Source organism: Podarcis melisellensis (genome assembly GCF_964234715.1).
Source record: "Podarcis melisellensis genome assembly, chromosome: 13".
Taxonomy (NCBI): domain Eukaryota; kingdom Metazoa; phylum Chordata; class Lepidosauria; order Squamata; family Lacertidae; genus Podarcis; species Podarcis melisellensis.
This window is the reverse complement of record NC_138545.1, coordinates 18090032-18369500: the sequence shown is the minus strand read 5'-3', so window position 1 is coordinate 18369500 and position 279469 is coordinate 18090032. Positions and strand designations below refer to the sequence as shown.

Sequence of the window (279469 nt, the reverse complement as noted above, 5' to 3'; positions counted from 1 at the left end):
AGTCTGTTCTAAACACAACCAATACTTTAGACTAAGGTAACCATTATATTGTATTTGAAATCAGGGAAGTAAAGAGCATTGAAATGAGAGCAACAATAATCTCCAATTATTAAAAGACCGGACAAATTCAAGAAGCATATACGGCTATCAATGTCTACAAGCCACAGTGGCAATGCTCTGCCTCCATGCTCAGAGGCAGAAAAGCATTACTTCTGAAGCTTCTGAATATCAGTTGCTGGAAACTACAGGAGAGGAGAGGGCTCTTGTGATTGCATCCTGCGGCAACCAGCTGCTGGACTGGATTGGCCCTTGGCCTGATCCGTGCGTGATGATGACTACAGGTGACATTAACAGATAAGGCATTATGGGTATGCATACCACCATAAGCTTTTGTTGTTGTTGTTGTTGTTTAGTCGTTTAGTCGTGTCCGACTCTTCGTGACCCCATGGATCAGAGAACGCCAGGCACCTCTGTCCTCTACTGCCTCCCGCAGTTTGGTCAAACTCATGCTGGTAGCCTCGAAAACACTATCCAACCATCTCGTCCTCTGTCGCCCCCTTCTCCTTGTGCCCTCCATCTTTCCCAACATCAGGGTCTTCTCCAGGGAGTCTTCTCTTCTCATGAGGTGGCCAAAGTACTGGAGCCTCAGCTTCACAATCTGTCCTTCCAGTGAGCACTCAGGGTTGATTTCCTTCAGTATGGAGAGGTTTGATCTTCTTGCAGTCCATGGGACTCTCAAGAGTCTCCTCCAGCACCATAATTCAAAAGCATCAATTCTTCGGCGATCAGCCTTCTTTATGGTCCAGCTCTCACTTCCATACATCACTACTGGGAAAACCATAGCTTTAACTATACGAACCTTTGTTGGCAAGGTGATGTCTCTACTTCTCAAGATGCTGTCTAGGCCTGTCATTGCCCTTCTCCCAAGAAGCAGGCGTCTTTTAATTTCGTGGCTGCTGTCACCATCTGCAGTGATCATTGAACCCAAGAAAGTAAAATCTCTCACTACCTCCATTTCTTCCCCTTCTATTTGCCAGGAGGTGATGGGACCAGTGGCCATGATCTTCGTTTTTTTGATGTTGAGCTTCAGACCATATTTTGCGCTCTCCTCTTTCACCCTCATTAAAAGGTTCTTTAATTCCTCCTCACTTTCTGCCATCAAGGTTGTGTCATCTGCATATCTGAGGTTGTTGATATTTCTTCCGGCAATCTTAATTCCGGCTAGGGATTCATCCAGCCCAGCCTTTCGCATGATGAATTCTGCATATAAGTTAAATAAGCAGGGAGACAAAATACAGCCTTGTCGTACTCCTTTCCCAATTTTGAACCAATCAGTTGTTCCATATCCAGTTCTAACTGTAGCTTCTTGTCCCACATAGAGATTTCTCAGGAGACAGATGAGGTGATCTGGCACTCCCATTTCTTTAAGAACTTGCCATAGTTTGCCGTGGTCGACACAGTCAAAGGCTTTTGCATAGTCAATGAAGCAGAAGTAGATGTCTTTCTGGAACTCTCTAGCTTTCTCCATAATCCAGCGCATGTTTGCAATTTGGTCTCTGGTTCCTCTGCCTCTTCTAAATCCAGCTTGCACTTCTGGGAGTTCTCGGTCCACATACTGCTTGAGCCTTCCTTGTAGAATTTTAAGCATAACCTTGCTAGCGTGTGAAATGAGTGCAATTGTGCGGTAGTTGGAGCATTCTTTGGCACTGCCCTTCTTTGGGATTGGGATGTAGACTGATCTTCTCCAATCTTCTGGCCACTGCTGAGTTTTCCAAACTTGCTGGCATATTGAGTGTAGCACCTTAACAGCATCATCTTTTAAAATTTTAAATAGTTCAGCTGGAATACCGTCACTTCCGCTGGCCTTGTTATTTGCAGTGCTTTCTAAGGCCCATTTGACTTCACTCTCCAGGATGTCTGGCTCAAGGTCAGCAACCACACTACCTGGGGTATACGGGACATCCATTTCTTTCTGGTATAATTCCTCTGTGTATTCTTGCCACCTCTTCTTGATGTCTTCTGCTTCTGTTAGGTCCTTTCCACTTTTGTCCTTTATTATGGAAATCTTTGTACGAAATGTTCCTTTCATATCTCCAATTTTCTTGAACAGATCTCTGGTTCTTCCCATTCTATTGCTTTCCTCTATTTCTTTGCATTGCTCGTTTAAGAAGGTCTTCTTGTCTCTCCTTGCTATTCTTTGGAAATCTGCATTCAATTTCCTGTATCTTTCACCATCTCCCTCGCATTTTGCTTGCCTTCTCTCCCCCGCTATTTGTAAGGCCTCATTGGACAGCCACTTTGCTTTCTTGCATTTCCTTTTCATTGGGATGGTTTTCGTTGCTGCCTCCTGTATAATGTTACGAGCCTCCATCCATAGTTCTTCAGGCACTCTGTCCACCAAATCTAAATCCTTAAACCTGTTCCTCACTTCCACTGTGTATTCATAAGGGATTTGACTTAGATTGTATCTTACCGGCCCAGTGGTTTTTCCTACTTTCTTCAGTTTAAGCTTGAATTTTGCTATAAGAAGCTGATGATCTGAGCCACAGTCAGCTCCAGGTCTTGTTTTTGCTGACTGTATAGAGCTTCTCCATCTTTGGCTGCAGAGAATATAATCAATCTGATTTCGATGCTGCCCATCTGGTGATGTCCATGTGTAGAGTCGTCTCTTGTGTTGTTGGAAAAGCGTGTTTGTGATGACCAGCTTGTTCTCTTGACAGAACTCTATTAGCCTTTGCCCTGCTTCGTTTTGATCTCCAAGGCCAAACTTGCCAGTTGTTCCTTTTATCTCTTGACTCCCTACTTTAGCATTCCAATCCCCTATGATGAGAAGAACATCCTTCTTTGGTGTCACTTCTATAAGGTGTTGTAAGTCTTCATAGAATTGGTCAATTTCAGTTTCTTCAGCACCAGTAGTTGGTGCATAAACTTGGATTACTGTGATGTTAAAAGGTCTGCCTTGGATTCGTATCGAGATCATTCTATCATTTTTGAGATTGCATCCCAGTACAGCCTTCGCCACTCTTTTGTTGACTATGAGGGCCACTCCATTTCTTTTACGGGTTTCTTGCCCACAGTAGTAGATATGATGGTCATCCGAACTGAATTCACCCATTCCCGTCCATTTTAGTTCACTGATGCCCAGGATGTCAATATTTATTCTTGCCATCTCATTTTTGACCACCTCCAACTTACCCAGGTTCATGGTTCTTACATTCCAGGTTCCTATGCAATATTTTTCTTTACAGCATTGGACTTTCCTTTCGCTTCCAGGCATATCCGCAACTGAGCGTCCTTTCGGCTTTGGCCCAGCCGCTTCATCAGCTCTGGATCTACTTGTACTTGCCCTCCGCTCTTCCCCAGTAGCATGTTGGACGCCTTCCGACCTGAGGGGCTCATCTTCCAGCGTCATAACTTTTATATGCCTGTTGTCTTTGTCCATGGAGTTTTCTTGGCAGGGATACTGGAGTGGCTTGCCGGTTCCTCCTCCAGGTGGATCACGTTTGGTCAAAACTCTCCACTATGACCTGTTCATCTTGGGTGCCCTGCTCGGCATAGTTCATAGCTTCTCTGAGTTCTTCAAGCCCCTTCGCCACGGCAAGGCAGTGATCCATGAAGGGGACCATAAGCTTTGGGTCACCCCAAATGATACACCAGCAGCTCCAGGAGACTTTTCTTTTATTAAAAAGGCATTGAGTGGTGTTTTAAACTCTCATGGAAATAAGGAGCTGGGAACATGTAGCCGGCTTCAACATTACCCATTTCTGCCATCTGGTTAACATCTGAGAGCCAGTGTGGTGTAGTGGTTAAGAGTGGTAGACTCGTAATCTGGTGAACCGGGTTCGCGTCCCCGCTCCTCCACATGCAGCTGCTGGGTGACCTTGGGCTAGTCACATTTCTCTGAAATCTCTCAGCCCCACTCAGCTCACACAGTTTTTGTTGTGGGGGAGGAAGGGAAAGGAGAATGTTAGCCGCTTTGAGACTCCTTCGGGTAGTGATAAAGCGGGATATCAAATCCAAACTCTTCTTCTTCTTCTAACACGAGAGATCTCAGACTGATCTCAGGTGGTGCAATGGGTCAGTGTGCAGAAGGTTGATGGTTTGAACCCACCCAGGGATGGAGGTAGACAGGAATCCTGCATCGCAGGGAGTTGGACTAGATGACCCTCGGGGTCCCTCTCAACTCTACAGTTTTATTCTTCCCTGAGATAAAGGCCATTGTGCCAGAAGCTACACAGAGCCCCTTAAATGCTTTCCGTACGTTGCCTCTAAATGGTGGCCACATACAGCCTCTGACCATGTGGTGAAACCCCGGTTTGCCGCCTCTCTGCAGCTTCTTGGGAATTCAAGGAAGTGGAACTATGTGTTTGGCTATGCTACAAAAGCTTGGTTCGTGTTTCCTGTTTAGCAGGACAGTTGCTTCCTGGTGGGAGGATCAAACACACTTTGTTTGAAGAGCAGAATCATGCGAGACCAACAGGTCACATGCAAAGTGCTGGCCTGGCACGGGAATTCTTCACATGATCTTCCTGTCTCATGGGATTCTTTCATTTATTCCTGCATCACCAGAGCTGCATGGGGAAAGCAACCTCGATACCATGCTGTGGTGACATGTGAATCATATCTCTGGCACATCGGATAAGACAGCTAAGGACCCTGTGGCTATCTCCAAATGGCCAAGACCCTCCCCCCCCCTTTCCATGGAACATAATAAATTTGCACTGTTCCAAGATACTGCACTGTCATTTCTGAACATGCTTTGATCTTTGGAACTGTTTGATGTAGGAAAAGCTTCATGGCAAGGCCTGCCCCCCAGGCAATAAAATGATTTGCATTTTTAACAAGCTTTGTTCTCCACTCCACTTCTCCCTCTGGCTGGAATTAGCTGTTTTTCCATTCTGCCTGATTAAAGTATCTGTGTAACTCAAAAGCTTGCAAGCTTCTCTCCTAGGCAAACCTTAAAACAATCAAAAACCTAGTTCTTTTTTGTGGGGGGGAGTGTATTGGAGTGTCACTTGGGTGGTGGGATTCAAGCCCCGCCTCAGCCAGAGACACACCAGGAGGTGGTGTTGGCCTCAGTATCCCTATCTTTAAAATGGGGATGTTATCACCAGGTGGTTTATGAGAGCACTATTTATCCCGAGCAAGTAGGAACAACAACAAAATGTTACAGTGTATTTTTACCTTCTACCAGGAGTGCTCCTGTTCAGGGTTCTAGCAAGCTGGCCACATCCTCTTCCAGAATACAGTACTGTTATCTAAAACATTTCCTCTTGCTGAAACTCCATTTTCATTTTTCTTTTTCAAGTGACAATCAACATTCCATGGCTACCGACCTAATAAGTACCCTCATTGGGCTGTCCTTTTGGGGGCAGTATTTTCTCTAATTCATATATATATATATATATATATGCAGGTTTTGGTGTCCTCGGGTGTCTTCCCGTGTAAAAGTTGGGGTGTCTAGGCGACGTTTCGACGAGGTCTCACTCGTCATCTTCAGGCTGGTGCTTTCGGCTTCTTGTTACTGGAACAGAGCAGGATCTCAGTGTTTGAGTTCCTATAAATACTGTTGAGGGGGTGTGGTGTATAGCCTCCAATGTTCTGGGCAGAGAGGAAGTTCCCAGGCTAGTGTGCCTTTTCTTCTTTTGTTCCTTGATTACTTGAGGGATATCTTGAGTGATTTCTTGAGTGATATCCTGAGTACCACTTAGGTGGGTCATTAGGTGTGGATTAGTTGCTAAAGTCTTTGTGTCTTGACCTCTTGAACTTTGTGAAGAGTTTTTCTGAGAAGATGGCTGTACTGCACTTAGTTGTGCTCTGGCTTGGCTTCGTGTATAGGGGCGAGCTGTGGTTTTGTGGCCTGTGTCAGCCAGATCTGTGTAGGGATTGCAGGGGGGTGCAGCATCCGGAGGTGCCACCATGGTTTGGCTACTGGATGGTGTCTGTAATTTATCTGTGGAGAGGGTCTGGGTTTGGGTCTGGTGTGGTTGATTGGTGATGGCGTTCTGTGTGCCTCTGGATCTGGTGTCAGTTTTTGTGGGGAGGGCTAATTTCCAGATGTCTGGCAAGCGGGATGTGTCGTCACGCTTGTTCATGTTGTGAGGGTGTTTCTCCGTCAAAAAAGAAGAAAAAACTTCCTCTCTTTTCCAACACATGAAAGAAACAGGACACGAAATTAATTTTGCAGATTCCAAATTGCTCTTTAACATGGAACATCACCACAAGAGAATAATCATGGAAGCCATCGAGATAGAGAAACACCCTCACAACATGAACAAGCGTGACGACACATCCCGCTTGCCAGACATCTGGAAATTAGCCCTCCCCACAAAAACTGACACCAGATCCAGAGGCACACAGAACGCCATCACCAATCAACCACACCAGACCCAAACCCAGACCCTCTCCACAGATAAATTACAGACACCATCCAGTAGCCAAACCATGGTGGCACCTCCGGATGCTGCACCCCCCTGCAATCCCTACACAGATCTGGCTGACACAGGCCACAAAACCACAGCTCGCCCCTATACACGAAGCCAAGCCAGAGCACAACTAAGTGCAGTACAGCCATCTTCTCAGAAAAACTCTTCACAAAGTTCAAGAGGTCAAGACACAAAGACTTTAGCAACTAATCCACACCTAATGACCCACCTAAGTGGTACTCAGGATATCACTCAAGAAATCACTCAAGATATCCCTCAAGTAATCAAGGAACAAAAGAAGAAAAGGCACACTAGCCTGGGAACTTCCTCTCTGCCCAGAACATTGGAGGCTATACACCACACCCCCTCAACAGTATTTATAGGAACTCAAACACTGAGATCCTGCTCTGTTCCAGTAACAAGAAGCCGAAAGCACCAGCCTGAAGATGACGAGTGAGACCTCGTCGAAACGTCGCCTAGACACCCCAACTTTTACACGGGAAGACACCCGAGGACACCAAAACCTGCATTCCTGTACCCGTGAAAATCTACGAAAGCATATATATATATATATATATATATATATATATTCTTTTTGTACATCTGCAAAACTTGGGGTTTTCCCAACCATGCTAATACCACCCCTCTTGTTTCTCAGTGACTCTGCTTTTACTGCAAGCCTGCATGAGCTTCCCACCTACATAAGTATTTAGTGAGAATGATTTATAGCCCAGTTTTCCTTTGCAACGAAGCCCAAGGCCGCTCTCCCCACAGCATTCATAAAAATAAGAACATCACAATCACTTAGCAAAACGAGACACAACCCAGGCAATATTATTCAGCTAACTGCCTGAGCCTGTGCACATTTATTCAATTAGGTCCCAGTGGCCTAGATTGCATGCAGAGCACTGTAAACTGTCGTTAATGGTTTACTTTGAAGGTCCAGGTGGCTCCTTATATTACTGCACTCCTGGTGTGAGCAGAAACAACAAATCATAATTTCTATGGTTACATTTGAACCAGGGATTTTGGTTTGTTTCAGTCAAACAAGCCAAGGCTGGGAGTAACATTGTATTCACATTATGGTTTTGTTTGGAATGAAGCAAACCAGTGTCCCTGGTTTGGACGCAACACTAAACTAGGGATTATAGTTTGTGGCTCCTGTGTGTGCTGTGGGAGGGACAAAGTTAGAGCCACCTGCATATTCATGGCAAACTATTAACAATAGTTTTCCATGGTATGCAAACAGTGGCAGTTATCAACACCCGGGGCAAGGAAAGTAATTTGCGCCCCCTAACCCATGGATTTGCGCCCCCTAACCCGTGGATTTCCCTAACCCCCAGATGTTGCGCCCGGTGCGGCCGGCCCCCCCTGCACCCCCCACGCTACGCCACTGTATGCAAACATAGCTAATGAGTTTAATGGAGTTTATATCCAAGTAAGCGTGTAGAGGAATGCAGATTAAGAAGGCAATCCCCAGTGAAAAATGTGGGAATCAGTAAAAGTCTATGGTCAATAATTCATAAACGCTGGCTTTGGAGTATGTCCTGTACAACTCAGTGTGACACTCCAGAGAAGACAGAGGGCCGAGCTGGAAGACCCCCTTTCAGAATAATTTTCATGACAAATGTCCCTTGTATTGGTCCCATTATACAGATCTGAAGGGGTAAATGGGAGATAGAAAGATAGTGTGGGAGGAGGGAGAGAAAATAATGAGTTAAATTTTCCCAGTAAAAATGTTTTTTAAAAAACCCTCTTACAAACCATTTTTCTTTTAGAATAATGTAAAAAATAATAATGCAGGGTTGCAAAGTACTGTGTTAGCTGCATTTCTCTCTCAAAATAGTTTCTAATTGTACAAGACAAGCAGCAGTAAAAGATACAGTAGGGACATGGGATACAGTAATTATAATAATTGTTGTCTATTGTATGCATCAAACCTTCCTCTTTAAAAAAAAAAGTGAACAGAGAACGAGTGTACTGTGCTGAATTGCTTGTTTTGCTCCTCTTCATTAAGCAGGGAGGAACAAACCACAGGCCTTAGCTTAGTGTTAACATGCAAACCAGCATTTATGGTTTGTTTCTCCCAAACAAACCATGACCAGCAAGACAAGGGCAAACCTTGGCTTATCATTGTGAGGGTTTGGGGAGAAGCATACCATGAGTGCTGGTGTACCTTATGCTAAGCGCCAAAGGGATGTGGGTGGTGCTGTGGTCCAAACCAGTGAGCCTCTTGGGCTTGCTGATTGGAAGGTCGGCGGTTTGAATCCGTGCAACGGGGTGAGCTCCCATTGCTCTGTCCCACCTTTTGCTAACCTAGCAGTTTGAAAGCACGCCAGCGCAAGTAGATAAATAGGTACCACTGTGGCGGGAAGGTAAACGGTGTTTCTGTGCGCTCTGGCTTCCGTCACAGTGTCTTGTTGCACCAGAAGCAGTTTAGTCATGCTGGCCACATGACCTGGAAAGCTGTCTGTGGATAAACGCCGGTTCCCTCAGCCTGAAAGCGAGATGAGCGCCGCAACCCCACAGTCGCCTTTGACTGGACTTAACCGTCCAGGGGTCCTTTACCTTTTTACCTTTATGCTAAGCCAAGGCTTATGGTCACTAGCTCCCTGCTTGACAAAAGGGAGGAGTGCAGCAGGAGCAATTCAGCAGCATGCACTACCATCCCTAATCTATACATTACGGCTTAACCTGAGACACACGAAGCCAGTGTGTAGTGTCATCATGAATTCACAGGAAGGGGTTAAGTTTTCTTCCCACATTTTCTGATAATGCTAACTGTGGAGACTGTTGTAAATGAGAAAGTAAGGACCCAGAGCAGTTCTTGTATTCCTTTTCAAGAGCCATCCTCTAAGCTCAAATAATAAGAACACCCTCTTGTTTATTACAATGCTGATTGAGTCTGTTTTAAACTATCTTTCTTTCCCCTTTCCCCCCAACTGGCAAAAACCGAGGTGTGTTTGGTACATTAGCGATGGAGCCGCAAGGTGCTGCATCTGTCCCAAATTTGAAATGTTCGGTTGAATTAAGGCACTTACATTTTTAAACAGAGCTGAACAGTTCAATTTGATGTGCTAAGTTAGAGAATGCATAGGTTTAGAACCGACAATAAAAATAATGACTACACATATTTCTGTTTCCTAAAAAGTTCAATTTGAAGGGTGTGGTTTTTTTGGGGGGGGGTTTCACATATTGTGTCAGAATTTCCAAAAACATGTGCAACTCTAGTCCCGTTCTAGAAGGAGAGAGAGAGAGAAACAAGTGCACTGCCAAGCAGAGGCAATTGAGCTGTGCTGTACAGTACTTTCACAGTTAAGTCATTAGTAATATTAGCTCAGTGGCAGAGGACATGATTTGCCTACAGACGAGTCCCAGCATCAATCCTTGGCATCTACAGTTGTTGTTTTTTTAAGGGCTGGGAAAAACCTTTAAAGAACAGCTGCCTGTTTGATTACCAGCCAGTAGCTTAGTTACTTCCAATTCATTATTTATATCCCGCTTTTCTGTGAAAGCACAAAATGTACAAACATGGATTTACACAAAAAAATAATAATAATTAAATTTTATTAATCTAGATTTTCAAGACAGCCTTCAAGAGAGAACCATGAAACAAGTATAAATCAGATCAAAAAAAGCATAAGAAAAAAGCAATTATCATAGCAACATTAAAAGTACAAAGAGCAGTAGATATAAAATCCGTTAAAATCCCAATAAAAATACAGTATAAATAATACAAGATAAAAAGCAAAATTAAAATGATTATTATTGGTTTATTAATTTTTTTTGCAAAAACACAGAAACAATGAGTAAAAAAAAGCTGAAAATATTTAAAACATTCAAAAATAATTAAAATCAACAATAAGCTAAAAACCAGACTAAAACATATGTTTACATACATTCTGTATTGCTGGATAGGCTTACCTAAACAAAATGTTTTCAGCAGGTGCTGAAATGAGTAACATGAATAATTATATTAGCACTTTAAAAACATCAAAGACAAGAGTTCTAAAACACCCAGCAACGAACAGCATATGCAGTGGGTAAAGCTGTAACCCTGGGAGAAACCCCTTTGGACCCCAGCACCTCCACAAAGGCGGCCCTGACTCTTGTATCTGCCCACCAGATGTTACACACAGATAGGACAGAGAGCAGCCCATTTTTAAGCTCAGGCAGGTTCATATAGGAGCAGGACAGGAACAGCCAGAATATTCATTTAGCCCAGCATTCTGCTTTCCATAAAGGCAAACCAGGTATCTCTGTGAAACCAAGTTCCAAAGGTCTGAGTCAGTACCAGAAAGATAAATCTGTTGATACACAAACAAAACCACTTCCTTTCAGGAAACAACACAGCAACAAGTACATTAAAAACTGTCTTCAGGCAGGCTGGTACAGTGGACGGGGTGAAGTGTGTGTGGGGGGACACACCCTCCAGAGGCAGGGGTTCCAACTTGAATAAAGTATTGGGGAGGCCCAGCTAAGCCCCCTCACTAACTGATCACATGATACAGTGCACACACATCATTTGAAAAGGTTGTTTTCTGCTGCTCCAGAGAAGCGGACATGGAGTAATGGATCCAAACTACAAGAAAGAAGATTCCACCTAAACATTAGGAAGAACTTCCTGACAGTAAGAGCTGTTCGACAGTGGAATTTGCTGCCAAGGAGTGTGGTGGAGTCTCCTTCTTTGGAGGTCTTTAAGCAGAGGCTTGACAACCATATGTCAGGATGGTGTTTCGATGGCCCTTGTGGTCTCTTCCAACTCTTTGATTCTGTGAATGCCAACTTTGCGGGGGGGGGGAGCAGCCCCTCACAATATTTTATGGGGGGAGGCGAAGATCCCCCGGCCCCTAGGAGTTGGCTCCTATGGCAGGAGGGTGAAACCTTTCAAGGTAGGGTTGATTAGGCATTTTGGCCCCCGAGGCAAACCACAAAACGGCACCCCCCCTCCCCGCCAGGGAAGAGGGGATGAGAAGATCTGCAACAAGAACAAGGGGGGAAATAAAAGATCTACACCAGGATCTTGTGGATCCTGCCATCCTTGGGGTTGATCTGCTGCTTCAGCAACAAGTGACTCTGAAGGGAAGCTGAACTGAAATCTGATCAAATAATCCAAAGTGCGGAGAGAAAGTCCATCAACCTCAACCTCAGACGCGAAACGTGCATCTATCTAGCTAGAGGCAGGAACGCCCAACCAGCTTTAACATGTCATATGACCCGGTGTCACGTGAGTGCAGAAAGTTAATACTTCTTCTCCCTCGGCTGCTGTTGCTTCTTCATTGCCCCCCCTCGCGTCTCCTGCCGGCCCTTTTGCAGGAAGACTCCCACCCCCCACGCGCCATTGGCCAGCGGAGCCTGTCTCGTCGCGCTATTGGCCGCCCGCGGGGCTTCCCTCACGAAAGCCTCGTTCCCATTGGTCGCCTTACGGGCTTCTGGCTCCGCCTCTCTTCCCTCTTGGAAAGTGACATGAAGTTAGGATCGCAGCTGTCGACGGCGCCGGGCGGAGGATTCGAGGTTCCCTGTGCGCGGGGTGGGGAGGCGTAAGGAAGGGGAGCCCAAAACTCGAGGCAGGAATCGAGAGATCCGCCCGCGATCCCAGGGTACGGGGGGGTGGGTGGGAGGGAGAAGCAGGACTCCTGGGTTTCTAGGCAGTGTGGATCCTAGTGGTTAGAGCACAGAGCCTGGAAGTCAAAGTCCTGGCAGAGGGAAATGGGCATATTGAGACAGGGTGTAAGGGGAGTGCTGCCTAGTGCCTATAGCAAAGGGGTTGTATATGCATGCATGTGCCTGGCGCTGGAAGGGACAGGGAAGGGAGTTAGGGTGTAACTGGGAGGATAGATTGGGGGGGGGGTAGATAATCCTGTGTACTCTAGAGAAAATTCAGGGACAGGAAGAATCGGGTCCTGGTTGCTCAGAGAGAGCGCTGAGTAGTACCAGTAGTAGCTTAGAACAGTGGCTGGACTCCTGGGTTCTGGGATCAGGGAGCCGAAGTGGGGCAAGAGATTTTGTGCTTAATAAGGTGGGATCTGGTGGGTTAGAGGAGGAGGAGGATCAAGAAGCCAGGAAACCCCTGGGGTGTCTGGAGGCTGGAGAGGGCAGTGGTTAGAGCAGGTTACGATGGATGACCCCGAGGAGATATTTGGAGGAGATGGAGACCCCAACCCTGCTCCTTATGAGGAGCTGGTGTCTGCGATGGCCGGCGGATTGTATGGGGAACTGGAGCGGCTTGTAGGGGCCCATGGGCCTGGTGCGGTTTCAGGACTCCTGCCGCAACTGGTTTCTGTCCTGGAGTCGCTGCAAGGGGCTTGTGGGCAAGTGCGAGAGCGGGACCAGGCGCTGGAACGCTTGCGGGATGACCGGCTGCGGCTGCTGGAGCAGTATGAGCGGGAGCGATCTGGGCGCAAGCGGGCAGAGGAGGTTGGTATCGCTTTCTTTCTACTTATTTTGCTACGACTACTATTTTTAAATGTTTGTTTAGGCTGTGTACACCCTATACAGTGGTACCTCAGGTTAAGTACTTAATTCGTACCAGAGGTCCATACTTAACCTGAAACTGTTCTTAACCTGAAGCACCACTTTAGCTAATGGGGCCTCCTGCTGCCGCCGCGTCGCCGGAGCACGATTTCTGTTCTCATCCTGAAGCAAAGTTCTTAAACTGAAGCACTATTTCTGGGTTAGCGGAGTCTGTAACCTGAAGCGTATGTAACCCGAGGTACCACTGTACATTTAATGTGCATTCCAGCCCCCCCCCAAACACTGGGAACTGTAGTTTGTTAAGAATACTGGGAACTGTAGCTCTGTGGTGGGTAAACTACAGTTCCCAGGAATCTTTGTGGGGGAGAGGGAGATGCTTTAAATATATGGTGTGTATGCAGTCTCGGCTGTGTGTTGCGCAGGTCAGAGGTGGGTGACAGTCTCGGGCCAAAGGTTTTACAACACTGGTTGGCAACTACCAGATTTGGCTGGCACACCAATCTGAGCCAAAACACGGTGAGTGAAGGCGGGGGTCATATTCCCTCCCTTCTCACGCTTGGCAAATCTGGTATTAGTTTCTCCAATATCGTACTTGACCAGGCTGGTGCTTTTTTAGCAGACAGCACTTTTGCTACAGAACTAGCAGCAACGGAGAGGGATTTTCTCTCTGTATGGTGCCACTCTTGTGAATGTACTTTTCTCTAGCGGTCTTGGTGTTATATGGAACCAAGAAACATCCAGTTAACAGAAATAGAAAGTAATAATGTAGGCTCAAGTTACAAGCAGGGGAGGATGGCAGTTTCTGTCCCCGGTTGCTAATCCCCGGCATCCGCTAACGGAAGGGCAATTGTATTATGAAACTGAAAGTGGTGTTCTGTGTATCACAGGCAGTAGGTACCAATGGGCCCCATCCTATATATTTTTTTACCATTGTTTATGTGAGCTGCCATTGCAGTATCTTGTGGCAAGGCATTCCATGGTCTGGTTATAGTTGCTATCAGGAAGTACTTATTTTGCTTCTTCTTAAGCCTGTGGCCTGTCAGTTTCAAGGGATGCCCCTGAGCTTTCATGCTCTAATAGAGAAGGAACCGGAGGAAATTATTCATCCTTTGTGCATCAGTTAAGATTGTACATTACCACCACCTTTCCATTTAGCCTCTGCAAAGTGTCAAAGTATTACCAGTTTGCAAGCTTTCTTGATAAGGAAAATGATCCTTGTGCCTTCCGTCTATTTCATTCTGAGTGTAAGGAATGGGTGCATTGCAGGGGTCTGATGATTCTTAGGGTCCCTCCCCACGCTACAATTCTACGACTCTATGAGCTCAACTGCCCATTTTAGCATGTTGAGACTTGGAGTGGATAGCACAGGGCTGATGAAGCTGCCGATGAAAGAGACCTAAGGCTGCATATACACACACCACACATTCAAAGCAACCCCCCCCCCCCAATAAAGAATAATGGAAACTGCTTTCTTAAGGGTGCTGGGAATTCTGGGACGCGGGTGGCGCTGTGGGTCAAACCACAGAGCTTAGGACTTGCCAATCAGAAGGTCAGCGGTTCGAATCCCCACGACGGGGTGAGCCCCTGTTGCTCGGTCCCTGCTCCTGCCAACCTAGCAGTTCAAAAGAACGTCAAAGTGCAAGTAGATAAATAGGTACCGCTCTGACGGGAAGGCAAACGGCGTTTCTGTGCGCTGCTCTGGTTCGCCAGAAGTGGCTTAGTCATGCTGGCCACATGACCCGGAAGCTGTACACATGACTCCCTCGGCCAATAAAGTGAGATGAGCGCCACAACCCCAGGGTCCCTTTACCTTTAAGGGGTAAACTACAATTCCTGGGATTCTTTTACACAGCCCTCCATGGGTTTGGGAGAAAGTGCTGGGACTGGGGGTGGGTGGGAGAGAATGTTGGGATCTCCTGGACTCTCGGGGTTCTCTTCCTGCAGAGGTTTATGGAGCTGGAGGACGCGATGGAGCAGGAGCGCAAGGCGCATGCAGCAGCTGTGAGCCGGCTGGAGGGCCAGAGCCGTGCCCTGGAAGGGAAAGCACGCAGCTACGCAGACCAGGGTGAGACTGGCGGGTTCCTTCGCATCCTATGCCTCTAAAATCAGAAGTGCTGAATCTTCTCCCCTGCAGATTGTTTGAAGAACCTGTGTTTGATACGGACACTCTAAGAAATTATCTCTTTGCCTGGGAGGAAGCCAGTTTGCCAGGCCAGACAAAGTGTGTCCTTGGATGAATTCTGTTTTCCCTCTTCCTGCAGACGCAGATGGGTTGGCTTCCCCGCCCACCCTTGCCCCTCCCACAGACAGACATGCCCTATCCTGCACCCTCCCACCTTTTCCCACTCTCCTTTTTGGAAGTTCTGGCTAGGCTGGTCTATCGAGTTTTCCAAGATTGGGGTGTAAGGCAGCGGGGAGCAGAACAACCTCATTGTATATCTTTTGGGCTCTTTGCAAAATGGGGCAACTGTTGGTCACAATTGCGATTATTTCCAGTATATGTTTGTGTGTGCGCACACACATATATGTCTGGCTCTCTTTAGTTTCAGGTTGGGGGGGGGGGAATACAATGTGGGACATGATGGAGGATTATAAAATTATGCAAGAAGCAGAGAAAAGAGAGGGAGGTGTTATATTTTTTCCACTCCCATAACATTAGGATTGGCAATGTTCCACATAAACTGCTGGGCAGCAGATGTAGGGTAGACAGAAGGAAATACTATTTCACACAATGCATAATTAGATTATGGAACTCCCTGCCGCCAAATGAGGCTGTAGCCACCGGCCTAGGTGGGGTTTTTTTTGTTCTTTGTTTAAGGAATTAGACAAATTCAAAGGTAGGAATAGTACCTGTCAATATCTGAGTGTCTTAGGCTGCAGTCCTGCACACAGTTACTTGGGAATAAATCCCATTGAGCTCAGTGGGGCTTGATTCCAAGTAAACACATACGGGATCAGGGCTTGTAGGTGCTTCAGCAAAAGCTGAGACAAAACTATATGTGACTTTAGGTGCATCTTTGACTCTAATGTGCAGGTTTTATAAACTGGCAAATTATGTCAGTTTCAATAATCTCATAATTTATGGAGTCTGACAAGATTTGGAGAGCGAATGTAACCCTTTCTTTAGAACCACTGAAAGGAAGGGAATTTCCTGTTCTGAAGCTGATATTTGCTGGTGGTGGGAGGCAGGGGAATTTCTCATTGACACGAACAGAGGACTTCCTCCCCTTGCAAATACCAGCTTCAAAAGAGAGATTTTTCTCAGCACTGCAGCAGGCGAGGAAAAGGTTAAATTCCTTCTCCACATCTTCTCTACTCAGCATCACAGGGCATATTGCCATGCTAACACCCATAAGGTTACACTGTTCTATTTCTTTCAAAGGGTCTTAGTTATAATTACCTCATGTTGGATTTTGCCCTCCAACCAGCAGCTCTCAGTTGCTTTGCAGAGTCCGCAACCTAATTCTGTGACCTGCTATTATCTAGACTGGGTTATATTTAATGATGCTCTCAGACCCTGACCACATACCACCCAGGGCTGACTGTTACCACTAGCTCTGAAGAGCTAATTTTATATTCCTTGCCAGTGATCCATTCCACAACCACCAGCATCACCTTTATCAGGGCTGCTTCTCTTTTAGCTTAATTATGCCCAACTATTCACAAGTCGTCATAAAAAAGTTATGCTCAGTGCTGTTAAAAAGGTCCCAGCCCAATACACACAATGACATTTTTTGCAACCAGACAGGATTATTCCCCCCTCATCCTTTCAAAAAAGAAAAAAAGGATTGTATACACCATCAAAGTGTATCTCTAACAAAATTCTCCATACCCTCACAAAATGAAAATGTGGGTAACATTGCATTTATTGGGACTTATTTTCTGGTAAGTATCAGATTGCAGCTTCAGTGTTCTTTGTGTGAATCTAAGACATTAGGATATTCTTACCCATGAGGCTTGAATCTTTTCTTCTTATTATTCATTTGGCCTATTTTGCCACTGCAAAGCTTGTATTGAGTATAATCTGCTCAATGCAAATTTGTCTTTATTTAAAGATGGATTTTTCTGGCCCTTTCATTAGGCAGAGTGAAGAAACTGCCTTGGGCTATAGATGCTCAGGAGCAGCCTGCGGTTATTCCTCTTGAGCCTCCAGCCATTCCCTTCTGTTGCCACATGGGGTTTCCTGGGCCCCCTAGTCTATTATTGATTCTACTGCCAGTCCAGTTGGCTGCAGTACATGGATCGGGGAGGGGGACGCCATCTTGTCCTTCGCCTCAGGCAGCAAAATGTCTTGAGCCGGCCCTGCTTTCGCTGTACACAACACAAATAGCGCACAAGATGCATTTTTAGCACCATTTTGAAAATGCCCTTAAGACTAATGTAAAGCTGGTTTAGGTTTCTTGTATGTACATTAAAATCACACCACCATGCCCCCCTGCCCCCCCCCCACTCTCTCTTCACAGTGGCGGGTCTGGAAGAACAAAAATCTTCACTCCTAAAGGAGCTTTCAACTCTCAGCCAGAGCCACACAAAGGTACCGTCAGCCTGCAGCTGCCTTCCTTCGTTTGCTCTTTTCTTTTCTCCACTCTTAAGCCAAGCTGGGCCACAATCTCATTTTGTCTTCTGCCTTTTACAGATTGTGCAAAACTACAAGGAATTGAAATCGCAAAGGGTGGCGTTGGCTGCTACAAGTCAAGCTGGATCTCTGACTACAGAAATGAAAAGGTTTGGAAGAGGAAGCCGGCCTGAGGGGTGGCTGTGGGGTTTGTGTGTGTCAGGGGTTCACTTAGGGGCACAGTGCCACCAATAACAATATTTTTGCCCAAGCTGCTGAGGTTGCGGAGTGTGCTCTATGGCCAGTTGCTGTGCTCTCCAGCTTCTTCTGTTCCTCACCACAGCAGCTGTCAAACCACAAACTGTTTTCACTCATTTCATGGGGAAAGGTAGAAGTCATTTTTGGTTACCTAGCAACAGCCGAGCCTACTGCAAGTACCACATCTGGATTAAGGCAGGAATGGATGGGACTCCGGCCGGCAATCCACCAAGGGCTGCGTGTGACAGAATAGTTAGTTGGGGTGGAGTTGGGTTCAAATCTAATCTCCCCCTGCCCCAAGGCGAAGAAAGGTTGACAAGGACAAGCTGCTCCAAGGCAAAACTGGTGGAAATGGGGTGGAGTGTGGGGCCACGGGCGAGGAAACATGAAACCTTTCTCCAATTGTCTTCAGGGTTTCTTGGAAGAAGAGGACCTTTTTAGTGGTGGTGCCCCCATTAAGAATTCCATCACTCCTCAGAAATGCCTGGCTCAAATATAGTACCACATGATACTTTTTGAATGTTGGCCATAGGCCTTGGTGAAATGCACGTTTTTGATTCAGGACGTACTGGGTTCAGTTCCCGGCATTTTTAGGTATGCCAGGGAAGAAGAGTCCTGCCTGAGAGCTGCTGCCAGTCAGTGCAGGCACTTCTGAGAAAGGACCAATGGACTGCTCTGGCTCTGCAAGGCAGCTTCTGAGATTGTCACGTTTCAAGCTTTTGACAACAATGGAACTCTACTGGTTATCTTCTGACATTTTTTGTAGTGATTTCTTTTTAATTTCTGTGTAATGTTGGTGATTGGCTTTGGCAGTTGAGGGCTTTATTGCGTGTTGAGGCAGGGAAGAAAGGTGAGTAAGAATCCTTTTGAGAGAAGGAGACGTTGAAGGGGTCGAAGGCAAGATGCAGGAGGTTACAGGCATGCCTTTTCCAGGGCAGCCGATCAGCCAGCCATGTACAGTAACAAGGAACTAAAAATAGATATTTTTCTCTCCCTCCTCCCCCTGCTCAGGTTGAAGCCCCCACCAATCCAGGCACCCCCAAAGTTCCTCCCAAGCACCTCGGACCCTGGGTCTCCTGAATTGCCTCATTCCCCTGAGGTAAGTGGCTTGGTGTTGTGGGGCTCAAGCCCCTGAACTGTTCTTTGGCTCTTGGCAAACAGCAGCAGCGGTGGACAGGGAGGCTGGAGGGGGAAGCAGAGGCATTAAGAGGAGCCAGGAATGAATGGCCTTTTATGTTCTCCCCACCACCGCCCGTCTCTTCAGAAGCCTGCAGAGTTTCGAGAGCTTCCCAGCACAGAGAAGTCTCCGCAGAGAGACACAGAAAGAAACAATTTCCCCTTGGCACAAGAAATGGTGCAGCCGGAACAGGATGGTATGAATGGGGAGACTCTGTTTCGTCTTGGTGTGGCTAAGCCAGAGAAAATAACTTGAGGAGGGTATGGGCGGGGGGGGGGAGTGAGGGGGTGTGGCTAGTGGTGTGGGTGTGACCAAGAAAGCCGAAGAGGACCAGTGGGCCATATTTGGTCTCTGGGCCTCAGGTTCTCTGCTGCAGCCTAATGAGTTAGTAGCGTGCCGGTTCTTGAGTTGTGCTATATATTTTACATTTTTACTGGGCTTTTGTTCCTTGTAAGCTGGGCCTCTTCCACACCCCTGCCAGAGTCGTTTCCACCACTGCCAGCATTTAGATTTTACGCTCTTGTGGGGCAGGGACCTGCCTGACCCTCTTTATTCTTATAACAACAGGAATTTTCTCTGCATGCAGGCAACAAAATGCCAGATAGGCCCTTGCCCAAAGGAGCAATGCTTTTCTTGTTTTTCTAGATTATTTTCAGTAGGGAAAGGACTGTGTAGAGGTTAACAAACAAGGGATAATAATATAGAAAAATTAATGTGCTTTGCGTTTGCGCCCCCAAAACCTTCTCTTGTCAGCCTCTCCCACTCTGCAGCGGCGCTTGGACTTGGACGATCTCCTGAGCTCCACTCCAGAACTGGGACTGGAGCAAAAGCAGCCAAGCAGGTAAGAGGGATGTGTCTACTTATTAAGCCTCTGAGCAGAAAGCGCAGGTGGGCAGAGCCTGAGTGGTCTGCGCTTGAACATGGATGCTCCTTCACTGGAGTGAAGAAACAGCTAGGCTCCTCCTTCCTGTGTCCTCCGACCACAGCATGCCCACACTGTCCTCTAATCCTCCATTGTCCCATCTATTCCCTCCCCACTTCCCCACAGGTGTTTTAATTTCGGGAGAGTTAGCTCTTCTGGTTATCCTGCTCACTGCTTTGAAGGGCCACACATCCCTGAGTTTGGCAAACGAGGCTGAGGAGGACTTCTCTGTGTTCATTGTCTCCTTAGAAAAAAAAAAGCCCCACCCCTGGTTTCTGTCTACTGTGACGTCAGATGTGGGTGTGTGTTGTTGCCAGGTTAGGAGCGGGTGGGCACTCCTGTCTGTCTATTTGTCTGTCTGTCTGTCTCTCAGCCCCCGGAGTAACACCCTTGAGCGCAACACGGTGTCCCTTTTCGCCGAGGTCTCGGGCCTCAGTCCTGAACTCCTCAGCGATATGGACGGCGGTGCCGATTTGCAGGGTAGGTGAAACTCCCACCTCCCCCCCACCCCTCTCTACCTCCTTGTCCTGCCTGGGACCTTGTTCCTTTCCTAGAGAACCCAGGAGTCCTAGCTCCCCCCACACCCCAATTTTAATTCAGAAAACCTGCCTCCCATAGTTCCCCAGCCTGTGGGGAGTTAAGGTTTCTACCTGTGTCCTAGTAGCTCAGCAGTGTCCATGCTTGACCATCTTTTCAGGGGATGCCTTGGAAACCCTAGTGGCAGAAAACACTCAGCTACAGGAGGCACGGTAAGAGCGACCAGCCTAAAGCGATAACGTTTGTTTGTTTGTTTTGATTTATGAATCTCCTTTTACGTGTGTGCCAAGGCGCCTTACAAACCATCTGAAAATAATTATAAAAACAGTACAAAAATGCCCCCAACAACTCAAGGTAGGTGTTCATTTTGTATTGTTTCTGAAACCTAAGGCAGAGACTTTTTGCATCCAGCTGGAAAAGCTTGCCAAAAGAAAATGAAAAAACGCATTCATTTGGTTCCAGAAAGTACAGATAGAAGCAGCTTCTGATCTCTTTGGAAGTTGAGGGAGAAACTCTCCTACAGAATGCAGTGACCCTGCTAAGGGATAAAGCCACCTCTCAATTTCCCTGGTCCTGAACTGTCTATGGGTCTTTATATATCTTGATGGGAGCTGGAGCTTCTTAGAAAGGAAGGTCCTTGTCAAGGGTGCTTGGCAGGCAGAGAAATGGGCCAAGGCCTGGCCTGCTTCTCTCCCCTGGCCCGCCTGCTTTCCCTCTTGGATCAGGCCCTCCACCTCTTCCTGGGCCATTGTAGCCAGTCCCAGGCTGAAGTCTTGCTGTTCCTCATGGTCCCACCTCCAGGACTGCTCTGGATACAGCCCGTCGCCATCTTATCGCCCGCGTAGAGGAGCTCACCGAAGAGCGCGAGTCGTTACGGGCGGAGCGTGAAGGAACCCTGGGGGCCCTGAGCCGCTGCCAAGCCCAGCTGAAGGAGGCTGAGCTGGAACTGATCAGGTAAGGCCTTGTAAACTGCCCTCCCTGGCGTTTGGCAGCCATCTTGATTCCACCACCTGCTGTCTGCGCTGGCAAAAAAAGGAGAGGGGCACCTCAAAATTAGTAGTACACAGGAACAACTCCTCCCCGGCAAAGTTAGCAATGCAGACAAATCCCAATGTGTTTTGAGTTAGCCATTCTTTCAGAGGTCACATTCCTGTCCCCCCCCCCCCTTATCCTCACAACAACCTTGTGTGGTAGGTTAGACCGTGTGTGTGTGTGTGTGTGTGTGTGTGAGAGAGAGAGAGAGAGAGAGAGAGAGAGAGAGAGAGAGAGAATTTATGGTCCAATTTCAACCAGTAAGCTTTGTGGCTGAGTGGGGATTTGATCCTGATCCTACCCAGCACTCTGGACATTGCCGCTCACTCGTGGTCTCTAACAAAAAGCATCATTTATGAAATCATTATATGCTGCCTTATGAGAGCCAAATCCTAAGAGTTGTAAATGCTCTAACCCAATACACATCTAATGTAGGAAAATACAGTCCAGTTTTCTTCATGCAGGTTGTGTTATATGCTTTAACAGCCTGTGTTGTTTGTATTCTTAGGATTATATTGTAGTGTCTTTATCCTGATGCTGTGAAGCAGTGTGTTCCCAAACTTGGGTCTTCAGCTCTTGTTGGACTACAACTCCCATCATCTCTAGCTAGCAGGGCCAGGGATGATGGGAATTGTAGTTCAAAAACAGCTGAAGAAACACTGCTGTTAAGTAGTTACAGTAAGCTACAATAATAAGAGTATCTGACAGCAACAATAACTATAGCAATACTGCCAATAATGATTAATAATAATATAATTAAGGTAGTCTATGTATTTGTGTGTTTCTCCCTAAGCACTTGAGACAAACCCGAATCTTTCTACACTAGCCTATTCCTCTGAACAAGTGCAGCTGAGCTCAAGAAGTGCTAGGGCTTTATTGGAATTACTTAACAAATCATTGTGTACCTATCAGGCGTTGGTTACTGCAGCCTAACCATTGTTTGGCATGCATTAAAAGAAGTGTGTGTGTGTGTGTGTGTGTGTGTGTGTGTGTGTTCTGCTGTGCATGTATTGAGCTGGTCAGAAGATAAGGCTATCAACAATCCCTAGCCACAATGGCTATGCTCTGCCTCTACTTCTGAATGCCAGTTTCTGGAAACTGCCAGGTGTGTGTGTGTGGAGATTGCTGTTGTGCTCAGCTTCCCACCCAGTTGGCCACTGCGAGAACAGGATATGGGACCATATGGGCCATTAGCCTGAACTGGCAGGCTTTTCCTATGTTCTTATGTGTGACCAACAACGTGAGCATTTATTAGAAGGGAAGATGGAATCCCCTCTCCCTGAGACACTGGCCTACAATTAATTATTTTAAAAAATAAACGAGTGAGCCCAAATTTCAGTCGTCCGTCTTTCTCTTTCCAGGATACGGCAGGAGTTTCAGGAATCGAGACGTTCTAGTGAGGACGGGGAGGTAACCAGAGCACCTTCTGCAAGGATGTTGTGACAGGCCGGAGGGGGGCAGCTTTCGCTTGAAGGCTGAGGGATGGGGGTGCAGAAAGGGTCTTCTACAGGGCTGTAACTAGACAGGGGAGGGGTGGGGGTCAGATTTATGGGAGTGGCATTTGTGTGCCTTTGAGGCAGGATCTGCCCTCTTCCTCAGCAGGCTGAAGGAGGCCTGTCCCGGCCTCAGCGGTTCACCCGGGCTGAGATGGCTCGTGTGGTGATGGAGCGCAACCTCTATAAGGAGAGGCTGATGGAGCTGCAGGAAGCTGTTCGGCGCACGGAGCTGCTAAGGTCAGTGGCGCCGAGGTTTACGGCTTGGGGCTGGGGGGGGGAGGCAGATGGGTCTGTGACCCCATAACCTAACTTAAGACTCTGTGTGGCAGGCCACCCTCTCCCTCAGTTTGATTTGCCCTGCTGAGCCATTTTCTTTTTGAATTGTCTGAAAACAGCTCAGTGACTGTGAGCCTTGTTGGAGCTTGCCATGTGGCATGGTGGGAAGTCGAAATCCCTCCCCTAACCCTCCTTGCTTCGCTCTAGCAGCAGAGCAGCAAGAGGCTTCTCTTCCTTTCTGGTCATCCTTCCCAAACAGCACCCCAAGTGCCAGGGAGTTAGGACTGGAGAAGAAGGGAGAGGACTCTCTTCCTGCTGCCAGTGCAGCAGTAAGGAAGGGAATTAGTACTTCTGAGGGGTCTTAATGCCCACCCCTTAATGTTGGAGGTGAGCAGTGGCTATTTTTCTAGACTCACCATGAACGCCTGCCTTGTTCTCTTAGAATGGCAATGGCACCCACCTGAGAGGTGCCGGAACTCAGTTCCTGCGAGTTCCAGCTTTAAAAAAAAGCCCTGGAGGTAAGAAGGACGAGTCACGGAGGCTTCTGTTGTGAGGCAGGGAATTAGGAGACTCAGCAGCATCACGAATGACACCATATTATCCATTAAGTCCCACCCCACTACTGCTAGCAGAGTCTTTTCCCTCTTGGGAGAAACCAGCAACTGCAGGCAACCTGCTCATTCCATTCTCTTGGAACCAGAAATGGGGAATCTGTGTCCCTCCATATGTTGTTGAACTCCAGCTCCCATCAGCCCCAAGCTCAGAGATTATGGGAGTTGTGATCCATTGGTGTTCAGAGGGCCAGAGATTCCATATCCCAATCCTTGAAGCTGCTCAGGGTAATCAGTCACTCTGTGGCTGCCCAGCCAATAATTATTTTCCCATAGTACAAACTGGGCGGGAGGGAAGCAGGTCAGAATGGAAGCCAGGAGAAAATTGGCTTATAGAAATACACTCTGGAGAGGTGAGATTTAAACGGAGGATTATAGACTCAAAACACAAGTTTGTCACTCAGACACGAGGAGGCAAATGGCTCTTAGGTGCCCTGAGTATTAACAGAGGATCAGGGAGCCAGTCGTGCAAATGGTTTGGGTTGCCTGTTTCCCCTTTTTCCAGCCTTGAACTAATGGCTAATGGAGGGAGTCACTGCATGGTGGCAGCCTTAAAGCAATTGTTTCTCTCTTCTCAGGGCTTCGCGGGAGGAACAAGCTGTTCAGATGAAAAAATCCTCTTTCTGGAAAATGTAGGTGCCGTCTAAGATCTGCCCCTGAAGCTGCAGCTGTGCATACTCTGCCTTGACATACTCTGCTTTGACATTTGATATTGGGCATACAACTTAGCATCCTGAGAAATTTCTTTCTCCCTTAGCAAGACGTTATGGCTGCATGGATTAGTTTGAAAGTGTGCAAGGGAGCAATGCCTAGTGAAGGCTACTAGTTTGCAGATGCTGGGCATAATGGCTGTGTTCTGTCTCCATTGTCAGAGGCAGTTGCTGTGTATCACTAGTGGGGAGAGTGGAAGTTGCACTTAACTCCTGCTTGCAGGCTTCCCATAGACACCCAATTGGCCATTGTGAGAATAGGATGCTGAACTACATGCGCCACTGACCTGATCCATCAGAGTTCTCCTTATGTCCTTGTGAGAGAACCTTCCTTGCCATTCATAACAATGGCCCTGCCTTGGACCAAAGTCAAACAGAACTCTGCAGGCAAACAATCTGTGGGCTCCTTTTAGTCTGGTTCCGACAGATCACAGTTCCATCATTCTTGGTGCAAAAACCCCTTTTCTTTCTGTTGAATTTTGATTTACTTTTCAAAACCGAGTACTGACAGTGCCCCCTGCCATTCCCTCCTCATTTCCCCTGAACGCATTGTATTTTCCTCCTGCAGTTTCGATCGCTTATTTAGCCCCTCGGACTCCCCAGAGAGGGCTCCTGCGTCCCCGCTGCCACCCGGGAGGGCCCGGTCCAGCCCCAGCGGCCGCAATGAATTGGGAAGGAATGGAGGGCAGCTGTCTCCAGCCTTGAGATACATCCCACGAGCTACCTCGCCAAACGAGTAAGTTGTGTGGCAGTTGCCTTGCAGGGGGAGAGGTAGGAGCCAGAGAGTGCATAAGCTGATTTTGCAATCCCATCATCTCTTGGGAACCTGTTGCTCCCTTTATATGGAGTTGGGCTGCTAGTGGATCCATCTAGTCCAGCACAGGCTGACATCAGCTCCCTGATGCCAGGTTAGACCATTGGTTTGTCCAGCTCAGTATTGTCTCCTCCAGGCATGGTAAAATATACTTGGAGTCCAGTAGTGATTTCATGCTCTTTATTGCAGCTTGTAAAACAGTGATTGAATTGCCCCCCCCCCACCTCAGGCTTTTATATACATTATTTACACAATGAGTCCCGTCTGATTGCCTGATTCTGCTTCCCTCCTGGAGCCTGATTGGTCTTTTCCTGCAGGCCAATCAGTTGTTGCATTCTAGGATCCTACCAGCCTAACAGGCTTATTAACTTCCTCCTGGAGCCTGATTGGTCTTTTCCTGCAAGCCAATCAGTTGTTGCATTCTAGGATCCTACTTGCCTATTGCTCTAGGATCCAAGCTTAGTACATAACACATGGGGAACCCTTTGGCCCTCCAGATGTTGCCAAACTACAGCAATCATCACCCCTGGCCATTGGCCATACATACAGGGCCTGATGTGAGTTGTAGTTCAGCAGCATCTGGAGGGCCAATGGGTTCCCATGCCTGGTCTACTCTGACTGGCAACAACCCTCCAGTGTCTTGGGCAGAGATGTTGCCCGACCCCAAGACCTTAGATCCCTTTTATTAACTGGAGACGCCCTGGCTTGAACCCTGGAGCCTTCTGCTTTCAGAGTGTGCCTTGTGGGCTCACTCTACATAAAATGAAGAGGCTTTATACGGAGTCTGCTAATTGGATCTATCTAGCCCAGCAGAGGCCAACAGCAGCTCTTCAGGGTCTCTGGAAAAAGTCCGCTTTGGGCAACAATTGCATGCAGGCCCATCTGGGTAAATCCATCTGAAACCTGAGCATTTCCCCTGGTTGCAACTGGACGCAGGGTTGTCACTGGAAGCGCTCTGCTGCCCCCTACTATATCTGGCTTTTATATCCGCAGAGCCGACACCTCCCCTCAGCAGAAGCGGAGAGAGCTGTACCGTGAGATCCGCTCCCACATCTGGCAGGAGCATGGTCGGGCGCAGATCCATGGGTGGAGCCAGCCGCCTGCGTTCCAGGTGAGCATTCTAGCAGGGGCAGCAAGGTATCTGACCCTATGGAAATCCCATGCCAAAGGCTAGGTCCTCAAGTACTGTCTTTTCAAACCAGGTCAGGAAAAAGGTAAATGCAGCAGTGTGTGTGTGTGTGTGTGTGTGTGTGTGTGTGTGTGTGTGTATTTTATCATACCAGACAGTGTGCAACAATTTCCCCGCATTTGACAATGGAGTGATGGTCTAAAATTAATAAATAACAATCACCATCAGCATTGGCATCCTGCCGGCTCCTGAAGACACACCGGTTTGGGCAAGCATTTCCCAGAACTGAACTCCTGATGTTATTGCTTGAACTGTTTTTTCATTGTTAGACTTTCAATTGTTCATTTGTTTTTATTGTATATTTTTTATTAAGGATGTTTTACTGCCCCCAATGGATCTGTTGTTGGGTATTTCGATTCACACACTGATTTTCATAGTTGTGAACTGCTTAGAAACCATTTTTGGCATATAGCAAATAAACAAATTCCATCTAGGAAATGGGGTCCACTGAATTCGGCCCTATTGTACAGTGTGGTGCTTTAGACTATACATTTGCCTTGTTCCATCCCAGTCATGGGATCAGACCTTAGTTTTGAACTGGCCACTCTTGCAGCGAGTCTCCACACATTAAAATCCAGCCACATTTTCTCTGCAGGGCTCTGACCCCCTTTCAGGGGCCGCCGACGTACCTGTGCTCGCACAATTACGGATGCTAGACCAGAAGGACCCCAATACAAAGGTAACAAAGCAGTGCGTTTCCAAATGCTGAATAGCTTGGGATGTTTCCCCCCCTCCCCCTGAGTTATTATTATTACTATTATTGCATTTGTATCCCACCTTTCTTCCAGTAAGCTCAAGATGACATACATGCTTCTCCACCTGCCCTTATTTTATCCTTACAACAACCCTGTGAGGTAGTTTATGGCTGAGGGACAGTGACTGGCCCAAGGTCATCCAGTGGATTTCATGTGGTTGAGTGGAGATTTGAACCCTGGTCTCCCAATGGCACTCTAACCACTGCACCACTGAATTGAAATCTGAGGCCACTCTAGGAAAATGGTGTGGTTTTCCTGCTGTAAAGTGCCAAAAAGGGGTTACCATACTTTTTTGTCTTTAAGACGCCCCCATGTATAAGATGCCCCCTATTTTGAGGGGTTCAAATTTAAGAAAATGGGGGGAGATGCCACAGAGTTGTTTGTTGAGCTTTTTTTGCAGAGGATTTCCCACAGTTGTTGAGCTAAATCTGCCTCCCATCTGTCCCATCGCCAACAGAAGCTGCTAGTCGGCCACCCAACTGCCGGAGCGTCAGCCAATCAGCACCACCCACTGATGCAGCAACCAATAACTCGCACAATAGCCGCTGACAGCATTGGCAGCAACCAATCAAACGTCCACCCATGTATAAGATGACCCCCACTTTTTAGAATGATTTTTAAAGAAAAAAACATAGTCTTATACACGGAAAAGTACGGTAGTTTGAGTAGGCGTAGGAGGAAGAGTGGCTGAGTTCAGAGCAGGGATTCGTCCAGAGAGGTAGCGGGCAGCCTCCTCTGAGGACAGGCTACCCAGCTGCATGTCTGCTTTGGGAGTGATTCACGTGATCCAGTGGCGTTGGCATCAGCTGAGTTATCAGCCCCTCTGAAGGGTGAGTGGAAGGAGACCAAACCCTGCAGAGACTCTGGGCAGTTCCTGTGTGGGCAAGTACGCTGGCAGGCCCAGAAAAAGCTTAAGGCTTATTAAAGTGGCATATTTGTAGTTCCTGTGGCAAAGGTTTCTGGCTGCAATTGGGAAGGGTGAGGTGTCATTCTTGTATGGAAAGCGACTCCTTTTACCAGGGGGCCAGCAGATCTCAATGTCATGCCTGCCTCTCTCTCATTGTAGCTCTGGTGTGCTGCAGCATCAGTTGGTGCTGAGACTCAAGAAGAAGCAGAAACCGTAAGTATCATCATCATCATCATCTCCATCATCATTATTGGTTTTACTCTTGCTTAAGAATTCTCACTTAAGCTTCCCTTTTCAGGGTTGGGTGTTTTTTTTTTTTTTGGTGTGTTGTTTTGGTGTGTGTGAAGTGAAAACTGCTCATTTAGGCTGACCTTCAGTTCAGAGAGCAGGACACGGGTGGCACTGTGGTCTAAACCACTGAGCCTCTTGGGCTTGCCCATCAGAAGGTCGGCAGTTTGAATCCCTGTGACAGAGTGAGCTCCCGTTGCTCAGTCCCATCTCGTGCCAATCTAGCAGTTCGAAAGCATACCATTGCAAGTAGATAAATAGTTACCGCTCCGGCAGGAAGTTAAATGGCGTTTTCATGCACTGCTCTGGTTTTGGTGCTCCGTTGCACCAGAAGTGGCTTAGTTATGCTGGCCACATGACCCGGAAAAACTGTCTGCGGACAGACGCCGGCTCCCTCGGCCTGTAAAGTGAGATGAGCGCCGCAACCCCAGAGTCGTCTGCAACTGGACTTAACTGTTGGAGGTCCTTTACCTTTTTACCTTTTTTCAGTTCAGAGAGATGTTTGTCTCCTGCAGCAAGAGTCTTTTAGCACTTTAAAGACTAACAAATTTATTATGACATGAGCTTTTGTGGACTCGAGGCCACTTCATCAGATGTGTTAAGTGGCAAGTATATAGATTGCCATTCAAGAATTACAGTTGGTGATCATTGGAGCCAAAATATATACTAAATAGGCACATTTTTATAGCAGCAAGTTGATGAGAATGGGCTGGGATTATTGCATTAATGCATTTAGAGGGGCAGGGAACCATTAGCAAGAAAGAAGTAGTGACTAGAACAGATATCCAGCACTGGTAACACATGAGAAATGATGTGTATCCCCTTCAGTAAGTTAGTGGTTTTTCCTCTGACTTTTCTCAGTATTGTGTTTTTGTTCTGATGCTGCTTTCCATTTATTTCATGTTTTCATTGTTATAATCATGCACACATAAAATTGTAAGACACTTCAGTGGCTTGTTTTGTTCTGTTTTTGTAATTTATATACAGTGGTACCTCAGGTTAAGTACTTAATTCGTTCCAGAGGTCTGTACTTAACCTGAAACTGTTCTTAACCTGAAGCACCACTTTAGCTAATGGGGCCTCCTGCTGCTGCAGTGCCGCCGGAGCACGATTTCTGTTCTCATCCTGAAGCAAAGTTCTTAACCTGAAGCACTATTTCTGGGTTAGCGGAGTCTGTAACCTGAAGCATATGTAACCCGAAGCGTATATAACCTGAGGTACCACTGTATTGGCAAACAAGACATGGTTGCAGTTTGGAGTTCTTAACTCAGCCGTTCTATGATGCCCCTTCAGATTTAAGTCCAGAAACATTCGTTGCCCACCCACATGCTGAACCTGCTGCTGTGCATGGAGAACTTGAACACAGGATGGGAGGGGAGTGGGGAGGAAGGAGACACACTTCCCCAGGTTGTGTAAATGTCCTTGCCTGGCTGGCTGGCTAGCCTAGGCATATGTGCGTGTTTGTCAGCTGAAGTGACAAAACGGGTACAAAGGCTGAAGTTTAGGGATTGTCAAGGGCATGTTTGTGTGTGTGTGCGTGTGTATATGCACGGCAGCATAAAAGGGAGGGAGGCTGGTCGAGGCCCACAATGTCTTGCTGATCCCTCTGCTTCTTTCTCTTCCAGGGCGCCTCTCATCACAGCTCTCGGCTGTGGGTGGCCTCAGGGACCCACTCTGCAAGCGAAGTGACTCTATTTGATGCCCAGAACCCAAACCAGCTCCTGGAACATTTCGTGCTGCCTGGAGTCCACGTCCTCTCCATCGCATGCGTGCCTGGTCAGTGCAAGGAAGGAAAAGCTATCATTTAATACTGTCTCTTAATACACACACATGCACACTTAGGCTCTTAGGCCGATTGGCTTGTTCTTTAGTCCTGTGCTTTGGTTCTGCCTTTTGGTCCTCATTGCTGTCTTGTTTCATGGCACCTGATACCCTCACAACCCAGCCCTGGCAATGACTCTTGTCTCTCCTGCTGCTCCTACATGTGGAGCTCCCTCCTTGAGATTTGCACCTGGTGCCACCTCTCTTTCTTCCTTCTATCGCATCTCAAAACACACCTTTTCCACTTGGCCCTTGACTTCATCCTATTAATCCTTATTCCTAGCTGTAGCCGAGCTTCAAGAACACAAAACTTTCCCAACTATACATATTTTAGACTGCAAGCACCATAGATTTTGGACTGAAGTTGTGTGTCCATTGAGATTTTATAGCATGGGTGGGAAAACTTTGGCCTGGTGGAGGGGATTTGGCTCATGGTGCCATTTTTCCAAAACCACATCCATCTCTCAATCAGCTGATATCACTATGATGGGTGGGCGACATCAGCTGACAGGTGTGGGCAGGGCTCAATCCTGTATTGTCTTCACCCACCAGTTCCTCAAAGGGACCAGGGATACTAGGGATTAAGCAACCTCTCACTCAACAGCTGATGAGTGGAGACTTCAATCATGCTTGGTGCAGCTTTATTGGTTAGTATCTCCCCGCAATCCTACAGGCCAAATTTGAAAGCTGGGCAGGACTCCTCATTATCACTCCAGATGATTGGCAGGTTGATAGGCCTATGTGCAGTTAGATAAAGATTTCACCTGCTGTGCCGAAAAGGTTCTCCTTGGCCCTGCCTTGTAGGATTCCTAAGCTGTTTCTGTGCTCCCTGAGGAAGGCTGCTTTGCCTTCTCCGTTCTTCCTCCATAGGCCTCGCTGTGCCTGGTGGTGAGAGTCCTGAGCGAGAGCCAGAGATCCTCGAAGACCCCCTGGCGCCCGGATCCGACAGCGAGGATGAAGTGCTGGAGATGGAGGCGGTTGGCACAGAACCCACTGTGTGGTTTGGCACCCAGGAGGGCTGGTAATTGACACCCAGCAGGGTTGAAGGGGGAAGAAATGGGAGGTGGGGGTAAACCCCCGTTCCTGAATGGATTGCCATCAGATTTGTTGAGCTTCTCTGGCCAACCTCTGCCTCTTCCTGCTCCCACCAACTCCAACCACCAGGAACAGCTTCCTGCCCTTCTTCTGCTGCTGCTGCTGCTGCTGCTGCCACCGCCACCACCACCATCGTTTCGGCTGCCATATTTGACAATCCCCTGGGTTTCCGCCAGGTTTATTTACACTGAGCGTGCCCAGCATCCTCAGGAGATGCAACAGTCGGAACCGAAATGCTGGTGGCTGATGAGAGCAGTTAATAACAACAACAACAACAACAACAACAGTAATAGTAATAATTGTACCCTGCCCATCTGCCCATCTGGGTTTCCCCAGCCAATCTGGGCAGCTTCCAACAAAGATTAAAAATACATCAAAATGTCACACATTAAAAACTTCCCTGAACAGGGCTGCCTTCAGATGTTTTCTAAATGTCAGGTAGCTGTTTATCTCTTTGACATCTGAGGGGAGGGCGTTCCACAGGGCAGGCGCCACTACTGAGAAGGCCCTCTGCCTGGTTCCCTGTAGCTTTGCTTCTCGCAGTGAGGGGACCGTGAGGCACTGGACCTCAGCGTCCGGTCAGAACGATGGGGGTGGAGACGCTCCTTCAGGTATACTGGGCCGAGGCCGTTTAGGGCTTTAAAGGTCAACACCAACACTTTGAATTGTGCTCGGAAACGTACTGGGAGCCACTGTAGGTCTTTTCAGGGAGGGATGGGGGAGCAGGCCTGGAGCTGTGCTGGGGGTTGGGCTGGTCATCAGGAGGGCTCAGGTGGTGTTACCTTCGGAGGCTGACTGCATCTCCCCCCCCCCCCCGCAGCATCTATATTCACTCCGCCAAGACTGACTGGCGCCGCTGCCAGGGCAAAGTGCAGCTGAAGGATGCCGTCCACTGTATTGTGTGAGTATGCAGACTTCCATCACTCTCTCTGAATGCTGTGGAGCCCCACTGCCTACCCCTCGTGGATGTCGCCTGCCTTCCCATGCTGGTGCTGTTGCGACTTTCCTTAGTTTTAGGCCCCCATCTACGCTAAAGCAATGTCACATCGTTGTAAGCAGCCATAGTTTCCCCCCTAAGGTTAAGGGTGCTGAGAGGAAGCTAAAGTTCCCAGAGTTCCCTGGGAAGAGGGACTGACAGTTCAACCACTCTGGGAACTGTGAAGGATCTGTGAGGGGAATAGGCCGTCTCCTAACAACTCTCAGCATCCTCAATAAGCTACACTTCCCAAGATTCTCTGGGGGAAGCCATGGCTGTTTAAAGTGGTATGACAGAGTGCAGTGCAGATGAGACCTTACTCTGCTGTTTTTGTCTCAGCCACACCCAGGGCCGTGTAGCAGCTGCTCTAGGGGACGGATCTCTGGCCATTTTCCACCGAGACACAGGTACGTCCTGCTCCTTTCATTCCTCCCTGCCCTGCCCTGCCTTCCCCACAGCTCAGGTCCTGGGTTTCACCTAATCCCTGTCTTCCTCAGTCCGGAACTGGGACCTGCGCTCCCCACGCCTGCTTGACTTGGGGCGGCCACGGCGCTCCATTCGTTGTGCCATCCCTGTGTTTGACCGGCTCTGGTGTGGATATGGGAACAGAGTCTATGTGCTGGATCCTCGCACTGCTCGCATCCAGGTGAGTGTGCCCCTCAGGCAGCTTGAGGCGGTGGCTGAAACCCACAGAGACTTGCATGGCTGGTTTTATGGTGTAAAAATGGTAGTTTGAAATGGCCAGGATCATTCTGTGTATCGGTGTTAGAACAGTATCACTACAAGAACTAGCCGGTGAATTCATTTTGGCTGTTCTCTCTTTTTTTTTAATTAATGTTTTTATTGGGTTTTAGGACAAATGCAAGAAGCAAAAGCATATAAACTCTACAGAGTGGGAAAAAAGAAACTGAACAAAGAATTGAAACATAAGACAGATAAAACTGTGAAATTAATTGGAACAAGCCTGTCAGGCAAAAGTACTAATGCATTACAAAAGTCTGGAATTTTGGCCATTCCTATTGAAATGGGCGCGGGTGGCGCTGTGGATTAAACCTCTGTGCCTAGGACTTGCCGATCGTATGGTTGGCGGTTCGCATTCCCACGGCGGGGTGAGCTCCCGTCTTTCGGTCCCAGCAGTGGCGTAGCGTGGGGGGTGCAAGGGGTGCCGGCCGCACCGGGCGCAACATCTGGGGGGGCGCACTCGCCACCTCCAGAGTCGCCGAAGAGCCTCGGGGCTCAGCTCCTTTGGGAGGAGGGGTCGGGCTGGGTGACCAGGGGGAGTAGCAGGCGCTAGCAAGGAGGTCCGGAGCCGGAGCCTGGCCAGGATCGGGCGCGGGATGGGGCGCAAGAGGGAGGGGAGAGTCGAGCCTGTCCGCCCCGCGAGGACTGCTGCGATGAGGCGGGAGGGAGAGGAGGCCCCTTGGGAGGAGCGGGCAGGTGCTGGGGCGGCAGTGCCGGGCGGGGGCCGAGGGGTGGGCGCCCCCCTGCGCGGGCATCGCCTCACCGCCGCCGCGGGCTTGGCTGGGCGACCGGCCGAGGGGAAGCGCCAAACAAGGCCAGGATCCAGGCCCCCGCTCTCCTTATTTGGCGCCCATTTCCGGCTCCCGGGTGGCCTCCTCCCACCCGCTCTCGCTACCAGTGGAAAGAGAGACGGAGGTGCAGCGGAACCCGCAGCCTTTGCAGGCGCTGCCGGCCGGGAGAGGGGAGCGCGGAGGAGCCCCGCGGGGCCTGGGCCCGGCCAGCCGAGGGATCTTGTGGCGAGGAAGGAGCCCAGTCTGCGCCCTCCTTCCCCACAGAGCTGCAGAGGGAAATCAAGGTTCTCCTGCTAGTTTCTCTTCTTCTCTCCCCCCCCCACTGCGTTACAACCGTGCCCCCCCTCTCGGTGCACATAGCACGATTGCAATCTCTCTCTCACCCCCCCCCCAAGTTAAACTAATGGAGCAAGCCAGCGCCAAAGATTTGTAGAACTGTGAATACCTGGCCCAGGCAGCAGCAAGAAGCTGGCAGCGGCGGCAGGTTAGGGGTTAGGGGCGCAAATTGCTTGCCTTGCCCCGGGTTATGGGGCGCAAATTACTTGCCTTGCCCCGGGTGCTGACAACCCACGCTACGCCGCTGGGTCCCAGCTCCTGCCCACCTAGCAGTTCGAAAGCACCCCTAAGTGCAAGTAGATAAATAGGGACCGCTTTATAGCGGGAAGGTAAACGGGCGTGTCCATGTGCTGCGCTGGTGCTGGCTCGCCAGAGCAGCTTCGTCACGCTGGCCACGTGACCCGGAAGTGTCTGTGGACAGCGCTGGCTCCCGGCCTCTTAAGGGAGATGAGTGCGCAACCCTAGAGTCAGACATGACTGGCCTGCACGGGCAGGGGTACCTTTACCTTCACCTTTATTGAAATGGGTAGATCCCGAGGAACAACTGCTAGCTGGCACAACTTGGAGAAGTGTTGAGATGCAAAATCTAGATGTAAATGTTGTGGGTGTGGGTCGGGGTCTTGAATCCAGGCTGCCTGTTGCAACCCACTTTCTCTTCCTCCCCCCAGAGGTACTTTGAGGTGACTTCACACCCTGAAAGCCAGGTGCGGCACATGGCAGCCGCCGGCAACGGCATCTGGGTCTCGGTTCGCCTGGAGTCCACCCTGCGCCTCCTCCATGCCGAGACTGGCCAGCCGCTGCAGGAAGTGGAGCTGGGGCCCTACGTCAGCCGCATGCTTGGTGAGTGTCAATGGCCACCATGACTTGGGGGCTTTGGGTGGGACTCTGAGCAGAATGCAGGGACACTGTAGCATCCGGGAAGGAGTTGGCAAGGCAAAGCTGTTGGATTAGCCACAAACAAGCCTTGGCAGAGGAGAGCAAAGAAGCAGACTGCAGGGAGAACGTCCAGGACAGGAGGGTTTTCTGAGGGCAGGAAGCTTTTAATAGAAGGCTCTCAGGCCTGAGAGGGGCATCCTGCTGCTTCCTCCTGTGCATCAGTATCTGGGCTGGGTCATGGGCAATAGTCCGAGGTGAGTCAGGAGCTGGGAACCAGCCATTAGTCCCAAGGGGGACCAAAGAGGAAGGCTGTGTCTATTTTATGATTTACTCCGGTTCCAGTGCACTCCCACCACAGTAGTCGTGTGCAAGTGACAAAAGCAAGCCAGAAATCAGCGCCAAAGAATAACCAAGGATACAGGAACAGGCCAGAGAGCAGGCAGACCTTGGAACAGGAAGGCCTCACATGCTTCTTCCTGCCTGGGAGGAGCCAATGGCCAGCCCTGGGCTTTGGGGGTGCCTCACTGTGAAGCTGCCACTTGCAGTTCAATGGCTCACCAAATGGGGCAGCTGGGCTCTCCTTCATGGGAGATCAGATGGCCATCTGCTTTAGTTGAGATGCCTCCATTGCAGAGGGTTGGACTAGATGACTAGGATCCAGGTACCCTAGTTTTGGAATCTCCTGCCTGTTTAATGGAAAATTCCTTCTTTTTTTCCTCCTCACTCTCCAGGGCCGAACAGTCTTAGTTTAGCCATGAACATCTCAGCACTTGGCGCTTTTGGGAAACGGCTGTGGGTTGGCACCTCTGGCGGCACCATCATTTCCCTGCCCTTCATCTCAGGTGAGCACCTGTGTGTGTGAGTGAGAGAGAGAGAGAGAGGGAGAGGGAGAGGGAGAGCGAGTGCAGCTGCAAGTGTATACATAGCAGAGTTTCCTGGTGGCTATTTCTGTGAATTTTCTCTCTTGGTTTCTCATAGAATTTGCTGGGAGCTCGGAAACGTCTTCTCCCACTGGCATCCCTTACTGTGCTCTGGAGCAAGCCCAGATCAGCTACCACGCACACCGCGATGCTGTTCGCTTCTTTGTCTCAGTCCCAGGTAACCAGCATGGAGGAATCGATGCCCATTCCTTGGTTCTTTGGGGGAAATAGAATTCAGTGGCTTAAAAGAACTTAAGAGCATGGAATCCAAAGCTGCTGCTGCTGCTACCATTCTTTAGATAATGCCAAAGATGTGCAGTTAATAGAGTACTAGAGGACAGGTCCTCGCCCCGAGGAACTTACAGTAGTCCAAATGGGATGTTACTGGAGCAAGGATCACTGTAGCCAGACTATCGCTGTCCACAAGAGGAGAATGGTGGATATATAAATGCAAACTTCAGCTCTGTCTGTTCTTTGCTTACTTTAGGGTGTATGAACCCATCCTCTTCTGAGAGCACCAAGGAATCGCACGGCCAAGAGGCACCAAGCAAACCTTGCAGCTTGGTGCTAAGTGGAGGGGAGGGGTATATCAACTTCCGGATAGGTAAGCATCTTACTTTACAGGTGTGACGTGGGTACGGGATATAGGCATCCAGCCCCATTATCCCAGCACCAGGTACAATGTCTTCTTGACTCCTTTCGGCCCTCTGTTTTTTTCCTCCTTACCCAGGCGATGACACTGACGACCGCTACGGCGACCTGCTCCTCCCGAACCCACGCTTACGCCGAGCCGAGCGAAGCCACCTCATTGTCTGGCAGGTGCAGGCCTGAGGCTCTGGTGATGGGCACAGTCACTACTTCAGGGTGGTGTGGCACAGCTCCAGCCTAGGAGGGATTTGCACTGTGGACAGATAAGACGCTGGTGGTTGTGGGCTTCCCATCTCACTCTCCTGCCCTCTTTCCCCATGGGTTTAACCCTCTGGTGTCTGAGGGTTGGGGCAATGACTTTTTGCAATGTTCTCAGGCCGAGGATTGTAGCAGAAGCCGTCTGGATGCCAGGATCTGTTTTTTGTGAATCTGCACGGTGAGGGGATCTGCAACGGGTGGTTCCTTACCCGCAACCCCTTTCTAAATAAGCACTTCCACTGCTAAGGAACTGGAGCACTGTGCTGCTTTGCAGTAAGTCAACCTGCTCTGATACGGACTGCACCCCTGTCGAACCCTGCTATGTTCATGCCTCCCTGGGTTATACAGCACCAGCAACTTCCCTCTTAGTGGCCAGATGGTTGGGAGCCAGAATGCAGCTGCCTGGGTCATGTAGAAGGGAAGAGGCCTCTGTTCCAGTTGGGAATGAAGGAAGCAGACCTGGTGAGTTAGAGCACACAAGGCCAAGAACCAGGACTCCTAGGTTTATCTGGAAAAGGAGCAGCATCCAAGCGCATTGGAGCTACAACCACCACCACCATCCCGTCCTCCTTTCACGTGTGATTCTTTGATGCACTTTTGATTCTACGGGTTGAGACATAAGGAGAAGACATGGGAAATCTTGAACTACAGGCATGGATTTGTTGAAGGCTGTGAGGCAGCACTACTCAGAGAGGCCTGAAGGGGGAGCTCTCTCCCTGCTGTGCTGCCTTTGATCTGGAAGCGGAATATTGATTGAATTGGTTCCCGGTGCTATTGAGCTGACCAGATCATGGCTGCAGTTTTGGAGTGATGCTAGGGCCGGCCGGGACATACAGCTCACTGTTAAGTTTCTCAGGGTTGCTGTTCCTTGTTTGTCTGTCTCGCCCAAGGGTGAGGGTCTCCAGCGGCCTCTCAGGGTCTATTTCTGTGGGTTGGTTTCTAATAAAGCTTTAATTATTATTATTACTACTATCATCATCATCATCATCATTGTCATCAGGTTATCCTCTTGTTTGCACACGAACTGGATTTATTGTTGGCTTCTCCCACCACAAGTTCCCCATTTGTTGTAAAAGGTGTCCTACCCTCACACACACCTTTTTGTGTGTGTATCTGCTCCTTTCTCAATAGATGTTCAGACATTACAGTACTAAAATGAGGGCTTTCCTTCCTACGGGATGACCAGAAACACAACTCACATAGTAGAACCAGCAAAGGGCATGGACATCAACACTGATAAAACCAGCACGCCTTTTAGCAGGCGAGTCCTACAGAGAAACAGGAGCGTTGCGATAATCGCAGCTACCGCCATTAAGCACCGAGAAGGCTTCAAAGTGCACCACCGACTGGAGGAGTTTTCAAGAACTGGATGTGCTCAATGCAGGGGCTATCCTCACTGCTGCTCTTTCCCACTGGGGAAAACCACTCTTTCACGCTTAGTCGGAGCAAATGGGTTTTCAGCTACTATTCCCAAGATTCTTTGGGGGAGACGTTGTGGGCTTTAAATGTGCACTGGGTGTGCTTTAAATGTGTGATGTGGATCTCATACTAGAGAGGGAGTGGAACTTTTCCCTGTCCACTTTCTGCATCTGCCCCCCTAAATTAAGTAAATAAATAAAAAAACTAACTGACCAACCAACCAACCAACCATGTTGCAATAAGCTCGCTTCTGTCCCCCCCCATAATTCCTGCCCTCCATCATAAAGCCTGGCTATGTCCATGTTTGACCCTGTCCCCTTTTACTATTCATTCAGCTGCCTGACAACAATGAAGCAGCCTGGCCCCTGTTGGACAGCTGATGTCACAATGTGGAGGCTTGCAAGCCAACATTATATTACATTGGGAGAGGGGTGCATATCAGTTTCTGGTGAACCAGTTGTGGAGACGAGGTGTTTGTGAACACTGACCCTTTAAGTCACAAAAGACAGCATTTTGTGATCCTAGGAACTCGGCTATGAACAAACACCCTCAAGGTAGGAGGAGCTAAGATGCTGAGTTGTTGAGCTGGGTGGGGTGTGTCAACCTACAGACTCCATTTTTGATTTTCACATATAGTTAACAGGTTCTATAGCATTCTAAAGAAAAATTCCCAGTTTTCCAAAAAGGCGTTTTGTACACATGCAAAACAACCAGAATCGTGGCATGCAAGGCGACTCAGAATTTCTCTAATTTTGCTCAGAAGTTCATTTCATGACCCTATTGATAATTTTGCTTGCTTTCTTGGTGAACTGACAAGAAATGTTACGTTAGGAATGAAATCTGATGAGCTTAGAACAATGAAACTTATGTATGTTGACTGAGTTTGCTACATTGGTCACACACAAAAACATACTCCCCCCCCCCCGCTCCCCAAAAATAACAGAAAGCTCTATATGTTTTAACTTTATTCTTTTCTTTGAGCTAGGAAGCATTAAGAAAATGTGATATTAACTGAAAAGTGTTTTACATGCAGCTCTTCTTGTGACCAAAGTCACGCCACAATGGTGCAACTTAAATAGCATACAAGTGTTGTCATGTGTGTCATTTAAACCTCTCTTGAGGACTTTCAGATTTCCCCCCTGATAATTTAATAATTATTAGGGGAACAATCCTATGTACAGTACAAAAACTGGTGTAAAGAAAGCTAATGTGTCTTAACCTGGAGTAAAAGTACCAGCTCCATTCAGCAACAGAGCGGGCAGAGGGAAAACAAGCCTTTAAAAACTGTTGTAATGAACATTACCATCATTTTGACGCCCATGAAATGTTTGCTCTTTACATATATTGCCACAGATGGTTTTTCCCCACCCCCAAATTCTTACTTTTAGAGAGAACATCATGGTTCCAGATGAATTATCAAGGTTGCAGAACTGTTACACCGGCCACATCTTTTAAATCGCAATAAGAATTAAGCATTCGAACTTCCTGAGGCATACTTCTTGATTATTTTTGTAGGGAAGATCCAGCCAGTTAACAAACAATTGGAGTTCAAATAATGTTACCTAAAACACAAAAGATGATGTCACCACAGAATTACCCCCACAGTTAAAGCAACACACCCTCCTGAAAAATCCTGGAAGCTGTATTTACAGAGCTATACAGTGGTACCTCGGGTTAAGTACTTAATTTGTTCTGGAGGTCTGTTCTTAACCTGAAACTGTTCTTAACCTGAGGTACCACTCTAGCTAATGGGGCCTCCTGCTGCTGCTGTGCCGCCGGAGCATGATTTCTGTTCTCGTCCTGAAGCAAAATTCTTAACCTGAAGCACTATTTCTGGGTTAGCGGAGTCTGTGACCTGAAGTGTATGTAACCTAAAGCGTATGTAACCCGAGGTACCACTGTAGTTTCCAGCCCCTTAACAAACTGCAGTACCCGGGATTCTTTGGAGGAATTCAATCTGAACATACGGTGTGTGCATGCAGTCTGTGATTTTAAGGAAGAGGCCTCTAGTCTGGGGGAGGGGTTAGGGTGGGATTTAATTTTTAATTTTTGTTTGTTTTTATTTCCCAATCTGTCTCCTAGAACGTCAGTGGAGGAGGGCTCCACGTAAAACCCGCAGAGGCAGACGGGTTGCGCAGCGCCGGTCCTCAGCAACAGGGAGACTCAAGCAGCTGCTGCGGAGGCCGGAGTATTCTCCATTAGGAGAAGGGGAGATCTTTGAGGGGACCTTTCTACAGGTGATGGACCGTTGGTCATGGCCGGGCAGTGGGGTTTTTTTCATACAGAAGGGAGAGATTTCTCTTGCATGGCTCCCTGTCGGAGGAGGGGTGCCAACTCCTAAGGTGACTTCAGCCCCCCCCCCCCCGCAAATGCAGTTGGTGGGGCTGAGCCCACCCAAGGAATGTCACAACTACGATTTAGAAATGGAGTATGAGAGGTGGGGTGCACCAAATTTTGGGCACCGCTGAAGTGTGAGACCCCAAGATCTGCAACTGCTGGTGCCCATTGGAACTGATAGGGCAGAGAGTCAGGGAGCCCAAACAGGAGGAGGAGCCAGAGGCAATGACCATTTTCTGCCTCCTTCCACCCGGTTTTGATAGCGAGTTGAAGAGACTCCAGGCCTGCAGAAGGCCATCCTTTGAGGAACAGCTGGGGAAATGTCCTGTTAGTTACTCCCTGCAGTTCCAGGTGCTCTAGCTTGTTTGAGGTGCCCAACACCCGTGCATTTGTTCCGTTCTTAGAAGACTCCTTACCCTCCTCTCTCCATGCAGTTAACCAAGACGGGTGAATATGCCGTGATCCACAACCAACCCAATTTAGTTATGGTTGGCGTTTTGTCCAGCAGTCCAGGTTTGCTACTTCCAGACATGATGGTCATTGCCCGGGTGAGAAAAGGCATCAGAGATATAGAGGCAAAGGCTAAAGACCTGGAAGTCACTAGGTGAGACTAGCACAGCCACCCAGCTCCTGCTCTCCATCGCCCCAAAACCTTCCCAGAGAAACCACCACCACCACCTCAGAAGTTCCTAGGCTGAGTCTTTCCTCTGCCCGCAGGTTGATCTCTTTAAACCTGGTGGCGTTTCAAGTACATAGCATGAATGAGCGGCAGCTGAGAGTGAAGATGGCAAATGGCCGGAAATATTATCTGCAACTCTGTGCCCCTGCAGGGCAAGAGGACATCATCTTTCAGCGCTGGCTGCGTCTCATTTACGTCTTGAATGTGGCCAGTGGCAGGATCAGTGATCCAATCAGCTTCACGTCAAAGCAATCTGGGCTCCACACGATATGGAAGAGCGCTAGCTTTCGTGCTACGCCCGAGAAGGTCAGTCTCATGAAACACAGCCCTCTCAAAGTCTACCACCTTTGCCCGTCACATTGGCCAACCCATCGGTCTCTCTGTTTTGGATGCGTACATGCACCATACATTTAAAACCTGCCTTTCCCTCAAAGAATCCTGGGAAGTGTAGTTTGTTATGGGTGTCTAACCCTCCCCCAGGGGCGCCGACTTATAAAAAATATTGGGGGGGCCCATACCGACTTATAAAAAATATTGGGGGGGCCCAAGACCTCCAAACCGCTGCTGCTGGGGGAACGAAAGGGGCGAGCCCCGGGCTGCCCCGACCTTAAGTGAACCTGTGAGGGCCCGCCCTTTGCGGCAGCCGATTGGCTGCCGCCGTGGGCGGTGAATATTAATGATGTATCATTTTTGTGCTTCATGCTGTGGCCACAGACATGTGATCTGATGGTGAATTTGGGGTGACCCAATGCAAAAATCCTGAGAATCCCTGTGGATCCATGTTTTGTAACCACGTTTTTGCACCATTGCAGCCCCAGGCAACAGTGGGTGTGTGATTTTGGGGGGGCAGGCTGTAGCCATGGACATGCTATGTGATCTGATGGTGAATTTGGGGTGACCCAATGCAAAGATCCTGAGGATCCCTGTGGATCCATGTTTTGTAACCACGTTTTTGCACCATTGCAGCCCCAGGCAACAGTGGGCGTGTGATTTTGGGGGGGCAGGCTGTAGCCATGGACATGCTATGTGATCTGATGGTGAATTTGGGGTGACCCAATGCAAAGATCCTGAGGATCCCTGTGGATCCATGTTTTGTAACCACGTTTTTGCACCATTGCAGCCCCAGGCAACAGTGGGTGTGTGATTTTTGGGGGGCAGGCTGTAGCCATGGACATGCTATGTGATCTGTTGGTGAATTTGGGGTGACCCAATGCAAAGATCCTGAGGATCCATGCTTTTAAACCACATTTTAAGTGGGGAGGGAAGGAAAAATACAGAACGGACAAGGAGCACGAGAGGGGTGTGCAGAGAAGCAGCTGGCTAAGAATGCAGGGGAGGGGTATAACGGCAGGGAGGAAAGGAAGGCAAAAGTTTTCCCTCACCTACCCACCCAAGCCAGCCAGCGCTCTCTCTCTCTCTCTCTCTCTCTCTCTCTCTCCTGCCTGCTTGCCTGGAGGGGAGGGGCTTTCCCTGCTCTTTGTTCCGTTTGAGCAAACACAGCAAGGAAACAGAGGGGGGGGCAGTAAGACCCTGAGGCAGAATGCAGGAAAGCAGCCGCTTCCTCTTTTTGAGGGAAAAATACGGTAATAATTTTTTCAAATTATTGGGGGGGCAGAGCCCCCCCAAACGAATTTTTGAGGGGGCTCAGGCCCCCTCAGGCCCCATGGAGTCGGTGCCTATGCCCTCCCCCCACATCCCTGTCCCTGGCTGCCATCCTTGTTGTTGTTGTTTAGTCGTTTAGTCGTGTCCGAATCTTCGTGACCCCATGGACCAGAGCACGCCAGGCACTCCTGTCTTCCACTGCCTCCCGCAGTTTGGTCAAACTCATGCTGGTAGCTTCGAGAACACTGTCCCACCATCTCATCCTCTGTCGTCCCCTTCTCCTTGTGCCCTCCATCTTTCCCAACATCAGGGTTTTTTCCAGGGAGTCTTCTCTTCTCACGAGGTGGCCAAAGTATTGGAGCCTCAGCTTCAGGATCTGTCCTTCCAGTGAGCACTCAGGGCTGATTTCCTTAAGGATGGAGAGGTTTGATCTTCTTGCAGTCCATGGGACTCTCAAGAATCTCCTCCAGCACCATAATTCAAAAGCATCAATTCTTCGGCGGTCAGCCTTCTTTATGATCCAGCCTTACTGTATCCTTATACATGTGTATGACTCGCTGTCTTTCTCCATCAGCATTGGCTTGCAATTGTCATGGCTGAAGAAGACTCCAATGAAATAGTGAAGGAGCAGCTGCGTGAAGCCAACCTGGTCAAGAGCACGTCAAGATCCCTGTATGTGTTTCATCTGTATTGGGATTAACAACCCTTAACATGTTATCATTGCATGCAGTGATAGTCTCCAAGTGGCAAGAGACTCCAGGGTTGCCTGCGCTTACCCAGAGTTCATTGCCTCGAAATGATGGCCAGTGGAGACACTGTTGTCTTTAGGATATACAACCTGAGCATAGGATGGAGGGACTTACATTATTAACATCCTAACAGGTCTTGTTTCCCTACTTGGCTTCCAGGGGAGCCCCAAGTCCAGCATGGAGCAGACATGTTTCTGTGCCTCCGGCTTCCTGCATCCAGCCCAAGTCACAAACACACCTCTTATACACAGAGCCCTCTCCCTCCAGCGAGTGGAAAGCACTGTCACTTACCGCAGCCTAGCTCATTGTCTTTGCGATGCTGATGAGAACATTTAAGCTGGACAGGCCCTGATACGTTAGTCCAGAGCTTTCCAAACTTGTGTGTTGCGACATGTTAGTGTGTTGGCGGCAGTGTGTAGGTGTGTTGTGTGAACCCTCCCCGTGCTCATCCCCGGGCTGGAAAGGGGTTAGTTTAACCTCCAGTTTGCTGGTAAAACTGAGTTACTGTGTCACAAAATGATGCATGTCATGAAATGTTTGGAAAGCTCTGCATCAGTCCACTGAGGCAGTACTTTCCCCCCTTCAGCCTGTGTGCCCAATGCAGCTGCCCTGGAGTGTAGAAGGAGTTGCATTTCATTTATTCATTATGCTTTGCACCATGGTATTGTACCTGGCCAGCTACACTAGCTGTTCACATCAGCCCAGCTTCATTACTATCAGATTAGCTTCTGCTTGTGAACACAGCAGGGGGCACTGATGGGGTGGGGGTGTCTTTACCCTATGCAAAGGTGCTCTTATCTTGGCTAGAAATTAGGAATGGTTTAAGCACTCCAATCAGTGTTAATTTGGCTTGAGAAAAAATTCACCCAACAGTTGTTGTTGTTGTTGTTTAGACGTTTAGTCGTGTCCGACTCTTTGTGACCCCATGGACCAGAGAACGCCAGGCACCTCTGTCCTCCACTGCCTCCCGCAGTTTGGTCAAACACCCAACAGTATTATCTTATAATAAATAAATAAAACCCAGGAGAGACAGGCATTTTGGATAACGTCATGTGAACATGGATTAACGACCGGACTCTGGAAATGCAATGAGTTGACAATCAAGGGGTATTTGGAAGTACATTTTGTAGAGAGAACACATTGTCAGGCACCTGTGTTTTGCTCTTTAACCAAAAGGACAAATACAATTGTTGCTTTTAAGTTGGTGGTCAGGCCACTCCAGTCCTATGGGGTGGGGGGAAGACTGAGTCTTCAGTAATATGCAATGGGGTGGTGAAGGGTAGTAGCAGAAGAGAGGCCTTACAGTACTAGCAAACTTTACAATGACAATACAGGTAGCACAAGTGTGTCCCTGTTCTCATCTCTGTGAAGTGAGTAAATCTGCTTTTCCCCAATGTGCTGCCTTCCAGATGTTTTGGATTACAACTCTCACCATCCCTGACAATTGACCATGCTGGCTAGGGGTGATGGGAGATGAGGCACAGTGGGGATGAGGCACAGTGAAGCAGTTGCCTTAGGTAGCAGATCAGGACCAAGGAGCACACTGCTGCTTGCCACTGCCTCTGTGGCTGCTCTGCCTCATCTGCCACCTCGTCTACAACCATGTCCTTCCCACACCACAGCTGCGTCTGCGTGACAATACTCCACTGCCTCACAGGCAGTGTAGCAGGGAGTCAAGGTGGGATGCCTCAAGTGGCAAGGTGTCCTGGGCCCAGCCCTGGTTAGAGTCCAAAACATCTGGAAGGCACCAAGTTGAGGAAGGCTGGAGTCAATGATTCAGCTTGTGTTAAACTGTGGTAGTTTTGGGGGTTTTTTTGTGCAGTTTTCATTCCAGCCTTTCCATTGCAGGGAAAGTGCCCCTGTTGCAAAACGTAACATCCGAAAATCAGGTAAGGATGGAAGGATTGAAGTCAAGGGTCCCACTCAGGTTAAACGTCAGCTTTTATGCAGCTGAGTGCCTGAAGCAGCTGGGGGAGCAGGGGTGTATTTCCCTAGAACCTGTGCCCCTTCCCGATTTTCTACAGTCCCCTCTTCAACCACAGGTCTCTTTGGAGCCTCCACAGCATTCACTATCTTGCTTCCTGCCTCCTCTCCTTTCCCCCCTCTAAAGGTGTTGCTGGCCACTCTGCTCAAGAAACACGTGGAGTCCCAGCCAGGGAGGTAAGGACACTTAAAAGAGTCTGAACGTTTCCTTCTCCGACTCTGTAGATGCCATTACAGATGACCCACTGGCTGTCAGACTCGGGGTGCTTTATGACAAAAAAATGGCACCAATGTGGGAAGCCAGAGCCTGGGAGGAGAGCAGAGTTTCAGTTCTTCACAAGAAATCAAATGCTGTCCATGTTCTACAATCCAGATTCAGACGATTCCCTTATTGGACCTGCTTGCAGGTTTCCTGTAGGTATCTGGTAGGCAGTTGTGAGAATAGGATGCTGGGCTAGATGGGCCATTGGCCTGATCCAGCAAGCTCTTCTTATGTTCTTTTGACCAACCAAAATATAACAAAATAGTGTGCAAGCTTTTGAGTTCTCCAGAACTCCTCTTCAGGCAAGATGTTTAAAAGCAAAAGATCGGGATGGGGGATGCTCCATGTTTTGTATTGTAGTAGGCAAAATGTTTTTACATGGTCCCCTGCCCATGTAGTCTAGTGGAGTCTCCCGCCCAACAGCTGGAAAGTGCTCAGCTGGCAGTGCTCAGGGGACCACCTTCCTGAATGGATTGAGAAAGCAGGAGCTCTAGCTCATCGAGAAGTGGGTGGGCCAAGCTTTCCTTGGAAGCAAAGGTATGATAATTGCCTTTATCTTTCCCTGCCTTTTGGGGCTCCATTACCCACCTAGGCCAGGAGGATAGCATCTCATTCTTCCTTTCCAGGGGCACAAGTCCAGATCACCACCAGCCACTTCTGCCCCAAGATCTCCCACCTCAGTGGCCTCTGGACCTCGTGGAGGGGGTGCTAAGGCAGCCGCGTCTAACCCATCCAGGCTACTCAGCTGGCATGATCAAATGACTTCTGGGGAACTGGCCACTTTGGCTGCTCCTTCTAAGTCTGGGAGTCGGAATTGGAGCAGCCCCTCACGTTCACAGACAGCAGACGGGAAATCCCCAAAGCCAAGCAGGCCACAGACTCCTTTAAGCCCCTCTCCAGAGCAGAGGCGCCCCCCTTCTAAGAGTTCATCCCCGAAGGGAAAGGAGCCTTCTCTACAACTCCGCACAGACGTGAAATCCCCAACGCCAAGCAGGCCACAGACTCCTTTAAACCCCTATCCAGAGCGGGGGCGCCCCCCTTCTCCGAGTCCATCCCCAAAGGAAAAGGAGCCTTCTCTACAACTCTGCACAGACGTGAAATCCCCAACGCCAAGCAGGCCACAGTCTCCTTTAAGCCCCTCCCCAGAGCAGGAGCACCCCCCTTCTCCAAGTCCATCCCCAAAGGAAAAGGAAAAGGAGCCTTCTCTACAACTCCGTAGGACAAAGGCATCGCTGGCAGTGGGACCTTCTGATCAAGGCTGGGATAATGCGGGTGTGAGGCCCTCCAAAGTGGGTGGCCAAACGTCAAGACCTCAGAGCAAAGCACTGGAAACAGAAAAACAAAGTAAAGATCTAGCTAAACAGATCCAGTCCAGAAGTGCCACAGGGAAACCACCCAGGTAAGCTGGGAGAACCAACTGGCATTGAGAGCCCTTTCTTCCTATGATCAGAAATCTTGCACATACAGGGCTCTCTGGATGTTCCAAGGAATGCACATGGGAGCAGCCTACCACCCTAACATCCCCCATGTTCATTCATTACTATTCTGTATAACACTCAATGGAACACTCCTGGGATTCCAAGCAAGGCTAGTAAATGGTCTCAGGCCATTATAAACCTTAGAATAATAATACTAAGGAATCAATAACTGAATCTTTATGTTTAACTCCTTGTACAAAGTGAACTAATTAAACTTCTTTTTTACTAGGAGCAATAAGTCCATAAACAAATTGGGAAAGGCTCTGAGTTCAGGTAAGACGAAATGCCAATTAAATGATCTACAGCAATGCTTAGCTCCCATATCCCCCACCATCATGCTCCTGCCTGGTGCTAGTATCACTGAGAGCCAGGCACCTACTAACGGCTCCATTTGCTTTGCAGCGAGACAAAGAAGCAGCCCTACTTTCATAACCATCTATAGTGTCTTGTCCTCATCGCTGGAGAGACTGAAAGGCAAGGGTGATTACAAGGTACTGGACTCTAATGTAAGATGCTAAACCTAACCCACACCATACATTTGAAGTACTCTAATGCAACTTTAAAGATTTCGGCTTCCACCAAAGATTCCTGGGAACTGTAGTATGCTTAGGATGTGGAACTCACAGACCTACAATTCCCAGCACTCTGAACAAACTACAGTTGCCAGGGTTATCCATGATTCCATGATATAAGAGCGGTATTAAATGGCTGTACTGGTGAGACAGCAAAATGTGCATTTGAGGTGATGATCTGTGATAGCCCATTTCCATGTGCCACCCTTCACTTGAGGTTGCAGTCATATTTGAACCAGCCCATAGTGTAAAAGTTCTCCCATACTTCTTTCTTCCAGGGGCTTCTTTCTGCATTTCTAAACCACTGAAGCTCCAATGGAAATTTGTCCATAAGTGTTAATTTTACGGCCCCTCCCCAAAACACATTCCATTTTAACAATAAATACAATAATGATTTTAAATATAATCGGGGTCATAAAATGACACAAATCCCAAGGGTTGTGGGAAAGGTGTGCTGCCCCATCCATTGCAGCTACATCATGGCCACCAGGCCATGATGATGATGATGATGATGATGATGATGATGATGAAGAAGAAGAAGAAGACAACCAGTGTGGACAGAACATTAGCCCTGAGCAAAAATGCTGGACTACTGATAGTGTGGAAAGTCAACTGCAGTTCCACTTATAGCTTATAACTGAAGAGCAAAGGCTGTGTTTTCCTAGGAGAACCTGCTTAGGAACAGTCCTGGGTGTAGGGGAAGCAATGACAAAGAGGACAACTGCTCTTTGATACGTATTATGTTTTATATAGTTTGCATTTGTTAGGTAAGCTGCCTTGAGGGCTTTAAAATGCAAACCAGGATAGGACCACCTTAAATAGATGGTGTGTTGTAACACATTGTGCTCCCCTGCTCTTGCTTTCAGAAGTTGTAACTGAACCACTTGGAAAGGATCTTGTCTTGATGGAGTCCACGGCACATTTGGTTCCTGTCACAGCCCGTGTGGAAGTGATGAGTGAACCAGGATACTACTCAATAAAGGTTACTTATATATATATATATAAAGAAATTGGAACAACTTGTTGCTATAGATATGCCAAGTATCAGACTATTTTTTAATAAACATAGAAGAAGGAAGAGGAGGGGGTCTTGTTTTCTTTCCTTTTCTGGTTAGAGCCAAACCCAACCAGATCTCACAGATTGTTGACACGAGGACTTGATGCCTGTGACTGTAAGCCAGATGGTTACCCTCAAGTGCAGGGGTCGGCAAACTTTTTCAGCGGGGGGCCAGTCCACTATCCCTCAGACCTTGTGGGGGGCCGGACTATATTTTGGGGAAAAAATAAGAACGAATTCCCATAAATAACCCAGAGGTGCATTTTAAATAAAAGGACACAGCATTCTATGCAAGAGGACTAGGCAGGCCCCACAAATAACCTAGAGATGCATTTTAAATAAAAGGACACATTCTACTCAGGTAAGCCACCCCCCCCACAACTCTCCCCTCCCTTCTCCACAGCACCGGACAAGCCCCGGTGGCTGCTTACCTGTGTCTTGCGAGCGGCAGGGGCTGGCGGTGGCGAGACGATGTGAAAGGGCTCCGGAGAGGGGCTGGCAGCAACAAAGCCCCAATTGAGCCTGCTCGAGCGCTAACGCTGCTGCTGCTGCTGGCCACCAACAAAACCCAGTCCCCTTCCTCTTGGTTCTAGGCAGGGCAGGGAGAAGCTAAGAGGAGGGAGGGAGGAGGCGCTGCTGAACATGCACACTGGCGCAGCCCAAACAATCAGATCCATGCCGATCCACGCAGCGATTCCCAGACCTTCTGTGGGCCGGATCCAGAAGGCAACTGGGCCGGATCTGGCCCCTGGGCCTTAGTTTGCCTACCCTTGCTCAAGTGTGACCTGCCAAATGAAGAAATGTTATCACTCCACTTGTGGATAATTTGTTGGATAGGTGGGTGGGTGAGGTGGAGGGTTGGAGCACCATTTAAATTTTTTCCCTCAGAGGAAAAAGCTAGCTTGGAAAATCCAAATTGCTGTTTGTTCCAACTTAGTGTTAAGCAGCAAGTTTTTGCAGGGAAAGTGCTGGTGCCAGAAAAAAAGTGCTGAGACACAGTGCTTTAAAGTGCAGACCTGTGCCTAGAAAGCTCGGGGCAAAAGGTAAATGTGGATGAGTTCACAGCTTTTGACAAAGTGTCTCACCCAAAGTAAGCTTTGCAGTCACGGAAGAAGAGGCGAGGTCCTCTTGTAGATCAGGAATTGGTTAAGCTGCAGAAAGCAAGGAGTAGGTATGAATGGCCAGTTCTCTGAATGATGAGATGTAGAAAGTGGAATGCCCTAAGGATCAGTATTGGAACCTGTGCTTTTTAACTTGCTCATTGTTGTTGTTTAGTTGTTTAGTCTTGTCCGACTCCAGGCACTCCTGTCTTCCACTGCCTCCTGCAGTTTGAGTTACAGATAGGTAGCCGTGTTGGTCTGCCATAGTCAAAACAAAAAAAATTCCTTCCAGTAGCACCTTAAAGACCAACTAAGTTAGTTCTTGGTATGACCTTTCGTGTGCATGCACACTTCTTCAGATACACTGAAACAGAAGTCATCAGACCCTTCTATATAGTGAGAAGGTGGGGAGGGGTATTACTCAGAAGGGTGGTGGGAATGGGTGATTGGCAGATAGCTGTGATGAGCCTGTTGACGACTCTTAACGACTGCAATAGGTCTTACAGGAAAAAGCAAGGGGTGAGAAGGTGAAAAATGGCTTTGTCATGTATAATGAGATAAGAATCCAAGGTCTTTGTTCAGACCAGGTCTCTCCATGGTTTTAAGTTTGGTGATAAGTTGCAATTCAGCAGCTTCTCTTTCCAGTCTATTTCTGAAATTCCTTAGTAGTAAAACAGCTACTTTGAGATCTTGTATAGAATGTCCTGGGAGATTGAAGTGTTCTCCTACTGGTTTCTCTGTCTTGTGATTCCTGATGTCCGATTTATGTCCGTTTATTCTTTGGCGTAAGGTCTGGCCTGTTTGTCCAATATAGAGAGCTGAAGGACACTGTTGGCATTTGATGGCATACACAATGTTAGACGATGAGCAATTAAATAGTCCCGAGATGGTATGTGTGATGTTGACTATTTAATTGCTCATCATCTAACAAGGAGATAGTCTCCTCTCTGGAGACCGTAGATGATTTTCTCTTCAGGTTCCAGGGAGGGTCTGCTTGTGAGCCTGAGGCGCAAAGGGGCTTTGCTGAGGCTCTTCAGCCTCCCAGAAAGGCAGGGAGACCCTCATTAAGCTGCTCAGCTGAGGCACAGAAGGCCCCCCTTGTCTCAACTGAGCAACCCCAACAAGCCTCTGGCTTGGAAGGAGAACCCCTTCCAGCCTGAAGAGATCCTCTCTGAGCTCTGGAGTGGGTCTTCTGAGGAAGGTGCATTCCAGAAATAGCCACCAGGGGTGGTGCTATGCATACTCTTGCAGCTGCAGTGACACCCACCCACCCACACACCACACACACCCCTGAGATGAAGGGCAGGGAAATGATGGTGCTGCCAGAGGTGCCAACTCTCAGCTGCTTCCCCAAAGCACCAAGTGCTGAGATGTTCATGGCTAAACTAAGACTATTTGGCCTTGGAGAGTGAGGAGGAAGAACATTATGGAAGAACATCCAAAATCAGGGTATCTGGATCCTAGAATCATATCAAAGAATTGCAGAGTTGGAAGGGACCCCCTGCAATGCAGGCAATCTCAAGTAAAGCAGATGGCCATCCAATCTCTTATTAAAAACCTCCCGTGAAGGTTTTTACCACCTCATGACAAAGCCCACCACCTCCTGACAAAGTCCGTTCCACTGTTATTTAGTTACTCAGGCCCAGGAGAGTCAAGGGCTGGGCTGACTGACCACAGGAGCTGCTGGACCTTTTGGAGTGGAGTGTGCTAAGGCAACAGCACCTAGTTGCTGAACAACTCCAGGCACGCCTGGAAGAAGCGGACCATTTGGATCCCTTCCAGTCGGGATTCAGGCCTCATCATGGGACTGAAACTGCCTTGGTCGCACTGGTTGATGATCTCCGGCGGGCTAGGGACAAAGGTGAGAGCTGTTTCCTAGTTCTGCTGGATCTCTCAGCGGCGTTTGATACCATCGACCATAACATCCTTCTGGACCGTCTTGAGGGGCTGGGAGCTGGGGGCACTGTCCTACAGTGGTTCCGCTCCTTCCTCCTGGGCCGTGTTCAGAAAGTGGTGGTGGGGGATGAGTGTTCAGACCCCTGGGCTCTCACTTGTGGGGTGCCTCAGGGTTCTGTCCTCTCCCCCATGCTTTTCAACATCTACATGCAGCCACTGGGAGAGATCATCAGGAGGTTTGGGCTGGGTGTTCATCAGTATGCAGATGATACCCAGCTCTACCTCTCTTTTAAATCAGAACCAGTGAGAGCAGTGAAGGTCCTGTGTGAGTGTCTGGAGGCGGTTGGAGGATGGATGGCGGCTAACAGATTGAGGTTGAATCCTGACAAGACAGAAGTACTGTTTCTGGGGGACAGGAGGCGGGCAGGTGTGGAGGATTCCCTGGTCCTGAATGGGGTAACTGTGCCCCTGAAGGACCAGGTGTGCAGCCTGGGAGTCATTTTGGACTCACAGCTGTCCATGGGCGCACAGGTCAAATCTGTGTCCAGGGCAGCTGTTTACCAGCTCCATCTGGTACGTAGGCTGAGACCCTATCTGCCTGCGGACTGTCTCGCCAGAGTGGTGCATGCTCTGGTTATCTCCCGCTTGGACTACTGCAATGCACTCTACGTGGGGCTACCTTTGAAGGTGACTCGGAAACTACAACTAATCCAGAATGCGGCAGCTAGACTGGTGACTGGGAGCGGCCGCCGAGACCATATAACACCGGTCTTGAAAGACCTACATTGGCTCCCAGTATGTTTCCGAGCACAATTCAAAGTGTTGGTGCTGACCTTTAAAGCCCTAAACGGCCTCGGTCCAGTATACCTGAAGGAGCGTCTCCACCCCCATCATTCTGCCCGGACGCTGAGGTCCAGCGCCGAGGGCCTTCTGGCGGTTCCCTCATTGCAAAAAGCAAAGCTACAGGGAACCAGGCAGAGGGCCTTCTCGGTAGTGGCGCCCACCCTGTGGAACGCCCTTCCAGCAGATGTCAAAGCAATAAACAACTACCTGACATTCAGAAGACATCTTAAGGCAGCCCTGTTCAGGGAAGTTTTTAACGTGTGATTTTACTGTATTTTTGGTTTTTATGGAAGCCGCCCAGAGTGGCTGGGGAGGCCCAGCCAGATGGGCGGGGTATAAATAATAAATTATTATTATTATTATTATAGTCCATCCAGGCTAGTCAGCCAGCCAGCCAGCTGAAATAACTTATGAGAAACTGGCCACTTTGGCTGCTCCTATGCTAGGGAGTCGGGATCGGAGCAGCCCCTTACACAGACTGCTCTACAACTCCGCAGGACAATGGTGCCATGGTTGGATGGCAGCTAACAGATTGAGGTTGAATCCTGACAAGACAAGACAGAAGTACTGTTTTGGGGGGACGGGGCAGGTGGGTATGAAGGACTCCCTGGTCCTGAATGGGGTAGCTGTGTCCCTGAAGGACCAGGTGCACAGCCTGGGAGTCATTTTGGACTCACAGCTGTCCATGGAGGCGCGGGTCAATTCTGTGTCCAGGGCAGCTGTCTACCAGCTCCATCTGGTACGCTGGCTGAGACCCTACCTGTCTCACCAGAGTGGTGCGTGCTCTGGTTATCTCCTGCTTGGACTGCTGCAATGTACTCTATGTGGGGCTACCTTTGAAGGTGACCCGGAAACTGCAACTAATCCAGAATGCAGTAGCTAGACTGGTGACTGGGAGTGGCCACCGAACTACATTGGCTCCCAGAACGTTTCTGAGCACAATTCATAGGGTTGGTGCTGACCTTTAAAGCCCTAAACAGCCTCAACCCAGTATACCTGAAGGAGACTCTCCACCCCCATTGTTCAGCCCGGACACTGAAGTCCAACTTTGAGGGCCTTCTGGCAGTTCTCTCCCTGTGAGAAGTGAGGTTACCAGGAACCAGGCAGAGGGCCTTCTTGGTAGTGGCGCCTGCCCTGTGGAACTCCCTCCCATCAGATGTCAAGGAAATAAACAACTATCTGACTTTTAGAAGACATCTGAAGGCAGCCCTGTTTAGGAAAGTTTTTAATGAATGATGGTTTATTGTGTTTTTATATTCTATTGGAAGCTGCTCAGAGTGGCTGGGGAAACCCAGCCAGATGGGCGGGGTATAAATAATTGCTGCTGCTGCTGTTGTTGTTGTTGTTGTTGTTGGCGGCGGCAGTGGAGCCTTCTGGCCAAGGCAAAAATGCTGGACTATGGAGTATGCTGGAGTATGGAAAGCCAATTGCAGACAACAGAAGAGCAAAGACTGTAGGAGTGTCTGTTTAGGGAACAGTCCTGGTGGATGCAAATTATCTACCCTGCCCTTCTGGTGTGAGCCGCACGTTAGATCTGTTCAGCTGAACAATAAACATATTTGCTTTGTGCCTAACTCTTGTGTGTGCTTTGCTTTCTTTTGGGGACATTTGCACCCTCCAGGGAAAGGACATGGCATAGATTTATGCAAACACCAAACTCACTACAGTTACACCCCCTCCCCCTTAAAAAAAACCCTCTCCAAATTTGGCAACATCCATCATTGGGAGGGGGCGTGCGGAGGCGGGATGGACAGACTTCTATTCTCTAATTTGAATCAGGAAGATTCCACATCATTTTTTTCCTCAGCTTTCTGTGTGTGTGAAAATACAAGACTCAACAGTGGCCTCTTTTCTCTAGCAGAGGTGGGAACATTTTGCCCTATCTGGCCGCTAAGACACACCACTGTCCATTCTTCCCTTTGCACCCCTTCCAGAAGATTCCGTGGCAGTTATTCCCAACCCACCGTCAGTTGTGCCAGGAGGAGGGTATCTGTCATTTGATTGGCTGAAAGGCTTTCCCTTCAGCGCCTTCTGGAAATTTCTTGGGCTGCTACTCCATGCGGGGGGCTGGGGGAGAGAAAAGTCAGAACGAAACCACTACCTCAGTCCTAGAAAACCTTGCCAGTTTGCAGCTGCCATACAACCCATAATCCCAGGGTTGGTTTTCCTTCAGCACTTTGGTTGGCAGAGAGGCTTTAGGGCCCTGTCCATGCTGTTGGGGGGCAGGATGGCTATGAATACCAGGCTCTAGGAATCACCAGTGAGGATGGAGCAGGATTGTGAGGGATCGTGAATGAAAGAGTACTATTATACTCAGGTCCTGCATGTGGACACATCCAGTTGGCCACTGTGACCGCAGGATGCTGGACTAAAAGGGCCTTTGACCTGATCCCAGAGTGTGTCTTTCACCCCACGCCGGGTGACAGATTCCTGCATTGCAGGGGGATCGACTAGATGAGCCTCGTGGTCCCTCCCAACACTACAAGTCTGTGATTCTGCTCTGGGTGGCGGGGTGAGGTGCACAGGCTACTCTAGGCACCTCGGCAGAGGAGTGCGAGGGTCGGGGGAGGGGGCACCGATACAGCTCCTTGCCAAGGGAGCCTAGGTACACCTCTGGTGGCAACAGCTAGGAGTTAAGAGGCCCATGACGAGTTATTGTAATATGACATCTGTGGAAAGGAAGGACTAAAGCAGAGAAGAGGAGTAGATGATGCAAGGAGGGGAATAAGAGTTTGGAAGGAATATGAGAACCGCTAGGCTAAAGCATGGGCCGGATTGGGTTGAACACTAGGCCAAGAAAAAACCAGAGGTGTATTAATCTTGCAGCGCCTTGGGATTGTTAGATAGGACTGCTATATGTCGGAATTTTCCCAGGCATTACTGGGATTTCAAAGCCGGAATTGATGTCCAGGATCAATCGAAAAACCGCGATTTTGTAAAAAAAAAAAGTATGCTCAAGAACTTTGGGGTGTCCTGGTTTTTACTTTTTGAAATATGGCAACCCTGCTGTTAGAGCAAAGGAACTGGGAATTAAAAGCTATTTCTGACCAGAACTCTTAAGTTCTCTAGGATGTAGCTGAGAGCTGGGGTGGATGTCTGCTCTGACAATGGGCAGTGCTGCAGGTTACTTGAGTCTCTCATCTTCCCCCCTCTCAGAAATGCAGACCTTTTCAGCTGCTGCACCATCAGCAGAAGAGATCAACCGACTGAAGAAAAAACAGGGTGACTATCTCACGGCCCCATTTGACCCACGCTTTCCAAACACCAACCAGACCAAGAACTGCTACCAGAACTACCTGGGTGGGTAAAAGAGAGGGATACGGCTGCACTGGACAAGATTTTTCATGCATGGTATTGAACCACTTTTGAGATATTCGGGAGGGGCAGGCTGATAAGATATATTTTATTTGCCAGGCTTTTCATCGTATATATGTTTAGATGCCCTTCCTAACCTCTACAGCATGGGTAGGCAACCTAAGGCCCAGGGTCCGGATCCGGCCCAATCGCCTTCTTAATCCAACCCGCGGACGGTCCAGGAATCAGCGTGTTTTTACATGAGTAGAATGTGCCCTTTTATTTAAAATGCATCTCTGGGTTATCTGTGGGGCAGAGAAATTCGTTCACCCCCCCCATATAGTCCGATCCCCCCCCAAGGTCTGAGGGACAGTGGACCAGCCCCTTGCTGAAAAGGTTTGCTGACCCCCTGCTCTACAGCTTTATGTATTGTTGTTGTTATTCATATAGTATAGCTTTAGTAGTGTGGTGTACTATACACAGAAGTAATAAAGACTCGTTGCTAAGAAAGTTTTGACTCTCTTGCTCAGATAACAAGGCAGCTGGGGGAAATGCCTGTGAAAATGGCAAAAAAAGAAACTGTCTTGGGTATCAGGAGGATCCTTTTTTTTCAACCTAATGCTGCTTTAAATACGTTCTGATACATAAACCAAAAAGTCAAAATTCTCCCCATCTGGAAGTAACACTCTGACTTTTAAATGAAACTCTATATTCCGCTGTAGCTCACCAGCACCTCCTGGAGAGTTTGGGATTTCACCCTAGTGAAAGGATGGGTGGGTTTGCCAGTAAGCAAAAGCCCCCTCCACTAGATCTTTCACACTCCCATTGAGCTCAATAGGGCTTACTTATTCTGTCTAGACATGCATAGGGTTGTACTGTTAATGTCCCTGGAGCCAAAGCCAAGAGGAGCCATGTGCTCTTCTGCTTCAGTGTGTCCTCTTGGTAGGTTCAGACTGAGATATCTTATTGGCTAGAGGAACTTTTTATCATTACAGAGAGGGTGACTCCTGCTTGCTGGTACAAAGCTACAGATAATATGGAAGTTAAGCAGACATTAAATGTCCACCAGTGCAGAAACAGAAGTAGTGACACTTTAGAAGTTGACATGTTGCTTCTTTTTCCTTCCTTGCAGATTATTACCGCTGTGTGAAGACCGTAAGAGCCAACGGCAAGGACATCAAGGTGTGTGAATGGTACCACAGGGTCTTTAAATCCCTGTGTCCTGTTTCCTGGGTAAGTAAAAAAGCATCAAGTCAGCTGCACTTTTTCTTTTCGACAATGTCAATGAAGCTGTAACCAACATGGAGTTGAAACAACAGATATGGTTTCCTTTTGTTTTTGCTTAAAAATGCTCTTTAACGTTTTGGGAATGAAATGGGACTTATTTTGTACCTTGAACCAAATTTTGGCCTTGGGGAGAGGGATGACAACTCGCCTGATTAAAAATTCCACCCCTTTAAAAAGGGGCAGCTTGATGCAAAAGTAGCAAATGATATTTTTTTTGCCAAGACTGAAGTCATGGCCTGTATTTTGGGCAAATTTTAGTATCTTTATGCAAAATCCTTTATCACAGAGGAGCAAAATCAGATACATAGCAAGATAAACTGGCAGACATATATGTATGTACACTATATTTAAAGTCACTTCAGACTGCTAGTCTGCATTAAAAAAACCAACTTCCACTAAGAAGAAAAATAACACAGCAGATAGCTGATCTGGTAGCTTTTTATATGCCTTCAATGTTTTATTTTATTTTCTTATGAGGACTTTCACACAAGAATGGTATCCCACACCTAGTGTCTGAAGTGTTGTTGTTCTGCCTCAGGATCATTTTGCTATCTTAGTCTGCTGCATAGACCAGGCCCAAGATTCCAGGCCACTTGGCTCTTCAGGACGAGCAAAACCAGAATTTTGAAAAATACAGTATCAAGTGCAGAATAAGCTATACAAAACATTTTTCTAAATTTGCATAATTTATACGGGTCACAAAATCCAGTTTTCTCAGCATAGAATTCGGATTGCTTAGCCACAGATGGGGAACCTGTGGCTCTCCAGCTTTTGCTGGACCACAACTCCTGCTAGCTCCAACATGGCCAATGGTTGGGATGGTATAATGGGAGTTGTCACCCTAACAACACCTGGAGTTTCCAATCCCTGGCCTAATCAGATTATTCTAGAATTAAAACTTTAAAAATACAGCAAAGTATACAGGCTCTTGATCACAATTTTTCTCCCTCAGGTGGGAGATTTTGGAATACTGTTTTCAGTTCTCAAATTGTGAATTACGTAGATGATAACATTAATGATATTATTCATTACTGTGGGAAGATATAACTTGATTTATTTTGCCCTAAGTACCACAATGTCTGGGGCTGTTGACTAAGCTTCTGCAACCTCCTTTCTATTTCCCTCCCTTCAGATACAACGCTGGGATGCTGAGCGTGCACAGGGAACCTTTGCTGGTAGGATATAAACTTCAACCTCCCCTTGCCTTATGGACCCACAGCAGATGTTCTTCCAGACCATCTGAAATAACTTGGTCAATTTGTTAGTTACCTCAGCAGATGTGACACTGAGTTAAGGTTATTTTGGTAGGTTTAAAGAAGGGGAAAACAACATAAAATGTTCATTCAAAACAAGCTGAGGGAATAATCATTCTCAATAAATTTGTTCCTATAAATGACAGTGTTCAGGTCATTTTCTTTCCTTTATTTCACCCCCTCCCTCATTCTTATGCATGAATGTTTGATTTATCTCAATCCAATATTGTTTAGACCTTTTCCATTATCCTGAGGTGGCTTTTGAAACTGTTGAGTGTTTCTGCAATCATCCCCCTCTGTGAACTCTGAACATAAAAGCCACAGAAAATTGGTACATTTAATTTTCATTCAAATCTGTACAGGTAAGTTTTCCCTAACAGGTCAAACAACAGCTTCAGAGAGATGGAGGTGCTTTTAATTTGGTGGGTGGGGAGCAGATCTAGTAAGAAAGTATTAGGATTAATGGTCTGAATTCCACCCACCCACCCCCTGCTGTGTCTTTTCAAGAAGAAGAATATAAGAAAACTGGTCAGTACTTCTTGTCATCTGACCATGTGGGACACAAGAGGCTTGAAGAATCACAATATCATGGAGCTCAGAGTGACTGTAAGATTACCTAGATCAGCAATTTGCCCGAAGCCAAGGTCCTGCGAGCACATACGAAAGGCACACCCAACATACACTGGAAACAAATGAAAGGTGTGAAGTCAGGTCAAAAACACCCACTCCCTTGCCCACACCCAAGCCTACAGGACCAGGGAAAAGGGTGTAGGGGAAATGTAGGCTCATGTACTGTGCAAGCACACACGCCAGGTCCCAGCTGAAAAAAATGATTGGGGTCGGGGGAAAGCTACACACACCCTGTAAAACAGCCGAAGCGGGTGGGCGAAAGTGCATATGAAGGGGAGTGTGGCAAAGGGGAAGCAAATCCCCGCCCAGAATAATGACTAAGGAAACAGGTGTGGGAAATATATTTATGCACGTGCAGCGTCCAGAGGGTTGGCAGCACTCATGCCCTGGCCCCTGCCAAATACTGTGCCAAATTCTCCCACCCATATGCCATATCTGAGCCAAGAATACTGCCCACAACATTCACACGCCTATGATAGCATGCATACAGACTGAGTGCAGACAACACACTGTTTTTCCTTAGCTTGCAATTGCAATTACTTTTGCTTTTCCTGAATGGTGGGGATCTAAGTGGAGCATATGGCTCCTGATTTCTATGACTCCTATAATACCTGTTCTTTGGCCATGTTGGCTGGGCCTGATGGAAATCTGAGTCCAACAACGTATGGAGGGCCTTCCCAACTCCTCCTATACACACTAGCCATCATGGGAGTGGTAGTTCAAAACATCTGGAAGGCAGAAGGTTAGGGAAGGCTTCACTAGGCTGTCCCTAAGACTGTTCCCCAAGGTATCTACCCTATTTTGATCTTTACTATTGCATTTATTGCATTCAGTTTTACAGTTTTTGTAAATCCCTTCAAGAATCTTGCCAATCTGCACATATCTTCATAGCATAGGAACAACTACAGTGGCTGGTTAAAATGTTGGCAACCGTAGCAGCATGCCACAAAGCTGAATCCTGCACATGGTAGTGGAGGAATACAACCAGCTCTGAGGAGCCAAGACTATGCAGGCTTTTCACATAGCTTCCCTCAAGGCCAAATGATTCTGCCTGTAGGCCTAATTGTTTGATGACAGCAAAGCCATCAAATGTCAAAAACCACACACCCCAACTTCTGATTTTCTAAATCTATCCCCTCCCCACCTCTGTTTAACTGCCTGGGGCTTCCTGCTCCTGCTAGTTCAGATGTCCTATTAGCCTGTCTGCCCCACTCCCTGCTCCTGCGCCCTCCCCGGTTCTTGGGAGAGGCCCTGCTTCCCAGTCAGTTTCCTGCCCCCCCACCTCTCTTTCCTGCTCCACCTCCTGTGTGTGAATGACCAGAGGCACGGGAAATCCGTGCGCAGTCATCGCTGGACTTAAGTCACACACAGCACACTCAGGAACGCCAGAGCTGAGAGTGGCCACCATACCCCAGTGGAAGATGCAGCCTGGCCTGCTGGATGCGTGAGAGTGGGTGACAGTGGGAGACTGCAGCACCTGGGGACACCTTGTGGAACAGGTAAACATGCAGCAAAGCTACAGAATTCAAAACTGGGGAGGGACAGTAAACAGGTGGGAAAATGTGTGCTGAACCCATTTCCTCCTCTGCCCACTGAATCTCATGCAAAGAGAACCGAAAGAGATCTGTCTTTGGCCTTCTTATGCCCCAAACTTCCTCTCAGGGAACCCAGGACTCCTGGCTCCTTGCTTCTTGATAGATTCCTTGATAGATTCTATTTCAGATTATAAAGTGTTCAGGCCTTCCTGCCTTCTCTTTCTTTCTGCCTCTAGAAAGCTCCTGATAGTGTGGAGAAAGGACACAGAACTTAAGATGCTTCCCTTCTCTGCGAGATGTGCAAGTTTACAGTCCGCTCCGGCCCTAACGTTAGGCAGGGTGAAGCATTCTGATTGGAGGGGAGATTTAGATGTACCTTTATAAAGCAGCAGATGTTGGATTATTTGTTGGATAGATGGGGTGGGAGTGGAGGAGGAGGAGCACCATTTAGGTTTTCTCCCTCAGGCACCAAAGAAGGGTTTGTGTTGTCCTTGGTTACAGTTAGAGGTGATGAGAGCTAGAACTCACGGGTTTTCTTATAGGAAGATGAAAAGAAGTCAGAATTAATTAGTACTCAGTATTTTGGAGAGGAACCTACTGATTATGATGGAGAAGCAGGAGGTAGGGTGGGAATGGGCTATGGGTTGATGTGTTTATTGCTTTCCTTCATTGTGTCCCATCTCCTAACAACCCAGTAGCTCAGGGGGTACCTTTGTGAGGTGTGGCTTCAAGCTATCCTAACCCCTCAACTCACTTTTTCTGCTTTTCCTGTTGACGTAACTGTTTGATTCAGGGCCTCTGACTCACCCCTCATGGTCAGGGTGGAAGTACAGGCCTGGTGCCTCTGCTGCCACTTTGATCTGGGTTTGAACTCCACCAGGCAGCTCTCCCCATGAAGCAAAGTGAGTAGTGTGTGTTTTCTGGGAAATTAATCTAGATCTCTCTATAGGGTTTAGGCAAGGAGAGTGCCTGGCATGAAAGAGGAGTGCAAGGACAAAAAAAAAAAAAAAATAAAGCCACAGGGAGGGGAAAGGTTTCTCAGGCATCAGGGCTGAGCTGTGTCTGTGCAAATCTACACATACTTATATACAGTATATGGATTTTATTCATTAGTTTGCTTCTTCTGTATGTTATATTAACAGCATCTTATAGTGCATTGAGAAAACAGCCAATCGAAAGCATAACATTAAAAGAAAAGAAAATTATACAGTATGATTGCATCTTAAGTGCATTTAACTTGCATGATTTCAAGCATATACAGTTGAAGGCCACTAGCTGAAATCCCACAAATTAAATGCAAGCAAGGTGGAAATCTTAAAACCTCTTCTTACACTGGGAAAACTCAATGCAAAAATAGCTTTTAAAGCTCTCCGCCTTCCTTGGGAAGCAAGGTCCTCCCCACCTTCTGCCTCAGCTGACATGAACTACAGGGTTGTTAATGTGGCAGTGGCCCCAAGCAGTGGTGGAGCATATGCCTGCGCTGCCCGGGGGGGCGTGGCACGGAGGGTGCCCTCCCAAGCGTGGGATAGCCGCTCGGGTGCCCAGAGCAGTGCATGTGCCTTGCAGCCGGGGGGGGGGGCGGGAGTGAGCCGCCCATGGCAGAAATTCGGTGCGCCGCCTGCCCGCAACTCCCAAGCCACCCTCAAGCTGTCAAAACGAAGGGGGAATTGGGGAATGCCGCTGGCAAAGCGGCACAGCTCCCTCCTTACCCTGATGGCTTGCGGTAGGCTTGGGAACTGTGGGCAGGTGGCGCGCCGAATGTCACCCTCCTCAGTGAGGGCACCAGGGGCACTCCGCCCCCCCTTCCAAACCCCTGGCCCCAAGGTTCCGTTGGCCAGGGGTCAGATTCCACACTTACATAATTTTAGGTTAACCGTGTTTAAATTTTGGCTGCTCTAAAACTATTCCCTGTCCCCTTAGACTCTCTCTCCTCAAAAATAGTTCAGTTGGTAGAGCATGAGATTTTTAATTCCAGGGTTTGGGGTTTGTGCAAGACATTCCTGCAATGCAGGGGGTTGGACTAGATGACCCTTGTGGTCCCTTCCAACTCTACAATTCTAGGATTCTACAATATGGCCTGGCAGGCCTTGATGATATCCAGGGAGCAAGTCAAAACAAGGCTTGGTGTGGCCAGGTAAGAGAAAGGTAGAGAAAGAGGAAGTCTGTGGCACAGGACACCACCAAGCTTGTTGCTCAAACCAAAGAACCAACCTGACTGGAAGCTTTTATAGGTGTTGGACCTTATCACGTGATCTGCTCTGGCCAGTTGAAATTCCATATTGCAGATCTCTGGCTGGCCATGCTGTCATCTTCTCCTTTGGCTCAGTGGTGGTGCATAGAAATTTTGTTTTCCTCTCCCCAGATTCAGGGCACTTGGAAATAAAGCCTAGAAGAAGCATGCTGTTTGGGGTTGTCTGAGTGTGTTTTTTAAGAAAATGCAATCAATTAAAGCTGAAATGTTCAGATGTTTCTTGTAACAAATGTTGTAGATGGACAGGATGCACGGGTCTGCTTATTTTATGCCTTTCTCTCTCTCCCCCCCCCCCCCGCATATTCACCTGTCAAAGGCTCTAGGTCCCTGTGACCATGTTCTCGGATGAGCGGAAAGACGGGAGCCCCCGCTTTGGGAAGCTTCACTTTCCTGTTGGCCTTTGGATCAACTCCCCAAAGAAACATTTTGCCAAGCTGGGACGCAGGTGGCCTAGTGTGGGGTCTGTCAAGTAAGTGACTGCCTTGTGGGGCCCAGCTAGACTGATAACGGACCTTGTTGTTTTGCTCCCCTGTCCCTGTCCCCCTTCCTTTAGGGTTTATTCAATTAAGATTTCTTTGTATTTTTGCAAACCTTAAAGATTCCACAAGCCTGCTGATGCCTCCTCCTCCAACACGGATGGTGCCATTTTGGCTACATATGAATAGGTACTCGGAGAATGAGTTCACTGTTAGTACATAGGCCGTTCTGTTGCTTATCGGTCTGCCTAAAACACCTACTCATTCAGGCAAAAGAGGCACTATGAAATAGTGCAACTGTTAAGAAGATTCACAGCCCTGGGACTGGTCCATCCATGAGAAATCACCTCTCCGGAATAACAGAGAAGGAAATTATAGCAGGGTGGTCTGTGTACGTGGACTTCCGTGCCTTTCTGACATCACACCATTCCGGTCCTCACATCTATTTGCATAATTACAATCCCTAGCAGCAATTGGCAATGAGCAGCTGTGCATTCCATGCTACCACTGGCTCTCACCTCAGACTAAGCTGTGTACATGCACTGTAGCCTTTGCCTGGTTATGCAGCATTCAGGGAAGCATCATGTGCTCTGAACCACCACTATGGGGTGGGGTGCCAGGGCTACGTTACAGGGGGTGGGGAATTAATTCAAAGTTAATCCATCCAGAAATAGTATGGAATATTTTAGTAGGCAAAGCACACAGCAGAACACAAATGTGGTCTGTGCTAATGAAATAGGGACTACAATGAACGAACATTCTCCAGGGCTTGGGATAAAATGAGCAAAACAGACAAAAACTAATTTGCAATCAGAGCTGAACAAGAACTTCTCATAACTTTTTTACTCAGAAGTGAAGAAAAGTATTGCTAGGCTTGCCTTACGTCAGGAAAATTCCTGACATGTCCTGGTTTTCAGGTGTAAAAGTGCTGTCGGGGGAATTTTGCCGAATCGTATGTATGGCAGGAGTGGAAATAGCTCAAAAAGCTTAAAATCAATTTTGGTGGGTTTCAACAAAAGCTCAACAAGTTTACGGGTGTCAGAAATTTAACTTTTTGAAATATGGCAACCCTAAGTATTGCTAAACTGCCCCCCTTCACCTTTGTTTTGGCACCAGTCATTTCCTGATCCTGGCAGCAGCAGTGATCACACTTCCAGGAATTTCAGCTGCTGGTGGGCACCATTTTTCTTTAACCCACCAAACTCTAGAGTGAGGGCAGGAAGAATTGCCCTCACTCTTGATTGGCTTCATGATGACAACCAACACATGATGTCATCATGAAGCTGGTGAATATATGGGGGGGGAGGCATGTACCAGCAACCTGGAGTACTAAGCCTCTAGTAAGTTTGCCCTGTACTTGGCTCCTTTTTGTCAAATTACTGAAATGTTCCCTCCTAGCCTTACAGTGACACAGTTGGGGAGGGCATTTGGGCCCATCACTATTTATGATTCTACTTGAGCAGGTTACATCATAATTTAACTCACCTTATCGCTGTGAAACTTTCCTGCCATCCTCCAAGGCTGCCTGTCCATAAAATTTCTGACTATGTGCCAGAGAGATGGTGACTTGTTTAAGGATAGAGATGGCTTTGCTGGAAACCAAGGGAGTGGAGGGGAGAATGCTCTTGTACTTGGGGCCTGCTTCGGGGTTTCTCATAGGTGTCTGGGTGGCTACTGTGAGAACAGGATGCTGGGCTTTGGCCCATTGGCTTGATCCAGCAGGCTCCTCTTATATTCTTATGACTTGCCCAACAAGCTTTGAGGCAGAGCAAGTTTGTTACGGTAGATCTGAACCAAGCAGCTTGGCCGCTGCATCATCCTGTCATTGTGGTGCCACCCTTGCTGTCTCTTTGAGTCTGTCTATCCTCCTCACAAAGGGATCCGGGTGGCGCTGTGGGTTAAACCACAGAGCCTAGGACTTGCCGATCAGAAGGTCGGCGGTTTGAATCCCTGTGATGGGGTGAGTTCCCGTTGCTCAGTTCCTGCTCCTGCCAACCTAGCAGTTTGAAAGCATGTCAAAGTGCAAGTAGATAAATAGGTACCACTCCGGCGGGAAGGTAAATGGCGTTTCTGTGCGCTGCTCTGGTTCGCCAGAAGTGGCTTAGTCATGCTGGCCTATGATCCGGAAGCTGTACGCCGGCTCCCTCAGCCAATAAATCGAGATGAGTGGCACAACCCTAGAGTTGATCACGACTGGACCTAATGGTCAGGGGTCCCTTTACCTTTACTATCCTCCTCACAGATCGACATCCTCGGATACAGCCAGCCGTGGAAGTGAGCCTGTGGAGATGCGCCCGGCCACCAAGAATAAGGCCAGTCGACACAAGAGGATTTCAGCCCTCTTCCAGCGGGGTGGGACTGGCGTTCCCACCAGCGGAGGAAGAGGTCGCTGGGCCAGTGAGAAGAAACTGGCCGATCTCATTGATCCACTGCCCGAAGATCGAGTTGAGCCCCCCTCGCAGGGAGAAGTGCCAGGGATCCTGAAAATCTACGGAGGCGACATCTCCACAGGTGCCAACTACAAGAGTGTGCTGGCCACAGCGCGCTCCACTGCCCGGCAGCTGGTGCAGGAAGCGCTTGAGCGCTACGGCGTGGCGCAGGCCAATGCCGAAGATGCGTATGTCTTATGTGATGTGGTCGGCAACATTCACAGCACAGATGGCTCCTGGCAGGCCCAGTATCTCCGTGCAGTAGGCGATTCTGAACGCCCGCTCGTGCTGCAGGATGTGTGGAAACCCAAGACCGGCTGCACACGCCGATTTGAGATCCGCCGACGATGTGATGTGGAGAGGATGGCAGAAGGCGAAGATGGCGATGGGTCTGGTATGTGTGGTGTTGTTGGCAGAGGGTGAGGCTTCCAGGGAACTGTCAATAGATGCTCTTCTGGGTCCTAGGTCTCAATTCTGCTCTAGGGTTTCATGCTGTTTTCAAGTCCTTTAGAAGCTTGGCTTTCATTCATTTCATTTACCATCCAGTTAGGTTTCTATAACTTATGATTTGTCAGGAAGAGATCAAAAAGCTTTGCTGCTGCAAAGAGGCTAATCAACTTCATTGTCAAGTGCTTAATTAGCACGTGGAATTTCTTTTGCCACAATATGGTGATGGTCTTTAGTTTAGTTGGCTTCTAAAAAGGCTGAGGCCAATGCATGGAGGACAGATTGATTAATGCCCATTAGTGCTCTTTGAGTACCAGATACTGGGGGCTAAGTAACAGTGCTCTCTCTCGCTCTCTTTAAGTTTTATTTATGATTTTCCAATACACAAACATACATTGCATACATTGGATTCCTAAGTACTCACACATTACCTTTTTTACAAGAACAATTTTCTTTATATTGGAATGTGGGCACACAGGCAGCTGCAAGGGGAAACCGAATTCCAGGGGCAGACTAATGTGGTCCCCTTTCACACATTCCATACATGTAAATGGAGCAAAAGTCCTTAACTAATTGAATGGGAGACAGAATTCCAACCCCTTGTATACAAAGATATCAAAGGGGAAGTGTGACAAAATTATTTCCCCCCCAAACTGCTTGGATATTTCCCAGTACTCCTTCCCTTCCATGGGCCCCCAACTTGGGAGAATTTTCAAAAAATATAGGTTAGGTAAAGGTATTGCTTTTATTTTGCACGACTGTTCACATAGATTAGATTTTTCTGTCTGCCTTCTCTCCCTGCCTCTTGTAGGTATCTCCCAGGCCCGTCGGCAGCAATCTCGCCGCTCTCGGGCCGCCTCAGGAGGCCATGTGGCCCCCAAAGAGAGGGCAGACAACCTTTCCCTCCGTCGCAGCATCAGCGAAATGAATCTCAGCACAAAACGCCGCAGGGACCGCAAAGGAGTGCTGAGCATGGCGGTTGGGGAACCACAGGAAGCGGCTGAGGAGTCACGACTGAAGGCAGCGGAGGGGGCCGAGGGCACATCGGCTCCTCCAGCATCTGAAGCAGAGGCCATGGATGTGGCCAACTTGGAGCAGCTCTCCCAGTGCCTCATACAACCACCAACAGAGCACCCCTATTTCCTACAGTTGTTGGGCTACAATGAAAAGCAGGTAGGTCCACTTTCCTGCTTGGAAGATTGGGGCAGTTCTAGTCTTTTCCAACACTATGGTTTTGATGAAGCTGAGTGACTGTGGGGTTCAGGGTCCTTCAGGTTCCATGTCAACATAGAGTTGGAAAATACTAGAAACTTCTGCTGAAGGAAGGTTGGTTGCCCTCACCCCCACCCCTGTCAGTCACTCTTGCCCTCTCTGTTATCCCATATTGTCAGGAAAAGAGAGAAGAATTAAATAAAGAGGGATTTGCCTAGGGGTAAGGGAGAAATTCAATCCACTTTGGATCTGAATTCAGAATTAACAGATTCACACCACATGTAAACTGAAACACAGCTGTCCTTCAAAATTTGCACTTGTCTGAATTTTGTGATGCAGTTCTTTAGCCAAATAATGTGTCCAAGCATGTGTCTATAAAGGGAAAGTATTTAAAAAGTGTGTACTAGTAAAAAAAATAATGCATTATATTTGGCAAAAATTCTGGTGAAATTGTGTATCTCACGGGAAATTGTGTATGGAAACTGTGCATATAAGGAGAAACGTGCACTCAAATGTTGACGATTTTTGTGAAGGCTTTAAAAAAAACCCATAAACTATTGCAGAAATGTGTAGAGCTGAACTTAAAAATGCAAAAAAGAAAGAAAGAAAAGAAACTGGGATAAATTGAAATTGACAGACGTGTCCACCTGGAGGCTTGTGGAGCAAAAAGGAATGAATGACCCAAGCAGGACACTTCAGTGTCAGGCCACAGGGAAAGGCAAACAGGTGTAACCCAAGCCTGAGTGAAGTTAAGATGATCCACTGAATTTCTTCAAGCTTAGTTCAGGCAACCTCTTAGAAGAAAGGGAGCAAGATTTCCCATACATTTATGTGGGGGGTGGGATGCCTTCTTCTTCCTAGTGATCCACAGTTGAACCACCAGTATAAAAACCTCTGTTGTGGTGACTTAGGGCTCATCCACACTTCCTTTTGTGCTGAGTTTCTAGGCACAGAACTGGGATTTCAAGGTCTGAGTCCAAACATTTCCCCCACTTCTACTGTTTTCCCGGGAGAGACCCCCCCCCCCAATTTACCGCTGAATTGGAGCAAACAGCAAGTGGGTTTTCTGCGGATTCAGTGGCAGGTTTTTCTGGGGAAAGCTGTGGGGCAAAATAAAACCTGCTCAGGCACAGACCTGGAAATCCCAGACCTGTGTTTAAAAGGAAGTGTGAATGAGCCCACAGTGGAACTTTTAATTGTTGCATCAGCCACACTACAGCTGACCTGTGACTATTTGACCACCCAGAGGATCTCTTACCCCTCCAAAGCCTCATCTTTATTTTTTTCTGTTGCATCTGTTGCTCCATCCCTTTTGCCTCTGGCTCCACCTACCACTGGTATGGGCCCACCCCTAAGGAAGTTGCCCATGAAGGGACAGAAAAGGTTTCCCACCCCTGACCTAAAGGGCCAATGCTTCAGCGGAGTGCCCCACTGGCCCAACACATGCGCTCGGGGTAGCTCAGGGCCACTAGCAGGAATGCCAACTGCTGCGGCTGATCTTTTCTTCCTGCTCTATTCCCTTCTCTCTCTTTCACTAACAGGAGTTTGTAATCCACGTGATGACACGCCGCCGACACATTTTTGGCCGCCCTGAGCGCTGCCCGGCTCCGGACCAATCCAACTATGTGGACACGTTCCTGAGCGCCCCAGACATCCTCCCACGCCACTGCTGTGTTGTGTCTTCTGTGCCCCCCGCAGACCCCAGCCAGCCCCGGGGCTCGGCCATGGTGCGGCCCTTCCGGGGAGCGTTGATAACCCACAACGGTGCTCCACTCCATCGCCAGGTGGAGCTGGCTCCCGGAGACTTGCTGGGAATGGGGCAGCACTTCCTCTTCATGTACAAGGACCCGCGAGCTGCAGCTGCGCTGCCGGCCTGGCTGCCCAAGGCCTGGGTGTCCCCAGGGTTGGTGGGGGCCTTGGCATGCCAGGCCTGCGGCCGTTCCCTGCAGGAGCGCCAGGAAGCTTTCCGGGCCTACCTCAAGAGCCGAGAACCTCAGCTGCGCTACCGGCCCCAGGAGCAGGAGGCGCTCTTGGCTGAGATTGTGAGGCTGCAGGAGGCGCCAAACTGCAGGTTGGGCCCTGCCTTCCTCTTTGGGCTCTGCCTGGAACACGCCGCCCGGGAGCTGGAGCCAGGACACCTCCCCAGGTTGATAGCCAGAATCGCTCAGCTGGTCAAGGAGGCTGTTTGGGTAAGTGACATGCAGTTCAGTTCATGACCTTTGCGCCGCTTTGACATCCTTCCCTTGTATTCCCTCCACCTCCATATCTAATTCTGAAGCCCTTTATATAGGTCTGTGTATGTAGCTATTAAGATGTTGATAATCAGGCACGGCATGGAAGGAATCCAGCATTTGGAGCATTTTCGCTTTCACTAAGAAACGGCAGTGGCAGCGAGAAGCTGGTTTTTATGGTTATAGGTAAAAACATGGATCCTTCTAGCCCTTAAGCTCTACCTGAAGGCAACTGAAGCAGTTCTAGCTAAGCAGAATTGGAGCTGGTATGAGAGAACATGTAGGAAACACTGAGTTCCTAAGAGGAAGTTGTAAATGTAATGAAAGGAAATAGATTTCCCCCATCAGTTCCTTCAGTACCTGTTTTCCATGGACTTTTTTCCCTTTGGCTTTCAGGCATGGAAAGGGCTCGAGGCTACTCTGTGTTGGGTTCCAAACCTCCATAATTCATTTTATTTTTTCATACCCTTCTTCCCAGGAGAAGATAAAAGAGATTGGAGATAGACAGCCGGAAAAGTAAGTAAGAGCTAAAGTATGTCTCATATTTGGCTTCCGGAAGGTGCTGTTCCGCATCTCGCAAGATGTTTGGGAGGTGCTATACTTAGAATCTAAGCAGTTTATCTTAGTTTTTGTCAAACTGTTAAATTGTTTCCTAGGATGAATTCTTGAAGTTGCCATGTCTGAATGCAGTCCTCATGGACAGATTCTGGTATTAAATGGGGTTGGGGTTGATGCCAGGGACTTGGGGCTTTCATCATAAAAGTGCAGGGGTAGAGTTATGCCTCTACAGCAAACAGCACAATGGGCATTTTCAAAGTCTGTCCCCGAGGGAGCTACAGACTTCAGACTTTTCTAAGCTTCAGTTTGCTCCGCTTTATTTGATGTAGTGGTCTAGCGAATAAGTTACTTTTGACATAAAGAGACAAATATCAGTTAGGTGACTAGCAACTGAAGAAATATTGTGTGATGCATGACAAATTATCTTGCAGGTGAAGACATCCTTGTATTGTTTAGTTCAGGGATGATGGAACTGAACAATATGCTCCCATTGTCCCTGATGATTGGCCCTGCAAGCTGGGGATTTGGAGTCCAAACAACATCTAGAACAGTGCTGTTCAACCCTGGGTCCCCAGATGTTGTTAGACTCTTATCATCCCTGACAATTGCTTAAGGCTAAGGTGGCAATTGCCGAAACTAAGCTGACAAGATGATTGGAGTTATAGCCTGACAACATCCAGGGATCCAGGTTGAAGGACTCTGATCTAGGAGGCCACAGGCTCCTCCTTCTCTGGTTTAGTTCCTTCCAGCCTTCTGAAGCTTCAACACTTCCCACTCTTGTATAAGTTACTACCTCCCAATATATTTGCATGTGTCGGCTCCTTCCATCCACTTCTATGAAAAGACTTTAATTTTGGCCTTTGTTTGATAGATCTTTCTGCAAATACCATTTCAAAATCAATAGCATGATAACTTGGTGGGGGAGGGAGCATAACTGATACGGGGTGGCGGAAGAGGCAGATTTTCTGAAGGAGAATATCAGTATTATTTTCACCAATAAAACAAACAAATGGCACATGTATGCTCCACTGGAAGAAGCACACAATAATTGGGGACAAACTGCATTTTCTGTGATGCAAAAAATATAGTTCAGTCAAGAGTGCTGTGAAAATGCAACATCTCCATTGCGGTAGTTCAGTTGTGGGAAGGCAATTTGTACTCACTGCTGAAATGATTAACAACTGTAATGCATCCAGAAAGGTCCATAGGTAACAACATATTAGTAAGTCCTCCTTAATAATATAGCCAGCACAATAGCAACATTGCAAATGTGGAAGGCAAATCCACAAGTAATGAAGACCTAAGTCCCTTGGAAGCAAAGTTCACATATGTCAAGAAATCCTGAACTCGGTGTGAACTCTGAAAATTTGTGGAATGGATTGAATTCCAAATAGTCAGCCCAGCTGTTGTTTTAATGCCCCAGCCAAGAGTCAGCTGCCTCTGGGCAGCAGGTGAGAGCACCCTCCTGTCATTCGGCAGTGTGCTAATCCCCCTTGCGCTGTCTGATCCCTGCAGCCAGCAGGACAAAGGAGAATTGGGAAATCTCAGCATCGAGGAAGTGGCTGCCGACTTGCGCCCTCTGATGCTCTGGATGGCCAACGCAATGGAGCTGCTCAGCCTTGTGCAGAAAAGAGTCCTGGACATTGAGAAGGACCTGGACTTGGAGGGTGAGCCAAGAATCCTGAACATTCCCTGGGGTCAGAGGAGAGTGGAAGGGTAGCTGTTGGTTCTCTAAGACACACCGTACATCAGAACAGAGGGCCACGAAGAGACAGATAAAGGAAGACCCTGAGGGTCAGAACTTGATGACTGAGGGCTGTTTGGGTTTTCCAGAAAGGGGAAGGGTTCAAATAGCAAGGGAGCTTATGGTTTCTGTGGGTGCCTCCAGATGGTCAGTATTTTGCAGGAGAGATTCAAGCACATAAGAGAAAATCCAATTCAGATGGACTGAAGCACTTTTGTCGTGCTAGCACAAGGAATGCACATTGAACAAATTTTTCACAGTTATTAAAGTGACAGGGAAATGCATTAAAAAGTATGAGGAGGAACAAATAATCACTGGGAACACGTGGAAACACCCCCCAAACAAATCAGGATGGATGCTCATTGTCACAAAATCTCCCCACAAACCAATCAAAACAAATGCTCAATAAAGACAGGACATAACCCAACCTCTGCATAAGCTTTGTGGTGGAGCCTTATGTGAGGGACATATCACAGAACTCTCAAGACACTCTACACACTGTTACCAGATGAATAAGGCATTATGCCAGTTTACCAAGGCCTCCCCTAGAGAATCCTGGGAATTACAGTTTGAGGAGGATGCTGAGAAAGCTGCAGTAAAGATGCACTACAGCGCTACAGTTCCCATTGGAAAGCAAATGAGTGGGCAACTAGTTTGCTTTCCTGTGATGTAGCTACATGCTGAGACTCGCTCTCTTCCCCCATCTCCGCAGGAGCTTCCCACAATGCTTTGCTCTCCAGTGACCTGGAGACGTGTGATGAGGCAATGGCAGTCTTGGACGAAGTCATCATGTCCACATTTCAGCAGTCTGTATACTACCTCACTAAGGTGGGTGAACAAACTCTTGACGATAAAGCCCCCCCCCTTCTCTTCCCACCCACCCTTTGTAGTAGCCTGTTTTTCTCACCCCTTTCCTCACCCAGCAGACTCTCTACTCGGCTCTTCCTGCCTTGCTAGACAGTAACCCCTTCACGGCCACAGCTGACCTGTCCCACGTGCCGGAGCTCAGCAGCATGCCAGAAGGAATCCAGGGGACCCTTGCCATCTACCAGGCCACGCTGGAGTTGACCCGTGACTGTGACCTGCACCCTGACCTTGTCTCGCAGACCTTTGGATATCTCTTTTTCTTCTCCAATGCCTCGCTCTTTAACACTCTCATGGAGAGAGGTGAGCCTAGAATGAGCTCCTGGCTTCTCAGGGTGGGAACTAGAAGAAAGGCTCAATAGCCCATTTTGTGAATGAGCAGGGCACTAGGGGATGCCCTCCCATCGCTCCCATTTGCACGGGTCCTTCTTGTGGGTTTACTATGGGCATCTGGTTGGCCACTCTGAGAAAAGGTTGCTGGACTAGACGGGTCTGTTGGTCTGATCCAGCAGGCTCATCTTGTGCCTTAATGCCGCCTAGCCTCACAGCTTCCCTGCACATAGATCAGGATGAATGCACTGTGAAACAGGTTGTATGAAAGCGATTCTTGAGTGTGTGGAGGAGCCAAATGGAATAATACTGATAGTGTGAGACAGACTCCTGGGTCTTCTGAGAAGCAAGAACAATCCAGTGAGGCACAAGGGTGTGCGGGGATCAAGGTAGTGAGTTATAATATGTTCTAGAACTGAGAATGTTTTCACAGTGAGGCATAAATCACATGTAAGTTCCATTTTGAGAAAGCAAAAGAAGTAGGAGACAGCTCTTTTCTTTCTTTTTCTTTTTTTGAGGGAGCATTGCAAACAGGAGAGGTTTCACTATTCACATTGCAAAAATGCCCAGGGAGAATGCCTGAAACCTCTCTTCATTGCCCCTGACTAGCGAGAAGAACAAATCCCCTCACAACCCTCCCCCCTCCCTCTCCTGTTTCCTCCTATTTTCTGTCCTGGTCTCTGGTGGAAACAGCCTGTTTCCTGCCTGTCCCAGAGTTCAGGGCTGCCCCCAAGCAGGACAGGAAACAAGCAGGCTGGCTTGGGGCGGTGGCTCCCTCATTCAGAACAGAGGGGGGTGGGCAGGGGGGATCCCAAGACGGTTTGCCGAGGAAGGTGGAAGATCACTCGGGCTCTATGTTCTTAACATGCTTTCCCCCTTTTTCCAGGCAGTTCCCACCAGTCCTTATTCCAGTGGGCCAAGGCGGTGCAGATCCGAACCAACCTGGACCTGGTGCTGGACTGGCTACAAGGGGTGGGCCTGGGGGACATTGCAACTGAATTCTTCCGCAAGCTCAGCACCACGGCCAACTTGCTGTGTGTGCCCAAAACCAGCTTGCTTCAGGTGATTGTTCCCCCTTCTTGGGGCTTGAGGGTTAGGGTGGCAGCGGCTCAACTCTTGGGCATCAGAATCACACACACACATACCACAAATACTAGGTGTCACCGTTTTTATCTGGGAACAGGTGGCTGAAGGCACAGTGGAGGGAAGCTTCATTTCTCCCCCTTTCCTCTTTTATGGCCTGTTTCTTTAAGATAAGAGTGTGCTGGAGAGACTATTAAAAATCAACAACTTTTTGAAGCACCCACCCTCCTTGCTTTGTGTAGGAATAAGGAAGCCTGATTTAATTGACACAGGTGCAGGTTTCTGCAAGTCCACACCAGTGCAGGTTTTCCTATTGGGCTCAGAAAACAGTACCTTGAGGTTCTCAGTTTCCCTTTAAAAATTTTTTCTAGTCCCTATGGAAATAGATGCAGTCATCTCAGAAGCATGACATTTGTACAAATGTGTTGGCTATGTTGCCAGCCCTGCTGCTGATGCCTCCTTATATCTGACAGAGGTCAAAGACTTCATGTAAAAAACCCACCCTTAACAACATGCAAATATACTAATTTGCATAAAATATGCAAGTTGCAGAATCCCGCATATCTTGTTGCAGAATACTATTCATGTTTGTATGAGCCGATCTGGATTCATTGGCTCTGTAAGCGCCTTCCTACCCTGTATCTGCTTGAGTGTCTGGGATTGAGTTGGTTTATCACTGTCACAGGGTAAAAGCTATAGAGTGAATGGTTGTGCCTTATAGCTAGGTATGGTGTCAATGAAGTGGCCTTTCTGTATCTTCCTGCTAACACTTGGAAAGTGTTTTGCCAATAAACTGCTTAGATCAATTTAATTAAAACCTCTTGACTGAGAAAGGGAAGGCTTTTCTCGTTAAGCAGCCAACATCTTAATTTTTCTTTAAAAATGTATGTGCTTGTCAAAACTGCAGGTGGCAGCTACCATCTTAGAAGAGGCATCCTCCTGCCCAGTGCTGTTTTTCTAGGGAAAAAAGGTGCCAGAACTCACCATGAACAACTCCCTCTTTCTCTTAAAATGGCTATGGTGCCCACCTGAGGGGTGCAGAACTGAGTTCTGGGAAGTTTCGGCTGAAAAAAAATCCTGCCCCTTCCCCTCCCACACATAGAAAGGCATGCTTCTCCTAAGATGGCACCTGCTATGCAGCAAGGCTATACAAAGCAAGTTTGTTTCTTCTTTCAGGGCTATTTTTTCATTCATAAGGAAATGTTATTCTTTTAATATGTCAATTATCACATGATTTATCAAGTCTAGTTTCTGCCCCTATTAAGGTAAATGCTGCAGTTGGCATAGAGAAAGAGCTAGCCAGTCATGGCAGCCGCTAAGGAAGAATGGGTGTTTCGTGAGTCTTTTTCTTCCAGGGTTTATTGCTAACCTCTCTTTTCCCTGCTGCACACAGACATCCTGGTCTCGGCTGAGAAATGACTATCCGGCACTGACCCCGGCTCAGCTCCAGCACGTGCTCACAAATTACCAGCTGGGACCTGGGCGAGTGTCTCCCGAATGCTGGAGCCCACCTGAAAAGGAAAGAGACGAGATTGCACACAGTAAGTCAAGGAGATGCTTTGTTTTTGACCCACACAGGGCTCAACTCTCACCACCTCTGGCAGGATTTCTGTGCCCTCATCAGGCAGAAATTCAGCAAGTGAAGCTTTCCCCATCATTGCATTAACTCCACGTTGGGGACCTGCCGCATCCTACACCAAACGCTCATCTCCTGCTATCCCTCTCTCTGCCCTCAAAATGTGGAAATTGGAATGTGAAAGCATTTCACAACTCATATTATTATCAGTTTCTCCTATAGTCTCTTACCAGGAATGTATGAAGGCAGTGCTATTTTTGTTTTGACTGGTATCTGTGACAATCAGCACTGTTTTGTTTTTGCTGCAGTTTGCCTTCTGCCAAAAAGTTATGTTTTTCAGTTCTGTCTGCTATGGCCAAATTTAATGTCCTTAATTTTAATGACATAATTAATATACAATTCCATACCATTTCAGTGCAAAGGAAACACCAGAAACATCATTAATTATGTATCATTTGCGGACTAAAAAGACAAGAACAACAAATGCTTCTCGCATTTGCTTGCCTGATTTCCACACCTGACCACAAACGGTCACACAAACTGCAGCAATTTCTGTCCCTACCTCTTATCCAGAGGGTGTGATCCATGTGTCATTTAGAATAGAGCTACTGATGCAGTTGCCCAGGGAGCAGCTGGGAGCGGGGAGACGAGTGTGAGACAGACAGGGTGGGCCTCACATTTTTAAATCTACGCAGGGCACTGAAATTTCCAGCTAATCCTCTGGTGCAGCAGCCTCGAGAGCAGCTTGAGCACACCTGTTGTTTTAGAAATGCCTTGTCTTCCCACAGGTGACATATTTGAGAGTTTCACAGACCACCCGCCCCTGATCCTTCCATGTGACGGTTTCCGCTTGCGCCTCTCAGAGCCTGTGTCAGACGACACCCTCCATCGCCAACTCACACGCCTGCGATGTTTCCTCTGGGAGCTGGAGCGCGAATCTCTTCCAGCCAACCAAAGGGCAGTGTACGGGCTGGATCCCAGCCAATGAGAAGCAGGACACACACCACCACAATGATCAAATGGCTCCTGAACCCCTGGAAACCCTTGCCAGTGGACAGACGGAAACCCCAAACTGATTTCGGAAGGGTGGAATCATCTGAACCAGTTATTGCTTGTCTGAATACAGGGTTGTCCTGAAGGTCAAAGGTCATTGTGACATCTCAGGCTTTCAGTTGCAGCCTCGTACCCACTGCCAGAACCTGGCGGCAGACACTGATCTCAAGGACCAGAAGCCCGGAAACTTCTCTGAGAGATCAAAGCTTCTCCCTGACCCAAACTTCGCTGTTACTTTTCGGCCCTGTGAAAAGCATATATTGTTTATAGCAAAAGCTATGTAGTGCTTTTTCCTCCAATGCAATAAAATTATTAACTTGTGACAAAAACATTGGACAGATATTTTGATGTGATGGGAAGCTCCCATAAAAAAATCCATCTGTCTCGGGAGACAATGGATGTATGCACAGTCACGTTCCTTGAACACGCATAAATGGGGAGTTGCACAGTGTTGCAGTGTTGCAGGACAGGAGAATATTAGGAGTGCAAGGAGGAGAGTTTCTTGGTTACAGGACTTCTCATAGGCGTATATTTGTCTGGTTTTGATTGTGTTTGTGTGTGTCTGCATGTGAAACACTAGGTTGTAGGGAGTGGGAGAAGAGATGTTCTTCTCCACACAGGCCTCGCTGTCTTTGGGACGTGCCTCTTTCCCATTGTCCCAGGCCACAAGTGCTATCTTTGTCGGTGGCGTCAGGTCCACGGCTGCTCCTGGAATTAATCTCTGAAATCTGAGCCTGGGAAAGACCTATGAGCTCACCCCGTCCACCCAGCCAGCCACCCACACTATATGCAGCTCCCAGCAAAGGAATCGTACCAGGGTCTGGTTTTGGAGTGATCCGAGGATATCACAGCCAAGGTGTAAGAATCCAGAGCCATTCACCTGAGACGCGGCAGTGGCCGGCATGGAGAGAAGGGCAAGGGAAAGAGCAGCCAATTCAGCAGACATACACGGGGTGTTTCAGCTCTGAATCATGAGGCCTCTTTCCCTGTACTGTCCGACTGCCAAATGCAGCAAAATCGGGAGACTGGCGCACACATACAGCCTGGTCCTTAGGGAGGCTGGAGGATATTGCTCAGAATGTGATATGCACAAAATCCTGAAAGGGCTGCATCTTAGAGATCATCCTTGCTTAATGCACAATCCTCTGGGAATGATGTAACCAAGGAAGCCTTCACAGGAACAGCCGCCCAGTCTCTGTTTCAATACCTCAGCTGAAGAAGAGCCCACCACCATCTGAGGCAGCCTGCACCACTGATAAACAGCTCTAATGTCCAGCCAAAATCTGCTTCCTTGCTCTTTCCAACTTGCAGGAGTCATTCATGTGGTGCTACAGACACCAGAAGGGAAAGAATACACCTATGTTGCCCTGAAGGGCACCTAAGGCTGTAAATCACCAGGTTTCTCATTAAAATGCACAGGGAGGAAGAAAGAACTGGGCCAGGGCTTGTGTTAATCCTTAACGAGAAAAGCAGAGTGTGCCCTGCGTTATCTGCATGCCTTTTCACTTGGATATTCGAACGTACGCTCATACAAAATGTTTTCTGAGACATACGGCTATGCCTCCTGTAGAAATCTATTATAGCAAACTCACTTTTTTATTTCTCCCTTTTGCACACAGGTGCATGCATGCCACAATACCCCATTGTCCTCTCTGTCTGCTTCACTCACTTTCCCAGCCCTGTGCTTTTGCATTCCCCATGAGGGTGTCCTTTTCCACATAAAACCAGGAGGGGTCAGTGTTGATCATCCATTCACCCCCCCCCCCATATCCTCATCCCATCATGCACATACCAACCACAGTGAAGTTTGGGCACACATCTGCACATTTTCCCCTTGGTGTGTGTGTGTGCACATGTACACACGCATGACCTTTCGCTCCAACTCCAAAGCTGGTTGGGCTCCAGAGGAAGGTGGGCCCAAGGGTGGTGCCAAGGGGCAGGGCCCAAAGCAGGGGGGCAGGACAGGGAGCATGTCTGACTTTAAATACCCTGGTCAGAACCTGATCCGCCGCGTCAGTGAAATCCAGCGCGGGCCCCTGACGGCTGGCAACAGGTGACACCTGTTGTGTGAAGAAACGCTCTCTGTGGCCCGACAGCAGCCGCAGGGAAAGGGCAAAGGGGAGCCAGCGAGCGCCCACCTCAGTCACTCTGTGTCTTTTGCAGTGCCGGGCTCGATGATGAGAGGACCCCTGTTTTGATCGCTCTGCGCAGCGACACAGAGGCCTGCCCAGTTTTCATTTAGGGCTACCTGGAGGAATTGCACCGGATGGTCATTTCTGTTCCCAGCAAGGAAGCCCCCTGTCCTGTAAACAGAACCAGGGGCTTATTTTCAGAACCATGAGGGCTCAGGTCTGGAACCCTCTGGAGAAACTTTAAAAAGAGAAAAGTGGGACCTCCCACAAAAAAAATTCACTGTATCTGCACATGCACCAAGAGTTTCTGTCCAGCCATGCCTTCCTGCAGAAGCTGCTAGGGTCTCAAGCAAGACAATTCACCCACCTCCCTCCTTGCTTGGTTTTCAGCTTCTCTTTTCCAACTGTCACTCTTATTTCTCTGTGTCCCTGTTTCAGCTCCATTTAACTTTGCCTGGGAACACTGAGTTTGCTGTTGGAGGGAGTGACGGCCTCTGTGCATGTGCAAAGTATACACCCCTCACTGCAGTGCAGATGGCTTATGCAGATGCCTCCAGATGCCTTTCCGGTGTTGAGCACACAACTGCTATAATTAAAAGGTTAGGCCGTACACTGCCAAATTATCTGTCAGCAAAAAAGCCATCCATACATCTAAAGCACATTTAAAGCAAATGGCTCCCCACCCTGAAATAATCCTGGGAACCATACTCTCCCCCCCCCCCCCAGCTACAATTCCCAACACTGTGAACGAACCACAGTGGCCATTATTCTTTGGGGGAAGTCACTGTATGGAAGCCATCCAAACTTCTAACCTTTCAGATTAATCTGATTTCGTATCCCCAGCAAATGTTTTTCTAAAATCCCCATGCTTGTGCTAAGGGATATGTGGAGAAGTCAGAATTCCTGGGTTCCCTAGGAAAATCATGAGCAAGACATCTCATTCCAGGTGGAGCCAAAGACAAAGATGGGATAGAGCAAGCTTTCTACAACAGGGACGGTTCCCCCTTAAAAAGTCAGAGGTTTCTATGCACCCACCCACATAGTGCTCCTTCATCTGGGCAAGCAACATGCAATTATGGCTGTGTACACACTATTACCTTGAAAGCACATTCAACGCACATCCCCTCCCGCAAAGAATTCTGGGCACTGTAGTGTGTTAAGGGTTGCTGGGAATAAACTCTGCAAGGGATAAAACTACAGCGCCCAGCATTATAATTTTTTTTGCGGGGTGAAATGTTCCAGGACACATTGCAGCCAGGCGAAAGCAGCTATGGAGGATGCGTTGGAGGGGCAGTGAGGGGTTGAGACCAAGGGAGTGGGGATGGTCTAGGGAAAGTCCCCTGGACCACACAGGGAGGCCCAGAGAGCTATGCACCCCCACCCAGCGCCTGAGGAGTCCAACCTCAGCAGCAGATGTGTTTCCTGGGAACTCCTGAGTTTCTTGGAAAAGACGTAGTGACTGTGAGATGACACCCAGGGGTGTTGTGTGGAAACAACTCCTGAGTTCCTTGAGAAAGAGAAAAAATGGCGGGCGGGCGATGGTGCTTAGGGAAGAGAGCCAGTGAGGTGTAGTGGTTAAAGTGTCAGACTAGGACCTGGGAGACCAGGGCTCAAATCCCCACTCGGCCATGAAGTTCACCAGGTGGGGTGACCTTGGGCCAGTCACTGCTTCTCAGCCTAAACCTATCTGCAGGGTTGTTTGTGTAGAGATCAAATGAGGGGGGTTGTATTCTACCTTGAGCTCCTTGGAATAAAAGGCGAGATATAAATTGTATGCATTAATTAATTAATAAATAAAAGGGGAGCGTGCGGCGGGACGGGGCGCTAGGACACCTGGGTTCCTTGAAGAAGGGGGGGGGGAGCGTCTACTACCAAGTACCAGCCCTCGGGGCTTGCAAGGGATGCTGCCGGGACTCCTGGATGTCCCTAACTGCAAGATCTGCTGGGCAGCCTGGAGGATCTCCTGGGCAGCATAAGGAGGCGGGACGGTGGCGATCTGTGGGGAGCAGGGGGCGGAGGACGAAGACGGGGAGGATGGCGGAGGGGGGTGGTCCTTGCTGAGCCAGCAGCGCGTTCCCGGTGTCGGGTGTCGCGGCAGGTGGCACCCTCGGGGAGGGGGCGCATGGCAGAGGCACGGGGACATCCCAGCTGCCCGGGGAGGGGGGCGCGGTGGCGTCCGACCCCCAGGCGGGGGGCAGAGCCGTCGGCCCAACCCTCTCCTCCGGAGGTCCGTGCGCCTGGCCGTCCCTCGCCGGTGCCATCCTCACCTAGGCAGCGAGGAAAAGAAGGACGCCACCCCCTCCCCCCCGGAAAGGCCGCCGGCAGACCCTCCCGGAGAAGCCGTCGGGGGCGGACGGTTCCCAGCGCCCCCCGAGCCAAGCAGAAGGAGGAAGAGGAGGAGGAAAAGGGTTGCACCGTCCATTCCGGTGAGTCGGGGCGCCTGGGTCCCCCTGGGCTTTGGGGAAGGGGCTGGCATTGAAAAGGGCTGTAGCGGGGAAGCGGAAGGGCAGCCCGGACTCCTGGGTTCCTTGAGAGAGGCTTTAGGGCGATGGCACAGGCAGGGCACTCTCCTCCTGGGCTTTCTCCCCGAGGAGGGCATGGCGGGTGCAGGCGGACAGCAGGTGATCAAAAAAGCAAACTAAACCATCTCTCTCGCTCTTCTTTCTTTCACACACGCCGCCAGCTGGGCTCCTGTCCCTTTAAACAGGGCAAAAACTCAACAGGTCAAGCCCCGTCTCCAACTGCATCTTTAGCGACGGAACGGCTCCACCTGCTGCTGCGTTTCTGCTAGTTGCCTGCTCCTAAAATTTTGCTATTTTGTTCCACCCGCCCCCCCCCCGCAAGGAACTCAGGAGGACTGGAATGCTCCTCCCTCCATTGCCCCTCCCTCGAAATTTTATTTATTTATTTGTTTAGATTTATATCCCACCTTCCCACTCCCCCACCCCACCCCAAAGGGGCTCAATATATCACACTTATCTCTCCCAACAACCCTGTGAGGTGGGCTAGGATGAGAAACAGTGACTGGGCCAAGGTCACCCAGTGAACCTCGTGGCTGAGCAGACATTTGAACAACCCCGACTTCCCAAATCTTAGTCCAGTAGTCGCTAACAATTACACAGCATTGGCCTTACAACGACAACCCAGTGCAGTAGATTAGTTTATTAAGAGTTGCATTTGTAAGCCTACCTTTTTTTCTGAGGATCTCAGGGTGGCGTCCATGACTCCCCCCCCCCATTTTATCTACAAAACAACCCTGTGAGGTAGGTGACAGGTGAGGCTGAAAGTTACCACCCCAAGGTTACAATGAAAGAGTCATGGCAGTGTTGGGATTTGAACCCAGGTGTCCCTGGTCTCCACTCTTGCTGATATCCAACTCTGCGTCCCTAGGCCCAGGCACTCTGTTGCTGGCTTCTCTAGATCCTAGTTGGAGATTTCTTCATCATTTCCCCTCTTTTCCTGTTTCCCCCTCTTCTGAATATCCATGGGGCCTACCTCAGATTTGGGATTATACCTGCAAGGACTCCAAAGATGACACTCCTGGCTTCTGAACGATCCATGCTGATCCGAAGCAAATTCCGCTCCGGTAAGTAGGACCCGAGTGGGGCTTTAGGCACCTTGGTGCTATTAAGTTTTTAAAATAGACTTTTTGCAGGGTGGTAATTATGGCAGGCTAAGACAGATGTTTCACCTTCCATTAAAAAATAAATAAATCGTTCTCCTCAGAACCCTCCTGAGATATCCTGCTGTGTAAGGGACAGGCTGTGGCTCATGGAGTATATCATCTGCCTTGCATGCAGAAGGCCGCAGGTTCAATTCCCAGCCCCTCCAGGTGCAGCTGTGAGAGAAGACCCTGCCTTGGAACCCTGCAGAGCTCTTGCCAGTCAGAGCTGACAGTGCTGAGCTAGGTGGACCAAAGTTCTGACTAAGCAGAAGGCACCTTCCTGTCCTCTTAAGAGAACAGCCCACGCTGCATTTTGTTGCTTGGAGTTATAAAAAAAATAAATCAAGGCAAGACACATTCTACAAGCAAGGTCATGTCAGTTCCCATGCATGTGTAAATCATAGGTATTCTGTTCTACTGCTGCTTCTACAGTTTCTGCTGCAGTTTTCAAGACAGCTTGAATATCATTTTATGTTTTCCTTATACTGTTTGCCACTTTTGGGGGGGGGGAGAAATCAACATAAGATATATACATAAGAAAATAAATGATGCCGATGGATAGAATTGGTAACAGATTTGCTTATTCTGAATGGTTTTCCCAGCTTCTGCTAGTTGCAGGAAAGGTCAATAAGCTAAGCAAAGTCTCTGATCTGCACAGGAATTGTGGTGAATTGTGGCCCAAGGGACAAATTTGTGTCAGCACCATTTGAATGGCAGTGCCCATCAACTTTGGGGAGGCTCAGCCCCCTCAAATATTTTATGGGGAGGGGGCACACACAAAGGAATCTTGGCCGCTATGAGTTGGCTCCTATGACTGATTGCATTTATATCCTGCCTTTTCTCCTCCTCCTCATTTAATCCCCACAACAACCCTGTGAGGTAGGTTAGGCTGACAGAGAGTGGCCCAAGGTCACCCAGGGAGCTTCGTAGCTGAGTGGGGATATAAATGCTAGTATCTCAGGTCCTAGTCCAACACTTTAACCACTGACCTGGCTCAGTGCACTGCATTGTGTGGAGCCACAACATAGGCCCAGTTCCCCCAAATCTTAACTTGAGCCAGGTTTTCGTGGTCAGGTCTTGCTCTAGGAGCAAGTAAAGAGGAGTTGTGTATAGGCGTGTGCAGAGTGCTTTCCCAATGCCCCTTTGTAACAACAGTTCACCGCTCCACTAGTCAGGGGACTGAATTAAGGGCGCAGGGTGTCACCTCCCTCCGAAATAAGCCCTTCAGGGCCCCATCGGTGGGGATTTCAATGGAACACATCTCAGCCATGTTTCTGCGAGGCTGAAACAAACTCTGAAGTCAATGCTGATGATATTCTCGACCCCAACGTCACCACACAGGTGCACAATGTGGGCCTTATACCAGAAGTTGCCAGCATGCCACCTTCGTATGCCACTGTCTCTCCTGTGGCACCTGCAAAAGGTCCTAGTAAATGTCCCCTCAGAAATTCATAGCCCATGAGAGACTGTTTGCTCTTCCTGTTCAGTTACTGTTTGCACCAGATACTTATTTGTGAATACATCTTCAGGCTTTGAATTTTTCATGTAGATTTGGGCATCGGCTGAGTGAAGGAAGGGAAGGTCTGGCATATTCAATTTTCAAAAACTGCATCTGTTTTGACTGAGTGCCTCTGAACATGCGCAGAGTTTAATTCTGGCAACTCGACATTGCCTATCTATGTAGGTGGAGGTACCTAAGGCAGAACAGAGAGAGGACCAGCCCTGATTCTGAATATTTCTGGATTACCTTCAAATCTAAAGGGTTTTTTTTATTTTTTAAGGAATGCATTTAAGGTTTCCCCCTGCCCAGCCAATAAATGTGTCACTTTACCACTCGCTTGACCAGGTTGGGCAGTGGGAAGCACAGTGCAGCACAGAGCAACCCCTCACAAAGCTACAATTCCCAGTACCCATAACAAACTACATTTCCCAGGATTCTTTGAGGGAAATCATTTGCTTTAAATGTATGGTGTATGACAGCCATATGAGTCAGTTGTAAGGACCAGGGTCATGCTCTTCCTCACGACCACTTGTCACTTTTCCATTCTGTTGGTACCTCACAACCTAATCCTGGCGTCCAGCAGCCATTTTGTTCAGGCCTAGCCAGTCCAAGTAATCAGTCAACCTGCCTGTGGCATCATAGGCATTCCTTGGTGGCAACTATGGTGTTTTTCTGAGCCTTACATGTTTCTTACCTGTGACAAACCACCCTTCGTAATTTCACCACACATATAGCTCCCGCTTGTGCAATACTTATGGACATACGAAAATCAGCATTGCTTTTAACTGGTAGGTTTGCTAAAGCTTTTGCAGGGACCATTTTTAATCAAGGAGGGCCCACTGAGCATTCAGGGACACTTGTTTCCTTGTGTATTAGTGGCTGTGTTGGTTCTGGTGCTAGGGAATATTAACAATAATGAAAAGTATCTTTCCTGCCCCTAAATAATACTACCGGTAATTACTATTACTACTGTTACTACTACTACTATTACTACTAGTGGCCCCTCACCAGCAGGTCCTAGGGTAGGTTGCAACAATTTCAAATTAGAAACAGTTAAAAACAGAGTACAGTCACAGGAATAATGTGTGACAACCTTTTAAAAAATTGTTTTTATCAAAGATTTTCTTGAAGTACAGAAGTACACCCAGTGCCTCAGTTTTCCGTTCATAGAATCTTTTCTGCAGATGAGATATATTTGATCTGAGACACTAATATTATAAACAGGATAAGGTTGGGGAAGAAGAGAAGGAGGGAGAGAGAAGGCTGGGGTAGTAAACTTTCGTTCTTTTACATAGTATATGTGCAGTGGCAGCTTTTGTTTCTTAACTTGTAAATTATCCTGCTTCCTCCAGTTTCTCAAAAAGGCTACTGCAGTGAAGCACTGATGCAAAAATGTGTTTTACATTCAATCAGTGTATTGATTACAGGCAACAACCGTTTTATGTGCGTTCAATATGTGCGTGACTGCGCAAGCAAACATCACACTGAACCCGGAAGTGATTAGAAAAGGGGCAAAACTGGCCCTAAAACAGCCCCCAGATGCTTTAAGTACAGTATGTGGAGTGTAGGCAGGTTCTCATATTGAGGGCATGGAACTGGCTACAGTTCCCCAAAGCGGTGAAACACTCAACGCCCCCATGTCTTGAGTATTTGCATACCCTCCAACATTTATCCAAAGAAAATAGGGACATCCTATTCCATAATATTGATAATAATAACAATACTCTGGGCGGCAACATGTATAAAAACATAATAAAAGTCTATAGGGCTGCCTTCAGATGTCTTCTAAAAATTGTATCATCTCCTTGGCTCTGAGGTCACCTAACTCCATACCCTCCAACATTTCTCTGATGAAAATAGGAACATCCTAAGGAAAAGCGGGACCTGCAATCAAATCAAAAACTGGGACGGCTTCTGTAAATTTGGGGTGTCCCTGGAAAATGGGGACACTTGGAGGGTCTGCAGTTTGGTGGTGGGTTCCCTGCAAGCAGTCCTTGCAGCCAGCCTCTGGCCTGGGAGTTTGGGGCATCTTGTGTTTCCAGCCGTTTAAATAAATAGCGAGTGGCGTCACCCCAGCTGCTGCTGACAACGGGACAAATGCCCAGGCAGGAGAGAAGCGGTCACAGGAATAGAAACGCTTGCAGCAGTCCCACCCTCCAAAGGTATGACGTGCCTGCTGTTTGACGGCAGAGCAAGGGGAGGGCTCACCCGCTCAGCCATATCCCTTTGGTGTTCTTCCTTGGACAAGGTTATCCTTCCCAGCGATCTCCCCAGTGCAGCAGCATTTGAATTTCTGTGGGCTTATAGACATGGTTTTTTTAAAGGGCCCTGAAAACTGCTTCTGTTCCAAGGTTGGGGATGGCAAGACTAATTTAAGTTTCCGGTGCATCTGGACTTACTTTATAGTTGTGCCTCTGTGCTGGTGACCCCGACAATCCCCATACAGAGCTACAATTATCAGAGTGGTTTAACAGTCAATCCCTCTTCACAGGGAGTTTTGGGAACTGTAGATCTGTGAGGGGAATAGGGGCCTCCCAATAACTTATCAGCACCCATAACAAACTACAGCTCCCAGAATTCTTGGGGGGACGACCATGATTGTTTAAGGTGATATGATATGTGCAGTGTGACTGTAGTCCAGGTCTGGCTTACTTGATTCACTTACCATTTCAAATTGCCATGGCTCCCTTTCCAGTGAACAGTGGGAGCTGCAGTTTTCTAAGTGTGCTGAGAGTTCTGTTCCAACTTCCTGGCCTCTTTAGAGAATGAAAATGCTAAGGATTCTGGGTGGAGAAAGGGGCAGAATTATTAGAAGAAGAGTTTGGATTTGATATCCTGCTTTATCACTACCTGAAGGAGTCTCAAAGCGGCTAACATTCTCCTTTCCCTTCCTCCCCCACAACAAGCACTCTGTGAGGTGAGTGGGGCTGAGAGACTTCAGAGAAATGTGACTAGCCCAAGGTCATCCAGGAGCTGCATGTGGAGGAGCAGAGATGCGAACCCGGTTCCCCAGATTACGAGACTACCGCTCTTAACCACTACATCACACTGGCTCCTTATTACCAGTTAAATTAATGCATAGGACATAGTACTAAAGCAGGGGTGGGGAAGCTCGGGTCTAGGGGCCAAATGTGGCCCTCTGGGCCTCTCACCTGGCCCTCAGGGCTGTCTCCAGGCCACACCCCCTTCCCCCAGGCCACACCCCTCACTGCAGTCACTTTGCACCCTTCTCAAATGTTTTCCCCTGGTTGGGATGTGTCCTTGAACAATGCCTCTTCCTTGGCTGTATGGAGAGGGGTGTATGAATGTGTGCTGAAACCAGCCTACTGTACACAGGCAAAATTTGCATTTCTTTCTCCGCCTACTTTTGCCCCCGGTCCTGCCCACCACCTCGCAGGTGGCCCCTGGAAGGTTGCCCAAAAGTAAATGTGACTGTTGGACTGAAGAATATTCCCTGCACTGTGGGAAAAGCCTCCCACACTGCACCTGCTTTAAAGGGTGTCAGGAAGCCTCCCAACTCTACCTGGTTCCCGGTGATGTGGGGACACTTACAGAGAACTCTCAACGTCCTTGCAAAAATTATAATTCCCAGGTTCCCCCTCACACCCTCTGTTTGTGCAGGGTATGTGAGAGAGCATACCAATTAGACCAGTTCGTCGTACAGTTATGCCTTCCATGTCTTCTTGGTGGATGCTTTTTGATTCACTTCTTTGTAATTATTATTACCCTCATCAAACATTTAGATTCCAAGCGATGCCCGGAAAAATATTTTTGCCTATACCTTGTCAAACTGCCATGGTTAAGGATTTGCCCCATCGCTCATTCGATTGCCCTTTGTAAATGGACACTAGATAACAAATGGAGACCTCAAGTACTGGAAAACATTAACTTGGTTATGCTAAGGGGCACATATTCACTGTTGGGAGTAAAAGAGGCAGAGTAAACCAAGGAGGTTGCAGATTGGCTCTTGTCCTTGTTCCAAATCAGAGCCTCCTAAGTTAATTCTCTCTGGCTCTTCCTCGTTCGTTCCTCCTCCATGAATGTACAGAATTGCCTCGCCATTCCGTTCCATCTTGAGCATGTTGTTTCCACTGGGAACCAAACGGGTTCGTCATTGGATCACCTCATCACATTTTATTTCTGCCAAGGGGATGCACTTGATCCCTGGGAATCTATTCTGTACGGTGGGAAAGTCCACCTGTTGTCTTGCTTGGCAGACCAAATAGCTGGCCTTTCTACACTTGATATCATAGATGGCCTCGTATTGCAGCTCTTTTACACCAGTCCCCTGTCATGTCTCTCCCATGGCGTATGGGAACAAAGAAACATTATGTGCATACATCGTTCCACAGCTCTTTATGTATGAGTTAATGTTGTCATGCTACATCAGCTAATGTTGTCAACCAACCATAGATATAACAGACTTCTACACCACACTATATGGCCTAGATCCACAGGAGGTTTCAGTGTCGAGTTGTAAATTTTTCCTTTAGCTTTCATTTTGCCGTTCATTGACAAGTAATTATGAATTTATTCCGTTAAGGCAGACCTTTCTTCTGATGCTTGGATTTGCCTCCAAAAGGGCAGGTTGTTGGTCAAACAAGATGTAATTCCCAGTTTTTCAATTTTGTCATTGTTTGTTTAAATAGAGGCTTCTGTGCAATACTTAATTTGCATCCATTTCATTTTTATATATTCATTTCCAGGCCAGTTTTGTGTGATTCTCTCCCCACCCCCAGATTAATTTCCCCTTCCAATTCCACAGTATAATTACCCAGTATCATATAGCAGTCAGTAAAAGCTTGATGCATTTTGTTCTCAGTTTGTTTTATTGAAAAGCAATTCCAGAACATTGTGTTGCCTTACCTTGCCTCACGCCTTTGCAAACCTGGATACATCCTAGGTTGTTGAATAGGATGATCTCTCCAATCCAGTTTCCCTCGATTTCTTCAAGTCAACAGACATCTTGCCCACTCCATTCCAATCTCATTCAGTGCACTGTGGACAGTCTTGACTTCCCCAGAATCAAATGATGTGCTGCTTCCCTGCCTTCCTTCAGACCCTCAAAATGTATCTGTCCATAGACCTTTAACTTTTCTTCTTAGTCCTAACTGCAGCACCCACATTTTTTCATCCCTGCCCTCATATCTCCCATTGTAAGTTTCTTGGGGCCAGCGATCTGTCTGTTTTTACCTGTGTAACATGTGTACTGTGATGCAGTATACATAAATACTGACTGTGCTAGCACCAGGATTTGGGGGACTTTGGGCATGGCACCCTCACTGGTGGCCCCTAATCTGGAAGAGGCGGGAGATAAGAAAATTCTCTGCCTGCATCTGATCTTATTGGATATTCTCTGGAAATTGTAACAGTGTTAGGCAAGCCTTCTGCTGCTCTTTGGGCCCCAGCAAATGCCCAGCCTTGCCACTCTCTGGAGCAAGCCCTGAGTATGTAACAGTTGTCAAAGATAAAGCAAAGTAGCACCCAATATTTCAGTTGGTTGCTGGACTGAACATTTGACACTCCAGAGCTTCTTGATCCTTGCTGGTTTGCAAGTTTGAAATCAGATTAAGACCACGAAAGATCTTAATTCTATGGTGTAATCTGTTTTAGTTATTTCTGCCTAACATGTATTCATTAGCTTGCTTTTATTTGTCACTTTAAAATCTCAAACCACAGTGAGTGCAAACTATTTTCCCTTCACTTCAGGAGTGAATAATTGCACGCATCCTTTGTGCACACTCAAAAAAACCCCCCACCTTCATTTGTTTCCCAAGGGCTCCCTCCTGCCCTTGTAACGGTTGTGCTGTGCATTTTCACTTTTCTGCACTGCCCCCCTGGGAGCTATAGTTCTCAGCATCAGCTGTGGAGGAGAGCTGCTGGTAATCACAATAAGTAGTTAAGGGTTTAACTGAGAGGAAGTAGGCTGACAGCAAATAAATGTTCTGCATGCGCTTACAAAGCTGCAGGCTTTAGGTGGTGGCAGTGGTGGCAGTAATAGTAGTAGCTATTTACTTTAATTTGTAGGCTGCCCTTCCACACGGGCTTGCCAAAGCAGCTCACAACCAGATGAGAGCAGGGGTTACGTATCAAAGCACAACCACAGTGAACCATTCATTTCTAAAGATAATACAGTGGACGCTCGGGTTGCGAACGTGATCCGTGTGGAAGGCACGTTCGCAACCTGCAGCGTTCACAACCCACAGCGCCGTGTCTGTGCATGCACGGGTTGCGATTCAGAGCTTCTGCACATGCGCAAAGAGCAATTTAGCAGTTCCGCACATGCTTGACTGCCGAAACCCAGAAGTAACCCATTCCAGTGCTTCTGGGTTTCGGAGCATCTGTAACCCAAAAAAACGCAACCTGAAGCACCTGTAACCCAAGGTATGAAACCCCTGAAAAATCTAATTACGCATTCTGAGCCAGAGAAGAACTTTTGGGGAAACAGTGCTAGATTCATAATGCAGCTGAGTAGTAGGAGCTGGGCAAATAGGCCTGTTCACATTTGCACCATACATTTAAAGCACTGTGATCCTACTTTAACAGCCACGGATCCCCCCCCAAAAAAACAAATTCTGAGTGCTGTTGTTGGTTAAGAGTAGTGAGAGTTGTTGGCTCTGGGCAGTGAATCTCCTAACAACTCTCAGCCCAAGTGATTACAAACTTTGCACAACATCAGTAATCTGGAGTTATATATCAATTGTTGGCTTCATTTTAGCTTTGTGGCGGGAGGGTGCGTAGCGCCAAATGATTTAAGAGTTGAATTTTTCACTGCTTTTTTTTATTGCTTGTTGGCCGAGACGAATAAAGTAATTACCGTTATTCATATATTGTCACCTCCCTTACAGTTCTGCAGCTGCGCATGGAACACCGGCGGTCCCAAGAGCAGCTCTCCAAACGCCACTTACTCCCAGGTGAGCCCCTCCCTCGCACCCCTTTGCAAAAAGCGAAGGGAGTCACATTGCAAAGGGGATTTCTGCATGGATGAAGGAGTGGGTGGGTGCTAAGGAAAGAAGAGCTGGTCTTCTAACCTTGAGATAAGGTTGCCACTTTCCTCTTTCTTTATGGACTAGCAACAACAGAGTGGCAGGCCAAAATCAACAGGTAGGGAGGGCAGTTTCTTCTAGAGTTTGCTAACATGCTCCCCTTTATCATCCCTCCAGCACTCAACAAACCCCTTGCAAGTTTCTCGCAGCCCAATGGGACCCAGGGCCAGAACAGGGTGAGTACCAGCTGGGCTCAGGGCTTTGAACAATGTGTGGGAAGCAGCGCTACGAGCGTCTGATGGGACTCTGTGAGGGTCCACTGCTCACGGACTCTATTGAGCACCCGCCTCCCAGCGAGGAGCGACTTCTTTTTGCAGGAAGCAAGAGGCCATTGCTCTGGGTGCACCTGAGTGTGGTGGGCAAGCAGGAACAGGGTCCAGACCAAACTTTCAAATGCAAAAAACAAAACAAACCCCACCATCATTTATTGTAAAATAAAAAAACATGAAAATATATTAATCACAATATGACTAATTTATGCACGGCAGCAGAAGTGTATCTAAAATGGCAGGTGCTTTTTAATTTATTTATTTACTGCATTTATATCCCACTGCTGAAGGAAGAGAGCCACTGTTAGTGGTTCTTTTGTTCAGGCCTGGAGGCAGCCCAGCCCAAAAATAGAGAGGTGTGTGTATGTGAGAGAGAGAGAGAGAGAGAGAGAGAGAGAGAGAGAGAGAGAGCGAGAGAGCAGAAGCAATGGAAGGCAGGCATTTTGGACTCTTATAAAAAAATATGACATTTTGTAGGGTGTGGTGGTGCAGATTTTTGTTATCTTAGTCCCGCAAGCTGCAGCTACCAAAATTCCCTCTTCTATGCATTGGCCATGGGCGTGCATAGCTGAAAAATTAAATGTGGATTCCACGTTGGAGGGTTGCAATTCAAGTAGGAAAAAAGTTGGAAGGCATAACTCTGACTGGTGGTGGTTCTTCAGAGCCTAAGTGAGCAAAATATGCCTCCTAGCTCTTCTACCTGAGCGCCTGGCTAAGAATGCTAAAAATTCCTCTGCTGCTTTCTCCTCAGGCCAATGAGATTGCCAAGCTGAAAGTCTCGCCCCGGCCCCACAAGACCAGCACTGCTAAGGGCCAGCTTTCAGAAGGTAAGGAGCAACTTCTGCCTAGGAAGCATTTGGTTTGGCTTATATTTTAATGTGAGCCTGCCTAATTCACCCAAATGCGGCGATTGTTTGAAATACATACATGCATACATACATACATACACACATCATTTCATTTGTATGCCACCTTCCCACAAATCAAACCATGCTCACAACATGAAAAAAACACATAATTACAACAAAAATAGTCATAAACAATAAGTAAGACATCAAAAAATAGACAAATACACAAAACAATTGCCACATGAATTATAATCAGGTCTAAAATAAAGATACAAAAAATTAGTATCAATAACAGCAAGAACAATCCCTAAGTAATACTGCAGCTCAAGAATCTGTTCTGCAGCCTCAACTTTCGTAGCTGGAGTCTGTCCTGGCCCTGCCCTCCCAGGCCTGGTGGGAAAGGGCAAGGGCAAGAAGCAGGGCAAGAAGCAGGCCTTCCAGGACTCACAGCGCTTCTCTGAATTTTGCGGTGCAGATGGCCAACCAAAAGGAGCAGATAAAATGCACGTCATTAGGAGGAAAGTGTGTACAAAAACACACAAATTAGCAAAATGAATGTGCAGAAATTACATTAGGGGAAATGGTTTGCAGAATATTAGGCAAAGTAGCATTTAAAAATGCACACATTAGGAGAAATATGCATACTGTATTATTTTTCTGCAGACTTCTTTTAAAAATAAATAAATCACAAATTGATGTGGAAATAAGGCAAATGGACCATGGATTTCCGACTGGATTTCCAGGTCACCCCAGGGGATGACTACATCCCTCAAACGTTGTTTGCAGAGTTTGCCCCAGGAATATCTGGCTGGCTCCTGTTGGGAGGTAGGATTCTGGACTGCAGGGTCCTCTTGCCTGATCCCACAAGCCTGCTCTTCTGATAGTTGCTCTTCTCACCGCAGTGTCTCCGGGGGACCCTTCTGAGCTGCAGGACAAGAAGGCTCGCCTGGCCGAAGACCTGAGTGAGAAGATCCTACACCGCCCTGGACCACTTGAGCTGGTGAAGAAAAACATCCTCTCCTTGGATCCAGGTATCAAGGATGCTATGGCGGGTAAGGACTTGACTTGGCATTCTCCTTACTGGGGAATCCTCCTGTCTCATGGAGTGGAAACGGGGAATCCTGCCTGGGAGACGGGAAGGATCCAGTGGCTGTTTATGGAGGGGCAGGTCCTAATGGAAAGCGCTTGGACTCTGGCGCAATCCCAGCAGGAGGGATTGTAACAGGATAGAGCGAATTCCGGTGAGGGCTAGGGAGCTGAATTTGGAAAAGTGGCTTTGAATCCTGCCTCTGTCTCAGGCTTGGCACGCAGCCTTTTGCCTCATTTTAATCTGCAAAATGGGAATATTGACAGCGGGAGGTTGTTATGAGAAGAAACGTGGTGGAAATTGGGGGAGCTTTTTGCAAAAGGTTTGCAAAAGGGTTGCCTAATTGGGACTTCTCGGCTTCTTGGATGGAATGTGTGCAGAGCAGGGTTCCAATTGCTGCTCTGTTAGCACCCATCAAATCACCCTCCTTCCCTCCTCAGGCAATGCATCAGCTAAACATGTGTGGCTGGGGGCGAGGGCCAGGCTGCAAGGATAAGCAAACAAGCTCTACCCAGTCACAGTTCTCAATTGCCTTCCAGCTCGTGAGCTTCCGCACCAAGGAGCCTTTTGTATACACAGGGACTCACCTTCTAGAACTCTTGATTTTCCGGGGTTCTAAAATGTAAGGGGAGACTCTGTTAACAGGCTCCCTGCTGCAGATAGCCACCTTCCACAAGTTTGAAGGTGACAAAGACAATGGTGTGTTTGTGTGTGTTTGCTTGTCCACCTGCCCTGCCCCCGTCCTCCGGGCACATGTTTAGGATTAGGGCCAGAACTATGTATCCTTGCATATATCTACCCTGCTATAATAATGCCTTCCCTCCTATCTCTCACTCAAAACGTCTGCAGATGCAACTCTCGCTGCTCCTGATTCCTTCACCTTTGAGGAAGATCTCAGTAGTTCTTCTTCCTCCTCCTCCTCCTCCTCCCCGTGCTTTGCACTGTCTCCTGGAAGTGCCCATGGGAACCCTTCCACCGCAACGGCGGCCTTTCAGGTAAGCACCTGCGTAGAACTCACCTGTACATGCTGAAGAGACATGAGATGAAGGGGGGGACAGAGGATAAGAACAGGGCGCTTGGTGCATACTCCTGGAAATGTAACATTTTGTAGGTGTCCAGTTTTCCCTCTCAGTATTAAATATCTGATTCTCATGTCTGAGATATAATCTATAATAGCTCTCTTTCCAAGTAAGTAAAATAAATATATAGTAGTACCTCGGTTTAGAAACTTAATCCATTCCAGAAGCCCTTCTTAAACCAAAGTCCGTTCTTAAACCAAAACCGTTCTTAAACCGAGGCGCACTTTCCCTAATGAGGCCTCCCACCGCCGGTGCCCTTCCACCATTCAGATTCCTTTCTTAGACAAAGGTAAAGTTTGCAAAGCAAGACACTATTTCCGGTTTTGCGGAGTTAATAATAATAATTATAATTATTATTATTATTATTCTTTATACTCCACCCATCTGGCTGGGCTTCCCCGGCCACTCTGGGCGGCTTCCCAAAAAATATTAAAATACTGTAATACATCAAACATTAAAAGCTTCCCTAAACAGGGCTGTAAACCAAATCTTGTAAACCAAATCTTTCTTAAATCAGACTGTTCGTAAATGGAGGTACCACTGTATATGATGTGGTTGTGCTGCCCTCTACAGGGCATGATTGAATATTGCAGGACATAAGAATCACAATGATGAGTGAATTGTGAGGGGTTGGCCTCTTTTCCCCTTTTGCAGGACACAATAATATCCTCCCCTCAAAATTATACACAGCAGAATTAATTAGAAGTTAACATAACTAAGCCTGCTGCCAGTCTGCTGCTCTTGTGGTGGTGGGGAGTTTCAGGTTAGAGTTGCCACTTTCAGTACCTCGATTGCCACTCCAACAAACCCTTACATGTGCGACCCACCGAGGCCTAAACTGGCAGGCATGGAAGGACAGAATCCTGCACCCCAAGATTCATTTCTGATTCACTTGGAAGCCAAAAGCTTTGACACCACCATTGGCTTCCCCCAGCTTCACACAGGACACCCACACTCCCAAATTATTCCAGGTTCTAGAGAGGGTTGGGGGCACTGAGGAGGCCAGAAGCCTTTGGAGGCCGAGAGAGAGAGAAAGAGATTGTTCCAGGGCAGCAATTCTGGAAATGATGACACTGACCTTTGGTTGTAATGTGACTGTTACTACTCCCAGTATTAACAAATAATGCTGCCTGTCTTATCTGAAGAGGTTATTCTGAGGTCCTATTTGGACACTCAGTCCCTCCACCCTCCACACTGACCAAATCTTGAAGCCAGCACTGCCTGTGTGCTGTGATCTCCCCGCCTCCACACCGCCCCAAAATTGCATTCAGCACAAGATGAGCTTATTGGGTCAGGCCACAGGCCTATCTAGTCCTACATCCTGTCCTCAACTGCTGTTATATTTCGTACGTCTTTGTGCGCATGCCAAAGAATTCCCATTCTAGGCTTCAGGACAGAATCTAGGGTTTTAAGGCTGGACGTGGTGGGCAGGTACTGTATAGCAAACCAGCCCCTGTCGACTCCCCAGCTCCCTACCACCTCCTTCAAAGCCCTGTCCCACTTTCTTTTTAATCATTTTTTATTGATTTTCCAATAAAAAACATCCAATCAATATTTCCAATCATAATACTCCAATTAAAATAAAAAGCACCAAATTATAGTCCAAATTATAATCATTAATTTTTCAGACCAGCCCACGATCTGGATCTCTGAAGCATATCTCCACATCTCAGTCCTGCCTCTCCTCGTTGTTTCTATATTTTCCACATCTCGATTTTGATGCTTTATAGCCCTGTCCCACTTTCTGCCCAGCGGCATTGCCTCTCGCTGTTCTTCTCCTTCTTAGCTGAAATTATACACAAGAGGGAAAAGTGGGGCATGCCAGCTGATGGGAAAGCTGAAAGCTTAACTCTCAGAAGGGAAGGATGCTTGGCTTTATAGGAAAGGAAAGTTTGGGGGCTGCCAGTTTAGAGGAGGTGAAGGAGTTGGGAGCTAGGAGGGTACTTGGCCTCCATTTTCTCCCTCTTCTCCTTGCAGCTGGACCTCCCTCCGATCCTGGATCAACAGCTGCCTCCTGTGTCCTCATCCACCTCTGAGGCTGAGTTCCCTCCCCAAGGGGGGAGCCCCCTTGCCAAGCCCTCCGTTTCACTCCTCAAGGTAGAGACAATCAAGAGCAGGAACGGGGAGGTTGGGGAGGAAGCAGAAGTCCACTGCTCTGTCTTTTATCAGAGAAAAGTATGAATTGGTGCAGGATGAATTGCAGGCCGAATCCAGATAGCTGCCTATTTTGAACAGAGCTCTGGGGAAACTTTGTCTCCTCACCCTGCCGATTTTCACGTAGTAAAAAGTGAGCAAAGATTTCTGGGGGAGCGCAAGGCAGCGACTATATCCCACAGCTGCCCTCAGGGGGAAACATGTCCGCTGCTGTCCTCATTACTATTCAGGTGCCCAGCTAAATCTGCCTTATTGCTTTTCACTGACTGAAATGGTTTTATTGGCATTTGCGCTGCTGCCATACAAGACCTGTTCTGAGGGTTCTTGAATATTTCTGCCTTTTATACATCCCTACTTTAGTTGGGAGGCTAATAAAGAAGTGAATCTATATAACCCAATGCAAAAAAACAAACAAACAGGTGGCTGGTTTTCACCCCCTACCTTTGCTCCTGCATAAGGACAGAGTCAGATGTTCTTTTGCGGCAGGGAGGACAGTTGGAGGCTGGCCCCTGGTCTCTCCTTCTGCTGCTAACCCATGTTCTGAAGGCCCAAGAATTTAGGAAACGGGGGTGCCCAAGGTAGCAGTATTACCTAGCTCTAGAAAGCCCCCCTGCTTTAACCACTATGCACCACTGTCTTTTGAGAGTCCCGTTCCTGCTCTCTTTCACACACTTTGATGCCTTTCACAGGCCCCATCCAAGGTCCCTGAGGCCAGGAAGCCCCCACGCCCCAAGAAGGCCAAGGAACCGCGCCCCAAAGTGAAGAAGCTCAAGTACCACCAGTACATGCCACCCGACCAGAAGGGGGAGCAGGCGCCGGTGCCCATGGATGCGGCCTACGCCCGCGTCCTCCAGCAGCAGCAGGTCTTCTTGCAGCTCCAGATCATGAGCCAGCAGCAGCCCACGCCGACGTCGCCAGCCACCTTCTGCGTCCGAGCCGTGCACGCTGTCCCAGCCAGGTAAGCCGTTTTGCTTCCGGGAAAGCTGTCCCTAGACAAAAGCACACTAGCGAAGCCGGAGAGAAGATTGGGATGGGGAAACCCAGCGTCAACGCCTCTCTTTTCTCCCTTTGCCCAGCAGTGCTCCAGAGCAGGTCCTGAGCTTCGCTGGCACGCCTGCGCCACCAAGTGGGCCTCACCCGCTCCCTCTCCCCTCTCCAGCCACGCCAACCTCCCCTTCGCCACCCAAACCGGAACTGCTGCCTGCCAACTTGGAGGAGCTAACGGTGAGTTGGGGCAGGAGGACTCCCAGCCATCACACATCGGATTCTGCGTGGGCGGAATTCCGCTCTCGGAGATGGTTTCTGCAAATCAAGTTCAGTTGCAAATAACCGCTTCAGCCGTTCTGTTGCAGTGAGAGCCAGGCTTCCAAAGAACCTGGTTAGATGGGAAGATCTAGAGGGGCGCGTAATCGTCAGCACAAGGGGGCAACTTTCTGAAGGCCACATGGGCAAGGTGGGCGGGGCCAGGGACAAAGGTTGGGTGGGGCCGAGGCAGCAGGCGGGCAGAGCAATGGATGTTGCTCCTTTCTTCAGCAGGCTACACACAAAAGCCAGAGGTCTCTTCACATAATCTCACCCCCGACCCCCCTCCATCCAGGTGAGCAAGAGTGCAAGGACACAGTCCAGCCAGGCAAAAGCTCTTGTTGGGAAGGGGGCAGAGCAGGGCCAAAGGGAGTGGCCTAGAGGGAACTGCCAAAGGCCAGATGGAGAAGACAGGAGGGCTTTATTTGCACCCGCGCCCGAGGCTCTCCACCTAGAAGGAGGATAGGCCTCCTCCTTTCCCATGAACCACCTGCCCATGAGTTAAGATCTGCATCCAAAACTCTCTCTCTGATTGCCCCCTGCCATCCGAGATAACAACAACAACATTGTTATTCATAGCCAGCCTACTCTGGGCGTCTTCCAATACATATAAAGACATAATAAAATGCCAAACATTAAAAAGTTCCCGAAGTGGTGAAAAAGCAAGGGCTTTTTCAGTGCTGGTGCCCCGATTATGGACTGGTCCCTGCACTAGCGATTAGAATTAATCACCAGACTAAGACTTTATTTTTCTTTTTAACCCCAAGCCGCCTTTGATTTTAGAGCTGTAGTTTCAATGGTATTTTCCCACTGCTTACTGCCGATTCTGTTTTATTTGGTGGTGGTTGCTTTATTTATTCATTGTTGGGAAGCCACTTTAGACTTTAAAAAACAAAAGCAAGCAAAAGCCAAGAAATAAAATGGTAGCGGGGGGAAAGATATGAAGAAAGAAAGAAAGATGGACACCTGGAGTTGTGAAACGAAGGGAGGGAACTCTGGGGAAGCTTCCATCCTTGAATTATACCCGTTGGTAATTCCTGATCTTCTCAGATGAGACTGCAGAGTATGTGCAACTTCACCTGCCTTCATAACCACCCCTTGAAGGCTGCTGACCAGCCATTCCTTTCATCTGGCAGATTCTTGGTAAGCGGCCCAGGAACTATCCGAGCTTGGAAGGGGAGACACATTCTCTCCCAACTATTGGCGTCTGGTGCCACAGGCAGAGAAGCCAGGAGCAGGTGGAGCTAGAGCCAAGGACAGGCAGAGATAACTAAGTCCCCCCCCCCCCATCTTCCTGCTCCTCTTTGCTGAGTTTTGCAGGCTAAGGTCAGTGGGGCAGTGCCCCGTTTTCCCCAAAGGGCTGGACTTTCCTGCTTCCAAACAAAAGGAAGACAGAATGGGGCAGAAAGAGAGAAGAGAGATCTAAGTTAACTGAGGGTTCAAAGCCTCTCTAGGTATTTCTTTGGGTGCTTTTCTCCGGGGATCTAATGTGGTGGGACTTGTAGATCTGCCACCTGGCAAAAGTGTGCAGGCTGCACATGCCTTCACTTATCCCCCTACTTGATAAACACATGTTAATATTATCTAGAGCAAGCGGAGCCTGGGTAGTGTGCTGTCATGGATCTTTTTATTGCTCAGGGAAGGGAACATGTAACAATAAAACTATACTACACACACACACAAACAAACAAACAAACAATGTGTGTATTTTAGGGGTGGGCAGTAGGCTGTGTGATTTGCAATAGATCGGCAAGGTTTCCTGACTTGTCTGTTGTTTAACAATAGCTGCAACAGATTGACCCCTAGGCCTGCACTCTAAATTATACTGATGAATAGTGAAAGCAAGGAAGAAAACCAGGAATGGGTTGCCTGAATGGGTTGACTGTGAGCTCTGTTCCATTCTGGCATTCAAAACAAATTCCCGGGCTCAGAATTCTTTAATGCTGAATGCCAGTCTTTTGCACCATGCTCCTGTTGGCAGATCTTTGCGGGGTGAAGAAGAGTCCTATAAAAAGCAAAGTAGATCCCACATGCCTGATACTTGACCATTCCTGGTGTCTTGTTTAATATTCTATAGTACCTTTTGTAGGACAAACCTACACAGGCCAGTTATAATGTTAAAAATGCATTATAAAAATGTGACACCAGAGGGTGCTGTAGAGCAGGCATCCGTCGTCAATTGCAAATTGCCTTAAGAGCTGCTATTGCTTTTTTTTTATAGCGTTTTTACAACCAGTGTAGATCCAGCCTTAATTTCCTTTGGCCGCTGCTTTGATTCCCAGGTCTCCGAACTCCGCCAGCAGCTCCGGAAGCGGGGCCTCCCTGTTTCTGGCACCAAGCCAGCCCTGCTGGAGCGCCTCAAGCCTTACCAGGTGGCCAGGGCCAAGCCCCCACCTGTCCCGCTCTCCAGTGCCCGCTTGTCACCCTCTGACCTAGAGGAGGAGGCCCAGGCCCTGCGGGAGAAGCAGCGGGTGGCTGAGAGCCTGGCGCTGAAACTGCACCGGGAGCAGAAACACCACGACGACGGCCTCCGAGTGGAGCTGGAGATGCACAAACGGATCAAGAACCGCCGCAAGGGAGCACTACTGCCCCACGGCCAGCAGGGGGCACCTCCGCCCTACATCCCCAAGAGAGAATGCGCCAAGGAGGGAGGAAGCACGGAAGATGGCTTCATGGTGAGCAAACAAGCATTCTCCAGCTGATCCAAAAGAGAGTGAGGGCCTCCTGGGTTGCCTGTGTGAAGGAGATTATCCCAGTGGATTAGAGCAAAGAGCTGGGAGAGAGGCCACCTGAGATTTGCAATTCTAGAGGGCTGCGGGGCCATAAAAACGTCCACAGCATTCTGCTCCTCATGGTAGCAAACCAGATGCTCTGGGAAGCAGGAAATGAGTGCAACAGCCCTTCTTCCCACTGGATTCAGGTGCATTTGAACATGGAGACTCCATCCTTTTAGGCTGCAGCCTTAGGCTTCAGCAGGGTTAATAGCAGCGGAACAATCCATGGATTTATCTAATCTACTTTTAAAGTCTTTATGGCCATGACCACATCCTGTGGCAGGGAGTTCCACAAGTTAATTGTGCATTTGTGTGAGTGTGAAGAAGGACTTCCTTTATTTCATCCTGAATCTGCTGCCAGTCAGTCTCAGTGGGTGACCCTAAGTTCTAGTATGGGGGAGAAATAAAAGCACCTTCTCGCCATAACATGCATAATACCACATGCCATGGCCTCACCCCCCCCCCCCCGCTGTCATCTGTTCTCTAAATTCAAAACCCCCAAGAGAACATTATGGCTAGAGAAGCTGATACAGAGCTGTATCCTATGAACTGTATGTTTGATATGTTTGATATGATGAACAAACTGGGCTTTTCTTAATCTGCTAGGGGAGTACTGGTTTGCTTGTTTCCCCATCTTAATCTGTTGCTCAAAAAAGTAGGGGTGGCCCTTTTGCTAATGGTGTCTCCTAGCAAGGGGTGGGGGCAAAAACCAAATTGTCTCCCTGTTGCCTCAGATAACTTAGACATTAAAGGTCAGCAGCTGGCAGCCCTAAGGCTTAGGCCCAAAAAGATCCTTGCCACAGAGGCACATGTTTGCATGTGCATGCATGTGGCAGGGCTTAGTTTGGGGGCTTGTGGGGCGTATCACCCAATGAGCTGCTAACCAATGAGCATTGGACATTTTAAGAGAAGTCCGCTTTAGCCCTGGTTGGGTAGCATCGGTGGGGCTGGTAGCAAGGAGGGCTTTTGTCTGGGGCAGAAAACGCTAGACTTTGTATTTCCTCCATTTTCCTGCTAGGTTTTGTGCCCTGCCTCCTGCGAGCCGATTAATTCTGATATGGAGCTGCCGCTTGAAATAACAGCCAGCCCCCCGGACCCAGCCCCAGGAACCCGGTCCCTGGAGGAGGAGCTCCAAGAAGCCATCCAGAAAGCTCAGGTACTGTGGGGCGAGGAGGCCCAGTTTCTCCAAACTCTGCACATGCACCGAGGAACTCTTCTCCTTTTTAATTATAATTATCCCACATGTCTGAAGTCTTGAAAACAAATTTATGGGATAAGCTCCTAGGCCATATTGAGCTTGCCCCCCTGCCTGAAACTCATCACAGCGAAGACCCCCGTACAAAAAAGGACCCTGCCGTCCCAGAGCTGGCTGAATGGCTGGGTTTGGTGAGGGCTCCCTTTGTAACTGCTCTTCTTTTCCCTTCCCTGTCTGCAGCTGGTGCCAAGCCAATCGATCGAAGATATCTTAGAGGAACCGCTGATGTGTTCAGGTGAGGAAATGGCCCCCGTAACCCAACTTACCGGTAGGGGGCAGCCGTAAACCACAATTTGCAAGAATGGAGCCAATGGGGCAATGATACATTTTTTTTCCAGAAGACTAGGAATCTGGGGCTCAAGCCTTGCTTCAGAATCATATTCTCTGCCCTGGAAATATAACCCCCGAACCCCAGACAGGTGGGGCAGGATTGTTGGTTACTCAATGGTGAGCGGCAGGCATTCTGCACATGCCCAAAGCCATTGTTAGCCATGCCTTCCAGTGCAAAATCCTGACACAGAAACAGGTGGTGCGGCTTAGATCTGAACAAGCTCAGGGTTAGGAGGGCATGGTAGGTGTGCTGCTGTGCCAAGTTATATCCCATTTTTCCTCATCTGCTCCAGGTGACCTTCTTCAAGCACCTGCCTTGAACCCAGAAGTCCCTGATCGAGTTGCCCCATCCCCGCAAGAAGCGTCACCACCAAAGAAACCGCGGCCCAGCAGCGAACCTCCCTTGGTGACCTCCGCCATCTTTGATTTTCCTGGTCCCTACGACTTCCTCTCGACGGCCTCCTCTTCCTCTGCGTCGCTGGACTCACTGTCCTCTGTTTTCTCCCCTGACTCTCTGGAGATGCCCCCATCTCCCCCAGATGCCTGGCAAGGAAATGGTGCCCGTGCTGGATTTGACCCGGTCGATTGGCTAGAGGCCTTGACCTCGGGCTCAGCATCAGGCCTCGGCTCCACCAGTCCTGTTGGGGGCAGCATCTTCTGCACGGACTTCTTTGATTCAACCGACCTTGGCGTCAACCACATGATAGACTTAATGGTGGAGCAGTGGTAGGCGGGGTGCTAGCAGCCCATTCGGAGACCCCAAGGCCTGGAGGGAAAGGGGGATAATCCTCTGCATGCCCTGTAAGGCCTTGCCGGCACTGGGTACCACCTTGAATGGGTGAGAACGAGAGAGCAGTTTAACGTCAAGCATCGTCACGGGTGGTTTTGTTTCGGTTCATTACAAGTCCAGTTGCTCTCTTAGAAGAATTAAGCACCCTGATGTTTGGGTTGTGTCAGCACCAGGCATCTCATCTTTAATGGCCCAACAGCCCCAGAAACCCTTTGCTGTCCTCAGTGATGTCTCTAGCTTGAGATGGATGAAACCAATATTTGCAAGGACAGTGGTCCTGCCAGCCTGCTGCATTGGGATGGTTCAAGACATCGAGGAGATGAATTAAAATGTGTGCCTTTCTGCCATTCCACTGTGAAGCAGTTCTAAAAAAAAAAATGGTTTGGAAGGGCACCAGTTTTCAACACCACCTTCCCTGGAACCTGGGTTCTTAACAACTTTGGAAGCCATCTTGAATGAAAGCTTTGGCATATGGGTCACACTACATTGAACCTTGGAGGCCTGCATAGTTTCAACTCCAGAAGTCAATAATAGAACAGGAAGTGCCGTGGTCTACCCTCAAAGCATATTCAAGAGGTCATGTTGGCTCGGTTGAACTGTGAGAACAACACCAGCTCTGCACACATCTGCGTGGCCCCATAGATCTAGATGCACGCTGGTTTAGGATGAGAAATGCAGGTTCTGTCTTGGTGTGGGGAGATAACCATCGTTTTATTGAGTTAAACAGAGGAAGTGCCAGCTCCAAAAGAATTTGGATCGTGCCATCTCAAGCCCCTGGCACAACGGGGGAGAAGCTAAGATTTCCTGGGGCTGCCCTGAATGGGCCACACCAGCAGTGGCAACCCCATGTTTTACTGAAAGCAGGGGGGGGGGAGAGGGAGGGAGGAAAACATCTGTGTTGGGGACCGAACCATCTTTTGTGGCTGCTCAAAGAGATGGGATTGGAAGGGCGAAATGCAGCTTCAACCACTCGTGCCATTCTAACTCTTACTGTCATTCTTATTTGGTGTTGCATATGCAGACACAGGGCTCAGGAACACATCTTTTTGGTCTAGGGGTGTGGGGGTGGGAAAGCTCCCAAAGGGAGCTGGATATGTAGGGATCTGTTTTCACAAGGGAGATGATGGTAGTGGTGGCTCATATCCTAGTAGCCAAAGGTTGCTGGGAAATTTAGGCCAATGGGCTTGTGGCAGGATCCGGGCACAGCTATGGAAACTGCTCATGTGGAACTACCTAAGCAAAGGCTTAATTCTGCTTTAATTTATAGCCATTCCATCTTTACTGGAATCCCTGAAAATTGTTCTGTGAGACTGATCCAGGGTATTCTAACAGAGAATTTCCACCACTCTCACCAAGCTAAGGACTTATCTGTTTGCCCCATGATTTCTAGGCACGGGTCTGAGAGGTTTTTCTTTTGTCTTGTGGGTTTCCCCAGCAAAGCACCTTGTTTATTGCCCAATCAGAACAAAGTCAATCTGCTGAAAACTCAATTGGCGTTTGTTCCGATTCAGCAGTGAACAGCAGGTTTTCCTGGGGAAACTGGCAAGACTAAAGAAAAAACCTCCCAGACTCTTGCCTAGAAATCATGGGACAAACAGAAGTGTGAATAATAAGTCCTTAGTTTGGTGATAGCGGAGGAAATTCTCTGTTAGAATACCCTGGTCAGTGTGGATGAGCCCTGTGTTTCTCTGGAGTTTTTGGAAGAAGGTATGACAAGTTAAACTGAGATAATATTGCCAAACGTTTCAAAGCAAACATAGACTATTAGGGTGTGCCTGCTGCAGCTATACTCTCAAACTACTAGACCTACATAAAAACAGGACCTACTCTGTTGCAGAAAGCAGACTCACCCCGGTCTTGTCTCACACAAATGATATTATCTTGAGGACCAAGTGCAGGGGAAATAACTTTTACTGCTTTGAAGTAGAAGGGGCTGTGCAGACTGTTGACAGACTGGGCACCTATGACATCGCAAGTATAGCTTCCCCTCCCCAGAGCAGTCTTTCAGCCTCAGGTTTTAATGCATGCATGCATGCACACATATACATACATACATACATACATACATACATACATACATACATGTATATCTGTAGTAAGAAAAAAAGACACCGTATACCAGAAGCATGCAGGAGAGGGCCAAAACTGCCAAGAAAATTTGCATTCCCCATAATTTGAAGAGCAAAGGCAGAGGGAAGCTGAGCTCTCCCCCCGCAGTGGTCAAAGAGTGCTGGGTCCTCTTTTTTTATGTACCTCTGTCGGTAACCTCAGAACAGTTTGCTGCACCAGCCATTTCAGCTGTAAAACACTTTCACTTCTGTACTGTCCACACTGTTGACTTGCCAAGTTGCATTGTACGAAAGTGAAGGCAGTTTGAGAGTGTAGGCATTAAAGAAACACCCACTTCAAAGCAGATACAGTGGAACCCCGGAAGTCGAACGTAATCCATTCCGGAAGGACGTTCGACTTCTGAAACGTTCAAATTCCGAGGCGCAGCTTCCAGCTGGGCTGACAGCTAGGCTTTTTGCAGATCGGAAGCCGCGTTGGACGTTTGGATTCCGAGGAACGTTCAAAAACGCAACACTTACTTCCGGGTTTTTGACGTTCGGAAGCCGAAACGTTTGGGAATGGAGCAGTTCAAGAACCAAGGTTCCATTGTACTCCTGTTGCCTGAGAGCCAACAGTGCACACAAGACATCTGCCTCTGACTTTGCCCTCCTGGTAACATCATACATTTAACACAAAGAATCCTGGGAACCATAGTTTAAGGGTACTGGGAATTGTAGCTGCCATTCCCAGGATTCTTTTTCTGGGGATGGAATGTGCTTGGAATGTGTGGCATGGGTGTGACATGGCAACTCATCGGCTAGGGAAAACCAGTCATAAGATGCGGGAGGCAGGGTCCTTGGCGTTCAGCATGCAGAATTGTGGGGTTCTGCTTATTTAAAAATCATCCAGCTGATTGTTCTCCACAAGCAGAAAAGCTGCCATGGAAAAAGCCACCAAGTTAAGCCTGGCAAGGAAGATAGCCATGTGTGTACCCTGTTCTTCCAACACAGACCTTCAGCATTGTAACCATCATCACCTTCCATCGCCTGCCGTCTCCAAATAAACACCATTTCTCGCTGCCTCAAATACAGGTGGATTGTCATTGTATTTTATAATACCCTCGTGGAATTGGCTTAGGTTGGTTCAAGGCGCTGTACAGGGCTTGTGTGGAGGAGAAACTTAGTAAGCCTGGAGAAATCATGCACGACACCCAAGAAGTTTAAGTGTTGGGATCAGCCAGGAAAAGAAGGCAGCAGCCCCCTGGTCTGTTGCAATGCCACGTCTTATGGGTGAGTACATGGGGCAGGAGAGTGGAAAAAGAAGGCTCCATATAATCTTCCTAGGTCCGATTATGGTTCCACTCCTCAGATAGCCTGCTGGTTCGTCTGAACGTGTCTTTGTTATAAGTGCTTCCTCTTCTGTCCTGCTGCTCCACAAGCCCCATGCTCTGGTGCCTGCCTGAATCCTTGTTCTAGTCCTACTTTGGATAGATTTTTCAGCTCCATCCAGGGCCAGTCTTAATCCTGCTGGGACTTGCACTCCCAGTGCACCCGGGTCTTTCTATAGCCCTGGTTTCCAGGCTCCTTGTACTGTAGACCTCTGTAGATCTTTCCTGTCTGCTTTCAAAGAACTCAAATTCTGACTTTCAGTCCCCTTAATAATGCAGGCGTGGAGGACTTTTGGCCTCTGGATGTTGATGGAAGTTGTAATTAAGCAAAATCTGGAGGGCCACGGGTGCCCCACATCTGTCTTAATGGAACTCACCATGGTTTGCCCTCCTTTCCCATAAAACAGTAAATAAATATCAGACAGACCCAGTTGCTCTCTGCCCCCGCCCCAAGCATTATAGTTATGAGGAGGAATTTAGACTGGAAAAACAGTGGGGAAAGGGTTGGGCACTTCTTCCCCATCCACCGTTTCTCCTTAAAGCTACTGTTCCTCAGAGGGGAAAAGCAACATTACATGCTTCCTACATTGCTCCATCTGGGTCAATGGTTTCCCCCTTTCCAAACTTTTAGTCCTCCCCAGTAAGCACATCAAGGGCACTTGTAGACTGTCAACAATCATGGACTGGGATTCAATCACATTCCAGCAAATTCAGGCTAAGGAATTAAACCTGATTTGGAGCTCATGTGCAACAAACCTCCTTCCTCAAAATAATGGACCTCGCAATAAAGGAAGGAGGTCAAATAATGTGGGGTTGATTAGGAAACGTTGCATCCGTCTCCCCATAAACAAATCGGGATGAATGTTGTTAAATAGCAAACTCAACCCTGACCAGCTTATTTGCAAATAATTCAGGCTGAACGTTCACCAGACAGGTTGTGTGGAAGCTGTTTGCGAGCCACCTCGGAGCCCTGAAAGTTATGTCTTCCTGATGCCATCTTCATACTCTCCCACAGAACCCAAGAGAAGCTTTTATCTATTAAAAGATATCCACTATCTTTATCAATTACTGTTAAATAAATAAAGTAGACCAGCTACTACAATATAAGAGCGCCTGTGGGCAGGAATCTGTGTCTGAAGAACTTGAAAGGGGAGGGGGCGTGACTGAGACTTCACATTGCCACCAGCTCTGATGATCCACTCTCACTTTCATCATCGTCATCATCTTCCTCATCTTCTTCCCCCTTCTTACGACGAAAGTAAGCAAACAGGCTATAAAGTTAAAAGGGGTTATGGAGCAAGAAAGAATTAGAGACTCAGTCAGCAGATTTCAAACTTTCTAGCTTCAGAGAATGCTTTCCTCAGGGCCTTGCCCACTCATGAAACTCTATGTATGTGTCATGGAGCCCAAATATCTTGCAGAGGATTCTGGGATTTGACCTCGGGCTCAGCATCAGGCCTCGGCTCCACCAGCATGAACAGACCTGACACAAGGCTTGAATCTGAGGTGGCTCCCACTGGGAATGTAATCCAACATTTTTTGCTGTCCATTTGATAGGATCTGAGGGAGCTTTTCTGCCGTTACTGATCATCTTACAGAGAGTTTACCAGGCATTCCCCACTCTCGCCTTATACAATGCTATGTGTACCTCTCCATCCACACACACACACATGCACAAACACCTGGTGGCAGTCTATATCCATATGTCCATCTTTTAGCCCTCTGGGATGGTGGTGCAACCTCAAAGGTGCCAGCTGGCCTGCTGAGTAGGGCATTGTGTTATTTCCAAGCTTAAAGGGGGCATTTGGGAACAGAGGCTCTCGAGATGGAGGGGTGGACCTGGCGTACCCTAGTGTTAACCTATTACCAGTCACCCTTGGGGTACCATACCAGCCCCCCACGACTCACAATGCAAGAACGATGAAGACAAACAACCCGCCTGTGCCTCCAATCACTATCCAAACGGAGAAGTCGGCTTGAGGGGGTGGAGCCCTGGATGAGATCCCCAAGGCAAGGGGGACTGTCATGGTTGTGTGTGACGGCCGGGGGAACCATGTGGTCTTCCCAACTGCAGGCACCACTGAAGAAAAGAGATTAGAAAGAGAAGGTCCTTCAATCAATATATCAGCTAGATGAATTTGTTAAAAACTCCTTAAAATAACCTTTTAAAAGGCATCCCTGATTAAGTGGACAATGCATTTCACACACACATACAGAGAGAGAGAGATTTTAATATAGGTTCTTATAAAGACTGATAGGTGCCATCTTAATGATGATGATGATAATAAATTTTATTTATACCCTGCCATCCCCAGCCAAGACCAGGCTCAGGGTGGCTAACACCAGGTATAAAAACAATTGATTAAAATACAACTTAAAAACAAGATTAAAATATATAGATGAGGTGATCCTCTTTCCCTCTCACACTGGTAAGAATGTCTCTTCCTCCTCTGGATGTCCTTTTTATTGTGAGTTCATGATGCCATGTGCTCGTGTTGGGGGGGGGGGGGAGTCACACACAATCCTATGTTTGTGCCTGGGAAAAGTTTCAGGGCGCTCGCACTGCTTCATTTCCAATCAGAGCACAACCTGTCACTTCCTGCTGAAATCCTGTAACTTTTTATAAATAAAGCAGGATGAATCTACTAGCAGTGCACTATCATTGTGTCAAGAACATGCTGCAGAATTCACCCACAGGGAAACAGCAGTTTGGAGGGGGACCTAGGATGGAGTCTTCTGTTACATACAGGCAGTGACCATTTTGCACAGGGGTTCCATTCCTGGCCACCTCCGCCTGCATGTCGGTGGAGTGCGCAAAAGCCCACTCCACCCTGTTCTGGTCGGTCGCGCATCAACTAGATGTGTGCAATATGGTCGCTGCCTGTATGTGCAACATCAAATGGCAAATATAAAATACATTTTATTTTCAAAACTATTATTTAGCCAAATGCAAGCATGCAGACATAATTAGTTAAATCTAATTTTGATTTGTCCAATAAGGCTGCATCTCTAAACACACCAAGGAATAAGTTTCACTAAACTCAATGGGACATACTTCTGCATAAGCATGTATGGCTGTCTGGGATGCCTTACTATACCTTGCCTTGAGTTTCAACTGCCCCCTGCTGGCTATTTGCCAGTACTACGGCTCTGCAAAGTAAAACGAAAGCTAGTTCATCTTAACAGAGGCTACTAGATAGATCCCTTTGGACATATAACTACAGCAGGCAACATGGTTCTGCGGTGAAATGCATGTTCTCCATCTGCTCTATTGAAAAGTCAGCTCCATCAGGCTCTTTCCTCAACTTTCACCAGCAGCCAGTTCATCAGGCAATTGGAGACAGAGACAGATGGGACAAGAATTCTGTAGCTGAGAAATAGTACCTGAGGGTTTTTTGTCTACCTGCCTGCCTGCCTGCCTTCCTATCCCTTTTCCTTTTGTGTCATGTCCTTTAGAGTGCAAGCCTCTTTGGGAGACTTTTTGGCTAAAAAAAGAGAGAATTTTTAAAAAATGCTTCAATATATATATATTTTAAATGTACATATAAGGTGAAAATTCCCTATCCATTTCCATTTAAACAACATCAGGCAGCAGGCCTGTGAAATTCAATGGGACCTTGGAAAGCTACTGCCAGTCAGAGTAGACAGTTTGGGACTAGGTGGATCAATGGATCAACACCCTCCTGAGAATGCATGAGGAGGCCTTGCGAAGTATGTAGGATAACCTTAAACTCCAATGCCCCTGGCGCCCAAACACACACTGCCATCTACTCATTTAGGCACATGTGAGGAGGGGTTCTCTGCACATGCACAGTTGCGCTGCTCATGACGGGCTGACGATTGCCCCTTGCATAGAGGAGCCTTCCATGCATGTGACTCAGTACGTATGCAGACACCCTTCTCACATGCGAGTGGCGTGGTGGTGGTGGGGCTAACCTATGTAGTCACATGTGTACATTGAACGTGGTGTGTGTGTTGGGGGGGTGTTATCTGAGCCCTTTAACGTAGTCCACTCTTCCCCATATTCACTTAACTTACCTTGTACTAGGAAGTCAAGGTAGCTAGAAACAGTTCCCTTCAAATCTGCCATATCGCACCGGTATCTGCCCGAGTCATTTACGTTCACCTCCTTCTTTACCAGAAAGGAATCCATACTGCTGCTCATCGGTTGCAGCTTGCCTTTCACTACCTAAGAAGAAGGGCTGCATCTGGATACTAGCATTGAGAAAGAAGTGGCTTTTCATGCATGTACAGTCATACCTCGGGTTGAATGTGCTTCAGGATGAGCGCATTACTTCCGGGTTTCGTCGCTTGCGCATGCGCAGACGCTCAAAATGAAATGTTTGTTTCTAGATGCAAACAGGGCTCCAGAATGGATCCCGTTTGCACCACTGTAGGAACCCCTGCAAAGCCCTCTTTGACTCCAGCCCACCACTGTCCATGTTCAAATCCAATGCCAGGCCCCCATAGGGAGTTGGAGCACCATAGAGAGCCCCAATTGAACAACTCGCTTCAACAAAAGTTGAAAGCAGAACGAGCCCTTCTAAGAATCTGCCTCTAGACTCAGCAGTGTAGCTAGCCGCTTGGGTGCCCAGTGCCTCTCCGCAGCCTCCCCCTCAGCTGTAGGGCAGCTGAGGGAGAGGCGGTGAGCAGATGCAAGCTCCACGCTGCCGTTTCAGGCTGCACTGAGCTTGTGGGTGCTCAAGGCCCCACGTCACTCCCAGGAGAGACGCATGGCTCAGGCATGCTGCAGGTCCTGCAATAAGTGCCAGCCTCCGCGGTGTGACGCCTAGTGCCAGCCGGGTTTTGTTGCATTTGTTGACTGAACTAAAAAGTTTCATGAGCCTTTTTTTTAAAAAACCCCTCATATTTTTGTCATTTTGTCACATACACACACACCCCTCAGTGATGACACCCGGGGCAGCCCACACCCACCACACCCCTTTCCTTCACCACTGTCTAGACCAGTGTTTCCCAACCTTGTGCCTCCAGATGTTTTTGGCCTACAACTCCCATCATCCCTAGCTAGCAAGACCAGTGGTCAGGGATGATGGGAATTGTAGTTCAAAAACAGCTGGAGGCACAAGGTTGGGAAACACTGGTCTAGACTACCTTTCCCAGCTCTGCCCCCTTGTGGATAACTTAAAAGACAGGCACATCTTCTCTGTTCCATAGCCTCCTTCCCACGGTGCTCCCTGGAGCACTAGACTGGTGAGATGCAGCAGGAGACATTGGGTTCCTCCGGCTCCGGTGTGTGAAAGGATCCCTGGCTCTAGCCCTACAGACCCTGGTGATCTGGGTGCTTGTTCAGCGGGGTCTCATCTGTCAGCCCCAGGTTCCGTGATCTCTTGCTCTTCAGCATCAGATTTGGAGCCCTGAACCCGATCTGACTGCATAGCTGAGGACACTGCAGCCTTTGACTCCAAACCTCAATCAATACTAGATTCTGCGGTTGTACAACCACCCATAATAGTAATGGGGTTTTTTGTTTCTGGGCCAAATTCTGATTAAGGCCCTGAATGGCTTGGGACCCAAATACCTGAAGGATCACCTTCCCCTTCCCATATTGTAAGATTCTCAAAGGAAGCTCTTTCCCATCTACCATCGCTGGGCGAGGTGTGTGCTGCCGTTATGTGGGAGACAACCCTTCCCTTAGAAGCCCAACTGGCACAAGGCTAAGACTTACTTGTTTGCCCAGACATTTTAGTTAGCTGGTTGTTGGTTTAGTGTGCTCTGTGGTTGTTATTGTTGTGTATTTTATGGTTTTGTTTATTTTGGGTGCCTGCTGCACAGACAAAGGGCGAGTTATAAATATTAGACGTTATCAGCATCAGATAATATATTTTCCACACAGATTTGAACTCCAACTTATTTCCTTGTTAAAGTGAGGTCCAACTCCCATCACCCCTGACCACTGGTCATGCTGGCTAGGAATGATGGGAGTTGTAGTCCAACAACATCTGGGGACCCACAGGTTCAGAAACACTGTAAGGAGACCCAAGTCTCTACTGAGACATGAAGCTCACAGAGGTTGTGGCCACCTGTCACACTCTCTGCACTTAACCAGGTTGTCATGAGCATAAAAAGGGGGCACATGTATGTCACCCTGAACCCTGCAGCATGAAAATGTGATTGATACATAAGCTAACTCTTGGCAAGGGTGGGGAGTTACAAGTCAAAAGTCAGTGGCGGTAGATTTTTGGGGAGGCAAGTGGGCTGGCAAAGGGGAAGGCCACTTCTTAGAGGCACTGCCTACCCGGTAGAAGATGTATTTCTTCACACTTTGACTAAACTTGTGCCACTGCAGAGCACAGTCCAGAACCAGATCTTCATCCATTTCCACTTGTATCTTCCTTTCTGCAAAATCCAAGTATCCAAAATCTGTTCTTCTAGATACTTAACATTTAATCCACTACTGCCCGCCACATGTGCAACATTATTATTGATTGCCCACAAGTCACAAGTAAAACCATTAGAACATCCAAACAGCACTCTAAGAAGGCACCTTTTTTTTACTTATACAGGGACAAGTTGTTAGTTGTTGCTGTTATTTAAAGCATTTGTACCCTGCTCTTCAGCCAAAAAGAGAGAGGCTTACATATAGACAAAACAAGGCAGTCCCTATGATATACAGCCTAGCAAAGACATCACCTAAGTAGTAATGGGACTGGCAGGGAAGGAAGGAGCCTGGTGGGGATTATTGTGTTCAAGGTGGAGGAAGCGGATTAGTGAAGGGCTTGGTGGAGAAATCTGGGATTTTATTCTCAGGGCAGGATGAGTTGAGTGGTCACTTGGGCATCACCAAAAAGAGAGAGAGAGAGAGTCACATATTCACATAAAATGTGCATGTGCTCAGTTATATGAACGTAAAGGTAAAGGGACCACTGACCATTAGGTCCAGTCATGGCCGACTCTGGGGTTGCGGTGCTCATCTCGCTTTATTGGCCGAGGGAGCCGGCGTACAACTTCTGGGTCATGTGGCCAGCATGACTAAGCCACTTCTGGTGAACCAGAGCAGCACACGGAAACGCCAGAGCAGCGCACTTCCTGCCAGAATGGTAGCTATTTATCTACTTGCACTTTGACGTGCTTTCGAACTGCTAGGTTGGCAGGAGCAGGGACCAAGCAACGGGAGCTCACCCCGTCATGGGGATTCAAACTGCCGACCTTCTGATCGGCAAGTCCTAGGCTCTGTGGTTTAACCCACAGGGCCACTCACATCCCGCTCATTTATATATTAGATGCAAATCAGAAATACAACCTGATTTACCATAGTGGGGGAAACTGAATAGGTGACTTGTTGCCCAGGTATTGCTAAGGATGGATAGGCAACTTATGGTTGCTCTCTGGCCTTATGGTTTTTTTTAAAACAGACATCCCTTGGGGGTCCCTTCCAACTCTTTGATTCTATGATTCTAAGGACACTAGCCGTATACAACTTCCCTCCACTGGCTGTCAGAAGCCATTGCAAGGTTTGGATTGAAGGAGGGGAGCTCTCCCACTTGCTCCCAAAACTTCTGATTTTCCACCCTCCCCCCACCCCCAAAATTGTAGCTAGCTCACCTGGGGAGAAGGGCAACATGGCCGTATTCCACTGTCAAGCCCAGTGGAAGCTTGTCCTCTTGGGCGAATGGGACACTGCCCTGCCAACTTCAGTCTCCTCCCCTCAGCCAATGTTCCCCTTCCTGCCTGCCTTCTTACTTAAAACTAGTCCCAGTGGGTCCGTTTAGACTGGCCTCGGGCGTCTCTCTCTTGTATCTCAATCCTGCCAGGCCCAGTCTTCTGCCACAGATTTGTGGGCCCCAAACTGAGCCTGCTCCCTTTTCTCAGCTCTTACCTCCACACCGGTATCTCTTGTTGCACGTGTAAGTCTGTACGAGGCACGTGAAGCAATGAGTAAGCACGTAGCTCATCACACCTGCAGAACGAGAGGACCAGAAGGAAGGTTCTGGGTTCGGGCAGAAGGAGGGTGAACTGGAGAGAAGGTGACAGATAGTGGGACAAGCACAGCAATCTGGCTCACCAAACACAAACTCCCCTGGGAACAAATCTCTTGGGAATAAATGATGGCACTACAAGAAGAAGAAGAAGAAGAAGAAGAAGAAGAAGAAGAAGAAGAAGAAGAAGAAGAAGAAGAAGAAGAAGAAGACGAGGAGGAGGAGGAGGAGGAGGAGGAGGAGGAGGAGGAGGAGGAGGAGTAGTTTGGATTTGATATCCCGCTTTATCATTAGAGTCTGGTCTGGGACCGTAATCAATTCAGTTCAAATGATGGCACTGGCCTTGTGCAGCTCCTGTTCATTACTGCTTTGAGGCTGGAACATAGGGGTCACCAACTGATTCTATGCCTCCACCCCTCTGGTCTGCCCCACTCCTACACCTATAACAACAGAAAGTAGTGCATGTGTGAAGATAAGCATTGCCATCCTGGGTTTAGCACATTAGTGTTAGCAAAAAACTACAACAACCCAGCTTGCCCGTCATTTTAAATATAACTCAAACACCCTGACACTGAAATTTCATAATAAGCTGCTGGGTCAGGCCAATGGCCAGCATCCTGTTCTCACTGTGGCTAACCAGATGCCTATGGGAAGCCTGCGGAAAGCAGGACCTCATCACAAGGGCACTTTCCCCTTCTGTTGTTTCCAGCCACTGGTATTCAGGAGCATTACTGCCACCTGAAGGCAAAGCATAGTGAAGGAGAGTGAAAGCATTCAGGACAAGAAAGGTAATAGTTTTTATTTGCTACTGATCAATAAGGGAGACTCTTACCAGTTTAGCATATCAGAGTGAGAGCACTTGTGGTACCGGGTGTGGAGTGTAAAGCAGTCGATTCACTCTCTCTACTACCCACCAAACTCAAACCCAATCAAGGAGTCAGCTATACAGCTGCAAATAAAACATTTTAAGTGTGTTTTAAGTGTAATATACAATGTGACACTAGATGGCGGTGGTGAGCCGCATGGAAAATTCAATGGTGTTGTGTGTGTTTTTTTTAAAAAAAGCTTTAAAAAAGAAGAAGAAGCCTTTTCAGAACGGTTCTCATATGTGCGTAGATTCCACCCAAGTCATCCTTGGCACATCTGGATTTGATTTCCTCAAAGGCCCTAACAGCTCCACACCTGAGGCACTGACACCAAGTGTAGTCACTTTAGTATTCACTGGCATTACCGGTACTTTAGGTAAGAGTTGGCAGATTTCTTAGCATACCTCTAGCTGATTTGCAGTAGATTTGCAACTGTTTAACAACAGCGATAGGGTTTCCGCCCCCTTTAAATTAGGCTGCTAAGACTAAGAAAGCTTGGAAGATGACATGGAATGGAGTTTCGGGTGAAAGGATGCTGAGCTTGGTTCAGGTACAGAGAACAAAGTCCGTGCTTTGTTCCTTCAGTGCCTATTTCTTCCACTGCCACCTCTGTTTCTGCCTTTCTGTTTCTCTAATTTCTCAACCAGGATAGCTATGCTGCTTCTAGCCAGCAATGCTTCTGTTCTGTTCTAACTTCCCACTCTAAACTAGCTGAGCTGTATTCATGTCTATCTGGCACTCAACACCTTCCTCTTATCCCTATAGACTTTTAGATTTAACTCCAAAGCCACCAGTCCAACTGGAGTGTGTGTGTGTGTGTGTGTGTGTGTGTGAGAGAGAGAGAGAGAGAGAGAGAGAGAGACTAACAAAACAGAAATTTTAAATTCTTATAGCAAAACATTTTGGCTTTTGTCTTCTTTATTCTAAGCTTTGGTTTGTTGCTTGATTTTAATTCACCACAGCAGCAGTTTAATTTGCCCCATTGGGTGCATTGACTCTGAGCATATCAGTTGGATACACATGGACAAGGGCATCCCTTTACATATGTAGACATGGTCATGCTGTAACATCTGCTGTTAATGGCAGATCCACAGGAGCCGGCTGATAAGCTATCAGCTCTAATAGTGCAGAACTCTCCAGGGGCTTGTTTCCGTGTATTAACTAGGTGGGAGGGTTTGGCTGATCATTTGGGGTTTCTGCCTCTGGCAGCAAAAGGCCTCAAGAGACTCCTGAGGGAAGGAGCCATAGTTCAATCGCAGAGTACATGCTTTGAATGTAGATGTCCCCAGATCTGGTCCTGGCATGCCTAGCTAGAACAATCAGATCACATGTGAAATGAATGACTTTTCTCTGTCTGAGACCCTGGAGAGCTGCTGCCAGGGAATGTAAACAACAGTACCTCAGGTAAGGCTTCCTCTGACCGGGGATACCTATGCATGTAAGCACTGATTTGCAGCCATTTTGTTCTCGGGTAGGAGGAATTGATCCATTTACCCCAGACACCTGGCAGGTGTGACCTCCCTCTCCAACATCTGGCAGGAGAAAGTCGGAACACTCTGATAAGGGAGTCTTGAAAGACAGAGAATGGCTTTTTCCCTGCTCCGCTTACAACAGGATCTCTTCCTTATAAAGGAGGTGCCATACCTGTCCAGGTATGGTCGAGAACCAGAAATCCAGGACATGCCAACTTTAGCAGTCAAAACCGCCTTGACCAACTTTAGCGGTCAAAACCGCTAAAAAGATTGTGAGGGGCCTGAAGTTGTATGGCTGCAGAGACACAATACTTTGAAAGCACATACTTTCCCTAAAATAAGTATCAGTGCTACAGTTTAAGGGCTTGTGGGAATTGTAACTCTGTGAAGGGCAGACTATAGTGCTCCTAACTGATAAAGACCTACAGATTACACACCTGGTAGCCAAATTTGCTCTGGCAGCTAAGAAGCTCCGTTCTGGATATGTTAATGCTCTCTAATTTTTTAAGCTGTAAACCTTTTATAGGGTATATTGTGTGATTTCAAAGGAAAGCCTTGCCTTGCTCTCTGCTGTACACTGTAAAGGCCTTTGGCTATGCACACACATACACAAAATCGAAATGTTGAGAGGTTAGAAAATGACAGAGAATCATGTGGATGGACATGAATTGAACTGTGAACTGTATGTGAACCAAACTAGTTCATTTCTCAAAGGGCTGAAGGTGAACTAGAATTAGTTCCTTTGGGGACAGGTCGAACTAATTCCTTTTAAAAATGAACTCTTTAAGTTCATTTTACTCACCGCATTCATTGCTGCAATAATCTGCAAAGAGAAAGAAGGAAGGAAGTTGGCAGTTGCGTGTGTCTGTACACCCCCCTCCGCCCACTCACCATTGTCAGTAACCCAGTTAGGATTGCCAACTTTTGAGCTGGCCCCTGCAGACCTTCCCTTACAGCTGATCTGGTCAGCATCTATTTAACTTCAGAGGATGAGCGGGTGTTTGTATGGTGCAAAGGGAGAAAGAATAACCTATAACCCCTATCTAAAGGTAAAGGACCCCTGACAGTTAAGTCCAGTTGTGAACAACTCTGGGGTTGTGGCGCTCATCTTACTTTATTGGCCGAGGGAGCCAAGTTTGTCCGCAGACAGTTTTTTCCGGGTCATGTGGCCAGCATGACTAAGCCGCTTCTGGCGAAACCAGAGCAGCGCATGGAAATGCCGTTTACCATCCCGCCGGAGCCGTACCTATTTATTTACTTGCACTTTGACGTGCTTTTGAACTGCTAGGTGGGCAGAAGCAGGGACCGAGCAACGGGAGCTCACCCCATCACGGGGATTCAAACCGTTGACCTTCCGATTGGCAAGCCCAAGGCTCAGTGGTTTAGACCACAGCACCACCCACATCCCATATAACCCCTATCAACAACTTTTCATTTTATTTTTCTATTACTAACTAGGGACTGCTGCCCTTGCCTGCCTCACCTGCCAACCCCTTCGCCCACCCACCCCATATGGCTCAGCCAAGCTATGCACAGCTTACATTTTGCAACTCTGGGCAATAGCTCGTGAAAAACAGTCAGTAGCTTCTGAAAACATGAATCCATCTCTTTATGAAGCTGAGCCTCTGCAAAGGAAAAGCAAACGGTAAGAGCAGGAGGTCTAGGTGGGCTCCATGTTTCACAGGGCCCTTGGACAAGACACCCACCCTGGGGGCCCCTCCGTCAGGAAGCTGACCTCCTCACGGTCATGATCACCAGCTCCTCCTCCTGTTCCCCATGGTTGCTGCCAACAGAGGCTGGCCCATTCAGGCTAATGGGGCACTGCCCTACCAACCTCAATCTGCCCGGCCTTCCCGTCTTCTTACATATAACCAATCCAGTGGGTGGCACTGCCTATCAGCTTCCTACTCCCTTGGTGCAAGCACTGTCCCTGTGGAACTCAGCTGGGAGGACGATGGGGACAAAACTAGGACTAGTTGGCTCTGCCTCCACATACTGTTTGGGCTCTTTGCCTTCTGGCCCACCAGTCCCACATGGCACCGGCCACCACTGAATTGCTACCACTTGCTTGCCTGCTAGGCAGAGAGCCAGGGAGAAGGCAGGCAGGCAGTGGCACCTCCTTCCTCTTTCCAGCACTTCTGTGTCATAGAGAGATGTGGGCAAACAAGAAAGCAGTTGACGAAGAGGAGGAGCAGGCCCAGGGACCTCCACATGCCGTGCGGACCCCTGGGGCTGTCCCTTTGCATGATGAATTGTGATGCTGAAAAGGAGGAAGGGCCAACAGTGGGAGTGCAATATAAGCCAGAATGTTTAGAAATGCGCATTTAAAATGTAGATTTTTGTTGGGTTTTTCTTTTTTAAAAATTGTTTATTTATTCTTATTTATTAAATGTATATGCCACCCTGAAGATCACAGGGTGGTTTACATGACACACAGCACCATTTTGTGCTTTGCCCTGCCCCATGTTTTTCATCCAATCTATCCTCTAAAACAAAGTTTAACAGCATGCAGGAGGAGCAGAGTCGAAGGAAACGCTTCTTCCAGTTCCAAATTCCTCCTCAAAGACGTAGATAACAACAGAAACAGCAGGGTTTCCAGCAGGGGCGCCTAACAACTATATTGCCTATATAATTCAGGCTTATAATTCAGTTAGGAGGCAGCAGAGCTACATAAATATGAACAAACCTGCTGTCTGCCACTGTGATCAGAAACATGCATGTATGTGAGCATGGCCTGTTGAGCCACATTTTACATCTCTCCCCCCCCCCCCCATTTTATGGGAAATAGGACTGGGGTCATAGTTTCGTTTATTTTTGAGCCAAGAGCTTGTGGAGTGGAAATTTATTCTAAAAGTGTTTTTTTTTTTTTTTTAAGACTGTGTGCCTGTTTGTCATTTTACGGATCCACCGTTTCCCTTGGCAACTGCTCTGGCGCCACTCTCCCTCCCAAGGTGCTGCTTCTTCCTCCTTCCTCCAGAGTAGTTACATGGGTGAGCCCACCCAATCAAGAATCCTAAAGTGAATATAATGTCATGAGGCCATATAATGAATCATATTTGGCTGGATGATGGTGTCAATGAGGGCAAGTGAGGCCAATTTAAATGAGCAACTGAATAGTGCAAAAATTAATCCAAAGAGGTGTCTGTATACATGCAGGCTAACACCCCACTCCATTCTTGTGGGAATGGGCTATAAGCTGTTGTTGTTGTTGTTTAGTCGTTTAGTCGTGTCCGACTCTTCGTGACCCCATGGACCAGAGAACGCCAGGCACCTCTGTCCTCCACTGCCTCCCGCAGTTTGGTCAAACTCATGCTGGTAGCCTCGAAAACACTATCCAACCATCTTGTCCTCTGTCGCCCCCTTCTCCTTGTGCCCTCCATATTTCCCAACATCAGGGTCTTCTCCAGGGAGTCTTCTCTTCTCATGAGGTGGCCAAAGTACTGGAGCCTCAGCTTCACAATCTGTCCTTCCAGTGAGCACTCAGGGTTGATTTCCTTCAGTATGGAGAGGTTTGATCTTCTTGCAGTCCATGGGACTCTCAAGAGTCTCCTCCAGCACCATAATTCAAAAGCATCAATTCTTCGGCGATCAGCCTTCTTTATGGTCCAGCTCTCACTTCCATACATCACTACTGGGAAAACCATAGCTTTAACTATACGAACCTTTGTTGGCAAGGTGATGTCTCTACTTCTCAAGATGCTGTCTAGGCCTGTCATTGCCCTTCTCCCAAGAGGGCTATAAGCAGAGTTTTGATTAATGTGTTTATTGTGAGATTGGAGGTTTTAGTGGATGCACATTGTTTACTGTGTCCATACAATGTTCTGAGCTTCAGAAGTAGCCAGGAGTTTTGTTAGGTGGGCAGCCAAAGTTGATGAGCGTCTTTTGGGAAATCAAAGGTAAAAATACCCCCATTGTAGGGAGCCAGCTTTCGGGGGGGGGGCATCTGCTTGGGTGGAGGGCAACTGAACCTAAATTGATTTAGTACTTTCAATGCTACGCCCATGATGCCAGCCTGCATTTCTCCCCTGTTTAATTCAGATTTTCCCTTTTGGAGGGAAATCCTCTGTGTGTTTGTCTTTAATGTTATGAACAACCCACTTGGAAGTTTAAAGTCCCATCTGGAAGCACTCATAGACTGATTTGTCAACACAGTACCTACCCAGTAGATAGCGGTGCACTATATTGAAGAAACCACCAGATGGCGACGCCTAGTTGATTGTGAGGTAAAAGGCACTGAAAGATTTACAGTGTAAAAGACTGGGCAACAACCGGCCAGATATATGAATGAGCTGGGTAGCCAAAGCAAAGCTATCTTGACCTACATTTGAGGAGCATGCCTTCAGAGGCCGCACCAGAATGAATACATTCCAATAGACATACATGCAACATATTACAGCCATTTGGAAGAAAACAGTCATATATTCCTGATGGCCATGTGATACCATTCATTTTAGCATATCTCTACCTTTAACTTCATTTTCCATGATGTGTTTCAAACAGCGTTTGAAGTGGGCACCTAAGTCTGCCAGCGAAAAGTCATCTGAAGAGAATGGAAGGGGGGGGGATACAGTTAGGGAAAAAATAGCCAGCTTCATTCCATCTTTTTTTATTCTGAATTGCCTTGCGAATCACTGAGCGCTGTCTGCCTCCTTCCCCATAAAGCTTTCTTGCAGGGCCTGATGTATAAGCCAGGCACCTCCACAGATAAGAGGTGTATAATGCCTTTGAACATGGAGTTTTTGTTCAGAGCAATCGCAGCTTGTTTTCCTCTTCCTTCCATTGTTTTTCTCCCTATTACTGTATGTCTGCATGTTAATATGTATGTATTATGCATACAATCCCATGTAAACCTGGGAGTTAAATCCCACTGGAGTCAATATTTATTCAGTCAAATCTCTATGCAATCCTTCAAAATAAACCTCAGGGCAGCTCACATCAAGCTATACAGACATAAGAGCATAACATATGCCTGCAGGTTCAGGCCAGTGGCTCTTCTCACAGTGGCTGACCAGAACATAGCCGTTCTGGCTAGCAGCCATTGATAGCCTTTATCTTCCATTAATTTCTCTAATCCTCTTTTAAAACCATCCAAGTCGGTGGCTGTCACTGCTTTCTGCGGGAGCAAGTTCTACAGTTTAGCTACGCACTGTGTGAAGAAGTACTTAGAATCCTTGAATTGTGGAGTTGGAAGGGATCCAGTGGATCACCTAGTCCATCATTCAGCTTGACTGGATGTCCATGAGTTCCAATGTTAGGAGGCAGAAGAAAGTCCCTCCACTTTTTCCATGCCATGCATGATTGTTGAAACTGCTATCATGTGGCCTCTTATAGGAGCGTAAGAACTCAACGATAACTCAGCTAACTTCTTGTGGCTCAAATCAAAGGCGTAGGAATATGCCAGAGAAGATTGGTGCCCCATCTTTCTTTCAAGAATAGAAATCCTCCAAATTAGATTTAGAGCACAGCATCAAGAGAAGAACAATACGATTTAAACCCAGATTGAAAGCACGCCACACACAAAAGCACCGTAAAATAAAAATTCAGCAGTGACTGCCACCAGTCCTCAAAATGTCAATTTACTAAACCAAAGGCCTCAGTCAGGACACTTTCTCGCCTGAGGTGAAGGCCAGTATGGCGGCCGCTTTCCCTAGTTCCACACACAAAGTCATTTACCACAGACTAGCTTGGGGGGCACATGGCAGGCCAGGCCACAAGCACCTGTCTCTGTCCTCCACAACCTGGACTCCATCCCTCAGTCACCCTCCACTTAACTGTGGGATTAGCCCTCTTTAGTCAAACCATAAGAGCTCAAGGACGAAAAAGCCAGGTGGGCCTGTCGAGGGAGGATTTTGTGATGACTGAAATATTCTACTATCTCCTATCTACCTGCCAAACTTCAGGTGGTGGGTAGGTGCAGTATCTCCTGAAATTAAATCTCCACTGTCCTGTTTTACACACAAACACACAAACGTTGAAAATATATTGCTTAAGTCACCCTAGCTGATTCATATCCTTCTTTCCTAGGGAAGTGAGTGTGAGGGGGGTGAGGTTACCTGTCAGGGAGGCCTTTTTTCAGGCCTTACCTGGCAGGAAATAATTTACCTCAGAGTTCTAGATTTTGAGGCTGATTCTTGGCTGGGTCCCCAGCCCAAACTGCCTTCTGCGCTCTCTGTTTTATTTCGTAGCATCTAGGATATGCCATAAGCTACTAGGTTTTGTTGACTGTGCCTCTAACATTTTAATACTAAGGGCAGGGGAATTAATGCAGTTCATATGAGAATATCCTATCCAGCCCACAACTTGTACAATTAAAGTTCTAATGCAAAATAAAAATAAAAATGCATGCAGATCCTATTAAGGGATACAGAGGTCAGAGGGGTGCCTTTGGACCCCGGAATTCTTAATATTCACCCCCCAAAATCATGGGTTCCCTGGCAGGAGCACTGAGATGGGTGCAGCCATACCAATAACAGCCATGTATTTTTTTTCATCGATTTTCTGATGAGGGAGCTCTTCTAAGAAATTATCCAAATCTGCCTTCAGTTTTGTTTTGAGCTGTGGGTTCCAGAAGAGATGCTTGTCCAGGTAGATATCTTTGAATTCCTTCACAACTGCCATGGCACCTGCATTGCATTTCAGGCATCCATGGGATCCTGCAATGTCCTGGGCTATTAGCCAAAACACCAGCCAAGGCATCACCCTTTGCTGTGGTTGCCTGAAAGGAGCCTTGGCCTGCGTTGAGGTGATGTCATAGCTATGACATCACAAAGCCCACATGTTCTCAACCAATGTAATAATAATCACGGTTGAAATTTATTTATTCAAAGCATTCCTACCCTGCTCTTCAGCTGAAAAAGCATCTTACAAAGATCAGTAATAAGCCAGCCCTTTCCTACGGATTTACAATATGAAAGACCTGACACAAAAGGAAAAAGGGATTAGGAAGGAGGAGGAAAAACAAACTCAGCCACCAGTTCTCTCTGTTGTGAATACTTTTCCTCATTTTTTTCCTTCTTTGGCCAAATAGAACCCAGGGAAAGGAGAGGGGAGAAGGCACGGCGGGGGGGGGGGGAGAGGAATGGGGCTTTATATCCATTTCCCAGTTACCAGTGATACTTCAAACACAGGTAGCATACAAACCGTACATTCAAAACACACCTAAAGCACACACACCACAAAATAATTCTGGAAGCTGTGGTTTATCCCTCACAGAGCCACCATACCCAGCACTTGTAAGAAATTACAGTCACCAGGATTCTATGGGAGTAGAGGTACTTTAAATATGCTTTAAACATAAAGTGCATATGCAGCTCCTGAGATGCAGATATTCACAATGGTACAACCACTAGCACAGAAGGCCAGGGTAGTCATATATCTCATTGTAGGCCACACATACTGTTATGTAGTGAAGTTCAGCCTGGGCCAGCAGGGGGATACTGTAGATAGTTTTCACTCAGGTCTGTAGATAGTTTTCACTCAGGTCCACGTCAGTTATTTTAGGCAGGAAACTCTGGGTTGTTGTTGCTACAATGTTGACAGCCGGCTGCCTATAAAAGCAGGCCGGCTGAGCTGTTTGCTGTTCAGTTTTCTGTTCCAGCTTACAAAATAAAGAGCAGCTTTGGAGAAATCGCTGTGTCGTCTGCCATGTCTACCCACTATTCAACACATACTTGTATTATTTTGGTGGCAGCTGTCTCTGATATGCTGCACCCTCAAATACAGGCCATATAGTCAGGTCCTCAGTTTGTTGCCCATCTGTTGGTGAGGATTTGTCCTTCCAGTGTTCTAGGATCAGTCTCTTCATGGTTGTGAGGGCTCTCAGAAACCACTTACGTTGTCCATCAGTCGACTCTCACAACACTGGAATATATTTCACAATTAAATGGGTATAATTAAAGCTTAAAGCGAGTACTTGATACCAAATTAATATGGTCCGTAACCTCTGCCCAGAAAAAGAAGCAATCATGGAGCACATGTAAATAATGTATATTAAACTCACTTGATCTATGCTGTTACTGCAAATAAACAGCTGATGCAACCAGCATCTCTTTTCTGAGGGGGCAAAGAGTAATTCAATAAATTTGGAAGAGCAGTTTCTGTTGGATTCAGCATAATATTATGCAGGTTTTTTTTAAAAAAATTGAAAACAAAGCCAATTGTGATTGTCTGCCTGTTCATTGTGTTTCATGAAGGAGTTCATTCAACTTACTCATTCAGGGGTACCATGGCCAGCGGGTTTGCCACAATCACTTTCTCCGCCCTGCCCTAATAACATTTTTTCATAATGAAAAAAATTAAAAACATTTTAAAAAAACAACAACAGCAGGAAGATTAAAATAAAATAAAATGCAAACCAAAGGCCAGGCAGAACAGCTCTGTCTTGCAGGCCCTGTGGAAAGATGTCAAGTCCCGCAGGGCCCTAGTCTCTTGTGACAGAGCGTTCCACCACGTTGGGGCCAGGGCTGAAAAGGCCCTGGCCCTAGTTGAAACCAATCTGATTTCCTTGAGGCTCGGGACCTCCAAAGTGTTTTTTATCAAGGAATTCTGGAACTTGTAGTTTACCCTTCACAGTTACAATTCCCAGAAACCCTTAATAACCTACAGGGCCCAGAATTCTTTGAAGGGGTGGGGAATGTGTTTCAAATGTGCTTCGAGGATATCGTGTGTACGCAGCCTGAGGCTCATCCCCATAGCGCCAATCCATAGTTTAGCATTTAAAATGGGCCTGGTTCAAGATGTGTGTTGGACTGCCCCCTTATTATAATGCTTCTCCTTCATTCCCCCCCCCCCCATTCCCAGCTGACCCTGAGGAGGTCAGTTCCCCAAAGGCCTCCTCTCTCTTCACTTTGCCCAACCCGACCCGCCACGCCTCATCATCTTGTAAATTCCTGGGCCGTGTCACCCTTTCATCGCATCTTGTATATCGGGGCTCTGGGACCACCTGGCCTTGTGGGGTCAGAATAACTGCGGTCACGGTCTGCTCTGCATTAATTAACCTTTGATCCTTAACGGGCACCCCGGGGGAGGAGAGGCGGGAGAGCCTCGTAAAAACAACAGGGAGATTAATGGCAAGCAAGCAATTTCACTTTCAAGACTTTGGGACAGCTGAGGGGGGCGGCGAAAGGAGCCCATCGGACGGGTATTGAGGGCGGGTGGAAAAGGGGGCTTCTGCAGCAATCTGGGAACCGGGGAAACCTATCAGGCTCTAATAGCAAGAAGAAACCCTGTGAGCAGGGTTGCCAACTGATGGAGGGGGAAACAGCCTGGCCTGCTCCTGCGCCCTTGACGCCAGTTTGATTTGCAGAAATCAGCAGAAGAAGCTTTTTTCTCAGCATCAGGATAAACTTTACCAACTATGTGAAAAGCACAGCTGCAGAGGCCGGCTGGAAAGTTGGCGACCCCGATGCAGTGAGTCCAGATTACAGTACTTTGCTTCAGGGCATAGTTTTAGAATTTGATCTTAAATTGTACATTGCAGGCATGAAAACATCTGAAGATCATTGTATGTTGGGATTTATTTCTACTGAATCAATTAACCCAAATTATGCATTAATATTAGAAGCACAACATACATAGCTTCTTGGGCCCAAATCTAATTATTAATTGCAGTGCTTTTTTTATTTTAAAATGTTTAGGGGGTACTCTCATTTTCCTACTCATTTTGAAATACTGCCCCTCAGTAAGGCCAAACGTAGATTCACAAAATGTTTAGGAGTATGCGTACCCCTGTGTCCCCCCAGAAAAAAGCACTGATTAATCATTAGCATCTTATTTGTGAGTTTTTCTGATATTTGCAAATGCCTCTGTGCCATTTCCCTCTCCCTTTCTAGTTTAGCTTTAATTGATCTGACAGCTATTTAATTGATAGTATGTTTCAGCACAATCCTACACATGTTTACTTTGAAATAAGCCCTTCCCCACTCTGGGACTTCTTCTCATGTGCATTTAGGATTAATATTGCATTGTTATTCAGGTGGTGTTTTTTTAAATTCCTGCTTTTTTTCTGGTCGCAAATTTACTTTCTCCGCTATAAAGTATTATCTTGTGCTATCAGGTGCTTAGATATGTTTAACCAATTATTTAATTTTAAATTTACTGAATGAAACCAAATAATTAAACGGGCATTACCAACATCTCAATATAGTTTCTTTTTAAGGATTTTTTTAAGGATTTGAAAAGATGGGTTTAATAACTTTAGTAAGCAATTTAATAAGCAAAAGTGACACTTGGTATTAGGAATGTGGGAAAATGTCAGTTTCAGGTTCTCATTTTTCCAACAATAAATTTAGTTCTCCACATTCTCATATCACACACACACACACACACACACTCTTTGTGAAAATTCACAAGCTTTTCTCCTAATATGCACATTATTGCAAAGCATTTTTCTATCATGTACTCTATTTTTCTATGTTATTTTCACTTATATGTATTTATCTTCACACTTTGCCCTAAGCTACGGTATGCAATTACTTGGCTGGAGAACCGCATTGCAAAATCCGGAGGCGTTTAAATGTTGAAGGATGCTGTTTCAGTTCATGAATTGTTTTGGAACATGAGAATTAGGTAAGTTCACCTTTAAACGCAAATTGAATAGCATTTCTCCCTCATTCCCACTTGATGGAAGGAAATTTCGCTTTGGGAGTCTTTAAGATTAATCTTCCCTATTAATGTCAGATAAAAAGAGGCAAACTGGATTTTAAACGAACAAGTTAAACCCCCGCAAGTGTTGTTTATTTAAGATACCGTAACTTACATCCTGTCTTTTAGCTGAAAAATACTGTAGTCAAGGAGGCTGACAGGAAATTCATACAAGTCTTTTTAACAAAAAAGAACAATTATAAAGTCATGTTTTGGAACAGGCATTGGATGTGGCCCTCCAGCTGTTGGACTGCAACTCCCTTCATCCCTGACCACTGGCCATGCTAGCTGGGGCTGCTGGGAATTGGAGTCCAACAGAATCTGGATGGCGACAGGTTTCTACATTCTTGCTATATGGAAGAGCAAGGTATTCCAGCACTGACCTCGCCCAGAAATTATCCACTTCACTTGCCTGTTGCTGTGGTTGCTAGAAGGAAAGCTGGACCAATTTCTCTCAGATATGACAACTAGGGATTGAAATCTCTGAATATATTTGTTCTGTGCTACCTGTGTCTCTTTTCATTCATAAATCCGTTTCATGTTATTTCCACATTAATCTGGAATTTTTTTAAAGATGCATGAAAATCCCAATTTAAATATGAATCTAAATTTGTATCCTTGAATAGGTTTTCTCAGAAAATGTATGTTGCAAAATAGATTTTCTCGCAAACTCTGCATATATTTAATCAAATGTAAACTTTGGGAAAGCGGGAAATCCAAAGGATATCTATTTTCTGACCCACTCATTAAAGCTTGGGACGTGCAGTACAAGAATTCCTCAGGCAACTGATGATGACAACTATCTGCTTTGGATACAAAATGGAAGGAAAACCATAATAATAATAATAATAATAATAATAATAATTTATTTATAGCCTGCCCATCTGGCCAGGTTTCCCCAGCCACTCTGGGCAGCTCCCAACATAATATTAAACAGAATAAAGCTTCAAACATTAAAAACTTCCCTAAACAGGAATGCCTTCAGATGTCTTCTAAATGTCAGGTAGAATCTGAGGGATGAATGTAATCCTCTGCACCCTAATTTGAGTAAATCCCACTGAAGTCAGTGATAATTATTTTAGAGCAGCATTCACCAACCAAGCGCTGGCCTGTTCATGAGGCGGAGTGAGGCTCCACCTGCCCTGCCGCCGCCACAACCACCACTGCCAGAGAAGCGGCAATGGTAGCAGTTTCCGCGAGATCTCTCCAGAAACTGCCACTGCTGCTTCAAGGGCAAGGCCACACAACACAGCAGCGGCATCAGCAGAGTGATGGTACCTTCTGGTTTCACTTCAAGCAGCAAAACGGGATGCACCAGCCTGTGCCCTCCATGTGTTTTAGACTATAGCTCTAATCAGCGTCAGCCAGCACAGCCATGCTGCTTGGGGCTGATGGAAGTTGTGGTCCAAAACACCAGGAGAGCAGATCAGCAAAGGCTGTTATAGAGGGACATGCATGGGATCGGGGCTTCAGGTTTCTTTTTTCAGCATATTGGCCATAGGTGGATGGAACTGGTGTGTCTCTGTATGGACTGCTGCGACAGTCCTGTTTTTTAATCAGTGCTGGAGCAGTGGGGGATTGAAACTGTGTTTCAGACCTCAATTATTCTGCTGACTGAAGCTTGCAAGTGTGTCTTTCTCACTTGTGCTATATTTTGGTTTTGCTTTCATGTAGCTTCATATTGGACGCTACTGCATTTTATTTATTTATTTTGAGATTTCAGACCAATGGTACCCTTGAACGGTGTGAAAAATATTTAAGAGATTGCGATTGCTCTCATTTCTTAATTAGAAAGTAAATGTTCCCATTAAAAAAATGGGTTTTATATTTGGTAATTCATTAACTCCACAGGCAATTATTTAGTTGCCACCATTGTGTTCCAAATACTGATTTACCCTACTATGATTATGCAACACTGGGTACATTTAGATAATGAATTTGATTTTTAAAAAAATGATTTTATATAGGTAAGTCCAGATGACCCTGGAGGCTGTTGGTAGGTACCTTTCCAGAGAAGGGAAATGTAGGATGGGGTGGAGTTTCAGATTGAAGGCGGTGCCTTTTCTAATTTGAAACTCCACCCCATTCCTCTGTACACTCGTCCCCTGAAATGGCACGTGGTCATTTGGACTTACACACCTCAAATTAATAAAAACCGGACTTCAAATAATTCCACTGCAGCGGAGAGTGAGGCAATGTAGTTTTGGGTAGAAGGCAAACAGCTGTGGCAGAGAAACAGTGCTGAATGTGGCAAAAACAGGGTGGAACGAAAAAGGTTCCTTCTTACATCCTTAGCAACTATGTGACAGCACAAACCTGCGCATGTTTCCTTAGCAGTAAGTCCCATGGTATTCAACAGGCCTCGTTCCTGTTGTCCCAGGTGAGCCGGCACAGTACTGCCACCTCTCTTCCTCAACCCCAACCACCATTTTATGCAGTTCCTCTTTCCTGACCTGCGGGATGGGAGCGGAAAGTCACGTTCTTCAGCAAAAGCTCGATGAGTTGCTACACCATGCCCCCTTCCCATAGCCATCATCTCATAGCCATCAGGCCCCTCCCAGATGACCTTTTTAATTACATTTGTGATGTTTGCGCTCATGATCTATCGGGATGGTCGTATACGATCCTGCTTTCGATACTGTTTGTGCCTGCCAAAGGTTTGGAGTGTCCACACGGCTTCATTTCCAACCAGCGCATATCCCGTCATGTGTTTGTCTGAGAAAGAGAGCATAACTCTCTTTGTCTCTCAACTTTTTCACATGTCTCCAACCTGGGTTTATTTCACGGTTCGTGGCAATGCATGGATGCATTTGCCTTATGCTCCCCTTTCTCATTCTCTCTCTCTCTCTTCTATGCCATCTGCCCACCTGTCCGCATGTGTTTGGGGATCTGTCTTCTCGGGGCGTTCCCCCCCCCTTGACACACTGTTTATCACTGTCAGAAGCCCACTCGCTCAGTCCAGTTCCATCAGGGAATGTAGCAACCACAGATCAAAGCCCCAGAGTTCTGGAAAGCTCTTTCACCACCAGTGGCTCATGGTTCCAGGCCTGGGTGAGAAACCTGAACATCCAGGCTTGCATAGCTCATTAATGCTTCAACAGATCATTGGAGGCTCTATTTCCCCTTCCCCATCAGTGGATCCGATCTGACTCCATGGGGCGACCGTCTGCCATTTACCCAAGGGCTTGTAAAACTCGCCAAACTTCCTCATAAACTCCCAGCAAAGAAGGTTTCATTTTTAAGAAACTCCAGCCCAGCTGATATCAGATTCCAGGAACCTCGGTGGAGAAGAGTGGTGGACGCGGTCTCCAGACACAAGCAATCGGGGGGGTAAAAAGGTTGGTTTGCTATCATCGCTGTATTGTGTCACTATGTTATTGTATCACATTGAGGGGTTCCCCCCCTGCATTCTTTTCCCTAATGCATGATAAATCCTAGCGCAAGCAGCATGCGCAGCCAAACCCGAAAAATGCGATCAGAGAAATATTTAAGGCAGCAAAGTCTGCAGCATTCGCGTGGATATGTTATCTGCATTATATCAGCCTTACTGATGTTTTGTGGAATAATGGGAGGTACAGTAGATAATACCCCAGCTACCAAATGCAACAGAATGCGGACGCGGTTATTGGAGATCGAGATGTGTGGCACCAGAAGCCTGCAGTGTTTATATTTCAGCATTATCCAAATGAAGCCGTAATATCTCAGCTGACGCAGGCAAGGAAAATTAGTCAGAGATTAGCCAAGCGATCGAGACAGCTAATGTGCCGGAGCTTAAATCGCTAAATATATCCATAGTTACAGCAGACCTTTGGTAATAAAATGTGTAATAGATGCCGGGAGATGTGACTGGTGTTGTAGCTAGCGGCTCATTAGTTGTTTATATGACTGGGCTCAGTGACAGTTTTGTGGAGAACCAGGAGAGCTTTTTAAGGTTTCCTGAAATGTATTTTTTTTGGGGGGGGAGTTCCCCCAAGTGTTTGAATCTCAAAACTTGCAAATATTCCATCTCTTGTCCCTCCGTCTTCCTGAAATCCCGGGGAAATCTTGAGTTGTCCCAAGTGACATGTTGAAATTATTATGACCTTCCGTTTAATGTTTTGTTAGTTTATTACATTCACCGCAGCTCACAAAATGAACAGGAGCTGGGCTGAGTAGTCTGCTAGCGTGAGCGATTGCTCTGGCTATGGCAGCTTTATGTTGATGTTAGCTAGCCAATTTCGGTGTAATGGATTCTATATTGCTTCAATACACACAAAAACATTTGTCGTTACATGTTATGCAGGGGTTGCAACTTATATATGCAGTAGCTTCCGCTATACATTTTGTGCGCCTTTGGAGAGAATTTGTTTTGAAATCATTGCGGTTTTTGAGGGTGAGGAGAAGAATCTCATCTAACCTATCTGTACTCAGTTTGATTACCGGTACATTAACAATTTGGTGAAAATCCATTACACAGCCATAACATATTCAAACTTGGAGCAGGCAAGTTTTCTCGTTGCTGACATTGGATCCTCACTAACATGGTGTTTGTTGAAAATGCACTGAGGAAAAAATACGTTTTAAAACTGTAAAGTTTCACCTCATTTAAATTAAAATGGCTTTAAAACACCACCACATTACTGCTTTGCTGACCAGATATTGAATTGCTGTGAAATGGTTCTTCTTCATAACTTGTACAATTCGATTCTGGGTAAAATTTCCTACTCCACTTTAGCAACTTACATAGTGTGTATGATATCAGGTGGGCTTGGTTTTTTTTTAATGGTACAGAGGACAGATAGACTACCAATGCAATCCTATACTGTATATATATATATATGCTTAGAGTAAGTCCTACCAAGTTCAGTGGCACTTATTCCCAAGCAAGTGTTTACAAGATTTCAGCCTAAATGCCGCAGTTAAGAAATTCTTCCAATTCTAGGAACAATTCTAGAAATGACCTTTCTGTTGCTAATAATAATAATATCATGAAACAAGAGTTAAGGAGATGTATACACAATTCAGGGGCTCTTGGGGTGAACTTGAAGATTTACTTCAACATTCCCATCCAATATTAAATATACTTTTATTATATTAGGTGGAATATCCTAGTGGAGCTGAAAATGAAAGGCAAAATGATAATATTTCCATGGTGCCTGGCAGCCAGCATTCGCTAGTAAACTGTTTTGGAAACCTTCAAATCATGCATTTTCCTACAGCTTAGAAATGCTCATGTCCTGCTCATGTGAGATTTGTATTCTTTTTCTTTGGATCGTAAATATAGCTTCCCTTCCCAGCACTACCGGTATCTGCAGCGTTTCAAGGTTTAGCAAATGCAGGCAAAGTTCTTAGAGAGGGTATTTGAAGGATCTGCTGGAGTATTAAGGTACAAATTCAGCACATTCCCTCCAACCACTAGACATGCTGAGAAAGCAGGCAGTTTAATTTATTTACTGTATTTTTCTTTTAACCTGCTTGTCAGGCAATTGTCATCTTCCGAAGCAGCTTACATCAATTGAAAAGAAAAGGGGGAAATGAGAGCCTGGTCCTGCCATCCGACTTACGAACTAAAAAGACAAGGCAGTCACACAAGAGGAGCGGAGAGGAGGGTAAAGGTAGAAGGGAGAGACCAGTTTAACCAAGGCCAAAGAAAGTGCCTTGGTGAGCATTTAGACCCAGATCCAGCCATGCTCCTCTTCCCTTGCTGCTGTTCTTGCTTGAATGGTAGCTGGTGGCTCTTTTGGCCTATGGATGGGAACAGCATGTTCTTGCCTGCTTAGCAATCCCAGGGTAATAACTGTGCCTCTTAAACTGGTACAGCAGGAGAGAATAATGCTCTAAGCAGAACGGATTACAAAGGGGAATTGATTGAATAAACCCCATCCTCCTCAAGCTGCGAGGACCAAGGACAAGTATGAGAGAACAGAGACGGTCCTGGTGGCAGGTGGAATTATATATGTTCTTTGGGCCCCAAGAACTGTAAACTTCTATACTGTACTGTATGTATTCCATTCAGCGTATGTAGAAGATAAACAATGGAAAATCTGTTGCTCCACAGTACAGGAAACTTGTATCGTCAATCATTGTGTCTGCTTGTTTGTGTGTGTTTTCACACTTAAAGTTGAGGTGTGAGGGTGGCAATTGATTTTCAGTGTTTATTTCTGTTTGCCTTTTAGACAGTAAGGGGTGCAGTTGATACCAAAATCATGCTCTTAAGTGCCGAAAAAGCAGTGGTGAGGGTTTGTGTTGTTCATGGGTTTTCTCCTCCCTACAAAAGTTAATAAAAGGAAATCAAGCCTTCAGACATATTGGTCTGCCGCCTGACTTCCTTATTTACATACATATTCAGGAAAGGTTGTTATTTCCACCCCAGCTCTAAACATATTTACCTGTAAATGTCACATGAATTTCCATGAGATTTGTTTCTCAGAAGGTATATTTCAGATTGCCGTCTTCAGCTATTCCTGTCTCCTGCCAAGTTTTACCTAACCACCCGACAATAAAAGGAACTGTGTTTTCTCAGTTTCTCAGCATTGCAAAGCAGTAGGCAGTAGATTCAAGATTTATTTTGTATGTTTTTCTTTTAAAACCCTTCCCCCTAAAAGGCTTAGCGAGTGGATAATCTGTCATGGATTTAAAACCCATCCATTTCAGATGGGGAAGAAGGGTTGCTGTTTTTTAACTAAATGACTAATCTTCCAGAGTATATTTCTGATCCTGTTTTGTATATTTTATAGCATACTCAACCTCATGAATCTTTCTAAAAAATTGTAAGGTGGAGGGACCACAAATGTTATCCTGCCCTACAAAAACACATTATTATACTTTAAAGATTATCCAAAGCAAACCACTGATGAAAACTCACAAATTCTGGGCACAGTCCAGACAAAGTGAATTTTTTAAAAAAAGACTTATGGATTTCAGAGAGAAGGGAGATTTACAGGGCAAGCGTATGCAAGATTACTCAGATGTGTGCCCCACCATATTCAGCTGGGCTTGCTCCCAAATTAATTGTGCATAGGATTTCAGCAGAGGGCTCCGCTTTTGATGGGTTCTGGCTCTCTGGTTTCAGGATAAAAGCTGGAACTCAGTCCCAGGACAGAAGGAAGAGAAAACATTTGCCACTGCTGCCGCTTCGTTTTTAACAATTGTTGCCAATTTTGGATGGCATTCAACTAAGTCTTACTCAGAGTAGACCCACTGAAATTAATAAACATGGCCAAGTTAGATCCATTCATTTCAGTGGGTCTCCCTTCAGTGAAACCTGATTGAATACTGGCCTATATTAACATTATAATCACTAATACCGGTAATTTGACCCGTTGCTCAGTTAGTGAATTTTGAAATATTACTGCCAATAATATTTTATAGAAATTTGTATAAAATATAGAAATATTTTCTACAACTAGCAAACTCTTGGGAAATGAGGTGCTCTCCTTGAACGTGGTCCAAGGCCTTGACAGTACTTACGTAGTAGCAGGCTCTTTCTCAGAATTAGTCACAGGTGCAACACTTCACTAGAACGGGCCTTCCATTATTTAGAGGAACAAATCAGCATGCAAGAACAGCAGAGATTGCCAGCCAAAGGCAGAGATTGAAGAGCTACAAAACCCGAAACGTAGCCAGAGAGTCTGGGAAGAGGGGGTGGAGGGGAAACCCATTTGAAACATTCCGATTGTTCTCTCTGCTACCGGGATCTTTCGATCATCAATCATTTCTATTACCGCGGAAATGTAACACTGAAAATAATTGCATTATAACAACAATACAGAACTCTCTCAATCACAATATTTATTGTTCAGTGGAGAGAGAGGTACTGTATCTCGCTGCACTGAAGGAGTCTAAGGCGGCTGCAATCCTGCACACTCTTACTAGAGCAGAGAGTTAGGGTGCTTCCAGATTACCCGTTTTGTAGAGCGTTTGTCCTGATGTGTTTGCAGGCAAATTAGACGGCGTTGGCTATTTAATGAGCACCCACTCTTATCTGCTGGGCAGGCAGTTCGACAGCCTTTGCATTAAAGCAAGTGTCATCCCACACTTTCCAGTTCATTTTTCCCATCCAAAAGTCCAGTCTTTTGGAGAAGTGTTTATTCTTTTCCCCCAACAAGCAGCATAAATCAGCTTGGGTTGCGCATCCTGAATTTGCCAGTTACGCGATTGAAGTCTCTACCCCAAAATAAAGATAGTCTGGAAGAAGAAGGCAGGTGTCCACTGGTGTGGGATTGGTGCTGCTGCTTATGCATGAAATTTTTGTGCAGCCTCCCATCTACACAACATTCTGTGTTGCTTCCAAGAAAGTTTTACTCAGAGCAGAGGGAGAAATCCAACTCAGTTCACATTTAGAGACGAACAGTAGCGGAGTCATCTTTTTTAGGGGGAAAAACAAACATAGTTGTACAGCTTTTTATGTTTTTTAAATGGTGCAGTGTGTTCTGTTTACCTTTAGGGCTCATACAGACTGTGTTTCTTGTGCTGTGTTTCTTGGCACAGGTATACGCTTTAAAGCACCATGTCCGAGCAATTTTCTTTTTGCCCTTGTGCTTTCCCCGTGAAAACCTGCTCTTTACCACTGAAAACCCAAATTGATGTTTGTTCCGATGGAACGTCAAAGAGCAGGAGTTCGCAGGCAAAACTCTGAGGCAAAAATGGTGCTCAGACATGGCTCTTTAAGGCATGGATCTCTGCCTAGAAAGTGTTGCAAAAGGTGAGCCCTTGGTGGGGTTTTTAATGTGTCGTTTTAGCAATGCTTCCTCCCCCATTTTCAGACCTTTTGCTTTTCAGTTGGAAATTAACGGAAAAATCTTACTTATGCTTTACTGGAAGTAAATTCTTTTGTGCCCCGTGAAGTTAGTTATGTAGTGATGAGGGGGGAATCTGTCAGTTTCAGTTTCTCTGAGCTTCTCATTTTCCTAGTCTACAGTTCACCATATGAGACTTCATTATCGCTTCCTCTGGCTCTAATACGGAATCCATATTTTACAGTGCAACCCTATACAGTGGTACCTCGGATTACATATGCTTCAGGTTACATATGCTTCAGGTTACAGACTCCGCTAACCCAGAAATAATACCTCAGGTTAAGAACTTTGCTTCAGGATGAAAACAGAAATTGTGCGGCAGCGGCACGGCAGCAGCGGGAGGCCCCATTAGCTAAAGTGGTGCTTCAGGTTAAGAACAGTTTCAGGTTAAGTACGGACCTCCGGAATGAAATTAAGTACTTAACCCGAGGTACTACTGTACAGATAGATGTACGTTCCTATGAGTTCAGTAGGGCTTACTCTGAAGTAGATGGGCATTATATTGCAGTTCTAGGTTACCTTTGAAATCATTATTGTCAGAGTAACATCTTCATTTCTTGGTTAGTAAAAAGAAAAAAATTGCCTCTCCCCCGTCTCTTCAACCTGGACCCCAAATAGCAAGAAAAGGGCACAATGATTTATTTTTGAGATGTTACACACATCAAAGGTTTTCACACTGTCCCTTTCCTGAAATACATCTGCCACAACGTCTGGCAGTTGGCATTTCTAAATCTTGAACATGTTCTCAAGCCAAGCTGTGGTTTTCCACAAATCTGCTGAGTCAAAGGTTCAAAGATAAAAAGAAAAAGAGCAGAATGGGAACAGATGCCCCCCCCCCCAAATCTCTCTTTTTTGCCTTGGATGAATTAACCTAAAATTATAGCTGCCCTGGTGTTTCTCTGCTCATGATACAATTTCTTCTTCTTCTTTGGCGACCACTTGTGGCCAAGTAAGATTGTCTTCCATGAACACGGTCTTAACAGTGAGTCCATAAGTGACAGTGGAGGCCAATTCTGGATCCACATGTCCTTCCACAGTGGCGACATAGGTTTCTGGATGGGAGTTGATCATGGTGAGGGTTTGCCAAGCGTGCCTTCCTCTTAGCACGTTTCTCCCTTTCGTCCTGAGTTCGAGCATCTTCAAAGTCCATGATATCTTTGGTAAAGGCTGTTCTCCAGATGGAGTGCTCGCAGGCCAGTGTTTCCCAATTGTCGGTGTTTATACTACATTTTTAAAGGTTTGCCTTGGGGGAGTCCACCACCAGCATTACGCTTTCCATTTTTAATTATGCCAATAAGGAGTCCCGTTCCAGCCCCAGGCATTCACAGAATTCCCATGGTTATGACATGTTTAGTCTGAAAGGGAGTTTACACGTGTAGAAGTGAATCCCAACTTGGGGGAAATGTGGAATATAAATACATCAAACAAACAAACAAACATTCCCTCATTTCTGGCAGGAGACACTTGATTTAGAATGCTTCTATTTCCCCCAAAGTTCAGACTTTTTGCAATGAGGAAAGTAATAGGGGAAGCATGGGGTGACCCTTGCTTTGACACAAGATCATCTAACTGTGCCTTTATGCTAATGTCTGAAGTGTTGAGGATTATATTTCAGTGTTATCTGAGGAAGTGGATTCTGGTTCATGAAAACTTTTGCCATAATAAATCTGTTCACCACAAGACTCTTTGTTGTTTTTACTGCAACAGACTGAACGTGGCTACTCTTCCAGAAAACAATTTTATTGTTTTTGGGGAGGTTCACACTGGACTAGCCGCAATCCTCTTTTTAATAAAATACTTTGTTCATTTAGAGTAGCAGCTGCAATATGATCTGAATATAATGCAAATGCAAGCCTTTATTGAGAGAAGCACTCTGCAGGGAGACTCATGCTCTGGGAATGACAGAGAAACATTTTGTAATCCAGGAAAGTCAAGTAAAGTGCAGATATCCAATCTAAAGCATGTTGTAATTCAGAAACTCCGTGGGATAGCTGCAGACTCTTGTCTGCGGTCCACACTGTTTAAAGAATCAGACGTGTTGGAAGAGACTCTGATTAAGTTGACCATTTAATCAGTGTCTAAGGGAGTTACTTGTTCCAGTCTGAGGCCGGTGGTGGTTCTAATTAGAACTGGGCAAATAAATTCTGTAAATGAATCAAACATCTGGCTACTCCTACTAGCAGGGCATAACTAAGATAGGGGCACAGAATCTGTCAGTTTAGGGTTTTCCCAATTCCTCATTTCCCCCATCTTTAATTCAGTTCTCTACATTTCCACATCAGTTTGTGATTTATTTATTTTTTACAAAGCCCTCAATAAAATTCATCAGCACCCTGGTGCGAATTTCTCCTGGCATACACATGTTTGTAGGCAGTTTGCCTATTGTACACATTTTCCAAAGCAACTTCCCCGAATACAGTCATACTTTGGTTTTCGAACAGCTCAGTTCTCGTACGTTTTGGCTCCCAAATACCGTAAATCCGGAAGTGACTGTTCCGGTTTGCAAACTATTTTTGGAAGCCAAACGTCGGATGGGGCTTCCACGGCTTCCGATTGGCTGCAGGAGCTTCCCACAGCCAATCAGAAGCCGCACTTTGGTTGCCGAACGTTTTGGAAGTCAAACGTACTTCCAGAATGGATTCCGTTCAACTTCCAAGGTACAACAGTATAATGCATTTTGCGTAAGCTATTTTCACCAATATATGCAGTTTTATACACACTTTGCCCTAGTATATGCATTTCTCTCCATGTTACTTGGCTGGAGAACCCCATTGCTACATTCAGAAACGGGTGGCTTTGAAAGAATGGCTGTGTTTCAGTTCTCAATCTGGTTTGGAAAGTGAGAATTAGGTAGGTTTACCTATAAATGCAAACTGAATCAAATTTCTCTCCCATTCCTACTGGTGCCATTTTATCACATTACCCACCTCTCCAGGGTTGCAAGAATCAAGTAATTTACTAACCTATTAGGTTTTTAAAATAAAAAATAAAAATCTCAGGACTGGAACTGGTTATTTTGTTAAAGAAACAGGGTGGGGTGGATTCAGGAATGCTGCAACTGTATCCTGCATTGCAGATCCTGCTCTGAGCAGTTGGGGGGGCGTTTCAACTTGATGGCCTCCAATGAACCTTCCTACTATGATTCTGGCATGTATCCACACCATACATTTAAAACACCCTCCCAAAGAATTCTGGGAGCTGTAGCTTAAAGGTAAAGGGTAAAGGGACCCCTGACCATTAGGTCCAGTCGTGGCCGACTCTGGGGTTGCGGCGCTCATCTCGCTTTATTGGCCGAGGGAGCCGGCGTACAGCTTCCAGGTCATGTGGCCAGCATGACTAAGCCGCTTCTGGAGAACCAGAGCAGCGCACAGAAACGCCGTTTACCTTCCTGCCAGAGTGGTACCTATTTATCTACTTGCACTTTGATGTGCTTTTGAACTGCTAGGTTGGCAGGAGCAGGGACCGAGCAATGGGAGCTCATCCCGTCACGGGGATTCAAACCGCCGACCTTCCGATCAGCAAGTCCTAGGCTCTGTGGTTTAACCCACAGCACCACCCGTGTAAGTACAGTTCCCAGGATTCTTTGAAGGAAAGGCGTATGCTTTAAAGGTGCTTTACATTTATTTTACTTTTAACGATTTCAAAAGATTTATATGCCGCTTGGTTGTAATAAAACCTCAATGTGGTTTACGAAAAGTATAAAATAATCACATTATCGGTAAAAAGCTGCTTCAGGTTGAGCGCTTTCAGGTTGCACTCTGTGGCAACCCGGAAGTAACGGAATGCGTTACTTCCGGGCTTCGCCGCTTGCACATGCACAGACGGTCAAAATGACGCCACGCGCATGCGCAGAAGTGGCGAATCACGACCCGCGCACGCACAGACGCGGGTTGCATTCGCTTCAGGATGTGAATGGGGCTCCGGGACGGATCCCGTTCATATCCAGAGGTACCACTGTATAGTGTATATACACCTACAGTCATACCCTGGATCCTGAATGCCTTGGCTCCTGAACAAGTCAGCTCCTGAACGATCAAAACCCAGAAGTGAGTGTTCCAGTTTCTGAACATTCTTTTGGAAGCCGAATGTCCGACGGGGCTTCTGCAACCAATCGGAAGCCACGCTTTGGTTTCCGAATGCTTTGGAAGTTGAATGGACTTCCGGAACAGATTTCGTTTGACTTCCAAGGTACGACTGTACAAACATTATACAGGCCTGCCTAAACAACAGTGTTTTTAGCTGGTGCTGAAAGGAGTTCAGTGAAGGTGTCTGCCTGGTATCAGCAAGCAGGGAGATCCTAAGGGTGGGTGCCTCCACACTGAAAGACCAACTTCTTACAAATGCTGAATGAATATTATGTTGCACCTGTAAACAGAGCCAGTTCCACGGAATGAGTGGGCCTATGAAGGGTGGCTGTGACCAAGGCCAGAGTGGGGTTGCTTTAGGATGACCTGAGTGTGCAGCCTGATTTGTTTTGCATAAAGTTTTCAGGGAAGTTAGTTGACATTGACTGTTTTATTAAGCATTCTTTATGATTTATTTGCAGAGAGGTTAGCAGACATTGCACCAAGCAATTATTCTTCCGCATCTCTCCATCACTCATCACAACTGGTCTGTTTCGGGGGGGGGGCAGGTTTGTTGCCCAAGAGACCAAGGCAACTTAAACCTCACGACCTGTGTGTGTCTGCCTTCTGGAAGAAGGTACAGGGTTATAAAGACTAGGACTAGCCGCCTGAGAAACAGTTTCTATCCAAATGTGATTTTGCTTTTAAACGCAGTGTAAGGTAGTCTCTATGGGAGTATATTGTATTTAATTATGGGGTATCAGAGTTTTTAGGGGGTCAACCAGGCTGGGATAGCAGGCTTGTTGGTTTTTGAATGTCTGATGTAGATTTTTTTCAATTTCGTTGTTCTGTATGGGACAATGACAATAAAGATTATCGTATCGTATTGTGTGATTCGCGCCTGAAAACAGTAAAAGTCTTGGAAGCACCCTAGATTCCCAAATCTGGTGGGTGGGGGGAAGAGCGCTGCACGGTAGCTCCTGAATTGACTAGAAGGCAATGACAGTATTTATACCAGCATGGTGGTGAACTGGGGGGGGGGCCGGAGAGATGAGGCTTTTGATATGGGGGGGCAGCCCAGCCTGTGGTCAGTTAGTTTCAGGTTAGGGGCTGGATATCCAATGGCTGGAAAATTGCCATTCTCCCCATTGAGGTATTACTTGACCCTGTCGAGAGCGGGGGCTTGTTTCCGGCAACACTTGGCCCCTCCTGGGTTTAATTTGGCGTAGCAGCAAAAGGAGATGAAACGGAGATACGCCGTTGGGAGCCAAGAACCATATATCCTCAAACGAGGGGAGTTCACGCCAGAAATGCTGACATCATGGAAAAGGATGTCACACGAGAGCCGAAGCCTTGGGAGAAAGCAGGAGAGGGGAAGAGGCTGGCCTTCTGGCCAACAGGAAGCCCTGCTGCTTGCCGTTTGTTTAAGTAAAGACACATGACAAAATAATGTATCCACCTAATCCTGGAAAAACCACAAATGCTTTTATTTTGCTCTTCTGGGAGGGGGCTGGCTGAACTGGTAGCATGGAAGCCTCAGAAAGAGCAAGGGAGGGTGGCCAAAATTGGGGATTCTCCATATCTCCCCACTGGAAAAACATCCAAAGAAAGCAAGGGGCTGTGAATGGTTACTGAGAGCTGGTGTCATTTGATGGACAGTGTGTTGGGCTTGACCTCCAGAGACTTAATAGACAGCTTTGAGCAAGTGGCTCTCAGTCTCCAGCTGCCTTGTTCTCCAAAACTCCAATTCCATGCTGACTACTTTTTCACAGAGCATCCAGGCAAGGTCATTATCAGCCCAAATGAATTCTGGAGTTTTCTGTGTTGTCCTCCTATGTTTGTTCAACGTGGCAATTGCACAACCAGCCCCTTCTTGTCTGAACAAAGCAGGGGTCATTGAATTTTTTTTTTTTAAAATAAACATATTTGATTTGGTTTTTGCAAAGGCATGCATGACAAATGAATGCATCAACATCTCACCCCCTCCCTTGACATTGAGGTTATTAAAAACGCCTTCACCTTTATAATTAGACAGTTCCTGTTTGCAGATATAATCTGGTCGCTCATATTAGCCGTTTCCAGGCCACCTGTTTATTGTGCATTCCTTCCTGATTGTTTACACAAAATACTGGGGGTGGGATAGATGGCATCAGTTATTTATTGTGAAGTTGTTCTTATTTGTTTGTGGGAAAGTTATATTTCATTGCATCAAGTAATTGTTACCCAACAGTTTGCGGTAAAATTTCCTCATCACTTTATTTGTTGCCAAAAACCCGGCTTGGGGGGGAAGCAGAACTGTTTGCACGACAACTCCCAATCAATTTTAACTGCCTAACTTGAATTAGCTGGTATGTGAACGAAGCCTACATGAAAATATTGGTAGCCTGGAAGGAGCCATTTCATCATCAGGAAACAATAAAATAGTCTGGACCTACAAGAAGGAAACTTTTAATTAACAATTCCAAGGACCTTTGCTGAATGGGAACATTATTGGAGGATCTTGGTCATGGGGAAGCCCATTTCTGGATAATATATATTATGTGTGGAATATATATTATTCTGTTCAGCTTCCACTTCCAGATAATTGCCGAAATGCAGGGCCTTAGCAGCGCTAGAGGACCTCAGCAGCCCATGGAAGCAACCCCAGTTGCCCTGTGGAAATAGCAATCTCCTAGCTCACATAGATGCTTTCAGGCTGATTGACCCAACAGAGGTTAAAGAAAGTTCTTTAGAATGATAATAGGAATCTGAGCACAAAATCTGAAAAGTGCTTCGCAGGGAACCTGCAGAAGCTGTGTTTCTTTGCATTACAAATATGCAACATAGAGTGCTATTGTAAAGGTGGTGGTGATGAATAGATTGGCTTTAATAGAGTTGCACCAAAAAAACACGCCAAAGCCCACTGTGAGGTTTTCAGCAGCGCTGAATAGAAATCTACAAGGAGATTGCCCAGGAAATACGTTGAAATTCTTCTCTCTGAAGGAGGCATGCCAGGTTATTTCTATATCATAGCAGCAGCTTTAAAGGTTCTTTCTCCCCACTTCGGGTTTAGCGGGAGGCAAGGTATCAGGGTGGGGAGACAGGAGGTTTCATAGCAAATTTCATCAGAGTACTTGGGTACCCTGAAGATTAACCTGGGGAGAAAAGAATTATGTTAAAACAACTTCCGCACCATACATGTCTTCCCCCCCCCCCAAAGAAAAATCCTGAATGCTGTGGTTTGTTAAAGGTGCTGGGAATTATAGCTCTGTGAAGGGTAATCTACAGTTCCCAGGATTCTTTGAGGGCAGGCAAGTGCTTTAAAATATATGGATGTGATTATTGTGGTGACTTTTGAAAAATCACTTCCCCTGTTTCAAGTGTTCAAAGTATGAGTTGCCATTGCTTATGTCGCCAAAGAGGGAGGCATCAGCAGACTTGAAAGCTGCCTCATATGGAGTCAGACTGCTGGTGCATTTAGCTTGGTTTGGGGCAGCTGGTGTGCAGGGGTGGACTTTGGTAATCTTTAGTAATATGGCGCCTTGGGTACAGCCAGATTTGGCTCCCCCAAATGGATCTTCTCAGTTATGGAGCCTCTCAATTTTGCGCCACCTCGGCTTGCTGCCCTGTGCAGGTGAACCACCCACACTGCTCTAAATCTAGGGCATCTTCAGAGATGTAGAACTACAACTCCCATCAGCCCCAGCCCAAACGGCCAATGGTCAGGAGTGTTGGAAGCTGTAGTCAAGGAATATTTGGAAGGCGCCATGATAGCAGCCAGGGCAAAATCAGACGGGGGGGGGGTCTTTCCCGGCCCTAGCTAGAGATGGAGAGGATTTAACTTCCAGAGACCTTCTGCAGGCAAGGTATGCAGTATCCAGATTTACATATAAGCTAATCAAGCTATAGCTTAGGGCCCTACTCTCTTGGGCACCCCCAAAAAAATTAAAGGGGAAAAAACTGATGTACATTTCCAAAAATATAAGATAAAAAAACAAATAAAACCCACATACAGCAACAGTATTTTGTGTTGTGTAGGCTCCTATGATGTAAGTAATGGGCCCCACCTGCTAGCCTGCTCCCTAAAATATCACTGCTTTACTCATTTCTATATATAGGGTGCCTACATTCTGCATGGCCTGGTTGCATGGCAACATGTGCAAATGGCTTTAGATACCTATTAGGTCCACAAATTACCATACAGCATATATTCAACACAAAAGAACAGCGACAATTTGTCGTTGACAAAGGACAGCTGGACATATAAAGGGCCCCATTACCTTCAGCAGCTTAAAGGTAAAGGTACCCCTGCCCGTACGGGCCAGTCTTGCCAGACTCTAGGGTTGTGCGCTCATCTCACTCTAGAGGTTGGGAGCCAGCGCTGTCCGCAGACACTTCCGGGTCACGTGGCCAGCGTGACAAGCTGCATCTGGCGAGCCAGCGCAGCACACGGAACGCCGTTTACCTTCCCGTTGGTAGCGGTCCCTATTTATCTACTTGCACCCGGAGGTGCTTTCAAACTGCTAGGTTGGCAGGTGCTGGGACCGAACGACGGGAGCGCACCCCGCCGCGGGGATTCGAACCGCCGACCATGCGATCGGCAAGTCCTAGGCGCTGAGGTTTTACCCACAGTGCCACCCCCGTCCCTTCAGCAGCTTAGGGCCTCATTCAACCTAAATCCGGCCCTGGGTAGGCCCCCTCAGCCCTTCCCACGCTGTTTAAAATGCCGGGAAAGTTTTGAGGGAGCCTCCCTTCCCACAGACTTTTTTAAATGGCACCTCTGCTACCCTGGATCTATTTGTGAGCTGAAGCCGTCAGCCATCACACCCTGCATGCTTGGAGAAGGTGATGCAACATATGTGTAACGAATTAGTACAGAGCCAGGCCTGTGTACAAAAAGGGGTGGAGGAGGGGGGTGGCAGTCATGTGGATAGTTGGGGGGGAGCCACTTTTAGCCATGATTTATGCTTCCCGTACCCCCTCCTGGGGTGGCAATGTCTCCAACCACCTGGCCTCTGGGATGTGAAAGAAGTGTCAAAGTGTAAAATCTAATAAACATGTGAGGGGCGGATCAGCCCCTCCAACTTGCACATCGTTAGGGCTAGGAGAATTGAATTTCTTATTTCAATATAACCCCCCATCCCAGCTTTATCTAAGTTTGCTTTAAGCGCTGTGCTGTTGATGTGTCAATCTCTAAAGCAGGATGGGTCCCAAAAACGCCCCGATTAATTTTTTTTGCTGTTTTTACATAACTGCACTGGCTTAAAACATAGCAAGGTTGTGTGTTTTTTTTCTCAGTTCGAACTGGAGCTGGTTTATTATTTTAATAGTATTTTTTATCATTTATACCACGCCCATTTGTCTGGGTTTCCTCAGCTACTCTGGGAGGCTTACAGCATATCTAAAAACATCAAGCATTAAAAACCTCCTGATACAGGGTTGCATTTAGATGTCTTCTAAAAGTCGTGTAATTCTTTATTTCCTTGACATCTGAAGGGTGGGCATTCCACAGGGAAGGTGCCACTACCGAGAAGGCCCTCTGCCTGGTTTAGTGTGGGGAACACCTCAGAATGCAGTACTTCATAAGAAATTATTGGATAGATGTGTGGATTATGGCTAAAGTTGTGTGACTTAGGGAAAGGAGATAGATAATTCCCTTTCTCCCTACATACAAGAAGATATGGGGTGAGGGCGGCAGCAGCAAAAGTAATTTTTATCTTGCACGGTGATAGAGTTTGAGCCATCTTTTACATCTTCCCCCAAACCCTTTGGGAAGGGCCTGTTTCTCCCAGCCTGTGGGAAAAATTGCTCCACGCAGGGACTAAGATCTCTTTCACAGCCAGAACTTGAAAGGAAATTCATTCATTCCCAAGGAGGAAAAAAGAAAGCTATAGTGTAAGGGAGCATGAAATAAAGCAGCTTCAAATGCCAAAGTCCCTTGAATCAACACTACTAACAGAAATGGAAATCTACTTGCTGGTGGTGGGATGGAGATGTTTTAAATGAGTTACTTTCTAAGAGAGAGAAATTATAGAGGTTCATGTCAAACGAGGATCTGCCATGAAAATTACAAGTTGACCTTAGGTCAGTCACTCTCACTCTCTGTTGCAGATGAATCCACCTCACAGGCTTGCTGTGATTATAAAATTGAGGAGTGTGTGCGCATATATATATATATATATATATATATATATATATATATATATATGCGCCTCCTTGAAGGAAAGTTGAACTATAAAGTTGGAGCCTTTCTAAAAGTTGTGCCCTCTCTCTCCTTCACCTGTTGTTTCAGGTTTGCATGAACTTTCATGGTTACAGAGTAGTGTGCAAATAGCACTCTGTACATGCTCAGTGTCCCTTTCATCCTTATTATTGCATCATGTGTCTCCAGACAGAGCCTTTGCAAAAGAGTTTCATGTTTGGAACACTACCTTTGAAAACAGCTTCAGGGGCTATATTCTTGGGAGCAGTTGCTTGAATGACTGCCCTGGAGCAGTGCTCCGGCCTCTTGAGTTAAAACCAAACATGGAAGGCTTTCAAAAATATATGTGCACAGATCAGCTTTTATCTGGGTGGTTTCCAGGAGATGTCCGAAATGCTCCTTTGGTTGCTGGTTGCATTTGTATCGAGCCCAGACAGGCTGCACCTGTTTGGTTGTGCGAATTGAGTTGTGTGAATTGGGCTTCAGCAAATATCAGATAGTAGCTAATGCTTCCCGTTCCCTCACCCCACAGAAATTTGAGTTCCCTTGTTTTTCAGAAACTTGGGGGGTTAGTTGGCAAAGCTGCATCCTCACATCCCTCCCTAAAACAACAGCTTTTCTTTTGTGTTTGACAAATGATTTATTGACATTCCAGATGTTTTCGAAACCCCTTTTTTCCAATTTGTCAAAATAGCCTTTGCTACTGGAAGGAGCAGGGTGCAGGAGAAGGAGCAGTAGTAGTAGTAGTAGTAGTAATAATAATAATAATAATAATAATAATAATAATAATAATAATAATAAATTGGTTCCTCCCCTTTCTTTAGTTACTGTGTCAGTTTTCCAACCATAATGATAGAGCCGCCACCGTCCGCCCACACCCCAGACTCAGCTTTTAAGTGTTTTTTCCCCCTTCCCTGCCCCTCCATGGCAGGTGTGAAGATAGAACGGTTGTCAGTGGGGATGTTTAGAGTTTCAGAGAGGGGCGTAAAATCGAATTTGGGACGTTTCGCCCTTTGCAGTGGAAAGGGAGAGGGACGGCTTTTATGCGGAGCGTCTGAAGCATGCAAAAAAGAACAGAACAGCAGTTGTACTGGTCGAGACTAATGGGGAATACCTGTGATTCATTCCTTTAAAAAGAGGGGGACTCACTCCAGTAGCAGCAGCACACAACACAGTTTGAAAACCACACTCCCTGACACACACACCCCAGCCAAAAAGTGTAGGAAGTGGATTGTGTTTCCTGCCCGGCAATGGAAATGCACTCCGCACATGCTCAGAGACATTTCGCCTCTGGTTTTCTTTCTTTCTGCTCCTCCTGCTTCCATTTAGCTTGCGAGCACCTGGGGGGCAGTGATTGCTTTTTCATGTCGTTTGCTGGTTGGAGTGTTGGGTTAGGACCCAGGACACCAGAATGTAAAAATCCCCATTCAGTCATGAAGCACAAAGGGGGACTCTGGGCCAGTTGGTGTCTCCTCTGCCTAACATACCTCGCAGAGTTATGGTGAGGATGAAATAGGGAGCAGAACCAGGTGCACCACCTTGAGCTCAAGGCAAGGCCTGCATGATGCTACAAAACTGCCGAAGCTGAGTGGGTCTCTGGGGCTAGTCAGTGCCTGTCTGGGAAACGCCATCTTAAGAACCCTCATGGAAGAGGAGCAAGGCAGAAAAGGAACAAATGAGAAGTTGTTCAATACAAAGTAAATCAGCTCCTGCCAGCCAGTGTTTCATGGCCACTAAACTAGTAGAGGAAGATCATCTCTGCGTCCCTTTGCTGGGAGACGTGCACAGTAAGGTCTTGTTGTATGCGCTGTGCAGGAAGGAGGGAGACCCGCACTCGGGGCTGATGAGAAGCAAATAACTGATTGATTCAATTTACTATATTCCTGTGCTGCTTTTCATTCACACGACTCGCAAAGCAGCTTGCAAACAATAAATAACAATGACATAGTAGAACATCACAAATACAACACAAATTGTATCGAATAATGAACAAATCACCAGCAAACAATTAAAATTCATATAAAAAAGAAACTATTAACGGAGCAACTAAAAAAACAAGCTAAACAGCACACTTCCACTTTCTTTGGTGTATCTTATACAGCTCTGTTATCACAAGCACCAACTAGCGATGTCAATTGGAACTGCGATTACTTTTCAACTCAGACCCCACATATTACATTTACACTTTGGGGCTGGCTTCTTGGTGGTGGCTCTCCGCTTGTGAAAGTATTTTTGATTGAGATGCTTCTGTCGGGTTTTTTTAGCATGTAAAGACTTGTCCATTTGCTCAGGCATTTGCGGAGCATCAAGAGCATTTACTGACTGAGAGTATGGCAGCTTTTGTAATCTTGTGTTTCTTGCCGCTGCTCTAATTGTGATGTGGATTAATAGTTTTGATTGCTTTTAGCTGATTTTGTATCCTTGTGTATTGTCACCTAAGTGTTGTATGCTACTGGAATCTATTAGGGACCTAGAAATCTGCCTTGTACTGAATCAGGCTGCTTCCAGACAACCGGTTTATCGAGCATTTCTGCAAGGAGATTAGATGGCATTGGCTATTTAATAAGCATTCATCCTAATTTCTTTGTAAGGAAGTTACACTGTTACTCTGGCATGGATGCTTTAGCTGGGCTTGAACCTGTGACTATCTGCATACAAAGTACAAATGCAACCACACTGAGTCACAGCCATGATGAAAGTTGAGCTGTAGATATGCCAAATAAATAAATGAATAAAATTCGGCGGGATGACTGCCGAGTGCTTGCTTTTAAATGTGACTAAATACGGTTTGATTATATTCATATTTAATCCAATTAAATCACTGCAGACGGATTAGGTGTTATTTATGTTCTGGCTGTTCTGAATATCTGTCTGTCTGTCTGTCTGTCTGTCTGTCTGTCTGTCTGTCTCTCTCTCTCTCTCTCTCTCTCTCACACACACACAATGGTGTACTTTAGGGTCCCCTTGTCACCCCATTTCTGGCTAGAGCCTGGTCATCCAATTTCAGGAAAGTTATTGCAGAGCAGACTTCTACTCATTACTCTCTTGGGTGTTTTTTGGTGTTTTTTTAAATCCACGTGGATAGCCAGTTCCAACACATGTCAGCCCCCTAGACCTCCATGGGAGAAATTACAAAAGCAATCCTTGCAGAAGAGGGGAAGATTATGAGGATGATGGGTCCAACCGTGCCTGGGAACAAGGAACTGCCTGCCCGTCAGTGAGAAGGAGCCACACACACTGCAGGAGACAGGAGAGACCTCCCTGGTGGCTGAGGAATGCTCCGCAATCAAAGCCCCCCAGGCAATTAGTGATTAGTGTGTGTGAGGGGGGAGAAATCAGAGACAAGACAGAGGCATCACTTTCCTCTCTTCCAAGGATTATCCCCTATCAAGGGAGAAGAAACAGGAGATCAGGCTTCTAGGGTCGCCAGACCTCCATCAGCGCCTCAGCCCATCCCATAATTGACTGTCTCACTTGAATCTCAAACCTTATTCAGGACTGTCATAAAATAAAATAAAACACACCCCAAAGCAGTCAATCACAGATTTCACAGTTTTGTGGCTTATAGTGTCTTCTCTAATCCCCACACTGTGCGTGTTTTTACAAAAATGACACACTAAAAGTGCATTTAGTATCTCCTAAAGGTGTTTGGTTAGATGAGGATAACCGTGTTCTTCCAGGGGTCCAGTTTGGGAATCTGGAAAGTTCATTAACTCTGGATTTTTGCCAGGTATTGCCCATCAAATGACCTGTTAGATATTGCTCCAGTTTAGGATTTGTGATTTTGCCTTACAGTCTTGCTCTTTCCGGATTCCATCCTAGCTCTGTTCCAGCCCTCCAGACCATCATCCTGACCTGCCAAATTTTGCCTTGGCTCCTGCTGGCTCCACACCCTAACCAATCAGCTTCTGCCTTTGTTCGGGGGGGGGTGTCCTACTCTTTGGCCTCCTGTTTGAAAGGTTGAAGAACCCCCAGAAAGGCGAGCAGGAGGGGTATTGAAGTTTCCCATTAACAGTTAGCAGCACCAGGGCAGCAAACTGAGAAGGCACGGAGGTCACTAGGTCACAATCTCCCTAGTATTTTATTTTTATTTAAATGATACCTGTTATTTCTAACTTTGCATCTGTACACATGCAAATTTTGTGCAAACCTGTCAACTCTTGGGGTGGGTACATTTTCTCATTTTTTGGCTATGCATTCAATGGTAACCCTGCCAGCTTCCTACAAGCCCTGCCCTCTGATCAGCCAGCTGTTGCCCTGATTCTTCCTCTGACCTGTCCCGCAGGTTGTTTCCAGCTGGCATGCTTATATGGTCAGCATCTCTAAATTAAAAAGTTGGCAGCTTTACTTCTTTTTGCTTGTACGAATGGCTGCAAAATGTGGTATGGACACATGTAAAGAAGAAATCTCGTAGGAGCAGATGTGCTCTGCCTGGAAAGCATTATTAGTATTCCCTTGGCCTGGATTCCCAGGAATGGGGAACCTGTGGCCCCCCGAGATGTTGTTTGGACTCCAGCACCCATCATTGGGCCCAGCCAGCATGGTTAATGGTCAGGAATGGTGGAATATGTAGTCCGACAACATCTGGAGGGCCGTACTGAGCAAGTTAGGAAGCACTAGATAGAATTACAATGATATCATCTGTGAGTTAGGTGTGGGTGTATCTGGAACCCCTAAGATATATCTTCACTGGGTCTTTGGGTACAAGTTCTGTCACAGCTGGAGATTTAAGTATTGTGGATGGTACATGTCAAAACCTGTCAAATGAATGTGTTTTGTGTGTTGCGTGCCTTTATTTAAAAAAACAACAACACACACAATGACAAATAATGAACAATGACAGCCAGGCACAATCTGGTTCACATTAATCAACAATAGGATTGCCAACTTTTCAGCCAGTGGCCATAGCTCTGCCTTTTAACGCCTGATGGATTCACAGGCATTACAGGGCATAATGTTTCTCCATGTTGATTTCTTGAGATGAAGCTGGTGTTAGGCATAAGAATAAGCCAGCCAAGATCCCCTGTGTTGCGAAGAGAAAAATCTGGGGTTACGCCTATCTGAGCGTCGCTACCCTGCTACTGTCTCTGGAGCTCCAAATTCTTTCAGCATGTTCACTGCTAAATATATGAATAAGTTGTGAATATAACCAGGCGCATCCGTGCTGTGGTTTGGACTTTATACTTATTTTGGAAGGCATGTTGCCTCAAGCTTCAATCATTCTGTTTGATACACCATCAAAAAAATCCCCTCCTTTGGAAAATTCTCTGAAGTCATGTTAGTTTGTGTTTTCTTGTACAGTGGTACCTCGGGTTGCATACGCTTCAGGTTACATACACTTCAGGTTACAGACTCCGCTAACCCAGAAATAGTGCTTCAGGTTAAGAACTTTGCTTCATGATGAAAACAGAAATCGTGCTCCGGCGGCGCGGCAGCAGCAGTAGGCCCCATTAGCTAAAGTGGTGCTTCAGGTTAAGAACAGTTTCAGGTTAAGTACGGACCTCCGGAACGAATTAAGTACTTAACCTGAGGTACCACTGTATATATTGTATGCCACTTGACTCTGAATGAAGATACAATTTAGTAGCTATATAAAGCGTTGTAATCAAATTATTAGCCTGCCGTGTTGCTTTTAGGTTGCCATAAGAATAAGCCAGGCAGCATTTCCTTCTGGTTATAACCCTGAGGGACGAAGGTGGTGCTGTGGGTTAAACCACAGAGCCTAGGACTTGCCGATCAGAAGGTCAGCAGTTCGAATCCCCGCGACGGGGTGAGCTCCCGTTGCTCGGTCCCTGCTCCTGCGAACCTAGCAGTTCGAAAGCATGTCAAAGTGCAAGTAGATAAATAGGTACCATTCTGGCAGGAAGGTAAATGGCATTTCCGTGTGCTGCTCTGGTTCTCCAGAAGCGGCTTAATCATGCTGGCCACATGACCCGGAAGCTGTACGCCAGCTCCCTTGGCCAATAAAGCGAGATGAGCGCCGCAACCCCAGAGTTGGCCACGATTGGACCTAATGGTCAGGGGTCCCTTTACCTTTTTAAGGATCAATAAGGAACAGAGATAAAATTGAAAATCTGACCTATCCTAACCCACAGACGAGGACTCCTCAATCCCTAGGTTTGGTCGTTGCTAAGAGAAGCCTGCCGCTGCCCCATAGAGAGGGGACAAACTTTTCTCCATTTCCTCTCACCCTCCATACTTTTTTTCTGCCCTGAAGTGCAATAGTTGTGGCCTCCTTGGGGAACTAACATGTTTACTCAACCCCCAGCTGTGCTGGCACGCAGGGAAAATTGAGAATTTGGGCTTATCATAATCCCACAAATTAGCACTCCTTGAGCAGTCATTTATTTTTGGACGCACACCGCTCTCAAGTTATACCCTCCTCTCTCTCTACACCCACACCCACACACTAATAACCAGATGCAACCCCTCGTTGCTTATTACCTCCTCCCTTTATTTCTCTTCCCCACCCCCAGCCCTTGGGACTGGGTTAATTCCCATTCGTGCCTCTACTGTGAAAAGGGGGTTTAAAGCTAGTTTCTCATGCTCATTAAATTCTCATCTATTTGGCTCTTTGGGCCTAGTTTCTAGATTGAAGCGGGTCGTTGAGATATGTGTGTGTGTGAATTATTGTTCCATGAATGATCACAGAGCAAAGAACAGGTGCAGCGACAACTTGCAGGGTGTGTGTGTGTGTGTGCACAGACAAATTCACCTCTCTACTAGTGATTACCAAGGAGTGGCCACCCGCAGGGGCATCCTATTTTGGGGCTTCTACAAATACCCTGTTTATTTAGCAGTATCATACGGCTTTAAGCAGTCCTGGCTTCCTCCAAAGAATTGTGGGAAGTTTGTTAAGGGTGCTGAAGAGTTCTCAGGAGACCACAGATCCCCCTCACAGAGCTACAATTGACAGAGTAGTTTAACAGTCCTCTTCACAGGGAATTCTGGGAACCGTAGCTCCGTGAGTCGCATTTCCCAGTGGCAAAATATTGTACTTTGAACACTAGGGAAATGTGGCATTTTGCAAGAGGAGTGAGTGTTGAGGGGGAAACCTTTAGATTGCATGCAGCAGAATAAGAGCCTCCCATTTATTGTGTTTTACATATAGTAGTCCTTTTCATGGTGAATTTGCGCTCATGATGGTATTGGGTGGTCATACACAATCCCACTTTCAAAACTGTTTGCACCTGCATACGTTTTGGGGCAGACATACTGCTCTGTTTCCAATCCATGCATGTCCCATAGCTTCCTGCTGAAATCCTGCAGCTAATTATACCAGAAATGTTCCAGTCATTCCTGCTTCTGGCTTTTGTTGTGCTATTGTGCATGGGCTTAGCCAGGGGGGCAGCTACCCCCCAATCAATAAAAACCAATAAAATACATAGCAAACTGAGGTTCTCCCTCCAACAAAAGGCCTGCCCCCCCAAAAAAATCCTGGCTATGCCCATACTGTAGAGTACCCTCCCCCAGATGGCAATGGCATGATAACTTTGGGGGAGCATCACTGCACAACTAATAAAGCAGAAAGATGTGTGGATGGTCCAGTATGAATCCACCGCATCAGGGACATGTTGCAGTATATACCCTCAAAAAAGCACCAGTCTAGGAAAGCTCTACGTTGTTGTAGAAATAGTGGGGGTAAACAAGACAGGAGTGAATGGGGAGAGGCGGATGTTACTGCAGATATTAATATCGCGTAGTGTGAAGCAACTGGATGCATGAAAACTGATTCCTTTTGCTATAATACATTGTCTATATCCGTAAGTTTGATTCAAGCTTTAAGTGCAGAACTTTCTTCAAAACAGAACAAAAACATTAAAGATACATCCAAATAATTCCATACAATATCTTGTGCATGTCCAGCACAGGCTCAGCATCTTATAAGAAACAAAAGATAATTCCAAACAGACCTAGAAACAAATTTCTCTCTCCTTTTAGCCTGGAGTGGCATTCACATTCTGGAGAGGCTCATTTTCATATCCTTACTCCCACAGAGCCTGAGAACAAAGACTACAGCCACCACCCTTCCAAGATGGCGAATTTGTAGTTCAATAGCCTCCCATGTGATCTAAAGTTAAACACCTCACCAGAACTAGCAAAGAACAATAATAGTTAATTATCAACCCATCTAGGAGCTCAGAAAGCTTAATATAACTCCTGGGAAATCCCCAGGTTAAAGCCTTCAGCAATACACATTCAGGTGTTCTCCATTTCTGTGTGAATTAAGCAATTATACATAACAATTGTGACCTTTTCTTCTTCTGTGATTGTCAACAGCAGTCCAACTACAACCATTATCTCCCTCCTTCTTTTCCAGGTGATGTATAGTTAGCTTTCGACTCTTGGCTCATTCCCTTCCTGCCCCCCTAGAGATGCTTCACTTCCCATGGGGCTTTGCAGTTTTCCTCCCATTCCTCCTGGGCCTGGCATCGGACCCTCGCGATCCCTGCTACGATGCCAACCATCACCCGCACTACTGCCTCCCTGAACTCTCCGAAGTGGCCTCAGGGCGCCTGGTGGAAGCATCCAGCACATGCGGGAACCCTCCCGGACGACTGTGCGCCTTCCGGGACTCCGCCGACCCAGCCTCGAAATTCTGCCAGCGCTGCAAAGAAAACGCCCACTTGCCAGAGTTCCTGACCGACGCCGAGGGCAGCGCCACTTGCTGGTGGTCCCAGCCGGGGGCTAACGCCACACTGACTTTGGCTCTAGGGCGCCGGGTGGAAGTTCTCTACGTGGCTCTGCGGTTCTGCTCCCCACGGCCAGAGTCCCTTGCAATTTACAAGTCGATGGACTACGGGCGCACCTGGGTGCCCTTCCAGTTCTTCTCCACCCACTGCCGGCGGCGTTACCATTTGCCGCCAACCACTGCCATCCTGAAGGCCATGGAGCACGAGGCGGCTTGTGTCGAAGCCCAAATGGCCCCCAAGCCTCTGACTGGGGGGCTGGTGGCCTTTATGCCCCTGGCAGGCCGTCCCTCTGCCAGGATGTTTGAGTACAGCCCCGTGCTCCAGGACTGGGTCACAGCCACTGACCTCCGCGTGTCGTTCGACCGCATGCACCCGACACGGACGCTGGGGTTGCGGAGGAAGGAGGCGTCTTACGGAGTGGCCGAGCTGCAGGTTGGGGCCCGGTGCAAATGCAACGGACACGCCTCGCGGTGCGCAACCGGCCGGGACGGAGGGGCGCCCCAGTGCGAGTGCCGCCACAACACAGCCGGGCTGGAGTGCGACACCTGCAAAGCCTTCTACTGGGACAGGCCTTGGCAGCGGGCAACCCCCAAAGACGCGCATGAGTGTGTGGGTGAGGCACAGGGAGAGGCTGAGCGTGCAAGGCCGAGAGTTACTGTGTGTCCACAGCCGGGCTGGGCTGCTCATTTAGAGCTCATCCACATTTCCTTTCATGACACATTTCTAGGCACAAGTCCGGGTTTTCCTGGTCCGTGTCTGAGTGGGTTTCCTCTCCAGAGCTGTGGCTTAACAATCAATCCCTCTTCACAGGGAACTCTGGGAATTGTAGTCCTGTGAGGGCAATAGGGGTCTCTGAACAGCCCTTAAGCAGCTACAGCTCCCATAATTCCATGGGGGTAGCCATGGATGTGGCATCACAGCATTTTACATTTGTGGTGTGATTGTGGCCCAAGTTTCCTTAGGCCCCCTCTTCCAAGATTTAGCTTTGTGTATTAGATCGTAGCCCTTCTCACATTCTTACAACTATGTTTCACAGCCTTGAGGGCTTTTGCAGCACAATTCCACGTATCACAGAACTGTAGAGTTGGAAGGGACCACAAGGATCATTCCCACAGAGGGACAATTTAATTTTTAAGGGGGGCAGTTCAAGAATGAGTTATTAACAGTTAATGGCCTTTTAGGCTTCCTCCATGTGAATAGGAGTTCACTTTTTGAACAATAAGAATTATATGCCATGGGGGGGGGGTAGGATCAGGATTTTAGAGATGCTTAGGTGGGGCATGGCCAAAAAACAATTGGGAACCACTGATTTCTAGTCCAATCCCCAGCAATTAAAGGATCCTTTTGCCCAATGTGGGGCTGCAAGCCATGACCCCGAGTCTCATGCTCTATCAGCTGGGCAGAGGTTGGGAATCTCAGGCCAGGGGAGCCAAATGTGGCCCTCCAGGCCTCTCTACCTGGCCCTTGGGGCTTTCTCCAGGCCACACCCACCCCCCAAGCACACATCCCACTTGCCCTGCTTTCCACCCCTCCTTGGGTGTTTTTGCCTGGCTAGAATGTGTCCTTGCTTCTTGCTTGCCTGGATGAAAGGAAGGCAGAGGTATTCGAGCGTGTGAAGAAACAAGCCACTATACAAGAGAAAACTTAACATTCATTGCTCCACCCACTTTTGCTTCTGGCCCCGCCCACCACTGATTTGTGGCCCCTGGGTGGTTGCCTAGAAGAGAATGTGGCCCTCGGGAAGAACAAGTTTCTCCACTCATGGTTTAGAGTATTGGACTATTTTCACTGGTGCAAACAAACACTATTATAATCCAGGCTCTTGGACAAAGGTGTACCCTGACTACTGGCAGGGCCGGCCTTTGTTCAAGGAGAAATTGGGGACCGGGGCATGCATCTACAGAGGTGAGGGGCTCCAGGGGTGCAGGGGGTGATGGGGGTTCTTGGGTGGGGAAGAGATTTCCTCAGGGTTGGGAGGGGGCAGCTGGCAGAGCTGACAGACCCCCCTTCCTGCGTCCTCAGCTTGCGACTGCCACCTCCACTCCCACCGTTGCCGGTTCAGCATGGAGCTCTTCGAACTCTCGGGGCGCCGAAGTGGTGGGATCTGCTTGAACTGCCGCCACCACACAGCAGGGCGCCACTGCCAGTATTGCCTGCCAGGCTTCAAGCGTGACCTCAGCAGGCCCATGGTGAGCAGCAAGGCCTGTAAAGGTGAGTGGGGTTTGTAGGGGCAACACACCAGTGCAACCCGAAGAAGGGGACGTACCTGGGTGGGCTTAGCCCTGTCAATGTCCAATAAGCCACAAGGGAAATAAGAGAAAGTGAGGGGACAGCCTCCTGACAGCCTGGATTTATTTGTCCCTCTCACGCTGCCCGGAATTCTGGAAAAAATTGTATCTGTGTAAGGTTTCTGGGAATGTTGATGTCCTGCTCCCCTAAAATGGCCACACTGAGAGTTAGGCTGCTACTAGATTACTAGATGGGTTTTTATGGTGTAATAAATGCTGTGCAGGTACTATTTTTTTAAAAGTTGGCATCATCAAAGCACCAGCCCACATTATTTTTCATATTTAATCTGGATTCACCATCGGAAATGAAGAGCAACCCATTGTATTTCTGCAGTCACCACTGGTGTAGAAGCTTGTTAATGCGTCTTTTTTGGGGGGGCAGCTCAGTGAGTAGTCCCTAGGGCCATGCACCCCTTCCATTTGCTCCTCACCTGAGCACAACTTCGTCCCTTTGTTTTTGACAACTCACATGATACGAGCGGAGCTGTTTCCACTGTTTGCCACATTCTGAAGGCGTGTCAGAATCGAACAATCCACGTTGTAGGGGGTTTTCTCTCAGCACATGGGAGGAACTATCTTGGAGGCTGTCAGCACCTAACCTTCCTCACAGGGCCGTTGTGGGGAATTATATGAAGGGGAGAACCACGTACACCACCTTGTTCTCTTTGGAGAAAAGGTAGAATATAAAGAAAATTAATTTTTTTAAAAACCAGTGTGCTACCTCTGTCAATGTTGTATCTTCAAAACCTGAAGATCACAAGTCAAATTAGCAACCTTCCCCCTTCCACTGAGGGAAAAGTCCTTCAGCTAGCTTCTGTGTAAGTTGATGTGACCTTCATGGCTCCTTCCACCGGGGCATCTTGGGAAATGTAGTTTTACAAGAGTCCTCAGAATTCTCAGAGAACCTTGCAGCTTTCTCATTCTTGGGTGGAGAATGGTGTGATATTTACAGTGGTAGCATAGGCGTGTCTGAATCCTTTCGATTTTGGAGTCTGGAACTTGAGACTCATAACCTTTACCTAAGTTGTGTGTGGCAGGAGGGGTGGTAGAGAGGAGAGAGAGTGTTAACAGGCCCTCCGCATGGGGCACAGCAGCGAGAAAGTCTACACAGCACTGGAGTAGCTAACAATGGCACCTTCTCAGAAGACCATGCTGGGAGAGGGAGGGGCAGACCAGTTTCAGAGAAGCTCGCAGCATTCTAAGCCACTAACACCGTCTCCCCATTTTGTTTCCTCTCCAGCCTGCCAGTGTCATCCCATTGGCGCGGTCGGCACCATTTGCAACCAGACCACAGGGCAGTGCCAGTGCAAGAATGGAGTCACCGGCCTGACCTGCAACCGCTGTGCTCCAGGTTTCCAGCAAAGCCGAAGCGCCCATGCCCCCTGCATGCGTAAGTGTGGCCACTTTTCCTGAACCCTTCTTAGAACCAGCCGTTCACGACGGTTCAGTCAAAAAGGCTATGACACCTGTCTGAGCCGCTGCTTGATTTCTGGAGGTCAGAAACCTCAATTTCTGGATGTTCGGAACTGAGTACTGATGCTTGCGTACCCAAAATGGTATCACCCGTGCTAAACAGAGTGGTTTCAGCAGCCTTTGGCAGAAGTGCGATATGAAGCGGGGGGCGGGGAGGCTAACAGAGACACACACCCCCACAAAACACCCCAATGGGGACTGAGCACGCTCAGTAGCCACAGAATGCTGACTGAGGCTGTGTATGTACAATATTACAGTTTACTCCAGCTCCAGTGCACACCCACAGCTAGCGTCTGAAGCCGAGTACACATAACGTTAGCCACAATCCATATGTGCCCTGTAGCTTCTTGAGAAACATCGCTGGAGTGCCAGTGTGGTGTAGTGGTTAAGAGCGGTAGTCTCGTAATCTGGAGAACCGGGTTCGCGTCTCTGCTCCTCCACCTGCAGCTGCTGGGTGACCTTGGGCCAGTCACACTTCTTTGAAGTCTCTCAGCCCCACTCACCTCACAGAGTGTTTGTTGTGGGGGAGTAAGGGAAAGGAGAATGTTAGCCGCTTTGAGACTCCTTAAAGGGAGTGAAAGGCGGGATATCAAATCCAAACTCTTCTGCTGCTGCTGTTGATGCATTTTCCTTAAACCAGCTGCCATCTGGTTTGAACACGTAAGCCACAGTTGAGCTGAGGTGTGTACGTCAAAGATAGCTATTGCACATGTGCAGATGACATCTTCGTTGGAGTAGGGGTGGGGGCGGGGCTGTTGCAGGCATGGGGAAACAAAGCAGGGAACAAGCATCAGATGAAGACATCCTCTCCCCCTCTGTGGTGTGTACAGCAATTTTTATAAAGAAAATCTTGAAACGCAGTGAGAGGGGCTTGGCCTCGGTGCATTTCAAGCTGCTAATGTGGACATAGCCTGATGGTTGGGGGGAAATGACAATAAATCCTGTTGGGAGGGAAAAATAGAATGGAGTATCCTATGGGGGGGGATGGCAGACTGGCTGGAAAACTGGATAGGAGTACTTGACGCTCCTATAACATAGACTACATCATGGGGCCTTTTATTTTCTCCCCAGTGTCTGGTTGTGGGCATCTGCATATGGTTTTCAGTACAATAAAAACAGAAAGTCTTAAAAACAAAACACCCTCAAAAACAAAAAAAAGTTCCACTCTCAGTAACAAAATACTACTTCCAAAAGACTGAGTTAAAGTAAAGCACTCAATTGTATGTTATATACTCAGTTTGTAGGTTGTACAAACATAAAGATAAACTTTAAATATTCCATAAAATAAAATATACACTACAGGCAAATATTAAGAATGCAGTCCTATAATCTGCTTATAGGCCAAATGCCTGTTAAATGTAAGTGCTCCTTAAAGGAATCAGCAAGACACATTCAACATAAAGTCCTCTTCAGTGACCAGACATTTGTAATCTAACACAATAATATCTATAAAGAATAGTGGTTAGTGCTGTACCTCGGCTGCGGTGGAGGGTGGGGGGAAGGCTTAAACACATGGACACATCCCAAGACATTGTCTTATCATAAAGACTTCACAACTGGAGTATATATGAAACTTCTCCAGTGCAAGGTATTTAAATCCTGCACAGGAAATGAAAATATAAATTCTTGGAATTAAAATAAGGTATGCACGCTATAAGGGGTGCATCCTTAATATTTGTCCGCTGTATATATTTCACCTTATGGGATATTAAGAGTTTGTTTTTATGTTAGCATAAGCTACAACTGAGAATGTTTTACCTTAACTGGGTCTTTTTGAAGTTTTGAAAACTCAATAAAGTTGCTGCCGCCACCTCACTGCTGTATTCTGTTCAATATGGTACCCAGGCAATATCCTTTTTCTATATTAAAAGTTTCATAAGCTAGCCCTATCTTTCCCCTGATCCCAGTGTAGTAATATATCAGCGACTATATTTTTCAGTGGTTGCCCATTTGTGGGATGCTGTCTCCAGGGAACCACGACTCGCACTGTCATTGTCAATTTTTAGGAGACAGAGTAAGACATTTTTATTTACCCAAGCTTTGGGTGGTTAAATTAGCCTCTGCTGCACAGCTCATCTTTTAGTGGGGTGAGGTAGGAATTGTCTTCCTTATGGCATTGCTGGGTGAGTATTTTAGGAATTTTGTGCCATGTGTTATTTTCTTCAATTTGGCTTTTAATTGATTTTCTCTGTTTGTATTTTATGTTGCTGTAATGTTGCTTTGATATATTTTGTTGTTGTTGTTGAATAAAGAGCCTAATGCAATAAGGCCTCATCAGCACTATCTCTATCTATCTATCTATCTATCTATCTATCTATCTATCTATCATCTATCTATCTATCTATCTATCTATCATCTATCTATCTATCTATCTATCTATCATCTATCTATCTCAGTTTCATACCATTTTAAATTCATGACTTCCCCCAAACAATCTTGGAAAGTGTAGTTTGTTAAGGATGCTGAGTTTGAAAGAGGCTTCTATTCCTGTCACAGAGCCTAGGACTTGCTGATCAGAAGGTCGGCGGTTCGAATCCCTGCAATGGGGTGAGCTCCCGTTGCTCGGTCCCTGCTCCTGCCAACCTAGCAGTTCGAAAGGACATTAAAGTGCAATTAGATAAATAGGTACCGCTCCGGCGGGAAGGTAAACAGCATTTCCGTGCACTGCTTTTGGTTCGCCAGAAGCAGGTTACCGGTAAGTCATGCTGGCCACATGACCTGGAAGCTGTACACCGGCTCCCTTGGCCAATAAAGCGAAATGAGCGCCGCAACCTCTGAGTCAGTTACGACTGGATCTAATGGTCAGGGGTCCCTTTAACTTTACCTTTATTCCCCTCACAAAGCAAGAAGACCCAGGGTGGTTTAACAGTCAAGCCTTCTTCCCTGTGAACTCTGGAAATTGTAGCTCTCTGAGGGGAATAGCATACCCTCCAACATTTCTCTGATGAAAATAGGGACGTCCCATTCCATAATAATTTTACTCTTATACCCCATCCATCTGACTGGGTGGAGTATAAAACATTAAACATTTTCAAAAAACCAACTTCCATATACAGGGCTGCCTTCAATGGCTCAGCGGTTGGAAAACTCTGTACTAGGGTTTCCATAAGTCCGGAATTTCTCTGACATAGCTGGCAAATTGGCGCTGGAAACAGTGTCCGGGTGGAAACTGCTGAAATGTCTGGGGAAATGGCAGCACCTATCTCAGCAAAAAAAAAGTCTTGACAACTTTTCTGGCTGGATTTTCACTTTTTGAAATATGGCAACCCTACTCTGTACCCTCAACATTTCTCCAATTAAAATAGGGACGTTCTAAGGAAAAGTGGGACATTCTGGGATCAAATTAAACCAGGACGGCTTCTCTAAATCAGGGACTGTCCCTGGAAAATAGAGACACTTGGAGGATTTGGAATAGAGGTTTCTTAATGAACCCTCAGCATCCTTAGCAAACTACAGTTCCCAGGATTCTTTGGGGCAAGCCCTGACTGTTTAAAGGGGTATGGCGCAGCTTTAAATGTATAATGCTGAAGAAGAAGAATATCCTGCCAATGGTGGTGAACGGAAAGCCCCTCCAATAACCTTTCCGTCACTGTTCTGGAATAAGAAGGCGCTTTGAGAGGCTCTGCCTCCAAGTAGTTGCTAAAACAGGAAATGAGGTCATAGCTGTGGAAGCACATGTGTTCCAGAAAACCTTTGATCTTTTATCTTTCTGCAGGCGATGCTATATCAGGAAATAACTTCTTAGGTAGTGTAAAGATCCCATCTGTAATGGAACTGATGCTGAAGCCTGTGAGATATCCAGGCTCTGGCCTTCCAGCAGTGCCATTCAATTCGGGTGTGGGTGATTCATTACTAAAAATAATAATAATATTCTCTTGAGGTCTCATGTGCAATACTGAGGGTGGTCAGCATCAGTTTGGGTGGGGAGGGTGTGGGTGACCCCCAGTCAAAACATGGAATCCAGTGTAGAGCTGAGGAATACTGTGAGTGACAAGTTATTCACCATTCTGTAATCAAAAGCAGAAAAACTGATCTAAAAAGAAGTTGGTGCAGCTAGACTTAGCTGCGCAAATGCCGTGCATTTAAAGCACATGGCTGCCCCCAAATAATCCCGAGAAACTATAGTTTACCCCTCCCAGAGCTGCAATTCACAGAACACTTAAACTACAGTTCCCAGAATTCTTGTCACACCAAGTTTTTCTCTCTTCTGGGTAAGGAATGTTCTTTACTTAAAAAAATCATAATCGAATGGCTTCTTCTATACCTTCCCTCCCACAGGGATCCAGGAAGTGATGACAACGACAGTCGCCCCACCGCAGGAGTGGAATGCAGGTGAGAAGGAAGGAGTGGGGAGGGAAGGGAAATGTTATTTTGCTGGAAGGTTGATTTGGGAGGTGGTTTTACACCAGCCTAACCTGATCCATTCAATAGGTACTGAATGTCAGACCCACTGTAAGCCGCCGCGAGGACGTGTCCAGATGAACCTGAGGAACTACTGCAAAAAGGATTACGGTAATTCGCAATTCACACTCATGTCTGAAACCACAGCTCTCCACACCCTTTCAGCTCTCTGCCACCAACCTCTCTGTGTGAAGTTGTTCTTTACAAATGAGCGAAAAGGAGGTTGAACCCAGAAGTGATGCCAGAGACCTCTGACATAGCTCATTGGGTAGAGCATCAGACTCTCAATCTCAGGTTTGTGGGTTCAAACCCCATGTTGAGCAAAAGATTCCTACATGGCAGGGGGGTGGGCCCTTCCAACTCTACAATTCTGTAATTCACCTTTTCTCTCCCCCCCCCCAAAAAAACCCAGCCAGGAAGCCCTAGGGCCATGAACTATCCTAACTGTAGGAAAGATTATAGTTTTGAAATGGGAAACATTGGAAAATCCCACCTTTAAAGGAAAATGTAAGGCGAGATGTGCAGGCTTGTTCATGACATAATTCCCACTATCTGCACATCTTTGCTGGAAGCACAAGCCTTCTGGTAAGTATTGGGTTTTTGTTTTGCAAGGGATGACATGCCCAGCAATGACATCACAGGCTTGAAAATGGAGGCCAGGAGATGCTCCATCTTCTGGGGAGGGAAGAACACAACAACTTACAAAGCGGGTGAAAGGTCCCACGTTCAATCCCAGGCATCTCCAGGTAGGGCCAGGAATGGTCCTCTGCCTGAATCCCTGGAGAGCGACAGCCAATCGGTGTAGACAATACTGATGGAGGTGAACCAACCGTCTCACTCAGTATAAGCCTTGTCCTTGTGTGTGTGACGCCATAGCTGCAGGGCAACACCATGCAACCGTTTGTTGCGACTTCCCAAGGGTCATTTCTTCCTTTTTTCTGCCACTGCCAGTTCTGCGTGCGCAGCTGTTGTCCATGGAGAAGTCGGGCACGTGGTGGCAGTTCACGGCCTCAGTCCTCACCGTCTACCGCCAGCGCCGAGTGCCCATTCGGCGGGGCGAGCAGCCGCTCTGGGTGCCTGAGCAGGACCTGGCATGCCGCTGCCTCCACCTCCAAGTCGGCAAATCTTACCTGGTGATCGGCAACGATGAGGAGTCACCCGACCCTGCCCGGTTAATCCTCGACAAAAACAGCCTGGCCCTGCCTTGGAGGGACGCCTGGGCACACAAACTGCGCAGTTTCCAGCAGCAAAGCAGGCGTGGGAAATGCAGACTCAGCTGAATCAGCACGGGGGGGCGGGGGGAGCAGGGAAGAAAACAGTGAGGGAATGGGGGGGAACAAATGAGTACATTTGGTAATACCCCTCCACTTCCCTTGATATTAGAGAGCATAAGGGAAACATTTGGATTTTTAAGTGTTAGTTTTGAGGACGTATAGGCCTCTCTTACCGCCTCCATCCTCTCCTGTGTGGCAAGTAAGGAACGCTTGAAAAGAAGTGGACGCCTGTGAATCCCAAGGCAACCTGACCTGATCCGCGCCTGTCGAACTGAAAATGTGCAGACCGGAGCATAATTATCCCTCCGCACGTGTCTGAAATTTACGATGCAGTTCTCCGCTCAAAGAATAAATAAATAAATGCCAACATGCATATTTCAAGATAAAAAAATGCTTTTAGAAATAATGTACATGGAGATAAATGGTGTATTTAAATACGTATTTTGTGTGGGGTTGGTTTATTTATTTCAGTTGCAGGTTAATGTGGTAATGAGGATGGAACAGACTTGCAAATGAACACATAAATTGGACATGCGTGCCTGCCCATCAGCAGAGGGGAAAATACCAGCCCTTTGAGCGGGGAGGGGCTGAGGAACTTCATTTCCACAATGCGTTTCGGAGATCAGCATCCCTATCTTGCTGTCATGTCTACCAGGTGGCTTGCTCTGAGTCGGCGGCTGCTCCAAAGGAGGAGGGAGATACGTTTTGGGTTGGGTGTTGTTGATGCGCTGTAGCGGTGGATGTACTTATTGCTTTCTGGCGGCAAAGCTCTTGCCAGATTGCCAAACTTGCTCACATGCAGGGGAAAGGCATATCATGTGTTTGTGGCACGGTAGGAGCATGCATCTGTTTCCCCCTCGCAACAGCCCCCCTCGGTGATGCACAAGCAAGCAAAGGCTAAACTTTGTGCTCTTGGGAGGTACTAGTAATATTACGAATGAATACAGGAAAATGCAGCCCACGTTCCTCGCGGACTTAACTAAGGACGCAGTCTCGGGCGCTCCTCTTCAGAAGCCCTCGGAGGGCAAAGGGACTTCCTCCCAGGCAAATCTGCTCCTTCCTGCCTGTGCCTCTCCCCAGTGGCGTAGCGTGGGGGGTACAGGGGGGGCCGGGCGCAACATGGGGGGACGTGCTCGCACTCGCAGCTCTCTGCCCCTACCTGGCTCACTCACTCACTCTCACTGCAGTGCTGGCTGTGTGAATCCGATCCGAGCCGCCGGGTTGCCGCTCACTGTGTGTGTGGGGGTGCCAGGCGTGCGGGTTAGGGGGCGCAAATTACTTGCCTTGCCCTGGGTGGTGACAACCCACGCTACGCCACTGCCTCTCCCTTGTTTCCACCTTGTCTCTTGCATGCAGGCACCCAGGATGCTAGGGAAGGCACAGGCCACCCCACCCACATTGCAGCAATGGCGGCACATGGGCTCAGGCTCTCTTAGCTAGCAAAGCAGCTTGGGTGCCTGCTCCGAGCTGCCGCCTGAGAAGCAAAAGGGTTAAAAAAGAATAAGCAGAGCTTTCTGCAAGTCGAAGGAGTGCGGAAAGAGGGTGGCACTTTGCTTACTGACTAACGCAACTCACATCTCAAGAAGCAGGCCCCAATGAGTGTAAAAGGACTTCCTCCCAGGTCAGGACTGCCAGGAAGGAGAGAGATACTCGCCTGGAAATACTTGCCTGGAAAAGCAGCAGCAATTAAAGATATACGAGGCAAGGAGTGGTGAGGTTTGGTGGCAGCAGCAGAGGAGAAGAATGGGATAACCTAAAAACCATGATAGGGCAAACACAGCACAGCGGCGTGTACTTGATTTAGGAAGCCTTTTTACATTGCTATTGGTTAGTGGAAAAGTAGTTTCTTGCTTCAGGTCGGCAGATGTGTTACCTGGGCAGTAGAAACACGCGCTTCCTGTCAAAAAATGAAGGAGGGAGCAACCTATGATACAGGGCGAGCTTTGAGGCAGTGCAGATGAGCTCATAGTGCCACATTGTCCTTGTCTAAAACAACTACACCATCTAGTGGACAGTCGGAAGAGCTATTGCTGCTTTATTAGTTCGGGGAGGCAAAATTTTATAACCGGCCGCGACTGCAAATAAAACAAAAGTCACCTGCAAGAGGAAAGGCAGTCAAAACTGGCAAAAACAAATGTTCTTTTGTAGTAAAGAGAGGCACAGGATTATTGTGACACAGCAGCAAAAGCACACAAGAGAACTCCTTGCCTGGGGAAGAAAATCTAGCACGTGAAAGGAAAAAGGAAAGGTCTGACCCTTTGTCCCTGAAAGGCTAGCTTTCTAAATGCAGGAAGCATTTTATTTTGTGGGGGATGACTCAGACACACAACATCATCACCACCACTGCAGCTTGATATGATACAATCCAAGAAAACTTTAATTCTTCCAGTTGTACAAGCTAGCCCTCTGCTTTCTATCAGAGTGAAGAGCTCCTACTGTTCATTGCTCAAAGCATAAACCTGCACTGGAATCCTCAGTAGTGCTGATAGCTGGGGCTCCTATATTACGTGAGAAGTGAATGGTAGCTTTTGTGTTAAAAAGAGTAAGCTGGTTCTCATAACAAAGGCTGGTGTATAATGACGTTAGAACAGGGGAAATTCTGCGCCTAACGTTTCCCTCTCTGAAACCTTAAGGTTCCTGGTGGATTTCAGTTTGGAGTTCATCCCAAGGAAATCTGATCCCTGCGTCTCTCATCTTCTCCTGGTAGAGATGATGGAATGCAGCACTCTGCTCTGAAGTGAAATGATTTTTCCAATCTCCAGAAATCCCTGCAAAAAAAAAAAAAGGTGCGTAGGGGAATATGAGAGAGCTGGAGGGATCTTTTACTCTAGACGTACCACCTCCTCAAATATTGAATTGCAAGCAGTCCTGCCAAAGAATTTTCCCTCCCCGGCGTTCAGGGTTTTTTTTACCTTTCCTGAGGAAGGGGCTGATCTTTTGGTTCATAATATCCTCAGGGACGAGGCTATAGTTCACCATCTTGTTTCCCTTCATGGCTTCAAAAGAGGCATTCTCCACCACGGAGTCAACAGCAGGCACATCTAAGTCCTTGCCCAGGAACTGGCAGATGCGGAGAACGCTGCCCCGTAAGTCCTGAGAAGGGGAGATAGCGAGGGTTGGAAGGAGCTAGACTGCCAGGGCCTCAGAGTAGCCTAGAATGGCTTATGGGTCTGACCTGAGAGAGGACCAGGGGTTGAAGACCAAAGAAACCTGTTTTTTTTCTCTTAATAATTCACCTTCAGCAATTCATCATAGGTCAGAAGGAGAAAGTTTGCCTGGTCTTTGTAGGCCAGCCAGCTCTTGACATGATCGAACCAGGAGCCAAAGAGAACTAAAGAGAAACAGAGAGGGGATTTGTTTTGTGGTTTTAAAGAGAAGCAGCAGCAGCAGCATGGGGGGAAAAATGAAGATTAAATTTGAAAAGATGCAATCCTACACACAGTCACTTGGAAGCAAGCACTATCAGTTTCGGTGAGACTTAAGAGGAAACTTTCATAGGATTGTTCTTTTGCTGTCTACAATATTGTCCACCAGGAGCCACAGTTTCAAACGAAGATTCAGGCATATATGGAAATAAGTGAATGAGAGAGATTGAAAGCTGCTAATTCATCCTTCACCATCTGGTTGTTTTGAACTACAGCACCCATTGTCCCTGAGCGTTGGCCATGCTGGCTGAGGCTAATGGGAGTTGTAGTCCGAAACATCTGTTGGGGGAAGGTGATCTAAGTGAATCTATTTTTAACCAACAGGAGATTGTTAAGAACCTGCATGGCTCAGTTGCAGAGGGGAGTTACGTGCCTTTTGGGGGGAGGGATCTGTGTGTATGTGGTCACACCACACCCACTTGTGGCCACACCCACCATTGCCACCCTTCGTTTAATTGGTTCCAGGTTAAGCGGGTTTGACAGGTTGGAACTGACAACAGACCAATCAGACTTACGGGTTGCATCTTTCACTTCCTTTGTAGGTGAGCAATGCGAATTACTAAGAAATCAAGACTATTGGCAGGATTGCCATATGAGATTGAACAGAGCCAAAGGCCACAGCATAGGGACAATGTGTGGGTCCAGCCCTCCCTCAGCCAGCCCCCTTCCACCTGCCTCCTTATTAACACCCAGTCCAGGAGGTGACACTGGCTGGCAACCTCTTCCTTAGTCTCAGTGCTGCCTTTGTTGATGTCAACAGAGAGGAGGGTGGGGACAAAACCAGAATTAACTCGATCTAGCTATTGTTGGCTCTGGCTCTGCCTGCTATTGCTGCTAGCGCCACCTGCTGTCAGCCTCCCAGCCTTTCGGCCAAGCAGCCCCAGCGGGGACCCAGGCTACGCCGCTTGTGACCCCTGACCCCTCCTACCAAATGTCAGGTCCCACTGCCATTCCCAGAAAACCCACACACTCATGTACCTTCCCCTGAAACAAACTTCCTGATGAATCCCCCAAAATCCTCCTCGTGCTCCAGAAATGAAGCCATCTTGGTGTAATAAAAGAGCGAGACACAGACGTCCTTGGGGTCGCGGACGGTGTAAATGGCCTGGAAAAGAAAGTTTTGTCAGGCGTTGGGATAACTCTGCCAATGGCTCTTCCTCATGCTGCAAGGCAGGCTCTCTCCTAGGGAGGCAGGGAGGGTCACCAGCAGCAAAGAAAACACCTCCCTTCCCGGGGGTCATGAAGAAACTACTTCTATGGCGCTCTTCTGTCGATTAGGGCAACTCAATAGTCTCTGTGATGATGTCGATTATTATTATTAGATTTATATACTGCCCTTCATCAAAAGATCTCAGTTCTACCCCATGCACTGATTGGTTCCTTAGCACTGACAATGGCACTATGCCCCTTCCAATAATAATAATAATAATAATAATAATAATAATAATAATAATAATAATACGGTCATGCCTCTTACTACGTTTGCTTCATGATACGATTTTTCAGGTTGCGTTCTGCGGTGACCCAGAAGTACCGGAAAGGGTTACTTCTGGGTTTCGCCACTCGCGCATGCGCAGACGCGCAAAGTGATGTCACAAGCATGTGCAGAAGCGGCGAATTGCAACCCACGCGTGCGAATTGCAACAGACGCGGGTTGCGAATGGGGCTCTGGAATGGATCCCCTTCGCAACCAGAGGTACCACTGCAATCCATTCTTTACCCTAATGTTCCAGGGCAGGTTACAACAATGAAAAACACCGTATTAAAAACAGTTTGAAACAACTTACAATAATGGAAATAAGGTGAGTACTAAAGCATACATCTCAGGTGTCAAAGGGCAGGGTAAAGCATAACTTAGGAGGTCTCCCTGGCCGCCACCCTCTGAGCTGCTTCTTTAAAAAAATATATTTTTATTAAATATTTCTTAGTTTACAAAAATACGTGCATTGTCTCTTTTTCCAAGTTGTGTTTTCTACAGATCAGTTTCATTTGTTGTGAGACATTAGTGTTACATACAGTGTTGGGTTAGGAAGAAAAGAGGGGGAAAGAAGGGGAGGGAGGAATGATAACAGCCTTATTAGAAAAACTAACCAATAAACTGAAACTGAGACAAATAGAAGAAGACACCTTCACCCCGGTATGGCTCCTCTTTGTCACATCCACAGCCCAAGAAGACGACAACAAGAATCCGCTGACAGCATATGAATCAATCTGGCTAAGCTGATCCAAACACACACACACATACCCCCCCCCCACAAAAAAACAACAAATCTCACTACAGCCAGCCAAAGATAACCAACCACACCTTAGGCCACGCCAACCTCTCTCACCACCAAGTAAATAAAACAAGCAAATAGTAAGAGAACCCACACATGTGACGCTGACACAAAACCCCACATATACACTAAGTGGAAGAATAGAAGCATTGCCACCCAACCTGACCCTCTGAGCTTCTGAGGAAACTGGGGTGACCAAGAGAGCCCCCTCCTCTGTACCTTAGCACCCAAGAAGGTCCTAGACTCACCTTAGCCTGTGAGGTGAAGAACGATTCTGGAAAGATTGCTGCGGGTAAGTGAGAGGTTATGAGGCGGGGGCACGTTTGGTTCTCCAGGTATTTCACCGCTGTGACCTGTTCAATCCAGGGCACCCGTTCCCAGCAGGGTAGTGACCGTGAGAGAGTGGGATCCCCATTGCTGTGGATCAAGGTGAGGATTTCCTTCATCCAAGTTGTTCCTGGGAGAGGACGAGAGATGAGCACCCTCTTGGCCTCTCCCCAAGGGAGTCACAGAGAGCATCTGCAGACGGGATTTTGAAATAAAAAGGAGCTATCCAGGTTAGTTTGCATCACCTCTCCTGTCCCCGTAACAGCTTGAGATGCAGCACAGTTCAACGGGTGCTGCTTTTTGAAAAGCTGCGCCTGTTGAATTTCTGCCTGTCCCGCAGCTTAACAGCCTTAACAAAGGGGGGGGGGTGTTTTCCTGTGGAAGAGGACTAGCTGGGATCTGAGTATCTTCTAGATTCAAATAGAAAGAGTGGGGTAGACAAAAATGAGTGGATAGAGTTTGTCAGTCCAGAAACTCCGGGCAGGCGAGAGGCCAGGGGTGTTGTGTTGTGTTGTGTTGTGTTGTGTGTGCTTTCAAATGGCTCACCAGATTTTGGATACGTGATGTTGAAGACGTCGCTGTCTTGCACCTGGAAGCTCCGATGGGCATACCGAACGCTGTCTTCACTGTGCACCAGAGCGGGGAGGGTTATTCCACCGTACTCTATGGAGTGTGCAGCCCGCCTGGCCATGGTCTTGGGATTGCGGGGAAGAGGTTGAAAAGAAGAAGACGCAAACGTGCACTTATTTAATTGTCGCATTTATTTAATTGCCGCATTTATTTATTTCATGATTGCATGCTTTAATCTGATTTCAGTTTCTCACTCATTTTAATATTGTTAATATTTCCCCTTCTGTTTTTTCACTGATGATTTGACTGTTATGTCCTTTTTGCAAACCGCTTTGAGGTTTTGTTTTCTTCTGGTCTTGCTGTGCTCAAGGAAACGGTGAGTGGAAAACACGAAGCAATTCATCCGGGCAGAGTCAAACCCTGGTTCCATGCCCCCACATTTACCCCTCTGGATAGCTCAGTTGGTGAAGCATGAGGCGCTTAATCTCAAGGTCATGGGTTGGGCAGAAGAGTCCATTTTATCCTCACAAGAATCCTGTGAGGTAGGTCAAGAAGCTGCAAGGCGGCGACTCTTCCAAGTGAGCTTCATGGCCAAGTGAAGATTCGAACCCTGGTCTCCCAGGTCCTAGTTTCACACTCTTAATCATTACACCATACTGCCTTTCTGTATGAATCTGGCCTAAAGGTCAGAGCCTGTAAGTCCCTACAGCCCTTTATTGTTTATTGAGTTGTTTTACTTGGGAAACTTGTGATTCATAAAGTCAACAAAGTGGGTATTGTGACCCACAACTCGGGTACCATGTACAGCAGAGGATTCTGATGGTGGGTGAGGGTCAGATTATTCCAGGGAGCAGGAGAGGGGACTGTCAGTATCCCCTGCCAGCATCCCCTGACTCAGGGAGGGAGTTCTCTGTAGTACTGCTACCTCCCCATCTTCAAAGAAACCACAGAAATGAGATGAGGGCCCTTTAACTGCCAGGGAGGCGGAGCCTACCATCACCCAGGTCTGGTCAGCCTATAGGGGGCTTCAGTTGCCTCCAGCTATCTGCAGGGGCAACATCTCTGTTGGTTCATTTTACAGTGGTACCTTGGTTCTCAAACTTAATCCGTTCCGGAAGTCCGTTCCAAAACCAAAACGTTCTAAAACCAAGGCATGCTTTCCCATAGAAAGTAATGCAAAATGGATTAATCCGTTCCAGACTTTTAAAAACAACCCCTAAAACAGCAATTTAGCATGAATTTTACTATCTAACAAGCCCATTGATCCATAAAATGAAAGCAATAAACAATGTACTGCAGTCACACATCAATCAATCAGTAGCTGAACTGGGTTCCACACAGTTACAAAAAAGCCCCAAAAACAGAAACGCAAAATAAATAGCAAAAACAGACAGATCTCAGCATAACACTCAAAACAAAAGTGTGGCACTCAAATCGGAAGTATAACACTCAAAACGGAGCACATTCAGCTTCCGGAAAATGTTCACAAACTGGAACACTTACTTCCGAGTTTGCAGTGTTTGGGTTCCAAGTTGTTTGAGTACCAAGGCGTTTGAGAACCAAGGTACCACTGTATAGGGAGCTGGCCAAGGTCCTGCAGGCAAAAGACATCTTGTGAGCCTCAAGTTCCCACAGAACTGAACAGTACTGCTTAGGAACACATGGAGCAGCTTTGCACCAAACCAGACCATGGGTCCATCTAGCTTAGTACTGTCTACACTGGCTGGCAGTGGCTCTCCAGGGTTTCAGGCAGGAGTCCTTAAACCCACCACATGGAGTTGCTGGGGATTGAACCTGGGACCTCGTGCATGAAAAGCTGATGCTCTTAACACCTTGCAGCTTCATCAGCTGCGGTTCCCACTTGTTTACTGGCAGGGGGAGGGCTCCTGGCTGGCGCAGAGTTGCCACACTTGCTGAGGAGGAGGAAAGCAGGGGCAAAAAGAAGCACACAGGCCTCGGGGTCTGCTGACCTGTACCAGAGGCCTAACAATCCTGCAAAAGTCGAAGCTCTAACCCAGGCATAGGCAAACCCGGCCCTCCAGCTGTTTTGGGACTACAATTCCCATCATCCCTGACCACTGGTCCTGTTGGCTAGGGATCATGGGACTTGTAGTCCCAAACCATCTGGAGGGCCAAGTTTGCCTATGCCTGGTTTAAGGAATCAAAAATAAATGTTCACAAATACACAGGGTGGGTTCAAATGCACAGGTACATAGACCATATTCTGAAATGGTGCAGGTAAGCAATCCTGAAGCAATTTTGACTCTCCTAAATGACTCCAAATATTTCCCTGTGGTAGAAGAAAGTGTTGGATATTCTCTCTGTGTGAGAGAATCATTTGTTCCAGAAAGAGAGAAGAACAGAGAAAAAGTTTCAAGAAGCAGCTGAAGGCTGAGATTATTTTGTCTATGCAAGGACACTTTCTGTGGGAACTGTTCTTTGGACGTGCGCAGTGTACCAAGCAAATGTTCTCCCACATTTCCCCATCACTTTCCTTACTGCAAAATTACTGGGTTGGGAGAGGGTTGTTGCCCAAGAGCTCCAAAGCAACTCTGGTAGTGAATTGCAAACTGAATTTGCCAGGATGCCACTGAATCCTGCCAGAAAACACCATTAGTCTGACAGTGCCCCCGCTGAACTAACTGAGCTAAAAGCTGAACTTTTTAACTTGGACTGAGGCTAGGGCTTAACATTCCCATTTATATGTTGCATTTAATAACCTAAACTGAGCTTGACCCAAAAGCTAAGCCCATTTTAAACTGACTCAGGAGCAGGGAGTGGGAGCAGCAAGGAAGATCAACTCTGAGCTTTCAACGAACAGTTGGGATCACATACCCTCCAACATTTCTCCGATGAAAATAGGGACATCCTATTCCATAATGATGCTGGTGATGATTATGATATAGTATTTATATCTCTGGGTGGCTTCCAACATATATAAAAAACATAACAAAATATTAAACATTTTTAAAATTCCTACAGGGCTACCTTCAGATGTCTTCTAAATGTTGTATAGTTACTTATCTCCTTGGCTCAGGGAATGCATAACCATATCCTCCAAAATTTCTCTGATTAAAAATAGGGATGTCCTAAGGAAAAGCTTGGGACATTCCAGGATCAAATCAGAAACTGGGATGGCTTTGTAAATCCAGGAGCGTCCCTGGAAATTAGGGACACTTGGAGGGTCTGGGATGATGGTCAAAGGAGGGGAAGGGGAGACAGCTGTTTGCGAAGGCTTCTCTATTTGATCAACCCTTTGCATTTTCAATAGGAGGAGAAAACACTCACCTGTTGCTTCTCCTTTCACAGGCCCAGATCCCCAGCAGCAGAACGTGTTTTACTGACTCCTGGTAGCATGATCTCTGCAGAGGGGCGGAAATCCAGGCCACTCACTGAAAGACACACAAAAGGAGACTTTGTTCTTTGCGGAGGGAAGGCTAGAGGGAGGCAGCAGAGCAAAACCAAGGCCACATATTTTGATAGGCAGCTCTCCTTTGCCTCATAGGAATAAGAGTAATCCAGACATATGTGACCATATGTCTCCACCACAGCCAGCTCCTATCCTCACACCGCTTCCTTCTTAATCATTGAAAAATAATTGTGTGTGTGTGTGCGTTCTCAGTTGTTCTTCTTGGCCGTGAAAGGCAATGCATGTACAATGCATCTGTCTTGTGAAGAAGGCTTGGTGCCCTGACTCCCACCTGCAGCCTAGCCCCCAAACCTCCTATAGTGCTCTCCCCCTAAGAAGTTCTGAATTTCCACTCCTTATCTGGAAAATGTTACTGGTGAAACCAGGAATCCTGACTTCACCTAAGTCCGGGTGAGTGAGAATCCTTTTTACTGCCTCAGGGCTCATTCCCATCTGGGTCGTGTTTTAATTTGTATATCATTCATTGATTCATTCATTCATTCCCCATGCCACACATAATTTTATACACTTCTATCATGTTGCCTCTTACTGGTCTTTTCTCTAAACTAAAAAACAACAACCCTACTTTCATCTGAAATCCACTTCCCTACAAATTCTCCTCATTGGATTTAGTTCTGCTCTCCAGAACAACAAAAAACAAGTCTGCTCTATCTTCTGCATGACAACCCTTAATTGAAGACGGCGATTGTGTTTCTGCTGAAGCATAGTTTACAGTTCAAATGGCACACTGCACTATGGTTACACTAAAGCGAGGGGGGAAGCTTCTGATCTTCATACCGGAGCAACAGGGGAATGGGCACAAAGTGGGGCAAGAAGGCTGGGCTCATGTCCCTAATGCTAAACCATGGAGAACATTCACACATTCAGCAGAGAGCCCTCAGGTGCTAAGTAACCAAACAAAGACTAAATCAAGAGTAACCCCCCAGAATGTGAAGGCAGTGAGAGATTTTACTTTCTTGGGCTCCATGATCACTGCAGATGGTGACAGCAGCCACAAAATTAAAAGACGCCTGCTTCTTGGAAGAAAAGCAATGACAAACCTAGACAGCATCTTTAAAAGCAGAGACATCACCTTGCCAACAAAGGTCCGTATAGTTAAAGCTATAGTTTTCCCAGTAGTGATGTATGGAAGTGAGAGCTGGACCATAAAGAAGGCTGATCACCGAAGAATCGATGCTTTTGAATTATGGTGCTGGAGGAGACTCTCGAGAGTCCCATGGACTGCAAGAAGATCAAACTTCTCCATTCTGAAGGAAATCAGCCCTGAGTGCTCACTGGAAGGACAGATCCTGACGCTGAGGCTCCAATACTTTGGCCACCTCATGAGAAGAGAAGACTCCCTGGAAAAGACCCTGATGTTGGGAAAGATGGAGGGCACAAGGAGAAGGGGACAACAGAGAACGAGATGGTGGGACAGTGTTCTCGAAGCTACCAACATGAGTTTGACCAAACTGCGGGAGGCAGTGGAAGACAGGAGTGCCTGGTGTGCTCTGGTCCACGACTAAACAACAACAAAGTTCACATCTAGTTACATCTCTGCTCCTCTGAGGCTACTTCCTACATCCATTCCCCTAAAAGAAAACTTACTCCCTGCAGCCATTCCCCGTTCCTCTTGACTGGACTCCCTGCCTTTAATAGCTGCAGAATATGGAGCAATTCAACAGGTGCTGCTGCTGCTGTTACTGCTCTCCCCCTCCCCCACCCCGCTTTTTTATGGCGATGCATTTGAATAAACTGGCTGCATTTCTGCTTGTTGTGCAGCAGCTAAAACCACAGGCACTCTGCCAGGAATAAACAGTTGGCAACCCTTGTCCACTTTTCATTTAACGGTCTATTAGAGCACTCATGCAACTGTAGCTGCCAGGATTCTGTTAGCACAAAATTGGAAAACCCCAAATACCCTGACCGTTAAAGATTGGCAAATTAAATTATTTGAGTATATGGATCTGGCAAAAATGACGCAGAACATTAGACAGCAAAAAGGTTCAAGGTTTATCGACAATTGGTCTAAATTCATAACATATATGGAAACAAATTCTAGAGATATAAAAATCACAGTAGGTTTAATATAACCCTTGCGATGTGTTTACGCTAAAAAATGAAAAACTGCAGAATGGATTTAAAATTCACATAACCCAAAACCGAGATGGAGGGAAGTCAAACGTTATTTATTGTTAATTAATGTTTGTTTTTTGGTTGGTTTAGGTGTTTTGATTTGGTTGATGTTTTCTTTTCTTTTTTTTCTTTTTTTGGTATGTGTTGGCTATTTTTCTTTTTCTTTCTTTGCTGTTGTTTGGTTATAGAAAACGAATAAAAAGAAGTTTGGAGGATTAAAAAAGCACACCAAAAAAACCGGTCTATTAGAGCACTCAACCTGCCTGGCTTTCAGAAAACCCAGGAGTTCTCCCAGCTTTCATTGTAAACTGTCCCCCTCTCTCTGAGGGTCTCTCCCCCCCCCCACTGCCCCATTTTGGCCCACTGCACATAAGGATTTCCTCCAGAAAAAGCCACCTAGGCAGTGTTTTCTCTCCTCTCTCTGTAACAAACTCCAGCTCCCTTCCCAGAGCATCTCAAACTCCGTGAGTTCTCTCTGTCCTCCCCTTCCCATAACCTACTAAATTTCACTTCATCCCCAGTGGACCCAGGAGTCCTGATTTTGCGATAACCAATCCAAGGAGGGCAGCGCTGGGCGGGACTTCCCTTTGAATAAACTTGCAAGCGTTGCCTCCTTTGCCAGGGGAGCCTTCGCCGTTAAGGTGGCACCGCGGAGATGCCCCTCGGATCTCGTCATTTCCCAGCCAGAGGAGGTGCCCAGCTTGGCCGGAGTTCTGCACATTTGGCCGGTTGCCAGAATGAGAGGATGCGAAGCCAGGGAATGAGTGGAGGGAAGTCTCCCTGAGAGCCATCCAAAGTCACATCTCACCCTGAAGGTGCCCAGGGGGCTCCTTTTCATGAAATTTATGCAGGGTGTAAATCTAATCCACGAGGATGGTTGGTGCTCCAGGCTTTGCCTCTGGGTGTGATCCAGCAGTTTTGGACTACAACTCCCATCATCCCCTACAAGGAGGCGCTGGCAGGGGATCATGGGAGTTGTAGTCCAAAACAGCTGGAAGGCACACAGTGGGCAAAGGCTGCCCTAAAAGAATCATTAGAGGCCTGCAGCAAAAACAAACATAAGCTGTTCTGGTTTAAAGGAGTACAGATGTACCTCAGGTTATAGATGCTTCAGGTTACAGACTCCACTAACCCAGAAATAGTACCTTGGGTTAAGAACTTTGCTTCAGGATGAGAGCAGAAATCGCGTGGCGGCAGCAGGAGGCCCCATTAGCTAAAGTGGTACCTTAGGTTAAGACTAGTTTCAGGTTAAGAACAGACCTCCAGAACAAATTAAGTTCTTAACCCGAGGTACCACTGTATGTGAAATTCAGACCCCAACACTTTTTAGACTTGCCACTTTTCAGAGTTGAGGGATAGCTCAGTCAGGGCAGCAGACTCTTATTCTCAGTGCCGTGGGTTTGAGCCCCGTGTCGAGTGAAAGATTCCTGCATTGCAGGAGGTGGGTCTAGATACGGCCCTCACGGTCCCTTCCAGCTCTACAAGTCTGTGAATCAGAGGTGAAGTTCTTCCTGGCATGGAACTATGTGGTGGGAAAAGCTTTGCCCTTCTTAACCGGTGTCCTTCCTTTCCTCCAACCACTGATGGTCACTGCCTGGCCTACTACTCCCTCCCCTTTCTTCAGCCCATCAGTGGTTTTTCTGGCCTTCTGCACAGCCCTGGGCTTTCCTTTCTCTCCTCAGAGACTGGCTGCACACCTTCCCTTCCCTCCTCAGAGACTGAACTGCAGCCTTCCCTTCAGGCATGGCCAAACTTGGCCCTCCAGCTGTTTTGGGACTACAATTCCCACCATCCTTGACCACTAGTCTTGTTAGCTAGGGATGAGGGGAGTCCTAGTCCCAAAACAGCTGGAGGGCCAAGCTTGGCCATGCCTGCCTGAGCGGCTGCTGGAGTTCAGCCAGTTGGTGTCAGACTATTCATTGCCTCCGGGGCAGTTCAAGGACAGCTTATGAATCTCCTTGATCCTTGCAAATAGTTGCTAGGATCCTGGCAGAGTTCAGATCCTCCCTTCTTCCAGGCCCAGAACTGGAGGCTTGAATGATCCCTGGTCAGGAAACTCCATTGGGTCTAATTTAAGCTTTAAAATACAGAGAGGGGGACAAACATGGACAAATCAAATGCCCTGTCCCTGGAAAGTTTCTTGTACTTAATTTGTCCACTGCAAGCTCGGTTGGCTGGAGTGTGGTGTTGATAACGCCAACTGCAGGTTCGAATCCCATAAGGGACAACTGCATATTCCTGGATTGCAGGGGTTGGCCTAGATGATCCTTCAGGGACCCTTCCAACTCTATGATTCTGTTATTCTAAGGTGCCATCTTCCTATCAAACAGGCATCTATTTTGTCAAAAAAAAAATTATGATTCACAGATGGTTCTTCCTTCTTTTATTGAATATTTTTATTGGGTTTGGGTTTTTTAAAAATGTCAATACAAACATTTACAAATCAAAAGTACCCTGGGCACATAGTAAACAAGACATGATTCGGGTTTTTTGCAACATGGTATGGTTTTATTTCATTTACAAATGAAATAGTTGGGCAGTTCCACAGTCTGGATTCTATGAAAATATACTCAGTCAGGCATAGGTGTAGCCAGAATTTTTGTGGGGGGGCTTCAAATTTGTATTGTTTTTTTATTGATTTAAGGGAGGCAACTGGCCCCCTTGGCTATGCCCATGCAGTCAGGTGTATGATTATTTTCAAATATATATATATAATTTTTTAAAAAGCATACAGCTGGCTGAATATATCTTCACATTTATTATGACAAACTGAGAAGAGAGAGCACAGGAAGCAATGTTTTTATCTTTATTTTTATTTCACTGTCAAGCCTGTACATGCATATATATATTTAAGTTTGACAGTTTAATTGTTTACACAAGGAAGTCTTGTAATAATATTCTTTTCCTCTCTGCAACAATGCTGCATGTTATTTATGTTTCTTCTTTCCCCATCTTTATATCTTATCCATCTTCCTTATAATTTGAGATCTTAATAAAAATAATTTGGAAAGAATGCAAATACATACAGTAAACAGTGGCGTGTTAACAAGAGTCCTTGAGGTACGTAAGGCGGACATATCAGCCTCCTACAATAAAGAGATTTACATCAAAATGTGTTGTGTCATTTGTGTCCTCACAGTATTTAAGAGCACATTTTACTAGGGAAAATTAAAAGGGTGGAACCTGCATATATCAGCTCCATAAAACAATCTCCATAAAACAATCTGAGTCAACGGCAGACGTAACAAAATGCCATCCCTCCTTACGACAGAAAAGGCCACCGTATACCGGCAATTTCAATTTTGCCTTTTTTTAGCAGTTTGCCTTGGTTCTTATATGATACTATTATGCCGAACTTTCCGACAGAACCACGTCCCATTTTTTGTCTAACCAACCATTCATGGAGAATCCTGATGTTTTCCAATGGCTAGCCTGATTCCATTGATGGTTCAATCCTAGGCATCTCCAGATCAGGCTGGTGGTGTAATGGGAATATAATACCTTGATTAGCAGCCAATTTCCTGGCAGACCATTTTGAGAAGAGCATGGGAATCAGGGAACTGGCTGTTCACCCTCTGTTGGCAAATGTGGGTCTGCCAGCAACTTCTGTTGCTGCGGTTGCCCCTTTTCCTACAGATGCCCCTTTCTACAGTATCCTTTTGGATTGTTCTAGATCAGTCTCTGGATCCCCCATGGAGCCCATCATCTCTGGGCCAGCTGGGGCTGATGGGAGTTGCTCTCCAAAATACCTGGAGGGCACCAGGTTAAGGAAGATGTCCCAGGTTGTCAACTAGTGGGCGGGGAAACTAGCAAGGCCAGATTTGGCCCAGGGTTTGCCAGCTGCTGACTGATAGTCTGAAGGCAAGCAAGTGCACTGGAAGCTGGTCTATTGGGGCAACTGAGAGGCTGCCCCACCAAACTCAGTCTGGCCTCCTGCCTGCCTTCTTTCCTCAACCCACACATGGTGGCTTTCGCTGTCCCCTTCCTCCTCCTTAGTCTCAGGGTAGCCCTTCTAGAACTTAGAAGGATGGGGACAAAACTGGAATCAGCTTACTCTGCTGGTGATTGGTTCTGCCTTAAGGACCCAAGAAGACCCTGGTTGGATCAGGCCAATGACCCATCTAGTCCAGCATCCTGTTCTCACAAGTGGCCAATCAGAGGCCACAATGGGAAACCCTCATGGAAGACCTGAGCAAAAGAACATTCTCCCTGCCTGCGGTTTCTAGCAAATGGTATTCAGAAGCATGTAGCCATCATGACTAGTGGACATCAATAGCCCTCTCCTCCATGAGTTGGCCCACTCCTAAAGCAATCCAAGTTGGTGGCCATCCTTGCCTCCTGCAGCACTGAGTTCCACAGTTTAACTATGCACTGCTTGAAGAAGGACAACTCAGTAGAGCATGAGACTCTTAATCTCAGGGTCGTTGTGGGTTCAAGCTCCATACTGGGCAAAAAGGTTCCTGCATTTCAGGTCCCTTCCAACTCTACAGTTCTATGATTCCAAGAAGTACTTTCTTTTTTTTCTGTCCTGAGTCTTTGCTTTCTGTTGGCCTCCTTTGCCTTCTGCCCCATCAGTTCAAGGGGCATCAGCATCCACAGCGCATGAAGCCTCGCTCTGCGTGCGCAACCTGCAGTGGCATAGCGTGGGTTGTCAGCACCCGGGGCAAGGCAAGTAATTTGCGCCCCCTAACCCGTGGATTTGCACCCCCTAACCCGTGGATTTGCGCCCCCTAACCCTAACCCCCAGATGTTGCGCCCAGTGCGGCCGGCCCCCCTGCACCTCCCACGCTACGCAACTGGCAACCTGTGGTCCTTGCTCCTGTGCTTGGCAGCAGTGTGCTTGTGGATGCTAACACGTGGAAATGAACGTGTGAACCCGACCAGGCTCCACATGACATAATCTCGAGGGGCAAGCAGATGCTGCCTGAGCCGCATCCAGGCGTGTGAGCGCCAGACCTTTCCGAGGATCCCCTGGTTTCCTCCGGATCCACCTTAAAACATCTCTCCCTCCTCCCGCTCCTCTCCCTCTCCCTCAATTGCATCTCTTTGGGTCCCTTGGGAGAGGGGAAGGGAAAGTGAGAGAGAAGATCTGTGCATTTGAGAAGGGGGGGAGGAGGGGAGGGAAGCCGAGGCTGTAAGAGGCAGGGAAGAAGGGAAGGGGGAAGCAGGGAAAGGAGAGAGAGAGAGAGAGAGAGAGAGAGAGAGAGAGAGAGAGAGAGAGAGAGAGAGAGAGAGAGAGAGATGTAGGGAGGGGGGAGGACAGAGGGGAGCAGGGAGAGTTCAGGACCAGGGAAGCCCCCCCCCAAAAAGAGGGAGGGGGTCACATACAAAAAAGGGGGGAAGAAAACAGGATAGGTGAAAGGTGGTCGGCGGACCAGAGGGGGAAACCCAGAAGGAGTGGGGAGCAAGAGAGGGAGGAAGGAAGCCCAGGGTAGGTGGGGGGGGGGGGAGGCAGGCAGGTGAATAAGAGAAGGTGGGGAAACAAGGAGAAGTGGGGGGCACACCCCACAACAAGCAAGGGGAGTGGGGGCCAGAGAGAGTCAGGGAGAGGTGGGTGAGGAGAGAGGGAGAAGTTAAGTTAGGGACTTCCAAGCTCTTCTCCTCCCGCCATTTCACCTCCCCTCCCTTCGCCTTATTCCCCAGTGATTCTCTATTCCCAGCCGCCGCCGTCACAACCCCACGTCGCGGGGAGTCCCACAGCTCCGCACAACCCCCTTTTGGAAGGGAGTCGGGGAGCGAGGGGGTTTCTCGTGCCGCCCGTCCAGCCCCACGGAGTGATCCGACCCCGAGTGGCCAAGCCCTCCTTCCCTCCCCCTCCCCGCTTCCCCGTCCACGCCGTCTCCATCTTCCCCATCTCATCAACATTGCGAGAGGAGGGGCGGGGGGGGGGCATCCCCTGGAGAAGGGGCGGGAGGAAGATGGAGGGACGGGGGAGGAAAGAGAGCTAGGGAAGGTGGGGGGAGGCGAGAAGATTAGAAAGAGAGAGGGGCATGGGGAGGGCAGAGGGCTTTCGGGGGTGAGAGGTGTTGTCTGACGCGCGCCCCCCACCCCACCCCCAGGACTCACCGGACCGCACGTGGATCGCGGGGGGTGGCGGGGGCCACCTCCAGAGGCTGCGCACCCGGAGGGGGGCACCTCCACGCGGGATGCCGAGGAGGGGGCGCCTCCTCCAGGTCTGAGATACCCCCCCCCCGCCCCACAGCAACCTCCTCCTGCTACTCCCAAACCACGATGGGCACCAGCCTGGGGGGGCTTTGCCTGTTGGGAGTCCTGACGGCAACTTGTATGGCTGGTAAGAAAGAGAGAGAGAGAGAGAGAGAGAGAGAGAGAGAGAGAGAGAGAGAGAGAGAGAGAGAGAGAGAGAGAGAGAGAGAGAGAGAGAGAGAGAGAGAGGGAGATGAATGGGGAAAGTGGGGCGCGGGGTGAGAGAGAGAGAAAATATTAGCTTGGGATCTGGGGGTGGGTGGGGGGTTAAGTTGGTGGATGCAAAGAGAACGGGAATTCCCTGAAAGAAAAAGATAAGAGCTAGCGACCAGTCGGACTATCTATCTTGTCTTGTCTTTTATCTTATCTCTATCATTCGTCTGTCTATCTTTCTATCTATCCATCTATCTCTCCCCTTCTTTCCATTCCCCCCCCTCAATATATGCTATTTATAACCACATACAGATCACCCTCCTAATTTATGTTCACTAGCTTATCAGGTCTCCTTTGTAGCCTTTCCTTTCTTGATCTATCCATTCTCACCTCTTTCCTCGGTCTCTTCCCCTCCATATCTCCATTTGTATTTTCTCTCCCTGCGCTTTCTTAATTTTTTACCACAGGGCTCAAACCCACCCCCACCCCCATAATATTCCTTTCCATCAAAAGCATTCCACAAAGTAATTTTAAAAAGAAGTAGAGGACCAAAGGTGTCTCTGAGCATGTGCAGAACACTCTCCTTGTGGAGGCTTCCAAAGGCAGGGGGTGCAGCTACATTTCCTTGAGCTCCAGTATCTCTGTCTCCCCGAAGAACCTCAGCAGCACTCCCTTGTTCATTCATGTGTTTTCTGTGCAATCCATTGACATGCCTGCCATCCATTGATGGGGGGGGGGGGGAGAGAGAGAAGCAGAGGTGTAGGTAGCATATAGCTCAGTGGTAGAGCATCTGCTTTGCATGCAGAAGGTCTCAGGTTCAATCCCCGCCATCTCCAGTTAGGGCTGTGAGGGACCCCTGCCTGAAATCTGGGAGAACTGCGGTCTATCAGTATATAGACAATATAAATGGATCAATGGTGTGATTCAGTATAAGTCAGTGTTGCAATTAAGCTTCCATGCTTTTGTCTCCCGCTTCAATTGCCCCACTAATTAACCCTCCCCCCCCTTTTATCCCTGCAGTGCAGTTTGTTCCTGCAAAGACCTACGAGGATTGGTGGGCATACAAGGAGACACTTCACGGTAGCTTCGTTCCAGGTACAAAATGACCACTGGTGGGGTGGGGTGGGGTGGGGTGGGGGGTATGCTCCTTCCTTTCTCGCTTGCCTTCTTAACATGCCCAACTCAGACAACTCTCCTAGATCAGGTGACCGGAAATCCCTCTAGCGTTGACTGTTCTTGTGAGCGGATCCTATAATCAGCTGCATCACAACCATTCAGTTGGCTGGTGCCCTGTGGAACTCTCGGCCACATGATGTTAGGGAAATCAGTAGACCAGCCGGGTCCCGGTCAGCCTTCTCACTCAGGATTGAGGGATCTTGCAGAGGCCGTGGCTCAGTGGAAGAGCACAAGCTTTTCAGGCAGACAAGCCCAGGTTCAGTTCCCCAGCATGACTAGTTTAATAGAATCAGGAAGCAAGTGGAGACTGTCTGGGCAGTCACAGCAAACAGTACTGGGTTAGATGGGCAAAGGCACTTCCACGCCACTTAAGCACTCACAGAGAATCCTGGGAACTGTAGTTTGTGAAAGGGGCTCGCAATTATAGCTCTGTGAGGTCGGCACCCTTCCACACAGTTCCTGAGATTTATTTATTTCTGGTGGTGGGGGGCGGAGTGGAAGCCATTACTCTTAAAATAGTGTAAGAGCGTTTCAGAAATATGGGTGTGAGCTTAGCCTGATCTAGCAAGCATCACCAAAAGGATATTGTGCAGCTAGAAAAGGGCAACCAAAATTATCAAAGGCTGGGCAACTTCCCTATGATGAAAGATTACAATGTTTGTGGGTCTTTTTGGCTTAGGTAGAAGGTGACTAAGAGGGGGACATGATCAAAGTACGTAAAGATTATGTAGGGTGTCAAGGCAGTGGACAAAACACAGCTTTTCTCCCTCAATACCAGAACCTGTGCTCATCCAATGAAACTGAGTGATAGACACATCAAGACAGACAAGAGGAAGGTCTTAGAATCATGGAAATGTAGAGTTGGAAGGAATGTGCAACTGTCCCATACGGGGATCAAACCCGCGACCTTGGCGTTTATCAACACCACACTCTAACCAAATGAGTTAGCCAGGCTGCTTCATGCAGTGAACCATTAAATGATGCCAGAAGATAGGGAAGGCCTGTAGCGCAGTGGTAGGACATCAGTTTTGCATGCACAAGGTCCCAGGTTTGACCCTCAGCTTCTCCAAGTAAGAACATAAGAAGAGCCTGGTGGGTTGGGCCAATGGTCCACCCATCGAGTGCAGCATCCTGTTCTCTCTGTGGCCAGCCAGATACCTGTGGGAAACCAGCAAGCAGGATCCGAACACAAGAGCCTCCTGTGGTTTCAAGAGATGGAGCAATAGCCTTAACGTCCATGATTTTTCATCCAATCCATCAAAGATAGGATAGTGGCTGGGAATTTGCCCTGTATGAAACCTTGGAGAGCTACTGCCCATTGATGTCTGTTACTCATGGTGGCTTATATAGGACCTCAAGTATCCCAGAGGCAATATAGCTCTGGTCTTGAGGGATGGCAGAGCGAGAGGGCCAGTGTCCTCCTACCCCACCTGTGGGCAACTGGTTGTGGGGAGGAGGGTGTTGGTCTAGCCAGGCCATTGGTCTGATGCAGCAGCACTTCTGGTTTTCCTAGGAAGTCAGTGTGGTGTAGTGGTTAAGAGCGGTAGATTGGTAACCTGGGGAACCGGGTTCGCGTCCCCGCTCCTCCACATGCAGCTGCTGGGTGACCTTGGGCCAGTCACACTTCTCTGAAGTCTCTCAGCCCCACTCACCTCACAGTGTTTGTTGTGGGGGAGGAGGGGAAAGGAGAACGTTAGCCGCTTTGAGACTCCTTTGGGTAGTGATAAAGCGGGATATCAAATCCAAACTCCTCCTCCTCCTCCTATTCTTCTTCATCTTCTTCTTCTTCATTCGGGTAGATGGTGAATGGAAAAGGGCAAATGGAGAGGTGGATAGAGGAGTGTGATTGGTGCCACACGGCCATATTTTTGGGAAAGAAAGAGCAGAGGAATATGTGAAATGAAGGGGTGAACGGTGGGCTATCTTGGGAACAAGGTGGGAGAAAAATAAGGGGACAGGGTGGACGAGTCATCCTGGAGGCAGGATAGCAGGCGATAAAAATGTTTGTCTGCCCCTATCGTGTAAGTTATTCCCTTTGGCCACTTGGAGGGAAAGGCTTGTATCCAATGATGCTCCAACAGAACCACTAGTTCTCCTTCCATTTGCTTTCCTACCTCAAATCTGCTCTGGAGATTCTCCCAACCCTGATTTGGGGGGTGTTTGTGGGCCAGAGGGAGAGAGAGAAGTTGCTCTGTGTCATGCCTGTGAAGTTAATTGTGCCTTCAGAGCTGCAGGTTTAGCTATAGCCCAAAGTTTGGAAACATCCTTATAAGGGAAGACATCTCATCTTTTTAAAGAATTAAAAAAATCTGCCTTCCTGCTTTCCACGTGTTGATTGGTACAAGTAGAGGTCGGATATCTTTGTCACCATTTAAAATAAAAATACACACATCCTTCATTTAAAGGTAAGACATGGGTCTAATCCTCATCATACTGGGGGCAATAAGGTTGACCATGCTCAGGCAGCATCTCATAAAAGCTGAGAAAGCATAAAAGATGTAGTTCCCTCCTCAGAAGGTGGAGCATCTGTGCCATGACATCTTTCCCCACCTTTGGGGGGACTTCAGAAGGTGGTTCATCTGAGCCCTTGGAGCTTTGCCCACCTAGAATCATAGAACTGTCGAGTTATAAGGGACCCTGAGGGTCATCTAGTCCAGCCCCCTGCAAACGCAGGATTCACAACTCCAAAAACCCTGACAGATGGCCACCCAACCTCTGCTTAAAGACCTTCGATGAAGGAGAGTCCACCACCTTCCGCGGTAGCCCGTTCCCCGTCAAACATTCCTGACGCTTAGTTGGAATCTCTTTCCTCGTCATTCGAATCCGTTACAAGGAAGGAGATTCCGACGAACCGTTAGGAAGAACCTGCTTCCCTGTCTCACTTCCCTCTCTCCTCTCCGCTTCTCCGCCCCCTCCCACCACAGTATTTCATCTTCCCATTTCTCCCTCCCCCCCCCCCCCGACTGTGGCTCCTTCGAAACTTCCAAAACGCCGTGGACGTGTGTTTTCCTGTGCCGGTTGGGGGTGTTGGGTGGGGTTCACCTGACTCCCAGCTTTGCCCTCGGAATGAGAAGCTCGGCCGGTGAAGCAGATGCCTTGTCAGCGGGCTTAATTTGCATGATTAATTCTGAGCTCAGGATTTGGGTTTCCTCGGCGCGGAATGTTGGCACCGATGCCAGACAGCCAATTAGGTCCTGGATGCCAGATGGGGAATGAACACAGAGAGAGAGAGACATATGCCTCGCTCGTGACCCCCTGCGTCGAAGGTTGGGGATGACTCGTGGTGTCCCAAGGGGATGGTGTCTCCTCCATCGCCTTGCTGCGAGAGGAGGAGTGCCAGCGCTGGAGGTGGCGGCGGCGGCGGCTGCTGCGCCGTGCCTGTGCGCAGTGCCGAGAGCCGGGGTGGGGGGCTGGGCTCAGCAACTGCAAGAGGCTGCATTAATATTTAATATCTCCCTCGCCCGCTCCAGCGATGCAGCGAGCAGCAGGCAAAGAGAAATGGGACCACAGCGTTGGGGGGTGGGCGGGTAGGCAGGCAGGCAAGCGGGGGATCAAGGGGGCACGCCGGTGGCATGATAGGATTGAGGGGGACGACACCACAATATTATCATCACCACCACCCTACTCCCCAGGACCCCAGGAGTGTGAAAAGGGAAGGGGCAAAGAATGTGTCTGCCTTTCCCTGCCCCCCATATGCTGACAGGAGGAAAACAATTAAGTATATACACATAGACATTAGAATGCACCAAAAAAAAGCACCAGCATACAGGAACCACAGAAGGAATCAGGAATGAAGCAAGCTTGGGCACACAGAGAGAGATGAAGGGACAGCCACAGAGAGAACGGGACCAGATGCATTGCTTTGCTGAAATTCATGTGCACAACAGTTTCCCATCTTCAAATGCCCAGTGCACACAGTCACACGCAGTCTTCACCAAGCTGGTGCCCTCCAGATGTTGGCGTGCTACGATTCCCATCAGGTGCACCAGCTGGGGCTGATGGGAACTGTAGTCCAGCACCACCTGGAGGGCATCAAGTTGGCAGTGGCTGCACAAGACAGATATATCTACACACTTGTAGATGTATCTTGATGAGCTGGAATATGTGCAGAGGAGGGGGACCAAGATTATCGAGGGTCTGGAAAGCAAGCCTTATGGGGAATGGTTGAAAGAGCTGGATATGGGAAAGAGGAGACAAAGAGGAGGCACGATAGCGAACTTCAGATATCTCAAGGGCTGTCACATGGAAGATGGAGTGTGCTAGTTTTCTCCTGCTCCGGAGGCTCGGACCAGAACCAATGGCTTCGATATACAAGAAGGCAGATTCCGACTAAATACAGTATCAGGAAGAACTTTCTGACAGTAAGAGCTGTTTGACAGTGGCACGGTCTCCCTCGAGAGGTTGTGGACTCTCCTTCCTTGGAGATTTTTAAGCAGAGGTTGGATGGCCATCTGTCATGGATGCTTTAGTTGAGATTTCTGCATTGGGGTCCTTTCCGACCATACAATTCTATGATTCTATGGTGTGTATGGCTTTGCCTTGGGGGTGTATAAATTAAGCAGTAATGTAACATAACACCCGGGTAACAACAGACACACCACCTGATTCCTTTTAGCCTGAAATATATTGCACAGCCACATCTGTTCCTGGTTAAAAATATACATGCAGGCAGAGTAACTCTCACCTGCCCCTCTCTGTTCTCTTGCTTGTACTCTTAGCTCTTGTGATAATACATTACATGCTTAGTTAACACATCTGTGTGCATACATACACACACACACACACATCTACCATCAACTTATTCATGTAGAAGTTTCACACTCCACTTTTTGAGCAAAGACCTTCAAGTTGGCTTACTGTTGACAGCAATGTTCAGGGCTGGCTGTTTGTTGCCTGCTGGGAGTGACAGGGCAGAAGGTAGAGAGACCAACAACAGGGGGAGCCAGAGCAATCACGGAAAAGGGCAACACTAATTCCTTCTCCTAAGGAGGAGGAAGGTGACAGGCAGGGCTACTCCCTGGATTGGCTGTAAATAAGAAGGCAGGTAGATGGGGATAGTGGCTGGTGGCAGATGAAGGTTCCTCCGGGTGGAGCCTCATTCACCAGCTTCCACTGATCCATAGCAGGGCCTTTTCAGTGGTGATTCCCCTGTTGTGTAATGCCCTCCATCATTATCAACTTGAAGGAAGAATATGAAGCATGCTTGTTTCTTCAGGCATTTCGTGACTGTTCCTGGCAACTCTTGTGATCGTTGGCTGGAAGTCTGTTCTTACCAGAATTGCTTTTAGAATACAGTACTTTGTAACTGAAAGTGTTCTTAATTGTACAGTGGTACCTCAGGTTATATACGCTTCAGGTTACAGACGCTTCAGGATACAGACTCCGCTAACCCAGAAATAGTGCTTCAGGTTAAGAACTTTGCTTCAGGATGAGAACAGAGATCGTGCTGCGGCGGCAGCAGGAGGCCCATTAGCTAAAGTGGTGCTTCAGGTTAAGAACAGTTTCAGGTTAAGAACGGACCTCCAGAACGAATTAAGTACTTAACCCGAGGTACCACTGTAGTTGTTTTTGGAATGTTGAGGCTGTTTTAGAATGCTTTTTGCTCTGCTTTTGTTTTAAATTGTGACTCTTCTGTTTGCCACTCCTTGGGGAGAAAGGGTGAGGTATAGATTCAATAAATAACTAGTAACAGCATATATGCCTTCACACAAAATCCATGCAGCCCAATAGCCCTTAGCAGCTAGCAGCAAAGTGAGGGCTTTCAAGCCTTTTGTGTGAAAATGGTCCTCCACATCTATTGTTCCATCCAGATTGGTGGGGTGGGTTTTCGCATGTGGATGTTCCTCCCAACGTGCCCTTGACACAATAAATTGTGCATTACTGCTAGAGTTATACTGGGCTGCTCACACACCTGCGACGTTCCCCCAGTGTTACTGCATAATTGCTGTCTGGTGGGGCAGCCCTGCATAGCAGTGGAAGGAAAACGTAATGGCACAAAACAAAATAAAACAAAGGCACCCCCTGGAACACTGGTGAAAACAAAGCAGTATGTATCCCTCTCCCCCGCCAGCAACTTTTGCAGGCACCAACAGTATTGAAACTAACCACCCTGAAGCCATTAAGAGTGCAGTCATGATGTATGCACAATAAAAAGGACATCTGGAGGCACCCTGTATCTATGCATTTCAAAAATTAACACTGGAAGCTGTTGAACACAATCACCATTGCGTGCTCTACCTACCTCCCCCCCCCATTCTCCCTACATGGTCTCGCTGAAGCACTCCCCAGGTACCATCTCTTTCCAACCCTCCATCTGCACCTCATGGGCAAGCAGATGAAAGTGAATCACTTCCTCGGCTTTTGCGCAAGGATTCCACAGGGCTCCTTGTTTTTCCTCTTCCAGGTCCTCCATTCTGGGGTCTTGTGAATTCGGCTTGGAGCCTCTGCGCCATTGGCAAGCGCCAGTCGCCCGTGGATGTCAACACAAGCCAAATGGTGTATGATCCTTTCCTCCCTCCACTTCGACTAAGCACGGGCGGGAAAAAGGTGTGTGCTTGTGCATGGAATGCCATGCACAAAGGTGTTTGTAAGGTTCATTGAATTTACTTCCCGGTAACAGCAGAGCCTAGGGCTTGCCGATCAGAAGTTCAGCGGTTCAAATCCCCGCGACGGGGTGAGCTCCTGTTGCTCTGTCCTAGCTCCTGCCCACCTAGCAGTTCGAAAGCACATCAAAGTGCAAATAGATAAATAGGTACCACTCCGGCAGGAAGGTAAACGGCATTTCCGTGCCCTGCTCTGGTTTGCCAGAAGCGGCTTAGTCATGCTGGCCACATGACCCGGAAGTGAAATGAGTGCCGCAACCTCAGAGTCCTCTGCGACTGGACCTAACGGTCAGGGGTCCCTTTATCTTTAACTGTGCCTAGGCTTGCAGTAATAATCAACATCAGAATGGATCCAGATTGAGGCTGCATGTTTATTATCATCTTAAAATACTGCTAGCTCTCTTCTCCCTTCCAACTTGGATCAAAGCAAGTTTTGCGAAAACATATCAAAAAGTAGCATTTCATAAGAAACAACAGGATAGATGTGGATTGTGGGTAAAGTGGTGCATACATTGCTTTCCAAACCAGTGGTGGGAACATATTGTATGCAGAGTAAACAGGGGTGTGTGCACAGCATGAAGTAGTCACACCGGATCTTTTCACATTGATTTCAATAGGAAAGTTGCTTTGCCATAATCCATAACTGACATATTTTAACTCCACTCTTCTGTCCCATCACCTGGGCCCTGAAGGCCGTGACCAAACGGAGCTTAAAACCAGAGTAATAAAATATTATAAACATTAATTTTAAAGAAGCACAGCAGATAAAATCTCCTTAGCGTAACCAAAGGGAAAACGGTAGCTCAGTCATCAATCATGCTACAAGCTCACTGCAACAGTGTAGGCATTTTACCTGGAGAAACAAGGGAAAGTGCCAACTGGGGCAGTGTTCCATGGTTTGAGTGCCACCACCGAGAAGGAAATGTCCCTCGTTATGGCTGGGGTGAACCAAGGGTGTAAATAATACTCGTGCCACTGGATTTTTCCCTGTTACATCATCTCACCCCGCAGATCAGTGGCACCATGTACAACACGGGACGGCATGTCTCCTTCCGCCCAGACCCACTGCAGCTGGTCAACGTTTCTGGAGGGCCTCTGCTGTACAGTCACCGCCTCCAGGAGCTGCGCCTGCACTTTGGCAGTGAAGACGGGTTTGGCTCCGAGCATCGGATAGACAGCGAGAGCTTCTCTGCCGAGGTGATCTCAGGCCCCGCTCAGACTGGTGCATTTTGTGGATACTCTTAGCTCAAGGGCCGATCTATACACACAGAAAAATCGAGTGCCATTAAAACTTTTCCTCAAATCAACCTCACATTCGTTTAAAGGGTTTCTACACCAGCTGTGTTAGACTGCAGCCCTAAAAAACCAATACCAATAAATCGCACAGACCACAAAGGCTGTAAGTAAATAGTAATGTTCTTAAAAGCTCAGAGTTGTTGCATTAGGATTGAGGACACCCTCAAATCCGCACTGAGCCACTGGGTGATTATCTGTCAGCTTAGCCCACCTCACAGGGTGGTTGGAAGGATAAAAGAGCGAGAAGGACAAAAAAGGGGGGGAGAGGAGGAGATCCGTGTATACTGCTTTAGGATCCTGAGAGGAAAGGCAGGATGTAAATGTAATAAGTATATTGGTCATTCTACATCTGCAAAATGCAAGCTTTATTTACGTCTGCATATGCCTTTTTCTCTTTTGTTCCCACCTCTAGGTGCAGCTGATCCACTACAACCAAGAGCTCTACCCCAATATCTCAGAGGCGTCACGCAATCCCAATGGTTTGGCTGTCATTTCGATCTTTGCTGATGTGAGTCTCTCCCTCTCCCTTCCAACCCTACAAAAAATAAAATAAAAATCTAGGGCGTGCCAGATGGGTCCCTGGCCAGCTCAAGGTTGGGCAGGAGATCAGAGGACAAAATGCAAGGCCTTTGTTTCATTTCTCTTTGCAGATTGGACCAAGCCCCAACCCATTCCTAACCAGGCTGTTAAACAGAGAGACCATCACCCGCATCTCGTACAAGAGTAAGTGGGAAGAGGACTACGTTAGAGGTCCCTTGGCAAAGATGGTCAGGACTGGGAAAGCTAACCAGGGAGGTGGCGGTTGTGGGAGAGGACATGACAGGAGTTTTAAAAATGGAGAATAGCATGTAGAGAGAGAGAGTAAATAAAAATATACCTTTTTTTTGTCACGTCTCATAAAAATGGAATGGCCACTAGCCTAGATTGTTTTAACCAACGTTCAGGAACAGCAGGTCTCTAGCTCTGTGACTCGGCTATGTGGAATCTCACCTGTGCAGATGTCTTCAATCCTGTGTGCTGCACACAAACAACAGGGGAGGGGTGTTACCTTAAGTTTCCCAGAAGGAACCGCCAGAGCCACTTTGGGGGACAAAGTTCTGGACTAGACGAACCTTTGATCCAATCCCATAGGGCCCTTCTTCTGATACTCGCCTCTGTGTGCACCTCTCTCTCACGACAGATGATGCTTATCTTCTACATGACCTGAGTCTGGAAGATCTCTACCCAGAGACTTTTGGCTTCATTACTTACCAAGGATCCATGTCGACCCCTCCGTGCTACGAAACAGCCACTTGGATCCTTATTGACCGACCCATCAACATGACCTCTGTACAAGTAGGTTCCTGCCTGGGGCAGTGGAGTCTCTGGATTTCCCAGCATCAAGAGAAGCTCCTTAACTCACTCTCCCCATTAGATTCACCTGCCCCACACCCAGCCCTTCCCGAAAACCTAGGAGTCCTGATCCTCTACTTCCTTCTTGACCTCCTTTCCCCACTTCTCTCTCTTCTGCAGATACACTCCCTTCGTCTTCTCAGCCAGAACCTCCCTTCCCAAATCTTCCGGAGCATGAGTGACAATTCGAGACCCCTCCAGCCCCTCCTTCATCGAAGCCTTCGGGGCAACCGAGACCCACGGCGCCCCACTCGACGTTGCAAGGGGGGCAACTACAGGCTCCATGGTATGCAGGCCAGGAATTTGAGCTCTGTTCTTTCATGCTCAGACCTGCTAGGTTTTACTCTCCTTCCTTCCTTCCTTCCTTCCTTCCTTCCTTCCTTCCTTCCTTCCTTCCTTCCATCCATCAGTTTACTTACAGCATGTGCAGCCTGCCTTTCTATCAGCCATTCAAGGTGACTTACAATCAAAATAAAGCAATGCATGTTGATTTTTTTAAAAAAGAGACTAATGACAATCTTAAAAAATGTCTGGAAAAGGAGATGCATTCCCTCCAGACGTTGTTGAACTCCAAATCCCATCAGCCCCAGCATGGCCAACAAGCAGAGATTATGGGAACTGTAGTCCGCCTGTTTGTTAATCAGTGCAATCCTATATGCATCTACTCAGAAGCAAGTCTTACGGACTTTAGCAGGGCTTACTACCAGGTTAGGCAGTATAGGATTCCTGTCTACTACTGCCTTGGATTTAGTTGCCTTGGATTTTTAAGTAAGATAAATTGGGGGGGGGGGAATTAAAGGATAGGCTTTGTTCCTCAAAAGACCAAAACAGGACAGTGAGTTACTAGAAAACAGGGACTATCCCTGCAAACAGGGTCAGTTGGAGCATTTGACACACAGGCAGGATCTGTTTAAAAACAAATCCCTTTCCATAACCTGCATTTTCCCCCTTCTCTCTTGTAGTGGATGGTACACGTCCTCCGAAAACTGTCATGTAGCTGAGATGCGCTGCAGCCAGTTGAATGTGTGAGGGTGGCTGTGGCTCCTTCAGAATTTGATGTCTAACTGAGGAAGTTGTAACCTCCCACTTCTGGGTGACCAGACTGCCTTCCACCATGCGAAAGGGGAATATCAGGATGCCTGTGAACAACCATGGAATGTATGCCTCAGGGGTGTTTGGGACACACATGCACACCCACACAATACGGCTTCCAGAGGTTTCTAAAAATGAGGCCACTGCTATTTATCAACAGACCGTGGCATACTCAATTGAACAGCCATATCTTTAAAGGGATTGCGCCTTTCCCAGATGCTTGAGGGCTAGAATCTTGTCCCTGCTTATTCCCAAAAGCAATTGGCTTTTTGTTCAAACACACTCAAAATCTCCGTGAATCCAAAACATGAGGGAGAGAGAATGTAACCCAAATTTGGGGCAGCACAGCCAAACTGCATTGGGCAGACAGCTGTTCCCCAGATGCGGCAAACACCTCAGAATGTTCTGGTAGGGCATATAAATGTAGGAGACTATCCCCCATGAGGACACTCCCAAGATATCTGAGGGACATTCTGTGAGCTTCAGGAGCCACCGGCCACAAAAGCTCAAGCAGGATGGTTTCCTTCTATATTAATGTTCCGAACCTCAAGAAGTCGGCGGGGTTGGGGCAGGATAACACAAACGATACACAGGAACAACCTCACAAATCCTGAGATTCTTTCAATATTTGGGGCAGAGACATACACATGAAACTCCACCCCACTTTCTGTGCCAATGTGAGGAAATCTGGGGTGGAAAATACAAACGAGAGCCCCCTCCCAAAATCCTCAGTATATCTTGGGATGTTTAAGAGAACAGAAAACACACACCAAGGTGACCATCGTTTCCGAATGGCCTTCAATAACCTTAGCTGGGGAGAGGGGAGAATTTTGTTGCCAAAAGAATCCACCTTTTGAATACAGATTAATATTATTAATTAAAGAACAATTTTCAAAACAAGCTTTGATTTCTTTGCAGTGATCTTTTTTTTCAGCTAGATCGGGGACAAACAGCAGGTCATCGTGACCCTACTCAGGTCATGTAAAGTGATATTGGGAGGAGGGGGAGAAAGAAAATTTGGGGTGGGAGGTGGGATGAGGAGCTGAATGTTTCAGACACACATGTATACCGGCACTTTCCTCTCCAAACCAAATCATCCCCAGCTGTTTTTCTTCCCTGTGATTATTGCTTTAAAGCAGCCTTGCAAATAAGCCCACCAACGTTACTAGCCTGCAATTATTATTTTTACCGGCATGCTGTGGGCTGGTAGAGAGGGATAGAGAGCCCTGCCAATCCTGTAGAGTTACCTGCGACATTTCAGTGCAGGGTGTGGAAAACTGCGGTTTCCCGCAACTCACATTCCACTTGTTTACCAGGTAAGATGAAGAAGAGAGACTGACCTAAGTGTACAGTGGGGGTGGGGGGAGGGAGGAGAGTTCCTTCCCCAGGATGGACCATCACCCCCAGATTCCAAACTTCTATTTAATTATTTATTTTACAAAGAGACTAAATTTTTAGCATTTGTAGAACCTGAGATACAAGACAAAATGTACAGACACTATTCTCTCTCTCTGTGTGTGTGTGTGTGTAAGTGAGAGCTGGACCATAAAGAAGGCTGGTCGCCGAAGAATTGATGCTTTTGAATTATGGTGCTGGAGGAGACTCTTGAGAGTCCCATGGACTGCAAACTTCTCCATTCTGAAGGAAATCAGCCCTGAGTGCTCACTGGAAGGACAGATCGTGAAGCTGAGGCTCCAATACTTTGGCCACCTCATGAGAAGAGAAGACTCCCTGGAAAAGACCCTGACGTTGGGAAAGATGGAGGGCACAAGGAGAAGGGGACAACAGAGGACGAGATGGTTGGACAGTGTTCTCGAAGCTACCAGCATGAGTTTGACCAAACTGCGGGAGGCAGTGAAAGACAGAAGTGCCTGGCATGCTCTGGTCCATGGGGTCACGAAGAGTCGGGACACAACTAAACGACTAAACAACAACAAGTGTGTGTGTGTGTGTGTGTAAAATCAGCTTGCTATCCCCTTTCAGTGTCTTATTTCCCACCCTCCAAAATTCCTTTGGACTCCCATAGAAACATGCACAAAGCCCACCCTCCTCTACCTGCTTACTTACCTGCATGCAATTTCTCTTCGTTTACGGGTAAAGCTTTGCCAACCTGGTGGTCCCCAGATGTTTTGGACTACAAATCCCATCAGACCCAGCTTGCACAGCCTTGCTTGATAGAAGGCTGCTCTCATGGCAGTCACCAGTAAGAGGGTTGTACATTGACTGTAGATGACAGCCCTTTTCCTTCCCGAAGTCAGAAGTGGTTTCATCTGTTGAGCTGAGCAGATGTTAACTTTTGCACAGGCTTGTGGGGATAGTCCTCACTGTTCCTGGACCCCCTCCTCCATTCAGATATCAGCTACACAGAGTTGTGTATACAGCTTGAACACTCATAAACTGCCTGCGCAGCTGGGGACCCTGCAAGATGAGAGAGGCCCTGCTTTTACAGACAAAGCCTACACATGCATAGCTGGGATAGCTCAGTCGGTAGAGCATGAGACTCTGAATCTCAGGGTTGTGGGTTCGACACGTTGGACAAAAGATTCCTGCATTTTAGGGGGTTGGACCAGATGTCCCTCACGGTTCTTTCCAACTCTGCATTTCTATGCAAAAGCAAGTTTATCTGGGAGGAATTTGAAGCAGATTCTAAGGATGGATAGGATAAAAACACAAAGGCACCAGCTTTGCAAATAATAAGTTCAATTTCCCGAATCCCGGCTTAAAAGGGTATTGGGTTGCAGAAGAGGGAGGAGGAGAAATTTGATTCGGTTTGCATTCACACTAAATGTCGATGAATTTATGACTCTTCCCCCACCCGCAACACTAAACTGAATGGGGGGGGGGGCAGAAACAGAGAATAACCAGAATTGACAGATTCAGGCATGGGAAGGCCTCAACTTTGGAGGTCCATTGCCTATTGCAATAGAGAATATTGGGTTGTTGTTGTTGTTTAGTCGTTTAGTCATGTCCAAATGGACTAGAGCACGCCAGGCACTCCTGTCTTCCACTGCCTCCCGCAGTTTGGTCAAACTCATGTTGGTAGCTTCGAGAACACTTTCCAACCATCTCGTCCTCTGTCGTCCCCTTCTCCTTGTGCCCTCCATCTTTCCCAATGTCAGGGTCTTTTCCAGGGAGTCTTCTCTTCTCATGAGGTGGCCAAAGTATTGGAGTCTCAGCTTCAGGATCTGTCCTTCCAGTGAGCACTCAGGGCTGATTTCCTTCAGAATGGAGAGGTTTGATCTTCTTGCAGTCCATGGGACTCTCAAGAGTCTCCTCCAGCACCATAATTCAAAAGCATCAATTCTTCGGCGATCAGCCTTCTTTATGGTCCAGCTCTCACTTCCATACATCACTACTGGGAAAACCATAGCTTTAACTATATGGACCTTTGTTGGCAAGGTGATGTCTCTGCTTTTTAAGATGCTGTCTAGGTTTGTCATTGCTTTTCTCTGAAAAAGCAGGTGTCTTTTAATTTCGTGACTGCTGGATATTGGGCTAGATGGGTCAAAAGCCTGACCCAGTAAAAAGCAGCTTTGTCTGTGAGACTGCCCAAATGGCCCACAAGAAACAGCGGCTCTCAATTGCTAATTAGCCTCTTCCATATAAGAAAACAGCTTCTTAGGTTTCCAGGGCTCAATTGTGAACAATTTACACGCAAGGTAAAGAGGAGGCCGGATAACAGGACAAGATGGAAAATGGTGCCATGATTGTTTCATATGCGCCACACACACACCCCAGCCCTTGTAGAGTTTGCCATTCTCTCCCAGCGGCACTTCAGTCTTTTAATTACCACTGGAAGATCCAGCAGTAGCTGCTAGTGAGCCAACACAGCAAAGACGCAGCACGGATACCTTTAAGATTTCAGTTCTTTGGAGACAGAAATAGATGGCTAGAGAGTGACCTTATCAAATACAGCTCCCTTGGGGACAGCCATTCCCAAACACAAAAGCCGGTGAGCAGAGAAACTGGGGCACCAGAAATAATTACTATGTGCAAAGTTGTAACCATGTAAACGCAATTACTTGAGTTAAAGTGGGGTGGGGGGAGGAAAGCAGGCAGAATTAAGTGTGAATGGGCCTTGCACTGGGTGTTGATAGATGATAGATATTCTACTGCCCCCTGGTGGAAATTTCCCCCATATTCTTGATTCTGGTAAAAGGGAACCCTGACCATTAGGTCCAGTAGTGGCCGACTCGGGTTGCAGCGCTCATCTTGCTTTATTGGCCAAGGAAGCCGGCGTACAGCTTCCGGGTCAGCATGAGTAAGCCGCTTCTGGCGAACCAGAGCAGCAAACAAAAACGGCATTTACCTTCCCACTGGAGCGGTACCTATTTATCTACTTGCACTTTGACATGCTTTCGAACTGCTAGGTTGGCAGGAGCAGGGACCGAGCAATGGGAGCTCACCCCGTTGCAGGGATTTGAACCGCTGACCTTCTGATCAGCAAGTCCTAGGCTCTGTGGTTTAACCCACAGCGCCACCCGCGTCCCCTTGATTCTGGAGGGGTGGGAATTCCAGATTATTCTGATCCTTGGCTGGGAACTGAGGCAAAAACAGTGGCGTAGAAAGGGGCACAAGGCAAAAAAAAAAGAGGAGCAAAGAGGCAGTTAGCCAAAAAGGGCTACTGTGGTGTGCAAGTTTTCTGCTGAGGATGGTGTGGAAGAGGGTACATAACTTTTCCAGTCCCTCCTCCTCTCTCTGTGCTCCACTACTTTAAGCACACCAGAAGCCACCCGCAGGAATCCTCTTCAGTCGCCTCTTACAAGCCTTTAAATACTTGCAGGCAAGCCTTGCATCTTCCTACTTCCTGTCCCGCCTCCCTTGTGGTTTCCTATTGGGGCAGAGCCAGGAGAAGCACCTGCTTTGACAAAGCTACGGTATGTTGTTACCTGCTTCCTCTCGCTTTCCATGACAAGGCAAACCTTGTAGCAGGGGTCTGGTGCTCCAAGCAAGTGATTGGCACACTTGATTTGTGGCGCTGGGCAACCGGCTCCCCGTAACCTGCTCTGTCGGGAGCAGTCCGACAGAGAAATCACCACCACCTGTCTTTCCTGTGTTCCATTTCCTTCGAACCACGTTGTCTGCAGTGCACCCCACCCCACACGTGTGTGTATATGCTGTGTTTGCCCGTGGTCCACAAAAGCTCATGCCACAAAACTGAGGAGATTTCACTCCTCCCATATCCAAGAATCTGCTGGTGTTCTCTGCTAATTCTCCAGAGAGGAGGGGGCGGATTCTGCTCTCTACTTATTCCGCTCCAGCCTCACATCAAAGAGAGAGAGAGAGAGACTGAGTGTTAGAGAGAGATTGTGTGTATAGATAAGGTTGCTGCTAAAAGCAGCTGCAGACAGTGCAGTTCAGCACTTTTGTTTAGACTCCATTTAGCTCTGTACAAAGTTGTGTATTATAGTTGTAGATAGAATAAAGAAGATATTTTACAGAGCTGCTCTCCAAGTCATTTATGCTCTGCTATACTCTGCTGTACTCTGCTGTGCGACGACTGTCTTCTTGTTGGAGTGAATCTGGTGTTCACAACTCTAAGCTGTGAGTCCACAGCACTTTGACCTGTTCCTGTGCAGAAGGTGGTCTCTGGAAGTACTACCCAGCTCGCCTAGCCCATTCGGGGCTGAAGTGTATGAGTCCAGTTGGTGGCACTGGCTCAAGGGCGATGCTGACAAAAACATCTGCTAATGGTTCAAGTGCCACCAGACTCTTGGCTGTCTCACGACAACAGGCCAACATGGAAGCCCCCTCTAGAAAAAGGCTGTCAGGAACTCTCTTCTTAATGCGTGTCGCCTTCTTGAAACCACTGGACTTTGAAACCATTGGATATTGGTTTATTTTATTATAACACATCCTTTCTCCCATCATGGAACTCAAGACATCATACAAAGGGCTATTTAGTGGTCTTCTGCTGACCACACCCAGACCTGCTTAGCTTCAGCAAGGTTGCTGCATCATGCGCCTTCCTGGCCATGTGCCCTGATTGCTCAGGGCTTAAGAGCCATAGTTGGGCGACCTCTGGAATCTAATCCGCCACAGCTCACTCCCTTCCTGGAGCCCTGACTCCAGTTCTCACTACACCCCATTCTCCTCCCACGGTTCCAGGAGTTCTGGCCCACCCCAGATGTCCCCACTAATCTACAGCGTGTTGTGCTGAGACACCATTGGTATCCCATTGAGATATTAAATCAGTCCGGTGTTGGAGAGAGTCAGCGGGGAAGGCCAGATTCATTCTTTGTCCCATGGAAACATGACGTTTAAGTCTCGAAGGCGTTCCTGGTAGACCTGGTCAAAACATTCACTCTGCGTGGTGGTCAAATGGTTCTTCCAGTCGCCGGATATCCCTGGAAACCAGTAACAGAAAGTAATTGCTAGTTATTCTCAGGATAGACATGGTGGAGGAAATATTTCTACAAGCACGTGATGACCACTGTGTGGATATGCCAAGAGCTGTGGTGTTGCCCCTTGTCTGATGAGGAACAGGCAGAGTCAGGGTGAATGTGTCTTCCTATCAGTGATTCTTATCGGTATCAGCTAAAAATACAAGTGCATTCAGAGGTAGTATAAGAACGTGAGAATAGCCTTGCTTTGTTGTGTTAACAAAGCAAGGAACAGTGGTTACTGAAATTAGAGGCAACAGCTAACCTGGATGTAGATGGTTCTCCCCCCACACTCCATTTCATCCTTTCAACAACTCTGTAAGGTAGGGTTAAGCTGGAGACTATTACTGACCCAAGGTCATACAGTGAGCTTCATGACCCTGTTGGGATTTGAACCCTGGTGTTATGTACTGAATTGAATAGGATCCAAACTGCAGCAGTCTGATTGGTCCTAGAACAATAGGATCCAAAAGGCAGCAGTCTGACTGGTCCTAGAACAATAGGATTCAGAATGCAGCAGTATGATTGGTCTTAGAACAATGCAGCAGTATGATTGGTTGGCAGGAACCACCCAATCATGCTCCAGATAGAAGTGAATCCACAACCTGATTGGCTTACAGTAGAATTCCAGAATTAGCCAATCATGTGCAGCCCATTGTGTAAATAATGTATATAAAGCAGATACTTTGAGGGGACTTTCATTCATTCCTCCTCACCACTATGAGCTGAATAAAGAGCATGAAATCACTTTGCGACTCTGAGTATATTTCACCTGGTCTGTCAGATTTTATTCCAGCCTTCTAACCATTATACCACATGGCCTTTATGAGCTCCCTAAGACCATCTCATTGGTTGGGCCCAGTGCTGGACTGGAGGGACCACCGGTCAGATTCTTAGGCCACCATGGTGTTTTTTGTCCCAATAAATCTTCATACTTTCCCCAACTTTAAATATCGCTTTTGGAAACTTTGATGTATTCTAGCTTTTTCATACCATAGGTAGACGTGTCTGCCAAATCTATTATCATGCCCTTCCAAATCCAATAGATCTGTATTTTTTTAATTTGATCCATGCTCGGATCCAACAAATACATAAAGCTTCTTAGTATAATTTCATGAACAGCAGTGAGAAGCCTCCTCTTTCTTTAGTATCTGTTAATAATTTATATTTTATTCTTGGCTTCTTGCCCTGCCATATAAATTTTGAAATATCCTTTTGCCAATCTTTAAAAATGCCATATTACTTATCACTGGAACTGATTGGAATAAAAACATTTTTTTTCAAGACATTCATCTTGATTACTGAAATTCTCCCTAATAATGACAAGTTTGTTCTGCTCCAGATTTCTAATTTCCTTTTTATTTCTTTCCAAACTTTTTCTCATATATATATATATATATATATATATATATATATATATATATACGCCTTGGTGTTAGCCATATCCCTAAGTATTTCGCTTTGTTGTGAATATTTATACCTATTTCTTGTTGAATTTTTTTCTTTATCCTGTTCCGGGGTATTTTAAACCAATAATTTCCTGTTCAAGTGAGATTGTTGGATCGTCTACAGTGATTACTAAATCATCTGTGAATGCTTTCAATTTAAATTCCTTACTTCCTACCTTTATTCCCCTAATGTTCTCATCTGCTCTGATACTTCACATCAAAACTTCTAATACTAAAATAAAGATGGAGGGCACAAGGAGAAGGGGACGACAGAGGACGAGATGGTTGGATAGTGTTCTCGAAGCTACCAGCATGAGTTTGACCAAACTGCGGGAGGCAGTGGAAGACAGGAGTGCCTGGCGTGCTCTGGTCCATGGGGTCACGAAGAGTCAGACACAACTAAATGACTAAAAACGGCAACAAATGATGGCTACACACAAGAGCCCTGCTGGATCAGGCCAATGGCCCATCTGGTCCAGCTTCCTGCTCTCACAGGGACCAGCCACTTGACTCTGGGGGTGCAAGGACAGCAGGAACATTCTCTGATTGGTATCTGGGGATTTGGGGATGGAGGGAAGAACTGCAGGTGTCTGCAGGGTTTGGGGGGTTTTTTGTGTGGGGGTTTGTGGGAAGGGGGGTGTAAAGGAAAACACTGAAAGTGGGAGGCAAGCAAATTTCTCACACACAAAATGTGAGAACAATGCCTGTACATTTTGCCCTGTGTCCTAAATTCTTTAGCCAACTATCCTTAGGGTGGGATTGGCAGCTGAGCTGAGGATCCCCTCCAATCCCATGATTCTAAAAGGGACTACTGGATTAGATCAAACCAGCTGGGCAAGTTTAGGTCTGTCAGCTTCCCCATTGTTAGGGAAATTTTGGGCTAATGTCTCTTAAAGGCTGCCCTTTTTAATGGGTGGCAAAGATCTGAATGTCTCTCTCCACTCCCAGCTGGGTGTATGCAGGCAGGCAGGAGACAAAAATAGACTTGGAAGAGTTGCTGGGAGGCTACAGAAAGACACAGCGCTAGCATTTTTGGAGGCACTGTCAGTTCTCCTAGGTGTGGATGCCAGTGAACTTCTCAGGGGTCTGTTGGGGTGCCTAATGTCGTGCCTCCAACTATGTTCAACCTGTGCATTTGCAAACAAGCACAAATATTACAAAATGCCAGTAAGTTTCCAGTGACCTCATTCCAAAGGAAGCCAAAGGTGCTGCACCCTTGAATCCTCTCACTGCTGAGAGATTGGGGAATTGCATAACAATACAGGGGAATAGCATCTTCCTCCTCCCTTCCCGAATGAACTCACTGGTGCTTCCTGCATTCACCCAGGGACTGGAGATCAGGGCAACACTGGAAAGGGAGCTTTGGCAACTGCCTCACCTTAATTAAAAATGTTTTTGAGCAGAGCTGATTTACATCATACCTGACAGCTGCAACTTACTGAGCAAGAAATAAGGATGCTTCCAAAATTCTGATTTCCTAGATTGTAAATTACCCTCTTTTTTTTTTTCTTTCCAAGTCAAACCAGTGCATTAGGAATTTGTTCCCTGCCCCAGAGTTTGTGTAGTGTAGTGTGGTGCTTGCCTGTGGTGCTTGCCATAGATTTACGTTCCTTCGCTGCATATTCTGCCTTTTACTTCACTCTGCATTGTGGATCCAGACATGTGTCTTGATAAAACACTGCAAAAAAAGCAACCTTGCTGGGACAGAATGTATGGCTGCATCAATATCCTTTTGGTGCAGTGTTTCACCAGTGCATGGGGTTATATGTGCAGTAAAAGATCACTTACATAAAACTTGATGAAGTAATAAGTAGAGATGGGGGAGAAATTTGATTCGGTTCACATTTAAAGATGAACCTACCTCAGTTATCTCTTTCCAAAACAATGCAAGAAACAAAACACAGCCATCGTCAGAAATTCGCTCTTCTCCAGTTTGCACTTCTACAACTTCTTCAATGCAGTTTGCAAGCCAACTAATATGTACAATACTGTAATGTATATATTGGGGGTAAAGCATTGATAGAAATGCATATATTCATGAAAGTAACATGCAAAAACGCATTATTTTGGGGAAAACTGCTTTGCAAAAACATGTGCATATTAGGCAAAAATGTATACAAGTTGCAAAATAGCCACGTTTATACTTTGAGAAGCTTTCACTGAAATTTTGATGAACCTTCAAGAAATTTTTGTTTTTCATTCCAAATTGAAATGTGGAGAACTGAAATGAAGACTGGGAAAATGAAGAACTGGGGGAACCAAAACTGATAGGTTTGGCCAGCCCTCGCCATAAATAAGATCTTGTCAAGATCGTTTTGTTGCAGTGTTTTATCAAGGCACACATAAGCATAAGTGTGTGTGTGTGTGTGTGCGCGCGCGCGCGCGCACGAGTGCATGCACACACAAATTAACTCGGGATCCTATGAGGGAACTGTAGGAATTGGGAAGACAAGAGGATAACCTCCTAGGAGCCTAACACAGAACCAACAAGTAGTGCTGAGGGGAGGTTCTCTCTGGTACTGCTGCAGAGCTGAGGCTGGTACACACACCTAGAGGGCGGTCTGTAGTGGCAATTTTTTTTTAAAAAAAATTAAGCACCTTGTGGCACTTTGAAACCTAGCTAATTTGAATAGCACAAGCCTTTGTGTTTGAAAGTCCACTTCATAAGATCACAGCTTATCCCATACATTTAAGGAGCTCTGATTTAATTGTCAGACTGCACCTTTTGCATTTAGTTGCCATTGGACTTCAGCTTTAACATTCCCCTGAGCTTTACACCCACGTGCATTATTATATGCACCTGGAATTGAAGGATCACGGTCCATGCATCTTATGAAGTCCACGGAAACTTACGGCATAATAAATTTGCCACCAGACTATTTGTTGGGGGTTCCCAATGGCTGCCACCCCTAATTGAGCCACACACTGCGGACAGATCACTCCCAGCCCACCCTACTGTCACCTTTGCGGAGGAAAGCACTTTTCTTCTGGTTCATGAGGAAGCGGGGCGAGAGGGAGAAATTCGACATCTTGTTGCTTTTCATGGCCTCGAAAGAGGCGTTCGCCACCACTGAGTCTATGGCTGCGTCGTCTAAGTCCTTGCCCAGGAACTGGCAAATTCGGACTACGCTTCCTCGCAGGTCCTGGAGAATGATGGCAGGAATTGTAAGCAGCTACAGAGGATACACACTTAAGATAAACACGCTTAAGCACATTGACCCCACACATGGAAAGAGTTTCAAAGCTAATCGAGCTGTTGTGGCAATTCCAAAGCAACAAACAGATGGTGATTCGGCAATCGCAGTTTGAGGAAGGGGGCCAAAATTACTGTGAGGAGCAGGCAGGGGGGCTGCATCTCTGGTGCGCTGAAGTGTTGGCAATTCAACCAGAAGGTTCAATTGGAAGTGGCATTTGCAGGGGTGATGATACAGCACTGCCCAGCCCGACAGAGGACAAAGGGAGAGGAGAGACACCGCGGGTGTGGGTATCAGCCTCTGAGAAAGGGGAAACAGGAGCTGAGGAACCTGCGTACAGGAAGGGAGGCAGGACCAAAAGGTGTAGCAGCAAAGAGACTGTGGGTGAATGGAAGAATTGTCCTACACTAAAGGAGTGCAGGAGTGAAGGTAGGACAAGAGCCTGGCAGGAGGGCGAGAGTGAGACTAGAAGAGAGCATGAATATGTGAAACAGAAAGGGACCAAGCAGAAAGTCAGATAGAAAACAGACAAAGAAGTGGAGATAGCCAGAGCAATAGTCTGACTGAAGCAGGGATAAGGGCAAAGAGCATCATTAAGAGAAGGGCGCTGGCAGCTGAATAAAAAGGGATGGCAAACATTGCCTTGGAAGGATGGAGGAGATGAAGAGAGGAAGGAGGTTTGCTAAGTCTGGGAAGGCAAGGTGGCAGGCAAAAAGTCAGGAGTATAAAGGAAGGAAGCGAAGGGTGACAAGAGGCCTCAGGTTGAAAGGGGAATGGGCTCACCAGGAATACCAGAGCTCCAGCATGTCTTTACACTTTAAGGAATTTGCATTCCTATGAATTTGGGAGTCCATCAAGAGGTCAACGAACTCAGAAATTTGAGAAGCCCTGGTAGAGATAGAGAAGATCTGGGTCTCCCACTATGCTCTCAACTCACTCATTTATGGATAGGGCTGGATCAAAGGAATTAAACAGTCTTTGGGGTTTTTTTGTTTCATTTTTAATGCACAGTCAAAGGCACCAAGGTTGCTGGAAAGGTCTTTAACCTGGATGTTTTGATGTCCCTTGCTGGAAACATAGGAGGTTATCTCCTCTACCTCATAATTTCTCCAGTGATCTATCTAGCATCCCTCATGCCCACCCTAATTATCTGTACAGAATCCAACAGCTGAATCTTAAGGCAGATCCACACAATGCATTTAAAGCACAGCCGACAGATACTCAAAGAACGTGACTTTCCCCAAATAATTCTGGAAACTGTGGTTTTTCTCTTACAGAGGTACACTTTCCAGAGTGGTTTAACAAACTTTGGGGGGAAGTAATGCACTATGAATGTGCAATGGGTGTGCTCTAAATGTATGGTGTAAATGTGTCAAGCGGCTGTACCTTTTAAGCACATTTGAAGCACCTTTTGCCCCTCAAAGAATTCTGGGCACTGTAGTTTGTTAAGGGTTGCTGGCAATTATAACTCTGTGAGGGGTCAGCTACAGTGACCAGAATTCTTTGAGGGAGAGAACGTTCTTTGAATGTGCTTTAAATGTATAGTTTGTACGAAGCCACACTTCAGTGCTGGCAATGGGACAACACCCCTCACTGTATCTGAGGACAGCAGGCTACCTTAGGGAGTACAGAGCAGGCTAGCTTTGGGGACTCAGGAGAGGGGAATGGACTATTGCTGCTGCCGCCCAAGGCAGTTGCTCCGCTCCACCTCATGGTAGGGCTGGCCCTGCAGAGAACAGAAAGGAAAGAACCACATCCACACCGCATATTTAAGGCACAAGCCTTCCTCCAAAGAATCTCAGGGACTGCATTTTGTTAAGGGTGCTGGCAATTGTAGCTCTGAGAAGGATAACCTGCAGTTCCCAGGATCTGCATGGGAGTCGGTGCCTTGAGCTTTAAATGCATTGTGCCCCACACATTTGAACGTGGAGGGGCTGGGGACAGGGGGAGAGGATATGCCAGTCAGAAGCCAAGAAATCCACATACACACACAATCCGGCCTGCCACAGCACGGAGAGAGAGTGTGTGGGAATTCTCACACTTTTCACGACCTTCAGGTTCGAGCTATCTTAACAAGCCTGGATACATTCTGCTCCCGGTGCCTCGGCAGGATGTATCCGTGCTTGCAAAAATGCAAAGCTGTATTTTACTAGCAAAATAACATAATAACAACCTCTTGCAGCTCCTCGTATGTGATGAAGAAGAAGTTTTCTTTGTCCTTCAAGTTCAGCCAGCCTTTAACGTGGTCAAACCAGGATCCAAAAGGCACTGCAACCACACAATCGGTGTTAGGCAGGAACCGTGTGGGGCATGAGGAATACCAAGGGTGGGTGGTAGGGGGCTAGGAGAAGGCATGACCCTCTAAACTAAAGGGGGGAGAACATTGCCCCTGCCTCCCACCCCCTCAGTTCACTCACCGTCTCCCTTTAGGAAGCCCTCCAGAAATTGGTCCAAGGTGCCGGGGTCTTTATAGGGACGAAACATGGAGGCAAAATGGTAGAGGGATACCAATACATCTTTGGGATTCCTGACTGTGTAGATGACCTGTTGGCAGAAAAGGTGGGGATATCATTGGGGGGGGGGCGCTATGAAAATCATTGGGAGTGTCTCTCGGTAAGGTCTTCTTCTGTCTTACCTTTGCTTTGGATTTGAAGAAGGACTTTGCAAAGAGCTGTGCCGGCAGGTGGGAGCTGATAATGCGTGGTGACTTGTTGGTCAAAGCTATTCTGTATCCTATCACGGTCTCATACCAAGGCCCCCGGTCCCAGTTTGGGACAGTCCGGCACCAGCTGGGGTCACCATTGCTACGGATGAGGCTTAAAATCTCCAGCATCCACACGGTCCCTAAGAAGGAGCCCCAAGAGGAGCACAGGTTAGTTAGGAAGTGCCTAGCTCCAGCCTGCCCACGGGCAACGATTCCCACCTGTGCCCTACCAATACCATGCTTTCCTGGAAGGCGATCGTCAAAGGGATGCTTCACCCTGGCATGTGCTTTTGAGGATCGTCACAGAATTTGGGGGGCCTTGAAAATATTGACGGGCCTGCCCCCCCCCAGATGGCACCCCTGGGGCAGGCAGAGGAGGCAGCAGTGTGCAGACTAGGCCTGCTGTCGTCCGCCAGTGAAATCCATAGTTTAACATCTCAGAGCCAGCCCTGGCTTGGACAGCACCACCTCCCGGGCCCAGAGCCCAGCTGCCTGGGCTTCAGAATGCGGCCTCTGCTGGGCTGGGGCTGGGGGCTCAGTGTGGGCTGCACTCCCTTGTCTCCAGCCTCTTTCCCTCCATCCTTCTGGTGACCTTCTGGCGGGGGGCAGAGTGGTGGGGTTCCCCCAATATTTTATTCAAGTTGGCGCCACTGCCCAAAGTCATCTAGCCTCTCCACAACAAATCAGAGTGGGTGCTGATCAAGGAGGGAATGTCATCTAATCTCCCTGTGTCAGGATGAATGCTGAATAAGACAGGTTGCCCGGGAAGCCCCCAAGTTTGCAGTATATGTAAAATTCAAAACATTATGGAAAAAGAAGCTGTGCTTAATAACATTTACCTGCATCCCTTGACCCCAGAAACAATGAATTCAGCTATCTGAACCCACTGACCTTGAAGAAGGGGCAGGTAGTCAATATTCCCTTCTGTGACTTCTTACAAACAGCCTGTGCTCGGAACAAGAGAAGCTAAGGACTGGGTGAGGTTGTTTTGGATTTGCAGGTCTGGACAAATAAGTAAATGGAATACACCCTTCACAATACCCTGCACCTCACATGCGAGGCATTGTGTGTGCATTGGGTGAGGCATTGTGCCAAGATACATGGTGGAAAATACTCACCTCTGCAAAGCGGCCTTTTTTATTAGGGAGATCTCAGAAATAATGGCTTGTTAAGAAGTTTAATCTCAGCTGTCACGTGACACCTATTGTGTGTGTACAAAGCGTAGCTGAGCTAACCACATGCCAAGCTTGCTGGATGAGATTAGAATAAAAGTGTGTCATTACCTTACAACTGGCTTGTCTGAGTTTCCGCATCATTAATAAAGATCCCTTGGTGCTCAGCTCTTACTACAGAAACTGAGCACAACCTGTTGGGAGCATTTCAAAGACATTTCCCCTGTACCTGATTTTTGGTAGGTGACATTGAAAATATCGTCGTCCCGAACTTGGAAGTTGTTTTCCACCATCTGCAGCACCTGTCCTGAGTAGATAATTTGAGGAAAACTGATCCCCTTGTACTGGAAATATTCCTTGAACATCCTGGGACTCTGCAGATAACAGGAAGGGTGTTGACTGGAGGCGGAAGTTGGCTGAAAAAGGATGATTCCCAAGTGAAGAACTTCTGTGGCTGGAAGATAGATGGCAATGGAGCTTCTAAAAGAGAGGGGAAGATTTATGAAATATCAGGTGTGGTGGTGAGAGAATACAATAGTGTGGAGCAGTGAATTGGACCAGGTGAAAAAGAGTTCGGGCCCATCCACAACTCAGTTTGTGAATCCCTTGTGCCTCCTTTAATCCACCCTCACTGTGACTAGTGTTCTCCAAATATGGCTCTCCCACACTTTATCCTCCCTTAATCCGGAGATTCCCTATGCAACTGATGCAGCTCAGATATTCAAAGCATAGGGAACTCCCAGATTTAGAAGGGAGAAAATGTGAGACACCAGTAGCTGGGGGAAGAATGCCAAATGGATGAGAGGGACTCCTGTTTTAAAGGGGTCACAAGGGGTTACATTAAGCCATAGTGTGGGCAGGCCCTTAGAGTTTAGAGCCCAGGGTGCTTCCAGATTCATGTTATTTCCAGGTGGAATTCAATCGCTTACTGGCAAACTCCAGCTGCACCGTTAAAGCTGGTTGGCAGCTCTTGCACAACAAATCTGCTTCCCCAAAAGATTAGACTTTTGCAATAAGGTAAGTGACAGGGAATGCAGAGGAAGGTGTGAAATAGGACTTTGATGCAACTGATAATGAACCGCCTCACCAAAGAAAGCAGAGTAAAAAATGCTCATTAAACAGCCAACAACATCTAATCTCCCGGCAGACAAATCAGGATGAATGCTGAATAAAACAGGTCATCTGCAAGCACCCCCAGATCCCACAATGCCCTGGGATAATTTATTTCCTCTTTCTCGTACAGAGGAGGAGTGGGGAGGGGCCAAAATAAATTATAGTGCACTTAGATTTCAGCTCCCCTACAATCAATTGAAGTGCCTTGGAGGTTTGCAAGAGCAGCGGAGGAGCCTGTTGCTTCCTATCAAAGGTCCCATCTGGCATTCTGCTCCAGCGGCTGCTTCTGAGAAGCACACAGGCAAGAAGCAGAAAGGCAACGGATGGCTCTCCTTGTTTGTCAGCAGCATCTGGTGCTGCAAAGGACACGGCCTCTGAACATGGAGATCATTCCACTGTGGCCAACAGTTGCTGAGCGACCTCCATGAACTTGCCTCAGGTTGGGAAGCAATCTGTCTCACGAGGGAGAATTAGATGACATTGTGCTGCATTCCCCACCCTCACCCCATCCCTTTCCTTTCCTTAAAGACTGCAAAAAGACATATCATTTTGGGGAAGCAGGTTTGCATCATCGCAAGACCACCCAATCAATTCTAATTTCGCATCCTGAACTTGCCAGGATGTGACTGAATCGCAGTCAGAATGAGGTGACAGTCTGGAAGAATCCTAATTCTCTCCTTTTTTAAAAACAAGCCGTCTTAGTGAATTCCACAAGATAATTATGCATTGTGTGAAGAAGTTTCATGAGGTGACACCCCACCCCCTTGCTTTCTAGGATTGTGACAGAAAGGTCACCTCCACACTATACATTTAAAGCACATTCGCTGCATATGAATTCACCCAAAGGATCCTGGGAACTGTCATTTGTTAGGAGTCCTGGAAAATGTAGCTCTGTGACAGGTAAACTTCATGTTCTAGGATTCCTTGGGCCAAGCCATGTGCTCTAAATCTGAATTAAACTTATGGCCCTATCTGCACATTTAAAGGAGTATTATACCACTTTAAACAGTCAAAGAATCCTTGAAACTGTAGCTTCCTTTGTTTTGTTACGGAAGGGGGGGCATGTCTTCTTCACCTTCTTCTTCCCTACAATATATCCATTTATTCCCAATTGTCAATGTCAAAAGGGACTAAAATCTATAAAATCCATAGAAAATCAACTTGCCAATTTGCTCAATTTCTCTAGGACTCCATCACCCCTCCCCCTGTCCTCCATAATCCCTCAAGTAAGGTGTCAAGACCCTAATCCTGTCAAATCACTCTGCCAAGCCTTTCCTCCGGGCAATGCCGCCACCACATGATCTCTGTTCTCATCCTGAAGCAAATTTCTTAACGTGAAGCACTATTTCTGGGTTAGCAGAGACTGTAACCTGAAGCGTATTTAACCTGAAGCATATGTAACCTGAGGTACCACTGTATGTACAACTAAATAGGTGTGAGGTGCCATTCTTGCACTCTTATGCTATCTCTCTTGCAGAGGCAGAGACCAATTTAAATGGAAATTTCCTCCACTGAGATGAACACCTCTTCACTGATAGCAATCTGCCAATCAGCTTCCCTCATATCTATTAGGATTAACATACTGTTATGAGTTTGGGGAAAGGTTTAGGCCAAATACCTGGGCCACCTTGGAAACTCTTGGAAAAGCCAGGCTAGCTTCCTGTTTAGGTGATAGCCTGGGTGATGGGCCATTAAGGGAACAAAGGAAGGGGGCTCTGTATGAGATAGCCCTCTGTGGGGGGGGGCCTTCCTAAACTCATGGTTAGTTAGAAAGACAAAAGGGCAGAGTGGAAAGTGCAGGGAGGTGAGCTAGAAGAAAACCAGCAAGCTGGGAAAAGAAAGAGGGGGAGAGATGTTTGAATCCAAAGCTGTGGCTATGGGAGAAGCAAGGCGCTCTTGGGGTGTTAATGCTCTCAACCTCTCCATCATAGGCTCAAGTTGAATATATGTGTAAATAAACCATATGTCCTAAAGACCACACCACAGTCTCTGCTGTGCCTCATTCAAAAGGAATTCCGGGCACCCCAGGAATCTCACACTGCTCAGAGATTGGGGTGGGGAAGGGGGAACTCTAGTTTGTTAAGCGTACCAAGTGTTGTTAGGAGACTCCTATTCCCCTCACTGGGCTACAGCTCTCAGACTGGTTTAATGATCAATCCCTCTTCCCAGGGAATTGTGGGAACTGGAGCTCTGTGAGGGGAATGAGGGTCTTGTAACAACCTGAGCAGTCAGGAGTGATCCTGCTTTAAATGCAGAACCACTGAAATTAATAAGCATGACTTCGGCTGCATAGATGCTATAGCTTTAAAGCACATTCAAATCACATTCTCTCCCACCCTCAAATAATTCTGGACACAGTAGTTTGTTAAGGGTTGATGGAATTTGCGATGGGTCAGCAACAGTGCCCAGAATTCTTTGAGGGAAAGAATGAGCTTCAAATGTGCTTTAAAGGTATAGTATTTATGCAGCCTAAGCTAGGGCCATTGTTTTCAATAGGTCTACTCTGAGTAAAACCCAGTTGAATACAGTGGTACCTCGGGTTAAGTACTTAATTCATTCTGGAGGTATGTTCTTAACCTGAAACTGTTCCTAACCTGAAGCACCACTTTAGCTAATGGGGTCTCCCGCTGCTGCTGCGTCGCCGCTGTGCAATTTCTGTTCTCATCCGGAAGCAAAGTTCTTAACCCGAGGTACTATTTCCGGGTTAGCGGAGTCTGTAACCTGAAACGCATGTAACCTGAAGCGTATGTAACCCGGGGTACCACTGTATCGCCCTTGGTGTGGATGTGATCACAAGATCACACACACACACACTGGCTGCCCCGCCTTGTGTGCTCACTAATCCTGCCTGCCTTCAACTTCTTCCCATTCCACCTCACCCAGGCCCCCACTCTCCCTGTTCCCTCATAACTTCTTCAATGCTCCTTTGTGTCTCTCCATCCCTGCTTTATTCAAACCTCTGCTGTTGTTTAACGCCGTCGTCTTAAAACCTGCCTTCTCTTTCACTTCCATCCCCTTTCCTGACTTTATGACAATTCGGGATTGTAACACAGCGCTACAAATGCTCCAGTGGAGACTGCATGATGACAGCCTTATATTTTTATGTGTATAGGAAGATATCTCCTTTATGGTTAAGTTTTACTGTGTCTTCTAAAGACATTTGCAACTGCATTGCCCATCTCCCTTTCCACTGCAAGTTCTCCTCAAGTCAAGGGCAGCTCCCCACCCCTCTCAGGCATCAGAGGTGTATGGGCATATTGGCAACATCCGGAGTTAATAATACCACAGGGCTCAGAGAAACAAGCCATGCCAGTTGGACCTGACCAGAGGCCTCCTCCCACACTTGACACAATAAGCAACACCCCAGGAGTGAAAGGCTCCTCATTGTTTGTAGAAATGGGTTCTGAGGCACATCATGTGCCAAACGAAAATGACTCATGTGTACTTGTGACAATTGAAGTAATCCAAGCAGGAGTCCCAAACACCTGCCCACAGGTCTCGCTGTGTGTTTACTGGTTTAGCTTTGCCATAATTAAGAAGAGAACAAGGCTCCAGCACCGTTAATAGTTGTGCAAAAAAGAAGGGGTTTCGGGTGTGGTTTGAAATGATGCAAGCCCCTTTTCTACGCAATCCCTAAAGGCGCAGGAGCTCTTCCCTTTGTTGCATCAGGCCAGCTGGGCTTGGTAGCTTCCAATGCACCTCTGCTGCTTGTGTGTGCGCGTTCATGTATCTCTTCTGTTTTCTGTGTGAGACCAGTTACTTAATGTCTTCAAAAACTGGCTGCAATGGTTTGCTACGTGTGTGTGTGTGTGTTAAGAACAATAATTCACAGGGGCAGAGGTTCTAAAAGAGATGGTCCTTTATGTATTCTGTTACCGTACCCAGAATCCTGTATGTGCAGGTGTGGACAGAAGAAGTCCCAGCGAAAGAAGAATGGATTTTAAAGTTAATGGACTATGCAGAGATGGCGAAGTTGACAGTAACAATAAAAGATAAAAAAGAGGAGAACTTCGTTGAGGAGTGCATTCCCCTTTTGAATAATAGGCAAGGGAAGTAATGATTGTAATATAAGTTATAATACATTGGAAAATAAATGGCAGTTTATCTGCTGAAGTTATGGCAGCAGATAAAGGAATACAAACAGGAACATCATGGGCGTAAGGATGGGAAGTCAAAACGTAAGAAATTATTATACTGAAAGTGAGTTGAATAAATATCAAATGTTGTGTAAAAGACTACAGTGGTACCTCGGGTTAAGTACTCAATTCGTTCTGAATGTCCGTACTTAACCTGAAACTGTTCTTAACCTGAGGTACCACTTTAGCTAATGGGGCCTCCTGCTGCCACCACACTGCCAGAGCACGATTTCTGTTCTCATCCTGAAGCAAAGTTCTTAACCTGAAGCACTATTTCTGGGTTAGCAGAGTCTGTAACCTGAAGCGTATGTAACCCGAGGTACCACTGTAATATTATTCATTATATGTCAACCCCACTCTTCCTCCAAAGGAGCTCAAGGTAGCATCCAAAGTGATCTCTCTCTCTCTCTCTCTCTCTCTCTCTCTCTCTCTCTCTCTCTCTCTCTGCCTCTGGTGTTACCTTCAGAACAACCCTGAAGGGCAGGTTAGGCTGTGAGACACAACAACCAAGTTATTGGTTGACTCTTATCTCGGGGTAACATTTGTCTGCATAAACAAGTTCTTTTTATTTTTTTAATTATTATTAAAAATGAATAATACAAACCAGACAAAGGGCATTTCGTTATTTAAAGTAAACAAAACTTGTGGAAATTAAATAAATGCATTTGCTACATTTAACCCCATACAGAAGGTTGGGGAGGGGTAGTTCAAGAGGCTACATCCACATCCATACATTTAAAGCCCATTTATACCACTTTAATAGTCATGGCTTCCTCCAAAGAACCCTTAGAACTGTAGTCGTAGGTGCTGACCTACAACTTTCAGCATGTTTAATAAACAGTTCCCAGAATTCTCCATGTGGTGTAAGAGTGCTTTCAATACATGGTGTGGATATGACCGGTCTAGGTCCATCTAACTGTATGTGATGAGCCTTGAGGAGTTTGCAGGCTGGGCAAGAAGCATTAGCCATGCCCTGTTTCCACACTTAGAAATCTTTTTGTCCCCACAGGAAGCCTTGGAGGTGACCTAGTGAGTTTCGTGGTTGAGCGAGGAATTGGAACTGGAGTGGTCCCAATCCTAGTCTGACACAGTAGTAGCTCATCAGCTACACCACAGTAGTAGCTCATCAGCTAAGGACCAACAGACAAGACAGTTGACACCATTCTCTGCTCCAGCATTGCCTTCTTCCAATCTGTCTCTTGTTGGAGTAATTTTGTTGGGTTGCTGCACCCGATGCGATTGGATCATTCATTGATTCCCAACAAAAGCCACTTGACCAGAAAGGGAGGTTGCTATTATGTCTCTGTATGAGTCACTGTTCTGATCTTGCCTTCTTCCACACCCAGGACAGTAATTCACATAGAAACACAGAGCTCCTCTCAGGACGGGTAATTTGTATTCTTTTGCCTTTGATGGATGTAAGGGGGACGTGTGCCCTTAATTTTAATTCAAAAGTATTCTTCGCTAAATGATGTTTGGAAAACACTTGTTTCCCACATAGTGGTAGTGGTGGTGATTATGATGATGATGATTTAAAGGCAACTACAGTAATCCATCTGCACATTTGGGTGAGGAGCAGGTTTCTTTTGCTACAGATTTGGGGATTTGCAGAAAGTTCTAGGTCTGCAGGGTAGAGAGGGGAAGGGAGAATTTTCCACACAAAGCCATGTACGTCTCCAATTATAAACCACTCCACATCTAAAGCAACCAGGTAACTTGGTCTCCCTGAACGCTGCTCCCTGGAGAAATTAGGAGCTAACCTACAGTAGTCAAAATAAACACACAAGCTCTATTTTTGTCTTTGCCGGCTCCAGAGCACAGCTCTCAAACTTGCTTGAGGAAAAAAGATAATTAAACTCAAGGAGACTGCAAGATGCCTAGATATGCTAGCTTCTTCTCCTAGCCCCAGGGACTGGGCAGTTACACAGGTAACGGTTGGCCCTTTTCAATAGTCCGGAGTCTGAACCCAGTGGTACACAAACACCCCTTGCTCAAAGCAGACCAGGTGCCCATTGCACAGATGCCACACTGAGGTGTCCAAGGCAGCGTACCAAATAAATAGCACTGGCAATGTTTTGGAAGAAAGTAGGTGGAAGCTCCACCCAATGTGATGACAAGGTCCCAGTTAATCTGCATGGGTCGCTGTGTGTGGAAGGGACGCCTCATTTGTTTACAATTGAGAGGACAGTGTGTCAATTTCCTGAACTAATTGTTCAGTTGTCCTTATTGACATCCCTCTTCATGAACCCAGCAGGTGTGCACTAAGCCACAGGTGGCCTTCCAGATGTTGATGGACTTCCAGCACCCCAGACAATGTTGCCAATACAGTGGTACCTTGGGTTACATACGCTTCAGGTTACAGACGCTTCAGGTTACACACTCCGCTAACCCAGAAATAGTACCTCGGGTTAAGAACTTTGCCTCAGGATGAGAACAGAAATTGTGCTCCGGTGGCACGGCAGCAGCAGGAGGCCCCATTAGCTAAAGTGGTGCTTCAGGTTAAGAACAGTTTCAGGTTAAGAACGGACCTCCGGAACGAATTAAGTACTTAACCCGAGGTACCACTGTAGCCAGGAAGAGTGAAAGCTGCAGTCCTGCCCCATCTGGAAGGTCACAGATAGGAATGGAGGAAGCTCCTGTTTTTTTTTTTTTTGAGGAAGCTCCTGTTAAGGAAAATTCTGGGGTGAGAGACTACCCAACAGCCCAGCTCATCGGGTCAGAGCCCACGGGTCTATACGGTCAGAAAGGAAGGAAGTTCCAGCCAAATATAGGAGCAAAACAGTGGTCAGTATATTGTTGCGCGACATGTCCCCACAAGAGTACGAACCCCGAGCGTGGGGTGACAACCTCTTTTAGAACTTCCCTCTTTCCCCCAGAATACACTTTGAGCAGCATCATTGATGCATCATCACTACAGCACTAGCATGTCACAAATGGGGAGGGGTATTCAAGGGTTACACAAGTTCATCATTAGGGCACTTTCTGAAGAAGGGTGCATGCCCACAAAAGCTCATACCAATAACAAACTTAGTTGGTCTCTAAGGTGCTACTGGAAGGATCTTTTCTTATTTTGTTTCGATTAGGTCACTTTATCAGAAACCTTTCCCAACACCTCTTAAGTACCCATCACAGAAAGAACAATAAAACTCTTTACATATCATTTCCCTTAGGACATTTCTGGAGATGGGCTTTCAGGACACCTGACTTGCTAAACTGCCTCTGGGGATGTCTACGGTTGCCCCCTTGGTCACTCCCTGGGTGGGGTGCCCTCTATGTGCTCTCACGCTTGGGGAATTATGGCGGGATGCCCTGTTCCTGCTGCCTACTTGACTTCCTGCTTCTGGGTTCATGGAGGGAGGTGTAGCCCAAATTCTTCGAGGGTTAAAATGGCCTTGGAATGAGGAGAGTCGGTTACAGTATGGATTTTCTACAAATTCATAATGCTAGGTATCCTCCCTGAGCTGTCAAGTCAAAAGGACACATTCAGGCATGATATTAGTAACATTGTACAGTGGTACCTTAGGTTAAGAACTTAATTCGTTCTTGAGGTCCGTTCTTAACCTGAAACTGTTCTTAACCTGAGGTACCAATTTAGCTAATGGGGCCACCGCGCCTCCGCCGCTGTGCAATTTCTGTTCTCATCCTGAGGTAAAGTTCTTAACCCGAGGTACTATTTCTGGGTTAGCGGAGTCTGTAACCTGAAGCGTCTATAACCTGAAGCATCTGTAACCCGAGGGACCACTGTAATAACTATAAAGATGTGCCCCCCCTCATCATTTCCGTAACACTCCCTTACGCTGAGTCAGGCCATTGGCCCAACCAGTCCAGCGTCCTGTTCTCACAGTGGCCAAGCAAATGCCTGTGTGAAACCTGTGAGGAGAAGCAGAGCCCAAGAGCAGTCTCGCCTCATGTGGTTTCTCACAACTGGTGTTCAGAAGCATTTACTGCCTCTGACCACAGAGGCAGGGCATCAGCCTCATGGCTAGTAGTCACTGGCAGCCCACCCACTCCTCCCTTGCCTAATCTTCTTTTAAAGCTGTCACTTCCTTCTGTGGGAGCAAGTTCCATAGTTTAAGGATGTGCTGTGTGAAGGGCTTCCTTTTATCACTCCTTGGATGTTCACAAGCTCAATTGTTATGAGAGAGGGAGGAAAACATTTCTCTACCCGCTTCCTCCATGCCATGCAAAATTTCGCAACCTTCTGAGGTGGCACCTCTTACTCTCCTTTTCTCAGCCTAAACGAAAGTCTGCAAACACTGCAAACCTTTCTTCACAGGGGAGCCGCTCTACCCTCTCATTCATTTTGGTTGCCGTTTTTCTGAACCTTTTCCAACTCTACAATGTCCTCTTTGAGGTGAGGCAACCAGAACTGTATTCCAAATATGGTCCTGCCACAGATTTGTATTTGAAATTTCTGCCCTTTTCTCAACTGCCTTTCCATCTCATTCCCCCCCCCCCACACACACTTGTTTTTCTTTCCTCCATCTTCTTGTACACAGTGGTACCTCAGGTTACATACGCTTCAGGTTATAGACTCCGCTAACCCAGAAATAGTACCTCAGGTTAAGAACTTTGCTTCAGGATTAGAACAGAAACTGTGCAGTGGCAGTGGGAGGTCCCATTAGCTAAAGTGGTGCTTCAGGTTAAGAATAGTTTCAGGTTAAGAACGGATCTCCGGAACAAATTAAGTACTTAACCTGAGGTACCACTGTATTACCTTGCAAACCTCTTACCTATACTGCATCTATACCAACCAGCAAGAGATGAACAGGAGCAAGACAGGGCAGGCATATCACAAAGGGCGACCCCGGGGCAGGTGCCTGCTGCTTGCTTACACCCACCCTTCCCTCTCTTGTGCATATCCTAATTTCTGCAGAAATCTCTGCACATCCTCTCCCCATCCTTGTTTTATCCGAAGTTCTCCCGCTTCCTTAAGATCACGCACCTTCCCAATCTCTTCTTTCTCTGCTTCCTCTTCGCTTCTCCGCTTCTTCCCAGGAGCCGCAGGGTTAAGCAGCAGGGCCTCTCCTTTTGCTTTTATCCTCCTCCTCAAGCACTGGCAAACCTTCCCTCCCTCATGGTTGCGCACGCTTCTGTGTCACCTCTTCTCTCCGCTCACCTGGACTGCGGACAACTGTTCCTGCAGTTGATCCCCAGGGTTGTCACGGTTCTAGGGTTGTCCCCAAGGGGTTGTGGTCAGCTGACTCACTTCAAAGGGTGTTGCAAAATGTGAGGCAGGGTTGGGCATCTCAGCATCTTGTTGAGAGATCAGAAAACTACCCACGCCAGAGACTGCACATGGGAGATCTCCCTTTGTTTCCACACTCCAGAATCCAGCCGTGGGGAGACTGAATAGGAGTCATTTTTATTTATTTATTTGTAAGGCAGAGAAGCGAAGCTCCCGTTTGTGAAATAAGAAGAGGCTCAGCTCTTTCTTCCAGGATTAATTGTGCAGAGCTCCTAATTATGCTGGGCCTGTGCCAAATTCTCTTCCTTTCTTTGAATAAATATATTAGAGAGGGGAATGGATTTTGGCTCCTGGTCCCTTCCGCTGGGATTAATCTGGAGCCACACTTGATTGCAATGTGTTGCAATATCAGTTTCTTCTTTTCGCAGAAGGAAATAAATTGTAATAAATCCTGATTGCAAATGGGTTCACTGCCATATTCCTTTTTTAGTGACATCAAGGGTATATAACCGTGAATTTAAGTGTTCGAACTGCCATTATGATCACGAACCCAGAGGAATTGATACCTTACACTTTTGGTGCATTTGCTGGACTGCAAATCAGCTATCAAAAATTAGAAATGTTATGTATAAATGTCTCACGCCCACCAGCTATAGGCTTAAAAGTTCGTCCAACATCTTTAAAATATTTAGGAAAATTAATTCCCCCCAAATCTTGAAATGGCTTATCACAATAAAGTATTAACCCCGTATCAAAACTGTAAAACAAACACTGATAAACTGGGACAAATTGAAACTTCCATGGCTCAGGAAAAAAATGCTGCAACATGAATCGTAATTCCCCCAAAACGATTACAAAATGTTGAAGTCATTCCAGCCATGATATCAGCCTAGCAAACCTAGCAAAAGTTAATGATCACATTTATCCATTGAGGTGGGGAGAAAGCCAGAATCAGGCTTTCCACATTATAGAGTGAAACATCATAAGGGGCTCTGAGTATCCCAAATATCACATATTGCCATGATGTAGTACACACTAAGCATCTAATTGCCATTGCTCAAGGCAATAAAGCTTAGATATGGATAAAAATTGAACACTCGCCAGAGTGGAACCATAAAATGGGAAAGTATCACATTTCTGGTGCATAAAGGTAAAAGGTAAAAGGTAAAGGTACCCCTGCCCGTACGGGCCAGTCTTGACAGACTCTGGGGTTGTGCGCCCATCTCACTTAAGAGGCCAGGGGCCAGCGCTGTCCAAAGACACTTCCGGGTCACATGGCCAGTGTGACATCGCTGCTCTGGCGAGCCAGAGCTGCACACGGAAATGCCGTTTACCTTCCCGCTGGTAAGCGGTCCCTATTTATCTACTTGCACCCGGAGGTGCTTTCGAACTGCTAGGTTGGCAGGCGCTGGGACCGAGCAGCGGGAGCGCACCCCGCAGCAGGGATTCGAACCGCGGACCTTTCAGTCAGCAAGTCCTAGGCGCTGAGGCTTTAACCCACAGCGCCACCTGTGTCCCTTGTCTGGTGCATAATCTAAAGACAAATGAAAAATTAGATAACCCTTGCCTATTGGCAATTGAAAAAATATGGAAAAGATGGTATAAAAAATGACATGCACACAAACCCATTTCCCTGCTAATTCCTTTCTTATATCACCCCCATTTTTTATAACCAGGACAACTGTTGACAATTTAAACAATGGGAAACAATTGGTTTTAACATAATTTTTGGATCATATGGAAATACCACACTTGTAAAAGATTTGTTTTAAAAAAAACACTTAAGAGGAATATCTCATATATGGATCCAAACACATCAAGTCCTTCGCTTCATCCCAGAGGCCAACATATAAGCCATACAGAATTTAACTAACTGCAACAAAGGATATCAAATGATAAATGTTTATTATCAGAGGTGTGTAAGAGAAACTCTGGCGATCTACTGATAGTTCAAAACTGTGTCCACACTCCCATTTATTCCGCATCCAATATACTCCCACCACTGATTTTGGAAGTGGTATACACAAGGTTTGATCTGAACCAGCTTTGATCCGAATTCAGAAAAAGAGCAGGCTAGCTGCATTTTAAGCTGTTAAGATGTACACAGCCAAACTCCATTCTGATTTCGGCATCACCCCCTCCACCCATGTATCTCACATAGTTTGATTTCAAACCGGATGGTGAAATTTGCTGGTTGATAAGCGGGTGACACCACCCTCCTATCAATTTTGACCCACAGCAGGCGAGGGAGATAATAATCTGGCCGCCTGACCTGATCCAGTTTCTACCTCAGGTTTAGATCATAGCTGATATAATACTCATATCCTTTCGGCATCATTTCCTCAGGTGGGGCAATGGATCAGCGCATCTGGCTGTTAATCAGAAGGTTGGTTGTTCAAGGCCACTCTTTGGTTCCTTGAAGAAATGTGTACCTGGGACTCCAGGATTTGGGTGCCTCCAGCACACAGGAAACATAGTGGCCCAGCTGACAAAGGAAATCCGTGTATGTGCTGAAAGGCACCCCAAAATCCCTAGCCCCTATCATGGAACTATGCCCTACATTGCATAAACTGGTCAAATCTCTGGGGGGAATTAAAAAATGTAACATTCAGAAGCCAGCGGGATAAACTTTCTGTTTCCAAGGACATTCTGCTGCAAACCTCAAGGCTGTCATTCTGTAATGAAAGACGGTCAAAAGTGGAGCTGCCAGGGGTGCAAAATTTATGAGCAATAATTTATTGGCAATTCTGGGTAGCCATTTGGACTCATAAAAACCCTGTAGTGTAATCCAGTGCTGTGATACACAGTGTTTGGTTTGGTTTGGTTTGGTTTGGTTTTTAAGGGAAATGCAGTTGGGGGAAAGACATTTTGATGGTAGTATTGGCACTAGGAAGGGGTAGTAGTGGCATTGGGAAGGGATTGACTAGCTATTTCCCACCCCCCTTGGGGGGAAACAACCGAGAACTGGTGTGGGTGGATGTTTGCTGCAGGTACAAACACTTATATCCGTCCTGTATATTCATGTCCAGGCCTGGTGCCAATGGTCAGCCAGGTCAGGTTCTGGCTGAGAGTCCCAGGGACTCAGAAGGGCTCCTCACTGCCCCAGTGTGGCTCACTGCCCTCTTGCCAGGCCCCCAGACAGCTGTCTGAGCAGTAGGTGGGTGGTGGTGCCGCTTTGGGGTGGGAGCCAAGCTTGGTTTCATTCACAGAATCAACCCACCCATTTAATTCACCCAGAATGCAATGCCCTGGCTGACATTTATAAAGATGTGTGCTGTGCAGCTATAGAAAACTATCGCTTCCATTAGGTCTATAGGTTGGTGTTATGTACAGAAGTTCTCACCCTGGGCCAGCAGGGGGATACTGTAGATAGTTTTCACTCAGGTCCACATATGCAAATAAGGAATTGAAAGTGACGTTCAGTGATTGAATAGTTACAGAAAGTTGTTACTGTTGCTTTGTAGTTGAGCTCTATATAAGCAGGTTGGCTGAACCCTTCAGCCCAGTTCTGTTCTGGGCCTGTGAATAAACAAGAGCTGTTTGAAGAATCGCTGTGTCGTCTGATATGTTCACCCACAACTTAACAGTTGGGGCACTGGATTAGGTTAAATTAAGATGGCGAGCAGCCGTGGCAGCTGGGAATTGAGCTTTGGCTCTCATTCAAAAGCAGCACCACGAAAACACTGCAGGGCACCAGTGAGTGGTGTTGCTGCCACTACTGAGGCCGTGGTGGCTGTAGCAAAAGGGGGAAAAATGCTCCGTGACCAAAGGGGAAATAGGTTTTGTGTGTTGGTGGGGACACTGGGTGGCAACATGCTGAGAGGCCCATGAAATCTGATGCCAACCCAGTCTCTCCAATGCTCACATCATTTCCCCTCAGAAATGAAAGTGTGGCTGTTTGACCTGCGTTGTTAATGTTGCCGGTAATTATGAGCTATAAATAAATAACTACAACAAATGCCCTGTGAGAAATGAGGATGTTGCTTTTTCACATACAAATGTAACAGGTAAACAAACAAATGTATGCAGTCCAGACAGCTTAAGAGATTTTAGAGCTTGTGGTCAGGATGTGGTTGCAATAAGTAGACAAGTGTCAGCAGTCCAGATCAACTCACACTTGTTATCTGGAGATGTTAGAGCTTGTGATCAGAAGGCGGTATTTTTGCTTGGCTTAACAAGTAACTGCATAGGAACATAGACCAAATAAGGGGAATAATAAAGAAATGTAGGGGGTGAATCAGAGTGAACAGAGGTGGGAATGTTGGTAGGATAATTAGGTGGTTGTGATAGGCTGTAAACTTTGTAGTACCCAGCCAATGGGGAGACGGGGGGGGGGCAAGGGGACCTGTGCTTCTGGTACAGTGGTACCTCGGGTTAAGAACTTAATTCGTTCTGGAGGTCCGTTCTTAACCTGAAACTGTTCTTAACCTGAAGCACCACTTTAGCTAATGGGGCCTCCCGCTGCCACCACGTGATTTCTGTTCTCATCCTGAAGCAAAGTTCTTAACCCGAGGTACTATTTCTGGATTAGTGGAGTCTGTAACCTGAAGCGTCTGTAACCCGAGGTACCACTGTACTGTATAGGGAATATAAGCTTATGCTTTGACAAAGCTGGGGTTTGCCCACTCTTGGATACCCACTCTTGCAAGAACATATTGTATTCAATAAACTCTTTGCTGCTTCACCAATTTTGTTCAGATTGTATTGTAAGGAGTGGGATTAAGGGTCTTAGGACCCACATCTTACATGCCTCTAGAATATATCGCTTGCTTTTAAAAAAACAAACAACAACAATGAATCAATCTTGAATTTATCTCAGGCATGAGCCTTTGAACCATGGTTGCAGTTAATCTCTTTTGCCTCCCTTACTTCTCAAATACCAGGCCTGATCTTGCACTGAACAGCTGCTGCCACCCAGTGTAGACAATATTAAATTAAACGGAGTAATGTTCCTATTAGGGGCACAGGTGGCGTTGTGGGTTAAAGCCTCAGCGCCTAGGACTTGCCGATCTAAAGGTCGGCGGTTCGAATCCCTGCTGCGGGGTGCGCTCCTGCTGCTCGGTCCCAGCGCCTGCCAACCTAGCAGTTCGAAAGCACCCCCGGGTGCAAGTAGATAAATAGGGACCGCTTTCTAGCGGGAAGGTAAACGGCGCTTCCGTGTGCAGCTCTGGCTCACCAGAGCAGCGATGTCACGCTGGCCACGTGACCCGGAAGTGTCTCCGGACAGCGCTGGCCCCTGGCCTCTTGAGTGAGATGGGCGCACAACCCCAGAGTCTGTCAAGACTGGCCCGTACGGGCAAGGGTACCTTTACCTTTACCTTTACCTAATGTTCCTATTGTGAGGTACAAAGCAGGCATGAAGGAAAACACGGTCATTTCTCATGGCATAACAGCCATGGTGGAATCTTTCCTCTGGCATCCTCAGTGCAACCTGAAACCTGCTTTATGCCTAAGGCTGTGTACATCCTATACCTTTAAAGCACATTTGAAGAAGATGCCTTCCTTCAAAGAATTCTGGGCACTGTAGTTTAGCCACCATCAGAGAGTTACAATTCCTGGCATCCCTTAAGAAACTACAGTGCCCAGAATTATTTGAGGGGAAAGAATGTGCTTTAAAGTATCTACACGGAGACTTTTTCTGCACGATGAAGTGGGCTCTCTAGGTCCCCAAAGTTTCTTCTGCTATGGACCACTTGAAAATTGCTGAGGATCTTGGCGAACCATGATTTTTCTGCCTGTTGTAGCAATTGCAATGTGCTGTGCTAGATGCTGTGTGACTTCTAAAGGCTTTTTGTTTCATATGCGCTGTATTTTATTACATTCCAAAGACTTCAAATTGTAATGCAATAAAATCCATGAAATAAAAGAAGCCGTTAAAATGCAATTAAAAATAAATATGAATATTTAATGTGACGGATGTGCCGTCTCCCATCTTCGACCAAGAATCCACAGATACACTGTTAACCAACCACCTGAACAAAGCACGGATCAGTCTGGGAAGCCCAGCTGCTGTCCATGAAAGAATGAACCATAATAAACGTGTTCGTCTTTTTAGGTGTCTCAACGAGATGCTTTGTTGTTGTTTTTGCTTCAACAGGCAAACTTAGCATTCTCTCTCTGATAGCAGATCTCTTCAGGATTCCTCTGAGGAGAGCTCCGAGCTAGTTTTGATCTGTAATGCTCAAAGGCTGCATCTGCATTACAAATCAAGCTCTCTCTCCCCCCCCCAGCCCCCTCTATTTAGGAGGCCTGCAGAAGAGGATACTGACAGACATTATCTGACCAACATCTATGACATGCTGTTTGTCTGTTGTGCAAAGTAACACTTATAATACCTCTCTGTCTGTTCCTTGGCAAGCTCCAAATAATGATAATATATGAACAATGTCTACATACTGCCTTTCAGCAGGATGACCTAGTTTGTTTAAAAAATATAAAAGTTTAAAACCACAGTGCGGCGAAAAGTATTTAAAAAACAGTATTCAAAGGAATATATATTTAACATTTAAAAGATGGTGACAATGAAAACAGTGTCCGAAAACTCAGAGGAATAATCACACTTTCACCTGTGCTGGAAAAGAGAGGGAAGAGGATTCCATAGCTCAGGGGGCGCCACACACAAAAAATCCTTGTGGACCTCAATCTAACGTCTGAAAGTGATGATAGCTGGAACAAGGAAGATGTACCCTACAAATACCCAGACCTTGTGTGAAAGGTTTCTATCTGCCCTATTATCTCTCTCTCAGGAAAATCTCATGGTGTCCTCCTACAAAATTTTTCCCTCCATTTCTAAGTTCAGAGGCCAACTTGTGGATTTTTACGTTGCCAAAATGGCCCCATCCGCTCTCTAAAGCAGAAATGGGGAATCTTTGGGCTGAACTCTAGCTTCCATTAATGCTAGCAAGCCTAGTCCATGGCAAGGGATGATGGGAGTTGCAGCTCAGCCACATCTGGAGAGCCACATGTTCTCTCACACCTGCCTTATAAGAAGGGATCAAGCAGGCGTTTTGGGGGGAGGTGTGTGTGTGTGATGGCCCTAAAGCGGAAGTGGTAGGTGGGAAACCTCCAAAACAGTCCAAGGAGGACTGAGCATGCTGAGTGACCACTGAGCGCCGACTGACCCTTGAGATGGAGACGGGAAAACCAGATGGGAGAGGGAAAATAATGAAGCCCATTGCAGGGAAGCTGTGAGGCTTTTAATGCAACCCTCTGCGTCTTTACTCAGAACTAGGCCTCACAAGGCTCAGTGGGGTTTACTCGCCTTCCGCCCTCTGGAAGTCATTGGACCACAACTCCCACTAAATGTGTGGCTTGCTTTCTGCTGCTGGGGACAGATGGGACTTATTAGGGCACTGGGGCACATACTGAGGGTGGTTTAACTCCGCGACAGTCCCAGTGAAAATCAAGTTACTCATACTTACAATTATTCTGTTATTGTTGTTTTTATTATTATTTTAAAAAGGGCACAGCAACAAGTGCATTGTCTAGTCTGGTCCAAAGATGCTGTGAGGGGCAATTCTTTGGAGGAAATGTGTAATAGAGATAAAATGCACACAACAACAACAACAAAAGTCAGAAAGGGAAGGAGACAAGCCCTGCTGAGCTCGCAGGCAAAATCTGTATTGCCAGAGCAGAGGGAGAACAAGAAAAAAGAAGTGACTGTACAAATGCCGTTCAATACAATTTTTTGTGTTTTTTGTCTTTTCAGATGGGGAACTAGCAAGCAGGATTGAGGAGACCTAGGATTCTGGAGTACTGATTTAGGGTGGCAGCCTCAGACCAAATAAGGTGGGTGTTTTTTTGAGAAGTCAACATCAGATTCAATTCTCAAATCCATCTTTGATGACTCTCCATTGCTATGTGACACACTCTGGATTACACCTGGCCAAACACAAACCTTCTTCTGGTTTCAGTGCCACCCTCAGATCGCCAATAACATTCATTCCATTCCAATGCTACAGTTCTATGATTCTATGTGGTACAGTGGTACCTCAGGTTACATACGCTTCAGGTTACATACTTTCAGGTTACAGACTCCGCTAACCCAGAAATATTACCTCGGGTTAAGAACTTTGCTTCAGGATGAAAACAGAAATTGTGCTCCGGCGGCGCGGTGGCAGCAGGAGGCCCCATTAGCTAAAGTGGTGCTTCAGGTTAAGAACAGTTTCAGGTTAAGAACAGACCTCCGGAACGAATTAAGTACTTAACCCGAGGTACCACTGCATAATATAGATGGTTGAATCTGGAACTGTCACAAGGTGTGAACACTGAGAACGGTGTGGGTTTTTGGGGTTTTTTAAAGAGTGCCTTATTCTAAGACTCACCTTTAATTCAGCAAACAGATCCTACTGCGCCTGCCCTTTTAGCATCATTATTTCACTGCTCCTTAGTTCTCGAAAGGTGTATCTGGGGCTTCAAGTCTTGAGCCCTCTCTTCAAGTGGAAATAAAACTGTCTGCCAGATGGTGAAAAAAGTCAAGAGGATCAGCACCCCGAAATTCCTAGCCTCCTCACAGGACCCGAATTTTCATTTATTCCAGCCTCTCTGCAGAGGACTAGCAGGTCTGTCTCCAGGCAAAAGAATAATAGATGGGCACAAATTCAACATACAATGGCAACATTTCAGAAACCAGTGGGAGAACATTTCACTCTCCAAGGGCATTCTGCTGCAGACTAGAATGTTGCCATTCTTCAACAAAGGAACTTTAAAAGATGTCAAGAGAGTGAAATTGTTGAACAAGAATTTATAATGTCTTTGGATTCCTATTCATTTAGGACTCAGCTGAGACCACGTTTGTTTTCTTCCACCCTCCCTTTCCAGGTGTCAAATTAGCATAGCAAAGCTAGAAAGGTTGTGCTGCCATCAATTAGCACTGCTGTGAATTAATAACAGAGTTTTGCCACGTCTGCATCTGAACTTTATGCATAAATAGCACTGACTGCATCGCTCCTGGGTACAGTTTATTTCTCTTGGCATGATGTACCTCTTGAGTGTCACGGGGTGCAACTCTTGCAAGGCACCCCAGGCTCTCGGCCAGTGGCAGAGGGAAGAGTGTGCCTCCCTTCAGCTCTGGGCTAGAAGCAGTTGGAGCTAGATGCTCTTTCCAGAATGGTGAAGGAAAGCCCCTGCAGCTGCTCCTTCTCTGAAAAACGCAGTCAGGCAACTATCCTTATCTGAGGAGAGGAGGTGTGTGCAGTACCTCAACAATTTGTGCATTTCAAATGGACACCTTTGCCCCACCACCCTAGGGCTTCCTCCTGTGTGTTACATGCATGGTGCGCATGTAGCTGTAGTCCAAAGCATCTCAAAAGGTTAGCATAGGCTGTGTTAGGGGGTTCGCCCAATGCCCCCATGATCAAGCAGCTCCTGCTCCCGTTACTGCCACAACATAAGGGAAAATAATGCCACTGATTAAGGAAATACCTGTTTGTGCTTTTTCCAGAGAGGCAGCCATGCTAGTTGCATCAAAAAGAACCAAGTCTTGTGGCACTTAAAGGCTAATCAATTTTATTTTGGCCTAAGCTTTTAGGAGGGGCGCGGGTGGCGCTGTGGTCTAAACCACTGAACCTCTTGGGCTTGCCGATCAGAAGGTTGGCGGTTCGAATCCCCGCTACAGGGTGAGCTCCCGTTGCTCGGTCCCAGCTCCTGCCAGTTCAAAAGCACACCAGTGCAAGTAGATAAACAGGTACGCTCTGGCAGGAAGGTAAATGGCATTTCCGTGAGCTGCTCTGGTTTCGGTGTTCCATTGTGCCAGAAGCGGCTTAGTCATGCTGGCCACATGACCCGGAAAAACTGTTTGCGGACAAACGCCGGTCCCTCGGCCAGTAAAACGAGATGAGCGCCGCAATCCCAGAGTCGTCTGTAACTGGACTTAACTGTCAGGGGTCCTTTACCTTTTTAAAGCCTTTAGGAACTACATGACTCCATTTCGTTAGACGCATGACATGTAATCTTGTGTGGGATAGCTCAGTCGGTAGAGCTTAAGACACTTCATCTCAGGCGTGTGGGTTCGAGCCCCATGTTGAGCAAAAAGTTTCCTGCTTTGCAGAGGGTGGGACCAGATGACCCCTGAGGTCCCTTCCAACTCTACAATTCTATGATTCTAATCCTCCAGTTGCTGGTTTATTTTGCAGACTGCCTAGCTATAATTGAACTGTCACTATCTGTAATTACAGGAACACAAGGCCATTGGTCCATCCGTCTCAGTATTCTCTCCACTGACTGTCAGTAGCCAGGCGTCTCTTCCAGCCTTGCCTGGTGATGCCATGGATTGAAGCTGGCACCTTCTGCATGCAAAGCCGTGGATGCTCTACCCTTCCTCATATTTCCATTTGCCTCATATTTCCATTTGCCTCAGACCCCAGTGATTACAGATCCTCCGTTCCTTACACCCATGTGTCCATATAAATCTGCAAGGATAAAGGTAAAGGGACCCCTGATCATTAGGTCCAGTTGTGGCCGACTCTGGGGTTGTGGCGCTCATCTCGCTTTATTGGCCGAGGGAGCCGGCGTACAGCTTCCGGGTCATGTGGCCAGCATGACTAAGCCGCTTCTGGCGAACCAGAATAGGACACGGAAACGCCGTTTACCTTCCCACCAGAGTGGTACCTATTTATCTACTTGCACTTTGATGTGCTTTTGAACTGCTAGGTTGGCAGGAGCAGGGACCGAGCAACGGGAGCTTGTCGTGGGGATTCAAACCGCCAACCTTCTGATCAGCAAGCCCTAGGCTCTGTGGTTTAACCTACGGGAGTTTATGCCATAATCAAAGTGTTTAGTTTTTAAGGCGCCACGAAACTGTGTGTGTGTTTACTTTTTGTGATTCTCTCTTCCCTCAGGGGAAAAAAAGTTAATGAGAGAACCCACTATATACGCAGCAACTAGGACCCAACTTCTGGCGCTCTTCATTCATTCCTTTCGAGTCTGATGCTGCCATCTTGGTTGAGGGAAAACCAGACAGCGCCTTTCGCGGTAGTAGAGATAGATAGGGCTGATTCACTGCGGCGGCCATTTTGGATCGGAAACGAGGCTGAGAGAGCCGGCGCGATGGAGTTCAGCTGCGGTCCCTCCCAGGTACTGAGCAACAGGGGTGCATCGCCATCCCCAAACCTGCCGCTTTCAGCCTATCTCAGGGCTCCCCTTCGCCTCAGTATTGATGCTCCACAAATTTGGACAGCAATCCCTCCCTGTTACGCTTCATATATGCATCTGCACTTTATTGCTTCATAGCTTCTCAGAGAGAGAGGGGAGGGGAGAGAGAGTATTACGTCTGTATCTTTTTTCCTTGTACATTTTAATAGGATCCAAGTATTTTTGCAGCAATGTTTTCTTTATATGTACCCATATCATAGCTGTCAACGTTTCCCTTTTTTTTAAGGGAAATTCCCTTATTCCGAATAGGATTCCTCACAAGAAAAAGGAAAAGTTGACAGCTATGACCCATAAATAGTCTGGATCCTGGAAGGATGTAGTTCGTCACTTTTGACTAAAACTATATATTGTAACAGCGGCTAACAAAACAGATCATCTTAAATTTACATAGCAAAAGGTTTCTGTATTGCTCTGATATCTTGTGCGTCACATAAGAGGCAGAAGCAGAAACAATTTGCTGTGAAAATTTAATGTCTGTTATGTTAGTCGCAGTGATGTATGCAGGTTTTAAAAATTTGTATGGTCTTGTCTTGCTTGCTTATGAAAGATCATGAGAAAGTCATGGTGAAGTCATGGTGAATCTCCAAGTTAACCCCAAATCAGGAGAGGGGTTGTGGTGATTCTTGTGTACATGAAAGACATGGTACTACGAAACAGGGACTCCTCCAGATGTTCTTCTTACTTCACATTCATGATGATCTATGTTCATGATGCTATCACAGTGATCAGACAGGATCCCACTTTCAATCCTGTAGTCACATTCCTCTATTTCCAATCGGATGCACATATGCTTCCTGCTGATATTCTGTAATTTTTATGCCACACATGTTCCGGTTTAATTTTGTCCCACTTTTGTTGCTCTACAAAACAATCATGTGGTAGTATCACGGAAGCATCGCAAGCTAAAGCAGAATAAGTCCACCACTATTTTTGTGTCAAAGAACATGTTGCGGATGAAACTTGCAATAGAACATCAGTCTGGAGAGGCCCACAAAATGTAATCCTCCTCCTAACAGGAATGCCGTGAGCCAGTGTGGGTGGGTGCTGCCCCCTGTGGGCCAGAGATGGAGGCATGAAGAAGGAGCACAGACCTAGCTTGCAGCTGACACAGCAGCAATGTATCTCCTTCTTGGACACTAGAAGCAGAGATTTCTGGGAGAGCACAGGGCGCTTGTACAGTGTAAAATCAGAGAGGAGCCTCACTGGTTTGCTGGCAGGAGGAGGTGTATGGGCTTCTTGGAAACACAGAATCCCTTGTTTCTTTGGGATGGCAAAGAGGCGAGCTTGGACTTTGTAAGGCTTATCTATTTATACGTACATAAATTTCTATACCACTAAATGAAAAGGGGGAGATCTTCTCAGAGTGGTGTACATAAAATTAAGTGTAAAAGCAAGGATCAGAAGAAGGTAAAACTGCTCACATGGCAGGGTAACTTTGCAAAAATAAACAGGTTTTTAAGCTAGAGTAAAAAGCGAATCAACAAATTGATTAAATTCCATAGTATAGAGTCTGCTGTACTCAACTCCATGTGGCACAAGGGACCAGCTAGCAATGCTGCTGCAGAACATATCTGAATAACAGGTAGGAATACATAGGGAAAGGTGGTCCCAAGGCTTTTATACACTCAGCACCTTCAATCTGGCCCAGTAGCACATTAGCAGCCGGTGCAGATTCCTCAGTGCAGATAACCAGCTCTAGTCAACAGCCAGGGGTTGGGGTTCCAGTTTTCCACGACTGCAGCGTGGAACTTCCATGCCACAAGAAATCATTAAGTGCAGACTCAAAGCAGCCATTCACAGGCAGAGGCAGAGCCAAGGAGTGGGTCTGGTTTGGGGGAAGAGTCTCAAGGGCCAAATACAGAGGGCATTTGGTCCTTGAGCCCGAGGCTGTCTGTCCCAGCTTTAGACACACAGTGCCTGCCACTATCCCTGGTTTGGATCGTTGTGGGGTGGGGTTGAGGGTTGCCTGAAGAATGGGATAAAAATATATTTAATACATTGAATCACTCCTACTTCAAGATACCAGATACCAAAGATATACGGTACCTGCCCAAGTAATTAAACTTCTTATTTGGCCCCCAGCTCTTCAATAGGTTCTTGAAGCCAAAACCCACACCCCACAAATAAATCCAGCAATAATAATGTAATACAGCCACACAGTGAAGCAGTTTGGTCAATAAAAATCCCAGTGTTGAAGCTAAAAGATTCAATTAAGTAAGTAAGTAAGTAATATATTTATACCCCACCCACTTTGGGCGGCTCCCAACAGAATATTAAAATCATGATAAAACATCAAACATTAAAAGCCACCCTAAACAGGGCTGCCTTCAGATGTCTTCTAAAAGTCAGTTGTTTATTTCCTTGACATCTGATGGGCGGACGTTGCACAGGGTGGGCGCTACTATCGAGAAGGTCCTTTGCCTGGTTCCCTGTAACCTCACTTCTCATAGGGAGGGAACAGCCAGAAGGCCCTCAGAGCTGGACTTCAGTGTCTGGGCTGAACGATGAGGGTGGAGACGCTCCTTCAGGTCTACTGGGCCAAGGCCGTTGAGGGCTTTAAAAATCAGCACCAACACTTTGAATTGTGCTTGGAAACGTACTGGGAACCACTGTAGGTCTTCTAGGATAAAACAGTTTGGCATGGGGAGGGTGGAGGACAGAGATGACACCAGGTGAGCAAATTTGTTACTGTGCCCTTAGCCTTTCAGGGCACTACATTTCCCAGAGCTTCTTGGGAAGGGGGGGAAGGGGCACCAAGGGCCAGGAATAAGGAGGACCCTTGAAGCAACAACCATGCTGTTGAAATACCAATAAGTCGATCTTTGTCCAGTAGGCCTTCATTCTGGTCCTGGTGACCTGGTTGTGGCAGCTGAGCAGGTGAAAAACACCAGTGTGTCACCCTGTTGCGAGGGCATGGCTGCATTGCATGACCACGGCGCATACTGCATACCAGAAGGAGGACATGCCCTGAAGAGGCTTGTGAGGGAGTTGCAGGACACAGCCCACCGCCAGAGCGAGCGCCTTCTTAGCCTGCAGGGAGCGGTGGAAGCCAACCAGAAGGAACACAGAGAGCTGCAGGTGAGGGTGACCAGTGACTAATAATAATTTTATTATTTATACGCTGCCCATCTTGACCGGGTTGTCCCAGCCACCCTGGGAGTCTTCCAGCAAAATATAAAAACACAATAAAAAACATAAAAATGTCCTTATGCAGGGCTGCCTTCAGATGTCTCCTAAAACTCAGATACAGTGGTACCTCGGGTTAAGAACTTAATTCATTCTGGAGGTCCGTTCTTAACCTGAAACTGTTCTTAACCTGAGGTACCAATTTAGCTAATGGGGCCTCCCGCTGCCACCAAACGATTTCTGTTCTCATCCAGAAGCAAAGTACTTAACCTGAGGTACTATTTCTGGGTTAGTGGAGTCTGTAACCTGAAGCATCTGTAACCCAAGGTACCACTGTAGTTATTTCCTTGGCATCTGACAGGAGAGTGTTCCACAGGGCGGGCACCACTGCCCAGAAGGCCCTCTGCCTGGTTCCCTGTAACTTCACTTCTTGCCATGAGAGAAGTGGCAGAAGGCCCTTGGAACTGGACCTCAAGTGTCCGGGCTGACTAGGTGGGCAAGGAACAGAGTTGGGTGAGGGCACCTTTGTGGAAAGCTATGCCAACGCTGCCATTTTCGCCGCACACAGGAGAGTGCGGACGGCGAGAACTGGGGTCTCCTTTCCCACCTCGGAGAGCGCGTCTCGCAGCTGGAGGAAGAGAACCGGAACCTGTGCTGGGAGCGGGAGCAGCTGGAGTCTGCAAGGCATCGCATGCGCAAGGAGCTGGATGCCAGCGGCGCCACCGTCCTCTCGCTGAGCAGGCAGCTGAGGGGGCAGCGCGAGGCCCAGGCGCACCACGGGGCCTTCTCCCTCGAGAGCGTCAAGGGCGACGGCAAGCGGCTGAGGTTCTACACGGGCTTCAACAGGTACCCCCGCCTGGTGGCCTTTCTGGACTTCCTCCTCGAGGGCAAGCATGGGGAGGTAGGGGGCCCGGAAGGCAGCCCCCACAGCGCCCTCAGCCCCGACAACCAGCTCTTCCTGGTGCTCGTCCGCCTGCGCCTGGGCCTGCTGCTTCAGGACTTGGCCTTCCGGTTCCACATCTCCGAATCCACGGCCTCCCGCTACTGGGCCAGCTGGACGGAGCTCATGGAGCGGAGGTTGAGACAAGTGAGTAAAGCGGGGCAAGAGCTCCTCCTTTCTACACACCCCGGAAAAACAACACCAGAGAGTTAAGGAGAGGTGCAATGGTGTTGGTGAAAGGAGCATAGAATAATTGGGTGGGGAATAAGGGTGGGTGGTAAGGAACCTTCAAATGGTGCATGGTCGCAGACTTTCTCATCTGAGGCTTTTGAAGTGCAATTCCATCAGCCCATGAGTTGGAGGTCACAAGGCTGGTTGAGAAGGGCCTCTTCTGCCACAGTCCTGCACTGCCCCTGGTGGATGAAGTCCAGAAGGCCAGTTCACACTGTTCTCCCAGCCCCATGTGTAGAAAGGGAAGAAAAGTGTGCTGTGTAGAAGCACATTCTGTTGTCTATGGTTTGGATCCTGCCCCCCCAATTAATTTTTAGGCTGTTGCCCCTCCCAACAGAGAACTTTTTTGAATTCAGTAGTAAAAATGGTATTTAAGAACACAAATCCCAGTGAAAATTAACCCCGCTGTGAAGTCCCCATAAAAATTAAGTGGTGTATGTTAGCCACAACAAACTGGTCCTATTGGTTTCAAAGGGAGGACTTCACAACTTTTCTGTGGGTTTGGACTGCGGCATGTGCGTCCTTGCTTTCCAATTTCTTTTGCCCCCGTCAGTTCTCAAATCAAAACAGAAGGCAGAACTACTGCACCCTTTCCTGTTGACCCTCTCCTCATTCCTTGAAACTCACAATCCAGAGATGAGAGCCCCCAACCATCAATTGGCCTATGTTTGCTTTCATCTTTTGCAGCACGAGGGCCACATTTCTTTCTGGGAGCCATGTGCTAAGGGTGGGCAGGGGAACAAATGTAGTTTACCTTTGTACAGCAGGCTAGTTTTTCTGCATACCCTCTATCTCCTGTCCAGGCAGAGGAAGACGTCTCATCAAAGATCAAGAATTCAGGCAGGCAAAAGCAGTTAAGGAACAAAGCAGGGCCAGTGAGGAGTGTGGCTTAGGGAGAGAGGTGTGGCCTGAGGAAGAGTCCCAAGGGCCAGGAAAGAGTAGCTTGGAGGGCCAGATTTGTCCCAGAGTCTGAGGTGCCTCATTCCTGTTTTTAACCTAGAAATGCCTTTGTTAGAGGTAGTCATGCTTCTGAATACCAGTTCCTAGAAGTCAGGTAGCAGGGAGAGGGTTCTGTTATGCTCAGATCCTGCTTGCAGGCTTCCCACAGGCTCCTGGTGGGCCACTGTGAGAGCAGGATGCTGGACAAGATGGGTCACTGCCCTGATGCAGCCTGCCATTCTTACAGATGTCTTCTCCCTCCAGATCCCCGTCGCCTGCAGCCAGCGCTACATAGATGCTTTCAAGCCACAGCAGCCACTCAGGCACCATGATGTGCCACTGGTGGCTCTGGACTGCGCAGAACTGTTGTTCGAAGCCCAGGGGCGGTCAAGAGGCAGAGGAGGAGATGCCCCTCAGGTTCCCAGGGCTCGGTACTCGGTGCACGGCTATGCTCTGGCTGCTCCCAGCGGCTTCCTGACGTTCGGTGCCGGGACTGGCAAGGAACTGCCTGTGTTGCCGCCGTTCCTGCAGGCAGGGCCTGTGGAGTTGACAGCCCAGCAGGAGGCGGCCAAGAGGCAAGTGCTGAGCTTGCGGAGCCTGACGGACAAGGCTTTCGGCTACCGCTTCCTGCGTGTTGTTCACCCACAGAACATGGAGGGCCAAGTGGGCAGGGCGTGGACCATTTCGTGCTACCTGGCTTGCCTGCTGCACGACCCCATGGGGCTAGGCTAGGGCAAAGGAGTCCTGCTCCCCCAACAGTCTCAACACTTCTGTGTCACCTCCATTGAACGCTGCTCCTATTCCCACACCTGCATTGTAATTTTATTGCTGGGCCCTACTTGGTGTGTCAGAATCCATGCTGCAGAATGAATGCACCTTTTAGGACATCTGTGTTTCTGCTTTCCTTGACCACCAGAGATAGTAACCAGGAAACTAATCCAAAATTCATTTGATATGAATTTGGGTGCTTGAGCACCCCCAGACTCAACATTTAGCAATACTTTTATTTAAAAAAAAAAAGTCTTCCCTAAACTGTATTTTAAAATTCTAGTTCAGTAACCGATAAGCACCAGCAGGGGTGCTTTTTTTCCAACCAACATGTCTCCCACCCTCCAGCTCCTGCAAATACTTCTCTTTAAGAAGTCTTCTCTCCCTCCCTCCCTGACACTTTTCTTTTATGTCTGACATTTCCAAAACACTTCTTTATCATCACCGGGATAGCTGCATCACTAATTTCGCTACGCTACATTTGCTCTCATGTTTTAAGAAGACATAATTATTGTATAGTATAATTATAAGTATAATTGTATAGTATAATTATTGGGTCACCTCATCCACTCATGTTCAGTAAAGATTGTGGGAAGGCTCAAAGCAGGTTGGGAGGGGAGAGACATCCTGAGAATGATGTTCAGGCTAACCAGACGTTGTTGGGTCTACAGCCTGCCTTTACAATCTTCCTAGCACTTGACTGTCTTAACAAATGACACGACATGGGGTTTTTAAATTTATATTCAGAATAGCAAATTTAATCCATCGCAGCATAGCCTTCAAATTTTCAAGACTCAATCTAGTTTTTGTAGCCTCGACTGGCACGGCGACCTCGAGCCCGCTCAAACTTGCGGCCCTTGGATCTGATGTATGGCCTGCAAAGTGGAAAATGTAAGAGGAGTTAATAACACAAATAGGAGCCTGCTCTTGCTTAGTAGATATACTGCTTCAGGAAGGAGATGCGCACACAGTAGCCTCTGAATTCAGAGGTGCTGCAGAATCGTGGGGCTCTCTTGCTCCCCCCTTCTATCCTTCACCTCCCTAACCCCAAAAAGACTCGCCCCTCCCACAGACTGTCTGTCCTAGCTGCCTACAAGTGAGAAGGCGTCAATGGAATTTTACTCTACTTCCTCTCCCAAAATTCCCAGAGCTTCTGAAACCCAAGAGCTGTAATCTGAATCCAAACTCCTCTCCAACTTCTAGAGTACAGAGAAAAAGAGGCAACTGGGGGGTCACGGCTGTATGGCAAACCATGCAAGAGAATGTGTCTCCAAAGGCAGGCTTTGTCAAGCTGGAATTCTCTCTTTATTTTACCAAATCTATTTTTCCTTTTAAGCAAATTAAATCTATAGGTGCTGCAGTTGAAATACTTGGGATTGGGAAGCCTGTTTTAATGCTCACAGGATAGCCTAATTAACTCTCTTAGGGGCAGCTATGAGGTTCAGAACACTATGGTGAGATGTCCAAGACTTGATTCCTTGGAAGAATGGGATTCAAAGATCAGAAAAGGGAGAGTACATGCCTTTTAGGACCCTTTGTAAGTATAATACTGAAGCTATACCACAGAAGAACAGGAATAAAGTGATTGTGTAAACAGGAGAAAAGTCGTTTCCCCCCCTCAAAAACCTACAATTATCTTGAAGTGCAGCATAGCTTTAGGCAAATACAGGTAAATGGGAAGAGGCTAGCAGGAGACCTGGAGCCTGAGGTACTCACTTAGTGTGGCTGTGTGGGGTTCCAGGGGCCTTGCCGAAATGCCTGTAAACTTCGCGAGCCTTCCTGGGTCCTGCAGGAGGCAAGTCAGAAAAGATGCTTTAGTCATACTGAGGCATCAGCAGCAAACTAGCATCTGCAAGAACTTTGCAAGCCTCAAGAGCTTGGTACCATCTTCCTGACTCACCAGAAAGCAGCACAGTTCCTTGGCCCTTGGGGGCAGCCATGGCCAACTGGTCAAAAGTCATGATCTGGCCACCAGCTTTCAGGATGCGGGTACGGGCTCCTCGGGTCACTCTCAGGGCACAAACCTTGGAGGAAAAGGGAAACGGGTTGCAACGTGAGATGAAGTATGTCATTTCTTGCTCCAAAAATAAAATTTGCACCTTCATCTATACCCCAACCTAATTATTATAACTAGGGATGCAATTAATTGATTGCATCAAAACATTCTGATTGGATAAAAGGATGCTCACCTGGTTATCCAGGCAGCAGACTTGGAATGCTTAGTTAATTAATGAACTAAAACTCATAAACAGATTGCAGTCCAAGCACTGGCCAGTCATCAACTGCATGTACAATTATAAGTGGCATGCGCCAACCACTTCCATGCCATCACATGCCTATTAGGCATTCCTATACACCTCCAGTTTTCAAGGCTGTCAAAGCAACATCCCTCCTGCTGCTTCAAGCCTCTTGAGTTCCTGCCCTTTGAACAGCTCCTCCACCAACAACTAGCCAAGCTACCTTCAGTTTGGGGATTTCCTGGATGCGAACATCATCGGTCACTGTACCCACCACCACAGCAGTTTTGTTCTCCCGGCCTGGGAGCTTCATCTTACGGATCTGGAGAGGGAGAAAGAGTGATCACAGTGAATGTGCACGTATTAACTGTCTGAACAGCAGGCAGTGGTTTAACTATATGACAAGGAGTGGGCTCCTTTTTTATATATGAATGCACACCCAGGTTACTTTAACTGGGACAGCAAGAGAATGGATCTGCCCCTCCATTTCCTCCTATAACTTGCATTAGCATGATCAGCTGCATATCTCACTAGATTTACTGGGCCACCAACCTGCACAGCAACCCACTGCTTTGGGGTTGGGGAAGGAGTGCATTGCCCTTTTTAGTTGAGAAAAAAAAGTGAGGTGGGGGGGGGGCGCAACATGATAAAGACATGGGGAGGGAAAAGTTATTCTCTCTCTCTCATAATACTAGAACCTAAGCAGCTGAAAGTTGGAAGATCCAGGACAGGGAAAAGAAAGCCTTCACAATATGCATACTTAAACTACGGTACTTGTTCACACAAGATGCAACTAATTGCCACCAACTTGGATGATGATGATAATAAGCATTATTATTACTCTATTATTTATATGCCACCCATCTGGATGGGCTTAAAAGAGGACAAGTTTGTGGCGGATATCAATGGCTACTAGACACAATGGAGATATTTCATCTCCCCTGTCAGGTAGTATGCCTCTGAACAACAGTTGCTGGGAATCAGAAGCAGGGAGAGTGCTGTTGTTGCCCTCAAGTTCTGCCTGTGAGTTTCTCATAGGCATCTGGTTGGCCACAGTAGGAACAGAATGCTGCGCAAATTGAACATTTCGACAGATCTAGCCAGGCTCTTCGGACACCCTTAAATAGGGAAAAGCCACACCATGGGCCATAGTCCTGCTCCTTTCCTTTCTTCCTGCCTTGCTCCACTGCTTGAAAAATGCTGGCAAAATCACAACAAAGGTGGCTGTTTATTCCTGAACTTGGATCTGGAGGGGTGGTGTGAAAGATAGCAACTGAGAATTGCTATGTAGGGCATCCCGTAGAAGTGTATAAAAAAAGATAAATAGAGAGATTGGGAGCGGAATCTGCACTTACCATGCGGGAAACGGACAGTGGAGGCCTGTTGGTGCGGCTCATAAAGAGCCGTTTCAGAATCACCTTGTTGAATTTTGCATTGGTCCGTCGAGCAAGAAATCTGTAGAGCTGAAGAGGCAACAAAGGGGTTGACAGGATACTTGGGGGAGTCTCGTTGGCCTGTCCCTTTGCCCTCCCTTTCCATATTATGTCCACAATTCAGCTTCCAGCCCAACAAGCCTCCAAATATAATCCACTAATTCTGTTTTTCCATAGCAGGTCAGTCCCCCGCCCCAGCATCCCAAATTCCTTAGAGCCTTCCTTCTGTAAAAAGACTCATACATTCCAGTATGCCACCACCACACAAATAAGCATGGGTGAAGCGGGGAGAGGGAGAAAATGACCTGTGGGAATTCTGGCTCTAAGCCATCTCCGAAACCAAAGGTTTTCAATCGCGCTGGTTCTCACCTTGACCAGGAGGCGAAGGTAGATATCCTGACTCTTAGGCTCTTTGCGTCGAACCTTCCGGTCCTTGTTGTGGCGTATGTCGACTCCCTGGAACCAAGAAAGAGAAGCTGTCACGTAAGTGGGTTTGTGCGAGAATCTGCCAGACGTGCCTATATACAACCACACCTCCCTCCTTTCTGAGATATAGAAATGTTGGATTTCTTTATGACTGGGCAGCATATACTGTGCCAGCCTTCACCAACCTGATGCTTTCTTCCCAGGGAACTCTGGGAATTGTAGCTCTCTGAGGGAAATAAAGTCTCCCTACAACTCTCAGCACCCTTAACTAACTACAGTTCCCAACATTATTTGGGGGAAGCCAAGATCATTTAAAGTGGTATAAAAGCGTTGGCAGTTAAGTGCCACTGAAAATAGTGGGACTTACTGCTTAGTAAATGTGCACAAAACTGCAGAGTTAATTTTGGTGGCAATTTCCCCCTCAGCCTCATTTTTTTCTTCTGTAGAATGGTGCCAAATAAACAATCTCTCACATAGAGGGGCTTGTGAAGACAATCAACGTTCACAGACTTTGGGACATTTTGTATGCTATAAAGTGTTGCCTACTAGTTGTCCACCTTCTCTATTTGATCAGAAGGTTAGGTAAAAGAGAAGTTGGAAACTATTCTCAAAATTGCCCATGACAGCACTAATGCGATAAAAAAAATGAGTAATGTGCAAGAGGAAAGAAGTACAGGGATTACACTAATCTAATTACAACAAGCAACTACAGTGGTACCTCTAGTTGTGAACACCTCTGGATACGTATCCTTTGGGCTACACATGTGGCAAACCCGGAAGTAACAGAAAGGTTTCCACCCTGCATGGATATGCAGACAAGGCACCCCTGAATGCGAATGTTTTGTGGTAAGAATGGACCCCCAGAATGAATTAAATTCGTATCCAGAGGTACCACTGTAGATGCAAACCATTCTGCAAGTACAATGCCAAATGCACAAGAATGTTTCTGCAATAACTGAATACTGGGCTGGTGGCCCAGCTGCACGCCATCTGGTCAGGTACAGCCCAACTACTGTTCAGTATGCTCTGGTAACCTCTAGGCTGGATTACTGCAACATGTTCAGGGTAGGGTTGCCTCTGATGATGGTGCAGAAACTAGTGCAGAATTCCGTGGCCAGGTTGCTCAGCAGTGCAAGATGGTTTGAGCATATTACACTGATCCTGGCCCAACTGCACTGGCTGTGAATTAGTTTATGGGCCCAATTCAAAGTGCTGGTTTTGACCTATGAAGCCTTAAATGGCTCAGGACTGCAATATCTCAAGGAGCGCCTCTCCCCATATGAACCTACCAGGACGTTGAGATCATCCTGAGGCCTCTATGAAAGTCTGGAGGGTGGCACCATAAGAACGGGCCTTTTCTTTAAATGTGTTTGAGAGAGAGGGATTATTGGTTTGATTTTATTCTTATTGTGTGTTTTATATTGTGAACTGACATGAGATCTGTGAATGAAAGGTGGTATACAAATTCAATTAATAGTAACAGTACAGTAATAGTAATATAACCAAGGGTAGTTGTTATTCAAAACAAATTTGTCTGTGGTTTAAGCTGCTTGTTACTGCATGTAGTTTAATAAGGGGATTCCCTTTTTATTGTTTCACGACGACAGGCACCCCAAGTACATGATCATCTTCTGCACACACGAGCTCCATTCATCCAAGCCATTCATTCGCATCAGAATCTGTTAATCACCTGCATGCTCACCTCCCACATGCCCAAAGGACCCACCACACTACGCCCCTCTCTTTCTCTATCATGAATAACCAAGGGTTATGCCTAGCTGCAAAATCCATTCTCAGTGCAACTGCCTCATTCCCAGCTTCTAACATGCCCCCCTTCCCATTCACACCTGCATGGATAAAGTTCTATTACACAAAAGTAAACATCATCTTCCATACTCCTTTCTCACTATGGCCACAGCTACTGCTGCTGCTGCTATGATGTAAACCTCACTGGTTGGCACCAGGAATGGGCAACCTGCAGCCCTTCAAGATGATGCTAGACTGAAACTCCCACCGTACCTAATCACTTGACCTTTTTTGTTGGCATTGATGGGAGGTGGAGTCCAACAACATCCAGACGGGTCACAGGTTATTTGTTTATTGGTAACAGTGAATTAAAACCCCATCTCCGTTCTAAAGCTAGTATGCTCCTCGTGCAAAGGCTGAACGTCCACACTCCATGTTATTAAAAGGTACTCAGCTTTGAAAGGCTGAAAAGTGCAGTATTTCTAGAAACCAGGAAGCTGCCTTATAGAGTCAGATCATTCGTCCATCTAACTCAGAACTGTCCACATGGATAGGCAGCACCTCTCCCAAGTTGCAGGCAAGAATCTCTCCCAGCCCTACCTGGAAATGCCAGGGACTGAACTAGGTACTTTCCACACGCCAGGCAGATGCCCCGCCACTGAACTAAGTCCCTTCCCAAAATGTCCAGATCGATAATGGCTGTTACAGCAAGAACTATAAATACCAAAGACGCAGAGACGGAGAACGGCTACGTTTCACCTGGGTATTTAGAGCAAACTTTTCTGAGAAAGCATGCTGCAGCTTCTCGTCTGCCTTCTTTTTTACCATATAACGAGCCCGTAATCGTGTTTTAGATAAGACGTGTTTTTTTTATTTCCCCCCTGTGTAATGTCAGGACGTGAACACACGCGTGTAGACTCCCCCTTCCTCTGTCCAATCTTAAGCGGCTCCAGCAACGCTCCTAGGCCCCAAATCCATCCTGCTCCTAAAGAGACACACATACACACACCCTCCGCGGTGGTGTCTCTCCAGACACCGGCTGCGCCCGCCAATACTAGTCTCCCCGGGCACTCCAGGCCCTTCTCCACACCGGCGCGGCACCACCCGCTGTCCACGCCGCCTCCCCGGGAAGGATTGCAACCGATTCACTTCCCACCTCCCTCCGATATCAGGACTCACCATGGCAGCGTCAGCGGCGCCCGGAAAAAAGGGAAAGGAAGAGGCTGTAGGAGCGCAAAGAATTGTGGGGAAGGAAGGGGCGTGGCTTCTGTTCTCTATAGTAATTCTAGGATGTGCACCATAGACGTACGAAAACTGTAGACTGACAATTCCTTGGGTCGAAGACGGAGCTTCCTAGTTTCTTTTATTTACTGTACAGTACTGTATATCGTTTCCACTATACCCCTTCTCCGATAGGAAACGAAAGAGAAATCTCAAAGCTAATGCTGGGCAGCAACATGTAGTTAATACCGCCCGCCCACCCGGAAAAGTAGAAGCAAAGCCAGGATTTCAATGCTTTTTCAAGCTAAGGGTTGATTGTGCAAGGAAAATATAAACAGGGATGCTTTTAAAAAGAAAAGAAAGAAATGCTCTGCAGGTTGCAGATATATTCAGAGTTATTATTTCCATATTGCCATTTTGTGCCTGAGCTCAGTGAGTCATAATCAGCTCTGCAATGTAGTTCGGCTGTTGTTATTCCCATATTACGGTTGGGTGTCTCAGAACCACTGTGTATGATGCTGTCTACAGGTCCTCAATCATCCATTCTATATTGATTGCATCATAATTATCATTTTACAGACCACTTAATGCCAAAATAGGCTTCCAGTGGTTTACAAAGTGGGAGCATCCGTAACATAAACATTAAAATTTAAACATTCATAATTAAAATACCCAATAAAACAATCCCATTAAAACAACACAGCAATTACAACAGGAAACTATACAGTAAGCATGCGGTGTTATCAACATGCAATCAGTAAGTTGAACATAATAATTATATTTTTATGTCATTCCAATCTCTGAGTGCTGTGAGATTCCAGGGGTTCCAGGCACTTACTCAGGATTCCAGTTTCCTTTAGAATGTGGCACAGTGGAGACTGTGGTTTCTTTAGTATGTATGGTTTATTTACACATATATCCAACCTGAGCCTATGATGGAGGGGCTCATGGCATTATCAACCCTAAAGTGTCTTGCTTCTCCCATAGCCACAGCCTCTCCCTCTGCCTTTCCAGGCTGCAACTTTTGCCTCCAGCTTCTAGCTCACATAACTCAGCTCTCCAATCTGCCCTTTGGTCTTTCTAACGGGAGGGGGGCACTCTTTGCCCTCTGGCAAAGAGCCACACCCTTCGTCCTTCATAAAGAACTCCTCTTTAGCAAGCCATTACCAGGCTGGCCCGGCTATTCCAACAACTGAATCTGTGCTGGATCCAGAAGTTAGAAGGGGACCCAGGCATTCAGCCTAAACCGCCCCCACCCCTCCAACTCATAACAACATAATAGGGTATCTAGACTAGATCTTTCAGGTGAACTTGTTTCACCAGCAATGTCTGGGTGAGGTTGGGGAAGCCAATACGAAAATCCCTTGAAAAGCTGTTTGTAAGAAGGATGCCCCTATGGAAAGCGACTTTTTCGACTCATTTGGTGCTCACGTGAAGAGAAGCAACAAACCAAAGCCTGCATTCCAGTAACAAAGATGGCTGCTATCGTCGGGGGTGGGGTGGGGGGTGTTAAGTTCTCGCGCCTTCACCACTTCAAAGATGGTGCGAATAACGTGAACTACCGTGAGGCGTACCCTGTTCCTCACTTAAGATGATTTGCTGCACGTCGAGCGAAGCCTTGAAACTTTGCCCGCGTCCAAAATGGCCGCTACGCCTTCCTTTCCTCCTGGCCCGGGCTGAAACGCCATCCTTTTCACTTACTAAAGATGGCCGTCATTTATTATGGAAATAGAATCAAGTCTCTTTCTGGCTGTGACCTTGCCCCCACTACAAAACCCTGCGACCTCTCCTTTCTTCAAAACCCGGCCTCCTTCTAATATTACGGCTCCCTTCCCTTAGTGAAGATGGCCCCCTCCGCTGCCTCTCCACACCTTTGCCCTGAAGAAATATGGCAGCCTCCACCCATTGCCACCAATGCCGCCGCATCTGACTCGCCGGCGGGCAGGGGCGGCATTCCTGAATGGGCCGGCGAAAGGCCTTGCCTCTCTCTCATAGGCTAAGGGCGAACTCTCCCCGCCCCCTTTCCACCCGACTCATCCCTCCCTCTAGGTAGAAAACAGAGCACTTCCTAGTTGAGCACGAGAAGGAGCGTGGAGCTGGGAGAGGCAGGAGGGAGGGAGCGAGAGAGAGAGAGAGAGAGAGAGAGAGAGAGAGAGAGAGAGAGAGAGAGAGAGAGAGAGAGAGAGAGAGAGAGAGAGAGAGAGAGAGAGAGGGGGGTGACGGGCGGGCGAAGAGGAGAGCGAACAGGAAGAGGATGGCAGGGAAAAGGAACTGCTGAGCGGGTCCGGGGACCGTCGCCTGTCAGGTGTCGGAGGGAGGCGCTCGAAAGTGCACGGAGCTGCTGGTTTTCCTTTATTGCCCCCCATCCCCGCCGCTCGCTCTTCCAAGACTCTGCTCCACCGACTCCAAGCAGGCACTGATTCTCCTCAGTGTAGTCTTGTATGCTTTGGACAAAGGCGCCAGGTGGGGGTGAGTTGGGCGCCTCCTTTTTTGGTGTGTGGTGGTAGGGATACTTCATAGTCCCGCTGCATTTGCACTACGTTTTTATAGCACTTTAGAAAAAAAAGCCTTTCTTTCCCGTCCTTTCGATTTCATTTATAAGCTTGTGGTGGTGAAATGATTTGTCTTCTCTTGCCCTCCACTCGTTTAAAACAGTGGTGTTAGGTGGTGAAGGCGATATACAATCTGGATCATAGCTTAAGCTCTTTTAAAAGCTGAGCTGCCTAAGTATGCTGGTATGAAATGCTAGGCAAGTCGTTCTTTTAAAAAACTGACCGCCTCCAAACCTGGCCTCTAGCTCAAGTCCTAAAGGCAGCCTTTTCCAAATAGTATTTCCACATTTCTTTTGTTTCCTTCATTTTCCTCCTCAGCACCATCACCTGAACAGCTAAAACTTCTCTGGCATCCTTTGTTAATTTGTTAGACTTGGGATCTCTTCCCAGTGAGAGCTGCATATCCTCAGTGACTCATTTGGATTCATGAGAGTCTCATAGCTGGGACACCTTCCGGACTACATTCTTCAGCTCCTTGCCTGAAGGTGAAAATCATATTATTTGAAAACACCTGAAAAGTACCTATTTGCTAGGGAATGCAAACATTTAAAAAAAAACCTTTGTTAGCTTTTATCTCATTTCTCTCCCCTGGTCTTTACGCAGATAGCAGGGCTTCCTTTTTTTTCTTTCTTGTCCTAAATCTGTAGTAGCTCAGACAGGTTGGTTTTTGGTCCTGTAGGCTTTTGATGTGGCCCTGCTTCATAGCATTCTTTTTGTGAAGAAGCAAGAGGAGAAAAGTGTGTGTGTATACACTTCCCCCCTTTAAAACTTTTTGTTTGTTTGTTTACTGACACACAGGATCTTGCTCAATGAAGAAAGAGAAAACCCTGGGAAACGGTTTGGCAGCTTGAGCTGTGGAGGAAGTTTCTTGGTTTAAAGGGCTGCATGAGCCACTTAATCTACTAAGGAAATGAAAAGATTTTCAAATCCTCTTCTTTAAATCTGCTGCTTCTGGGGGAGAGGTTAAAGGGAAAGGGTTTGGTTGCAGTGAGTTGCAACCAGCTGTTGACAGGCTTAGCAAAAGGTGAAAAGCAAAACTGCAAAGCTGGGGCTCCGTAGCGAGATGAGCATGTTTTTGGGGGCATGTGGGGAAGGCTCTGAGACTCTCCTACATGGAGAATTTGGTGCCCACCCTCCGAAGGGGACCCGCTATGCCCTCAGCCTCACACGGACAGAGTTGCATATCCAGCGTCTGGTGCCCAAGCCAGATACAGATCACCGGACGGTGTTGCAGCTGATTGATGTGGTGGGTTGCCACACGATGCGCAGCCACACAATTGCGAACCAGTCAGCTTTCTTCAGTGTCTATGCTTACCCGCTGAAGAAGAGAAAGGTGGCGGTGAGCTCTGGGCGGGTGCGGCAGCGGACTGCGAGGACCTTTCAGGTGGACAGCGAGGAGTGCTACGAAGATAACCTAAAAGTGGCTGAGAGGTGGGCAGCTGCCATCAAGTGCCTGGTCTTGGGGATCCCCATCTCGAGTGAAACAGGTAAGGGATGCCCTGCACAATCCTTTGAGTGTTGCTTCTTGCCTAGAGAAACTATGAGTCCTCGCTACTTACAAGTGGTAGCCTTTCCTGGACTCTGATGCTTCAGATTGTAGGTGGGTTATCACCAATTTTTTGTAATGCTTCACCTATAAAATCCTTCTTGCTTGTAGAAAATTGACCCATCAGGGAGGTGTTCAATGCTAGTCCTTCCCCTGATATGCACCTCCCCACCCCCTCCAAAATAGGGAAGTGTTTTTTCAAAAGCCCCTGCCGCATGATTTTGCCGAATATGTAGAGTTTGTCTAACACTCTCCTCCACAAAATCAAATAGATTTATTACTGTGTCTCTGCTCCTAATAATGTCTTCAAGAACTCAGGAGACCTAGATACCAAAATCCCTTAGTTTTATAATGTTTTGTCTATCCCCACAATCTCTCTCTTGACTTAGAGAGCTGTTGGACTGATTGTGGCTGGTGAGGTTTGTGGTCTGAAAGATCTGGAGGATTCCTGGCTAGCAAAGGCTGGCCTAGGTGGAGATATCCTGGACTCCATCCTTCTAAATCAGTAATGCTGCCAGACACTCCCTATGATTCTTGGAACCCTTAGCTTCTGCAGTATTTTATTAACTTATTAAATGAGATACTTACTAAATGACCCAGCTTATCTTGCAGGGCAGAGGATTATTGTACTAAACTTGTACATAACATGAGAATAATTGTAATACTCAGAGTTTCGTAAGATGCTTGCCTCTGGCACCACTGTAGTTTTTGGCTTTATAGAATGGGGTGTGTAGGCAGTTCATAACATTAGTTGAAAGGCGGAGATGCTCTGAAAGTGCTCTTGCTGCGTTCTGTTCAAATGAAGTTCCCCCTCTTTTTCCCTCTGTCTCAGAGCAGGGGTAGCCAACATGGTGCCCTCCAATGTTCCTGGGCTACTGCTCCCACTCTCGCTGACCATTGGCCATACTGGCTGAGGATGATGGGAGTTGGGAGTCGAACAACATTTAAGGGGTAAGCTCATGGGCAGAATAAGGCCTGTACGTTTGCAGCAGAAGCTGGCAGTGCACAGCGCAGATTGCCCAATGTCTGTGATGTCACAAACTCGCCTGCCATCAACCTCGTCTACACCAGTGTAACTTCTAAAGTGGGTGGAGCCTTTTAAAAAGCCAACAACGAATAATGAGATGATAGAATGAGCTTTTAAAACAATAAAAGTGGTGCTGTCAAATTATCATTTATCACCAACACACACACACCCGGGCCAAATCTTTCTACCTGAAGAGGAAGACAAGACTGATAACTGAACCAGCATTTGATTTACACATACTTATGATGTAAAAGTGGATGGGAACCATGTGGAGAAAAATCTCCCATGACTCCTTTAAAAAATAAAAATAAAGACTGCAGTTCCGTTCATGCTTACCTGGGAGATAAGTCCCTTTGAACTTAAAATGTGCTTATTTCTGGGTAGTGTATAGGACTTCACTTACACAGGCTATGTCTGCATACACCTGAGATAGTGGCGGGCTGGTTGTGGGACTGGCTTTTCCTGTGAGGCAGGGATGGGACATATCTGCTTCTTTCTATATTGCTGAACTCCTCAGCTCCCATTATCCCTGACCTTTGACCAAGGCTGGCTGGAGTGTCGGGAGCCCAGCCCTGTGCTGTTAGAAATAGAGCTCTGGAATCTTCTGTACTCGAAATCCTTGGTGTTTGCTTTCACTTCCCCGATTAAGGACGCGAAAATGCATTTTGCTAACATTTCCTTCAACTGGTCATATTCCGATGTTTAGGTAAAATGCATGAAGTGAATGCAGGACAAGTCATACCTTCCAGCCATCTAGATGGATAAACACCAGTTACCACCATTCTGCTATGTGCTGGGTGGGTGTATGTATGTGTGTATGCATGTGTTGCCACACTCATTTTCTGGCTGCACCAACCACTGACGTGCTGGTTCCAAATGGGCTCTTCCCATCTGGGCTCTTCTGCCTGAAAAAAAGAAGAAGTTCAGCACCTCTGCTTTAATGTGGCCCATAAACAGAACCCAGGGCAGGACTGTGTAGATCTCAGATCTTAGTAGTTTCCCTTGAGTTTGGTGGGAGTTTGAGTCGGCAGGTGGTCACCTGGGACATCCTTGAGAGGCTCCCAGACCTATTTTTCACTCTGGACACTGTGAGGTGGTAAATGCAGTCCCACCTTGGCCATGTCCCTAAGCGTTGAAGGCTTGCCCTCCATTTGCAATGGGGACGACGACAAAATGCTGCAGTGGGGGTAGGTGGGCCTGGAATCAGTGTTCGGAATTAGCCAGGGGCATTTTGCCCTTGGCTAGCAGCCACTTGAGACCAAGTGACTACGCCTGGGTGCCAGGATAGAGCCCAACATCTCCACTATCTGGAGGTGCATGCTTGGGGATCTTGACTGTTTTCACAAACTAATACCACATCAGTTATATTTTATCTGCACAGTCAGCATAAATTTCAGGAACTGAAATGCTTTTTCTGTGCAGCCTGAGCAGGAGCAATAAATGACATTATAGTTAATTGTTGTTACTTGTCTTCACCTGCCCCAACCCACTGTCCTGCTCACAGTTGTGAAGAATCTCCTTATGTTATGAATGGACCATTAAGAAAAAGAGGTCAGAATAGACCAATATATATGTGGGCTACCCCTGGACAAAGTGACTTTTCTTCTTTTAATTTCTCGAAGCTTTTAGCCTAGCTCAAGGTTGTCATCTGAACTAGCCAGATATTTAACTGATAATCAATCACAGTCAGTCCATCATTTGAAAAATAAGACTTTAGCACCATCTTGCCCCCAAATGACAACTAGACATTCCATTTTGGCTTCTGTAACCTTGGTTGAAGGAGCCATTTGGTGCCTAGCTTATATGTCTGAGTTTCTAACCCTGCCTGGAAGTTAGGAAAGAAAAGCAAGTGGGGCCAAGGGAGTGGCTGAAACATTGCTTTTCTCCTCAACTTGTCAAAACTTTACAGATCTTAGCCATTTGTCAGAGCTGTGCCTCCTTTACTTACACTGCAGGTTTGGCAACTCTCGTATGCTTGTGTGTTTGTGGCCTTGTCTTCAATGTGAATACTTGCTTGGTTTCATTTGCGTTGCCAAATCTATTAAAAGGGATTAACAGCATAATATTTGCCTATCTCCAGGGCAGCATTCCTCCTCTTGCAGTGCGTTTGGGTTTACATGGACTTTACATATACATTGAGAACAGGCATGGGAATCTACTATGTATTTTGGAAAGCATTTGGATTTCATTTAAGATATTGTAACCAACTTTGGCATGATGATTCCTGAGGTCAAGGAGCAGGTTTTTATCTTATGTATGAATATAATGGGTTGCCATTTTGAAGCAAGATGGGGGATGGAACCTTTGAAAACCACTGTTTTTAACCACCTATTTTAAAACTTCGCTGGTAGTTTACTTTATTATTTTTTTGGTTTCTTAGAATTCCTGAGCAATGGCAGACGCAAGGCTGCTAGTGTAAGACAAAGCCCCAGATTAACCTCAGACTGGGGGCATAGGAAAATGGGAAATGGAATAAGGACCTTATGGAGTCCATTCAAGCAGGTGTGAACTCAAACCTTGACAGGGGAGTGGGGACCAACCTAAGCATTTGCAGAGTATCTGTTGGAGGAAGAGAAAGGGGGAGGGCACCATTGCTGCCCACTGCAGAGCTCCTCCCCCATGTCGCCATGCACCCTCTTTGTGTGTTGGTTAGACCTTCTGTTATGAAAGGCATCATAATAGAAGATTGGAGATTTATAAACAGGATTAAATGTGTGTGTGGGAGGGTGGGTATTGCCAACAGAGTTGGCAATCTGTTCCTGTCAGGTGCAGCACACCTGGACCTTCAGCCTATATAAACAATACTACTGGGGGTGAAATTGATCAAACAGGCTCCAATGCACAATGTTGGATTGTGCAACCAGACTTCATATGGCACTGTTCTTGGTAATTTAGGTATACAACTTCTTGTTGGTGGACTACTTGTTCCAATAACGCTTGCAATGAGGGATATTAAAGGGCAGCGTTCCCTCCTGAGTAACCAAACACTTTGGTCCTGGGTGCTGCTAAGGCCTATGCTCTGCCATTGCGGACAGTTGGCCAGATTTGGTTGAAAAGAGGTGAAGTTTGCCACAGAAGTTCCAGGAGAAGAGTTCTCAAGTAAGCGTAGTTCATCTGTTTGAGAGAAGCTGGGTAGGCTGAAGAAGGTGGATACACAATGAAGTCTGGAAGACATTGAAAAGAGGCTCACCACTTCAAGGCTGTTGACTGTCCTCCACACACACTCCTGGTTGCTGTTGTTGATGGCACTGTTAAAAAAAAAAAAGAATACTAGGTTTCTTGACCTGTTGATTGTATAGCCAAGCACCTAGGAAATCAAACAATAATGTCGGTGCCGGAAGGGTTACAGTTAGTGTGAGGAACGGTTGAGAGACTTGGGTATGTTTAGCCTGGAGAAGAGAAGACTGAGAAGTAAATATGTCAGTCATCTTCAAGTATACGAAGGGCTGTTCGTTTCATGGAAGATGGATCCATAGTTTGTTTTTCTGTGACTTCGGAGGGAGGACACAAACCAGCAGATTCAAATGACAAGAAAGGAGATTCCAGACAAACATTGGGAAGAACTGTAGGAGCAGTTTGACAGTAGAATGGACTACCTCAGAAGGTGGCGGGATCTCCTTCATTGAAGGCTTTTTGACAGGTTGGATAGTCAGCTGCTGGGGATCATTTCACTCTTGATTCCTGCACGGAAGGCAGCTAGACTAGATGAGCCTTGGGGTTCCTTCCTTCTGAGTCCACAATTCTGCGATTTTAAACCCGCTGCGAACAGCCCTACAAAATGGCGTTCAGTCTGGCATAGCTTTGAACTGCAGAATCCTTTCCTTTACATCGCTAGCAATGGCTGTGGGGACCAATTCAGAAGCTGGGAGCTGCTCTGCAAAAGGGGCAACTGAAAAATTACTGCGTTCTCTAAACAGTTTGCCATAAGAGATTTCTGTGGGACAGCAGGCAAAGTGTCAGCTGGAAACCATAGTGGGGAAAGCCACAACACCATTTCCAAGGAAATTGCATGATAGCATGAAAAATATGTTTCCGAAGTGATAAGAGCATAAGAAGAGCCCTGTTGGGTCAGGCCAATGGTCTGTCTAGTCAAGTGCACTGTTCTCAAAATGGCGTGTGAGAAACCCACAAGTAGCACAAGCACACTCCCCCTGCCTCCATGGTTTCCAGCAACTGGTGTTCAGAAGCATTACTGCCTCAGAGTCAAAGAAGATACTTCCAGTTGTATACCTAGATGGGCAACCTGTGCTCCCCCCCTTTACCTATTATGAAAGTCTCTGTGTCATTTTAAATTAAAGAGTACACAAGTTCTAAGTACTCCATTGTTTTTCTTGCTCGCTTGCGTAGTACTTTCTGCTGCTGACACTTAATTGCAACACTTAAAATACTGTATTAGTTTTCTTCACCGCACTGTGATTATAACAATTGCACCTTTCTATTTTAATATTTCTCACGTGAACCGGAACGAAGCCAGTTCTTTATGTGTGCAAAACTGGTTACTGAGCATTGATTGGCCTGAAGCTGGAACCACCTCGGCTGCAGCTGAACCAGAATGGAAATAAAATATTTAGTGGCTTGATCCCCTGAAGTTGATATTTTAGTAGGAGGGGACTCTAAACACCCAAGTGGAGAAGGACATATCTTCATTGCCCCTGCCATTGAATAGAGCCTCTAGGCCTAACCTGGTGCTTGGAAACTCAGTGTGTGTGAAAGCCAAGTTCAAAGCACTTTGGACTTATTTAAGACAGCATCTCTTTTCCAGTTCCTTGTTGCTGTGTGTATATATATATATATATATATCCCTCTTTGTGTGGCCTCTTGTGCTGAAAAGCGTTACTAAGATGCAAGCTTGCATTCTTAAGGGATTTCTGCTTTTGTTTGTGTGTGGAACAGGCTTCATGATGCCCTCATGATGATTAGAGGTATTAAAAGTCTTTAAATCTAAAGATTAAGTTGATTTTTAAAGAGTAACAAAATGGTTGCCTTTCATCCCACTTAACATGGCAATAATATGCACAGTTCCCGTGCAGGTGTTGTTGAACTGCAACTGCCGTCATCCTTGACCACTGGCCATTCTGTCTGATGGGAGCTGTAGTCCAACCATATCTGGAAGACTCATTGGTAGCACCCATGAGTGCTGCTAGGTTAATGGAGGCTGAGAAGTGGCTGGCCTCAACAGACCAGAGAGGAACGTCAGGCAGCAATGTGGATAGGTGGCCTGGGAATGAATGGGACTGAGCAAGAGATCTAGAAGGGAAGATGTGATTGTGGTAGCAAGATGTGATTGTGATAGTAAATAAACTGTGAGAAAGACTATGAATTGTGGGAGGCCAGGATGTTCCAGCGTGGATTCTGATGTCTTATCACTGTTCAGAATTGCACCTGGTTGGGAACAAATTAACATTTACGTGACTTGTGTGGGGTGGTTTTATCAAAGGATGTGATGGAATCCAGGCTGCATATCTTTCTTTATTACTGTGAGAGTGAGAGGTGTCTGTCTGTCTTTTTTCCACAAGTGTGCCAAAAGCAAATAGGAAAAAGCTAAACACTTCCTGGAGAAACACCAAAACCATCTTAACAAGTTCTGCAGGGGCACCTGCCAACTTTTAGAAACAGGACTTATGTTGGGTCTGGTCAGTGTTTTGGCTCTCCCTGTCCAGTGTCTGCCATGAGCTGAAGATTGGCCTTGGCTTTGCCAAAACAACTTCACAGCTCACTTGAAGGGGCCTGGCAGAATTAGTTGGTATGATTGGGAACTTCTACATCAGGCATATCCAGCTCCCAAGAGACTGCGATCTACTCCCACTATAATTTTTTTTGGCAGTGATCAACTTTGGAAAGCCAAAGTTGAGCTTTTTTGGGGGGGGGGAATAGATCATTCAGGATCAGGAGATCGACCTGTTGGACAGGCCTCTTCTACATGCACGGCTGTGTGGGGGACCTTTGGCTCACCAGATGTTGCAGAACAACAGCTCTCACCATCCCTGTCCCTGGACTGTGTTCTCTGGGGCTTGTGGGAGTGTAGGCTGCTCTGATAATTTTGCAAGAGAGGCAGGATGCAAATTGTTACTTATGAAGCACTTAAGGGTGCAATCATACCCTTGAATTACGCCAGCTGAGGCCTATAGGACAGGGGTGGGCAATAGCTTGCTCAGGGCAGGCATAGGCAAACTTGGCCCTCCAGGTGTTTTGGCCTACAACTCCCATAATCCCTAACTAGCAGAACGAGTGGTCAGGGATGATGGGAATTGTAGTCCCAAAACATCTGGAGGGCCGAGTTTGCCTATGCTTGGCTTAGGGAGCCACATTCCTTTTCTGTGTATGGTGTGTTCCAAAACAGTGGGTTGAGAATGGCATGAAACCTGCCTGAAGGGTTGCCTTGATCCACATGGACTCGGGGATCATTATCGTCCTGTGTGTTGAAACTCCTGGGACTATTTCACCATCATTGTGAGTGCTTTCACTCTCTCTGTTGTTCATGGGCACAAGGTTGGCCCATGGGCACAACACAGTCCTTACGTAATTCCCACTGGCAATATTTCCAGGAATGCTGGAGGACGTCTCTTGCGTTATTACTCTGTAGATCCTATTTGTATTTTCTGGCTGCATGTTGTTGTTGTTCCCCTCCTCTGGGAATCGGGACCGGCATCAGGGGTGGGCATTGCTAGGTAGCTGCCAAGAGCCCCCCACCCTTGTGGGTCCCTGGGGTGCTCTGTTTATGCAGCAGCTCTTGCTTTCTCTGCTCCGAGCAACTACCCATAGCCGGTGGAGGGAACCTTTGGCCCTCTGGATGTTGCTGAACTACAACTCCCATCAGCCCCAGCAAACACGGCCAATGGCCAGATCCTAAGAGTGAGCAGATGGAGCAGCAGTTCCCTCTTGCCTGTTGTACAGATCATGGTTGTACAGCAATGCCTCCCCCTCCACCAATTATAGCCGTGCCCTGGCTAAGCACACATAGTCTCCTCTCTTTGTTACTGTAATGTTTGAAAGGACTTGTTTTATTGTATATTTTAATCATGGGTTGCTAATGATGGTTTTGCATACTTTAATTCTGAGTGTTTATACTTCAGTGTTTGATTGGGATTGTTTTCTTTAGGTTACTCTTTACCTAGCTGGTTTTTCTACATTGCAAACCTCTCAGAAGCTGATTTTGGGGGGGCACTTAAGTGATTTTAAGAAAAGGCGCTGATCCTTCCTGCAGGCTTCCATAGTCCAGGGATAAAGACAAGCCCCAGGCCCTGATGTCAGCACCTGGCATTCTCCTGCAGCTACCTGGCTCCAACCCCCTCCCCCCCCCCCACAATTGCTGATCCCTGCACTGGGAAGGGCACCCATGCTAACTTTCCAGCAATGGCTCAGAGCACTTGATATAGTTTGTTTCGGGCTTCTTTGGGTAAGCACCTCTGCCAGCCAGTAGGCTTGCAGCAGACAAGTTGCGGTGGTGAAAGTGACAACACACACAGCCAAGGGCCTCCTTAGACGTATTAGGACAAGACGTATTAGGGAGCCAGGGAAATGAATAAGTAGTTTCTCACCAATGTTTTGGGGCTGTGTTTGTGCTGAGTAAGCTTCCTTACAAAGACACTGCAGGAAGCAATTCTGTTTGTTATTATGTGTAATAAACCAAGAAGCTCCCAGTGGGGGGGTGTGGTTCTCCCCTCCATTTTATCCTCACAACAAACCTGTGAGGTAGGTTTAGGCTGAAATACGGTGACTGGCCCAGAGTTCACCCTGGAAGCTTTGTGGCTGAGTAGGGATTTGAAAAGCAGAGGCATCACCTTGCCAACAAAGGTCCGTATAGTTAAAGCTATGGTTTTCCCAGTAGTGATGTATGGGAGTGAGAGCTGGACCATAAAGAAGGCTGATCGCCGAAGAATTGATGCTTTTGAATTATGGTGCTGGAGGAGACTCTTGAGAGTCCCATGGACTGCAAGAAGATCCAACCTCTCCATTTTGAAGGAAATCAGCTCACTGGAAGGACAGTGAGCTGAGGCTCCAATACTTTGGCCACTTCATGAGAAGAGAAGACTCCCTGGAAGACTCTGATGTTGGGAAAGATGGAGGGCACAAGGAGAAGGGGACGACAGAGGACGAGATGGTTGGACAGTGTTCTCAGAGCTACCAGCATGAGTTTGACCAAACTGCGAGAGGCAGTGGAAGACAGGAGTGCCTGGCGTGCTCTGGTCCATGGGGTCACGAAGAGTCGGACACGACTAAACGACTAAATAACAACAGGGATTTGAACTCTGGTCTCCCAGATCCTAGTCTGGCACTCTAACCTCTGTGCCACACTGGATGTCAGTGCCCCATTGCCGATTTTGCCTAATGTCTCCCCATCCTTTACTCAGAGTCTCTTGCAAGGAAGCCCTGACAGATTAGGTTGTGTGAAATTACAAACTTAAAGCTGTTTTCCCCACCCCAAACTGTGGCACTTTTAATTTTTCTTCCCCCACGGCTCCCCCAGAATAAATGGCAGCTTTGCAGAAAAACAGCAACAACCACCAGTCACCTTATATTTTGGCCTATCAGTGCCTGTTAGCCAGAGTGGTTTCATTTTTTACCTCCACTGTCAGAGGCACCATTCCTCTCAATACCAGGCACTGGGAATCACAAATGGCACGAGTTGCTGTTGCTCTCATGTCCACCTTACAGGCTCAGCTGCGGTGAGAGCAGGATGTTGGACAAGATGGGCCATTGGCCTGATTCAGCAGACTCCAATTCCGTTCATGCAGAAGTGTACAGCTAATTTTTGTCTCTGGACTGAACAGAGGCTGTAGATGGCCTTGTGGAGTCCTTCACTCCCTTCAGAACATGGTGGCACAGCCTTGCTTCCTTTAGCAGGTTTGTGTGTGCGTGCGCTACTGCCCACCCAATGGAGCGATGCCCCCTGGGTCTTGAACCCCTAAGCCCTGCCCTGGTGGCGCAGCAGGTGGGCCGGCAAAGGATAGCCAGAGCACTCCTCTGTGCCCAGTGTAGAAAGCGAGTCTGTCCTTAAAGGAGAACAGTCCCTTCACCAAGCATGGTAATGTAGTGGCAGGGGTGGCCGAACTCTCCATCCTTCCTCAGCCTGGATTGTAGAGATGGTAACTTTCCTGGCCTTAATAATAATAATAATAATGCATTAATAATAATATATTACTTATAGCCTGCCCATCTGACTAGGTTGCCCCAGCCACTCCTGGGCGGCTTACAATGTAATAAAAACACAGCAAAGCACCGCACGTTAAAAAACTTCCCAATACAGGAAGATGTGTAGTAGTTGTTTATCTCCTTGACATCTGATGGGAGGGCGCTCCACCAGGAGGGCGCCACTACCAAGAAGGCCCTCTACCTCGTTCCCTACAACTTCACTTCTTGCAGTGAGGGAACCGCCAGAAGGCACTCGGAGATGGCACATCTATCTGTGCAACCTCGGCTCTCATTACGCTAAGCAGTCCTGATCTCCCTCATGTGCCATGCAAATTATGCGCTCTTTCATCCGTGTCCCAGATTGCAGTGCAGGCGGCTTTTCGTTTCATTCCCCAGAACCCCGTGGGAGCCACTGAGGACGGAGCCAAGTTCCTGTTTGCCTCTTCATCAGCAAAGGCTCCTCGCAGATTGCATTCATTCTCGGGGCAAAACATTCCCATGGGTATCTCCTGCACGTGCCTTTCCCACTGTTTTCTCATAAAACTGGATACCTGTATGCATACTCTGCCCTCAACACAAGAAGGAAGGGGAACAAAGTTGCTGCTATCATTTCTTGTGAAGCATTTTTCTCCCTGTGGCCTGTCTCACTTGGCGGCATATAGGCCTCTGGTGTTGTTGGACTACAGCTCCCATAATCCTTTACCACAGGCTGCACTGGATGGGGCTGATGGGAGTTGGAGTCTAACGACGCCAGATTCAGGAATGCTGTTTTACCTCATGAGAGCTAGTCCTGACCTTTGGGCCCTCAGAGAACAAATTTTTCTGTCTTATTATGAGTCCCCTTAGCCTTCTTATCTTCAGGTTAAACATGCTCTTCAGCCTTTCCTTGTAGGACTTGTTTTCCATATCCCTGACTATTGTTTTCCATTAAACATGTTTTTATTTGTCACAAAGGTTGGCCAGGCACAAAAGCCTTCATCTGCAGTCCACATATTCTACATATTCTACATATTCTTGATTTACCTGCCCATTGTGGCTAGTGAAAAGGGTCAGTGAAGTGGGCGATGCCTCGCTTCAGGAGTGAGTTATGCCCACCTCTTAAAGAGGTCCTCCCTGGACCCAGAGGCTTTAAAAAAAGGGGGGGAGCTCCAGTCCCTTATATTCTTTATATGTAAGATGACAGTTTTTAAAAATGCAAATTCCTGGTTGGGTGGGGTAGGGTGGATATTAAATGGAATCAGAGAAGGCACCAAGGGAGGATTTAACTCTCTTCTCTGCTCCCCCTGTCAGCAACAAAACTATTACAACAGGGAGGAAATTGTAGAGAATCATAGAATTGTAGACTTGGCGGGGACCCTGAGGTCAACCAGCCCAACCCCCTGCAATGTTTAAATTGCCTCTTGCTGTTTTGACCCCTAATGCTTTCCCTTCCCCAAAGTATCCCAAAATTTTGAAGTTTGACCCAGAGGAATACCCTGAGGATGAATGCTCTATCTCTACATCTCTTTAAAGTTCATCTTGTTCCTCTTTGTATTGAAATGGGCACAAGTTCTGCTCGTTGGGTGTTCCCTCCAGAATTATGAAAGGAGTTCAAGGTACCTGAAAGTCTTATGAAAGCCTTGCGCCACTGAATGCAACTGGCCGCGACCTTGGCAGCACAGCGAAGTGCTACCTTCATTTTAGGTACAGCCCAGAGAGCGTTTGGCCTCCCGCTCGGCATAACCAGTTATGCTCTGTGGGTATTTCCAAATTAGTATCTGCCTTCCAAGATGGATTAGTTATTTTGGAGCCTCAGGCTGCAGAGCTTCCTTCCTTCGTTATTAAGGCTTCCTGTCTGCCTGGGTGCTTTTTTATCTCGTGTGTTTTTGCCCTTGGAAAACTAGCGGGAAGTCTAGTGGTGGGGATTCCCATTTCTAGGTCACAGCCTCATGCCAGGAACAGTCAGCATTTCAAGATGATTCCAGAGGAGACTATAGAGCTACAACATGCTTTTAAAAACACATGGTTCCTCCTAGAGAATCCTGGGACTTGCGGGGTTGTTTTCCCCCCTGCCACAGCATTGCAGCCCTGGAGCCAAAGCCAGCCTGCTACCTTCTTCTCAGCCAGACTCTGTAGTTTAATTAAAAGGGTTCTGGGAATTCTAGTTCTCTGAGGGCTGAGCTACAGTTTCTTTGCTTTAAATGAATGGTGTGGCTCGGCTAAGAGGAAGGCGCTGGGTGTGCAGGTTAGCGAGGGTTGATACTCTTGTAAGGAATGGCTTTAAAAAGACAAGCAACCTATATAAGCATGAGGAGGAGTGATACTTCCCCCGCCCTGAAAGCTAAAGGTGGCATGGCAGCTATCATTAGTCATGGTGAGCAAACACAGCCTTAATTTCTGTCTCAATTACACTATTTGTGGTTAAACATTATTTCTGGGTTTTCGATGCCCTGTAAAGGCTAGCAAAGGTGAGACCACGGTTTTTGAAAAAAGCACATACATGAATGAAAACCACAGGAAATGATGGCTCTCAGTATCACCTTTAACTCTCCTGAAAATCCCTCCGCAGAGTCAGCTGCATATTGCAGCACCATAAGAAGTCACTGTAGAAACAAGTGACTTTAAACTAGAGGCCACTGCAAATATGAGCTTTCCAGGGTGTGGGTGTGTATCACAGTGAATGTTGTACATCCCAGTGATGAACAGAAAATGTGTCTGGGATTGCCGGTTAATGTCTAAGAATACATGAACGCTTTCAGCCCCACCCATGAAAACTGGAAATGGTATTTGTTTGAATGTCAGCATACACCCTTGTTTCTCTTGTGGTGCTCACTGGGGCTACACTGTTTAGCAGATTAAATGTTCTACATTAGTAGATATTAAAAATAAATAAATCTGTTGATCAGGCTCAAGTGGCAGCAGGTTTGGAAACAAGGTCAGACAGCCTTTTAAAAACATGGTTTTTAAAGAATTCTTTATTCCTTTGTAAGAACTTGAATAAAAAATAAAGTTAAAAATACATCACTTTGAATAAACAGAGGGAAAGAACAGACCTAAGGTCCTCTAGACACACAAGATGGCTGGTTTGACTCAGCAGGGTGGAGAATGCCTTGTGAAAAGGTTATTTTTTTATGTGCTTACTTTGACGACATTTTCATCCTGCCCTTCCTCCAAGGGCCTCGTACTTCTTCCACCTCCATTTAATGTTCACACCAACCCTGTGAAGTAAGGTGAGATGGAGTGGGAATGACTTGCTCAAGGTTACATGGTCAATTTCATGGCCGAGTGAGGATTTGAACCTGGGTCTTTCCAGCACGCTAAACCCCTCTGCGACACTGGCTTCAGAAAACCATTTTTTACTACAAGTGCTTATGGAAAAATCATGGGTGGAGGCTGTGCCATTGCAGGAGAAGCATTTTCCACTTCTCTTGTACCAAGGAAGGCTTGCTTCTGCTCAGACAATTACATAGATCAACTATCAAAACAAAGAAAGCATCTTCAGAACTATTGTTTTATTCATCCAGGTAGACGGAATCAGTTCAGACTTGGTATAATTTATTGACTAGATTTCTTTGATCAGATTTCCACTTTAGTTTTCCAGGCATTCACATCAGGCATCTGGGATCAGCAAGCCTCCACAGGCGAAAGCTAGCAACGACCACAGTTTGGGCATTTGCCTCTGATGTATAGTTGTACCTTGGATCCCGACGTTGGTACTCGGTACTCGGACGTTTTGGTTCCCGAATGCCTCAAACCCAGAAGTGAGTGTTCCGGTTTGCGAACATTCTTTGGAATCTGAACGTCCGATGGGCTTTCACGGCTTCCTATTGGCTGCAGGAGCTTCCTGCAGCCAATCAGAAGCCACGCTTTGGTTTCCGAACATTTTGGAAGTCGAATGGACTTCCAGAATGGATTCCGTTTGACTTCCAAGATATGACTGTACATTGTTAGGGCATGAACTCCCAGCTACCCATGTCACATGGGAATGCACACTTGCCGTGTGAATGTCTTGCAGTGTCACGAGCACTTCTGAAATCGGTTTTGTGGTGTGTCTGTCAAATGTGTCATGCAGATATTTACTTATTTTTATTTGTTAAATTTGTATACCGCCCTATACCTGTAGATCTCACGACATAAAACTACAATATAAAAAACACAAAAGACATACAAAAATATAAATAACCCAATAATCCCCCCCCTTCCACAACACACATAAAAGGGCCTTAGATGTCAATCAGTCAAAAGCCTGGTTGAAGGAAAACGTTTTCATCTAGTGCCTAAAGTTGTATAATGAAAGCACCAGGTGAGCCTATCTGGGGAGAGCATTCCACAAATGAGGAGCCGCTGCAGAAAAGGCCCATTCTCTTGTTGGCCCCCTCCAGACCTCTCATGGAGGAGGCAAACGAAGAAGGCCTCACAGGATGTTTGCAAGGGCCAGGTAGGTTCATATGGAGAGAGGTGGTCCTTGAGGAGCCAGCCCCCTCCCATGGGACTGGACCCCTCCCCTATTGGCCCCAGACGGTGCAGCCAGTGGTCAGAGCCGATGGGAAGTGGAGTTCAACTTTATCAGGAGGGTCAGAATTCCCCCAGATCTGTAGTAATGTGTGAAGCTGGACCTTGATGCCTTAATAATAATAATAATCAGCACAGCTTTACCGTGCAGACAGCTTCTTGTTTTGCACCAGCTTACAGATGCAGCTCCAACAGGGGAAATGCAACACCTGATTTGTTCACCCTCTTCTCTCCCTTCAAACCAGAGATCAGCCGCAGCCTTCTGCCCCGTCCCCGTCGCCTGCTCCTGCTGCTGAACCCCTTTGGAGGCAAGGGCAACGCCCTGCAGTGGTGCCAGAATCACATCCTCCCCATGATCACGGAGGCGGACATCGGCTTCAACTTGATCCAGACAGGTGAGGTGGCAGCAGAAGGAAGGTGGCCTTCAAGGGGCAAGGGGAATGGATGCCGTGGGGGGTAAGAACATAAGGAGAGCCAGCTGGACCAGGACAGAGACCCGTCTGGCCCAGCATCCTGTCCTCACAGCTGCCAGCCGGATGCTAGTGGGGAACCCTCAGAGCTGTGGTTTCCGGCAAATGGTATTCAGAAGTATTGTTGCTTCCCACTGTGGACGCAGAGCGTGGGCGTGAATTTGTCTAATCCTGTTTCGAAGCCATCTAGCTTGGTGACCATCAGCGCTTCCTGTGGATGTGGGGAGAGGAAGCACAGCCTGTAGATGGATTCAAAAGTGGAGTTGGGGGGGGTAGACAAATTGGAGGAGGCTGGTTCTTATTGGTGACTGAGCCATACTAGCTCAATGGAGCCAGCGTGTTTAGGGGCAGTCTATCTTTGAATATAAGATACCGGGGGATCTATAGAAAGGGAGGGCTGCTGTCATCATCATGCATTTGTTGTAGGGCTCTTTTCTTTTTTACTGAACTAGCTGGGCTGCTCTTAAGTACTTAAGGGAAACTCAGTTGAAAATGGGAACACAGCAATATTTGGGAACAGATACTTTTGTTTAAACAAAAAACAGCAGCAGTAGTGGTGGTGGCGGCGGCTAGGCAAGAGCCATAGAACCCGTGAGCCATAAGTCCCTGGTTCAAATGTCGCCTCAGCCACCAACTTGCTAGGCAAACAGCAGCCTCAGTCCCTCTGCACAGGAACCTGTGGCAAGGGGGTAATAATCCTAGATTACGGAAAGAAGGTATGCAAAGCTTCTTGAGCACTTAAATAGCTCTTAACTCCTAAGTAATCGTTAGCGTTAAATGCTAGAAAGTTAAATGTATATTCATCTTCTAAATGTATAGCCTCAAAGCTTTCGATCACAGCACCAATGAATTGTGATGCCCATGCGTTTATATTTGTATAATGTATATGTACATGCATGTACACACACACACACACACGGATGCATGCAAATATAATTTCAGCAACAGCAATAATAATTTTCCCCAAACAGTTTGCTGTTCCCATTCACTTGTAGACAGCCGCTTAGGACAAGACATACAGAAAAGGTCAAAATCGTCTCCTGGTGGTCAGCCACTGAATCAGTTTCTTTGGGTGGGAGTGTGGCTTTGAATTGCTACTAATCTGTATGCTATTTATTCCTTTTCTGGCCCAGAGAGACAGAACCATGCCCGGGAGCTGGTACAGAACATCAACTTGGCTGAGTGGGATGGCATTGTATCCATTTCAGGAGATGGGCTGCTATATGAGGTATTGTTCACAAAGTGCTAGCCAAGGCACTGGCCTTCCAGCCTCCTGGAACCTTCCCCTTAGGCTACTCATTAGGTTTAATCCTGTTACTTGTTTCCTGAGTTGCCCTTTTGTGCTCCCTTAGAACTGTGGCACATAAGACCCACTTCACTGCTTTGAGGCATGTGTGTCAATGTCCTGGTGTAGTCACAGTAGTTCTTCTTCTCCCCCAGAGTTTCTAGTCTTCATGGGTCCAAGGGCAAGGGTGAACACTGCATCAAAAAAGCCTGACTCAGCTATTTGCAAATTAGAGCAGTGAAGAAAATGCATGATAGGCTTTGGTGCCTCTGTTTTGGTTTTGAACTTGTTATCTTCAGGGACTTTCCAGGGCCCAGGACCTGCTACTTCCCTGAGAACCAGGCCTAGAATCCCCCCCCCCAGCCCTCCCTTTACAAGGCACTTTGCTGGAATGGATCAAAAGCAAAAGGTCCAGCTGTCTTTACAGAAGCTTCTTTGCTCTCCCAGTTCCTTCAGTGAGAGAATTTTGGGTTTCTTGGAACATGAATTTGCAGACTGCAGTTCTTGGGTCCCCCCCCCCAACACACATCCCATTTCCTGCATTATTAGGATTGTAGGTTATGAATACTTTCCTATCTCCTCCTTCCTTCCAGGTTATTAATGGCTTGATGGAACGGCCGGACTGGGAAGAAGCCATAAAAATGCCCCTTGGTATTCTCCCTTGTGGGTCTGGAAATGCAGTAGCTGCTGCCATAAACTTCAGAGCTGGGTAAGTGGGAAAGCTTAACAGATGTGCTTAGTCCACCTTCTTGCTTGTTTTTATTTATTTTTTAAAAATATATTTAAATTTGTATTTGTTGTTACCAAAGTTGCTTCACATTGCTGCTTTTGGGTTGTGTTTGCACTACGAAAGCTTTCCTACAAAGAAACCGCAGCAGTGACTGTATTATTTAGTACAATTTTTACCCCACCTTTTCCTCCAAGGAGCTCAAGGTGACACGCGCACACAGTTCTCACCCTCGCAGCTTAAGCTGAGAGGCAGTGACTGGCCCAAGGTCATACAAGTGAGCTTTTATGGCTGAGCGGGGATTTGAACCCGGGACTCCCAGGTTCAGTACACTAACCGCTGCACCACACGGGCTCTGCTCCACACCACTTCTGGGAAGCAGGGGAGTAGGCTATACTTGGGGCTCCATCTTCAGCCGGACCTGATCTCTACTTTTGGATACGTAAAGGTGATGCATATAAGAATCCCTGCAAACATGCACAGAGTGCTGCTTCTTTAGCTAATTAGGCTCCCACTCACCTGGTACTGATTGGCAGGGCTCCCAGGCCAGATTGCAGTTTCAGAGCTGACTGTTCTACTTGCTGCAGTAATTTTGAGCAAGTAATTTTGCATTTTCAAGGGTAGGGAGCAAGTTACATCAGCAGCTTGGCCAATGCTGAGAACTAATTACCATAATCATGGTCATTATTCTGCTTTCATCCTACCGTTCCTCCAAGAGTTTAAGGCAGGATACAATTTTTTCCCTTTTAGTCTCGAAACAAAGTTTAATAAAAATTTAATAATAAACAAACAAACCCTGTGAGGCTGAGGCTGAAGGAGAGGGACTGGTTTAAGGTTAGCCAGTGAGATTCTCGGATGGATGTGGATTCGAACCTGGGTCTACCCAGGTGTAGTCCAGCATTTAAGCTACACTTGTGTCTGGGACACTTTATATTAATACAGTTGTACCTCGGCTCCCGAACGCCTTGGAAATCGAACATTCCAACTCCCGAACAATTGAAAACTGGAAGTGAGTGTTCCAGTTTTCGAACTTTCTTTTGTAAACCGAATGTCCGACGGGGCTTCCGTGGCTACCGAGTGGCTGCAAGATCGACTTCCGAGGTACGACTGTACACCACTCTTCATCCGTAGATCTCAGGGTGGTTCACAGCATAAAGTTGCAATATAAAAACCACAAATGCATAGTAAAAATAAGAACAACAAATCAATAACCCGCCCTCCCCCCTTCCACAACACATTTAAAACGGCGTCAGATGTCAATCAGCCAAAGGCCTGATTGAAGAGGAACGTTTTCGCCTGACATCTAAAGGTGTATAACAGAGCTTGCCAAACTTTGTGTTGCAATATGCTAGTGTGTCAGCTGCAGTGTGTAGGTGAGCTGCGCGAACCCTCCCCACCCTCCTCAGGGGCTGGAAAGGGGTTAATTTAACCTCCAGTATGCTGGAAAAACTGAATTAGTGTCACAAAATGATGCATGTCTAAAAAGTGTGTCTCCAACTCAGAGGATGTTCGCAGGGTCCAGGTAGGTTCATATGGAGAGAGGCGGTTCTTGAGGTATTACGGCCCTAAGCTATTTATATCTTTCTTCCTCGTTTTGCACATGTGGCTATTGTTCGTCGGCTAAACAGAAATGTAAGTGCTACTGTTGCCCCGTGACAGATGCAGCCTCTGCACCCCACATTGTGGCAGTGTTTCTCTCTCCCCCCCCCCCCCCGCCTTGGGAGCCTCTCACCATTTGATTGCATGGGCGAGTGAGCTTCTCCAACCCTGACACATTTCTCACTCTGTCGGGCAGGTTTGAGCAGACCTTGGGCCAGGAGCTGCTCACAAACTGCACCCTCCTGCTTTGCCACGGGGCGGTGACCCCCTTGGACCTGGTGTCAGTCACAACCGCGTCGGGCTCCCGTTCCTTCTCCTTCCTGAGCGTGGCCTGGGGCTTCATCTCCGACGTGGACATTGAGAGCGAGAAGTTCCGGCACATCGGCCCAGCTCGCTTCACCTTGGGGACGATGGTCCGTCTGGCCTCCTTGAACACTTACCGGGGGCGTCTCTCCTACCTGCCCGCCCTGGAGGGCACTGCCCACCGCCCCATCTTGCGCAGCATCACCATGGCGGCTAACGGGAGCCTCCCCTTCCAGCACGGGCCGCTCCACCGCACCGTCTCTGACCTGGGCCTGTGCAAGGAACGCCACACCCTCTGCTTCCAGGAGGTGGAGCCTGCCGACGAGCCCACCCCCTCGCCCAGCTCCCCACCCTCTTCCTCCAGCTTCCACTCTTCCAGCTTCAGCTTCGAGAACCTGTCGGAGGAGCTTGTGGCTGACCGCAGGGAGGCCGGGCTGCCCATGACCGCGCCTGCCGTCTCGCTGTCTCCCCAGCAGGTGCACGGCCCCCCAGATGAGTTCCTGGCGCCTCTGGACCAGCCGGTGCCCAAGTCGTGGGTGACAGTGGAGGAGGACTTTGTCTCTGTGCTGGCCATCTACCAGTCTCACCTGGGAGCCGACCTCTTCATGGCGCCCTTTGCCTGCTTCAACGACGGCCTCATCCACCTTTTCTACATCAAGGCGGGCATCTCCCGGGCAGCCCTGATCCGCTTGTTCTTGGCCACGGAGAAGGGCACTCACTTTGACATTGAGTGCCCGCACTTCATCCACATTCCCGTCCGGGCCTTCCGCATCGAGCCCCTCACTCGCAAGGGCATCCTCACCATTGACGGAGAGAGAGTGGAGTACGGCCCCATCCAGGGGCAGATTCACCACTCGGTGGCCAATCTAATCACCGGCGTGAACCAGGTGAAGATCACAGCGTTCTGACCCAGGATGCGGGAGCACTTCGCAGATCTGACGTAACTTTCGTTCTCTTCTGCCCCTTTGCTGCAAAGAGGGACCCTGAGGCTTGGGCTGGGGGGTACTGTCTGTGTGGGTAGCGGGTGGGCGTTCTGACTTGCAGTGCCCCCTCCAGCCACCCAGATGGCAAGCTGCTTAAAACCTCCCTCTGCTCTTCTAGGCCTTGGCACACACATACCATATATTCCTTTAATGAGCCTTTGGGTGGCAAGTCTTGCCCACTCCCCATGATTCTCTGCTGCTGTCCATGCAACCTTTTGAATGTTGACCTCCTCCTTCTTTCCTCACCCACCTGCATAGGCCTGGTTTTGCCAGCCTGTTTTGCATCTCCCATCAAGAAGGAGCAGCTTGGCTACAGGACCCTTGGTGTGGTTTGGGTCGAGAAGTGATGTAGCCTTTCCTCCCCTACAAGGACCCACCATCCTCTCCACCTTGTTCCTTTTTGGGGAGGCCCTTCTAATCCACTTTTCCAACCACTTGTCCCAGAGACGGGGGACACCTCCGCACTACCCTGCTTGCCAGTCTGGGGCAGTAACACTGAAGACTCCCATCCCTTTGCAGCTCATGGTTCCGGAACATGTCTGAAGTGATGGGGAGAGAGATACTGGTGTGGGTTGGAGAGATGAGTGGGGCACTGAGCGGACTGGGGAAATGCACATTCCACACCAACTTTCCTTCAAGCCGTGGGGCCAAGAGTCGTGTCCCAATTTCTAGTGTTGTTCTCTCTCTCTCCACTCTTTTTGTGTCTTCTGCTGAACCACACACTTCTCTCCTGCTAAATGGGAGCCCCCTGACCCCTTTGAGGCCACCCTCTCTTCCCAAACTTGCAGCCCCTTTTTGCCTGTGGTTCACAAGAAGCCACTTAGAGAACACTAAGCCTTGCTTGCTGCTCCTCGTCTTTCTACGGTCCGCTCAGCCAGGGTGGGGGTGTATGTGAAAGCAGTGAGACCACTGTAGCAGGGAGTTGAATGTAAGAGGCAGCCCACAAAACACTAACTTCTATTTGACACCACCACCCATCCTCTTAAACCCTTAACAGAACCGAAGGCAGCTGTTTCCCCTCCTCTCTTTGTTTACCCTGGGAAGGGAGATCTGCCATCTTTCTTTGGAGTTGTGTTTGGTTCTTTGGCCACCTCTCCTTCAGAGGGCGACCAAGGACATTTAGGGCAAGGAAGGGACCACTTTCTCGACAGCCTTCTATGGCTCCTTTCTAGCCAGCCGGAGGTGTAGTGAAAGGGGATGGGACTAACCCCCAACCCCTGCACTAATGACCTCCGAATCTGGCTCTCTCTAGGAATAAACTTGATGAATGTAACTGGAATTTTTTCTTCTTCTCACGGGTGGGGGCTTAACTTTGGTAGGGCGGTTTGTTATTATTCTTTTCTCCCCACTATGTGGGGGTTGACAAGCAATTAAAATGATCCAATACTGTAATGGATATGTGTGTGTGTGTGTGCGTATATGAAATGATGTTCACCATACATGTATTTGTCTGTGTCTCTTAAGAGATGTTGAATCGGGAGATTTAAGTTGGCAAATTCCACCGGCAAAACTTTTCCCCACTTCCTCATGGGAGAAAGCCTGTATATCAAAGGTCGACCTAGTGGGTGGACATATAGGCCAGCAATGGAGCAAAACATAATAGGGTTCCTAATTTGCTGAAAGCCCCACATTACTTCCTTTGTTCTGTCCTTTCTCTTCGCAGAGTACATTGTTAAGCGTGACTGTTTTAAAAGGTGGTTAGAAAGATTTGCAGAGGATAAGGCCATCATTGGCTCCTCCTCACGATGCCTCCAGTATCCAAGCCTCTGAATCCTGGCTGCTGGGGAGCATGAGTGAGAGAGTGCGGTTGTGCCCATGTCTGTGGGCTTTCCACAGGCATCTCTTTAGCCACTGTGGGACACCATTTGCATCTGAAAAAAACAACTTTGCAATGAAAGGTGGAAATGAGATTCTTCCCTGCAGTGGACACATCAACACCATGCATTGAAAGCACCACGAAACCAATTTAAACAGTTGTGGCTTTCCGCCAAAGACTTCTGGGACATGTAGTTTGTTAAGGGTGCCAGGAGGTGTTGGAAGGGGGTGGGAAAGGGGGACTGATCCTTAAACCATTCTGGGAATTTTAAACTCTGTGAGGGGAATAGGGACGGCCTACCAACACTCAGCACCCTTCACAAACTACAGCTCCCAGAATTCTTTGGGGCAAGCCATGATTGTTTAAAGTGGTGTGGTGGTGTTTTAAATGTAAGGTTTGAATGTGGCCTAGGTAGGCCTGGACTTGGGCCATTGGCTGCTCTTTGTTAACACGACTGCTCACGGTCCTGTTAGGTTAACAAGCAGTTTTTACATTCTTTAGCTGCTGGTTTTTGTCTTCACTCTGACTGTAGCTGGAGAAGTGCGTGTGAGAGAGAGCAGGTTTTATTTACAAAGGAACGGCCATCCTGCAAAGTTTCCATCTCACAGAAACCTCCTGAGAGCCAGGCTGTCATTTTGATCCCTGTAATTGGAGCATATGAATGACACTGTTGGGAGGCAACACAGAGACCTCTGCCTGCCACAGCAAGGAGGGGGGCTTCCTCTCTGGGAAAAAGACCCTCTGTGGCAGTTGCTATGTGGTATTTAGGTGGCATGTAAGGCCGACTCAGGAGGAAACTGGGGGAATTCGGGATCCTCTGACATTAGCGTGGGCTTAAATGACTGCTGTTTGAAAAGGAAAGCCGATTGAAGGGACCAAGATTTTTTATTTTCTTTGTTCATGTGAACGTTCCTAGGCATTTTATTAGTAATACTTTAGCATGCCCTATTTCCCACTCTCTCCCTATTTCCCACAAGTTGCTAGTGGGAGCTGGTGAATCCATCCCTAAGAAGTGTTGATCAGAAAAGGGCAGATCCATACTGTTAAAGCACTGTCAACACACATTCACAGCACGTGGCCTCTCCCACCCCTCCAAGAATCCATGGAACTGCAGTTTGTTAAAGGTGCCGGGAACGGTAGCGCTCTGGGGGGACGGACTACAGTTCCCATGATTCTTTTGGGAAAGTCGTGAGCATTTAATGTGCTTTAAATTATGTAGATATTTCCACAGATCTGGCTTGGGGGGGGAATGAGGAAAGGACGACAGAACTGTGTGTGTCAGTGTATGAAAGCGTAGGCTCACAGCCGTATTAAGCGGGGCCACGAAGCAAGGAATGATTGTCTCTTGAGAGGGCTTTCTACTGTCCAGATAACAATTGTGCAGAGCCACCAAGCTCCTGCAGCTCGCCAGCCCTGTGTGGGACTTCCAGGGCCCTCACCAAACTTTGCTGCTTGCCTGGGACTGCAAAAACAGGCAGCGGGAGACGTCTTCAGGCACGCAGCAGGCCACAACCCTCACCCAGCCTGCCAGGTTACAAGGTGGAACACTTTCTTCCGTGGGCCTGAGCCTCCTCTCTCCCCACACCCCTTTTAAATGTATATTATATAACTATTTGTGGCTTACCTCATAGGCAGTGTCTTAGGAAGCATCACTTCTCTGTTTGCTGCTTGTTGCACTTTAAGAACAAACAGATATTTCCTATAACGTTGCACAGTCTTAACTTCGATTACCGTAGCTTTAAATACTTGTTCCAGCGTCAAGAAGAGTAGCTTTAGAATCGCCCTGAGGAGATCCGATTCACTCTCGCAGCGCCAGGGCCTGCTCCAGAAACACCTTTTGTTCTGGTGGGAGGGAAGTTCAGCAATGCAGAAATAAATTGGTTTTTTTCAGGATCGGGACTTGTGGGCAGAATTATTGGAGGAGCAATATTCAGGGTTGTGTCCAATGTTTCACACCCATTATGGACATAAATTTCAGCGAGTCTGAGCAGAATTTAGTGGCATACAACCCTCAAGGTTTGCCCTCACTCACTTAGCAACCATCAAAAATTGTTATCAGATATATCCACTGGAAGAACACAGGATATCACGCCCCTCCTTCAAAGTAGTAATGCATACGAGCTTGGTATTTATATATGTTGGGGAATAGAATGCAAAATATGCCAAGGAAGAAATTATTCAGCTGCTTATTGCTCTTAATTTATTCTGGAGCCTGTATAATCGCTGCTCTTAATTTTAATGCATAGATCTGTGCTGGGGTGTTAATAACTTACCCTGAGCTACTCATGTGTTTGGTAGAGGTTTACAAGGTTGCCTTACAGCTCTTTCCATCCCCTGTCGCATCTCAACCTCATTGTCCTCAGTTAACATCTTCATGTCTGCACAAGAATGCTTAGCTCAGAGAAAATAAACTGGCAGGCAAGACTGTCTTTTAATCTGGGACCTGCTGCATGTTTAACTGGCTGAGATTTCTAGCACTGCTGTTGTTAAACAACCAAGGTTCTAGTCCCTTGTGATAGCAGAGAAACATTTTTGAACACAGGCAAATATGGCAAATGGTTTTGGAGATTTATTTATTTTTTAGTGCAAGGCCTGAAGTTGGTGAAGGGGTAGAAGCATGTCTGAAGGCGTATTCTCCTAAATCAGATCGTAACCAGTCGAGCTTCATGGCTCCTGGCCAGGAAACTCAGGGACTGGGGTTATGTGAAGGAGGTTTGCATCTTAACAAACAATATTCAGCCACCTCCTCACACTGTGGCTTGAGTCAGTTTCATTTGTGGGGTGGAAGCTTACGTAACTCATTTAAAAGAAGTTGTAGAAAGCGAGTTCTGATGGATAGCCGTGCCCTTTGCAACACAGAACTCTTTGCTGCGCAAAATATTAACACTGCTAATTCTAACCTATTGAAAGGTTCCTGATAAAAGGGACCAGCATGATGTAGGAGTTAGTGGGTCAGATTTGTATTGGGGAGAATCATTCTGAAATCCCCACTCAAGCTCTGTGATCTTTGCCTGATGGCCTGCTCTCAGCCTTAGCTACTTTAGAGGGTGGTTGTGAGAATAAAAAAGTAGGGAGGGACCATAATATATACACTATCCGAAAATAATTAGAGGAAAGGTGGGATTAACTAATTAGGGGAGGGGCCCACTGCATGTTTTGAAGGGATGGGATGCAGCAGCCAGCCTTGGGGTCACTACTTGGAAGGGAGATCAGCTGGAGACTCCCACATTTGACTGCATGGTGCTGATAATGCCAAGGTTGCAGGTTTGATCCCCGTATGGGACAGCTGCATATTCCTGCATTTGCAGGGGGTTGGACTAGATGATCCTAAGGTTCCCTTCTAACTCTACAATTCTATGATTCTTTGGATGAAGGCAGGATCTAAATGAAAGTGGGGGGACTGCCGGCCTATATCCACTTACCCAGAAGCAAGGCCCGTTGGCGTTAAATGGGGCTTACTTCTGTGTAAGCATGTCTAAGAGTGTGTTATAAATGTGGCCAAATGCACTTGCCGGATAACAACACACTTGGCAATCTTTGAGGGGAACAGAAGATCATGGCAGCAACAATGGAACAAGCAGGTGGTGCCCAAGCTGCTGCTGGAGTCCTCATCTTTGCAAGCACAAAGCATGATGGGAACTGTAGTTTTTGGGACTCCCTGTGACATGGGAAATGGACTGACCTGCCTTTAATAGACTGTCAGGGCACAAAGCTTGTAAGCTGCTGCCGAAATTATCTCTCTTCTTTTAAAAACGCCTCATTTTGATCCAAAATAGCCAACGGTTTCCGTATAAACCAAGTTGCAAATGTTAATGCTTGAGCTCAGTGCGAGAGTCCTGTGTTGACCAGCAAAGCTTGTTTGTTCTCAACAGATTTTTTTTGGCTCGAGATACAGGCCTGTCCTTTGACTATTTGCTGTCTACATCTTCAAGCTGCTACAAAAAAGATGTGTAGGCAGTTTAATAGAAGAGGGTTGATGCATTGCCCTGTCTTGTTGACCCCGCAGCTGCCCTCCCTCCTGGCCTCCTCTCCACAAATCTAAACACTGCTGCATAAATGTAAGCGTATTTTAATATCATTTAGGCTGCAGTGTAGAAACTGGGGTGGTGACCTGGCCTGGAAATGATGTTCAGCCTTGCCTGTGAGCCCCATCAACCTTGTATTTTTTTTGTGCATCAGATCTGTGACTGTGTCCATTCCAAGCTCATTGCACTTTTCCTAATCTTCCTCCCTCCAAGGTCCCATGTCCTGTGGGTGCTGCAGCCCATAGCATCTTTGACTGGAGAAATGCAGCCTTGGTTTGGGTTGTTTATATGTCTGTCTGAAGTGCTGTACTGGTTAACCTTTATGTCTGCAACTGCCTCCTGTGTGTTGCCTGTCAACGAGATAAATGTTTAAAATGAAATAAATAAAAAATAAAACTCCAAAAAACTATGCAATAAAAGCAATAGCATGGATATCCATCTCCTTGTTTTTTCCTGAGTGCCGCAGGGGAGTCAGCTGTACTGGGCAAGGCAGAAGGAGACCCATCCGTAGCTTCTCTTACGCTAATCACCGGTTTCGTCATGGGTCTGGGTGGGTAGAAGACAGTGGCTTTAAATTAGCCTGATGTCTGGCAGATACTGCAACCCTGCTTTGTTCTTCAGATGGGGAGATAGATCTTGCACAACCTTTGTTTGCAAGACTTTAGACAAGTCTTGCAGGTAGTTTATAGCTCATCACTTAATTGGAATGCTTTAGAACAGCCTCTACTGGGCACGGGGGCAGAGGAGGGGGTGGGGTGCTGACTGCCCCAGGTGTTGCCACTCAGGGGGGTGACAAAACGCCAGGCAACACTCACTGCGGGGCCTGCAGCAGGCCTGAGCCACACGTCTCTCCTGGGAGAGACGGTGGCTTGAGCACACGCAGGCTCTGAGCTGCCCAAACAGTCCGCCCGCTGCCTCCCCCCCCCCCAGTTGTAGGGTGGCTGAGTGGGAGGAGGCAGGCAGACTCCGGAGGCTTCGTGGTGTGCCCCACTCCTATGGGCAGCTCGCGTTGCCCCTGGCTCACCGCCACAGGTGCCCAAATGGCTTCCTCCACAGCTGATTGGGCAGCTTGGGTTGAATGGGGTTTTAGAGTGAGGGGGAAGTACTTCTGGTGGTAGTACCTGCTACTTCTGAGGTAGCTTGTCCATCTTTAGTCCCCAGCCTGCAGCTGGTGCTCACCTGTGGCTCCTCGAAGCTGGGAAATGGCTTCGACTGGCTGGCTAAACCAGTTGAGGGTAGCCAATGGGTCTCAAACCCTCGGTGAGTTAGGGGCTTCTCCTGCATGCGAAGACGGGCTCTGGCAGATGAGGGGATGAGACCAGTAGTGGGTCCAAGATGGCGGTTTTCGCATGTGCTGTAGAGGGAAGTGAGGGGCAGGTGGGGCCCATCAACCTGGGAAGGTAGCTCATCTAGAAGGAACACACCTCTGCTGCCTTGTGGAATATCTTTGGGAGATTAAAAGGCTAAGAAGTAGCCCCTACACGAATCTGGAGTGGATGGTTCCTTGTGTACCTCCTTCCGCTGATCCCTGCAGCCAAGCTGGTGACAAACGTGCTGCTCTGCTTTCCTTCAGACCTCATCAGTGAGGCTGAGATGAGGGTCTTGTCATCTGGGCAGACCAGGACCTCCATACCCGCTCCCCAGGACTGCACCCTGGGAAGGTCACTTTGTTGCTGTTAACGCAGCAGCTTGGCTTCGCCCCTGGAGGTGCACTCCATTGTCTCGAGAGAGATGGGTGCTCCAAACAACTACTGGGCTTCTTCAAATCGTGTGCCCATTTCCTTCAAAATGAAGTCTGCGTTGAAAGACTGAAATTCCCAGTGTCTCACTTTGGGCACCAGGTGGCAGCAGTGCTGTGGTAATTGGTGCATTAAAAACACACACACACACACACACAGAGTAACTGTGGGAATTGGATGAAGAAATCTTTCGCAGGAATTGACAAACTCTGCTTTCAAAAGGAACGTGCGCCAATTATGCACCTGCATATGCAACTAAGCCAAAACAGAAATCCTACGTATTTCTCAGTGCTTAAATAAATATTTATTTAATTTGTTAAGTAGATAAAAGAAAATGGTAGGAGCGGATGTGACCATAGTGATGAAGTTTGACCTGGTAGAAGCTCAGCCAGAGTCTCTGTTCTGTAATCTTTAACATGAAGTGCTCCTCACTTGCAATTATGGAAGGTTTGGTGCATCTTATTTGTAAATATTCTCTCCCGATTTCTGGCTGCATTTACAGCCTGATCTGATTCTATTATTTATTATGTGATATTCTCACTGCCATCAGTGGCTGGTCTGTCCTGAATTATATCCACCCTCCACCCACCCAGTGCACATCCCAAAGTGTGCTTACTTTGGAATCAGCGCTGCTCATGCACCCAGCCCTCGGGCAGCATCTATATCAAAATGCCAGCCTGTACTTTCTCTGTTTCTAACATTTTAAGCCCAATGGTAAATCCTCAAAGTCAGTGGTTTCCAAACTCCCCTCCACCAAGCATTGCTCACAGTCTTGACAGAACCACTGAATGGTTTTTTCTGCCTGTTGCAGCAATTGCAACGTGCTGTGCAAGATGTTGCATGGTTATGAACTGTCTTTTTATTGCTTCTTTTATTTCTGATCTTGTATTGCAGTTTCCATTCCTTAAAATTCAAATGCAATGCAATACAAGAAATAAAAGAAGCAATAAAAATCAGTACAAATGTTTCATGTGGACATGCTGCAAGGGAGCCGAGCGCATCTTGTGGGAATTCCTGCTTTTGAAATCCCATGCTACATCGGCAGTCGCTGTTATGCAAAAGCTCACTGGTGCAGGACAAATGTCCTGATGTTTGAGTGGGTAGTCTCAATCTCTACACCCGCTCCTCACCTGAGCAGTTTAGCAATTTTGCCTCCAGCCATCTCAGGCACAAAACTGAGGTGTTCCTGCATGCCAAAGGTATATGGCTGTTTCAGAGCAGCTTATTTTCCCCCAAGGTCACCACCCAGTAAAATGTGAGGGATTCTCATGGAGAATGTAATCACAGTACACATCTATCAGGCTTCTGGGGGAGGGGGCAAAATCTTTTGCTAAGTCTTTCGTCACTTTTGAATGGGCAGGCTAAACAAAGCTGTTGTGCAAGTTTTTACTATTAAAAAGAACACAACAAATGGAAATGGACATCTCCACCCACCTCCCTCCAAGTTTGTATTTTGCCCACTGTTTTGTGTGAAGCATCATAACCAAGGCTGGTAGTCTTTGTTCTTGCACACTTCCTGGGATTTTAAAAAATGTGTGTGCCCACATGCGCAGAAATAGTGGTACGCATGCCCAGAATGGAAAAAAGTAGCAGAAAGAATGGCTGAAGCCCGAGGAACAGAAATACAATACATACCTAGTCCAGGCTTCCTCATCCTTGGCCCTCCAGATGTTTTGAGACTTCAATTCCCATCATCCCTGACCACTGGTCCTGCTAGCTAGGGATCATGGGAGTTGTAGGCCAAAAACACCTGGAGGGCCGAAGTTGAGGAAGCCTGTTCTAGTCACTTATGTGGACAGCAAGTGTCAGAGCAGCAATGAATACTACTTGGCTGAGGCAGGCATGAGAAAGTGAAGAAGCTTGTGGGCCACGGAGGAAATTGGGGGGGAAATAAAATCAGATCTTTGTGACACAGTTGCAAAACAAGCTCCCCATCTAGAAGCACCCAGTGATGACACCTTCGTGCAATTTGCACTTTCTTGTCAGTGTGGTTAGTGTGTTGGGCTAGGACATTGGGGACCAGGGTTCAAATGCCCACTCAGCCATGATTCTCACTGGGTGACCTTGGGCCAATCATTGTCTCTCCGCTTAACATACCTCACAAGGGGGGGGTGTTAACTGAGGTGGAGGGGAGAGCCACATACACCACCTTGAGCTCCTTGGAGAAAAAGGTGGGATATAAATGCAACAAATAAGCTCTATTTTCCAAACTTAGGTTTGCAACTGTTTTGGGACTACAACTCCCATCATCCATAGCTAGCAGGATCAGTGGTCAGGGATGATGGGAACTGTAGTTCAAAAACAGCTGGAAGCCCACGTTTGGGAAACCCTGCTCTAGACACTCCCCACCCACCTCTGTGCATGATATAAATGTAATAATAAAATAATAAAATAGCATGTAAAAAAGAAAACCAGTGTCTCTCAATTTATACACACACAAAGGTTGTTTGCAGAATCATTTTGGGAACTGAAGGCCCAACGACTCCTACGCAGGCTTGCTCCATCTTGTAAGGCAGGTGTGCAGATGGACTACAATGCCCATCATCACTGACCAAGCTGGCTAAGGGTGATGCGAGCTGGGAGTCCAACGTGAAGACCACAGGTTCCTCACCCCTGGCCTAATGAAACATCGGCAGCTGGTGACAGGGGTAAGCTGGGCTTTTTAGAGGATGCTGATGAGCTACAGCTAAGTGGCAGGGCATCTACTTGGCCTGCATGCAGCATGTGCCCAGCAACTCTAGGTAAGGCTGGGAATGTCCGGTCCGAAATCCCAGAGAGCTGTTGTCAGTGTAGGCGAGTGGTTCCTAATACTTTCTCCACCATGGATCTCTTGAGAATAGCAGAGGGCTGCTTAATGGTTTTATCTGCTTGTTGCAGCGACTGCAATGCCCTGTACCAGATTGATGCACGATTTTTAATTGTGTTTCTGTTGCTCTAAGCAACAGAATTACGATTAGAAGCAGAGAGGACTATTGAACACAGGGATGTACCCTCTCCCATCTTCAACCGCAAAGCCACACACACCACAGGCCGCCTGAATGAAGCTTGAAGACCACTGGTGGTTCAATGACCTCTCTTTGGGGAACCCCTGCTGGAGACAGTACGGAGCTGGATGGACCAATGGTCTCACTCGGTATGATGCACTTCCCTGTGCTTCTGTCTCTGTGTCCCCTGCTCTGAACGCCTGAAGCCAAATCTCTGCTGCAAAATGGGCAGGAATGTGCAAATCGGTACAATTTGCAGAATTTAGTTGTCTTTGCACAGAATGCTGGTGGGTTCCGCCTCCTCTCCCACAAATTAATGTAGCT

The 279469-nt window shown here is 47.2% G+C and overlaps 13 protein-coding genes and 2 long non-coding RNA genes across 38 annotated transcripts; 9 read left to right on the top strand and 6 right to left on the bottom strand.

The window, feature by feature from the left end:
* Positions 1 to 11866: 11866 nt before the first annotated feature.
* LOC309355359 (C-Jun-amino-terminal kinase-interacting protein 4-like) lies at positions 11867 to 37854 on the top strand. 2 transcript variants are annotated; one of them, XM_081886129.1, is made up of 27 exons: positions 11867 to 12842; positions 14844 to 14964; positions 17363 to 17433; positions 17536 to 17624; positions 18724 to 18811; positions 18977 to 19085; positions 19643 to 19730; positions 20185 to 20291; positions 20509 to 20560; positions 21150 to 21302; positions 22742 to 22790; positions 22983 to 23113; positions 24342 to 24395; positions 25042 to 25209; positions 26281 to 26398; positions 27072 to 27155; positions 28298 to 28351; positions 30052 to 30202; positions 31118 to 31268; positions 32163 to 32243; positions 32658 to 32725; positions 32816 to 32964; positions 34855 to 35026; positions 35794 to 35904; positions 36041 to 36160; positions 36470 to 36586; positions 36713 to 37854. In XM_081886129.1, exons 1-27 carry the CDS (start codon positions 12543 to 12545, stop codon positions 36811 to 36813), a joined length of 3057 nt encoding a protein of 1018 aa, XP_081742255.1. In that variant the 5' UTR covers positions 11867 to 12542; the 3' UTR covers positions 36814 to 37854. The 2 variants fall into 2 exon arrangements, with proteins under 2 accessions (XP_081742255.1, XP_081742254.1); XM_081886128.1 differs by having other exon boundaries at positions 22980 to 23113.
* A 741-nt stretch (positions 37855 to 38595) lies between these two features.
* Positions 38596 to 49050, top strand: GARIN5B (golgi associated RAB2 interactor family member 5B). Of its 6 annotated transcripts, none has more exons than XM_081884816.1 (11): positions 38596 to 38861; positions 40390 to 40544; positions 41079 to 41248; positions 41362 to 41629; positions 43500 to 43597; positions 45523 to 45563; positions 45785 to 45834; positions 46546 to 47318; positions 47627 to 47670; positions 47800 to 47888; positions 48836 to 49050. In XM_081884816.1, the coding sequence occupies exons 1-11, from the start codon at positions 38843 to 38845 to the stop codon at positions 48842 to 48844; spliced, it is 1716 nt and encodes a 571-aa protein (XP_081740942.1). In that variant the 5' UTR covers positions 38596 to 38842; the 3' UTR covers positions 48845 to 49050. The 6 variants fall into 6 exon arrangements, 5 of the variants coding, with proteins under 5 accessions (XP_081740942.1, XP_081740941.1, XP_081740940.1 ...); XM_081884815.1 differs by having other exon boundaries at positions 47800 to 47903; XM_081884814.1 differs by lacking the exon at positions 48836 to 49050 and having other exon boundaries at positions 47800 to 48481.
* LOC309354591 lies at positions 48999 to 49547 on the bottom strand. The gene is made up of 2 exons (XR_014162358.1): positions 49458 to 49547; positions 48999 to 49234 (listed from the first exon to the last, which is right to left on the bottom strand). It is a non-coding gene; the product is annotated as an uncharacterized lncRNA (long non-coding RNA).
* A 5320-nt stretch (positions 49548 to 54867) lies between these two features.
* On the top strand, positions 54868 to 58839 carry COX6B2 (cytochrome c oxidase subunit 6B2). Of its 2 annotated transcripts, none has more exons than XM_081884819.1 (4): positions 54868 to 55022; positions 56022 to 56165; positions 57292 to 57392; positions 58579 to 58839. In XM_081884819.1, the coding sequence occupies exons 2-4, from the start codon at positions 56024 to 56026 to the stop codon at positions 58630 to 58632; spliced, it is 297 nt and encodes a 98-aa protein (XP_081740945.1). In that variant the 5' UTR covers positions 54868 to 55022; positions 56022 to 56023; the 3' UTR covers positions 58633 to 58839. The 2 variants fall into 2 exon arrangements, with proteins under 2 accessions (XP_081740945.1, XP_081740946.1); XM_081884820.1 differs by lacking the exon at positions 54868 to 55022 and adding an exon at positions 55101 to 55125.
* Positions 58840 to 58957: 118 nt separating this feature from the next.
* On the top strand, positions 58958 to 77447 carry RASIP1 (Ras interacting protein 1). Of its 3 annotated transcripts, none has more exons than XM_081884812.1 (12): positions 58958 to 59061; positions 63432 to 63584; positions 65834 to 66414; positions 67279 to 67640; positions 69221 to 69868; positions 70389 to 70426; positions 71984 to 72135; positions 72925 to 73040; positions 73136 to 73379; positions 74293 to 74468; positions 75883 to 76030; positions 76854 to 77447. In XM_081884812.1, the coding sequence occupies exons 2-12, from the start codon at positions 63451 to 63453 to the stop codon at positions 77051 to 77053; spliced, it is 2799 nt and encodes a 932-aa protein (XP_081740938.1). In that variant the 5' UTR covers positions 58958 to 59061; positions 63432 to 63450; the 3' UTR covers positions 77054 to 77447. The 3 variants fall into 3 exon arrangements, with proteins under 3 accessions (XP_081740938.1, XP_081740939.1, XP_081740937.1); XM_081884813.1 differs by lacking the exon at positions 58958 to 59061 and adding an exon at positions 60054 to 60828 and having other exon boundaries at positions 73139 to 73379; XM_081884811.1 differs by lacking the exon at positions 58958 to 59061 and adding an exon at positions 60054 to 60828.
* Positions 77448 to 81388: 3941 nt separating this feature from the next.
* Positions 81389 to 104360, top strand: MAMSTR (MEF2 activating motif and SAP domain containing transcriptional regulator). 2 transcript variants are annotated; one of them, XM_081886131.1, is made up of 14 exons: positions 81389 to 81676; positions 82751 to 82836; positions 91264 to 91329; positions 91579 to 91637; positions 92482 to 92557; positions 93481 to 93630; positions 94515 to 94660; positions 96722 to 96841; positions 97588 to 97856; positions 97978 to 98122; positions 100483 to 100875; positions 101993 to 102130; positions 102410 to 102464; positions 102853 to 104360. In XM_081886131.1, exons 2-14 carry the CDS (start codon positions 82782 to 82784, stop codon positions 103287 to 103289), a joined length of 2109 nt encoding a protein of 702 aa, XP_081742257.1. In that variant the 5' UTR covers positions 81389 to 81676; positions 82751 to 82781; the 3' UTR covers positions 103290 to 104360. The 2 variants fall into 2 exon arrangements, with proteins under 2 accessions (XP_081742257.1, XP_081742256.1); XM_081886130.1 differs by having other exon boundaries at positions 97975 to 98122.
* Positions 104361 to 106501: 2141 nt separating this feature from the next.
* On the bottom strand, positions 106502 to 123970 carry IZUMO1 (izumo sperm-oocyte fusion 1). Of its 3 annotated transcripts, none has more exons than XM_081886147.1 (9): positions 123525 to 123962; positions 121526 to 121600; positions 118602 to 118685; positions 117863 to 117883; positions 114623 to 114703; positions 113042 to 113142; positions 110824 to 110974; positions 108694 to 108865; positions 106502 to 108056 (listed from the first exon to the last, which is right to left on the bottom strand). In XM_081886147.1, exons 1-9 carry the CDS (start codon positions 123754 to 123756, stop codon positions 107957 to 107959), a joined length of 1017 nt encoding a protein of 338 aa, XP_081742273.1. In that variant the 5' UTR covers positions 123757 to 123962; the 3' UTR covers positions 106502 to 107956. The 3 variants fall into 3 exon arrangements, with proteins under 3 accessions (XP_081742273.1, XP_081742275.1, XP_081742274.1); XM_081886149.1 differs by lacking the exon at positions 123525 to 123962 and adding an exon at positions 122208 to 122539; XM_081886148.1 differs by lacking the exon at positions 121526 to 121600 and having other exon boundaries at positions 123525 to 123970.
* Positions 123971 to 126411: 2441 nt separating this feature from the next.
* On the top strand, positions 126412 to 164871 carry NTN5 (netrin 5). Of its 5 annotated transcripts, XM_081886139.1 has the most exons (8): positions 127527 to 127626; positions 130803 to 131039; positions 155044 to 156029; positions 157439 to 157627; positions 158945 to 159094; positions 163456 to 163509; positions 163609 to 163689; positions 164530 to 164871. In XM_081886139.1, exons 3-8 carry the CDS (start codon positions 155099 to 155101, stop codon positions 164856 to 164858), a joined length of 1734 nt encoding a protein of 577 aa, XP_081742265.1. In that variant the 5' UTR covers positions 127527 to 127626; positions 130803 to 131039; positions 155044 to 155098; the 3' UTR covers positions 164859 to 164871. The 5 variants fall into 5 exon arrangements, with proteins under 5 accessions (XP_081742266.1, XP_081742265.1, XP_081742263.1 ...); XM_081886140.1 differs by lacking the exons at positions 127527 to 127626; positions 130803 to 131039 and adding an exon at positions 126412 to 126468; XM_081886137.1 differs by lacking the exon at positions 130803 to 131039.
* A 1747-nt stretch (positions 164872 to 166618) lies between these two features.
* Positions 166619 to 177573, bottom strand: LOC309355371 (sulfotransferase 2B1-like). Of its 3 annotated transcripts, none has more exons than XM_081886156.1 (8): positions 177496 to 177573; positions 174739 to 174842; positions 171427 to 171574; positions 170802 to 171010; positions 169256 to 169382; positions 168089 to 168183; positions 167765 to 167945; positions 166619 to 167620 (listed from the first exon to the last, which is right to left on the bottom strand). In XM_081886156.1, the coding sequence occupies exons 3-8, from the start codon at positions 171569 to 171571 to the stop codon at positions 167481 to 167483; spliced, it is 897 nt and encodes a 298-aa protein (XP_081742282.1). In that variant the 5' UTR covers positions 171572 to 171574; positions 174739 to 174842; positions 177496 to 177573; the 3' UTR covers positions 166619 to 167480. The 3 variants fall into 3 exon arrangements, with proteins under 3 accessions (XP_081742282.1, XP_081742281.1, XP_081742283.1); XM_081886155.1 differs by having other exon boundaries at positions 171427 to 171581; positions 177496 to 177572; XM_081886157.1 differs by lacking the exons at positions 174739 to 174842; positions 177496 to 177573 and having other exon boundaries at positions 170802 to 171072; positions 171427 to 171502.
* A 5597-nt stretch (positions 177574 to 183170) lies between these two features.
* Positions 183171 to 195810, top strand: CA11 (carbonic anhydrase 11). The gene is made up of 9 exons (XM_081886154.1): positions 183171 to 183287; positions 184373 to 184447; positions 190932 to 191074; positions 192142 to 192327; positions 192839 to 192934; positions 193077 to 193149; positions 193607 to 193761; positions 193939 to 194104; positions 194781 to 195810. Exons 1-9 carry the CDS (start codon positions 183227 to 183229, stop codon positions 194813 to 194815), a joined length of 990 nt encoding a protein of 329 aa, XP_081742280.1. The 5' UTR covers positions 183171 to 183226; the 3' UTR covers positions 194816 to 195810.
* A 4921-nt stretch (positions 195811 to 200731) lies between these two features.
* On the bottom strand, positions 200732 to 228820 carry LOC309355372 (sulfotransferase 2B1-like). 2 transcript variants are annotated; one of them, XM_081886158.1, is made up of 7 exons: positions 228573 to 228820; positions 210041 to 210291; positions 208571 to 208779; positions 208353 to 208479; positions 208109 to 208203; positions 205704 to 205884; positions 200732 to 201257 (listed from the first exon to the last, which is right to left on the bottom strand). In XM_081886158.1, exons 2-7 carry the CDS (start codon positions 210174 to 210176, stop codon positions 201142 to 201144), a joined length of 864 nt encoding a protein of 287 aa, XP_081742284.1. In that variant the 5' UTR covers positions 210177 to 210291; positions 228573 to 228820; the 3' UTR covers positions 200732 to 201141. The 2 variants fall into 2 exon arrangements, with proteins under 2 accessions (XP_081742284.1, XP_081742285.1); XM_081886159.1 differs by lacking the exon at positions 228573 to 228820 and adding an exon at positions 220180 to 220376.
* LOC309355385 lies at positions 201580 to 202832 on the bottom strand. The gene is made up of 2 exons (XR_014162524.1): positions 202066 to 202832; positions 201580 to 201690 (listed from the first exon to the last, which is right to left on the bottom strand). It is a non-coding gene; the product is annotated as an uncharacterized lncRNA (long non-coding RNA).
* Positions 228821 to 231243: 2423 nt separating the features above from the next.
* Positions 231244 to 237520, top strand: LOC309355366 (uncharacterized protein). 2 transcript variants are annotated; one of them, XM_081886145.1, is made up of 4 exons: positions 231244 to 231321; positions 234230 to 234477; positions 235094 to 235612; positions 236900 to 237520. In XM_081886145.1, the coding sequence occupies exons 2-4, from the start codon at positions 234313 to 234315 to the stop codon at positions 237365 to 237367; spliced, it is 1152 nt and encodes a 383-aa protein (XP_081742271.1). In that variant the 5' UTR covers positions 231244 to 231321; positions 234230 to 234312; the 3' UTR covers positions 237368 to 237520. The 2 variants fall into 2 exon arrangements, with proteins under 2 accessions (XP_081742271.1, XP_081742272.1); XM_081886146.1 differs by having other exon boundaries at positions 231256 to 231321; positions 234233 to 234477.
* A 611-nt stretch (positions 237521 to 238131) lies between these two features.
* On the bottom strand, positions 238132 to 244500 carry RPL18 (ribosomal protein L18). The gene is made up of 7 exons (XM_081886170.1): positions 244425 to 244500; positions 241443 to 241529; positions 240996 to 241103; positions 239864 to 239962; positions 239304 to 239427; positions 239120 to 239189; positions 238132 to 238278 (listed from the first exon to the last, which is right to left on the bottom strand). The coding sequence occupies exons 1-7, from the start codon at positions 244425 to 244427 to the stop codon at positions 238203 to 238205; spliced, it is 567 nt and encodes a 188-aa protein (XP_081742296.1). The 5' UTR covers positions 244428 to 244500; the 3' UTR covers positions 238132 to 238202.
* A 2148-nt stretch (positions 244501 to 246648) lies between these two features.
* Positions 246649 to 269973, top strand: SPHK2 (sphingosine kinase 2). Of its 4 annotated transcripts, none has more exons than XM_081886133.1 (6): positions 246649 to 246935; positions 247817 to 248505; positions 263460 to 263609; positions 264818 to 264912; positions 265563 to 265678; positions 267492 to 269973. In XM_081886133.1, the coding sequence occupies exons 2-6, from the start codon at positions 248082 to 248084 to the stop codon at positions 268504 to 268506; spliced, it is 1800 nt and encodes a 599-aa protein (XP_081742259.1). In that variant the 5' UTR covers positions 246649 to 246935; positions 247817 to 248081; the 3' UTR covers positions 268507 to 269973. The 4 variants fall into 4 exon arrangements, with proteins under 4 accessions (XP_081742259.1, XP_081742261.1, XP_081742260.1 ...); XM_081886135.1 differs by having other exon boundaries at positions 247354 to 248505; XM_081886134.1 differs by having other exon boundaries at positions 247337 to 248505.
* Positions 269974 to 279469: the final 9496 nt, after the last annotated feature.

Bases quoted from the DNA above. Each gene is read 5' to 3' on its own strand.
- LOC309355359 (XM_081886128.1), top strand. From the start codon at position 12,543: ATGGATGACCCCGAGGAGATATTTGGAGGAGATGGAGACCCCAACCCT. The intron at 21,303-22,741 runs GTAAGGCCTTGT...TTCTCTTTCCAG, and splicing joins GCTGAGCTGGAACTGATCAG to GATACGGCAGGAGTTTCAGG. The intron at 30,203-31,117 runs GTCAGTGCAAGG...CTTCCTCCATAG, and splicing joins CTCCATCGCATGCGTGCCTG to GCCTCGCTGTGCCTGGTGGT.
- GARIN5B (XM_081884814.1), top strand. The intron at 40,545-41,078 runs GTGATGGACCGT...CTCTCCATGCAG, and splicing joins TTGAGGGGACCTTTCTACAG to TTAACCAAGACGGGTGAATA. The intron at 45,564-45,784 runs GTAAGGATGGAA...CCCCCTCTAAAG, and splicing joins ACGTAACATCCGAAAATCAG to GTGTTGCTGGCCACTCTGCT.
- COX6B2 (XM_081884819.1), top strand. From the start codon at position 56,024: ATGCAGACCTTTTCAGCTGCTGCACCATCAGCAGAAGAGATCAACCGA. The intron at 56,166-57,291 runs GTGGGTAAAAGA...CCTTCCTTGCAG, and splicing joins CTGCTACCAGAACTACCTGG to ATTATTACCGCTGTGTGAAG. The intron at 57,393-58,578 runs GTAAGTAAAAAA...CCCTCCCTTCAG, and splicing joins CCCTGTGTCCTGTTTCCTGG to ATACAACGCTGGGATGCTGA.
- RASIP1 (XM_081884812.1), top strand. From the start codon at position 63,451: ATGTTCTCGGATGAGCGGAAAGACGGGAGCCCCCGCTTTGGGAAGCTT. The intron at 74,469-75,882 runs GTGATTGTTCCC...TGCTGCACACAG, and splicing joins CCAAAACCAGCTTGCTTCAG to ACATCCTGGTCTCGGCTGAG. The intron at 76,031-76,853 runs GTAAGTCAAGGA...GTCTTCCCACAG, and splicing joins AAGAGACGAGATTGCACACA to GTGACATATTTGAGAGTTTC.
- MAMSTR (XM_081886130.1), top strand. From the start codon at position 82,782: ATGACACTCCTGGCTTCTGAACGATCCATGCTGATCCGAAGCAAATTC. The intron at 91,330-91,578 runs GTGAGCCCCTCC...TCATCCCTCCAG, and splicing joins CAAACGCCACTTACTCCCAG to CACTCAACAAACCCCTTGCA. The intron at 98,123-100,482 runs GTGAGTTGGGGC...TTTGATTCCCAG, and splicing joins CCAACTTGGAGGAGCTAACG to GTCTCCGAACTCCGCCAGCA.
- IZUMO1 (XM_081886147.1), bottom strand. From the start codon at position 123,756: ATGCCTTGGCTGGTGTTTTGGCTAATAGCCCAGGACATTGCAGGATCC. The intron at 114,704-117,862 runs GTGAGTAAAATG...CTCGTTCTGCAG, and splicing joins TTATTGCAGCAATGAATGCG to GTGTGATGAGCTACGTGCTT. The intron at 113,143-114,622 runs GTAAGAGCTGAG...TGGATTTTGCAG, and splicing joins CAAGAGATACCGGTGTGGAG to AAAGGAAGATACAAGTGGAA.
- NTN5 (XM_081886140.1), top strand. From the start codon at position 155,099: ATGCTTCACTTCCCATGGGGCTTTGCAGTTTTCCTCCCATTCCTCCTG. The intron at 157,628-158,944 runs GTGAGTGGGGTT...TTTCCTCTCCAG, and splicing joins GAGCAGCAAGGCCTGTAAAG to CCTGCCAGTGTCATCCCATT. The intron at 163,510-163,608 runs GTGAGAAGGAAG...TCCATTCAATAG, and splicing joins ACCGCAGGAGTGGAATGCAG to GTACTGAATGTCAGACCCAC.
- LOC309355371 (XM_081886156.1), bottom strand. From the start codon at position 171,571: ATGGCCAGGCGGGCTGCACACTCCATAGAGTACGGTGGAATAACCCTC. The intron at 167,946-168,088 runs GTGAATTATTAA...TCCCCTTCTCAG, and splicing joins CCTATGATGAATTGCTGAAG to GACTTACGGGGCAGCGTTCT. The intron at 167,621-167,764 runs GTAAAAAAAACC...TTTTTTTTGCAG, and splicing joins CAGCCCCTTCCTCAGGAAAG to GGATTTCTGGAGATTGGAAA.
- CA11 (XM_081886154.1), top strand. From the start codon at position 183,227: ATGGGCACCAGCCTGGGGGGGCTTTGCCTGTTGGGAGTCCTGACGGCA. The intron at 183,288-184,372 runs GTAAGAAAGAGA...TTATCCCTGCAG, and splicing joins GACGGCAACTTGTATGGCTG to TGCAGTTTGTTCCTGCAAAG. The intron at 192,328-192,838 runs GTGATCTCAGGC...TCCCACCTCTAG, and splicing joins GCGAGAGCTTCTCTGCCGAG to GTGCAGCTGATCCACTACAA.
- LOC309355372 (XM_081886158.1), bottom strand. From the start codon at position 210,176: ATGTTCAAGGAATATTTCCAGTACAAGGGGATCAGTTTTCCTCAAATT. The intron at 208,780-210,040 runs GTACAGGGGAAA...GCTCCTTCTTAG, and splicing joins TGTCACCTACCAAAAATCAG to GGACCGTGTGGATGCTGGAG. The intron at 205,885-208,108 runs GTTGTTATTATG...ATCATTCTCCAG, and splicing joins CATACGAGGAGCTGCAAGAG to GACCTGCGAGGAAGCGTAGT.
- LOC309355366 (XM_081886145.1), top strand. From the start codon at position 234,313: ATGGCTGCATTGCATGACCACGGCGCATACTGCATACCAGAAGGAGGA. The intron at 234,478-235,093 runs GTGAGGGTGACC...CGCCGCACACAG, and splicing joins AGGAACACAGAGAGCTGCAG to GAGAGTGCGGACGGCGAGAA. The intron at 235,613-236,899 runs GTGAGTAAAGCG...TTCTCCCTCCAG, and splicing joins TGGAGCGGAGGTTGAGACAA to ATCCCCGTCGCCTGCAGCCA.
- RPL18 (XM_081886170.1), bottom strand. The intron at 239,190-239,303 runs GTGAGTCAGGAA...TGCCTCCTGCAG, and splicing joins AGGAACTGTGCTGCTTTCTG to GACCCAGGAAGGCTCGCGAA. The intron at 238,279-239,119 runs GTGAGTACCTCA...TCCACTTTGCAG, and splicing joins ACCCCACACAGCCACACTAA to GCCATACATCAGATCCAAGG.
- SPHK2 (XM_081886133.1), top strand. From the start codon at position 248,082: ATGAGCATGTTTTTGGGGGCATGTGGGGAAGGCTCTGAGACTCTCCTA. The intron at 263,610-264,817 runs GTGAGGTGGCAG...TTTCTGGCCCAG, and splicing joins CTTCAACTTGATCCAGACAG to AGAGACAGAACCATGCCCGG. The intron at 265,679-267,491 runs GTAAGTGGGAAA...TCTGTCGGGCAG, and splicing joins GCCATAAACTTCAGAGCTGG to GTTTGAGCAGACCTTGGGCC.